Here is a 225,491-nt window from a genome sequence, read left to right as displayed (position 1 = left end):
CATTAGCTACCAGGGAAATGCAAGTCAAACATACAATGAGATACCACTTCATACTTACTAGGATAATTATAATGAAAAAGATAATAGCAAGTGTTTGTGGGGGTGTGGAGAAATTGGAACTCTCATAAACTACTGGTGGAAATGTAAAATTGTGCAGCCACTTGGGAAGACAGTTTGGTGGTTCCTCAAAAGGTTAAGCATAGAGTTACCATAGGAGTCAGCAATGTCACTCTTAGGTGCATACCCCATAGAAATGAAAACGTATGTCCACACAGAAACTTGTAAACAAATGTTTATGGTAGTATTATTCAAAATAGCAAAAAATCAAAACAAGCCAAGTGTTCATCAACTAATAAATGAATAAACAAAATGTGATATATCCGTACAATGGAATATTACTTGGCAGTAAAAAAGGAATGAAGTTCTGATACATGCTACAACATGGTTGAACCTTGAAAACATTATGCTAAGTGAAAGACACCAGACACAAAAGTCCACATTTTGATATGATCTCATTTATAAGAAATTGTCCAGAATAGTAGATTAGTGGCTGCCTAGGGCTGGGGATTTGGGGGAAAGTGGGAGTGACTGCTAATGAGTTTGGGGTTTCTTTTTAGGGTGGTCAAATGTTGTAGAGTTGATTGTGGTAATGGTATCACAACTCTGTGAATATATTAAAAATCACTGAATTGTATACTTTGTGTGAATTACATAGGTTGTGAATTATATCTCAAGTTGTTATAAAATGATTCAATTATAAATAAAACCTTTTCATTTTTGTTCCTTGGGGAAAAAACATTTCCATTTAGAAATATAAACTAAACCCTTGTTTGACTTTTCAGGACTATTCTCATATCCTGGCATATGGAATAAATTCTGCCCTTGAAATGAGGCATTATGTGTAGGGTATATAGAAGTTGAGAGGGGTGCCTGGGTGGCTCAGTCGTTGAGCATCCGACTTCGGCTCAGGTCAGGATCTCCCAGTTCGTGAGTTTGAGCCCTGCGTTGGGCTCTGTGCTGACAGCTCAGAGCCTGGAGCCTGCCTCAGATTCTGTGTCTCTCTCTCTCTCTCTCTGCCCCTTCCCCGCTCAGGCTCTTTCTCACTCTGTCTCTCAAAGATGAATAAACGTTAAAAAAAAATTATAAGTTGAGAAAACATCTATGCTATTTGAAATGGATCAGAGTTGACTAAGGTTTAGTCCCACCCGTCAAAAATAATATACGGAGATCAATACTAATACATAGAGACATTTCTGTTATGGCAATTTTTTAACCACAACATTGAGTTCAACATGGTCAATTAGAAAATATGAATGTCACATTGATTCTACCTGCAATCTGGAAGAGTGCCCAGATGGAATGGGAACTAGGGAACTAGCACCTTAGGTGGGTGAGGGAAACGTGTTGAGTGCTCAGTGTAATTACTTTGTTGGACTTCATAATAGCAATGAATGATAAAGGGGGTATGATTGAAGAGCTAGTCTGTTATCTGTGCTGGTGGCAGTGCTGGAAAAGTAAATGTCAGTAAGTTTGAGTAAAGATGGGTGTAATCACACACTGCATTGGCTCTCAATCAGCTTTCCAGGAGAAATTTCAATAACGAAGATGGTGGTGGTAAGATCTAGGGGTGAATGGGTAGAATATAATTACAAGCGAATGGCTCACCAAGGGGTCAGCGAACCTTTACTATAAAGGGCTAGATAGTACATATTTTAGGCTTTGTAGGCCAAAGGGGGTCATGACTTCTCATTTCTGCCTTTGTAGTGTGAAATCAGCCATACACAATACATAAATGAACTGATATGACTGTGTTCCAATGAAACTTTATATTTAAAAACAAGTGTTGGGCAGATGTGGCCCTTTAACTGTACTTTGTTAACGCCCTGGTGTTACCATGGCAGTAGACTGAATACTCACATCTTCCAGATCTCTTTTGGCATCTTTCATATAATATCTATATTTGTGTTGTCCAGTTTTCCTTGTCCTAGACAAAGGAGACCCTAGAAGTTCTTCCCCTAAAAGCAGTTTGGTTGATTTTACAACATATGAGCTACTTCTCCATAAAATAAGGATAACAGTAACTTGCAGGATAGTTATAAAGGTTAATGAGAAAATGTAAGAGTAAAGTCTGGCCCCTTGTAGATGTTCAAAGTTAGTGTTCTTACCTCTTTTGCCATAACATTTTTGCCTGCCATTTATGTTAATGAGATTTTAGCTTAAAGAAGTTTTTTCAATCTTTTGGATACCTTTGGAAGACTTCTCAAGGATCCATGCTACTCGAACTATAGGTATATCTGCTCCATAATGAGAATTTTAAAGCAGTGGAGCGGAAAGGACCACAACAATCATTTGGTTCGGTCGCTGATTTTACAGAAGAGAAAATGTGTCTCACAAAGTTAAATGCTTGCCTAAGGGGACGAGACTTAATATTGAAGCTTTATTGTCATTTGAAGCCATTCAAAATATGTACTTGATAAAATTTGGGAACCGCTTTGATTTATAATACCTCTCTTGTGGGTTATTAGGACCACCACTAGCCCATATGGTGCCTCTTTGAGAATTGCAGAAAGACACTGCTCTTTCAAGACGCTTCCGTCAAAAATTTTCAAATATGTAATTTATCAGAACATTTTACTACCTTCATAATAAGTATTAATCACATTAAATACATGTCATAATACTGGATGTTTATGATGTGACTAGCTCCCCCTTAGTTGCAGCGCACAATTTGCAGTCATGCAGAGTAGCTAATATTACCCTTATGTGTCGTATAGATTAGCTTTCTTTACAAGGGTTTACGTTTGTTGATTGCAGTGAAACTACATTTACCAGACTTGAAATCCACCGGAAATGATCCAGTGAGAAAAGCTTTCTGTTTTGGAGTAATACTTGGTAGTCACTGACTACCCTTTTTCCAATTTTGTTTCAGTCCTAACACTCATTTTTACTTTTTATCAGCAAGAATTATGAAACATAGTGTTGGGTCCTAACTTGCAAGGTTAACAGGTTCTGACCTTCTCCTTTATGTTGTTGGTGTAAAATACAAGTTTTCTGGTGTCTTCCAGTGCTGTGCTGATTGCTAAAGTATACCACATCACTGAATAATGCTTTCATAAACCCTGAGAATCTCACTTCCAGCCTCAGAGCCTGATAAAACAGCATTGATATGGCTCATCTCTTTGAAGATGATTCTGGGCTGTTGCCAGGCACAACTAAAGCAGCAGCCGAGCACCTGGCTTCAATTCATTTGAAGGGCGTTTTCTTCTAACCAAGCCAGGTTCTTGGTGAAGTTGGCACAGGGTGAAGCAAGTCCCCACACTTGATCAGAAGCCCGGCAACTCTAACACAGAAAAATACTGCTTATCTTACTAGCAGACTGTTGATAAAAGGAGTTTTTTCTTCTAAGTTGAGAGAAATACTTAAAAAGAGGTAGAAATTAAATGGGAATTGATAGAGGAAAGAAACTGGAATAGGCTGTAGAACAGAGAAGACCAAGAGAAAAGATGAGGGGCACAGATTGTTAAAATACTATAATAATGTGTTTTTTTTTAAAAAAAAAACCTTAAATATTTTGGCCGGCACAGAGTGGTTCCATTTAATCTCTGGTGTGTGAAATTTTAAATTTAACCATTATGCAAATGGTTCAGTATGTAAGATGTTTAACGAAGATAGGCTTTGAGCATCACCTTTATCGCTAAAGAATCCAAACGTCCTCACCTGAGCTTCTGAGTATGTATACACCCACCTACTACTAATATCTCTGTTGGGATATGTCCCAGTATAGATTTAAGAGTTTAGAGTATAAACTAGGGTTTCTCAGTGGGGCCACTCTAGGGACTTCCCCCCCAAAGTAGTTCTTCGACCTGATTGCCCATCTCAGGAAATGGCAACCACTGTCTTCTTTCTGTTTAGGATGTAATCCTTGATACTTTCCTTTCTTTTACTCCCACATTCAGCAAATCAGGACTTCTTCCTCTTCTCCACCGAATCCATCCTCATCCATGCTTTGACTTCATCCTTGTCTTTCAACCACGTATAGCTAGTCTCATCCAAGGTCACTGTCATCTTGTATGTGGATCATTGCAACAGCCTTTTACCTGGCCTCCCTGTATCCAGAATTACTTCTTTGATGTCCGTTCTCCTCACAGCAAACACATTAGACACATTGGTCTTTCAAAACTACAAATATGATTATGATATTTCCCTGATGTTCCTACTGATGGGTATTTTCTGGGACCACCTACTTGTACTTAACACATTGTCTCAGCAGCTGCTTCTGTGGGAACTCTAATATTCCAATGTATTTTTTTTTCAACGTTTATTTATTTTGGGGACAGAGAGAGACAGAGCATGAACGGGGGAGGGGCAGAGAGAGAGGGAGACACAGAATCGGAAACAGGCTCCAGGCTCTGAGCCATCAGCCCAGAGCCTGACGCAGGGCTCGAACTCACGGACCGTGAGATCGTGACCTGGCTGAAGTCGGACGCTTAACCGACTGCGCCACCCAAGCGCCCCTCCAATGTATTTTTTAACACCCATCATGAGGCCTGTGGCCTGGCATACAGTGGTGTGTGTGTGTGTGTGTGTGGTATAGTAGTGACACATTTAGAAGCCTGGTGGTAAAGTGTGGTAAAGGTGGAAGTATAGATAAGGGAAGGTTGTTATAGGCTCTGCTTGTATATAAAACAGTTTTGCTATCTTTTAGCATTAGCTGGTAATGCTGAAGAGGCACTCTTCACATTTCTCTTTCATTTGTTGCTTCTTAGAGTGCTTGTTGAAATTTCCCCAGAGCATAAGGGTGGGTAAAGGGCATCATTTTGTGATATTTGAATCAGCCCCAACTATCACAATCATTGGGTCACAATAGATTGAAATTATGTCATGATCAATAATCCAGGGGGCTGGTAAGATCAACTTTGTGCTTCTAAAAGATTGTTTTTGGGGCACCTGGGTGGCGCAGTCGGTTAAGCGTCCGACTTCAGCCAGGTCACGATCTCGCGGTCTGTGAGTTCGAGCCCCGCGTCAGGCTCTGGGCTGATGGCTCAGAGCCTGGAGCCTGTTTCCGATTCTGTGTCTCCCTCTCTCTCTGCCCCTCCCCCGTTCATGCTCTGTCTCTCTCTGTCCCAAAAATAAATAAACGTTGAAAAGATTGTTTTGGCTCCAGTGTTGAGAGGGACTTGGGAAAGGGTGAGAGAGTGTGATATTCAGAGGCCTCTGTTGTAGTTGAAGAATAAGAAGGTACTTAAAAAAAAACTGAGAACGTCATTTAGACACGTCTCCAGGCTACTGAATCAGTTATTAGGAAGAGGAAACATCAACCATGCTAGGTATTAAAGGAGAAAGGCACACAAGGCAGTAGGAGCAAGATCTTATACTCATAGCTGGGGCCCACGTATTGGGAAGCTTGAATCAGGAGTACTTGGTCTTCCCGTCACGGCTGCTATTGGTTCTCAACTCAGTACACTGGAGCTCAAATGCCCACAGGTCTACAATCTTCTTCCTTTGACCAGTAGGGTCAAGGAGAACAGGAAGATGGCCTCTGCCTTATTTCTGTATTCCAAATCTTGTGTGACAATATTTATAGAGTGGCCAGAGAGTCAAGAAACATAGGTAAATACATAATAAATGGGTTAATATTATATTACAGTGCATGGTAAAACAATATTGTCTATGTTTCCAGACTGTGGCTCTCTGTATTTGGTGGAATATAATTCACCCCCACAACTCTAGCTGCAAGGGAGTCAGGGGACCATAGTTTATAGCTTTTTGGGCTTTGAGGTTTAAGAAGTGTTCTAATTACTATCCTGTGTAACAAACCACCCCAAAATGGAGTGGCTTAAAACAAAATTTTTGTTTTAATTCGCAGTCTGGGCATGACTCAGGGGGAACAGCTGTCGCTGCTTCACACAGTGTCACTTGGGCTGTGTTGACTGGGATCTGGGGGATGCATTGCAATACAGCTTGTTCCCAGAGCTGGCAAGGTGGTTCTAGCTGTCAGCTGGAAGCTCAGCTAAGGCAGAGGGCCAGGGCCTGGTTTTCTTTCCACGTGGGTCTTTCCATGCGTGGGTTTCACAGCATGGTGGCCCTGTTCGCAGAGTGAACATCCCAAAAGAGCTGTATTGCCTTTTATGACTTAGCCTCAGAAATCACATGGTGTCACTTTCGCCGTAGTCATGAATCCACCCAGATCCAAGGGGAGGGACCATAGATCCCACTGTTCAGTGGGATGAGTTTCAAAGAATCACATGTGCGATGGAAAATACTGTTGAGCTATTTTTGGAAAAGACCATCTGCCTTGGAAGGCACCCTAGAAGGAGAGTGGCATGTGGGTGGACTCTGCGAATACAGTTATGACCCCAATTATCAGTCTTTCCTCATTGGCCTTCATTATTTTCTAACCACTTCATGTTTTGTTTAACTGTTTCTTTGAATCTCTTTACGCATCGCCATGAGCTTAGAACTGGACATACTAGAATGACAAAAGGTGGAAGGTTTCTCATTTACTCTCTAAAAAGCCTCAGAAATGCAGGTGTAACTTCCTGCATCCATTAAAGCACTTACTTGAAATAAAGGTGTTATGAAAGAATTTTCTTTTTTTTAAATAAATCTATTTTATGGTACTTATTTCTTTATTTGCTTGTTTGTTTACTCATTTATTTTTTCACTGTCACCTCTGGGCATTTATTAGAAAAGAAATTAACCATTCCCACTAGGGACTGCGGGAGGAAATTAACTTAATATTGGAGTTCTAGATCAAACTTAACAAGAAGGAACTCTTAAGTTTTCACGGAGTGGAAGGAAAAAAGGAGGGAGAGACAATCATTTAGGACCATGTTTCTCAAATTTGGCCCCTTTCATGGACATACTGTTGGGGAAGGGGTTTGCAAGTTTTCTGTGGTAATATTATAAACGTTGCATTTGACTTCCGTTCATAATCTAAACAAATTAATATCCTCTTCTTCAGGTTTGCCTGGATGACCATTTTAGACAGGGAAGGAGGAGCCCCATTATTGCGGCTGCCCTACTGAGACCTCTGATCCCTGTGGCACCAAGTGAAGAGCAATCGTGCTTAACTTTTCATGTGGCATTTCCCAAGTTGGGTCCTTAAGACTCTTCACAGTATTGTTGAACATGTCTTGTGAGATCTGTGAGTTGTCAAGATTAAGAACATGGATTCAGAGCAGTGATTCCCAAGACAGGATAGGGTGGGATGGGGATTACGACTGGGGAGACACATAGAGCTTGAAAAAGCACACTCAAAATACCTATTGTTTTTGTAATGCAAAATCTATCAAGTCAAACTCAACGGAGAAACTTTCAGGCAATAGCAGAAACCAGTTATAGATTCATCCTACGGGGTTTGGGATAATATTGGTTGAGAAACACTGGCTTAGAGGTAGAGGGGTCCTAGCATATGGAGAACAGTAAGAGACATGTGCCAAAGAGAAAAAATGTCTTTTGGGTCATTGGTTGAATCCTAAGCCATAACTTGTCATGGTCCTTTGGAACCCAAAGGGCCAATGGAGAAGAAATCCAAGATGTCTATCAACTTTCTCAGACCTATAGTTTGGGGCAAGTTAGTCCCCTTTTAATACTGAGTCAAAAGAAGGAAAAGCTGTTTTTGCCCAAAAATCCACCCCCCCCTTTTTTTTGGTGAGCACATTTCAGAATTTTAAGTAAACAGTTGCTGTGGCTGTTAGCCCCAGATCCATCCACCAGAAAGTGTGGTCCTCATTTGAAATGCCATCCAGCTTTCAAGGGGGATATCATCCTGGGTTCTGCCCTGTAATTACTGTAGAGCTCCAATCTGTTTTAGCTGCTTCAACAGCTCCCCACTCTGATGCATTTCCATTAGGTCAGTGCATCCCCCTAAACAATCTTTACGGATAAAGATCTGAGGAACTGTTCTGGCTCCTGTGAGCTGTTGCAAATAACCTTGAATCTTGCTAGTGTCACTGGTGGCTATGATATCAACAAACTCCAAAACCTCTTGTTTGAAGGGCAGTTGGCTGAGGAGCTCTTGGGTCCTCGTGCAGTAGGGGCACGAGGGCTTGGTGAACACAACCACCTTCTCAGGCTAGATTTTGCAGTTCACAAACTCTTCAACCATGCTGACAGACAGCTGCCTCCTGGGGAGGAATCCTATTTTATTTTTCTTTAAAGATTTTGTTTTATTTTGAGAGAAAGAGAGAGAGAGAATCTCAACCGAACTCTATGCTTAATGTGGAGCCTGATGTGGGGCTTGATCTGACGACCCTGAGATCATGACCTGAGCTGAAATTGAGAATCGGATGCTTAACCAACTGAGCCACCCAGGTGCCCCTATGAGAGACTTTTCTAATTTAATATTCCTCACTAGGAGGGGTGCCTGGGTGGCTCAGTCGGTTGAGTGTCCGACTTTAGCTCAGGTCATTTCAGCTCATGAGTTCGAGCCCTGTGTCGGGCTCTGTGCTGACAGCTCAGAGCCTGGAGCCTGCTTCAGATTCTGTGTCTCCTTCTCCCCTCCCCCACTCATGCTCTGTCTCTGTCTCTCAAAGATAAATAAACGTTAAAAAAAAGTAATATTCCTCACTAGGAGCCTTCACGCAATAGTTTCTAGTGCATGGCTTCATTAAACAAGTGAGCGCAAGGCAGACATTTCTTGCATCTGTTCATTTCTCTATGTGGATAATTCAGAACTGAGGCACCTCCTCTAGGGCTGAAGCAAGATCCTAAGAATCTGAGAGAGATGCTGAATGGCACATCCAGAGTTGAGGAGGAAAGCATTGCAAATTAGCATATTTGGAAAGTTTTTCAAAGGTCAGTCTCGTGGCCTGCTTAGAATGTGTCACCGTGGATGGACTGAGCAGAATGTATTGTGTCTGCGATGAGAAGTTTCAAATTCACACCCACAGCCTTTCTTACTCCCACTCCCTTTATCTTGTTTTAAGTTTTAAAAATGATTACTCTAAAAAAAAAAAACAAAAACCTTGTGAATTCTAATTTAATTCCAAGGATGTTTAGATTCTTAGAAGTGGTATAATACATGTCATTTATATGCTTTAATATTTAATACCACCTGCTCTAACATACCAATATTGTACTAGTGATGAGGGGCCCTCTGATGTATGAGAATATTTTGCAATCAGCGAGTGAATGCTATTCATTTGGGGTTTATACTAATAAAAACAAATGTGCTTTATTTTGACAAATATGTAGATTTTCCAATTTTCCTTAAAAAGTTCATTTTAATCCAATACATGATCAGCACTTCTGATTCTATGTGCTGTTTGCAAGTGGGATTCAATTCTAATAAAATATGTAAAATTATATCTGCTTATAAAGAGATCTTATTTTCCAAGTTCTCTAAGTCATTTTAGATGCTAACGAATTAGGGAGTTTCAGATCAGAAATACAAAAATTAAGATTTCTTTGCCATAATGAGTAGAATATGTATGTATGAAATGTTTGTATTAATTATATGTGAAGAAGGAGCTGCTATAAATTTTCAGGGAGTATCACACTACAACTATGACGGACCTTATAGTTCTGGTATATTAGAATTTGTCTATGAAATGTTGAATTACCACACATATTGCTTCATAAGTACTTGCCTTTGGAAGAGATTCTGCAAGGCACCTCACTGGTAAATAACCATGAAGGCCAGAAAAAAAAATCCATATTCCCCCCCCAAACGGGTGTTTGTTCTTGGGACAAAGGCCAAGGGAAAACCAGACAAAATTATTAAGGTGACATGTATACTCTTGGTTCGGAGCAATTTACAATGAAACATTGTGGGTTATGAGGGAAAGAACATAAAACAGAGGACTAGGAGATAAGGTTAGAGAAGCAACCAAAGAAAGTTAGCCTTGTGGCTTTCCTCCCAGGGAGGGTGAGAAAGAAACACAGTAATTTTTGTTGTGCCTGGTAAAGCAGTGCTTACCAACATCTTGGGATTTGTGACACTCTATCATCTGTTGACCTTTTTCCTATTTCACATTTCCTCATGAGTGTTGCCTTAAGCGGAAAGCTAATTTTGGTTCTATTTTAAGGGTTTGGCAAACATTTCCCGACAGTGCTTAAGGAAACTGGAGGCTCGCTGAATTGTTGGGACAGAGCAATGGTTCTCAAGCTCTAGCCTGGATTAGATTGTAGAGCTTCATCTCAGAGTTGCTGATACGGTAGGTCTGGGATGGGATTCAAGGATTGGCATTTCTAACAAGTTCCCGGGTTTTGCTGATACTGCTGGTCTGGGAACCATATTCTGAGAGCCCTGGTTTAAATGAAACTTTTCCTGGCCTCCCGCTCGGGCCCCTGATGTGGGCATTCTTGGGGATTAGTGCCCTACTCATCAGGCAGTGCTACAAAACACTCCTGGCTGAGGCAGGGGACGGCCCGTCACCCAGGCTGATTCTGTTTTCCTGCACTGCAGCTCCACACAGCTCTTGGATCCTGACAGTGTGCCTTGACATAGGACCTGGGGTTGAAGAGCTCCCGAGCTTTGTCTATCAATCCACCTGGCTTCCAAACCAGTCCCCGACTGGCAAGTCTGCCTGCTTCTAAGTCCCAGAAGATTCTTTTTAAATTTAATTTTTAATGTTTATTTATCTTTGAGAGAGAGAGCGTGCAAGTGGGAGAGGGGCCTCTGGAGGGAGACACAGAATTTGAAGCAGGCTCCAGGCTCCAAGCTGTCAGCACGGAGCCCGACGCAGGGCTCGAACTCACAAACTGCGAGATCCTGACCTGAGCCGAAGTCAGACGCTTAACCGACTGAGCCACCCAGGTGCCCCAGTCCCAGCTTGTTTCTAAGTCAAAGTCCCCCGACGTTTCTTGGTAGACGGTAGTTAGGTCCAGGAAGTCAGTAACAGTAGTTGTGCTGTATGAGTACTGTTGCTATGTTCTCAAAACTTTAAATTCTGTGAGTTCCCTATGTGTCTCGATGCACAGTTGGGACTCACAGCTCTATATGCTGCTCCACCCCAACCTTTCTTCACTTTCATCATCATTGTAGACCCGTGCCCACAAGTTTCTGCTACACGTGCCCCGGCACAGCACTCCCCAAACGCACGTTGATAGCAATATTTGTATTTATTTTTGCAATGCCTTGGATAAAAACCAATGAAACGATGTTGGGTAAGGTGTTATTCTCATAAAAACATCTTTCAAAACAAACGTATTTCTATTTTCCATAAAAGTTAAAGTTACATGCTAAAACAGAGTTAATTACTGAGATGACATGGAAGAGTATCAGAAGACTCGTAGGGTAAGACCAGATAATGAATTACATCATTAAACTAAACCATTACACAGAACTAGAAAACTGACTCAGTAGTAAAATATAAAAATCTACAATTATAAATATAAATTTGGTCCATGGAGACACTAGAGCAGTATTTACAGTAAGTACCAGATTATTTCTACTTTAGGTGAATACTGCAGTTGTGAAACATTGAATATCATAGGGAATGGAGTGTTTTATTTACAGTCTACTATATTAAAAGTTATATTTCTAGCAAACCTGATGATTGCTACAAATATGGCTAAAAATTTGACACTAAGAACAAACATGTTTTCTGTAGTTGGGAATTCCTAATATCTATAAATTCAAATTTCCTGTTAAAATACGAAAAAAAAAAAACCCACAATTCCATTCTTAGAAATACTGTAAAATCCAATCATTTTAGTTTAGACACAATAAGTGAATTACAAGAAGTTTTGCAAAAAGGCACACATTGTTAATGATGTAAATTTGGCAGCAGGATCCTATGTCGTGAAAATTACCGTCAGGTGATGGAAAGTGAACAGATAACAGAAGAACTGAAGTGATTTTCCTGTCTAGCTTCAGGAAGAGGCAAAAAATGCTCAATACGGATTCCCCTCGCCCCTTTCTGCGCTACACTAACGACTCCAAGCTCTCGGCTATATTTCCATCAGGCAATGCCGCGCCATTACTGTCCAGAGAGGTGGATGGATTCTCTTCCTGCCTCGTGCTCACAAGACTGAGGACGGCTTTGTAGAGAAACTGATACTGCTCCTGGAGAATAGAGAAGGGGAGATAGTAAACAGGAAGCTCCGTGAAGATGAACGTTTGTAAAACGAAGGGAAATTTTCAGTCACGCGTTGACACTGTTCGCGGAAGGGCATTGTGTTAAATGTTCTGTTAAACTCAGCGGAGGTACACAATCTATATTCATATCTCTTTCTGAAGAAATTTAAAGTAGCTTTTCAAGTAGCTAACATTCAATTGACCTAGGTCAATTTCAATTGACCTAGAAAATTGGCCAACATACTTTTGCCAGTGGTAAGCACTCCATTCTTTTTTTTTTTTAATTTTTTAGGTTTATTTATTTATTTATTTGGGGAGAGAGAGAGAGAGAGAGAAACAGAGACAGAGAGAGCGAGTGGGGGAGGGGCAGATAGAGAGGGAGAGAGAGAGCTCCAAGTAGGCTCCGCACTGTCAGCACAGAGTCTGACATGGGGCTTGAACTCACAAACTGTATGTTCGTGACCTGAGCCAAAATCAAGAGTTGGACGCTTAGCCAACTGAGCCACCTAGGTGCCCCAGCACTCCATTCTTGTTTATCTATGTCATGGAATCAGAAAATGATGTGACAGGTTACTGTTACCGATTTATCAACTTGTATGTAATCCTTTGGTACAAGGCACCTGTAAGCCACTCATTCTCCTTTTTCCACTTGTCATGAAATCCACTGGGTTTCTCTCTCTATGGAGAGGTCCCAGAAAGGACTGCACTGTCAGCTCGGGCTCACACAGAATCCTTTTTACAAGACCCACTGTTTACTAAGTAGTCTTTACACTCTAGCAGCCTGACTGGCCCCACGCCTTGCTTTGAGCAAAGGTGAGCATGGGCCCTGCTACGGTCTCAGAGTAGAGACATGGAAAAATAGAGAGTTCTCAGATTAGTTGGTGCTTTTGAGGGTATTTTTCAGAATTACAATAAATCTTGCAAAAAGACACATGTGAAATTTAAATTTTATACATTTAATTTTCCAGAAGATAAATTTTGAATGTTTATTGTTTATTATTCCAGTTCTATGGATTGTGGACTGAGTAACTCGTAATCCAGCTTGAACACCACATGGAAATGTTATCAGTCAAGGTGGCCTCTTTTGATACATGATAAAATGATTTTGGCAGCCTCTGGGAAGTAAGCAGTACTCTAACGGTGAAAGTTTAGTTCACTGTTCTATTACTTACAATGTCAGCAAAGACTCCTGGCCTCATCAAATTGATCATCTTGGCTACCTGGTAAACATCCATGGAGTTTTCCTTTTCTAGTTGGTGCATAAGGGTTGTCAGAGCACAGAAAGTTCCTGCGGTCACTCCTCCATGCCTTGAAGCAAAGGGACAAAGACTCCATTCAGATGCATCGAACGTTCACATTTGGAACTCACAAAGTACATGGCCTTAACAACTTTGTAGTGGGAACACGGAAATTTTTAACGAAATGTCTCTCTCTATCGTGCAGGGAACTACAGTTTAATTTGAAACATTAGCAAGTATTTATAATATTAATGGGATACTTTATAGAAATTTAATGTTTGCTTATTCATTTGTTATTTTTACACTCTGGAAGGGGCTGGCAATCAATCAGAATGATCTGACAAGTTATCATATATATCGTATGTATCATATACAACATATATATATAACATATAATTCCAGCATATGCATTTTTTATTTGTTCATAACAGGAGCCTACAGAGATTTATTGTATAGGTTCCTATTTCTGATTAATAAAGACTGTATCGATTTTCATCCTATCTAGGGTGTCAATAACTAAGAAATGTCTCTCTGGTGAGCACCTGTAAAAATTCAAGTGCCAAAACACTGACTCATCACACAAAGTGTTCTTAGCACACAATGCAAGAGCAAATTCTTGTGATCACGTACCTATTTTTTGCCTTCAACATGAGCTCTAAGAGAAGCGAAAAAATCTAATTCTGTGTTAACCTTGGTTATAGGAAGCAGATCATCTACCCTGGCTGAGTCGCTACAATTGGTCCGAAGCATTAGGTTAGTACAAAGACAAAAGAAACATATGCCCACCCGGAGAATGCTCAGGCACGAAACCGTTTAAAGAGAGGAACTTACTCATCATGAACAATCACAGGTCCATCCCTGTTGGCAGCTTCCTCTTTGATAACACTTATAAGTTCAAATGTTTTACTAATAGGGCTGTCTGGATTTGGCCATTTGGGGCACTGAAAATGCCTCACTTCAAGTACATAATCATCCTATATGAAGAGAAAAACCAGTATTTTAAAAAGAGTCCCATTGGTGACAGTTCATTATGAGTAGAATAACTGGGGGAATCAGGAATACAGGAAGGTGATAAAACCCAGTCCCATGCACTATAGCCCGTCCTCCATCTCAGAGGGAAGAAATTGCTGTGATGCCTCATTTCTCACTGTAGATATAATCTCTTTTTCATTCTAAAAATGTCTTAGTTGTAGGGTTATTATGGTATTCAAACTTCGAAACCATGTACCAAAGATGTGTCTGTGCCAGTAAACTTAATACAAAAAGAAATCTTCAGTGCTAAAATTTGTTTTAAAATAACATAGACTTCTTCAAATCCCAGTATTACTTGGGAATAACTGAGTGGAATTATGTGACCCGGTGGGAAAATGCTGGCAAGCAGGGCTGGGCGGGTGGAGACGTAGGTTCCGCTCCAGCCCCACTCTTGGTTCTTGTGCAAGTGGCCAACTGGGCTGTGTGACTTTACATCCCTAAACCTCCAGCTTCCCAAAGTGTAGTCAATAAAATGCTACACCTAAAAATAAGCAGCAGAACCTGAAATTTACACGGTTCACCTGTTCCAGAATTAGACTACAGTGAAGTGCAACATTGAGACCATCAAAAACATGGTTTAACCTTTTTCTGATCGGGAAGGTGCTCTGTCTCTCAGACAGAACGTGCCTTGCTCATTATTAGTATCTTTTAGCATTTTACCGTAGTTGTACAGTAAATTCTGTACTATAATTACATAAATAATTCTTGGTAGAGAATTCAGATTGATACCTTATAGATAACCAAGAATTAGTAAAACAATCCTACTTCATTGTACTGCACAATTTTCAAAGCACTTCTTCACTTGTAACACTTCATCTCTTGGTAGACAGCGGTAAGCTCATTTTGGTAGATAATATTTTTCCTATTTTACTTAGAAGAATTCAAGGTAAAAACTTACCTTAAAACAGGAGAATTCGGATTAATGAAATTATTTTTTTACTGAATTTATTTTCAATTTAAGGTCTATCAGAACTACTCTGGAATGAAGAGAGAAATCTTTGATTCTCTGAGTGTGGACGGTGTAGTTTAGTAGCGATTGGTGTTTAATGATTCTATAGGATTTTAAAAATGAAAGTGACAAGTAAGGTAAAATTGATTATTTGGGCAATCTGTCCTAATTTGTAAGAAATTAGGTTCCTTTGTTTTATTTCTAGGGAAGATCCTTAAACCAGCATATATTTAACAAAGCATGTACTTAAGATGAAAAGTTTGTCATTTCAATTATGTCCATACCTGTGTAGCTTCTAGAATAAAATCCTGAATTATAAGTTTTTCTTCATTAGACAGACATTTGTGTTCTTCAGCCATAAGAGTGACCTTAAAACTCTCACAGTTTATAGGCTCATCTTTATTCGGCCAGTAAACAAATTCATCTTCTGCCTGGAGGATTAAATACCAAGGAAGAGTCTAGATTTTAGTCAAATGTTTACTAAGTCAGACTGTGAAATGAAGTTAACTGGTTGACATAGAAAATTCAACTCAAAGTTTTCTTTGAATCTCAAAATTTACTCTTAAAATGTTGAGCCTTAAACAAGTTTGGTGTGCAGAATAAAGTATCACACTTAAGAAACCAAACTATTGCTTTGTTGTTTTGCTCTTAGCTCATCAGTAACAATGGTAAGTTGTTGCTTCTATAAATGATAACTGAGTAGAAAAGATTCAAGTGATTTTAAGAGCTCAGCAATTTCCAGTGTCATTTGGAATGGCCAGTCTACCTTTACAGATAAGAAATAAATCTCCAAGTTACATATATGTGCAAAATCTAAATAAAATAGGCCTTTATTTTGGGTTTTATATAGATCTCCTTAAACTGAAGGACTCTCCAAATATCCTAACAAGTTTTATTTTTAAAAATGTAAATAGAAGCATAGGGACTGACTTCATTCATGATTGCAGTTCTAATTTTTCATAAGCAGTATCACAGAATACTTAAATTTAAATGAATTTTAACTTATTTTTATTTAAAACTGTCGTTCAGCAATCTCAGACCTGGGAGGTGGCATCACCAAACCAGGCCCAATAGTAGACAATGGCAGACCAGTAGCCAACGAGTGATATTAGTTTATTAGTTGAAAAAAAATTGTTTGTTTGCTTGGACTTCCGGCTGACATGACTTGCTATTTCCCCTGTAAGGCAAGTACCAAAAGTGACGTGATGGGGGAGACTTACCATGTTTTGACCATCAGGAAGCATAACTACCAGCTGGGCATTATGGTCCCATATCATCCGCCAGAAATCCTTGATGGTATGAAGAAGAGGATGCTGGGTGATGATGAATTCATTGCTCTGATAGTAACCCTACAAAAGCAAACAGAAGATACAAAGAGCCCTGGCATATGACTTTAAACGCTCAAAGTACATTTATAAGTTAATGGGCCTTAAGTCAAGGCAGTCTTTTTGCTTTTAGATTGCATCTGTAAATCACAAGGTGATTATTTTAGTTGCTGTTTAGAGGGCACTTTCCATACACCAGGCACGGGAGTAGCATTTTCTTTCTTTTTTAAAAAATTTATTTATTTATTTATTTATGAGAGAGAGAGAGAGAGAGAGAGAGAGAGAGAGAGAGAGAGAGAGGAGGCTGGAGTGGGGTTCAAGCTCACCTGAAGTGGGGCTAGAGCTCACAAACTGTGAGATCATGACCCAAGCTGAAGTTGGATGCTTAACCAATTGAGGCACCCAGGTGCCCCAGGAGTAGCCTCTTCTTCCCCTTAAGTCTCTCACGTCTCACGGAAGTACTATGCGATAGGAACTGTGATCCCCATTTTGTAGGTGGTTAAACTGAGGCTTAAGAAGTTAAGTGTTGTGGGGCACCTGGGTGGCTCAGTTGGTTAAGTGTCTGACTCTTGATTTAGGCTCAGGTCATGATCTCACAGTCTGTGGGATCGAGCCCCCTTTTGGGCACTGTGCTGGCAGTGCAGAGACTGCTTGGGATTCTCTTTCTCCCTCATTCTCTACCCCTCCCCCTCTCATTCTCTTTCTCTCTCATTCTCTTTCTCTCTCAAAATAAATAAATAAACTTTAAAAAAACATTAAAATCCAAAAAGTGTTGTGCCCAAGTCTACACAGCTATCATCTCTAGGAGCAGACTTCCCAAAATGGCATGTGGACCATGTCTCCTACACTGGATAGAATGGACATTCGGAGGAGATTTTATATTTCTCACTTTCTGTAAGTCCCAATGGCAAAGTGTTAAATTCGCACCCACTGACAACAGAACACCCTTGGTGTGCAGACACCCTGGCTTCCTCTACCAGGGAGGAATCAGAGAGGCACCTTGCAGATTTTGCTGCAGAAACCCAGAAGCTGCGTCCTCTGGATTGGTCACGATTTCCATGGTGTTGCTTATTAACAACATGGCTCGTTTATCCTCCTCTGCTCTGGGGTCTCTCAGATCCTGTTCCTATTCCCCACAGGCTCATGGGAAGTGCGGCATGTATTTAGATGCTACCACAACACATCTCCCTGTTTCCTGCATGGATATCTTGCAATATTTTCTTTGCTGAATAAATGAAACAGTGATTTTGGCATGGGAATTACCACCTTTTCGTGTGAAGCCAAGCTCTATGATTGATAGACCTGAAATGGAAACGAGGGCCACGCAATGGCTACCCAGAAACACTCTCCCCTTTCTCACAGAAGATCTAAACACAGAAGGAGAAGATTATGTCTTTAGAAATCCGGGTCTCTAAATGAGCCCAGTCCACAGGGTGAATGAACACTGTGTTACAAACCTGGAGTAGTAAAGTCAGTGAGATGGGCTTTCCAGAATCTGGAATGTTCTGGGTCTGTTCAGGGTAAATGCAATGGAGCCTCTTAGTTGGCCCAGTGTATATTGTGTATCTTCTCATAAGTCCTGAATGGTAAGTTTGGTTCCTGCATTTATTTACTAATTTGTCTTGCTTGAGGGATCTCCAGTCCCAGCACACATCAAAACATCAAGGGATGCTGTTATTCTCTTTGCTGCTTGGGGGTTGTGGTCTGCAGTCATTCGATTAGATCTACCCACCAGCGGTGCCACAGCCACTGCTTCAGGAAGCCCGTTTTGGTTTTGGTTCTGGAAGCACAAACTGGTAGGCAGTTTCTCCAGTGACTTCTCGACTTACCATGATATAGGAGGCATTGATGTAGTCTGTGCCTTCCCCACTCAGAGATGAAATGCCAACCCTTGATCTCTCCACTGGAACACAAAACACTCATCATGAACCACCATGCTCACAGCTCTATACTCTTCCCTCCACCCCCACATTGTAAAACACAGCTGCATGTCCCAAGTTGAGTGACTTTGATCTGTAAGCTAGTTTTTCTATGTATTTTTCATTTTTTAGATGGACTTCAGGATTTAAGAGTCCTTTTTAACAAGTAAATTATCAGGCATAATTAGAAAAATACTGAGTGAATTCATTCATTCCAAGATGTACAAATATTGTCATTTTTTTTTATGATTCAACATAACCTACCAGGGATGATGGAAGATGTCCTGTTCTTTTCCCTGTTACAGTGCTTTAGGGCTGTAGAATAGTCACTCTGTTGTATATTCGACTGACTCAGGAGCTGAGAAAGGGAGTCAAAGAAAAATATAGATTATTTCATTTAAGTCATCCAAGTACTCAAACATACACACATACATACACACACACGACCCAACCAAGAGATCAAGATAAGATACTGAATATACATATATCTGACTTGTTTTCCAAAAATTCCTTGACCTAACTCCCTGGCACATCTGTGTTCTACACCAGGGAAGCTGGAAGAAGCAGAGAATGCCCCTTAGTTTGACATTCAGCACTGGGAGGATCTTCCCTAGGGTTTCCCTCATAAGCATACACTATGTCCTCCACTTACATTTCACGGTGCAGTTGGGGTAAATTGCATGATACGTGTATGTGTGTGTGTACATATTTATGTATATGGTTGGATTTCATTCATTTTTTTAGTACTGCATTACATGAATAATCTATTTGTTATTTATCTATTCCCCCAACTAGTGAATGTTAGGATTATTTCTAATATTTTGCTTTTCTAAACTTTGTAGCAATGACTCTCTCTTGTATATTACTTAATGCATACACATGGAATTAGGAGTCATCAGCATTATTTTTTGACAGTCTGATAGAAGTGATAAACCATGCTTTTGATCTGCATTTCCTTGATTACTGTGTGATTGTGAATTTTACCATTCATTAGCCATTTAAATTTCTTTTTTGATGATTGCCTTTTTATATTTATACTTCATTGTCATTTATTAATTTTTAGGGGGCTTGATGTCTTGAATTTAAGTCTATAATCTGTTTAAAAATCTGCTAATGTCTTTGTTGTCTTTAATCACACGGACATTTATAGCCAATTAATTAATTTTTTCTTTAAGATTTCTGCCAATTATGTTTTTAAGAAGTCCTTTTCTACACTGATGCCTTCAAAATATACATTGCTAACATTTTCTTGTAATAGTTATAGAACCTTGCTTTCACCTTTAAGTACCTAATCCATCTCGAATAATTTTAGTGTTTAAGGTGTGTTAAGAACCCAGTTTTACTTGTTTCCACATGGAAATTGTCCCAATATCACTTATTGGTTAGTCTGTCCTCCCCTCACTGATTTGTCATATCTATCATATAACCATTTCCACAAAGACATGGTTCCTCTAGCTGATTTGTCGGTTTTTCAGCGTTAATTATCATATCTGTATAAGTCTTCCATATACTGTCCAACACATTTCTATTTTGTTCTTTATTTTTAGTAGTGCTTTGGATGTCTTTGTTCTTTACTTCTCCAAATGTTAATTTTAAGTTCAGTTCTTAATTTACCATGAAAATCCTGCTGGGAATTTGATTGGTACCACACTGATTTTTATACTTAATTTCGGAGAATCGACATCTTCAGAATATTTCCATTCATGAAAATTGTATCTATATTTGTTGGGTCTAATTCTAGGCTCTTCAATTCAGTTTTATAATTTTTTCTCTATGCATTCATTGTACCTTTTGTTAAGTTTATTTTTGAGACCCTGGAGTTTTTGTTTCTGTTTATTGTTGAACTCCCTTTTTCTTCTAATATCTCTTCTAACAATTCACAGCTAATGAGTTACGACGCTATTGATTTTTATATATACTTGTTGAACTGTAATAAGAGTTGAGTTCTAATAAGAGATATCGTATTTTGTTTCTCTTGATTTTCTATATAGACAAGTGTATCATCTACAGATTCTTTTCTATTTCTAAACATTTTTTTTTGTTTGACTCGATTTCCAGTACAGTGTTGACTAACAGTGTCAACAGTTGGCATTTCTTGTTTTTTCTTAAACCTACTATGAAAATTTCCAAGTTAAAATTTTGTATATGACATTTATAATGTAGCCTAAGATGAAGAAAGCTTCCCTCTAGTTTTAATTTACTGATAGTTTTTGTTATGAATAGTACTGAATTTTATGTACTGCCTTTTCTACATCTTTTGAGAGGGCCATACAATTCTCATAACTATATCTGTTCATATTTTCTACTGTTAAATCATCACTAGAACAAACTCTATGAATCCTAATTGGTCACAATATTGTTTTAAAAACCACGCCGCTGGATTTGAGTTGCGGCTATTTTAAACAGGATTTCAGTGTTTAAGTTCATAAGTGAAACTGGTCTGTATATTTCTTTACTTGTACTCTCCTTATACAGTTTTGGTAGCAAAGTTACACTTGCTAAAACAGTAAAATAGTTGGGTTTGCTTTCTACCTAGATATTTTATCACAGAGTTTGGAATTTTCTGTTCCTTAGAAGTTTGGTAATTCTTTCAGTTCTGATTTTATTTTGGAGGTGAGATTTCTGGCAACTGATACAATTTATTTAATGGTTCTTGGTCTAGTTGGATTTTGCATTTCTCTGTGAGTGTATTTTGCTTACTTTTTCTTAAAAAATATTTCTTTCTGGGCATCTGGGTGGCTTAGTCATTTAGCATCCAACTCTTGATTTTGGCTCAGGTCATGGTCTCATGGTTCTTAAGTCTGAGCCCTGTGTCAGGCTCTGTGCTAACTGCATGGAACTTGCTCTGTCTCCCTCTCTCTCTGCCCCTCCCCTGCTTATGTGCTCTCTCTCTCTCTCAAAAATTAATAAATATTTAAAAATATTTTCTCTCATGTAGGATTTCAAATGTACTGTCACAAATATGCTCACAGTATGCTTCTTAAGTTTAGAAAAACAGTTCTAAAATATTTATAAATATATCCCTATTTTTCACCTTAATATTTATTAGTGCAAAGCCTCTCCTTTTCTTACCAATCTGGCCACAGGTTTATTTGTCTTATTAGTCTTTGATAGAACCTGCATTTGGTTTTGTTTCATCTGTTTCTATTTAATCACTTTAACCATCTATTTAAGAAAGCTTTAACTTTCTGAAAATATTTCTGTCTCCCTCTTTGGGTGTACCATGCTTTTCTTCTAATTTTAACATGATACGCCTATTTCATTTGTTTTTATTTTTATTTATTCTCAAATGAATATATTTAAGATTATAAATTTTTCTAGATACAACTTCAGTTGTTTCCTACAAGCTGTGCTATGGAGTCCTTCTGTTGACCTTTAATTCTAAAGATTTTATAATTTCCTCTTTCATATTATTATCAATTATGTAAAAGAGAATTTTTATTGTTCAAATATTGGGATATTTTTAGAGCCAAGTTTTCATTTCAACTTCCAATTTTCATGTATTAGATTCTGAGAATATGGTTAGTACTGTATAGATTCTTTGAAATTAACTCTTCCCCCTCCATTGGATATTTAACGTCTTTATCCTAGAATGTGTGTACAAACACACACACACACACACACACCCTGTGCCCACGCACACACACCCCATGCCCACGCACGTGCGCGCACACACACACACACCCCGTGCCCACGCGCGCACACCCCATGCCCACGCACGCGCACACACACACACACACACACACCACACACTCACCTCCTGTGTCACAGAGGGAATAGAAGCCAGAGTATCCCTTCAGTCTGCAGCCTTGGAGCCCACACACTTACTGCTATACACACCCACTTAGGTGTCCCTGCGTTTGGTCCCTAATTCCTCTTTGCCTCTTCTCAGGATTTCCTCTCCCTCTAAAAGTCTGTTCTCTCCTCCCTCTCCCCACCACTCCCACCATACATCTCTTTTCATTAGCGTCTTCTAAATAAACTATTTTTTAAGTGTTTATTTTTGAAAGAGAGAGAGAGAGAGAGAAAGAGAGAGGGAGAGAGGGAGAACATGTACAAGTGGGAGAGGGACAGAAAGAGAGGGAGAGAGAATCCCAAACAGGCTCCTCGCTGTCAGTGCAGAGCCTGATGCTGGGCTCACACTCACTGGGAGATAGTGACCTGTGCCGAAATCAAGAGTCGGACGCCCAACCGACTGAGCCATCCAGGAGCCCCTATTTATTTTTTTAAGTCAACTCTATTCCCAATATGGGGCTCAAACTCACAACCCAAGATCAAGAGTCACATGCTCTACCAACGGAGCCAGCCAGGCACCTCACTTTTCATTAGTTTTTAAGCAAACTCAGATGCCTCTCATTAAAACATAAAAAACAAAACAAAACAAAAAAATTTACCAAAAAAAATTCTTACTTTCTAACTTCAAGTTTCCTTCTAGCTATCATCATTCTCTTCAGAGTCAAAAATCTTTAGAGTTATCTAAATATGGTCTTTAATTCCTCACACACAATGTCTCCCTACCTTCCTAGAGTCTGGCTTCAGTGCTATCCTTCCCTGAAGTAGCTTTTATGGCTCAGTCCAATGGCATGCTCTGTCCTCATCACAACTGATTTGTCAATTGCATTTGCTGACCTTTGTCCATTTCCTCCTCAAAATGTTATTTCCTTCAGAGTCTATTTTATCCCCACTGTGACCAATTTTCTCCTACACTCCAATGCCTACTTCTTCCCTTTCTTTTGCGGGCTGTCCATTCATTGGTTAGTTATAATTTTTCTTAAAAACCCCTTCCCAAGCTTTCTTGGCTGTCTTGTCCAATTCTAAGGCTTCACGTAACCATCTCTATGCTGATTGTTCCCAAATCCTTTCTCCAAGCTGGACCTCTCCTTTGTGCTTCCCACTGAGTATTCAACTGCCTACTATGCCTGTTTATACGACACCTCCTGAGTTCCTAAAATTAGGTTGGCTCCGAACAAATCTCACCATCCCTTCCCCACCACACCCAACAAACATGCGCTTTTCAGTCTCAGTGAACAATATCTCATCCTCCGTGCTCAAGTTAGAATGCGGGTAGTTAATGCTTGTCTTTTTCTCTCCTCACTGCAATGTCCAATAAATCACCTAGTCCTCTATGCAACCCTTCACTATATCCTGTGCAATTCTTCCCTGAAGAGTTGCATCCTACAGCACCCATTTCACCTGTGTGATGGCACTTTCCCCCTGTTTTGTAACTGTTTTCTTGCCTGTATATCTCACTAGATCAAGAGCAGGAGCAAATGTCACAAGGGCAGGACCTGGGTGTGATTTTTTGAAAAAATTCATGTTTGTATCCTAGTATCAAACACAAAAGGCCTGGTATGTGGCAGGTGCTTGATAAATATTTGTTTTCTTTTTAAAATGAGGTATGACTGACATACAACATTATATTAATTTCAGGTATATGTCTCAATGATTTGATACCTGTATACATTGCAAAATAATCACCACAGTAAGTGGAGGTAACATCCCTCACCATACATAGTTATGAATTTTTTTTCTAATGACAAGAACTTTTAAGGTCTACTCTCCTAGCAACTTTCAAATATGCAGTACAGTATTATTAACTATAGTCGCCATGCTGTAGATTATATCTCTATGCTTTATTTATTTTATAACTGGAAGTTAGTACATTTTGATCTTCTTCACCCATTTTGCCCACCCCCTACCCTCTGCCTCTGGCAACCATCAATCTATTCTCTGTATCTGTGACTTTTTTTTTATTTCTTCATGTAAGTGATACCATATGGTATTTGTCTTTCTTTGTCTGACTTATTTCACTGAGTTATTTCTGACTTACTTCACTTGCCATAATGCCCTTAAGGTCTATCCATGTTGTTGCAAATGGCAAGATTTGCCATTCTGTTTTATGGATGAACACTATTCCATTGAATATATATACTACATTTTCCCATCTATTGATCCATCAATGGACACTTAACTTGTTTCCATATCTTAGCTACTGTAAATAATGCTGCAATGAACCTAAGAGTGCAGATATCTTTTTCAGTTAGTGTTTTCCTTTTCTGCAGATAGTCACAAATAAATGCCATATAATTTATCTCAAGGAATTGTTTCTACAGATAAACTTGAATGACTAATGTCTTATAGAACAGTGCACACACACACACACACACACATAAACACACATACTTTTTTATCTCCCCGGTAGTGTGTTAACAGGAAACAGAATCAAATGTCTCCCCATTAAATAAGATTCTGGCCTCATAACTGATATTTCTATTTTGATCCTGGGTTATCCAGTGTAAGCCGTATCAATTCTTTTATGCAGTTGTGTAGGGGTAAGTCATACTTCAATGAAAATTATGTTGAAAATGGGTAATCCTTACATATTTTTTAATTTAGAATAAAGCTATCCTAACAACTTAATGCTGATGTTTTATACTCCTTTATTATTCATGTGTAGAAGGCAAATTGCATAGTTTTTCTTTCTCTAATGTGTTCTGTTTTCACTCAGATGAGCTTTGCCGCATAAAAACACTTATGTCTTCCTGATGGCAGGTTCAAAGCGCAGCATTCACCCCAATCTTTCTCTTCTCCAAAAGTACAAATGGTGCTGACTGCGACAACAGAAAATCAGAAGGAAGGCCTAGCGACTAACATCTTTTAAACTGTAGTGTGGGGGAGAAGAGGAAAAACAACACTCTGCAATCTCAAGATTTGTCAACTCCACTAGGTTTTTCCAGGGTCTCAAATTCTTCCTAGATATTCCTCCTTCAGAAATTGGCCCTGTTTCTCTAGGAATCCTGGGAAGTAAGAGGTTAGTATAGGAATAAGGTGGAGCAAATGACCAGCCTCTATCCTGTGGGAAAGTCAAAACTGTGCAAATCCCCCTTAAACAGCTAGAAGGTCCAGTAACAACTGTTTTCTGAATTCTTTGCTGGCTGATTTCTGGAAGTCAGAGAACTAGGATTGTAGAAGGTATGATATTGAACAAAACATACTCCCTGCTCTAGCTCACTGCTTCATGACAAGGTGGGTGGGAGGAACTGGGGTTGAAGAGCTATTGTTCTGGTGTGGCCTCTTCTCTAGTCCAGGGGCTTCAAGTGAGACAGATTTTTCCAAAGAATAGCATGAACAGCCTGAGCCGGAGCACTCCTTGTTAAGTGGTCTGGTTCTTTCAAAAGAAAAAGAACACTTACGAAGTTTGTATGATGAGGTCTGCCTGTCCCTTCTGTTATGCTCTGTGCCCTCCTTCTTGGACCAAGTTTACACTTGTAAACGTTAATCTAGAGTTCCTGAGAACTTTTCTTCTTGCTCTCAAAATTAAGATTCTCCTTGAAACTTACCACGTGGCTTTGCCGCCCACTCTAAAGAATAATACACAGCCACTGTGCCAACCGTGCTCTGAACCCGTCCACGTGGCCTTGTCAACTCAGACAAAAAGATGCAGGGACACTGAATTGCGTCGTAACGTCTAAGAGGACTCACCTTGAATTGTTTCTCTAGCTTCGTTTTGCCTGTTGGTCCAGGAATGAGGAGCGCATTGACATAGGCATGAATGTGGCTGTCTGGCACCTCAGTCTCTTTACTAAGTATGGCCTCAACCAAAGCATCATGAATGAAAACATACTGTTCCTGGCAAAACAGTGACAATGAGCAACATTACTTCAGGTTTTCTTTACATGTACCTAAATACAAAAATAATTTTTTTTCCCTGACAGACAAAAAAAGTTTTACACAATGGTGGGAATGGACCCACAAAAGATTGCTTACTCGTCCTGCGGGAAATCAGACGTAGGAGAGGAGGCAGTCAAGAGAGAACACGACTCTTCTCGTCCCTCCTGTTACTTCTGATGTATTGACATTTGTGGGAAGGAAGCAAAGCAATGCTCTCTCTGCCCCTCCTTCAAACCTGTGACCCTCCTCCATATTTTGCATGAGGACTTTCCTGACGTTTATACTCCTCCTGGGTCTTCTTCTGCTGTCCATTCCCATTCTCCTTTCAGCAGTCATATGTAACTTAGCACAATTTTATGTACAGTTTTGTCTTCTGTTTCCTGTATGCGACTCTTTCTTGGTCTAATCTGACTAGTGTGTCATTTCCTTCATGGAGTGAAGTTTGGTTTAGTTTGATTTTTGCCCACAGGGCAATTTGCCTTTGATTGCTCTCGAGCTGCCATCCATAGTTTCCAACTTCAATTCATTTTTATTTCGAAACAGGAGAAAATATACAGATATGCAGACTTTGTCCTGTGTCATGTAAACTATCTATGATAAACTATATGGACTTAAAAAAGGCTATCATTTGAGCAGAATTCATACTTTTAAAATATGAAAATAAAAAAATTATGACAATGAATGCAATGAATTCACTCTATGCAGGAAAAACTTGAGGTGTTTGCTAGCAGGGATGGGCACTGCCTGATCCGCTTCTTTTCTTTCTTTCTTTCTTTTTTTAATCTTCTCCACCATCAGTGTCATTCCAAAGATATTCCCTATTTGGTCACAAAACAGACAAAATGTACCTGGTCCACCTATGACACACAATGCCATTATCTGGCGTTATGGCTTGAATTGTGTCCCCCCAAAAGATATGTCGAAGCCCTAACCCCCCAGTACCTCAGAAGGTGACTGTATTTGTAAATAAGGTCATTGTAGATGTAATTAGTTAAGATGAGGTAGTGACTGTTGTTCTTCCAAGAAAAGGAAATTTGGACACAGACAGAAAAGCCAGCCACGCGAAGATGGAGGTAGATATCGAAGAAAGGCTGCTTCATCCAAGCAACACACGGGCTACCAGAAACTCAGACAAGGGAAGGTCCTCCCCTAGAAGTTCTGGAGGAAGCATGGCCCTGCGAACACCTTGACTCTGGGCTTCTATCCTCCAGAACTATGAGGCATTAAGGTTCTATTTTTTAAGCCAGCCAGTTGGTAGCACTTTAATATGGGAGCCCTATGAGACTCATCAACCTGGTAAAACAAGGTCAGGTCCATCCAACTTTAGCATTTTAGGGACATTTCCAACCCTTAGATAAATCAAAGTATCCCTTTTGGTGGGGGAGGGGGAGAGCAACAAGAACAGAAAGTATCCTTTTTTCTCATACCTCAGTTTGCACCAAATAATTTCTTTGTGAACGAATGTGCTTTAAGAAGCCGAATATGTTGACAGTTCCTTCCTGTTGAATTTGCTGCAACATACTGTCTAGCACAATGTATGTGCCTGTTCTTCCAACTCCAGCACTGAAGAGAGCACAAAAAAGAACCATTTCAATGTCAAGCGCGAAACATAATTTGAAGATAGGTCACTCCTGGCTGTCTTGCAAATTAAAATAATTTTCTTCCCCAAGCCACTGAGCCACATAATAAACAGTTCAGCAATCCAAAAGGGTAAACAGTTTAGTTGTTAAGCACGATGCTTCAAAGAACAAGTAGTTTACTTTTTATTTTTGGCCGTAGGTCGAACTGTAAAATAACCTATTTCTGTTGGAGATTATTTATTTATTTACTTAGAGATTTTTTTAATTTTCAATAATTATATTTATTCCTCATTTATATATTATACAATGAAAACATTATGTATCAGAGCATAGCAACTAGACATTTAATCTGAGAAAACTGAAAGCATCAGCTTCACCCAACCCTGAAAATAAAAGGTCTTGGGGTCTGTATTGCCAGGTAGACATGTTTGTAAAGGTTTTCATATTAATCAGAAAAAGAATTTGATAAGGCTTTCTGCTGAAAATACCATTTCAGCGAGATCGTGAGGACTAAAGCATAACTTCAGTCATTTCTAAAGGGCCATTATCTATGGACTTCTTCAAAGCCTCTACAGGAGGGACAGAATTCATAGGCAGGGATTCTTTTCAAACGCTGCGACAAGTAGAAAGAACTAGAGTGGAAAATTAGCACCTGCTCTGTACAATACCCTGGTCCTTCTCCATTTGCTAAGAAACAATCCCTGACCTTCAGAGCTCTTTTTCTTGCATTTTCCTGTTCCTCTCAGCTTATCATCAGGCTAACAGATGAAAAAACTCAAGATAAGTCTCTCAAACTTTGTCTGAGGGTAAGTCCTGAGATAGGTAATTAGAATGTGTCAGATAAGCTGTATATCAAAGGAAAACACTTGCTTCGGTAAGAGCACAGACACTGCTTTGAGAAAAACACCACAGACAGAAATCAATTTGATTTGTGTGGTCGTAAAGTTTGGCACAGATTCAGCACTCAGTAAATGTTAACTGTTAATTTTATTTTAACTAAAAAATATTAGATTAAAATCGCCGACATATTTTTTTCTCTTTCTTCAAAATACCATTCTTCCTATTCATCAACGTAGTCTTGGAAATAAAGTAATTGGGTAACGATGGGTTGATAATCCCTTGCTATGATATAATAGATAGAAATTGGGAAAATGAGAAAAAGAATTTTGATCCGAAATGATTTAAAAGCAACATAAAAGTATTTTGCCAAATTCTTCGCCCTCTATGAGCTTTGGTTTCTCTAATATAAACCTGACATAATAACTCTACAATGGACTGCTAACTCCTAAGAACAGTGGTTATGTCTCAAGCACTTTTTTTTCAAGTTTATTTCTTTTGAGGCGGGGGGAGAAGATGAGTGGGGGAGGGGCAGAGAGATGGGAGACACAAGATCCGAAGCAGGCTCTGCACTGACAACAGTGAGCCCCATGCAGGGCTCGAACTCAACGAACCGTGAGATCATGACCTGAGCCAAAGTCAGATGCTTAACTGACTGAGCCACCCAGGCACCCCACGTCTTAAGCACTCTTATCCCATGACATTATGTTGTAATAAATGTTTAATGACAAAACGCTGTTCCTCCTGCCTCACACATTTAATAAGTTAAAAGTCCAATTCAACAATCAAATAGAATAATAAACATCATAAAAATACCTGGTGCTTTGAAATATTTAGCAATCAGAATCTGAGTCTGGTGCACTCACTCCCCCGTGATCAATACTTTTGCAAATGGGCACGTAGTTTCATTCCCCTTACTTCGTGAAAGCGTTCCAATTTGGCAAAACCTTTGTTCCACGGCTTCCCTTTCTGTCAGCAGAAGCCATTCTGTGGGTTTAGAAACGCACCCCTGAGACTCACCTGCAGTGGACAACAACAGGCCCCACTGCGTGGCGCTTGGCGTGGGACGCCTTTCTCACAAAGGCCAGCACTGGCAGCGAGTACTCTGGCACTCCCATGTCAGGCCACTGCGTGTAGTGGTACTGTGTCACCACACGCCCATTGGGTCTTCCTTTCTGGGAGCCCTGGAAGAGTTCAGACAGCTTGTAACAGGAACACACACGAATGTGCACGCAGAGAAACACACATGCACACACATGGGTCCTTAACTATCAACTTGATTTTGGTGGTATATAAAGAGGCAAAAAAAAAAAAACAACACATCGTCATTTGTGATGGTTAATTTTATGTGTTAACTTGGCTAGGTTATGGTAGTCAGTAGTTTGGTCAAACACCAGCCACACCAGATGTTCCTGTCAAGGTTTGTGTTTTTTTCCAAGACATTTTTTTTCAAGACTTTTAAAAAATAATCTCTACACCTATCATGGGGCTCGAACTCACAACCCCGAGATCAAGACCTGTATACTCCGCCGACTGAGCCAGCCAGGTGCCTCCCCGTTGTCAAGATATTTTTTAGGAGTGATTGACATTTAAATTAGTAGACTTCAAGTAAAGCAGATCACAGTCCCTGATGTGAGTACACCCCATCCAATTAACTGAAGGCCTTAAGAACAAAGAATGAGGTTTCCTGAAGAAGGAGGAATTCTCCTTGAGACTAAAATATAAAAACCTTGTCTGAATTTCTGGCATGGAGTCTATTGCTTAAAAAGTCTCTCTCTTTCTTAATCTCTCTCTCTCTCTCTCTCTCTCACGCACACACACATTTTTCTGGAGAACCCTGATTAATGTATCACTGTTTTTTTCTTCCCCTAAAATTTTGATCTCCCCTATTTCTGGTTGCATGTGCAGGTATCACATGGGGAAGGAAGCTTCCCTTGTGCATCAAATCCACTGCAGCCACTGGCACCATGACCAATCTGGCTCCAAAGCCTTGGCTGGCATTTAGAGACTTAGCAGAAACCTTTGGGAATGAGGTGTGGTTATGATAAGAACTCTCAATGCCTTTAGTTATATTATATATAGAGAGAGTTTTAGCCTCCCTTGAGTTGTGCCATCCACGCACTTAAAAAAAGACCAGATGTATCACTCAATTGATGATGACCTTCATTTGTGGACTCACCTTTTTTATCTTTGTGTTTCTCACAGTAAAACTCCTCACAGTATAATAGGAAAGCATTTGCACACTCTTCTGAGTGACCAGAAAGCTCCCGTACTCTTCACTGCCATCGGCAGGCCAATACTGGTCACATTTTCTCTGCAAAAGAGAAAGTCAAAGGCTCAACATAAGTGTTGCCCCTGAAATCTGGAGAGGTCTGGCACTGGGACAGGAACGGGCTTCCTGGTTCTTTCAAACATTTCCTTTTCTATGTGATGGGGGAGTAGTTTTGGAGGAGACCAGGGACAAAATTACAGAGCTGAGAAACTTGAGATGATCTGGTCCAAACTTCCCCCTTTCAGATGAAGAAATAGAGACCAGCTGAACTGAGTCACTACAAAGTCGGGGTTATAATCCAGCTCCTGTGAATTAAAATCTGTTTTGCTCTACATTGCTTTGCAATGAGCCCCAATTACTTTTTTTTTTCACAGTATGAAGAATGCATTTAAGTAGCAGATAGCTTGATTTATAGTGAAACTTTAATTACAAATGTTAAACTCCCCGTTAGCCGTCAAACTTTAACTAGAGAGGAATCCTGATCAGTCTTCATAACCTCACCTGCTTCCTAATGCCGAGCCCATTAAAAGCAACTTAAAGCACTTCTGATTACCATTGTGGGGATGAGATCACAGATTACCTACATACCCTTCCTTTCTCCACGAGGTTTGTTATCATGACGATAACTTCCACGTTATGCTCCCATATCATTCTCCAGAAATCTTCAGCTGTGGATTTCAGTGGGCCTTGGGCAGCAATGTAAGCTTTTGGTCTGTTGTAACCCTGAAGAAACAAATTACAAACATTTTTTACTAAATTGCTCTTTTTATGCCATTTTATTGTGCAATATGTAAGTTTTTAAGGTCAGCATATTTTTTTCCTATAAGAGAAGAACCATAAAAAGTAATCTTGCAATGCTGGAAAACTCAATAGTACTAGCAAAAATAACAATCATTTACCTATGATCTTTGTTAAAAAATATAGAAAGTTCTTTGTGCCTTGGCACAGACACTATTCTCTGCACCTTTAGTCCAAGTACATTTAATCTAAATTAATCTAATCTATTTACTATGCTGGTCTTGAATTTTGTGTATACTGCTTTGAAATGCATATCGGGCATTGGGGCTCAGCTGTCTACAGCAGTCAGGAAGCCTCTGGTTGTCTCTCTACCCTCTCCTTGGAGGTACTAAGCAATGCTAATAACTAATAGCTATCCTTCACTGAGCACCCACTGTTACCTGAGACGGTTTATGAACATGAACCTGCATCCTTAATCTGCATGCATAATGGAAGCGTCATCCTTGATCTGGAGATGAGGAGAAGCTCAGGGGCATTAAGTGGCTTTCCAAGCTTTCATGGCTACCCAGTGACAGGGCTGGGACTCAAAACCAGTTCGAACTCCAAAGCCCACATTGGATCTGCCGTACACATTGCCTCCTCCGGAAGCATGAAGCGCTGCCTCTAACAAAGACACCCGTATTTTGGGGTGCTCACTTCTTTGAATTAACTGTTCCACACAGCAGAAAGCCTGAAGGCAGCTAGACTGCAAGGTCAGTGTCAGGAAAGTAACTGAGCTCCTTTGACATTCAACTGACCACAGTGAAAACCCAGTAAATCAGTCAGTGGTCTGCGGTCCCTGGAGATCGCTAATAAGCCCCACATAGCTGTGTATCCTGAGAAGTGCCAGAGATGATAAGGCTGATAACCAGCTTAGTAATCACATGTCTGCCTTTTAGCCAGATTACCTTCAGAACTTCTCAGTCAGGATTTATTGATCACCTGCTCCTTACACAATATGGTGCTAGGAACTGTGGGATATTCAAAATAAGCATTAGTCCTGACCCTCACAGTTAAGGAGTTATCAACCTATCCAAATGTGTATGTATATATGTGTACATGTACATATATATATATACACACACATATACATATATATACACACACATATACACATATATATACACACACATATACATGTATATACATATATATATATACACATATACATGTACATACATATATATATATATATATTCTACCTTGAACGTGCATTTCCAGCCTGAATTACCTCTCTCACCTATGAGAGAAAGCACATATAGGGCTTGAACGTTATTCAATCTGAAATCCTTTAGCTGTGGGATGTCCTACTGCTGACTTGTATTGTTTATTACCTGTCAGATAACATGTATTGAGCACTAGTATAAGTACAGCACAGTGGTGTAATAAATTCATGGTCTAATATAATCTCCATAAACGTCCCAATGGAAGCATGCTTACATCAACATAATTGGCATTGATGTAATCAGTCAGTTTGCCATCTTTCTCAGCAAGTTGTGCAAGCTTAACCCTACTATGATCATCTGTAATAAAAAAAAAAGAAAATATTTCACTATAGCATGGATGAATTTTCAGCACAAAGGACATTTATGTTTACATAATGGTACATCAAATACAATTAAAATCAATGCAAATATAATTTACTTTCAGTAGGTTTTACGGATTACAGAGGTGACAAATATAACAAGCGCTTCTGCTTTCAACAAGGTTTCTAATGCAGATGATGAGAACAGATATATAGAAAGAATATGTTCAGGCGTCAAGCGTGGTGCAAAGTATGAGGGGGGCACTTGAAGACAGAGATTGTGTTAGTTTGGGATGATAATAAACGTTTTCATAATGGTTGGAATGCGACATTGGCATCTTAGATGGTTTCCAAAGATGGATCTTGGGGCTGTGAACAGTCGACAGGGAGAGAAGAGTGTTGGGGTGTCTTAAAAGCTAAGGAAGGAAGACAGCATGTGCACTCTGAACTGGAGGCTGGTGGAGGAAGAGAAGGTAGACAGAGAAGGAGAAGGGACTTAGGAAGTTTCTTTGAATGGTTAGAGCAAACAGCTCTTTCAAGGGGACAACCTCAAAGACCTGCTAGCGCACAGCCAGGCAGGAGAATGGCTGCCCGAGAACAGGGCGCATGGGTCCCACACTGTCTGTTTCAAGGGGGTGAAAACTATGGTAACTTATACATGGTGTACTAAGGCAATTAAGATATGTTGAAATGAGGAGGTTGAGATTACCTTTGGATCTACAGGGAGATTATATGTACTTGGAGGAGCGATATAATAAGAAAGCAAAGTGTTACTAGCAGGAAAATTGGTAGTTTCACGGGGCAGAATTTATTTATTCTTTTCAAGGATGAAGAAGTGAATACAGTCCAAACCATGACAATTAGAGAGACATCCTGATTGTAATGCTTCTGTGACAAAAGCAGCTCACCAAGTGCAGGGAATGTATTACAGAAATAGATATATGTGGCAATGGAGAGATGGGCTTGGTGCCAGGGTGACCTGGTGTTTTTGTTTTTTGTATTTTTGTTCTAATACTTTCAGAGGGCTATTACTGGGAAAATTTTCTGGATTGTTTTTCTTCAAGTCTACAATAGTATCTACAATAGTATTATTGTGCAGGATTATCTTAGGGATTAAATGAACTAATATATTTACAGAGCTAGGCATGAGGAAGGTATACAACAAATGTTAGTCTCCATCCCCTTCTTAATTACCTGGTAGGTGCTTTCTATTTAGCTTGTAGAGGGAATCATTTGATAACTTCACCCTCTCCAAGAAGCAACTGAGTTTTTATGTGCAGCCAGGAGGGTTGCTTTGGTTGAGGGGGACAAACATGAAGCAGAACGTGCTACTAAAACCTTCTAATAAAAATCTGTGTGAGCCCTGTAGGAAGGAAGCAGCATCTGTCCAAACTATTTAAGAAAATGTGATAATTAGGGGTGCCTGGGTGGTTCAGTCGGTTAAGCGTCCGACTTCAGCTCAGGTCATGATCTTACAGTTTGTGGGTTTGGGCCCCGCATCCGGCTCTGTGCTGATAGCTCGGAGCGTGGAGCCTGCTTCGGATTCTGTGTCTCCCTCTCTCTGCCCGTCCCACACTTGTGCTCTCCCTCTGTCGCTCAAAAATAAAAAAAAATGTAAAAAAAAATTTAAGAAACTGTGATAATTAAATGTTAGTATCTACAATATATAAAGAACTGACACAACTCAATCCTCCTCCCCCCAAAATGAATAATCCAATTAAAAATGGGCAGAAGACATGAATAGACATTTTTCCAAAGACACAGAGACCCACGAAAAGATGTTCAACATCACTCATCACCAGGGAAATGCAAATCAAAACTACCATGAGATATCACCTCACACCTGTCAGAATGGCTAAAATCAACAACACAAGAAACAACAGGTGTTGGCAAAATGTGGAGAGATGGGAACCCTTCTGTACTGCTGATGGGAATGCAAACTGGTGTGGCCACTATGGAAAACAGTATGGAGGTTCCTCAAAAAGTTAAAAATAGATGGGAATGCAAGCTGGTGCAGCCACTCTGGAAAACAGTATGGAGGTTCCTCAAAAAACTAAAAATAGAACTACTCTACGACGCAGCAATTGCACTACTAGGCATTTATCCACGGGATACAGGTGTGCTGTTTCAAAGGGACACATGCACCCCCATGTTTATAGCAGCACTATCAATAATAGCCAAAGTATGGAAAGAGCCCAGATGTCCGTCGATGGATGAATGGAAAAGGAGGTGTGGTATATATATACAATGAAGTATTACTCAGCAATCAAAAAGAATGAAATCTTGCCATTTGCAACTACATGGAATTAGTCAGAGAAAGACAAAAATCATATGACTTCACTAATATGAGAACTTTAAGAGACAAAACAGATGAACATAAGGGAAGGGAAACAAAAATAATATAAAAATAGGAAGGGGGACAAAACAGAAGAGACTCATAAATATGGAGAACAAACTGAGGGTTACTGGAGGGGTTGTGGGAGGGGGGATGGGCTAAATGGGTGAGGGGCATTAAGGAATCTACTCCTGAAATCATTGTTGCACTATACGTTAACTAATTTAGATGTAGATTTAAAAAAATAAAAAATAAAACAAGTTTAAAAAAAAGCATAAAAACAAGTTAAAAATAGAAGTACCCTATGATCCAGCAAGAGCACTATTAGGTATTTACCCAAAGGATACAAAAACACCAATTCAAAGGGATACATGCACCCTGATGTTCAAGGCAGCATTATCTACTATAGTCAAATTATGGAAACAACCTAAGTGTCCACTGACTGATGAATGGATAAAGAAGGTATGATATATATACCATATATATATGCTGCCTTAAACATCAGGGTGCATGTATCCCTTTGAATTAGTGTTTTTGTGTGTATGTGTGTGTATATATATATATATATATATATATATATATACACACAGACACACACACACACACACAGGAATATTACTCAGCCATAAAAAAAGAATGAAATCTTGCCATTTGCAATGACATGGACAGACGTAAAGTATTATGCTGAGTGAAATAAGTCAGTCAGAGAAAGGCAAATACCATATGATTTCACTCATATGTGAATGTAAGAAACACAACAAAGGAGCAAAGGGAGAGAAAGAGAGAGAGAGAGACAAACCAAGAAACAGATTCTTAACTACAGAGAACAAACTGATGGTTACCAGAGGGGAGGTGAGTGGGTGGGGGGGGGGGATGGGTGAAATAGGTGATGGGGATTAAGGAGAGCACTTGTGATGAGCACCAGGTGTTGTATGCAAGTGTTGAATCACTATATTGTACACCTGAAACTAATATTATGCTGTATGTTAACTAACTGGGATGTATATAAAAACTTCTTTAAAAGGGGAGTACGGTTTCATTGGCTTCCAGAAACTAGAAAAGAACTGGAATTTAAATAATCAAGCTGGTGTTCATAGGATTCAGGGAGACCCACTGAATATAAAAGTTAGGAGAAAAGATATAATTTTCAGGGGATGGGATGTGGATGGATTTCAAGAGATGGAGGGGGAATATAAAGAAAATAAAAGGGAACATATGTAAACATGAGATGCTGTAAGAAGATAGAAGGAAGACTGTAATTTCATAGGAAAAATAGGTAAATTTGCATTAAACAAAAGAGACAGCTGGTCATTGAGGAAAAAAAGAAAGAACAGAGAAGGAAATAAAGGGAAAGAAGGAATAAAAACAATCCAACTAGGGGCCCCTGGTGGTTCAGTTGGTTAAAACGTCCAAATTCGGCTCAGGTCATGATCTCGCAGTTCGTGAGTTCAAGCCCTGCGTCGGGCTCTCTGCTGACAGCTCAGAGCCTGGAGTCTGCTTCGGATTCTGTGTCTCCCTCTCTCTCTGCCCCTCCCCTACTAGTGTGTGCGCGCTCTCTCTCTCTCTCTCTCTCAAAAATAAATAAAACATTAAAAAAAAAAAAAGAAACCAACTAGCCCTTTGTAGGACCCTGGGACGAATGGCAAGAAAGGGAGGAAAAGGGTAGAAGGAAAAATAAAATCTAAAGAAAATCTCATTTGATTAGTAAACTCACATAGAAGTAAACAGATCTGAAGTGAAAATAGGAACAGGGAATATAAATAATGACAGACACTGTAAGAACAGATTTATAGCCCATCGTGTCTGAAGAAAGGCCTGGATTAAAATTTCAGTTTGTTTTGTTTAAAAGAAACATATCATTGGGGTGCCTGGGTGGCTTAGTCGGTTAAGTGTCTGACTCTTGACTTCAGCTCAGGTCATGATCTCACGGTTCTTGAGTCTGAGCCCCACATTGGGCTCTGTGCTGCCCGTGCGCAGCCTGCTTGGGATTCTGTCTCCCTCTCTCTGCCCTTCCCCTGCTTGTGCTCTCTCTCTCTCTCGAAATAAATAAAAATAAACTTAAAATAAAGAAACCTATCACTAATTGCAGAATGTATTTTAGTCAGAGCAGTAGAATGCTATGTACTGTCTAACAGAAGTCTTACTGCCTGATGCCAAAGCCCCTGACACAGCTCTACTGAGGTCTGCCGTCAGACTGCCGGACAGCACTGAGTAGCACGAGAGTGACCATGATAATGTCAGGGCTGCATTAAGGAGATACTTACAGGCTACGATATTTATGTAGCGGTTCTTGTGCTTGTTGTCTGGGTGATTGGAGCTGTCTGCTGTGATACCTAAGTCTGCAGTACAGCCCTGCACCTCCTGTAAAGAAATTTATGTATAACATTTTAACACATATCCTTTCAAACAAAGTGCCTTCAAAATATAATGTAGAGGACAAAACAAATTAGTCTATCCCCCCCCAATTTTTTTACATGTTATAACTATTTCTTGGCTAAAAGAAAATGCAGTGAAATAATGCCTTACCTGGTAAAACTCTTTCAGTGTCTAATGAGGGAATGAATGCCAAAAAAGTAAAGAAATCAAATTCCACAGCACACGACAAATGAGAAAAAAAAGCGTTCATATTAGGTTTACAATGGAAAACTATGATCATGCAATAAATACATTTGTCAAATAGCAACAAAACAGAATGTTTCAAACAGTTGCATGCAAATAGAAACTTCTAACACTTTGGAACCTTAAAATTATGTAAAAGGAAAAAAATAACACTTTTAAAACGGTACGGTGGTATAATAATATGATGAATATAAAAAATGCAGATGAGAAAAACCATATATTTGATGGCACATTTTGTTGGATTAGTCAGATTTGCTAATATCCAAATAACATTTTATTTGACCATGATAACACTATTTGAAACTCTGAATTAGTGACACACATATATATATACATTTTATTTATTTAGGGTAATTTTAAAGAGTAAATATCTTCCTATTTGGTGGTCTGTAACAGATTTAGGGTTGTCAGAACATTACAAATTCTTCTGAATTTTTTTATCACACATATTATATCATTTTGATTTTGATAGCATTACTTTCTACATATTTAATGAGTAGACTTCTTTTTAATTTAAACTTCCATGGGTACAGAAAAATTATTTCTGCCAATTATCTTTTAAAATGAATTAAAATCCTTTTCAGAGATGTTTTCTATCTAAATACATTAGGTAGGAATTTATAATTATTTAGCATTAAGATAATAAGATAAAACCTTTATAATTTTTGAGAAAGTATATAGCCCAAATGTGAATTGACTCCTCAGCAAATGGCCCAGCCTCTGTCCAGATAACCCTTTAAGGCCTCTTCTACAGTAAGTACAGCAAGCCCTTCTCACTCTAGATTTACAAACAATTTCATGTTATGACCACTTAAAAGGCATAGTATTACCAGTTGTTAAACTAATTATTAAGTTAATGAAACGTTTTCTTGAATCAGACTGTGAGATAAGAGCAATGGAATTAAGAAAACACTTTTGAGTAAAAATGTGAGGCTATTTTATTAATTTAATTATGAGCTGCTTCATAATATTGAAAATTATTTTATGGTTGTAAAAACTATGAATCTGCCTTTGTGCATATGTTAGCAGCAAGTTTTATTATAAGTTATCTACTTTTCCTCGTGATTTTTAAAATTTGGAAAATTAGATCCTTGACCCAGTCTCCCTCTTTCAATTGCAATTTTGTTTCTGAGCCTGATAGTTTCTGTGAGTTAACAAGGCACCACCCACCCTCTAACCTCTATTACAGTAAGAAAAAATAATTTGATGTTTTAAATATGTAATTCTTTATATTATTCCACTTTACTTGGTCATTACCTCACACCGCTATTTCAGTGTAGCTATGACTTAGATTTCTTTTAAAATTAAATGAATTGGCTTCTATTATTTTTAATTTAGTGAAAATATATCACATTTCACTTCTATTTCCTTTGATTTCTTAAAGCTTTCTAACCTACGGCATTTTCCTTCCCTAAATATATCTTGGTTGATGTGACTCCTGGGAAGCAGTTGCGGGGTGCAAGGGGACAGTGGGACACTCATCAGGATCAGAGCTCAAAGGGGGGAAGGGGGAGGTCCATAGAGCACTTCCGGGTTGAGGGGGAGACAGAAAAGCAATGTGACACTTCTTAGAAGGGAGGGGCCAGAGGGAAGGCTGAAGATCCCTTGCTTTCTGGAATGGAAAATGTAGGTAGGCCACGGAGGCGCCTACGTGGTTCCATCTGTTAAGCATCTGACTCTTGTTTTCGGCCCAGGTCATGATCTCACACTTTGTGGGTTCAAGCCCCAAGTCAAGCTCTGTGCAGATAGTGCAGAGCCTGTTTGGGATACTCTCCCTGCCCTTTCCTCTCTCTCTTTCCCTCCAAATAAATAAATAAACTTAAAAAGATTTGTTTAAAGTATGTATATAAGTTTTAAAATCACGGACCTACGTTTGAAACCCAGCACTGCTATTTTTAGAAATTAATTACTTAAACTGAAGCATAATTAACATGTAATGCTGTATTATTTTCAGGCGTGCAGTACAACGATTCGACAATTCAACACATTACTTGGTGCTCATCACGGTGAGTGGTCTAGCCCTGCTAGTTATGACTTGTTAATTAACTTCTGTGGAAGTTGATTTCATCAGTAGTATGAATAGAAATAAAAACAAATAACTTCTAGAGCTGGGTGAAGACTAAATATAAAAGCATTTAGTACAAGGACTGGCATTATTGAGTGCTGCATAATGGTAACTTTTATTTTTTTGTGGTTGTCATTGTTAACTCTGGGCTTACAGTACCCTGTTTTGAAAAATCTGCTTAACTGATGGTTCAGTGCGCCATGGTAAATTTGCAGCAGATTTCTCTGCCACTTCTAAATATGAGTATTTTACGGAACATTGCTAGAAAAATTTTTACTGATTATGAAGTTCAAATGTTTTTTAGAAATGCATATTTTCTTAAGAAGATGGGACCTTACCTTGTATAATATTTATTACTTGTATTATACCTTGTAAATGAAATGCTTCTGTACTTACAATGGTGGAAAACTAGGAGTTTATAAGTACTTTGCTTGAAAATCGTGAAATTTAGTAGTTTAGTATAATTTATATAATTTAGGAAATTAAAAAGAATCAGTGTTACTAATTCAGATTAAAAGAAGGATACTGGAATTCTGTACTTTATGGGAGAAAATTAAAAATGTTTTTTTTTCTACTAGTATGACTTGGTTTTTAAAATGGAAAACCAATTTTCTACATTATATGGTAATCATAACACATCTCTTAAACACATAAGTGATTATGGAACTAGTATTCTTTCTAGAAGTGAAAATAGTTTCAATGTTTTTAGGTCAAGAAATAGCCTACTGCTATTAAATTTACTATTTTTGTATTATTTCAAATAAGTTTATTAAAATCATACCTCAAATTCTTCAGTAAACCCACTACTTGCATGTAAGTCTGCAACATGCTTTGGAAAGTGCTTTATTGGAATTGCTCCAACATCATCTAAGTAAATAAAAAACAATTTGTTTGGAAAAGATAATTCAACAGAAAGGAATATGCCTCTCGCTTACAAAGATTTATAAAATGCCTTCTTCTAAAGCAACTTCAAAGTTCAAGCATTCCTACAATCCTGAGTGAATCTCAGCATCCAATGAAACATTAAGCAATGGTTACCAAGTTTCTCTGTATTTACTATCAATAACTTGCATTATATAATTCTGATTTGATCATGAATCTCTTTTCCTTTCATACTCTAAAGAAACAAGAATTTTTAACGTTAAATGATAAATTCCACCAAAGCCTCACATCTTATCAATGGACTGCATCTTTTTATGGATAACATTCTTTAACATGAGTAGAAGTTGCATTTACATTTAATACATTAACACGAATGTGAGTTCTGGGTAAAAAAAATGCAGAAATAATATATTTTCAATTTTACCAAGAACTAAACATAATACGTGGTGTAATTTCAATTTAACATAGTTTAATGTTTTACAGTTATATAGTCAGATGTTTACATTCAAAAACATTTTTTATTTTTCTCTACAAATAATAGAAAACATTGACATGCAGACTATTCATTAAGGATAACGTCAAAAACCTTTGGGACTTTTAATATGTAAAATTTCAGGAACTCTTACTTAAAAATATGCTATGTAAACAATGTCATTGGATCTGTTAATTAATTGTGAAGGGGCCAAATTATTTTAACTGACTCTGTTTTTTCTCTTTCCCTCCTCTGGAAAGACTTTCTTAGATTAAACATATCACTAGTTCACAGTATGCGATTTCACAAGTGATTTCTCTGACAAGGAAACATCAAACACATTTCTCTAGAAACACTTATTTACATCAACAGATGTTCAGCATCTAGGCCCTTTAATATTTTTAAGCTTCAGTTACCAAGAATTTGTTGATTTTTTTAAAAAGTAGAATCCATCTGTTCTCTCCCTTCCGTGAGTGTACCTGAATACTAAAACTGAATTAGCCAGTTAAGCTTAAGAAACACTAGACAAAGGTGCAACTCTGCCTTCACATCTACGGAAGGATCTTGCCTGGAAGTAGCTTTTATAATTAGACAAGAAAACAGAAATAGCTTGTCACATCTAAATCATCAGTTCTTCTGGTAAAGGTCCTTCAAACCCATAGATATTATCCTGCACACCTAACCTCTTTTCACAAACTGACTACTTTTTATTTACAGTTGTGTATTTTGGTTAGTTCTTTCACAGACTGGTCTGCAAGTGAGTGAGACCAACATATCCAATTTCTGATCGTACATGAAAAGGTGCTTATTTGGGTGATCTGGAGCACAGGTGAAATGAGGAAATGCCCTTGATCACAACCCTTCTGAGAAGTAGAACAGGAGATTCTGGATTTCTTGGACAAGGTCCTGATTTGGGATTATTTACTGCTAATAATAAATTACACTGGACTTTGGATATTTCGGATAATATCATGTTAATGTGCTCCCACATGCTGGGGGAGTCTGTAGAAGAGGTATGTTTGAAAGTGAAGTGAATCAAAATGCAACAGATAACAGAGAGCTGTCAATCTCACAACTCTTAATATGCTGATGAGAAACTGTGCTGTACTCAAATAACTGTACAGAATTTTAACAGAAAAAAACCCAGAAATAAGACAGTGATGGCTAAAGACTCGAGTGGACAAAAGACGGGAAAGAGCCAAACACTTCTAATTCCTGTGCCTGCTGAGAATTACACAGAAATTGCTTCTCTTTGTTTTGTTTTTTATGTTTTTTAAATCACAAGATTTCAGAAAATGACATCTTGTGGAACTTGGGCCTCTAACAATAACCTAAAGAGTATCAATTTAAAAGGGGGTCTCTGTAAAATAGCCACGTTGTCAATTTTTTCCCTTCTATTTTGGTTTGGTGGTTTTCTGTGTCTTTATTTCTTCCTCTATCCTTCAGGGGCTTCTTCCGAAGTTCACATTTTTCTAGGCAATTCCTTTATTGTTACTGCTTTTCATTCTGAAATGTTATGAAATGTTAATTAAATAAGTGTCTGTGATCTTACAGTGTGAACTCCAGGGTCAATGGACGTCTCAGTCAAAATGACCCTGGCTAATTCTTGAGTATTGTTAACCAGGTAAGTTCTGCTAAACATAGTCGATATTTCCCCAGGTACTCAAACTGTTTGACATTGTGGCTTTAAGTATTTCAGGCAATTACACATTTCTTTGTGCGCTCATGTTTTCCTTCTACCCCACCATTTTACAGTTTTTTTTTCTAACATAATTAAGGGAGATTTTCTCACATAATTTCAGATGATCAGAAGGAAACGAAACTTTATCCTTACTTTTGTTATTCTGTCCTATTCACCCTTACTGCATTGCTTTATCCTGACTTGTTGTTCAGGTTTCCATTTAAGTAACGGAAACGACGAAGGTCAGCCTTATTCTCAAATAATCTTTTATTGCTATGTTCATGTTAACATTATATTTGAACAGTCTTGAGTTATTTTGCCATATTGTCTACCTGGCTAAGAGCGTCCAAAATTAATGAGAACAAGGCAGAAACCTGGGTGCCTGACACCCGGCTGTAATAAATACTTTGGGCAACTCAGAAGTATTACTCGTCTACGTTAGAGCCATTTACAAAGCACTGCAACAGGGACAAACCTTCCAGCATATGCTTTCCATTCAACATCTACCAGCTACTTATGGTCACACCTTAAGCTATTACCTGAAGTTGGAAAGACAGGTGTTGGAGGTGTGGATATTACTCGAGGGGAGGTACTGTCCTCTAAATAAAAGTGTGCGGTCTGAAAGCATTTCCTGGAAAGAAAAGAAAGCAATTTATGTACTAGCTGCCATAAGACAACTTCTGCGCTGAAAACTGCTTGAAAATTACGACAGAAATCTCCAGAATTAAAACATAAATGGGAATCTGTATTTTACAAAACACAAAGCATTAAAGAATTGTATGGCCTCCAAGTTTATCTCAGTTTTACATGTGCCAGATGCATACGAGTGAGTAGATACCAGACACACGCTGAAAGCAGAGGTGGCATTTGCAGACGTAGCTGGTACCCAACAGTATTTTGCTAGGATAAGGACACCTCATCACCCTGGTTACTCTCCCACTGTTGCTATATACCAGCAACAGGGGACTGGACCAGAGTGGAAGAGAAACCAGGCCCAGAGCTCTTTTCACTCCATAATTAAGTGACCACACCTTTCTGAGCAATTCAGCTGCTAGGAAAAGGTAGCTATGACTGTGGAAGTGAGATTTGACAGCGGTGATATTTTGATGGACAAGGAAGGCAGCTTTATACTGAGAGCATGAGAATGCAGTAATGACAGAACGAAGTGAGGAAATAATGAGCATGTAACCAAAAACAGGCGTGATTTTCTTTCCAACAGATGCTAGCCTTGTTGATGAGCGTTTTGAGAATGAATATATTTGGAATCAACGACAACTATGACCTACAATGTCACCTGAATCTATTTTCATTCAGATAATAAGAGTAACATCTGGTAAGAGCAGACCACAAACTATTGAGAAGAGCAAAGAACCAACTGCTGCTTTAAACTAATGCAAACCACACTTAATTAAAAAAATTTAGATAATTAAAACTGCTAATGACACTCTTTGATGTGGGTCATTTAATTTATATGAAATGTTATTCATGAGTATTTAAGTTTAACTAGAAATATCTGTGTGAGTAAAGATGCCAATCTCACTTTCCATTTAAGATTCAAGCTACAAGATATTTATTCTAATGAGCTTTAACGTAACATTTGTTCTTATGAGGACACACCTCAACTGTAACATTCTTTCAGTAGTCAGTTCCCTGTGTAAAATTCTTCAGTGGCTTCCCCAGTGGAATCAGAATGATATTCAGTTATTTCATTAAGGGCTCTAAGACTCTCTATGACCTGGTCCCCCACCTGCCTCTGGGGTCCTCTCCAACGTCCCCTACTACTAGGCTCAGGCCCACACTGGTCTTCTGCTCCTCCTTCCAAGAGGCTCCATCAGTGTCACCTTGGGACCTTGGCTCTTGACGTTTCTTCTGGCCACCTGCCTCCTTCCCATTGTTTTTGTACTTCCTGTGACAATCCTTCCCTGACCATGGTAACTAAAAGTACCAGCTCATCCCACCACATCACTATTCTTTGGCCTTTTGTCAGCTTTATGGCACTTAGCACTTTCCGAAAATCCTTACTTATGTATTTGTCTTACATGTTTTTAGTTGGTCGTCCCTCATCAGAATGTGAGCCCTGCAAAGGCAAGGTGGTCTGACTTAATGCAGTGTTATGCCTCAGTGCAAAGAACAGCAGTAAGTCCCCCCAAACTTAAAGTTGCCTGTGCCCCAAAATATTTGTTCAATGAATTCACTGCTATGACTAGTATAAAATCATGTAGTTTATTTATAGTCTTAATGTCACAAGCAAAAAAACCAAAAAACCAAAAAACAAACCCCAAAAAACAAACAAAAACCAACAGAACCACCCAAAAGCAACAACGTGCATAGTAAGGACTAGCCCCCTGCTGGGATCGTATAAGCCTTTGACAAGAGGACACGATCAAGACAACACAAGAATGTCTTCTAGTGAGAACAGGTGGTACAGGAGGAAGATGAGTGAGTGTCGAATCCAATGTCGAGGGGGCCTGAGCCAGGTTCACCTCCTGGAAAGCGGAAAGAGTACAACCGACTAGGAACAATGGGAGGGATGAGGGCCACAGGTCTCGTGATCAACTGTCCCACTGAAAGTCTCCACTGGAGCCCATGTGAAGCCAGACTGGAGCAGAAACTAGTGGGCAAGTTTGGTAGCATGTTCTGACACAATAGGAAAACACTGGGTTCGATACCTCTTTTAAGATCACAGAGTTAAATCTCTTTGATTCCTCTAAAATGGGGTTACACAAGCTGGTAAAGGGGTTTCTATTTATTTTTCAATGAATCTTAAAGTTGTAAAATGTCTTAAGGAAGCTGGTGCAACATCACCACAGACAGAAGAATTTGTTGGACAGCATCTCTGACATAGAAAGATCATCTCCGGTGACAAGGAGTCCTTTATGAGGACATCTTTAGTTGCCACATATTGCTTTCTCGTCCTAACTGAAAACTCATTCTAAGTACCTCTAAATGGTACTGCAAGAGGAGGCCATCCCATTCCACTGTTAGGCCTCCTGCTGTTATTTTTTTTGGTATCAAGCCAAAAATCTATCTCCCTGTTACTTTGACATCTTGGCTCTATTTCTGTACGTGACAGGTTTTATTTAGCTAATGGTGCCCAAGATCTTTCAGTACTTAAATGCTATCTATCTATGGCCCTCACCCCTTTTGACTTTCTTCTTGAAGTTTATACTCCACAAATACAAACAAGTTGTAGATCTCTAAATATGCCTTGTCCTGTCCTCACTTTCTCCTCCCTGCTTCAAATATGGTTCTCCTGACCAAAATGTCTTACTCACGAGTACTATCTTCCATAAAGGCAGCTCAATGGTATCTTCTCTGTGAAAAAGAGAACCTGGGTGGCCCAGGTTGGTTAAGCATCCAACTCTTTTTTTTTTTTTTAATTTTTTTTTAATGTTTTTTATTTTATTTTTGAGACAGAGAGAGACAGAGCATGAACGAGGGAGGGGCAGAGAAAGAGGGAGACACAGAATCGGAAGCAGGCTCCAGGCTCTGAGCCATCAGCCCAGAGCCCGACGCGGGGCTCGAACTCACGGATCGCGAGATCGTGACCTGAGCCGAAGTCGGACGCTTAACCGACTGAGCCACCCAGGCGCCCCAAGCATCCAACTCTTAATTTCAGCTCAGGTCATGATCTCACAGTTTGTGAGACTGAGTCCTGTGTTGCGTTCTACGCTGACAGAGCGGAGCCTGCTTGGAAGTCTCTCTCTCTTCCTCTCTCTCTGCCCCTCCCCTGCTCTCTCTTTCTCTCTCTCAAAATAAATGAATCAACTTAAAGCAAAAAAAGCCTCTCATTCCTAAGCTGCCTCTAGCATTCCAGTTTCTCTGTTTTCACTGCACCCAACACAAACTTTGATTCACCTTCACCTTTACAAAGACTATTTTGAAAAATATGTTTAATTAATCCAAGGATGGCCTTCACTTCCTGAACTCTCTGCTAGATGATTTTAAATTTTTTTTTTTTTTTTTTTTTTTTACTGATTGTTAGTTAGGGTAATTATCTTGCAATATATTTGTTTTGTGCCTATATCCTCACTATATTTTTTAAAAGATGGGGCCGTGTCTTCTGATTTATGTAAGCCCAACTCTGAAAACAGTGCCAAGGTGTTAATGATTAGATGGATTTCCAGTAGCAAGTAAATCCCACCAACCATAAGTCACTCAGCTGCATCCCAGACTTCTTGCCCACCTGTGCTTCAAATGGGATAACTTAAAACCTCAAGATATTTGGGAAGGAGAAGTGAAATATATATAGCTAGAGGAAGATGGATGGATGGACGGGTGGCTGGCTGGCTGGCTGGATAAGTAGATAGAGGATGGCTCTGAGAAAATGGGAAGAAGGCAGCCCTCATGGAATAGAAAAAGGTAAGATGAAACTTATTGGTATTAGGGTTTAACATGTTAAATATTCATTGTAGGATCTGGGTAAATACCAACTCTACTCTTTTTAGCTATGTAAACAAATATTTGTTGTTTAAGCAAATAAGTGGTCCATTAGTGTTATTTGCATAACAAAAGAACGTTATAAAATCATACCAAAAAACTTGTAAGTGGGAAAAATCAATATTAAAATAGTGTAGGATAAAGCTTTGAGGAAAGTCACACGTATTATATTCAGTCCATTTTATAGTGCAGTTTTCCCTAGGAAGTGACATTCGACTTAAGAGGCAGCATGGTCATGGGAGGCCTCCATTTTGGGTTGGTAGCTACCCTGTGTGACTCACAAATTTGAATTTCAGACCATGAGAGAATTCATATTGCTCTTCCTCCCTCTCCCCAAAACCAAAACAACTGTCTATGGGAAGTTCTTTTTTATACTGTTTTTGATGGAGTGCCATTTTGTTGATTATGCCTTTGATAGTTTTTAGATTTTAACTCTTAAAAAAGCTCTCAAAAATTTGCCCTTTGTCTTCTTTAAAAAGAACTTTTTGAAAATCTTCCTTACTGAAGTCATTTTGTATCTTAGAAACTTACGACTTGGCTCATGTAAATTCTACCTTAAAACATCTGGAAAATAATTTCAGGGCACATTATTTAATGTATGACAAGATTCAATATCTATAGTCCATCTGTTCTGTATAAGCAGTGAATGTCTTCACGTCTATGTGCTAAGTGTTGATAACTATGTCTCTTGCTAATTATCACTCAGCCATAATGAAAAAAGTGATGACTGTTTTAAACTTGTAGACATAGGTCCTATCAATCAATGTTAATCTGATTATTTGATTTACACCTTTTCATCACAGTAAGTATTTGGAATTAAAAGCTAGAAATGTATTTCCATTTTTTGGATCCTTATACAAATATAAAACCATATTTATTCATTATGCTGCATTCATCACAGAAACTCTAAAGAAGCTCGGACTGCAGTCTTAAAGATGATCTAGTGAACCTTCCCCCGAAATGGCACAGAGAGGAAAACCAGTTCCCAGGTGGATAAGTGACATGCCCAAGACCACGTAGCAAATGCCAGGCAGAAATGGGGAAGGGATCCAGATTTGTTCTGTCTTCCTACTACAACATGCTTTCTCTCAAGGCTTACACAAAACCTCAGGGACCGCTTTGAATTGGGTAAAGAGACAAAGAAAAAAAAAAGACTTATTATACCACTTTACAGTAATTTTTTATCCTAAGAAATTAGATTAGAAAAACATTTAAATATATCGGCTTGGAAAAACTCATAAGGACCATGTTACTATGAGGACTTTTGTGGGTATGCCATTCTATTTTGAACCTTTCCACACAGGCTGTGCTTTCCACAAAGGTCTAAAATGTTTCCATACTGGCTAGTGAAATCGTATTGTTTACAAATGGGTCTACATCAAAATTTGAATATATTCCCAAAAACCCCGAAGAAGGCACTAATATAGTCATCTTGTGTTGCACCAACTAGTACCCCTGGTGTATCCCTGATCTAAAAAGTTACATTTTGAAGTGAATTAATTTCAAATGGATGTGAGGACAGAGGTGTTAAATTTTGAAACGGGTAAGTAAAAGAGTGACAGATTTTATCAGAACGTTTGACAGATAGATATAAAATATACACATAAAATCATCAGAGCGCTCATTTTTTAAGCTAATGCACTCTGTGTTCAAGGTACATAAAGTGTTATTTGTGAGGAAAAGAGAAACATCTTGTTGGTGAAGGTCAAATTAGTATTTTTCGACTAGTAATTTTATCTTTTTTCTCCACATAATACAGATGAGATAATCCATTATTAATAGAAAATAAATACCATTCCAGATTTTAATTTTCCATGAAATATCAAATCATATTAAATAAGACACTTTCAAATCTACAAAAAATAAACTTGAAATACTAAGTAACAAAGATCAAAACTCTCATTTCAATCTTAAGATTGACATTTCTATCGGAAATTTATTCTAACACTCTTCATTGTGAAGTAGAATTTGGGCTTACTTTCCATCTTATTTAAAAAAATTTTACCTCTAATTCCAAATAACTTCAAACATTGGTTTGCCAGGGAAAATCAGATTAAATATAAGCCAGTAATCTGAACACATCAAGGTTGGTAAAAAGTTTGGCCAACAAACCGAGTAGGGAGTATGGAGAAAAGCAATATGAATTCTTGTTGAAAAAACATGTATAAATCATGTACTGTGTTCACGGTACTCTGCTGAGCATGGAATCTTCTGTAGAAAGAGTCATTGGCAATTATAGGAACCAGTGAAGAAAGCAGCTTTGTTTGCATCATGTTATGGACAAAACAGACCACCAACTCACATATGGTAACAAAAGTATGATCTGTTCTCTTACTGCAGTTTACTCTTTTCTGTAAAGTTGTTGGATATGAAATACAGTTGATCATGAAAACATTCTACCTTAGTCCACCCGTGTCCAACTACATGCAACTACCTGCCCCAGGCCTGTCTCAGACACACCCAGCTTACTCCTGCTTCCTGTTCTTTCCACCTGCTGTGTTCCTGCCTGGAAAGCTGTCTCCTTTATCTCCACTTTCTGAACCCTATCCGGTGCAAGCCCAGCATTTTACATTTACTCTGCTCATCCTGACCTATCAAGATTCTTTGTTCCCTGACCATTCTTAACATTAGTGATTTCAGCTGTCGTGTGTATACTTTTGTATAGTAGGTTATACATTTTTCATAGAAAATTCTCAATAAGCATGAATTTCTCAACAATAGTGACTCTTATTCATTCATCTGTTTTTGATATTTTCCAGAGTAGTCAACATGGTACTAAGCACATGAGAAACAGTCCTTAAAAATGGCAAATATTTTTGAATAAACTGAGAGAATATGTTTTAGGACAACACATAAAGAGATAAAGAGTGGCCATATGAGCTTACAGAGAGACATTACTAAACAAAAAGGAATTATAGATCTTCTGAACAAAATTCTCTTTTAAAACGAAGCAATAAATTACAAAGCTAGGATTCCTTATATCATCGTAAAGTTTTTGTTTTTCAAGACACAGTTACAATAGTTATACTGACTTACACTGTTTCCCCAGTAAACTTCCTAATTTGCAGCGTGTTCTGAATGCCATGGGATGGGAAGCTTATGGTGAGTGCAACCGTCTTTGTCCTTTAAAAGTTTTAATAGGATACAGGGGTGCCTGGGTGGTTCAGTCAGTTAAGCGTCCAACTCTTGATTCTGGGTCAGGTCATGATCTCACGGTTCCTGAGATGGGGCCCATGTCGGGCTCTGAACTCATAGTGCAGAGTCTACTTGGGATTCTCTCCCTCCCTCTCTCTCTGTCCCTCCCCTGCTTGCACATGTGCACTCTCTCTCTTTCTTTCTCTCTCAAAATAAATAAACATTAAAATCAATAAACAAAAGTTTTAATAGGATATTGATGACAGCAAAACTATATCTTATCCTCAAGGCAAGCTATAATTAACTTTAGAATTCTATGCATCTTAATATAGTCAACTTTATTTTCTAATTATATTAATATTTTAATTGCTTGATTTTTACTCTTGTGTATGGGGCTATCGGTTTTTGCTATTAGCATGCAGCTGATGTGCATCTTGTACAAAATCCACAATTATAAACAAACCATGTTTTCACTATAGCAAAAACTATGTTTTTTCTAAATAATAACTTTTGAAATTGTAACAGCTGGAGCATTTAAGCTGAGAAACTTAGATTTATGTTAAGTGCTATGATAACATTTGAAGGTTAATTAGATTACTATGAAAGTACAACTGTCAAAATACTGTATTAAATATTAACTAAGCCAGGGTTCCTCCATTTTACCCTTTAATTGTTTCACTGGTGTATGAAAAACAATCAAGTATTATATTATTATGTCTTTGGATTTACAAATTCACCTAATTCATCGTTACCTGGATAAATTAATGGTAGCTCTCAAGGAAAAAGAATGTGAATATGCTTTGAAGAACTTTCAGGTAAAACAAAAAAAAAAAAACACAGGCAAAATCTGAGCTCTATGAAATACATTTCTAAAACAAGCATTCAACTTACCTCCAGTAGATGAGAATACCCACAAGAACCACTAGACAGATAAAAGTCAGGGCTGACACGATCACGAGGGGTATAACTGCCTTCTTCTCGGATTCCAACCCCTCAGCTAGACCAATACGAGATTCATGGCTACTATTACTGGCCTCTGTAGTCAGAGAAAATCGAGAGAGTTGATATTTAAGCTTAAGGAAAAGGCACAACATTTTTCAACTGAGTATTTGCAACCTTCATTGTTGTTATTTTCCTTTAAAATTTCAAATCTATGATACAAAGAATGTCTATGATTATAAGCCAATTTGAGTAAAACAAAGCTTAAAAAGTAAGGCTGAAGAACATAGAATGTCCCAACAGAGATGAGCACCTAGGGACGGGTGCTGTGGCAGGAAGTGAGCATAATACTGCCTTGAAAAGCTTGTTAAAAGGGAAATAGAAGTATTAAAATAAGAAAATAAAAGAAGTATTAAAATAAGTTTTTAAATAAAATAGCCAGGAAAAACAATGCTACTTACTGTACCATATATAATCTTGAGTTTCCAAACTTAATCTGAATACAAGGTTTCTAATCCTGCAATTAAATAAATAGCTAGGAGCAATTAATAATTTCATGAAGAGAGAATCTTAGGAAAACCTTCTTACATTAGGATAGCCATTCACCCAGAAAACTATTTACATTGTAAATATAGGTTGCTTTTGAAGTGTTACTTTGAATGCCTTTCTTATCAACTATTTTTCTCTATCAAAAAAAAAAAAATATGGGGTGCCTGGGTGGCTCAGTCAGTTAATCATCTGATCTCGGTTTTGGCTCAGGTTTTGATCTTGTGAGTTCGAGCCCCGCACTGGGCACCATACTGATCATGTGGAGCCTGCTTGGGATTCTCTCTCTCCCTCTCTCTCGGCCCCTCCCCTGCTTGCACACACTCACGCTCTCAAAATAGATAAATGAACTTAAAAAAAAAAGAAAAGAAAAATAATATTGCATGGGAACTGAAGGAGTACATAGGTTGAAGAAATTCTTTTCAAATATGCAAGTGTAAATTATGGAAAAGCTTAAGGTCTATTCTTGGGTTAATTTCAAAAGATGGAAAATGACTATATCTGTGACCAGTTGGGTGCATTATTATTCTAGCACTTTCAAAATCACTGCAACTGGAGCTAACCTTCCAAGTTGTTCAAAAGAGTTTCAGAACTTCAGTGTATCAGTGGCCAGTCACAATGCTTCCCTTCTACACTGAGATGTGTGCAGGGGGGAAGCATGACAAGGGCACATCAGAACTGCTCTGCCATGGTGACATACTGACACTGTTGCAAAGTAAAAGCCCTCATCGCGTCCGCCTGCAGAAGTTCTGGAAGAGCTCTTTAAGTAGAACATTTCAGTTCCCCACGAGAGTCTACATTGCTTTCTACATAGCTGGCACATTAGGTTCTTTTATACCAACTATCTCACTTTAGTGATAAAGGGAACAAAAGGAATTGATTTAATTTAAAGATTTACAAATAAATTTGAGAGTAACAAATTCGTGAACACAGCACTGAGGTAGAGCTAATGGCAGAGGACTTAAGGTTTAAAACAGTAGCTTCCTTCTGAAAGATGATACACAAAGGGTCAAAAATTTAACCCACTCATATGAGAAATGTATCAATCGACAAATGATACTCATATTTCCTTAGACATTTTTTCTTATAATTCTGAATGATTTGCCTGAAAAGAGTAGAATGCAAAGGGATGACTAAAAATCACAAAACTGAATAAAAAGTGGAAATATTGTAAATCCATTGATCCCTGAGCTGTAGTTCATATTCTTGTGAGAGAAACCCAGGCTTTAGTTTCTACTGTTACTCATTTGCTCTGGTCATTACACATTGCAACAAGGCTCATCTCGAAGCCTAAATAATCCGATGGTGAATGCACTGAGTTTCCTTATAAAATTTAGGAAACCATCTTGTTTTAATACATAATTGTCTTCACACTTTTTCTATTATAACTATTATTATCTAAATGGAAAATTTGTGGCTGAACAATGAAATAATCCACTTAGAAAAGCCCCTGGTACCTAGAAATTACAAATACTGGTTCATATCATTATCAACGTCAGTCATTCTTGAAATGTGATTCCCAGAATACTGGCATTGGCATCACCTGGAATTTGTTAGAAATGCGAATTTTGCGCCCCATGCCAACCATCACAAATCTGCTGAATCAGAAACTCTCTGGACAAGGCCCAACAACCTGTGTTTTAACAAATCTTCCAGGTGATTTTGATCCATATTAAAGTTTGAGACCAATAATGTACATTAATTTATACACAAAGTGTGCTTATATAATCACACAGGTCTTCAATGACCACAAATCTTTATAGACATTTGTATATAGGTGTATATATGTATGTATGTGTGTAGATACATGCATTTTCATTTATGTATATGTATGTGCATACATATATATGAGATATGTCTGATCATACATGTGATATATATGTAAGATATATAACACATAAAATATGTAACAAATTACCATATATCACACATTGTATACATATATGCACACACATATAATCTTGTAATATAGACTTTACTCATAAGTTCTCTGGGAGGTCTGATTTTAAAATAAACCCTTTCATTGAGGAGTCAGAGTGATAAATCCATGCTAACTACATATTATGAAATCTAGGTATTTTATACAAGATGAGGTACCACATGAAATTGTGGCACTATTGGTAGAGTATGCAACTTTTGATCTTAGGGTCATGAGTTTGAGCCCCAAGTTGGGTGTAGAGATTATTTTAAAAAATAAAGAAGGAATAAAATATACCCAAATTAAAAAAAATTATATAAAAAAAGAAAGTACAGACAATCAACTGGTTCTTTTACATACTATAATGAGGAGCTAGTTGTATTGATTTTTATATTCATTAGTTGAGGCTAAAATATCTATTTTGACATGGTTCAGTAGTGTATATGAGCTACCTAAATAAGACAAGAATCTACTTGATTGGTAAACAAAGATAAGATGAATACTTTCAAATACATTTTTAGAATAAAACAGTGTAATTTTGGTATTACAAATTAAGCATTATATATATCTCATTGTCCTCAATTATGAAAGCATAGTCTCTAAGAGACAGACACCAATAACACGTTTGCAGTGTCAGTTTGTGTCAACTCCCTATGTGACCTTGATCACGTACTTTAGTATCTCTGGGTCTCAGTTTATGCATTCACAAATTGCAGATACTAATATTGGCCTTACCTCTATTGTTTTAGGGAACATGTCTTATAAAATACTCTACATTCTAGAAGTACATAATAAAATAATAAGTTTCAAAATTAGTCTGTATGCATTTGATAAAGAGGCATATTCAACTATTTTATAAGACAGAGTACATACGATTTTTTACAGATGCAGTTTTTAAAACAGGCAAGAATTTTCCCCTAACCTTGTTTGATCTCACTCCATTAACTGTGTTACCTGATGATATTGGAAGGTATATTTCTACTGTTTTGTCCTCATCAGTGGGAGAACATACACTTAATAATTAATCAAATTAGCACATTGAAAAGAAATTGCTAAGTTTCAGTCAATAATTCTGGGTTTGGCATTTTGTAATATATATAGTTTCTCCCTGATAGCATAACTTAGTAAGAACATACTGACGATATCACTGTCTAGTAAGATAAAATAAAAAGGATGAACTCCTCATATGTCTTTAAATCTAATAAAATTTTTTTAAAAAACCCCACGTACTATAATTGAAGCCAGATAACAATTCATATATATGGCAACACTAATGAATATAGTGACCTACAGATTCATTATTCATTCTCACATAGCAGAGTGTAAGTGTTTAAACTGGAATGCAATGTTAAATAGGTATCAAGTCAGAATGTAGAAAAACTTCTATCAAAATGCACAAACTTTTAATTGCTGCTGCACTGAAGGAAAAATACAACTAATTCAAGAGATGGAAATGACAAAGAGAAAAAATATGCTAATGAGACTGGTATCTATGATCTGGCTTATAAATATCCGCTTTTATGCAATAAGATTGCAAGATGCTACCTTGATCTATCTTTTGACTAATTACATTAAGATTTAAATATTTTTGTTGTTAATTTAAAAAAATGCCTTAAAATTTAATAAAAGCAAGTTATAAAATTCTTATGATCAATTCCATGAAATTATCTAGTATTTCATATGCTTAATGGTTTTCAATTTCCCTTTTTTTCCCCACTGGCATTTAAAGCAAACATCTGTATTATATATGTTGCAAGTAATCTGCTCTAAGAAACATCTGGCTTCTAAACTAATTTGCATAAAATACATTAACAAATGAAATGCATTTCTACAGAAAATGGTCTAGTGTTTTACATCTTGTCATACAATACCTATACATACTATGCATATTAATGACCATTATTTAACTTCTTAGAAAGGGTTGTATAACCGCGAGTACAAAGTAGAATGCATCTTGTTAGTTCACACTGCCCTCTTTAGGCAACATTAAGGTAATCAAACAGAGGCAATTTTAAAAAATGAAAACGTTCTTTAAAGAAAATCTTACCATTAACTCTCAAAACTCAGAAAGAGAACTTTTTTTTTAAAGTTTAAAGTTCCAGGCTGACGTGGATGTGCAAATTACCATATCTTTTCCATCGGGTGGGTCAGAGAGGTGTTTTGTATCACTACTATCGGAGTTTAATAATTCATTTTATAATTCAATGAAATTAGTTTACAACTTATTTTAGAACATAAGTGAATATAAAAATGAAAACTATCTAAAAACAACACACTCCCATCTATCATTTAAAAAGCAGTATACTAAAAACGCATTACGCACACTTAAGTGCTCCCACCTGTAACTGGCATCTCGCAGAACATGAAAAGTTGACAATAAAAACCATTTTATCCATCCACTAACCAAAACATGTCGAATATTCATTTGAAATAATGAGTAAAATCATACTTTAAAAACCATGAATGGATTTGTTGAACGTCTTGATTAAGAAATAAAACGATGTGCCACTTTACCAACTTTCTCTTTTCACGATTTTTCTATTTTTTGAGGAAGAAAACCACCACACCTCAGTCTATCTCTTGGATCCATAACTAACCTGCCTCTGAGATGTTGAACACTTCTGAGTGCCTGCTAGTCACAGTCGGGGTTGAGGACTGTGGGGATCCAGGAGTTATTTCTGAGTCGGCTGCTTCCAGGACCCCATCAACATCTCTTTCATTAACGTCTGGAAAACTGAAATCTGTGGAAGTCTCGTTATCATTAAGGTTATCTGAGACAGCTTGCCCTGATCCACTCTCTTCATCACCTGCAACAAGTACCCATGCTTCAGATTCTGGGGTGAAAGGAAGCAGGGCATTACCGGTCTGAATGTCATTTTCCTGTCTTCCATCACTGGGGTTTGGGGGTAGCACATTTGTTGGTGGTGATTTATCAGGACTTCTGTCCGTATCGGTCTGACTGTCTGATATTACACCTGTGACTTTATTTTCTTCTTTAGAGTTTTCAGATAGTGAATATGAGGTTGGATTAGTCTGATCCACAAGATTGTTGTCTTGGGTGTCTGAATCATTCATTACCTTTTCCTCTGATTCTCTATAGGAGGAGCATGCCATACACTTATTTATGGATAAGCCATCTCTATCTCTGTCATCATAATCATCATCATAATCATCAAGATCACCATCGTCACCACCACCCACTAAATCACCATCAGATCTGGCACTCTGAATGAGCTCGGAAGTTGTTTCAGAAGGAAACAGGAACTCGGTTGTGGTTACAGAACCATCTTTGTTGGGAGAAACAGCTGTAATGGAAACGTACGCATTTCCTAAAGGAACAGAACCATCAGCAGTTACAAGTGTGTCAGAAACTGCTGGGATACCAGCAAATACCTCATCAGTGAGAGACCCCTTGGTGGAGGTGAAAACTTCATCAGAATATAGAGGCTTATCTGTAAGTGTATTTGGTGGTACATCGATTGATAAAACAGGAGTAGCAAACGCATGCCTTCCTTTCGGGGGAAAGGCATGGCTAACCTCCAAATTGGTAGTTTGGAACAACTCATCATTACTGTACAACGAAGGCACCACTTGCTGGGAACTTTCGCTCTTAAGCAAAACTGGTTCAGAGTATTTCTCACTCGCGTAAGAAATGGTTAACCCTTGAAGCGAAGCAGCATGCACATTAGAAGTAGGCGATACATCAACAACTGGTGCAGATGTAGAGTGCAGCATGTTTTCCCTTGAGGCAGAATTTGAGGCCATGAGATGCAATACCGTAGAACTAATCTGCTCAACCTTGGGGGTTTCAACCAATAGTGGATCACTAGGCACAGGTGGAAGAGCAGTTTTAAGCAATGTGTCAACATCAGAAGCCTGAAAGGAAGGTTGCAGCAACATTTCAGTATTAAAAGAAGCGGAGGGCTCATATAATAAGAGCTGAGTTGAAGGAGGTAACATTTCACTAGAAGCGGGGTCAGAGGAGGCTGGCTCTGAGCTCGCCCTACGCACGGGTTTAAGCGAGGTGTCACCAAATGCTTGAGATACAGCACGTGTAGGCTGAACTGAAAAGTTATTCTCTGGCACGTGACTAATCTCCTGATCAAAAACCTCAGTGGCGGGATGAGCAAGAGACCCTGGAGGTATGCCCTCTGTGCTAGAAAAGGAAACGGGGGATTCTTGTAAAGATACGTTTGACTTATTTATCTCATCATACAGGCCGGGCATGACTGTGCTTTCAGAATGGTAAACCATCTCACTGAATGAGGAAATCTGCAGTTCAGTCTCATTTCCATATAGTATGTCACTTTTAGAAAGCGGCTTATTATCATCACCAAACACAGATGCCGTATATGTAAATTCAGCTACAGAAACAGGTGAAGAAATGTTAAGGGCTGTCAGACCATCTGTGTCAGGTAAAAGAAATTCACTATCAGAGGAGGCTCCAGACCACTCCCCATCCCCAGAGAGGCCATGAGGCGGCAGCAGCAATGACGCGGTTGGGGTTATGAACGAAGACTCAGGCACTGGAATGTGGCTAGGGCTGCTAAATAAGGAAGCCTGATGCGATACACCAACAGGACCATGCACAGGTACTGCGGAACTGTAAGGAACAGTGAAGAAGTGTTGGGAGCCCTCATTATTAGATAAGGCATAGGAAGGTTCGGGCCCTGAAGAACGTGCATGCATCACGACATCGCTGCTGGGCGGTTCAACTTGAGAAAACATATGCGTTTTATAAAGGACACCAGATTCACTACCACCAAATCCCAATGTCTCTGAAGCAGCATGAGCAGTGGTCTGATGCAACATCACATCAGAATATTGAGCAAGGCTGGGCTCTAACAGCACATCACCCCCAGCCACTGGCAGAGAAGCATGCAGGGACAGCTTATCACTCTCAACAGCTGAAGTAACTTGTGGAAGGATTTGAGAAACTGTATACAGATGGCGAAACGATTCACTACTGAAGGAAGCAGAGGAAAATGGAAGCAAAGGTGCACCATCATAGGAAGACAGGATGGATTCAAATGACACATCGACACCAGGAAATACAGGCGTAGCATGCAAGGCCGAATCACTACTTGAAGCAGCAGGGGTAGTGTTGAGGATCTGATTGTCAAGCAACAAAGGGGTGACTAGAGGAAAGACTTCACTACTGTAGAAAGGTTGAAGAGGTGTCTCACCATTGTATACTGGTTGAGTTGTCTGCGAGTGTACCATGTTGACGGTGGGGACCGAATCCTGTTGACCAGAGGATGGAGTAAAAGCATGAGGCGTTACCTCAGTCGGGAAGTAGGCAAAGGTAGAATAAGGTGGCATCTCCAGATCTGTGCCTGGGGGACCCTGTGACGCCAGGGGGCCTGGAGATGAGGACTCAGCTGTCTTCTCAGATTCATCAATGTGTATCTTGGCGTAATTAGTCTGGAGAAAGCTCTCTCTACCTGATCCAACATCGGGCTGTGTTATCACATCTGGAGTGCTAGCAAACCACACATTTCCATCAATGGAAGGATCCTTTAGAGATTCTTCCGAACCTGACGAGGCTGAATCTTCTGAAGCATTTCTTGTAGATTCTGGTAGAAGGACACGATATGTGATTGTCTCTGGGTTTTCTGAAGAAAACACAAACCCATGGGATATTTTCTCAGAGATGAATGGCATAGCAGAGGTTGCCGGACTGGAGCCTGAAGAATCGTCAGCTCCGGTATCGAACTTGAAGCTTGTCAATAAACTCTCTTCCTCACTGATATCAGTAGACACCTCTTGGGATTCTGTTATAGAAACTGTATTTAAAGATGCCACAGTCCCAGTCAAGTTCTTCTGCAGAAATCTGAGAATCGTTTTAGAGCTGTCATTTAAAGAGGCTGAAGCGCCTTCCAGGGTGTGAGGTGGCATTTTAGTCACAGTCTGTGAAGTCAAAGAAAAATGTTTTTGGGGGGCTAATCCAGTGACTGGTTGGGACGTGGAATCTAAAGATGTGTTGGGGATATCACCCTTCCCAGAGAACTCACTTCCTCTTGTTGGGGATCGGTTAGTCTTGGCCTCATTGTATTTAGTCCCTACACGATTGTAGTTTGTTGTCGTAGGAATCCGGGGTTCCTTTCTCCTTATTTGGTTTGTGGCACTGTCTCTACCAGGATTCACAACAGTGTCTTCTTCAGTGTCTTTTCCCTCTTCTTCCTCCTTTGAAAAGCAAACAAGAGTTAATGAAACATAAGGAAATAAAAAAATGAATTCTTAACAATATCTTATGCTGCTGTTAATCTTCACTTGTGGGATCTTGGGAACGTCTCCTCATAAAGCACCATCTCACAGAGGCCATGCCTCTATCCTATAGCCTTTATCATCCACATTCTAGGGACACTAATTAAACTTAATGAAAACACCTTATTTATGGCTGCCTTTATTTTAATGCTGTGGAAGTAATTAAATTAATAGATACCACAGCTTTGAAAGAAAGGCGTACTATAATGTATTTATTTACAGTGTTATTTAACATCGTATTTATTTTGTTTGATGTTTCTCTGTTCAGTTCATCTGGCAACAAGCTAAAGAGCAATTAGCTTCTTACAATAGGAAATGAAACAATTTATTTCAAAGATCTAATTACTTTCAGATTCAGAATATTTCATTGTATATATTCAGAAAAAAATCACAATTTTTAAGCCATCATAAGAGGAAGATTTAGGACTAGAAGAAGTTTGGGTTTTTCATTTTGTTTTAAATATTTTCCACTCAAGACACAGGCAGACATTCTAAAGACAAACTGTCAAAGTATGCTTCTAGTACTAGTTATTTGATTCTGTGTTTTCCTTAGAAACATCATTCAGGTGACCCAGTCTTTTGGGAACACTCAGTCACTGAAATGGCTCAGGAGCGGTCTGAAGAGAGGTCAATCAAGACCCAGGTTTTCTGGTTTTTTTCTTCTTTTTTAACTCTGCATTTCATAATACATCAAACCATATGCTTAGAAAACTAAATTGCCAAAGCTATCGAGACACGGTATTTTTAGTTCACATAGAATATGACTTTTCTCAGTTTGCTAGCATTATCATTTATTAGATCTTTTACTTTTTTATTTTTATTAAATTTTTTTAATGTTTATTTATTTTGAGGAGAGAGAGAGAGAGACAGAGCGAGAGTGGGGGAGGGGCAGAGAGAGAGGGAGACACAGAATCCGAAGCAGGCTCCAGGCTCCGAGCTGTCAGCACAGAACCGGACACGGGGCTCGAACTCACAAACCATGAGATCGTGACCTGAGCCAAAGTCAGACACTTAACCGACTGAGCCACCCAGGTGCCCCTCATTTATTAGCTCTTTTAAAGTCATGTCCCTAAAAAGAAGAAAAAATGTACAGATTGGTAAGAAATTGACTGATATCAGTAGAAAGAATCTGAATCTTAAACCACGTCCAGATTTCTCTCTCTCTCTGCCCTTCCTCCACTTGTGCTCTCTATCTCAAAATAAATAAATAAATAAACTTAAAAAAAAAAAACAAACCATGCTCAGATAACTCTCAGAATGTGATGAAAATAATGCACCATTCATTAATCCCACCTAACCAAACCTTGTAGATCTCTAGAAGGCATATGATCTCATGTCAACACCTCAAGAACAGATCATTCCTGCTCTATGATTACTTTGTACATACCTGAAACCACAAATATTTTAATGTATACTGCTTCCTATCATTTTTTATGAAGTTATTGTGACTCTTCCACTATGGTTTTGATCTGTGTCTCACCTGTTATCCTTCACAGCTTCCATTAAAAAAACTTTTACTATAAAGGCCTTGATCACCATGGAGATACTTTGTCCTTCAAAGTAATGCATTTTTATTTGAGAACAATCTGAGAAACATCCCCCAAACTATTCACTTCCACATTCAGTTTTAAAAGCCATTACAGGGGCGCCTGGGTGGCTCGGTCGGTTAAGCGTCCGACTTCGGCTCAGGTCATGATCTCGCGGTCCGTGAGTTTGAGCCCTGCGTCGGGCTCTGTGCTGACAGCTCAGAGCCTGGAGCCTGTTTCCGATTCTGTGTCTCCCTCTCTCTGACCCTCCCCCGTTCATGCTCTGTCTCTCTCTGTCTCAAAAATAAATAAACGTTAAAAAAAATTAAAAAAAAAATAAATAAAAGCCATTACAGACACATTCCATGTATCTGTTTTGCCAACCTCCATCATTCATTCCTGCAGGAATCAATGGTAGTGGGTAGTGTTATGGGCTAAGTGTTTGTGCCCTCCCCCCCCCATTCCTATATTGAAATCCTACCGCTTGAAGTGATGATATTAAGAAGTGGGGACTTTGGGAGGTATCTGGGACTCGATGAGGTCATAAGCACGGAGCCTTCATGAATGGGCTTGGTGCCCTGACAGGAAGAGTCATGAGAGAGCTTGTTTCTTCTGCTCTGCTCTCTGCCATGTGAAAATACAATGAGAAGCTGGCAGTCTGCCACCCAGTGATCACTTCTAGGTATATGCCTATCCACGTGCACATGCACATGGGCACACATGCACACCCACCCACACACAAATATCCTTGGCAGAATTTTGTGAACTCTTTCAAAGGTGGACTGCTCACTTTGCTAAAATAATCCTTTGCAAGACAGAACTGCCATAAGATACATAAACTATTGAGATAATTATACATGTGGAAACAATCTAATTAGTATTTATTGCCAGATAATAGTTATTACACTCTCTGATCTCATACACACATATGTGCATATGCATACATTTGTACTACATTAGAAATAGCATCTGGATTTAACATATAATCTCAGTTAAGATGAACAGTATATTTGGGCTTAGGATGAAATAGAAGATACATCAGTCATTATTTCTTTATTTTAGAAATTAAGACAATGTTAGAATTTATAAATATTCTCTTTTTTAATGTTTATTCATTTTTGAGAGAGAGAGAGAGAGAGAGAGAGCAAGTGGGGAAGGGGCAGAGAGTGTGGGACACAGAATCCGGAGCAGACTCCAGGTTCTGAGCTGTCAGCACAGAGGCCCATGAGGGGCTCAAACCCATGAATGGTGAGATCATAACCTGAGCTGAAGTCGGATGCCTAGCCAACTGAGCCACCTAGGTGCCCCTATAAATATTCTCAAATACCTATTTACTTACAGGACATTATACTAGCAATAGACACTTATCATATGACTAATCCAAACACAAATATTCAGACTAAATGGGGGAAAAATACATACAACTTATGTTTTGGCTCATATTTGTTATCAATCTGTCAACCACTGGTTAATTATAAATCAACTGTAGAAATACTAAGAATTGGTTAAATGTTGTTTTAATCTTTTAGAAAAACTTGAACACTGAATTCTGATTTATAGCTATAGTTTATAGCTATAATTATCTTTAACATTAATTTTTTTCATTATCACCAACCCTTTTCCATCTGTTACTTTTATTATACTATCAAAGTGACATCCAACTCTTGATGATAGAATCATGTACGTCGATTATATCACTATCTATAAAGCTCAACAACTAACCCCACGACGAATAATGCAACATGAACTTTGATTAATGTAACATCTGAAACCTAACCAACAATTGAAAAAAGGCTTTTTAATTTTAAAACATTTTAATATAAAAATAGCTATAATACCTTGACTATTTCTTCAGTTCCAATTAATTCAGGGAAGAGGTCCAGCTCTACAAAATTAGAAACAAAATTATTAAAATGTTTATTCGATTATTTCAGCTGTGTGGATCTACCTTTGGATGGAAAGAGGGAAGGGGGAGAAAAAAAAAGACTTGTTAGCTTTGAAAATACAGAATTTCCAAAAATAAAAATTAAAGATTTGTGTTTCAACACTTCTGAACACTACGTAACACACCACAACATAAGCCTATATGAAACAGCATTCAAAAACTTCATTTCTATCCTCTAATCCAACTCCCTTCCCCTCCCCTCTCCCCTCTACAGGTGTGATTGAAGCTAAGAAGGGAAAGGGGGGCAGGCTGACTATAAAAAACCCAAATAGTTTTTCATCAGCATAGATGATAATTGGGGAAATGCCAGGGATTAGGAGGAGAATTGACAGGATTTATTTTCTTATTCAGCTACTTATTCTTTCAGTTCCTCTTCTGGTGGAGGGCCCAATGATTTTTTCTACACTGTGAATTTGGGCTGATGCTTATATGTACACAGGGTGCTGCACCAAACAGACAGTGCCTTCCAGCAGGTCCAACCTGGCTGGCCACAGGAAGGACTGACCAGAGGGATCTGGTTCCTTCTCGCCAGGGAAACTTAGCTGTGCTCCCGCAAAGATCTGGCCAGGGTCAGTCAAATCTGCTGTTCCCAATGACCAAAATCTGTTTATTTCCAGTACATGGATGTCTCAATCCTAAAACAAACCCTATCAGTAATGTGAGGAAAGGTTAGGAGCTGGGTCCCTCTCTCCAACAAGGAATCTAGCCCAATGTCAAATTACCAAGGGGCCACGTGCAGAAGCACTGTTCCTCATGCTTCACCTGTGCCACGTAGGACTTGGGTTTAACTAAGCGTTACTGCAGGATTCCTTCTCTTAGTCCTGTTATTTCATCGACTCTCATTCCATCTCCAAAATTCATGCTCTTTACTACCCCAATGCTGCTTATGTTCTATGTTTTATACCTCTAGGTATCCTCAGAAGAAATGAATACTCTATAAAGTTTTCAAAGGCAAAACTGAACTAACATGAAATGTTTATCAAATCCAGGCCTGTATTATGATAGATTTTACTGAATCTACTTTTAACAGAAAATTCCCAGATACTAAGAAATGTAAAGCCATAAAATGTGGTCCTGTGTGTGGATTCCATTTAGAGGAGAATTCAGGACGAATTTAGAAGTGAAGTCACGCTCTCAAGTGAACTTAGATAAAATTAACACTCTTGACTACTTAGCTATCTCAAAGTTACTTACCCTGAACAATGTTAATTTAGCCCTGAATTAAATTTTAACATTTGATTATTTTTTTTTTCTTGTTGAAACTGACCGTGAAAGAGTTTGGAAACCTTTATTTGGATCATTAATGTTTTCCATTTTCTATGTTTTGTTTTTCATGTTCTTTATTCTTCACATTTTCAAATTAAAGTGATTTCAAATAGTCTGAAACATTTGTATCTCTATAACGTCTAAGGAAACAAATACATGTGAGTTGAAAGATGAGATGCAACTAAACTGTAAAAGACAAATAAGAAATTTCAATATGATTTTCTATAAACTACAGTTAGAGAAGTTCATGCACATGAAAACCTTCAAATTCAGCATGCGAGACAATACATAATTTGTTGAAATGCTTTTATTTATTTTTTTAATGTTTACTTATTTTTGAAAGAGAGTGATACAGCATGAGTGGGGAGGGGCAGAGAGAGAGGGAGACACAGAATCTGAAGCAGGCTCCAGGCTCTGCGCTGTCAGCACACAGCCCGACGTGGGGCTTGAACTCACGGACCGGGAGATCATGACCTGAGACGAAGTCAGATGCCCAACCGACTGAACCACCTAGGCGCCCCTTTATTGAAATGCTTTTAAATGGAGTCATACCTTTTCATGTACTTTTAAAATATTTTAATGTTAATAAGGGCAAGTTATAACAAATTTTTGTTGGTGATACATATATTATACTGTAGATTTTTCTCTGTTAAGAGGCTATGGGAAAAAAACTCAGTGATAATCCATTCTCTTCAATGAGCTTAAGGAAATGTTTTAAAATTAAAAACAAACAAGGGAACAAACAGAAACATGGTCTAACTTTACCTAACTTGATACTTTTAATAAGCAAAAGTAATTTTCTTATTGACTGTCAAGGCTGGCATAAGGTATATATAATTATCACATTGAGGACTGATTTCCCTATTATTGCATTTAATTTATTTTTATCCATTTACTGCAGCATAAATTAACTATATGGACTCTGGTTCCTATTAAGTTAAAATATGTGATTTTACCCAGTACTTTTCCCTCAAAGAGCATCAGTGAGTTCTACTGAAACTGGCTTTGCTGTTTACTGAAGTAAGAGATAAGACGTCTTCTGGCCCGCTTTGGAGGCTAGAGGCAAAATGTATGGGTCCAAGCAGTCCTTTGGTCCCTCTTTGCTTCATGGCACTCTCCTGGGTGAATACCCCAAGTCTTGGTATCTTCGTATCTGTAAGTATTAACCCTCTTTGAAGGATCTTCACTTTGGTTTCTTATTAGATTATTTGAATTGACTAAAATTCTGTGGTTGCCCAGGAGCAATTCAATATGCCTTTCCCCCATACAATCCAGAGCTCTCCTGCTGAGCCTCTTCAGAACAATTCTGAAGTAAAATAATTTCACAAATTTTCTTTCTATCTACCCGGAGATTCTGAGGCCATACTTCTGAGTCTGAGAGTTCATAGCACCCAAGGTGTAGCTCTGGTGGTCGGCACAAGATCGCATACTCGGTACCCTTTGGCCTGCTGGTTTCTCACAAATAACCGATATTTTAGTCGCCACTGATCGGACTCAGGCATTACTGACACACTAAGTAATTAAACAACTGTACTGCTTTATAGACTTCTCACTCACTTGGTCAAAATAGACTTCATGAAGCCTACAAAACGTCTAACAGTAAAGACTGTTAATTCTTTTTTTTTTTTGTCAGTGAACATATAAAATTCACGTATGTGTGACAACTCAGCAAAAGCTATTGGTTCATTCTGGTTTTGTTTTGGAGCACATGTAATGCCACATTTTCTAAAAGAGCATGTTAGTACCACATTAATATTCCATAACACAAAAAAGCAACACTGACATGGGTTGGCAAACAAGGCTTATTTAATTGTTTGAAGGAAAGCCAAGTCTCACAGGCAAAAAGTCAAAGCAACGTAGACTACAGTCTCTTCAAACTGTGATTTTAAATATTATTGTAACACCCATAGCATAGGGTGGTACAGGCAGAACAAAGACAGATGTATAGTGATTTAACAAACACAATTGTTAAATAACTGAAAAGCACGCACCAACAGAAAAATGTGTTGATCTAATTCACCACACATGTAAATTTAACACATATAACTATTAAGGCTCTAAAATATGTACTTAAATAATATCCTCTATAATTGTATAATAATTAACTGTATATTATAGATTTTAAAATGACACGATTATTTTAGTTACAATGACATAAATTATGGATTATTTTTTCATAAATATAATTTTCTATAAAGTATTTGCAAAGACTATGCACTTCAGTTTAACCTTAAAATGGTTTCCTGGACAAATTTAAATGGTTTCTTAATATGCATTTATGCATGGATTTAAAAATAGCAATTTATAGTAATATTCATGGATGCCAATTTTATGGTGATACTGTTGTACACAGCAAGTGTAATTAAAATGCACAAGCAATAATCAGATTAGCTAAAGTTAAGGGCACAATTTGGGAGATTGAGTTTTCCTTCATGGATATTGATTAACATATGTGAAATCTACAATTGAAAGAATGAGGGCAGTTATAAATAACCTCCTTCATTTCTTTTTAACAAAAGCAAAGAACAATACAGTGTTTAGAAAAAAGCCTATCCAAAATAATAAAATATAACTCACTAGGGTACATTACAATGTTACTAAGGGAATGAACAACATAATTAACAGGATGAAATGGTACTAATAAAAACCATGAAATAAACAGCAAACTCAAGAGTCACTTACATCTCTATTAGCCACATAAACCATAAGATTCTTGCGGGCACCATCACACTAAACCTCAAGACAGTACTTTTTTCAAAACTTTTACTGTGACGTATTGACTGTAGAAGTATTTAAAATAATGTAATTTTGGTAACAAATTGAAAATACATGAATTGAAATGCCACTGCAGCCTTTTAGATCAGAAAAAAAATGAGATCTAAAGGAACAAATATTTTCTTTATGAAAAATGAGAAGACTCCAAACTTTGGGTAAATTGGCTTTTGATGAAGGACTTTTTGGTAGGAATAACTGAGGAATAAGCCATCTAAGTTTTTAACCTTTGCTTTTAAGAGGAATATCATAGTGAAACATCAAATCAAACACTATCTTTTACTAAAACATTATTACTGTACAAAATGCTTTAAGGGACTGAGACATCCATGGAGATCAAATGGTATGCCCAAACTAACATCTCATTAGCTCAACAGTGTCCCCAGCCTTTGAATAAATGGAAACCAAGTGTAATATTTATTATTTTGTACAAATGTGAAAGTGCTACAAATGATACAAGAATGTTGTACTTTGTGCCAGTGTAGACTCAGTCTAAAAGGATCACTCAGAAACCACTTCTGTAGAAAATAGATATTTGATCTGTTTTTCTTTATGCAATAAACATCTCAAAAAGAAAAAACAAAAAAATTCAGAAAGTTTAAAACTTGGCAGAGTGGATACAGTGAGAAAGAGCGTAACATAAATAACTACAATTATTTTTTGTAAACTCCTGGGAAATTGTTTTATGTGCAGAAATGAGAGTAGTATAATTAAACCAATGTAGTAAACGAAATGAATGTATTTAATATAATCCACATCTTGAAATACACAATAGGATTAGAGGACATTTTTATGCCACATTTCATCAATTCACATGTGATACTGGCCAATATGGTGAATGATGCCCTGCTAAAGATGTGAATTTCTAGGTGTATCCATATGGGGAATGTTGCAGAGGGACGGCAGTCAGTGCATGATATAGTATAACTGAAGCTATGGTCAGTTAATTTGATACTCCCCTTTCAATAGCATTTAGAGCTCACATTCCATTTAAAAATAACCTCATTTTGAAAAAAAAATGCTATATAAAAGCAATACATTATACACAGGCCATGAGGCAGATCATAAGAAATATCAAATAGTGATATTGCCATCATAATAGTAGTAATATTAATTAGCCGTCAACATTTTAATCTGGGAAGTAACTTGGCAAGTTTGTAGCCTGTGTTTTAGAAAGATACCTAACCTATCCTCAGTGCTCTGACATATATACTTTAACTTAAAAGTTTAACTAGTGAGAACAACTATGAGGTAATCAGTGAACAAGCTCATAATGGATTAAAGACCCTGTTGTATCATGTAGACCACAAAGGCTAATCAATACACATCAGTTTTCCTTCAATATGTCAAACTGGAATATGCTATAATTAATGTAATTTATTACCATCCATCTCTATTAAAAATTTATAAAAATATCAGTGAGTAGACTCATGGTAGGGAAGACCAAAGAATATTACATTTATGTATGTACGTTTGCATATATTTATAAATATGCATATGCATGATGTCTGTGTGTATACACATATACATATGTACACGTACATATATATTTCATTCTATTACTTTAAAACTGCTTATATTAGCAAAAGAGAGACTTTAATTACATGCATTTGTAAATTGTCAAGTTATGATCTGTACTTCATTCAGTTACTTCATAAAATTTTAGATCAAAAGATTTCCCCATAATACTTAGAGAAGGTGCATGCAAAAACAAAAACAATTAGAAACAATATCTTTGTTTTACTTTGTGAAACAGTACTGGCAAATCAGCTAGGAGAAAAGCACTCTCCCCCACTTCACACAGGAGTATACAAAGTGGATAAAAATATCTAAGATAAACTGTTGGATGCTTTGTATAGATATTTCAAAGTACCTCACATGATTCTAGGATCACGTATATACTTACTACAAAATGCTTTGGGGGCTGAAAAAGGAAATAAACACAAATGAAACCAACTGTTCATTATCAAAATAAAAGTCTTAATATTCACATAGCTATTTTCATTCAATGACCATTACAGACGTAACAATCAGTTTTGCTATTCTTAGTCTAAAAATAGAAAAATTCAGTATTTAGAATAAATTTACTTATTGTCCTGTCCCAGATCTGCTGAATGAAAATGGTTTCCATGTTTCACAAAATTGGCAGATGATTCAGGTAAAAAAAAAAAAAAAAAAAAAAAATCATTTTGTCTTTTAACCAAAACAATATAAAGTCAGAGAGAAAGCACCACTGCATCCAGTAAGTAAACTAGCTTCCTTATGTAGATTATATAAAGGCATATCAGGAGAGCACTTACCAGGGTCATCAGAAGGCATGTCGACTATAAGCTGATCACTGTACTTTCCGTGTAAGCCATTAGTGCATATGGCTACTATTTGAAGCACATAACTCATATTGGGTAGTAAATTATTGAGAATAGCACCCTAAAAGAAATATGTCAGTAATTATATAAATGTATTACTCTTTTTAAAATTTTCTTAAATATTTATTTTTGAGAAAGAGAGAGTGTGTGTGTAAGCAGGGGAGGGTGGCGGCGGGGCGGGGGGGTAGTGCAAGTTCTGAAGCAGGCTCCTGGCTCGAAGTACAAAACCCCACCTGGGGCTCAAACCCACCACGTGTGAGATCATGACCTGAGCCAAAGTCGGAGGCTCAACTGACTGAACCCCCCAGGCCTCCCAAATGTATTATTCTCATAAGAGTACTAACATAATAGACTTCTGTCAATGAAAAATATTTATATCTTATTAATCTAAGAAAAAGTTTATGCAATGTTGTTAAGTTGGATTTGTGATATCTGTGAATTATGAAGATACTGGAAAACTAGGCTTTTTTGTTGTTTAAAAAATTTAGTTCTAGAAAGTTTCATTTTCAACTAGAACTCATCAAATTCATAAATGAGTACCCAAAACTACAAATTAATATTTTAGACAAATAAACATGGACTATTTGCAAAGAGCAAAATGTGAAAAAACACAATGAAAACACAATTTATCTCTTTATCATAACAATATATAAGCCAGGTAGTAATAGAATTATCTTCTTAATATCATTATGAAGTGAAAAATGGCAAATTTCCATAAATTATATAACATCCATGTTCACAGCGTCTCTGTTCTAAACACCCGGATTAAAAAGTTGTTACATGTTTTATCAATTTGCCCACATGATGTTCCACACCATGATAACAAAGACAGTTTTTGTTTAAATGCAAGTTCCCAGGCCTTGCTGGACTCCAGTTGTCCAAATACATTGTCCAGTGTCTTTGACTTGCAGTGGGGCTTTCCTAAGGCCATAACCAGATAGGGTTTTCTCAACCAGACCCCAATCTATGGCCAATCCTTCCCTACCAAGGCAAAGTTTAATACTGAGATGCCCAGGTCAGAAAGAATCTGGACTTTTTAAAAAAGTTTTAATTTTAATTTCAATTAGTTAATATACGATGCTGTATTAGTTTCAGGTGTATAATGTAGTGATTCAACCATACCACACCACACTTTATTTTCTTTAATTCGTGTGCATGGGTGGGGAGGAGGAGGGAGTGGATCTTTTCCTAAAGATGATCTGACTTGTGTTAAAAAGTCCTGACACAATTAACTTCACATCTATTACTTGGAACTTTGATGCAGTGTCTCCTACTCTTATTTTCTTGTGCCGGAAGAGTATGGTGTGAGAAATGATACATGGCAGTATCAGAGCACGGAGGTTCCAGATCCAATTATTTCCACAACTGTGAGATCACAGTCAACTGTTCTTCGAGACCTTTTATTTTTAAAGAGAGGCTACACTAGATGAACTCTAGTTTCGAAGTCTTCTCTACGTGTCTACTCTATAATGTTGTTGTTGGCAAAGCTGTAATCTTCCTGTAATTGAAAACAAGTAAGAGCCTAGTGTATGATTCACTGTGAGTCTGGACCTAATTTAGTATTGCTTCTGTTTCCCCTCCTCCCCACTGGAGAGTTTCATACAAAGTTTAGAGCAACAATATATAATCATTTGTAAGTTCCTACCTTGAAAATTAAGCTATGGTGTTATCAACACATGAAACAATTGATCTTATAATTACCAAGTCCTGATAGCCATCTGTCAAAAATTCATGCTTGGTCTGGTCTTCTCCTTCTAACTGCTGGTACAGAACTGCGAACTTCTCAATCATGGTATCATAAACCACTCGAGGTCTCTCCCACGTAACAAGAAGGCTGGTATAATTCTCTGGGTCAGCCTGAACATTTTCTGGTTCTGAACTACAAACTTCAGAGAAAAAAAAAGTTATTGAAACAACTGTCAGCCTCGAGGATTTTAACAAACGAGACATACTCTATGAAAATTTCTGTTTTATTTCAACAGAAGGTAAAAAGTTACACTTCTCCACTGTGAAGTTTTTGTTTCTGCCATTTTGGGTATCTAAAATACTTCTTTCCCTACCTGTCTACCTTCCCATTCAGAAAAGGTCTAGGTCAAATGTTCCCTCTTGTTATGCACCCTCTGATCTCTGCGGAAGTGATCTGTGTCATTTTGAATTGTCTGTTTTGTTTTAACACTACTATTGCTTTAACTGCATGTTCTCTTATATTATTCCCCCCCACCCTGCCTCCTCCCTGAACAGGTCTTAACTCCTGTAGTACATAATAAACACAAGAACTACAGCTTTTATTTCCATATTGCTTAGAACCCTATCTGGAATATATTTGGCATACAAATTCAACTTGAGAAATAAACAAATGATAACTTCAAGTTCATGATGTTTTTATCTCTCTTGTTTGGTACCTGACAGATATGTTTATCTCAGAAGGAGGAGAATTTAAATTATAAAAGATGGTCTATTATCAGATATTTTGTTGTTTCAAAATCTTTGAAATAATTTAAAGTTCCCTATCGAGAAAAGCATAGGAGAACAACTAAAACTATCATTTCTGAATTTTGGGGACCTGCTGACAAAAATACCACTTTGGCATTTTAAATAGATTAAGCAACTGATTTTAGGAAAATTTGTTCTGTCTGATCTGAAAAAAGTATTTTGAAAATTGTTCAGGGACTTCTTAAAATTAATTCAAGTCTATGTTGAGAATCATGCCAAAAATTTAGTCCCATCAAAAAGAGTATTTTGATATTTTCTGAAATGCACTCATAATGTGAATTTGGAATAATTACAAAGATAAAAATTATACAATTTTGTGATATTGTGATAATGGAGCAAAGCAATAAATATAATCTCTTCATGGGTTAAATAAATTTGTAAAAGAGAGAGAAAGGTCAAGCTAAAGATTGATGTGCTCACAGAATCCAAGCTTTGCTTTTGGGAAATACCTGATGTTACAAAGCCACTAAATGAGACCATGCGGTTGACTTAAGTCACTGCCACAAAAACTCAATGAAAACATCCCAACAAGAGCATCAGAATGTGATCAAAAAAAACTTTGGTCTCTATTAGTTTGTAGTTTTGCTTGTGAACACAGGAGGGCACCCAAAACTAACAACTGACCTTGTAAATTGAAACTTCACTTTTATATACAGTATTTATAATCGGAGTTTTAGCCTATGAATGCTATGCTAGCAATGGTATGTAAATGATCCAGAAAAATATAAATATATATACTTTAAATAATGCATGTATAACTTTTATGACTTGGGAGACAAGATTATTCACTGTAAAAACTGTAATATTATTTTTTGTCTATTAAGGATTTAGGATGGGGTGTTCCTTTGGGAATAAAAGAACAATTCTTCAAAGCCACAAATTTACGAAAAAGTATGAATTCAGAATAAGAAAATGTATTCTAATTTAATTCTACACTACACCCTCAGTGTCCTATCTAGTGACACTTCCGTACTGGCCACCAGATGGCATAAGACCATCGAATCATCTCAAAAGTGAGCTACTCACATAAACTATATCACTGAGGAAAAGGATTGCCTCAGTCTTGCTTCTAATGAGCCCAAGTTCATTTTCAGAAGGTTGAAAGTGATTCTTGACAGTATAATCTGTATATTTTGTCCTACAAAAATCAATCCCACTTTTTAGAGAGTAGGAATGATTTAAAGTGAACTATTCTCTTCCTACAAAATGAAATTACCTTAAAACGCATTACAGTTTCATGCATAGACACAAAGCAAAAATCTCTTGAGAAAATATAAATTATTAGCTGCAAAATACCCAAAGGACTGCTGCCTAATTAGCGCGAAATTACTTTGGTTGAATGTCTGTGTTTATTTCGCCTTAATTGTAGAAATCAGCAGATGTTTCAAATTTTAAGAATCAGCATTAATATGAAGTAGGACTTCAAAAAGAAACTTGTATTTCCTTGTCCTTAAGTTTTTCTCTCTTTGCTTTCTTCTTTATAAATCTGTAAGAGCTTATAGATAATTCGCTTAATAGTTTAAACTTACATTTTAATTAGAAATTTATTTTTTTAATGTTCCTTTTGTTTATTGATAATCACAGTAGCTTAGTAATATATCATAAAGCTGCAACTAAATTTTACCTTTTAGATGCTGAAATACAGGATTTTATGGGGTAAAGATGATATACTTTAAAATTTATTCAAGTGGCACCTGGGTGGCTCAGTCAGTTGCACATCTGACTCTTGGTTTCAGCTCAGGTCATAATCCCAGGGCTGTGTGACACAGCCCTACATCGGGCTCTGCGATAACAGCAAGGATTCTCTATCCTCTCTCTGCCTCTCTCCTGCTTTCTCTCTCTCTCTCTCTCTCTCTCTCAAGATAAATACATTTAAAAATAATAAAATAAAATGTTTTCAAGAGGAAAAACCTGTACTTCTGTATATTGTTTATTATCTTGCCAAAGGGCTGACCTTCTATAAGGTAGGAATGGATTTTTAAAATAACAATGTAGTTCATTCCATATACACTACTTGGTGTTCTAAAAAAAAAAAAAAAAGCAGGGTATGACCATGGGGTATGTTATTAATTTTCACTAAATTTTCCAGGTTTTCTTATACTTCTTATTGAAATGGACTTATCTTATTAGAAGGGCATATACTGCATAAAGCACATTATCTGGATTGAAAATCAAGAATGGTTCTCCAGATCAACATATACTCAGACATCAGATATAAGCTACCAATTGATAAAATCATGACAATAAATAATTTCCTTGTTTATGGGGAGTTCAGAACTAGACTGATGTCTCATTTTCTTCTTTAGGACTGAATCGTCTGTCTAGATTCCTTTCCAGAAGCTAAATGTGATGTGGGTCACAGTTACTGATTCTCTCAGGAATGCTGGCCAAGAAGGAGAAACTGGTTCCTGCAAACCCTTGGCCATGAGCCAAATCATGTGACAAATCTGGGGTCCATGTCAAGTCACACAGAATACAAGTAAGTGCTTCAGTACAAATGCAAGGTTGCTCACACATAAAGAATGAGGATGTAGTTTCCTTCATAAAGAAGCTGTAAGTGTTCTTCCTTCAAAACTTAAAAAAAAATTTTTTTTAATGTTTACTTATTTTTGAGACAGAGAGAGACAGGGCGTGAGCAGGAGAGGAGCAGAGAGAGGGAGACACAGAATCGGAAGCAGGCTCCAGGCTCTGAGCCATCAGCCCAGGGCCCGACGCGGGGCTCGAACTCATGAACTGCGAGATCATGACCTGAGCCGAAGTCGGACACTCACCAGACTGAGCCACCCAGGCGCCCCCAAAACTTATTTTTAACATTCAGTTCTCATCTACTTGGTTCCAGGCACTCTGGACATACAACTACAGACAGTGCTGTTCCTGCCTTTAGGAAGCTCGTTCCTGTGCTAACTTCTAACCTTTAATTTCAGTAAGCTATTAAACATAATGGGTGCTTTGAGTTCCTACGTCCTAGACCCCATTGACAGAAGAATGCAAAATAAACTTGTAAAAAATATGCCATGTAGACCAAGTTAGCTTGTATTTTTCAAAATTACACGTTCTTCCCACTCAGAGTTGTAAAAGTTTCACAAAATTTTGGCTGATACAAAGTCATGTATTTTCTCATCACTTACATAAACTTATATGAAGAGTAAATACCTCATACAGAGGAATGCACATTACTTGCAGAGTGAGTACCAAAGAGTGAAGCAATGAGTGTTAGAAGGAAAAAAAAAAGTGGAAAAAGAAAAGGGAAATAAACAAAGAAGGAGAAGTATAAATGACAACTCTGGCTGTGACCAGTCTCTCAGCTAAACACAAAAGCTGATGCGGATGGCTAAGGGAGACCGGACTCTTTGCCGTTCTGTGCTTAGCTTGGAAGAAGGGCAGGTGCCCTGAGGGAGACCAGCCTTAGCTCCATGGATTACGAGTACAACCACGGATGCAGGTAAAAAGACAGAGTGGTGATTCTTGGGGAGTGGCAGAGAAAATGTCGCAATTGCCTAAGATGTCACTAGACTTTACTGTTATTTCCCACTGAGTTGAAGTTTGGTGCAGTTTAACATGGCCCATGACAGAAATACTTTGTGATCCACACTGATGAATCTACCACATTCTTGTCTGAAGTTAATGAGCCTCACTTCAAAAAATATTGAGACAGGTATTTTGATGACTTTGTTGTGAGGAGCTCGAAGATTTACAGACTTAGAAGACAACCAGTATTAAGGTCATCATTTCCCCTCAGAGGGCAGCAGATCTTAATAAAACAAATGTAAACATGCCCACAAATGTTAAAAATAGTAATTAGAAATTATCCCCCACTGATTTGTACTTCTCAATGATTGCATCGCTTACTTTAGATAAGTGGCCAAAAGGAATCTTTCAGATTCTGCTTAATTCAGTCAGTCTTTTACAGGGACACACTGTAACTCCATCAACCGTTCAATTTGTAATATATAACCTTCTAAGAAGTAAATAATCTTCAGGTCACGTTTCTGCATACAGTTGGAGTGCAGTGTTAACGTACACATGCCCTTAATGAATGCTATTTAAAACTACTGACCTTCAAGAAGATGAGTCTAGTGATGTTTAATTCATCACATTTTCCAGGAAATTACAGAAAATTTCTCATAGCTCAAATGCAATATTAAGCTATAAGGACACTCCTTTCATGCAAACCTACCTTGAAAAGCATTTTATACTGTATTATTAAAGAAACTTTGCATTGAATATATTGCAAGGCTAGCAAATGAGATCTGAAGTGTATTTATGATTTTATTCAACAAAAGTCTTAAACATGGGAAACTTGAATAGCACCCCATACTTGTGATAGTTTGTCCTCATATGTGCACACACACACAAGTGTGCATACACACACATTACAATAGTAGTAGCTTTCAGTCTGGGACACATTATGTTCAAGAGACTGTATTTCTTTGCAAACATTAGCCCATTTAAACCTCACAACAAGGTGGCCCTTCTAACTCATGTTATAGGTGAAGTAACTTGACCATTTTCATATAACTAATAAGTACTGGCACTGAGGTTTAATACCAAAAGTCTATGGACTTTAAAGCCCAAGATTTTCCCCACTGTACTCCAGAACGCCCCTGCTTCTTAGTGGGAGAGTCCTGCTAGTGGGATAAGAAGGCAGCGAGAAAGCATCTGGTGTCTGGAAAGCATGGGATAAAGTTGAACTTCACCTACATTATACTTTTGCTGGGTTCATACAGTTATTCACACATATTCCTCCTTATCTAAAAGACAGTTTTTACTAACTCCTTCAAGGTTCTATTAAATTCTGTGATTCTCAGAAGAGTCAGTGTCCATTCCATGATGCCAAAAAGAAACGCCTCTAATAAATGGCAACTCTACATAAAAATGCAAAACTAAAGGACTGAAGTTCTGGTAAACTATGCATTCATTCACAAACATTTATTGAGTTCCTGCTATGAATGCAAAAATGAATAACGCTTGATCTCTACCCTCAAGGAGTTTACATAGATATACAGATCTTATGTGATTTTTGCAATTGTTTGCAATGTTTTGTGCAAAATATATTTTTCTACAACGTGTTTACTGAAAACTGACAACTTCATGCCACCCTTTACTTCTGTCTTGGTCAAAAGGATGATGCTAGATATTTATAGCACCAAAATATATAAATATAACCTGAGTGTCCGAAATTGAGGAACAGGTTTAGTAAGTTGTTATAAGTATACAGTGGAATACTACACAAAATTAAGAATGGTGCATTAATGATATATTTGTACCACTGAGTAAAATCAAATCAACAAACATATATGTAGTATAGTCTCCCTTTTGTGAGATATAATAATATATATTTAATTTAAGCCAAAAGCCTGGAGAGATACTCACCAAAGCCCTTATAGTGGTTATCCCTGGACTGTGACATTATATGGAAATTTATTTTTTTCCTGTGTGCTTATCTGTGTTTTCTGCCTTTTTAATAATGTTCATGTAATATCGAACTTTTATTAAAAAATAAAAAATCTTCAGATTAAATTTAATAAAGATTAAATCCTGGATATAAATGTAATCCTCAATTTTTATTTTCAAATTCAGAAAGTTGAAGGGGGATAGTGTGTGTACTAAGAAGAAAACTAGGGCACCTGGGTGGCTCAGTCCATCAAGAATCTGACTCTTGATATCAGCCTAGGTCGTGATCTTGTAGTCATGAGATCAAGCTAAGTGGACCCTACTTGGGATTCTCTCTCTCTCTCTCTCTCTCTCTGCTCGCCCCCCCCCCCTTAAATACATAAATAAACTTAAAAAAAGAAGAAAACCATCACAGGAATATGCACATGGCAAATGATAGTGTTTACTGAATGCAAAACATTCATGATGGAAAAATTAAGAATTTGATCACTCCAGTTTTTGAAAAAAGCCAACGCTATTTTTTTAACATTTTAATTTTTTTAATTTTTATTAATTTTTAATTTTTAATTTGAGAGAGAGAGAGAGAGGCAGAGAGACAAAGGGAGAGAGAGAATCTTAAGCAGGCTCCACACCCAGCTTGAGCCTGATGTGGGGCTTGATTCCATGACACTGGGATCATGACCTGAGCCAAAATCAACAGTCAGGTGCTCGACCACTTGAGCTACCCTGACGCCCCAACCCAATGCTATTTTTAAAAAAGTTTCATGTCATTAAGAATCAGTTTTTATTATAAAATTTCATCATAAATTATGTATGCAGAAATTATGTTCCCTTATAAAGCACAGCAGAACAAACTGGAAGGCTTTAGAATGAGATGTGTTCAAATACTGACTCCAGCCCTTTATGGTCCTGTGAACTTGGGCAAGCCACTTAACATCAGCTTCCCAAACTGTAAAATGAGAAAAAAAAAAAGCCAACTTCATGATGGTGTTGGGAGGCTGAAATCAAATCCATATGGTTCAATGCCTGGTTGAACACACTGGTCCACACAGTACATGGAAGTTATTACTGTTTTTGTTATTCAAAACAAATAGCCTTTGTTTTAGCCTTCATCACTTAACTGTGAAATGAACAATATCTGACACTGAATTGGAACTACATTTGGTTTATACTTAAACAGGGCAAAAGGCACCCATCAAGCACAACCACTCAGTTTTATTGTATGAAAATGGATTCTTTCCATCATTCGGTATTTGGTGAATGAGAACTTTACTTTAGCCCAGCAATGGAGGTAAAGACTAGTTACTTCTTTCATGGGCTCAGAGTCCAATGGGGGAGATGAATAAGTAAACAGACAATGGTCATATTGTGGCAACTACTGTGTACTTTGGATGCGCAGAACACAGGAGCACTTGGGCATATGACACACCTCCAGATGAGCGTCGTTCATTTTGTACTTTATGACTATGGCACCTTCACAAGTGCACAGTCCTATGCCAGGGCCACAGGCAGACTTGATGAGGATGGAGATAGAGGCAGGGATGGTTCCCCCGTGGATGCAAAGTCTGCTTGAGTTTTGAAGAATGAGGAGGAGAGAAACAAGTGAAACAGCAGGGAGGAACATGCCACGGCAAGGAAACAGCATGTAAAATGTAACCTCAGAGAACGTGGCCTTCCTTTCTTCAGGGGATGTAGCCTAGGAGAACGTGGTCTTGCTTCTTCAGGGGATGTAACCTCGGAGAATGTGGCCTTCCTTTCTTCAGGGGATATAACCTTGGAGAACGTAGCCTTCCTTCTTCAGGGGGAGAACATGGCCTTCCTTTCTTCAGGGGATGTAACCTCAGAGAATGTGGTCTTGCTTCTTCAGGGGATGTAACCTCGGAGAATGTGGCCTTCCTTTCTTCAGGGGATGTAACCTTGGAGAACATGGCCTTCTTTTCTTCAGGGGATGTAAACTTGGAGAACGTAGCCTTCCTTCTTCAGGGGATGTAACCTAGGAGAATGTGGTCTTGCTTCTTCAGGGGATGTAACCTAGGAGAACGTGGCCTTCCTTCTTCAGGGGATGTCCAAGAGTTCAGTATGAGAGAAGGAAGCTAGTGGTGGGGAGTAAACGCTAAGACTCGTAAGTGCTAAACGGGACCTACCATGTAATGATGAATGGTTTCGATTTTATTCTAAAAGCAATGGAGAGCGACTGAAGAGTTTTAATAAAATACAACTGACAAAAGTACATAACAAAAAAAATCATATTTATTTAATTTGTTATGTGGTACATTATATTTTCTAAAAGGAGATGGTTAAATCTAGTTTTTTTTTTTTTCCTAATCAATTGTCTATTATTTACCAGACAGAATGTTATAGTATTTAGTATTGCTGGTAGAAATGTAATGAGATTTCTTCCTTTGGGGGCAATTTAACTAGAAACTCATTGTCACGTTAAAAGTAGCTATTCATCACTGTTGTCTTGGGCTCTATTTTGTTGTTGTTAAAGGATAAGTAATTCTCACAAACGGTACATTAAAACATGTAATGTTTTTAAAAAAACATGCTTTTTTAATACTAATCTTCAAAAGAAGATGATTATTAGATTAATACTTTAGATGGCCAAAAATTCATTGTACAGCTGAAATCAAAGATGGCCATGTACTTGGAAATGTTTGAAGTCCCCAAAGCAAAGGCCACGTCACCTATTTCTTTCATTAACCAGTACACTATCAGTATAAACTGAAAAGGAAAAGTCAGTACATGCATCTGATTATGTCCTCTGGACATTTTCAAAGGCTTCTGCCCTGTTGTGTCAACTTCAAAAGACACAAAGGGCACTCTGGAGACTTTCCCCCTGGAGTCCTCTCCATTGCTTGGGTCGACAAACTTCTTTTCTCCCAAAGAAGGAAACCAGGGGGAAAAACTCCCTTTGTATTCATTAATAATTCAGTGCATTTGCTTTCAATCCCTACTTCATGCTACGCTCTTGCCTTGGAGCTGCCAACACAAACGTGAGCACCTTAAAACCCAAATCACGCACCAAGACTCCACTCAAATGTCATTCCCTCGCAGAGGCTCTTGACTACCCCAACTAGAAGTGATCTCCTCAAGCTCTGCACACCACGGCTTCTTAATCATTCATTTCCTAGAGCTCTTAGCACAGGCAAACACCATGAAGTGATTTTGGAAGTGTGTATGTGGCTTTGCTATCTATTACTATTACTATCTATTACTTTTAACAAAATCACTTTCGTTATTGAATCTCAGTATTTCTCATCTGCAAAATGGGGTTATTCATGTGGGGAGGAACAGCTATTTTTAAATGCTATTGTATAAATGTGGTAATTGAGATTCAGAGAAGTTAAACAGCTTATCTAAAGTGACAAAGCTAATAATCAAATATTTCTAAATATCTAAGTCTTGTATATTTTCCATTATTCCACAATTACTGCCTACAACATAAAATCTGTAAAAGTAGTAGAAAAATTATATTTCAATACATACCTGTTTCATGAATCTCTTCCTTTCCAGTGTATGAGGAAAACACCTGCCTAGAGAATTTGTATTGTTGTTCTCGAAAATTATTTTGTAAGTAGTCCATCAGCATGACATAGCCAGACTGTTGCATTGTAAGAACTTCACAAAAAACAGCCAACTGGGGAAAAGATCATTTAACATATAATGTAACATATCTGATTCAAAGGCATCTGTAAATGCTTTAAAATAGATATTCAGTAGTAAAGCTTAGAAACTAATTATTTTTAAATTGCTTTAAATGATTGCATTTGTTTGAATTTCCAAGATTACCTGGCTTTCAGAGATGCTAACTGTATCTTTAAAAATAATCCAGTCAACAGTGTCTGTGCAGGGAGGAGATGTCAATGAGCCATTGTAAGTGTAATATTTGTCAGTTGAGTTTGGCAGAAGGTTCAGCAATATGAAGGGATCTAATGCAGACTGTTTCCCTACAAAGTAACAACATATATCTCAGTTGGGATCTCAACACTGGAACTCAGCGGTTCAAAGCTTCTATGAAACAGAGACATATGGTTTGTTACAAATTTAATCAGAAATGAAATTTTAAGAATATTTTAGGTATATTTCAAAAATGGTGATAAAACCAACATATTCTGAATTTCCTTACATACACAACTACATAGGTTATACTAATAAGATCCTGGAGAGATTATTTTACATATAAAAGATATTCAGAAATCATATAACCATCTTAACAGATACAGTAAAATCACTTGAGAAGACTTAATACCAGTTTGCAAAAAACAACAAAACCTTATTCTGGCGAAGATTATCTTCCAAAGCCTATAACAAACATTGTATTTAAGGATGACCGATTGGGAAAGCTTTCCCCTAGAGATAAAGAATGAGACAAAAACATCCTGCTATCACCATTTCTGATTAACATTGAATTGGAGGACTGGGCCAGTGCAATAAAGAAAAAAGTCATAAAGATTGGATATGAAGAAATGATACCGTCATATTTTGCAAATGCATGATTGTACATGTATGATATTGAATTTACAAACTATCAGAATTAGTAAATGCATTTAGTAAAGTCACTGCACATAAGACCCATATACAAAAATTAATTATATTGCTATGTACCAGTACGAAACAATAGAAAATGCAATTTAAAACAATATAACTCATAATAACAACACAGTATCAAATACAGATAAATCTAACAAATGATGTGAACAATCTATATTAAAAATTATAAAACTTTCTTGAGAGAATTAGATAAAAATTAAAATTATGGGAAATTAAAATTATGGGAAATACCAAGTTCATGGGTTGGAAGAGTTAGTATTGTGCAGGTGTTGACTGCCCCCAAATTGATTTACGGAGTCAAAAAATCTTATCAAAATCCCAGAGGCTTTTATACACATGTGTTTTATACAGCATGTGTTTACTGACATGCTGATTTAAAAATTTAAATGGAGGGGCGCCTGGGTGGCGCAGTCGGTTAAGCGTCCGACTTCAGCCAGGTCACGATCTCGCAGTCCGTGAGTTCGAGCCCCGCGTCAGGCTCTGGGCTGATGGCTCAGAGCCTGGAGCCTGTTTCTGATTCTGTGTCTCCCTCTCTCTCTGCCCCTCCCCCGTTCATGCTCTGTCTCTCTCTGTCCCAAAAATAAATAAACGTTGAAAAAAAAAATTTAAAAATTTAAATGGAAATGAAAATTTAAAAGAATCTTGAACAATAACAGCTACTGTACGACTTTCATTACCAGGTAGGAAAACCGATTATATAAAACTATAGAAGTCATGATAGTGAAATATGCATGCAAAGACAGACAAAGGGAACAGTGAAAGAGAAAAGAGAACTCAGATCCATACATATATAGTCACTTTATGTATGCCACTTTTTTTCTTTAGGACAGGAAAAATTACTATGTAGTTAGAATGGACTGCCTTTGCAGTAAAGAGTGCTGTATCACTTGGATATCCTTACGGAAAAAAGTGAATCATGATTCCCTACTTCACATCTTAAGCACATGAGTTCTAAATACATCTAGCAGATCTAGATTTAGTGGATCTAAATGTGAACAGGAGAGTAAAACTTTTAGAGGAAAACAGAATATTCACTTTATAACCTTAAGGTAGGCTGAGATTCCTGAAAGGGTACACAAAAATTGTTAATTATAAAGGGAAAAAAGATAAATTTTAGTACATGATAATTAAGATCTATTTATCAATATTTACCTATTTATCAATAGTCACTATTAAGGGAATAAATGGTAAGAACAAAGGGTGGAAAGTATATTTTACATATATGGTGTGTGTGTGTGTGTGTGTGTGTGTATTATACCTTTTATTCAGAATAGAGAATTCCTTTAAAAATTTAGTAGAGCTTTCCTAAGTGGCATATCTGGCCTTGCAACTCTCAAACAATCCAATTATATCTGTCTCCATGAATGATCCCATTTTTGCTTTTGGACCTTTCCAACAGCACTTATCAACAGCCATTTAGCCTTTAGTGTACCTGCCCTCACTCATATCGGCAGCAATCTGCTTATCAGCAAGATCTGTGTCGAACTCATTTACCCATCCTAACTATCTAGCTCAATGCATGCATGTCCTCTGTTCTTTGTAGTAGACTTATGTCATTAAGAAGTAGCCCCCGAGACCTATTTAATCCATTCTTAGTGAGATAGCACAGTGTAGAGTGGTAGTTTTGTCAGACGAGGTAGTTAGACAGACATGACAGGAAGGGGAAGTAGGAGGATGACGATGGGAAATTGCCAGAAATCACGTGTCTCCACCCAGAGTCCACCCCATCTCCCTCAGACCAAGCCCTTGTGTGGTACACCACAGACCCATAAGCAGGAGACATGGGCTACAGGGACTGCCTTAACTTTGGAACATGTGCACTTAAGAAAGACTGTGGCACGACAAGCCTGAGAAACCAAGATGGCAGAACAGCATGGAAGTTTTTTGTGTGTCTCACGCCCATGAAATACAGCCAGACCAACACTAAACCATCCTGCACACTTAGAAAACTGATCTGAGGATTAACACAACAATCTGCACAACCTGAACCACAGAACTCAACAGGTATGTGGCACGGAGAGGTGAACTTGGGGAGAGAGAAGCTGCAGCGGGCAGGGAGCTGCTTTTGCAGGCGGAGAGAGGATGCAGATGAGGGTAGAATACTGGAAAAGCACCTCTCCCCAAAGGCAGTTGGAGAGAAAGTGGAAAAGTGGAAATAGCTACAGGGACTAAACTAAAAAGGGAGAAAGGAGAAAGGAGAGGGTTTAAATTCCCTTAAGACTGTAAACAAGGGGAGCACAGAGTCAGCAGCTCTGCAGCTTGATACCTGGAGATGCTCTGCTGGGAAGGGAAAATCCCCAGGAGCGGAGTGGGGTCCGGGAGGTTCTTGGGCCACACAGGGAAAAGCAATTCCACTGCTGGAAGAACATTTGGTAGAGACTGTTGAGGCCACCTGGTCCCAGCAGACCCCAGAGAACGGTCACATTCGCTGGTGCTGGAACAAGGTCCTTAAGGGTGAAGCCTGGTGTCAGATGTGTGTTGTGATTTTCCATAATTCCTGAAATGCTGCTGCTACACTATCTCTCAAACTTTTTCTGGGGCGGGCTGGCACCTGGCTGCCGTCTCTGGGTTTCGGCAGCAGCACAGTAATGCGAACTTTCCTGGGTGTGGCTGGCATTCGGCCATTGCTCAGTGAGACCCACCTCCCCCTCCCCCCCCCCCCCGCTGCAGAAGGGCAGAAAGGGTCAAAGCCACAGTCCTTCAGAAGTAAGGGGCCGTGGAAAACAGCCGCATCTGAGACAAAACTCAGGAGAGAGGTACTTCCTGGTGCTTGGCCACAGACAATGAAAAAGCGGGGAGTGGACAAAAGCTGAAGACAGAGGACGGGTGAGCAATTGATGATCCAGGAGAACAGAGTTCCAAAACTAGAGACTGGGTAGCTGGGTGACGCCATTTTCACCGCTCCCGCGCATGCACATATGCACCTATGAGCACCACAACACAACACCCCCGTAGGCTAGCAGCACCATCTAGTGGAGAATGGAGCCGTTACACAAAGCCCCGCCCAACTGGGCCAACCTCGCTCTTCAAGAACACAAGTCTCACCCCCTGCTTAGTTTATAGACTAGAAAGCACTTCATAGTCTGATTTCTAGGGGAAAACAAAGTAATTTCAGTCCTATTTCAATCTGTTAGCAGGTCCATCTATTCAATTTTCTTTCTTTTTTTTTTCTCTTTTTCACTTCTTTTCTTTTTCTTGAATACAGAAAGAAAAAATTCATTTTTATTTTTAATTTTTATTAAAAATATTTTTAATTTTTATTTCTATATTTTTTACTTTTGTGTAACTTTTCAAATTCAATTTTACTTGCATCATTTTATTTTAGTCTACTTCAGTGTGTTAATTTTTTCAAATTTTCAAACGATTTCCTTTTTTTTTCTTTTTTTTTCTCTTTTTAGTTTCTTGTTCTTGAATACAGAGGGAGGAAAACTTCATTTTTCTTTTCAATTTCTATTAAAAATGTTTTTCTTTAATTTTTATTTTTACTATATTTTTTACTTCTATGTAAACTTTTCCAAATTCTATTTTATTCCCATCGTTTTATTTTAGTCTACTACAGTGGATTCACTTTTTCAAATTTTCAAGTGATTTCTTTTTTCTCTTTTTTGTTTTCTTTTCTTCTTCAATACAGAAAGAGAAAAAATTCATTTTTATTTTTAATTTTTATTTAAAGCTTTTTAATTTTTTTCTACTATATTCTTCAGTTTCACGTAAATTTTTTCAAATTCTATTTTACTCCCATCTTTTCATTTTAGTCTACTTCAGTGTATTCAATTTTTCAGATTCTCAAAAGACTTCCTTTCCCCCCCCCCCAACTTTCTTCTCTAATCTATCAAACCACTTTCAACATCCAGACCAAAACACACTCAGGATCTAGCATCATTTATTCATTTTTGTGTGTGTGTGTTTTCAATGTTTAAATTTTAATATTTTTTTTAATTTTAATTCTTTAAATTTTAATTTTTCTACCTCATTAATTCCTTTTCTCCCTTCAAAATGACAAAATGAAGGAATTCACCCCAAAGAAACAGCATGAAGAAACAACAGCCAGGGATTTAACCAACACAGATACAAGCAAGATATATGAACCAGAATTTAGAATCACGATAAAAAGAATACTAGAGGCAGTTGAAAATAGATTAGAATCCCTTTCTGCGGAGATAAAAGAAGTAAAAACTAGTCAGGATGAAAAAAAAAATGCTATCACTGAGCTGCAATCATGGATGGATGCCGTGGCGGCAAGGACGGATGAGGCAGAACAGAGAATCAGTGACATAGAGGACAAACTTATGGAGAATAATGAAGCAGAAAAAGAGGGAGATTAAGGCAAAAGAGCACAGTCTAAGAATTAGAGAAATCAGTGACTCATTAAAAGGAAACAACATCAGAATCATAGGGGTCCCAGAAGAGGAAGGAAGAGAAATGGGGGTAGAAGGGTTATGTGAGCAAATCATAGCGGAAAACTTTCCTAACCTGGGGAAAGACACAGACATCAAAATACAGGAAGCACAGAGGATCCCCATTAGATTCAACAAAAACTGACCATCAACAAGGCATATCATAGTCAAATTCACAAAATACGCAAGCAAGGAGAGAATCATGAAAGCAGCAAGGGAAAAAAGTCGCTAATCTACAAGAGAAGACATATCAGGCTTGCAGCAGACCTATCCACAAAAACTTGCAGGCCAGAAAGGAGTGGCAGGATATATCCAGTGTGCTGAATCAGAAAAATATGCAGCCAAGAATTCTTTATCCAGCAAAGCTGTCTTCAAAATAGAAGGAGAGATAAAAAGTTTCCCAGACAAACAAAAATTAAAGGAGTTTGTGACCACTAAACCAGCCCTGCAAGAAATGTTAAGGGGTACTCTCTGAGGGGAGAAAAGATGAAAAAAAAATAATATGTGTATATATATATATATATATATATATATATATATATATATATATACACCAAAAGCAACAAAAGATTAGAAAGGACCAGAGAACACCACCAGAAACTCCAACTCTACAAGCATCATAATGGCAATAAATTCATATCTTTCAGTACTCACTCTAAACATCAATGGACTCAATGCTCCAATCAAAAGACATAGGGTAACAGAACGGAAAAGAAGACAAGATCCATCTATATGCTGTTTACAAGAGACCCACTTTAGACCTAAAGACACCTTCAGACTGAAAATAAGGGGATGGAGAACCATCTATCATGCTAATAGTCAACAAAAGAAAGTCGGAGTAGCCATACTTATATCAGACAATCTAGACTTTAAAATAAAGACTGTATCAAGAGATGCAGAAAGGCATTATATCATAATCAAGGGGTCTATCCACCAAGAAGACCTAACAATTGCAAACATTTATGTGCCAAATGAGAGAGCACTAAATATATAAAATCAATTACTCACAAACATAAACTCATCAATAGTAATACCATAATAGTAGGAGACTTCAACACCCCACTCACAGCAATGGACAGATCATCTAATCAAAAAACCAACAAGGAAACAATGGCTTTGAATGACACACTGGACCAGATGGACTTGACAGATATATTCAGAACATTTCATCCTAAAGCAGCAGAATATACATTCTTCTCCAGTGCACACGGAACATTCTCCAGAATAGACCACATACTGGGACACAAAAAGATCGAGATCATACCATGCATATTTGCAGACGACAGCACTATAAAACTCAAAATCAACTACAAGAAAAAAATTTGGAAAGGTAACAAATACTTGGAGACCGAAGAACATCTCTAAAGAATGAATGGGCTAACAAAAAAGTTAAAGAGGAAATTAAAAAGTATATGGAAGTCAATGAAAATGATAACACCACAGCCAAAAACCTCTGGGATGCAGCAAAGGCAGTCATAAGAGGAAAGTATATAGCATACAGGCCTTCCTGAAGAAGGAAGAAAGATCTCACATACACAACCTAACCTTCCACCTTAAGAAGCTGTAAAAAGAACAGCAAATAAAACCCCAAACCAGCAGAAGAAAGAAAATAACAAAGATTAGCACAGAAATTAATGCTATGGAAACCAAAAAACAGTAGAACAGATCAATGAAACCGGAAGCTGGTTCTTTGAAATAACTAACAAAATTGATAAACCACTAACCAGTTTGATCAAACAGAAAAAGGAAAGAACCCAAATAAATAAAATCAAGAATGAAATAGGAGAGATCACAACCAACACAGCAGAAATACAAACAATAATAAGAGAATATTATGAGCAATTATATGCCAATAAAATGGGCAATCTGGAAGAAATGGACAAATTCCTAGAAACACATACACTACCAAAACTGAAACAGGAAGAAACAGAAAATTTGAACAGACCCATAACCAGTAAGGAAATCGAATTAGTAATCAAAAATCTCCCAAAAAACAAGAGTCCAGGGACAGATGGCTTTCCAGGGGAATTCTACCAAACATTTAAGGAAGAGTTAGCACCTATTCTCTTGAAATTGTTCCAAAAAATAGAAATGGAAGGAAAACTTCCAAACTCTTTCTATGAAGCCAGCATTACCTTGATTCCAAAACCAGACAGAGATCCTACTAAAAAGGAGAATTATAGACCAAATTCCCTGATGAACATGGACGCAAAAATCCTTAACAAGATATTAGCCAACTGGATCCAACAATACATTAAAAAAAATTATTCACCACTACCAAGTGGGATTTATACCTAGGATGCAGGGCTGGTTCAATATCTGCAAAACAGTTAACATGATTCATCACATCAGTAAAAGAAAGGACAAGAACCATATGATCCTCTCAATAGATGCAGAGAAAGCATTTGACAAAATACAGCATCCTTTCTTGATAAAAACCCTCAAGAAAGTAGGGATAGAAGGAGCATACCTCGAGATCATAAAAGCCATATATGAACGACCCAATGCTAATATCCTCAATGGGGAAAAACTGACAGCTTTCCCCCTAAGGTCAGGAACAAGACAGGGACGTCCACTCTCACCACTATTATTCAACATAGTATTAGAAGTCTTAGCCTCTGCACTCAGACAACACAAAGAAATAAAAGGCATCCAAATCAGCCAGGAGGAGGTCAAATTTTCACTCTTCGCAGATGACATGATACTCTCTATATGGAAAACCCAAAAGATTCCACCAAAAACTGCTATAATTGATTCATGACTTCAGCAAAGTTGCGGGATATAAAATCAACACACAGAAATCGGTTGCATTCCTATACACCAACAATGAAGTGACAGAAAGAGAAATCAAGGAATCGATCCCATTTACAGTTGCACCAAAACCCATAAAATACCCAGGAATAAATCTAACCAAAGAGGTGAAAACTCTATACACTGAAAACTATAGAAAGTTTATGAAAGAAATTGAAGAAGACACAAAAAAATGGAAAAAGATTCCATGCTCCTGGATAGGAAGAACAAATATTGTTAAAATGTCAATACTACCCAAAGCAATCCACATATTCAATGCAATCCCTATCAAAATAACATGAGCATTCTTCACACAGCTAGAACAAATAATCCTAAAATTTGTATGGAACCAGAAAAGACCCCGAATAGCCAAAGCAATCTTGAAAAAGAAAACCAAAGCAGGAGGCATCACAATCCTGGACTTCAAGCTATGCTACAAAGTTGTAATCATCAAGATAGTATGGTACTGGCACAAGAACAGACACTCAGATCAATGGAACAGAAGAGAGAACCCAGAAATGGACCCACAAATGTACGGCCAACTCATCTTTGACAAAGCAGGAAAGAATATCCCATGGAATAAAGACAGTCTCTTCAGCAAGTGGTGCTGGGAAAACTGGACAGCGACATGCAAAAAACTGAACCTGGACCACTTTCTTACACTGTACACAAAAATAAACTCAAAATGGATGAAAGACCTCAATGTAAGACAGGAAGCCATCAAAATCCTCGAGGAGAAAGCAGGCAAAAACCTCTCTGACCTTGGCTGCAGTAACTTCTTACTCAACACATCTCCGGAGGCAAGGGAAACAAAAGCAAAAATGAACTACTGGGACCTCACCAAAATAAAAAGCTTCTGCACAGCGAAGGAAACAATCAGCAAAACTAAAAGGCAACCGACAGATTGGGAGAAGATATGTGCAAATGACATATCAGATAAAGGGTTAGTATCCAAAATCTATAAAGAACTGATCAAACTTAACACCCAAAAAACAAATAATCCAGTGAAGAAATGGGCAAAAGACATGAAGAGACACCTCTCCAAAGAAGACATCCAGATGACCAACTGACACATGAAAGAATGCTCAACATCACTCATCATCAGGGAAATACAAATCAATACCACAATAAGATACCACCTCACACCTGTCAGAATGGCTAACATTAACAACTCAGCAACAACAGATGTTTGCGAGGATGCAGAGAAAGAGGATCTCTTTTGCACTGTTGGTGGCAATGCAAGCTGGTACAGCGACTCTGGAAAACAGTATGGAGGTTCCTCAAAAAACTAAAAATATAACTACTCTATGAACCAGCAATTGCACTACTGGGCATCTTTCCACGGGATACAGGTATGTTGTTTTGAAGAGACACATGCACCCCCCCCCATGTTTATAGCAGCACTATCAACAATAGACAAAGTATGGAAAGAGCCCAGATGTCCATTGATGGATGAATGGAAAAGGAGGTGTGGTATATATATACAATGGAGTATTACTCGGCAATCAAAAAGAACGAAATCTTGGGGCGCCTGGGTGGCGCAGTCGGTTAAGCGTCCGACTTCAGCCAGGTCACGATCTCGCGGTCCGTGAGTTCGAGCCCCGCGTCAGGCTCTGGGCTGATGGCTCGGAGCCTGGAGCCTGTTTCCGATTCTGTGTCTCCCTCTCTCTCTGCCCCTCCCCCGTTCATGCTCTGTCTCTCTCTGTCCCAAAAATAAATAAACGTTGAAAAAAAAAAAAAAAAAAGAACGAAATCTTGCCATTTGCAACTACGTGGATGGAACTGGAGAGTGTTATGCTAAGTGAAATGAGTCAGTCAGAGAAAGACAAAAAATCCTATGACTTCACTCATATGAGGACGTTAAGAGACAAAACAGATGAACATAAGGGAAGGAAAACAAAAATAATATAAAAACAGGGAGGGGGACAAAATATAAGAGACTCATAAATATGGAGAACAAACTGAGGGATATGGGGGTGGTTGTGGGAGGGGGGATGGGCTAAATGGGTAAGGGGCACTAAGGAATCTACTCCTGAAATCATTGTTGCACTCTATGCTAATTTGGATGTAAATTTTCAAAAATAAAAAATTAAATTAAAAAAAACAAAAAGAAAGACTGTGTCACTAGCAACCTCGAGGCTATTATAATATCATAAAAGCCATATATGAACGTAAACGCCATATACGAATTAAAATATCATTAGCATTGCGGTCAGGGCCCGCCCCCCAAGGGGTTGCACTTAGACCCTCCTGGGAAAATGACTAGGACAAACTTGCAGCAAAAGTTGGAGGGGAGGAAACCAAGGCAGTTCCAAGGGTGGAGTGAGAATGACGAGATGGGAGGGAGGGGAACAAATAACTCCTCATAAAGGAACACAATGAGGAACTCGGCGCTTTGCCACCTATCCTTGGGTCAGCCTGCTCCTCTGTCACTGGAGTGTACTATCACTTTTTGCTAAAAGAAAAAAAAAAACCTTTGCAACATTAACTCTCTATCAGGTCTTTCAACTGAATTCTTTGAGAACACAAGAACTGAGGAATTCCATAATCTAGGGCCTGGTAGTAGTTTCACCCCTTATTTGAATAATCTGGGGAGCTTTAAAAAAAATAGCAGTATTGCAGGCCCCACCCTAGCCCACTTGAACTTAAATCTCTAGTAATAGGGCATCTACATTTTCAAGACAGCATCCCCAGGTGATTCAAACATGCAGCCCGCATTGAAAATCCAAAGCAGAGTGAAGTCTTTGCAAGATGTTAGTATTTTGAACCCACTTTCTACATTATAAAATAAAATGACCAACCCAGATTATTTGCATAGTGTATTCTGGCTTTAAACTCTATGAAGACTGGACATATCCAGAAAGCCTCAAAGAAAAAAATTTCTGTTTAAAAATTAAATTATTGAATGTTAATTTTTCTACAATGCAGAAACTTTTGAAGGAAGGAGAGACTCTGGTAATAATTAAAGTTATAGATAACTGCTTCCATTCTGAATTTAAGACTGACTGTTGGAAATGAAAATCTGCTTGACCGAACAGATAGTGTTGTGTATATACAACCTAAATCTAGTTTTAATCTGTTAGAAAATGCAAGTTATGCTTGGTTTAATGTATTAATTAGTAATTTTTTTTTTAAATTTTTTTTTTCAACGTTTATTTTATTTTTGGGACAGAGAGAGACACAGCATGAACGGGGGAGGGGCAGAGAGAGAGGGAGACACAGAATCAGAAACAGGCTCCAGGCTCCGAGCCATCAGCCCAGAGCCTGACGCGGGGCTCGAACTCACGGACCGCGAGATCGTGACCTGGCTGAAGTCGGACGCTTAACCGACTGCGCCACCCAGGCGCCCCATTTAGTAATTTTTAAAAGTATGTCTTCTTCTCTAATATCAAGATGAAATGATTAGAATTTAGACTTGGATTCAAGTTCTCTGATGAGGAAAATCTTTTTATATGTGAGTGTTTCCCATTTTCAGATTTATGCTTTTATTAACTGAAAAATTTTTAAGTCCATAACCTCCTTCTTAATCATCAATGGGCTACAATTGTTTCTTTTTTTCTGCTGAAGACAAAATTTATCTTACAAATGTTCTCTGGAAATGTGGATGTGCAGAATACTAATTAAGTAAGGAGGCAAACACTGACTCACTGCTAAATTAGGTGGGAAATGAAATGACACCAGGAGAGCTACAGGCCAGAAGAGGAAGAAAAGAAGTGAGATCTGAATAGGGAAGGGGAAATAGAGAATTTTCTTGAAATGCTAACTGTTTTGTACCTTATTTTAAAAACATTTAGAGGGGTGCCTGGGTGGCTCAGTTGGTTAAACATCTCACTCTTGGTTTGGGCTGAGGTCATGATCTCACGGTTTGAGGGTTTGAACTCCAAGTTGGGCTCTGTGCTGACAGCACAGAGTCAGCTTGGGACTTTCTCTCTCTCTCTCTCTCTGCCCTTCCCCTGTGCGCTCTCTCTCTCTCTCTCTCTTTCTCAAACTTAAAAAAATAAAAATGTTATTTATATACATGTCCTAAATTTCTGTCTTGGATATCACAGGACTTTTCAACTACAGTAGCACTCTTCTTTCTTTTTTTTCCCTTTTCTTTGTTTAATGTTTATTTTAGAGACAGAGAGAGAGACAGAACATGAATGGGGGAGGGGCAGAGAGAGAGGGAGACACAGAATCTGAAGCAAGCTCCAGGCTCTGAGCTGTCAGCACAGAGCCTGATGTGGGGTTCAAACTCACGAACCGAGAGTTCATGACCCAAGCCAAAGTCAGATGCTCAACCCACTGAGGCATCCAGGCACCCCAGAGCTCTTCAATTAGACAACCATCTTTTGAGAAAATTGGAATAAGGCGATTTTTTGAGTATGTGTCTAGCAAAAGCATTTGCTTCATCTGAATCACCTCATTATTGTTAACACAAGCAAGAATCACACCTGAGACAATGCTGCTGTAGTTGTGATCATTCATTCAGTCATTATTCATTTAGGCACATATCGGTGAGCAACCAATCAGATGCTCCCCTTCTGTAAGGAGGGTGACAGCAAGAGGGGGAGGATAAGTAGGGAAAGAGATAAGGAGATAGACAAAGACCACAATAGGGTCAAAAGAAAGGCAGGAATGAGGGAAGGAAAGGGAAATGGGTTCTTTTATCTTTTCGAGAGGAATACAGGAAATGAGTCATCAGCCCACATTGGACTAAGATAGATTTTATAATCTTGATGATGGTTGAAGGTGTTGTTTCTTGAATAACTAACATCATATAAAGAATATGGAGCAGGATTTGGGAGCTGAGCTTCAGTTGCAGAGTCTCTATCCACAGACAAGCGCTGCCTTCAGTCCTCTAGGTTCTCAGCAGCAATGGCTAAGAGCCAGTATCGGGGAGCCTCTCGTGTATTGGGGACTAGGGGGTTTTCTAGACTCTGAAATAGATTTAATCTAAGAATTCTCAAAATAGAAACATTTACCTTTAGGAGGACTTATTTAGTTTGTACAGATCATATCTAACAACCATTCAAATCAAATTGACCTGTTTCATATCTGTCCTGAAACATAACTCATACAAATCGTCACAGTGTAGTGGAACAAACTTTGTGGACAGACCTGGATCGAGATTCTGGCCCTACCACTTACCAACTGAATCAGCTTAGGTGTCCTTGCCGAATATATGGAAATAATTACGAATCCAGTGGGTGAGTTGACACATATGGAGGATTTTATTTTTCGGTAAAAGGAGGGAAGAAGTCAGTGCACAAGTAGCAGGGTAGAGAGAAAGAAAACAGAGAAATGGAGGGCAGATCGGGATGTGTTTCCAGGCAGCCAGGGAGACTATCGGTTCTGCTTCCAAATTAAGAGCCAGGATACGGCCAGAATAGGGCTGCTGGGAATCCATGTTCTCGAGGAGGCTATTATGTGGCAGCAGCAGCTGTGAGGAAGCACCTCCCTCAACGGCTTATGGATAATAACTATATTGAAAAGTAAACTTTAGCCAAAGAACATGGGCGAATTGGTTCTTATACTCATAGGATCCTCATATGACCCTCCTAGAGAGCCCCAGAAATAACTGAAGAAGCATCCAGAAAAAGAGGCCAGAATACCACAGCGACACAAGTCAGGACTAACAACCCAGTGTTAACACCACTCTTGTTGGCCCCACAGGCTGACATAAGGCCTGGGAACATTTGGAGTTCATGTTTTATACAAGTTTCAGTGTAGGAATTCAAACTAGCTGCCTTCTTTCAGTCTGAATAAAATCCACTTTCTGACTAAATGAGGGAAAAATTAAGTGTGGCTTATGGCATTCAATGTTGAATTTTGCGGTCTAGGTGGATGGAGGGAGATAACTTCATCTTGTGTTTGACTGCACCTTTTGGAAAAAACACGAAAACAAAAAACACAAAACAATGAAAGCTGCACTGCATGAGTTCACATATTCCTGACTTCTGAAAAGTTCTGTCACTTAAGGCCCTCACATGTGATTGACAAAGATGAATCAATCCAAGGCCCAGCTTTTGCTTTCAAAAAGGATCTATATGAATTTTGTTCCTGATTTCAAGATTTTGCGGCTTCCCAAAGAGAAATAATCCTTATTTTGTTGATAACTCAGGGCAGCATTAATCTCCTGCGTGTGGATGCTTACTAAAAATACAATAATAATAACAGGTTTGCTGTCTCTTGCACATGTTGTTACAAGCATTTGCTGTGACAAATGACAAGATCCATGAGCTAGCAGGCAGAACAGTGAAACATACGGCATCTTTTTCTATGTTAAGTGTTTGCCTTCTTCCAAAAACCTTGTCATACTCGTAAAGGACCTATCAAGGAAACCACCAGGGAATAAATTTTAAGTTGAGTAAAATTGTCTTTTCACTTAAAAACATGACTTTTATAACACTAGCTGGTTTCAGATTATAAATCAGAGTCTTTAACAAATGTACAATGCAGACAGAATAGAGATATACATTTTAAATGCATGATATAATTAGATTATTTTCAAGAATAAAATTAGAAAATTTTAACTTCCTACTTATATTAACCGTTTGTGATTTTTTATGTGACAAAAGTTTCAGATAAAATGTTCTTTAGTGAGACATGTACAAATCATCAAGTGTAAGAATTGGAAGATTGCTCCTTTTTGAAAAGGTCTTTCCTTCTTCTTTGGAACAAGTGACTTTTGTAATATTATAAAAATTCATATGCATCCAAAGTACAATCTAGAAGAAAAGGATTTCTCCAAATAGCTTACCAAAACGACTAACTCTCTCGACTCCATCAATAATTGCTTTGTAATCCAAGTTTTCTTCTGTTCCAATCTATTAAAGAAGAATGACATTCTAAGAATGGGATAAAATATTTGATTAACTCTTCAATCAAATGAAAAGATAAGTGAAATCCATTTTAAGTATCCAAATGCAATGTTCTCCAAATGCATACTTCCTTTTTTTTTTTTTCACAGCAAGACAAAAACAAATAAAACAGACAAAAAACCAGCTACCTTTTAAATTTTCCACTGAGAAAAGTACGCTTTAAAATGTTGATTCCCAGTCACTGCTGTATTATTATGATGCTTTGCATGCACACAAATCTGCTCACAGAACAGGCTACTCCAGCTGGAAGTGATGCACCCCATTAATGAACGCAAGAGTTCCCTTTTAAACACCCCAGCCAAGGGGTTGTTCTATTTGCAAATGATCACCAGTTAGCATCCCACTTGCAAGCTCTTCAATTTGTTAAAAAGCATGCTTTGATATGTCACATCAATTACTTCAGGGGATTAAAGAATTAAGGTAGTGTTAAATCTATGTATAATGATTACCTCAAATAAAATGGATAAAGCTCTTAACTTCCCTTTTCCTTTTACCGCTTCCTCAAAACTTGAAAATCGGTCTGCATCAAAGCCATAGATTTGCATCTATAAAGGTAACAATGACAGCTTTGTTATATACAAAGACATCACAAAAGTCACCAGAGAGACAATAAAATAATTTACTAATTCAGTATACTATTTGAAAAATTCTGTAAACTGTATAATTCAATACTCTGTACAGTTTCAAGATATTTTATCAATTACGTGTATATACAACTGCATTTACTCTCACGATTATCATCCTTTAGTAAGGAAAGAAGCACAAAGTTAGATACATCTAGGATGGAAATGACCACCTTGAGATTACTAGATAATACTGAGGTAATAATATACTAGAATAATTATCAAATGGAATAAATGATCAAGTATTATTTTAGCTGTTTTCTGGAATCCTTTCAAATATCGTTTCATTCTTGACTGGACGTGCCTTTCTTGTTACCTTTTTGGGACATTATCATACTATGCTCTAATAATAGTGAACTCTCAAGGACTTTCTGCTTCTCCATACAAACTACCAAAAAGAATTTTAAGTTCCCTGTTTTAAGGGTCCTCTTCTGCTGCTGGGCAGTATTCCTTGTTAATTTCGACTTCGGCCTCTGCATTTGTTGACAACGGCTTCTACTCTCACTTACAATTTGGTGCTCCCCATGCCACCATCTTAGAAATCAGGTAACTTAGCTAGTTTAGACAAATAAGTCTGGGAAGAGCAGAAAGCCTCTGTGAAGACTAATGCTTGGTTAGGGCTACGACTGGAGAAACAGCAGGTGTGGGTGGAGGATGGCAGTGGCTCCTGCCTCCGGTTATGACCACAAAGCCTTTGAGGATTGCTAAACTGACTCCTGTAGGATGAACAGCTTAAAAACTGGTGGGTGAAAAGGAGGGGCAGGCAGCGGCCACACCAGGAAGGTCTGTGAAGCAGTCCCAGCCCTTTGCTCCAGAGAGCAATAGAGAATCCTTGGTGTACTTCACCTAACAGGGATTGGGGGGCAGCAGGGCTGGGGGGAAGAGGGTGAAGAGTGGAAAAGATTAAGACTAGAGAGAGGGAGGGGCACCTAGGTGGCTCAGTTCGTTAAGCATTTAAACGGCCAACTCTTGATTTCGGCTCAGGTCGTGATCTCAGAGTTACTGAGATGCAGCCATGAGTCGGGGCTCCGGGTCATTGTGGAGCCTGCTTGGGATTCTGTCTCTCCCTCTCTCTCTCTGCCCCTCCCCTGCTCCTGTGCACGCTCTCTCTCTCCTCTGTCTCTCTCTCAAGACAAGTAAACATTAAAAAAAAAATAAAAATAAATTAAAAAAAAGACGAGAGAGGGAGACCAGTTCGGGAACATTTAATAATCCAACTAATAGACAAAGGTGGTTGAGCTCTTTTCTGCCCTCCCACATCACGCAGGGGCAGAATCGAGAAGACTTCATGGTTGGATGCAGGAGACCAGGAAAAAAAGACCAAGTCAAGGATGCTCCTGGGTTTCCCTGCTTGCACAATTACATGGAGAGAGTTTTAAAAAGGCAAGCAACTGGGGCGCCTGGGTGGCGCAGTCGGTTAAGCGTCCGACTTCAGCCAGGTCACGATCTCGCGGTCCGTGAGTTTGAGCCCCGCGTCGGGCTCTGGGCTGATGGCTCAGAGCCTGGAGCCTGTTTCCGATTCTGTGTCTCCCTCTCTCTCTGCCCCTCCCCCGTTCATGCTCTGTCTCTCTCTGTCCCAAAAATAAATAAACGTTGAAAAAAAAAAAAAAGGCAAGCAACAAACAAACAAGCCATCAGAGAGGGAACTCAAGGGCTTTCTAAATAAGGAAAATACTTGAAGCTTAGTGCACAGACTCTGTATCATTTATTTTGCTATTTCAGGGCTTTTGTTGCTGTTAGGGTCTTTCTTGATTTTCCACTTTGCTCTAAATAGTGTTGTGACAGGGCTAAACTCTCCAAATTGAGAATGTTATGTGTTTAATAAATTGACTTTCATTTCTTCGACAAACCAAATTTGATAAATGTGCTCTTCCTCAAGGATATTTAATATACTTTGAAAAACACAAATTTATAAGCTATGAATTAGAATATGATTATCCATAGCAAAATATTTTTAGTCCTTTAAAAGATAACTCACTCATCTTATTTTTATTATCAATAACTATTTTGACTATAAAAGTAATATAGTTCTGTTATAAGTAATTTTAAAAATATGGGAATTTTAAAGGAGAAAAGCAAGGTACTTATTATGCCATCACCCATGGAAAATCCCTGCTCGTGTCTCCTTGGTTTCCCTCAGTTATTTTTATAACAGTAATAATTCCTTCTCTTATTTAATCTTCATAATAACTTCATAAGGCAGGTGTTACTACTCTTAGATCAGTTTTGGAGGGGAGACATGGAAGCTTAGGTAAATTAAATATTTGTATAACGTCGTGTCTATAACTCATATCTAAATGGTGAAGTCAGTATTCAAACCTAGTCCATCTGATTCAGACTCTGGGCCCTCAGTCACTATTAAGTTAGTTGTCATGTTTTACAAAATCGAGTAATAATACTGCATATACTATTTTATATTTTGCTTTTAAAAAGCATTAAAAAAGGAAAACCCATTAATATCTTATAATGAACCTTTTGTGTGTGTAAATAAATCATTCAAACACATGGTTTTACAAGATCTGTAATACTCCATCATAATGTATTTAATCATTTCCTTTCAACTTTTTATTATTGTAAATAAACCTTTGCACATACATTTTTGAGCATGTCTTTATTTTTTTAGACTAAACTGTTAAAGGGGACATGGTAGGTATTGGGATTGAAACATTTAAAGTTCCAGATACAGGGGCGCCTGGCTGGCTCAGTCAGTAGACTGTGCAGCTCTTGACCTTGGGGTTGTGAGTTCAAGCCCCACACTGGGCGTAGAGATTGCTTAAATAAATAAACTTAAAAATAAAACCTTTCAAAGTTCTGGATAAAAAGAAGCAAACTGCTTCCCAGTCTACCAATTTATACTCTCTCCAGACATGTATGAAAGTGTTTATTTTACTGCATACTCATTATTTATTATATTTATGTTTCCAATTTTAAAACTGAAAATGTTCTCACTTTATTTTACATTTCTTTGCTTCTCCAGTAAATTGACAAAATTTGCCCCTTTTTTCCTCCTGAGTTGTGGAAGGAAATTTGTTTATTTGTTTACACATCAACATTTGTTGGTCATCCTAGTGTGGCACTCTGGGTTGCCAGAAAGTGGAAAATCGAATGTGAGTGTGACGGAGCTTAGTCCAGTGAGGAAGGCAGATATTAACCAAGTAAAATATAACTGTATAAATTATAAAATCTGACTGTAAGTTAATCAAATTATATGCTAACTAAAATCTCAATGATTTCGGAAAACGAACTAGGAACCAGTGGAACCAGTGACTTACCTCAAGTGGAAATTTTTGTCCTTCTAAACTATGTTCCGATCCATCAGAAGACATATTGCATTTTCCCCAGTGAAAAGTTATCTTGCTTGCTTTGAACACCATTTCGGAAACTCCTCCACTGAGCCAGTAGTCATTAGTGAGATTAATTTCCACTTAAAAAAAAAAAAAAGCACACACATGCACAAAATTGCACCTATGTTTCTGCAAATCAAAATTACAAACTTTAAATTTTTTCTATCCAACGTACATTAAGAGAATCATTTATTTGATAAATTAAAAACAATTCAGTCACCATTTGAAGCTGAACTTGTTACTCTACAAAATACACTTAATGTATCTTATTGCCACAAATACAAACTAAAGCAAAGACCTTAACTACTGTATGGCTCTTATAGCAGAAGACAGCCAGTCCCTCTGCCCTGTTCATTTGGTGTCCTGAGCTTGCCATTTCCCCAGGGGTCTGCTTTCCTAAGGCATTTTAGGGTAGTGAGGGGACAGAGCAAAGGGAGAAGGAACAGAGGAGTGGAGAAGAAAAGTCTTCTCTTGGGAGTGCCCCCACCTTCTCACTTTTAGCTCTTTCTACTCCTTATCAGGCAGGTGTTTTTGTCCCATCTCCTTATCCCTGCAAGCAAGCATCATACCAGGTTTCATCAGGCTTCAGAATTCCTGTCCTCTACTGTGGCAAGGAAGGTGGGAAATCCATTCCCACTGAAGGGGTTTTAGCCATCTGATGTTGGAACCCCAAGTAGCAACTCAGAATCCTAAACTCTCCTATTTCAGTTCCACAGCAGATTATTGGAACTCTATTTTACAAATGGTCTGAAGATTAATGATTCTTTTGAGAGCTTTATGTAAGATTTTAATGTCTCTCAATCAGATTTAAATAGTCTTTGTTCCATGAGGCAGAAACCAATGTTTGCATTAGGGACCCAATCCAACATCTTGGCCAGCGAGCTAGAGATATAAACTTCCATTAATAATAGTAACAACAACAAGAATAGTATCAATAATGCTCAACATTTACGTATCACTTACAATGTGCTATGCATTACACTGAGTACGTGTGTTAAACATTTGATTTTTACACAACCTCACACAATGAAGGAAGGAAATATCATTATAAGGAAATTGAATCACAGACAGTTCAAATAACTTGCTAAAGGTTCCACACTTAAAGGTTCCACTTTAAAGAGCCAGTAGTGAACCTAAAAAGCGTGGCTCTAAAGATCCAGTGCTTGACCACACTTCACTAAGAAAAATAAAGCAGGGGTGCCTGGCTGGCTCAGTCAGTAGAACATCGTAACTCTTGGCTTCAGGGTTGTGAATTTGAGCCCTACATGGGGTGTAGAGAGAACTTAAAAATAAAGTCTTAAAAAAAAGAAAGAAAGCAGAGGCTACGTGCTTTATTTCTTTGTAACATTCTTCAAACCTAGTGATGAAAATGTTAAGATTTGGGATAATATGCTTTTGTGTATTTAATTAATATCTTATATAATAATTTTATTAAATACTTATTAATTAAGATATACCTACTGAATGCTTATTATATATCAGGAACTGATACAGTAAAATTCTTACTCTCATGGGACTTAAAATTAAATTACTACATTCAAATTACCAAAATATCAAGAATAGAGAAAAAATTCACTAATGATAAAACCATCCCAACATAGCTACTATTATAATTTACAATATTTTTTTCTTATGACTATGTTTGTTTTTATATAACTTCCTGATATACATACAATTTTGTTTAAAATATAATATCAGAAAAGAAAGGCTATTTACTTTGAAAACTATTAGTTTGTCTCTCTATTGTTTACTGGAGTTTTTCGTGGTATTATATTTTGCATGTTTAGAAAAAAGGACAGTCTTTAAAAAAAAGCATTTAGAGAGTGCTTCCTAAAGATAGTATATAACTTTAAACTTTCTATCTAGAAGCACTACTAATTTCTTTTCTTAAAATTCAATTATAGTTGATTGCTTTTTTGTATCCCAATACTCAATGTAGCATGAAGCTAAGCAGACAAGAGCAAATAGAGTGTCCAAGAAAAGGAAATTCTGATTAAGTAATTAACCAGCGATGGAGTTATAAAATTACATAAGTTATATATTGCATTATCTTTATCATTTCTTCTGGTGGAGGCATCAATTCTCTTTCTATTATTGGAGAACATGATGTGATGACTTTGGTCATTTTATTTTTTGTACACATTTTCAAAATGTTATCTAAACTTCCAATTTACTGTGTTCTACTTGGTTTCTTCTGCCTATAGTTTCTGTGCATTTACAGCACATTATACTTTATACAAAGAAGATGAAATGAAATAAAATGAAAATAAAATGAAACTGACATAAACATACTCTAAGCCCAATAAACATATTAGAGTCACAAACAAAATGCAAACAATTTTACCTGTTTTCCCAGTGTTATGAATGAATGTGTTTTCCAAGGATGTTTTATCCCAACCCTGGAATTTAAGTTTTTTAAGATTCACATTGACTTGGGTAAGATCTTCATCAATATTGATAGGAGACTGTTTGGGGCTACTACATGTTGGATATTTCTTTCCCCAGTTTTTTTGATTCAGGGCTCCTAGGAAGTGAAAGGGTAAGAAATAAGTTTCTTAAATTACTATGCAAAATTTAAATTTTATATTATAAAGTAATTAATACATTACATAAAAATAGAAACAATAGTAGAAAAAACTGGAATATCTTTGAGTCACTGCATACAACAATTATGCCCAGGTGTGGATTCTGGGCTTTCCTATAACACACTATGAAAAGAGGCCTATACAATAGCCACATCAAGTTCAGTGTTCAACAACGGCTTTGCTTAGCCATCATACTCGTCCAAATCAACAGAAAGCCTAAATGCCATGTCAGGTAGTCTATCTGAGCCCAGGTTCCAGGTTGAAAGGTGTCCAGATGACAGGTGCTAAATTCTTGACTTCCTCAGCACTCTCCATGGGGGTAGTTCTCTTTAGACCTACTGTCTGTCACTCCTGCCCCTGAATGATCTCGTTTAATTTTCATCTGCTCAAGGTCTGATGTACAAAAACATAATCACATGCTTTCCTTGAAATATCTCCTCTCTGTCACTTTTTTGGGGGAGGGGTCATAAAGCTTAGTAAGTTTTATTGCTTAACAACGAGAAACAGAAAACAGGCTTTCTATAAAGATTTCGCCTACACGGAAGTGAATTTCCAGCTGTTCCACAGAGTGAACAGTCCTCTAAAGCAAAACTGCCCTGGGCTGCCTTTATTTCACCCCTACCTGAAACCATGAACCATCTCTCGTAACCTTATTCTGCTGGACATTACCTTAGCTACAGCCCAAGCAGCACCAAGAACAGGTATGTTTTATTTTAAAATCATCAACTTTTCTCTCTACATTTCTGCAGCTAGCCCAAGAGCAGGGTGGAAGCACCATTTTCAGCTTCTCTCCTTTCAAATGCGTCACTTTCAGAAAATGAGTATGGGGGAAGGGGTGCCTGGGTCACTCAGCAGGTTGAGCATCCGGCTTTGGATTTTGGCTCTGGTCATGGGTCACGATCTAGCTAGCTGCTAGGTTCCTGAGATTGAGCCCCACATTGGGCTTTGTGCTGACAGTGCGGAGCCTGCTTGGAACTCTTGCTCTCTCTCTCTCTCTCTCTCTCTGCCTGTCATACCCTGCTCACACACTTTCTCTCTCTCTCAAAATAAATAAAAAGATAAATTAAAAAAAAAAAAGAAAATAAGTATGGGTAAAGTCAAGATTTTACGTGGTTAATGTTTAGGGAAACTATACATAAACATACCCTCCGTATGCCCTCGTCTATGCCATCTTGTTTTTTTGATAAAGGCATCAGAGAAGATTTTGACTTCCATGCAAAGCTCTCATAATGTGACAAAATGAACTTTGCATAATTTAGCCCCAGAAAGAAATAATCATTAGTCGTACCGTGAAATGGCCTTATAGCCAGGAAAAATGAGGTGATTCATCTCCTAGTGAGGCATCTACCAAAATCAATAGGTGCTGAGAACTTAACTTTATTTTAAAATCTAGCTCTATTCCTAGAGAGTGCTGGAATACAATATGCTTTAAACATGCACAGTGATGCATATTTTGGCTTCTAGGAACAGCTTTAATGGTTTGAGTAATGATATGTTAATTTCACTGTAAAGAACAGGGACATGGGGAAAAGAAACTGCCTGTTTTACTAACGTCACTGTAAGAGAAGCAGAGAAACTGCCGCATGAATCAGTAAGACCCTCTGTACTGCTTAAATTTTTTAATGCACTCCAATAAATTTCAAGCACCCTTAGGAAGAGTCTCATGATTGTGGTGCAGCGAACATAAAATTTTAAGTGGCTAGTAACACTGCATTTGATCAATAAACCTGCTATTTCCCACATCATATAGTGATCATCTCTATGTGGACTCTAATTTGGCATATCCACCACTAAACACTTGATTTCTGCCCAGAAACAAACTCTTCCTACGACCTCTGCCATCCCCTGAACATAAAAGTCGTCCTCACGGCTCGGTTTCCTCCTCACCAAGCCCTTTCGGGTCGACCTTCAAATTATATCCTCTATCAGACGGTTTCTCTTCTCCACTGTTACCACCCTAGCCTGAGCCACGGTCCCCATGAGCCTGTCTGTGTCTTGCTATTTCACAAGCAGCATTGCCATCACCTAGGAGATCGTTAGGGAGACTCAGGCCTCCACCATAACGTTGCTAAGTCAGAGTCTAATTTTAACGGGATCCCCAGGAGATTCACATACACATTAAATTTTGTGAGGCAATGGCTTAGATATATCTCTAGTGCCTTCTCACCAGTCTCCAGCTTCTTCTTTTGCCCCCCATCCACAATGCCATTCTCCACTTTCGTTGTAGGCAGAATTCTGAGATGTCCCCCCAGATTCCCACACACTGCTCTACATGCCCGGCATAATCTCTTCCACTCAAAGGTGGGCAGGCTGTGAATATAATGGAATAGCCATTCCCTTGATTAGGTTACATTATATGATGAAGGTGACGGGGAGTCCCTGCTGTGATAGAAGGTCCTGTCATAGCAAATTGGAGACCGAGAGAAAGATTCAGAGTGTGAGAGATTCTCCTGGCTTTGAAGAAGTACGCTTCTTCAAAGGTTGGAAGAGGGGTACAAATAACTAGGATCCGACAGCGCCCCCAGGCTGACAGCCAGCAAAAACAGACACAATATGCTAGTCACAAAAAGACAAATACTGTGCGATTCCATTGACATGAGGTAGCCAAAATAACCAAATTCATGGAGAGAGAAAGTAGAACGCTGGTTACCAGGAGATGGGGAGAGGGGAAAGGGGAAGCTATTTACTGGGTACAGAATTTCAGATTTGCAAGATGAAAAAGTTCTGGGGAGCCATTTTACAACAGTATGAGTATACCTAACACTACTGGACTGCACACTTAAAAAATGTTAGGATGGAAAATTTTGTGTTATGAGTTTTGTTTTGTTGGTTCGTTGGTTTGTTTTACCACAGCAGAAAAAGTGGTTAAGATGGCAAAAACAAATAAACAAACAAAAACGGGGACCTGGACCTCAATCTCACAACAAGGAAGTGAATTCTGCCAATAGCCTGCATATGGCTTCAGATGAGAACATAGTCCAGCATCTTGGTTTTGCATTTATGAGACCCCGGGCAGAGAACCCAGTTAAGTAGTCCCTCTCTGATCCTGACCCACGGAAGCCGCGAGATAACAAATATGTGTTTAAAGGCCACTCAATCTGCAGTAATTTGTTACACAGCGTAAGAAAACGAATACAATCAGTAACTAAAGTAATCCTTTAAAATATATATCAAGGGGCCCCTGGGTGGGACAGTCAACTGTCTCCAACTCTTGATTTTGGCTCAGGTCGTGATCTCACGGTTTGTGAGTTAGTGTCCCCTTGGGTTCTGTGCTGATAGCGTAGAGACTGGTTAGGATTTTCTCTTCCTTGCTCTTTGCCCCTCCCTCACTCTCTCTATTTTTCTCTCAAAAATAAATAAATAAGCATTAAAAAAATATATGCATATACATATCAAATTGTGTGTCACTTCCTGATTTGGGTCTCCCCAATCCCTTTTCATCCCAGTCAGAAGAAAATATAAGCTCTTTACCATGGCGTAGAAATCCCATATAATGCCATCACTCCCATCCTCTCTGCCCTCCGCATTATCACTCTACTCCAGTCACACAGGTTCCCTGGAGCGAGGGAAGCCTCAGGGCTTGACACTTGCTGCCACCCTTCCTGGACTGCTCTGCCCCCGAAGTCTGCATGGCTCACTCTCTCACTCTCCTGCTTCTATCGGGTCTCTGCTCAAATGCATCTCCTTGGAGAGGCTTTCAGTGAACCTCCTGCATGAAAAACATATCCCTCCCTTGGTCATTCTCAATCCCCTCTCCTCACGTCATTTTTGTTCTCCTGAAATATTAGGTTTATTTATTTGTTTCCACACCCCAGAAGCTAGAAAAAAACCTGGCACATAGTATGTGTTCAATAAACACTGGCTTAATGACTAAATCAGACAAATAAAAAATGATTGCTTTTTTGTTTGTTTTATGAGTTTAAAATCTCAAAGAGATCTAACATAAAATGGCAATAGAAAAAAGAAAACATTTCTAAAATGAGCCATAGGTCATATTTGACTGTTTGTTATATGACAATTTTGTTGAGTAGTCCCTACCAAACTTCTGCTGACAGATATCAGGAAGACCTGATGTCCAACCTGTAGATTTGGACACTTTGTAGCACAATGATCCTAAGTGACTGGATTACGTTTGAAGTGTATCAAATGATTATACTGAGTGTGGATCCAGTTTAAAACACCAACTAGATCATGGTGCCAAGAAGAGCATATGTCCAAGAAGCCTCCCGAATTTTTGTAATTAAAAGACCAAAAAAGGGGCACTAGGATGGCTGTCGGTTAAGCATCTGACTTTGGCCCAGGTCATGATCCCACGCTTTGTGGGTTCGAGCCCTGTGTCGGGCTCTGTGCTGACAGCTCAGAACCTGGAGCCTGCTTCGAATTCTGTGTCTCCCTCTCCCTCTGCCCCTCCCCTGCTTGCACTCTGTCTCTCTGTCTCCAAAAAATAAACATTAAAAAATATATATATTTTTAAAGACCAAAAAAAAAAAAGCCCATAAAAATAACTTGAGGTTCTTCTTGAAAAGGACTCTGGAAACAAGGTTGTTTCAAATCATCATAAGTAGAAAGCCAAAGGAAGTAAACTAATAAAGTGTTGAAATTGTGCACAAGAACGAAACATAGATCAAGAAGCATTAATTAGATTTTACTTGTCTTTACTAATGAAATATTAGATTAATCTTATGCTTAACTACTATTTTTTAAATTCCCAAATTAATATTTTTAATGTTGCAATTGGAAACCTCAGTGGTTAAAGCCAGGATGATGTGCCTGAGAAAGCAGGTATAAAGAATTCATTAGAACTATATTGTATCCACCTGAGTGTGATTAGAGACTGTCGTGAAGGAAGAAATTAGGACTCACTGTGGTTGCAACAGAAGATTATCAGGGTGATTCACCCATAAGGAGGACGGCAGAGTACTAAATGTCAACTTTAGAAAATTAAAATAAATTATTCATTCACATAGTCATCCATTCTTTCATGCACATATTGATTCATCTGAATTAGTATCATTCCTATAAATTTCCTGTGCTTTCCTCTATGGGAGCACTTACCAGACTATATTTTGTTCGTTAATTTATCTATTTCATCTATATCTTACTGCCAAACTTTGAGTCTGGCACATAGTAGAAACAAATTAAATGCTTGTGATACAGTCTTTGTGCACCAAATAAATGTATCCAATACTTACATTCTGTGCACTCTCTATTCTAAACAGAATGAAAAGCAATTCTAGCCTCTGTGGGGAGATATGCATGAGTTCAAGTTTGTTTGCTTGTCTATTTATTCTTGCATTCCAGAAGGTTGGGGCGTGTGTTAACTACAAAGTAGACAAATGTCTAAAGGAGTAGATGGGATGGAAATAAATGTGAGGTCAAAAGCACACAATGGAGGTCTTGAGGGAAGGGGAGGATCTTGACAGGCAGAGGGAACCAAGAGCAAACCATGGTGGCAGAACAGTTTAGGCAGGGCTCAGAGAGAAGTGAGCAATCTAGCTTGGTCCAATAAGCAAGAGTGGATATCAAGCAATTCTAGAAGGAGATGAAAAGACGGACCGATCAAATGTCACTGGTTAGGCCAATGGGAGGCAGGAGGCTTTGGAAGAGTAAGAAACTCACAGCTGCCTTATCAGAGAGATTGAACTGGCAGGTATGCAGGATAAGAAGGAACCGGCTACTTAATTTGGGGCCATTTCAAAGGCATCTTCTTTTTGTCTTCATTTGATTTTTATAGGATCCCTGTGCAACGGACTGAATGCCCCAAAATTCATGTTAAAAATTATAATCCCTAGTGTGATGGTATTCAGAGGCGGAGTCTTTGGAAGGTGATCAGATCATAAAGACAGAGCCCTTGTGAATGGGGTTAGTGCTTTTAGGAAAGAGATCCCAGAGAGATCTCTCAACTTTTCCGCCCTGTGAGGTTACAGTAGAAAGATAGTGATCTAAGGAAGCAGTCCTCAGTATTGCCTTGATCTTGGACTTCTAGCCTCCAGAATTGTGCAAATTAAATTTCCTTTGTTTGTAGGCTACCAGTCTAGGGTATTTTGTTATAGCCGCCTGAGCTCTAAAACACCTTGTACTTATCTGAACTACGATAAGTCTGCCTCTTACTCATATTGTAATTTCAGTATCTTTCTGAAAACTTGGCACTTAAGAATTACATAAAATTTTCCTGAATGAATATGTACCTCAATAAGATGTATAGCTACTCACCCTTCAATGTCCTTGTACTGTACATCTTGACCAATAGAAATAGAGTTCTAAATAGAAACACATTTTTAAATAGATTCTGTGTAGGGAAATATTTTACCAGTATCTAACTTAGGATTCTCTCTTTCTCTCTCTCTGCCCCTCCTCTGCTCTCTCTCTCTTTCAAAATAAATAAACTTTAAAAAAACCATTAATAAGAGCAAATATAAAGGTAATATTGAAGTGTGGACTGCAGTGATGATTGTAGTGTCTATTGCTAATTGCCTCGAATTAACTCCATTCAAAATTCTACACCCTGTAAGTCAGAGCTTTATTTTTTTTTAATTTTTAATTTTAAGATGATTTTTGAGAGAGAGAGAGAGAGAGAGAGACCAAGAGACAGACGGAGAGTGCAGGCAGGGGAGGGGCAGAGAGAGAGGAAGACACAGAATCTGAAGCAGGCTCCAGGCTCTGAGCTGTCAGTGCAGAGCCCAACTCAGGGCTCTAACCCACGAACTGCGAGATCATGACCTGAGCTGAAGTCAGACACTTAACCAACTGAGCCACCCAGGCGTCCCATTCAGTGTTATTTTCAATGAAAATTTAGCATTAGAATTTAGAACTCCAGCAAAACGGAAAGATGGTATGTTTAAGTAGACACTTTTCAGATGCTCAAGTCATCTGCTTGAGAAAGGGGGCTTTCTCAAAGACAAGAAACTAAAACCTAAAAGTGCTGAATAACAATCATTAAGTGATTTTATGTCACATCAGTAAAAGTCATCACATAAACTGACTGAAAGCAGAAGAAGGATGTCTGACTAACTTCCCATGGAAGAAACAAGAATGGGGATGAATTTACATGCACAAATCAGCATGCCTGTTTCTGTTTCTGGCCAAACAGGTTTTTTGGAGCTAGTAGGAGCAAAGCAGTTGTCGAATATAGATAATGGGTACTATTATCACTGGACTGAAAGCCAATCAAATGCAGGCAGTTCCAGAATGAGAACCTGTTTAGTCAAGATCACATTTTCCTTTATCATCTGTTCTAATGGGACCCTCACATCAGGACAGCAGACAATCTTGACAAGCCTGGCCGATATATCCCATTGAGACATGTCAAGGGAAGGTAGTTACCAATTTATGTAGAAAAATGCTAGCACATATGTTCCGTAAGCATTATGATATTTAAGAAAAGAGACCCAGGGGCACCTGGCTGGCTCAGTTGGTTAAGCTGACAGTGCAGAGCCTGCTTAAGATTCTCTCCCTCCCCCTGCCCCTTGCTCTCTCTCTCTTTCAAAAAGAAAAAAAAAAAGAAAAGAAAAGAAAGAAAGAAAAAGTCCCATAAATATAGAGAAGAAACTAGTAGTTGCTAGAAGGGAGGGGGGTGGATGGACACAAAGGAGTTAAAGGGAGTGGAAAAGCAGGCTTCCAGTTATGGATGAATAAGTCACAGGGATGAAAGGCATAGGGAATATAGTCAATGGTATTATAATAGTGTTGTATGGTGACAGATGGTAGCTTGTGTGAGCATAGCGTAACATATATAGTTGGAAAAAAATTAACCAAAGTTCAACACAAATAGAGAAAGAGATCAGAAACTTACTTCAAAGTTCCTATTTAAAATTTTAGGACCTTTTCAAGTTAGAAAAATCCAAGGTACACAAACAAAAAAACCCCAGAAAACAACAACAGTAAAAACTGCTCTATAATGCAGCAAAAAATAAACTTAGGTTTTTGTAGACCACAGGAAAAAAATAAAAACATTAAATGAAAAGGTCTAAGGACACTGACATAGTAAAATACTACTGGTTTTAATGTAAGTAATCAAAACCTGATCATCTGTAGTGGGTATAAATGAAGTCATCAAGTGAAACAAGAGAATGATGCTCATTCTACATAATAGACTACATACATAATAGGTTAATAGGCTACAATTAACCACTGCTTTAATCAGAAAATGAAATAAATCCTATAAAGAAGTAAAGAAGAATTTCGTTTAAGGCAAGAAATTACGGGGGTACAAACTGATGCAATAAACTACTAAAAGCAGCATGTTGTTCCGAGAATTTAGGAATGTTTTAAAGGATTCTTACCTGGAAGTGATCAAAAGAGAAGGGCAAAGGATGACTTCCAAGATCCTGACTAGAGCCTGCCTGGATGGGTAATGGTACCAGTCATACTGGTTGTGGGAATGGATGGAAAGAAAGACTTTGCATCTGATTTTGAACGTACAGACTTTGAGATGCCCATGGAAGTTCATTAGACAATAAAAATACAGGCCATTGAGATGTCTGGACTAGAGAGAGGTTAGAGGATGTCATCAAAGAAGTGTAATTTAATAGATGTGGATATATTTCAATTAAACTTGATAGAGAAGAAGAGGGTCAATGATAAGACACTGGAAAGCACGAACATAAGGAGCATGAGGGAAGAGGAAAGCGCCAAAAGAAATTAAGAACGGCTGAATTACAAATTTAGGAGAAAATGGCATCATGGAAGTTATAAATCTCTCAATGAGAGATTATTCCAAAGTAGGAAGCATGCACAGCAGAGACCAAAGGTCACGACTGACGAGTACCCACTGGATTTGGTTATTTCTTAACAGCAAATCTCACCTTCCTCGAACAAAACAACTTCAGTGAAATGACAGCCCTGGAATTCAGACTACAGCAGACACAAGAGTGAACTGGAGGTGACAAAGGAGAGTTAACAACATGCTTTTTAAAAACTTGCTGTGAAGGAAAGAACAGCAATAGGGTAGCATCCAGAGGCAGATGCAAGGATGAGAAATGGATTTTGACACAGAAAGAGATTTATGCAGGCAGAGAAAATGCAGGACCACATTTGAAGTGTTTCCAGTTAAGGGAGGTTCATGAACAAGGTCCACCCAAGGGAGGAAGATATAGGCCACGGATGGAGGATTATTAGCTCATGAGAGGCAAAAAAAAAACATAAAAAAATCAAAGAAATGTGGATTTGTATTTAAGTGTTTAGAAACGGGAAAATGAGAAATTTGATGGTTCATACCACAGAGCCTCAGCTGTAAAGCAAGATCACATAACGTGGAAGGAAAAGAGATTTGGGAGTTGAGCACACCATTCAGAGGCACCCCACACCTGCCACTTTATCTGTAATAGGAATAATAATCTCTCACTCTCAGACTGTGCAAAGTCAAGGAGCGAAAACACGTACACGGGCAGATATGTGAATCTTCTTATCCCCTACCCGTGTTTTCTTAGGAAAACTGGAGGGAGACAGGACCATCACCTGTGGGGTGAGGCAGGGAGGGGACTGAGCTTGAGGAAAATCGTATGAAACAGGAAAACTGACTGAAATAGCGGACAGGTAAGACTGACAGAAGGCACCCAGAGCTCTGCCGATGTGGGAGCCATGAGTCTGCAGAGGCACCTCTCAGAAGAGTGTCTCTGTGTGTTTTTGTTTTTGCAAGTTCTGTGGTCTTGATGGGACAAGCACAGAGGGTAGGGGGCTGCGGTCCTACAGCGGCTGACAGGACCATGAGTGGGTTGGAATTCTAAAAGGTTGGGGAACCAGAAGTTCAGCAAAAAAGTGCTGAAGCTCCGCCCCCCCACACCCAGCCAATCTCAGATCTGGTATGGGGAGATAAAGGTAGTTTTTTGAAAAAGCTATTGAACAGTTACCACAGCATCCTCCGTCATCTTTAAGCTAGAAAATAAGAGCGATGGTGACAAAGCCCAATATTGCAGTGTTTCTACTGCCATAGACTAGTATCAAATATTTAACTAATCAAAAGCGGAAAAATCCTCGTTGGAATTTAACAATCACCAGCAACCATGGAGAGTTCTTGTTACTGTTTTCTCTCCTGACAAGCCACCACTTCTGAAAGGAAGAAAAGGCTCAGGGTTTAGGTAACTCGGTGATTAATGTTATGACCTTTATATTTGCCTGATTCTCTCCAAATGAGTCCACTGTTTAATATTCAAGATTGAAACAGAAGGCAATGCAGGCTGATTAATTGCAGGACTTGTCTGTAGCATTTGTTGTTAACTGACTGACCTCAATGAAAAGCAGAGAAATTATCCGTGGATTGAGGAGAGACACACAGAGCAAGATTTCTTTTCTTTGTTGCTACCGTCTGGCTACTACTGGTGAGATTGCAAATACAGAATCCAAAAAGGAGCCCTGGAAATTACTCCTGGATTTGGAATAAAAAATAAAAAACTCTTTTTGTAGAGTAGTTCTGAAAGTTGCCTTCGCCTCACTGTAAACTCCCCTGTGGTCATGAACTTTTCCTCTTCTGCAAAGGAAGCAAAGGAAAAAGCAGCACAATAGATAATGGTGGCTGCATTGGTGGCAGGGACGCGACTGTCATGACTGTGCCCAGTGCTCATTGTCCACATACTTATTATCGATATGGGGCATGGCCGTGGCTCTTTTTCCTACCTTTGGTGAAAGGACCAAGGATTCAGAGTTGAAGTCTGAGACACAGATATAACCTGATATTTTTCTATTTGTGATAGGGCTTTGGATCAATTTTCCTATAGTATGGTTTCATTGTTTTGGTAAGAGAACATGCTGCCTATAAGACCAAAGATTCTGGCTTACTTCCTATATAAAATCATCATCTCCTCCTCTCTGTTTGCACTTATCACAAAATACTCTCATAAACCAAATCTCCCAGATGTATGCTATTGGTCACGAGCAAGGACTAAGAAAGAGGCTGTGGGTAAATACCACAAATCCATTGCTCCCACCAGGAATTCTTTATTTCATATTATCTTGAGATCCCATCAAAAGTTGATTCCATTAAATACAGCTTTTATTTGTTCATTTGTTCACTCATTCATCAAATACTTATGGAGTGTTTAATGTTAGAACTTAAGTGGTAAAACAACTCAGACAAATAAAACAGTATCCATCATCAAGAACTCACGTTTTAGTTAGGACCCAAGACATATCAACTATTAATTCGAATATAATCTAATATGTACAAGAGAAGAAATAAGCATGGAATATTCCAGGGACACAAAAGAGTTTTACAGAATACAGATGGGACAAAAGACAAAGAAAGAGTCCTGAATGACAAGATGCCTGAGACAAGTCTTGGATGATGGACAAGTATTTCAAATGAAAGGTGGGGAAGGAAGTTAGGAAGAGAGAACAGCATGAGCACAGAAAAGAGAAAAAATGGGTGTTTGGGAAGAACAGTAGGAGGTTCTACTGACACATAAAATGCAAGGCAGGAGAGAGGATATGGGTAAAAGCGAGCAGATGTTCAGGCTTTGAATGCCAGGACAAGGGGGCTGGACATCATCTGGTAGGCTATTGGAGGAATTTAAGTTGCAGGTGGCATGGTGTTACTTAAGTTCTATTAAAAGTCTGTTTGCCTTTTGCAAAAATTCCCTTTTCTCAGTCTTGCTACATTATATATGGGGTTTGAACTCACAAAGTGAGAGATCATGACCTGAGCTGACGTCGGTCACTTAACAGACTGAGCCACCCAGTTGGGTGCCCCTTAGCAATGATGTTTAAATAAAAGAGTTTTTGAATATAAAAAATTCCAGTCCATGACAATTTATAAATCTGATTAAAAAAGCTGGTAACTAGTTTACATTATGAGCAGATTTATTGCAATAGTCCATTCAACTAGCAAGTGCCCCTACTTCTTATGTATATATATATAAAAAGGCTCTTTTTTTAGAAGGCTCTTCTTTAGAAGAGAAAGGCTTTAAACTAAGATAGTATGAGTCACTGCCAAGGGACTATCCATCCCAAATAAAGAAAAAATTGTTATGCAAGCCAAGTATTTTTGATTTTCAATAAATTGATTATTCAAGGTTTTATCCCTTATGCAAAATAAAGATATACTTGTATGGATTCAAATGAATCTTAACTTATGTCCAGCCCAGTGGAAGATTCCTTAACAGTCTTTTCAGTAATGATAGATTTAAGTAGACTCTCTTTTTGGATGGGCAGGTTCATAGCGCTGGGGCAAAGGAAGTGAAGCAGGCCCAGAGAAGGGAGCCCCTTGAGAACTTACAGAAATCCTAAGGAGGGTTTAGGATTTCCACAAGCAGTGGAATGTAAGGGAATGAAGAGGTGGGCTGGCTTTTGAGCCAGCATAACCTATATCTTTGAAAGGCTGGAAGGTCCCAGATGACATCTGTTTCAGACATTTTTTTTACTAATTGATGCTGAGAGAAGGCCAGAATTAAGAGCAAGGTAAAAGTCATCAATGCACATGCAAAAGAGCCAATTCCTCTGTTTGCTCTGGTTTAGTTAATGCAATACCGTATCTTCACATACGCCATTACCTACTAATAAATTACACCACATTTCTGAAATGTGTTCAAGGGCGCCTGGATGGATCAGTCAGTTGAGCATGCGACTCTTGATTTCAGCTGAGGTCATGACCCAGGGTCATAGGATTGAGCCCCACATTGGACTCCTCATTAAGCATGGAGCCTACTTGGGATTTTCTCCCCACCCTCTGCCCCCTCTCTCCTATTCCCATATACTCTCTTTCTCTTAAAAATATAAATAAATAAACAAATAAACAAACAAACAAATAAATAAATAAGGTCAAGATGGTCAAATTTAAAAAGTTCTTCAAATAAATCGGTCTTTTTCACTGCCCAAAGACAAAACTTTTAAATTTTAGTAATACCAAAAAGTATTGCAAACGAAGTATTTTTTTTCTTCAGTGGTAGGTAGCAATGAGGTTATAATTATCTCAATTCCAAGAAGCCACTGATATCCCTTGTTTAAGAAATCTATCTGAAATTTTGAGTTTCAAAGAAGGTGACCCTATACCATATCTCTATAAAAATCAACAAACTGGCTTAGCATAAAATGTTTATTTTCAACTACTTCACTGTAATTTCATTTGGTAGAACTCTAGAACACCAAATGGAGAAAACTTCCAGATCTAAGATCTAATTCCATACAAATCATGCCTTTTTACTGAATCACTTGGATTCCATAATCTCCTAAATGAAAAATGTATTTTAGTGAATGAGTCTTCTGATAGCATGTTCAAGGAGCACACGTCTAGGACCTGGATGGATCACTGGAAAGTGAACACTGGCCACAAGTACACTTCTAAATCCAAGTTTGATTGGCTGAACCTATGCTCTGGACCTGTAAGGGCTTGCTACTTATTGTCTTAGTTACTTTCTTTTTAATACTTTAGGTCTGAAAACAAAAATATGAATTTTCCTTCAGTGAATCTAGGGTCTAGAAGAAAACATAGAGATAAACAAATCAGTGCAATCCAATGAGAATTACAGGTAATCTAATAAAGACACGAAATATCAATTCCCTGCTTTCAAGTCTCAGTCAGATTGCCAGTCCCCTTGAGAAGAAGACAATGGGGTTTTCAATATCTAAGTGCAGCCCTCCTGTTTGGGCTTTTACTTTGCTTCTTCAGCTACATCTGGCATTGGGGGTCTTTACCATGTTCTGACAAGTCAGAGTCTCATAGTCTCTGGCCATAGCATGCCTATCATAGAGTCTCAGGATTGGGAAAAACCATCCTAGTTCAATTATCCAATGACTGCCTGAATCTTCTACAGACAATTAATAACCCTCTTAACAGGGTTTTCTGCCTCAGCTTAAATACCTCTGATGTTGGGGTCTCTTTATCTCCCCCAGAATAGATTATTCCAATTTTAGATTTTTTGGATGTTAGAAAGTCATTTCCTTATCAAAACACATTCCTCTTCAAAAGTAGTTTTCTCCCAAAATTGTATCTACTAGGAGGCCATACAAAACGTTTAGTTATTTTTCCACCGGATGGTCCTATAAATATATGAATAGTGACTAAGAGATGAATAGTTTCCTGAGCTTTATCCTTTTCATGAGAGTCACACATGCTTCACAAATGTCAAGACTCTTTACTAATTCTTCCTAATACTCTCCAATTTGTCTATATTCTTTGTTTTTTGTTTTTTTTTTAAATTTGTCTATATTCTACGTAAAGCTTGGCAAATAGAGCAGGCACACATTCTTTATGGAATGAAATATGGAAATACAGATGAGTTTTTTAAGCTATAAAAGGTAACAGAAACTGTATCATAACAATAATAGTAATTTACATTTGTATGGTGCTTTCTTTGGGAAATAGCACGGTATAAGATTGAAAGCACAGGTTCTGAAGTCAGACTTCATGGGTGAAAACGTTTCTTTACCATTCTGTTACTCAATATCACCCACTCAAAAATACGGACCGTATTAGGATGAGCCTCATAAGATTTCTACGAGGCTTAAAGGAGCTAATACAGAGAAAACCATTGGCACGATGCCTGACATAAGGGGCTCTGTACTCTGTCCATTTTACCACATTCCACTCTTCCTCAATCACACCATTGTTTTTGTCTCAGTGCCTTTGCACTCACCATGCCCTTGCCTGAAACACTCACCTCCCTACTCTTCACTGGCTGGCTGCTTCTCTTTCTTCATATCTGAGCTGAGATATCCCTCTGTTGGAAAGGCCCTCCTATTTTTGCTAAGCTCTTCTCTATCACATTATTGTGTTTATTCTTTTCATAAGACTTCTCATACTCTGCAATTATTTTGCTTACTTGTTTTTCTCTCCCTAATCGAAGGTAATCAGAGCAGGGACCTTATCGTCTCTGTCATTGGTTATATCTACAGACACTAGCACTGAATGAATAAACTGATGAGTATCATCTACAATTATTATTGTTTTTGTATTGGTTAGCATTCATCATTTCTCTCAGTTCTCATGAGTGCTCTGCAGTAGACAGATAAATGAATTCCCATTTTTAGAAGAATTAAAATGTGTAGGAACACGCATTTCACAAAGGTAAGAGGAAACATCGTCACAAAAATGAATCAATCCACTAGAACGCTCCAGATATTTCTAAGCAGCTACAGAGAATCCAGTTCACTGGAGCATAAAACTCCATTTCATGTGCCCCAGTTTGTCATATTAGGAAGTTTCAGCATGCGTATTAAAAGAAAACACTTATTTAGAACCAGAATGATAATGTTACCATGGCAGATCTATTTAACTTAGTCTGGAGTTGGCCTCATAAACAAAATTCTTCTAACAGAGTCTAAATAACAAAGTTTTAAAGAGTTACAAAACAAATTCTCACTGCAACATCCTGTTTTCATTTATTTTAGTTAGAATCCCTGGCACATCTGAATAAACGGAAGCTCACATTAAATGATGTATTTTTGAGGCCCCAGTATTATTTTCTAACCCAAATTATTTCTATAGAAAAATCATTAAACTCAATGTAGAATTACCAATTGAATTATCTTTGTTTTTCAATTAAAACTAGAGGGTAATTCAATAGAACTGAAACTAGTATAATTGAATTTCTGCTTTGGTAGGCACATATTTGCAGGCTCTATGATATTATTTTTCCATTTCTTTTCTATTAAACAATTAAAATTCGCATGTATTTTCAAGTGAAAGAGCAACAGAGAAGACTATAGACTAAAATAGTAAGAGTCTCCATTTTAACCTTCCCCACCTTCTACTCCTCTTCTATTTCTTTCTTTCTTTTTTTTCCCAGTGCAAAAACGGTGTTTTATTATAGCATGGGGACAGGACCCGTGGGTAGACAGAGCTGCCTTGGGATTGTGAGGAACGACTGATTATATACTTTTAAGTTGGGCAAAGAAAGATAAAGGTAGTTTCTGAGCGGATTTTCCAGGGCACCTGAGTGGCTCAGTAGGTAGAGCACCCGATTCTTGATTCTGGCTCAGGTCATGATCACATGGTCCTGGAATCAAGCCCCACACTGGGCTGTGTGCGGGGCCTTTTAGGGTTCTCTCTCTCTCCCTCTCTCTCTCTGCCCCTCCCCCACTGTTTCTGTATCTCTGAAAATAAATAAATAAACTTAAAAAAAAATTTAAAGACGACTTACAGTATCCTAGAGGTCTGGCTATTGTCAAGCTAAGGTTGCTTTTCACCTCTAGCAAAAACATTAACATTAAGATAGTTGTGAGTTCCTGGAGGAATGTCATTTTCTGCCTGTCTCAAGTATATGTTAATGGGCTGCAAACTGTAAGGAAATTGAATTTTATCTACATTTCCTTTTGCCTTTGTTCTCCTCATTATTCCTTCCCCTGAATGATTTTGCCCCTTAAATTTATCTCTAAGGTTGTTGAGGGTGGAAGGTCTTACCTTCTGTAACTTCTTCCTGCTAAATAGGGGCCCAGAGATGTCCCTACTTAGGGGTCAACATTGGTCATATATATACATTACCAAAGGCAGAAGCAGCTGAATCCAAGGTTGACAACATATAAGAACCCCCTCACATCTATATTAACTGGTTGTTGGTTGCTGTATAACCTTTTCTTTGGAAACCATTTTAAACTTACAGAAAAGGTTCAAGTACACAAGAAAGCCATTTCTTTTTCTTGAAACATTTGAGAGGATGGTGTCCTCTGTGGATATGCCCTCATCGCTGTTCTTAGGTTCTGACACCCATGCAGGTGTCCTACCTAATGCCCTTTTCATCATGGCCTTGTTCTGACATTCCACCCCAAGCCACTCACAATGCGGACATCCTCCTCACTTTATATGAACAAATACCTCATAATGCACAGCCACCACCCCAGATGACATCCTCTTCACCCTAAGTGGGTTCCAATACCTCACACCAGGCAGCCCTCTTACATGAATGTTGCCCTCATCTGACTAGGGCTCTGCTTCCCCAGAGCATCAGTCAATGCTCTCCATACCTCACTTAGCATCTGACACTCTGCCTTGGCCAGTCCTCCATTGTGGGTGCTTTCCTCCTCAGGCTTGGAGCTGGCACCTGGCTCTGGGCCACTGTTGACCCATTCTACTGCCACAGGTGTTTGTTTTGCTTGGCTTCTCCTAATGGCTTTAAAACTGAAATATTCAGGAAGAAATCAAATGGAAGGGAAATGAAAGAAAGAAGAGAAGAAGAGCTCAAGTTCTTTGCCTATGCACGTAAATTGTGATACATGTACACATCCCTATAATCATTTTTCTTCTTACTTTTTGACGTAAATGAGATCATGTTAAATATGTCGACATCATGTGCTTGTTGTCTCTAAATAGCAGTGTCTCCGAGATCACTCCATGAATTCTGCCACATTTTTTAAAGTGGCTACATGGTATTTCACAGAAAGAATATACTATAACTTATTTTACAAACACACACACACACACACACACACACACACACACACACACACACACACAGTATGGTTACTCACTCTTCTATTCTTGGGCATTATGATTGATTCCAATTTTCCTTATTAAAACCTAAGCTTCAATTAACATCTTTTCACACCTATGTTTTTAATCTCACTATAGAAATCTCATCACATTAAAACAGTAACAAATTTTACAGAAACTATAATGCATTAATAACTTCTTTGATTTATGGCTTCTCGAAGGCTGCTCAAGCATGAAATAACAAGCAAAATGTCCAATCTTCTCTGATAAAAATGAAACTATTCCTTTATCTGGTATGATTTGAAGGGCACAAAAAGGCTCACTGACCAAAATTATCCCCTTCACAAACTGACACATGGCCCGAAATTCTCATGCAATTATTCTTCTAAGGATTCTACCTATAAAGGTAATCTGAAAGGTAAATATCTTCCCTGAAAGGGCTTCCATGAATGTGTGAGTTCTTATTATTACTGTACCAGGGTGAAGTTCATCAGCCAGTAAAACAGTATTTGAGAACAAGTACTGAGAGATGAAGTTGCCAAGGACAGAGTGAACCACAAATTAGACTTTAGATGAAAGTTTGAGAAATCAAAGAGCAGACATCTGGCAAATTCCTGAGAACGAGGCTCAGCCTGAAGGGCAGGTCTTTTGAAAGAGGGCATTCCAGGCACTGGGGGAGCTGGGTGTGGCATGGCTGCGGCCTGGAGGAGGCTACAGGGAAGAGGGGTGCCCAAGGAGCATCTCAGGACTTGCTTCAAGCCAGGGTGCACCTGCTTCATGTTTCTCTTCGGGAATGGAGAAAGATGACCAGTGTGAAAACTGAGATGGCACCAAAGGTTGCACTTTGCATTCACTGGTTAACTATAACTCGTTATTTTTGTAAATGGTATTTCTTCTATCTTAACAGTTTTGCTACATAAAAATAAGAAACCGTGAAGTAAAGAAAAACCAAATCTAGTTGATTAACTACAAAACAGAATTACAATCCAGCATTCTTCAGCACTGTTACTTGAATGAAAACCTTAGGTTACCAGTTTTGTTGGAGCGGTTGTAAGTGCTGTTTAGAAACATTAAGGCTGTGCCAATGTGAATATAAGAAATTGTGTTAAGTCACAGATAACAAGTACTGTGATATAATTCTGTTGAAGTGTGAAGGTAATACAGGATTTTTAGTTAAACGAAATCATGCCCTTGTCATGTCAATTTTGTGAAGTAACTCTAAATATGTTTAAAAATAAATCCTTCATTAAAAAATAGTTTATTTAAATTTTATGTCTTCTGGTTACAAGGATAATTACATAGAAAAATGTCATTCATTAACTATGTTATCTTGTAAAATCCAACACCCTTCAAGGATAAGTTAACCTAGGTAACCAGACTATCACATGTATAGGGCAAATAAAAAAGGAACATTTTACTCTAAATTTCATCAGTTGATAAAAAGTGGGCGGCGGGGGGGAGGGTGGGGGCAGGAATCAGTAAGTAACACAATAACCAAGACATGGGCAAGTGAGAGGCTAGGAAGAAACTGACCTGTGTGTCAGATTATAGGGACTGAAGCACACAGACTGGGGTTAGCAATGACAGACATCTAAAAAACAGAATGAGGTTTAAGCAGGTTAGACTGGGTTCTTCACCAGCAAAGTGAGGGAGTCAGGTATTCTTAGTGGGCTGGTAACAGATTTTGAAAGGAGTTGAACTCATACTACCCTCTTTGTGTGATCCCCTCCCCTTTGGTCCCAGGAGAGGCAAAGTCAGGATATATCCAGAGAACTGGTAAATGGTAAGTGAGGGTGAAGGCCTGGCTGTGCTGATGTTGAGGGTTGAGCCTACAGGCTGAGGGTTTCTGAACCCTTCAAGGATACCATCGGCCCCCTTGACTTTTCAGTGATCTTGTAAGTCTCAAAGTTAATTTGAGACTATAATTTGAGACTATCTATAAAGATAGACCTGGCTCTTCCATTTCTCAGACACACTAGGGATTCTGTATGGAAAACGCTGGGTTATATTGAGACTCTTTTGTCTTAAGGAGACTGAGTTTCCCAATTTATTCTTCTGGGTTGAGACCCAGCAAGTCCACGTGGTCTTTCAGAGTATAGCCATTTTACCAATATCCCTACTCTACCAAGGGAATACCCCTAAATCTTGGGGACAGCACCATTTCTAAAGGAGGCTTTATAGAACTTTTCCTCTACCTTCTAATGTGCAGTTTCTTTTATAAGAAATGGATTAATGGGGCGCCTGGGTGGCTCAGTCGGTTGAGCGTCCGACTTCAGCTCAGGTCACGATCTCACAGTCCGTGAGTTCGAGCTTCGCGTCGGGCTCTGGGCTGATGGCTCGGAGCCTGGAGCCTGTTTCCGATTCTGTGTCTCCCTCTCTCTCTGCCCCTCCCCCGTTCATGCTCTGTCTCTCTCTGTCTCAAAAATAAATAAACGTCAAAAAAAAAAAAAAAAGAAATGGATTAAGACCCATGGCAACTGATTTTAAGATTAGTATAAGAGATAAACAGCTCTTATATCCCTCAGGCTATCATGAGGGAGGCTCTCAGTTCCCTCCCAGATTTATATCCTCCCTTATGTCCTTTCGGGTATAGTCTTTAGAATTCAGAAGAGGTTTCCATTAGAACTGCTATCCTGGGGCCATCCTTGCATCAGGAATATGGGGGGTGGGGAGAAATGTTAAGATCCCCCACAGTGCTGAATAGTTTCTTAGCCTTTTAGGTAATCACTAGATCTTTTCTCCATTTCTTTAGTTAGAAAGAAAAAGCTTATTTCAAATTCAGGACATTCAACCATTATTTCCCAATCAAAATCAGATCTGAGTAGGAGTGTTCTTCAGGATTCTCTGGCATTAACAATCTAGAGTCCTGACCAATATCTATTAGCACACACATGGTGGTAAGTGCAGAACTTTCACCGGTGAAGGACATGTCATAATCGGGGCATGGTGCCTACTGAATTCTACTATGAATGCTTAATGATAACAACTTGACCAAAATGACAAGCTGCTTCTTATAAACTTTTGAGAAAATAATTCTTCTTTTTAAATTTTTATTTATTTATTTAGAGAGAATTAGAGAAAGAGAGAGAGAGTGCAAGGTGCAAAGAGAGAGAGAGGGAGAGAATCCCAAGAAGGCTCTACATGGCCAAGTGCAGAGTCTGACATGGGGGTGGAAGTCACAAACCTCAAGATCATGACTTGAGTCAAAATCAAGAGTTGGATGCTCAACCAACGGAGACACCCAGGTGTCCCTTGAGAAAATAATTCTGTCACTAAGTCTAACGTTCTTCTCAGCGCTCTGGAGAAGAAGCTGTCTTTAATCCACAAAAGATATCTCATGGCTAACAAGGGAGAGAAAATTTCTCCTCCACTGCACTGGATATGGATAGAGATGTTATGCTTGGCACACTGCCTCCAAGATATGGATAAGGGGAGGTCCAGAATACAAAGGAGGAACAGGCATTAGTGAAAACTAAGGTATGTTCAGTAATTTTTCAGGAGTTGTGATATTGACCAAGTCATCACATGGCATGGCTTAACTGGGACTTTCCATATAACCTTGGAGGTATAGTATGAATCTTTCCAAGCCCAGAGGAAAAAGTGAGTCAGAGGAAATTAAAAAAAAAAAAATTCATGAAACTTTCAACTTTGAACATTATAAAAAATATTTACCTTAAAAAAGATGATATATTGACTTTAGAAATTCTGTAGTTGTTTATTTACTTGTAGCAATGGTTTCAAGTTCTAAAATTCTGGAATCTCTCCACAGCCTGAAAGACTAAAATGACTGTACTCAACATTCATGAATAGGATGGCATCCTTATGCAGTAGAGTTTAATAAGTCACCATGAGTCATTTCCTTTACCTGTACATGTTTGTACTTAGTCTTTTTTGTTTTTTGCTGCCAGATAGGAAATGCTCAATTAAAATGTGTTGAATGAATAAATGAATAAATGAAATTATTACCCAACAAGTTCAGGCTCTATCATCCACTGTAAGATTTCCAAACAAGTTCTGTGCTAGAATAATGAGATCTGACAGATGTTTTAGATTTTTTTCTCAATTTCTATGGACAACTATTAAAATTTTCAAAAATATTCCCCAGGGTGAGAGACTAAATTCCAAGAAAAATACAGCCCAAAGATGGAAAATATAATTTGTATGTGTAGCAGTAAAATAATTTCTCCTGTGGAGTTGACACTAAGTGGCTTGAAAAGTGGGCAACTAACCTGAGTTACTTAACTCCAAACAGCTGCTACAGAAAGGAATGAATAACAACCTTTACTAAAAAGAAGTCCAGAAATATTTCTATCCTATTTTATAAGTTCTGAAGGTAGCACTAATTTATATTACCAACATCCCCCCCCCCAAAAAAAAAGTGGAGAAAATCATTATTAAGAAGAGAGTTTAGAAGGACTGTAACACCAGACTTTGGAAAGAAGAAAAGAGACAGGAAGGAAGAACAGAGGAACTGATAACACAATCTTGTTATCACCAGGACCCAGGAGCTTTAGAAGGCAGGTCAATAAAAAGTGATTTTAAAAAGGTTACCAAAAAAAATATTCCTTGGAAATTGCTAGAGATAAATGTGTCTAGAATAATTCAAGATAAAGATAGCTTGCAGCCAGGCTCACAAGTAAGGGATTCCCACTGGACCTACCTAGCCAAGGAACTTCCCTATGTCAGGAAAGAGGCCCCTGTCTAGCTGAGCAAATTAATGTAAGCTGTATTAGCAATTGTTCAATTACCTCCCCCTCTGCTGATACAGACAGAGGGTTTCCAAAATAGCGAAAATTGAAAATTGCGTTATCATATAACGTTATTATATACTAAATGGAAGCTGTAACATTATTTCATATTAATGTATCATAGCTGGAGAACTCAAGCACTTTCACATATATTAATCTATTCATGAATATGCTCTCTTTTTGACTCTATCATTCATTCATTCATTCATTCATTCATCCCACAAACTGAAGCAATATAAGGAGAGACCGATCTAGATTCTGGATACCACAGTATAAGATTTCCCAGACCAGTGGCAGCAAGACCACCTGAGAATTTGTTAGATATCCAATGTGTAGCCTCCACCTCAGGTTTACTGAGTCAGAAATCCTGGAAGTCAGACCTAGCAATCTTATTTTAGTAAGCTCTCCAGGTAATTCTGAGGCACACTAAAGTTTAAAACCACTGTTACAGGTTCCAGAGGGCCTATATTTAATGTTCTCTTTATTCTTTACCATTGTAACTGTTCCTTTGGTAATTTTATTTTCAAAAAAGGAGCAGAATGTAAAAGTTTTGGAGCACTCCAATTAAGAAAATGGGATTCCTTACTAATCCAGTATTTTATTTTTTTAAGTGTTATTTAAATGTATAGCATTTTCACATAGATTGTTACAAAAAGTTATTTTTACTTGACCTATGTTCACATACTAGGACCAAACATACACTAAAGAACTATCTGTGATAACTTAGCATGAATCTTAACGCTAGGAAACATAATTTTTTAATGATAATCTACAACATACAATCTTTCAAAGGTGTAAGAATTTTAACATGTCTTGTAATCTATCCTAATGCAGTCCAAATATGGTGAGAAACTTCTATATATCTGGCAAAGTTTAACATTTATCCGGCCAACAGCTGCTTGCTATGTAATTGCTTAAAATTAGGAAATTGAAAAGTGGTGTGATAAATCTACTTAAGGCCAAATATTAATTAGGATTAAATAAATATAGTTCCTTAGATCTCTGTGGTATCTAATCTATATAAACATCTTGCAGCGATGACTCATAAATGATTAAACAAAGACAGACAGATTAGAGGAATTTGCATCATATGCCAGGACTTAATTTTCTACTCAATTTACTTTTACAAACGTTGATGGCATAAAAACATGTCAATAGGACTTAGATTTTAAATCAAGCCTTCTTTCTTATACTTAAACATGAACAAGCAATTACCATGAATGGAAGGAGTAGAAGAGTTATTATAATTTACCGATTCATGCACGTTTGGGGATAAAAGATCATAACTAAAAGCCATAGAAACTTCTCCTTTAATCTACTCTGAAACCACATAAACATATCCCAAACTGGGATGTGTTCTTTCTTTGTTATCTCCATAGAAATTAGAGATGTAATTATTCTGCTAAAAGAAAACAATAGAGGCTGTTCTCTACAGATTAACTGAACTGTTCTCCTTTCAAAAGAGAATGAACTCTAGCATGTCAATACAGACTCACTTAGAAAATGGTGCACTGGGGTGGGGAATCCTTTGATCTACAGGTCAGCAACACTGTCACTGGATGTGGAGAAGAATTTGGGCTCCAGGGGTGGGTGACTGTTCTGAAGCACATTTGGAGGGCATATCAAGGCTACAGGTTACCTGCATAATTGTTCCGACTTTTTAAAAAAACTATACTTTCTGGTAAATGATGTAGAAAATGTGACTGAGCTGGCAGTGATTCAGACAATCAACTATGAGAAATTGATTCTCACTGAACTGGGATAATGATCCCAGATTGTGGAGATTGTGAAATGAATGTGAAGTGAGTACAATGTGTCATAGCAGAGAAGAAAATCAAGTTGTGTGGTGCTTTAAGTGCCCTCAGTGGTATCCTGGCCAGGTGAAGTCCGGGTGAAATGCAAATGTACCATGATATGACCATTTTTTTAGAGAATATTATCTATTTCCACATTGTAATTTATTACCTACCCTTTAAGGATAAAGATGACTAATACAGTACTTCTGACCTTATTAGTCAGTAAAGACGTTCACCTGCTACAGTCATGTTGAAACAGGTCCAGATATAGGCCCCTCAGATCCATAACACATTAGACCTTTACAGAGTGAGAAAATACAAAGGGACAGAAGTCGTTCTGTGATGGTAAACCAACTTGTTGATCCCCTGGAGAATAAAAGTAATTTAAATAGGTTTATGTTATATTAAATAAACATTTAAGCTCCCTTTTCTCCAACGCAATTACAAAACAAATGTGTTTAGTGTAGATAAGCTAGAAGATACAGAGGAGCAAAGAGATGCAGTAAAAGGCATCTGCAATTCCCCTTTTTAGAAGTGGCCGCTCCTAATACATTCCTTAAAATGTGTCTACAGGCAGGGGTGCCTGAGTGGCTCAGTTGGTTGATTTCAGCTCAGGTCATGATCTCACCATCGTGAGACTGAGCCCTGCATCGCGCTCTGTACCGAGGATGGATGCTGCTTGGGACTCTCTCTCTCCCTTTCTCTCTCTGCCCTGCCTCCACTCATGTGCCCGTTTGTGCATGCACAATTTCTCTCTCTCTCAAAATAAATTAATTAAAAAAAAAGACACTTGCATAAAACAAAAAGAGACCATATCAAACACAAGGGCTTGGGAGCCAGCATTTTTTAATATCTACACAAAAACTCAAAGATCTAACAGCTTTATGCCTAGGTTATCAGTCACATCCCTGAAACAAAGCAATCAGATGTGGCAGGGGATTCTCAGGCAAGAGCAGTGGAAGTCAAAACTCAGGCTCAAGTTTCCAGGCTTCTGCTTGATTTGTGATTCTGGGCAAGTAAGTGACTTCATCTCTGTTTTTCCACTTGTAAAATGAAAACACTGTCTTCTCAGCTTTGTTTATTCATGCCATAAACACTTACTGACCACATCCCACACGCCGTGTCCCTGTGTTATGTGTCCCTAAGAGGGGGAACAGGGATAGTATGTGAAAGTGAGGGATCCTCACTGGCCTGGGGGCAGGAGGAATCAGGAAGGCTTCGCTTTTGGAAGGAATTATGGGGGTTAGTATTCAGGCAAAACAGTGAGGAAGAATTAGAATCAGAGAGCCCTGCTGTTAAAAGGCTAGTATGGCAACAGGCAAAGGATAAGAAAATTATGGGGGATGGATGTATGGGCTGGAACCAGATCATGAGAGTCACTGTATGCTACACTAAAGAGTCCATCTTTCATTCTGTAGGTGACAGGGAGCAACTAAAGAGATTTAAACAGGAAAGTAATATCAGCACAGCTGTCCTTTACAAAGATAGCAGTGTGATGGATATACACCTGGTATAAAACAAGTTTCTGAATATTGCAGAAGATTTGTCTGACTTTCATATCTTTATTGAGCACTTTGTATGTACCAGGTACCATTCTAAGTGTTTTGTATATATGAACTCATTTAATCACTGATGCCCCCTTTGAGGTGGGTACTATTATTATCTCTTTTTGCAGATGGGAAAACTGAAAAGAAGCAAAGTCTATGGAGTCCAGATTTGAAACCAAGCATTTAGATAGTCCAACCCCAGAGCTTGTCCCCCATCAGACATACTAGCATAAGAACCCCCACTGAAATGTGCTTCCTTAGAATATGGCCAGTTCCATAATCTTGTCACTGAGAACTCCCTGCAAAGTCATGTGACAGTGTTGATTAGTCCTATCTTCTTGAAACTCTCACTTGGATCCTATAAAACCTCCCCTTCCTCATACTTGTCTCTCTCTCTCTCTTTTTTTTTTAAACCTTATTTATTTATTTTGAGGGGGGGAGGGGCAAACAGAGAGGGAGAGAGAGAATCCCAAGCAGGCCCCACGCTATCGGCGCAGTATGATGTGGGGTTTGATCTCACGAATGAGGAGATCATGACCTGAGGTGAAATCAAGAGTCGGATGCTTAACTCACTGAGTCACCGAGGCACCCCTACTCATATTTGTCTTCTTTTGGTCTCTCTCACTGGTCCCTCTTCTTCAGTTTATTAACTAAAATGTTGATATAATACCCTGCCTCATATTCCTTAATACAAATAAGTCAATAACTAAAAATATAAGTCTTTGTCAGTCAAAATATGGTGCAAATTTTATTACCCAGAATTTTGGACAACCCAAGAATACCAGCTAAATCAGAATTAGTTCTAAGAATTTTGTCTCAACACATCCCTAGTTTTCTGTCCCAAAGGCAGAAGAATATGCAAGACTTCTCAATCACACAGGTTAACAAAGCTGTCCCCTTTACCTAGAATAATCTTTTACCCATGTTGGCTTAGTTCCTACTTATGTTTGATCTCAATTTAAAATACCTTTCTTTGGGAAGCTGTCCTTGAACCCCTGAAGCTATGTAGGAGTCCCTAGACCTTGTGTCACCACAATCTACTACTGGACATTTATCATACTTTGTAATTGTTACTGTCACCATGCTTGTTGTGATTGCTTTCATTCTTCACTGCATCCCCGGAGCCTGGCACAGGACCGGCTCATGTTGTATACTAATATAAGTATTAGTTAATTAAACTAAATGATCTCAAAACATTCAGGTAGGAGGCAAGAAATCAACCACTTCATATTCTAACACAGATCAACTGAAGCTAAAAGTCTTCTCAAGGATATGGGAGGGTATTATATGCATAAATGTAACTGATCTTCAAGAACAAACTTCTGGGGTTTTGAAAAAGAAAGACTATATGTTACCTATACAAAATTACTACAAGCAGCTCTTCCTTCCTAGGGATGCTCATTAAAACATGAGAGGACAGGAACCACACGTATAAAAAGCTACATTAGTCATTCCCAGTGTAGAGATAATCTAGTTTAGCACATGCCAACTTCTGGATTTGCTCTGATGCTCATTCTGGGTGACTCTGCTATTGCTTCCATTTCCAGGAAGCAGAGGGCTTCAAAGTAAAGCCTTTGCTGTTTTCCGTTAATTACAATTTATAGCTGCTTCTCATATACTAGAATTTGCTCTGAACCCACACCACGATGTTTTTGTGTATCCCTATTAGTTGCAAGAAAGATTTGGGTTTGGTTCCCTAAAATTATGGTATGCTATTCCTCCCAGGTGAAATTAATTCTGTGTCCCAATGAGGCTGAAAGAAGTAGGGTAAAAACGACTATTTATTGGGATCTCTGTGTGAAGCTCTACTTTAGGCATGGAGATACAATGAAAAACATAAAGCTTTGCTCTAGTAGAAGCCTTGTTCTCTGTTACTTAGTTCTTAGTTCTTAGTTCTTAGTTCTTAGTTACTTGGTTACATTATTAGAAAAATACTCACAAACTATTACTGAAATGAAAGTAGATCACAGAGCAGTATATATAGTAAGAGGTCATACAATGTCAGAAGGGGAAATTAGGAAAGACAAATAGACATTAAAAATAAGAAACAATTCAGGGCACCCGGGTGGTTCAGTCAGTTGGGCGTCCAACTGTTGATTTCGGCTCAGGTCATGATTTCATGGTTCATGGGTTCCAGCCCTGCACTGGGCTCTGACAGTGTGGAACCCACTTGAGATTCTCTCTCTCCCTTTCTACCTCTGCCATTGCCCCACTCATGCTCACTCTCTCTCAAAATAAATAAATAAACTTAAAAAATAAATAAAAGACAATTCTTACTGAATATCAGGAAGAGACTTCTCCCCCTCCTTTCCTTAGAGTGTTAACTTTAGAAAATGTCACCGTAAGAAGTACTTTAGCCTCTCCTTGAAATATACATAAATTCTTCCGAAAACTTGGTAAGTCTTTGTCAGCTTTATGATCTGGGAATGTCTTTCTCAAAAATCTGGGAGCCATATTTGATGAAGTGTAAAGGTCCAGGAAGATAACACCTCTATGCTTAATTTCTATGGGAAGGTAGGAGCCTAATTTTGGTGGATGCCTGGTTCCAAGTTGCAAAGCTACCTCCTATCATAGGGATATGAGGTTTGCTTTTCCTCCTGAGACAGCCAATAATAAACTAACACATGTAGTCACTCCAATTACCAGATAAAATCAGGACGAACTACATGTGACCAAACTTGCTATCAAGTCTTTAATTGAAGACTAGTCATTGATTGTCTTGAAAACATGCATGTAATGGGTTGTATCTGCTTGGCTATATAAGGGGATGAGATTCCTTTTTGTTTCTGCAACCTCCTAGTAGACTGTCTTGATGTGTATCATATTCTGGTTTAATGCTTATTCAATAATAAAACTGTTTTCTTTCTCTACTATCTTTATAAAAAGGATTTCTGGGTTGGGAGATTTTGTTTTTAATTATATTTCCCCAACAGAGGACATTAATAGCAGTTATATCTGGAGGATGAAATCCCACCTATCTAAAATATATATTTATTTAAATTAAATTTAAATATTTGTGTATTTATACAAATATATTTATAAATATAAGTATTTTTAAATATATTTGTTATATTTATATTGTGTGTGTGTGTGTGTGTGTAGTTTAGAGAGAGATTGCAAGAGGGGGAGAGAGAGAGAGAGAGAGAGAGAATCTTAAGCAGACTCCATGCTCAGCTCAGAGCCCAGAGCCTGGGCTCTATCCCCAGACCCTGGAATCATGACCTGAGCTGAAATCAAAAGTTGAATGCTCAACCAACTGAGCCACACAGTTGTACTTTAAATTTTTTTTTTTCAACTTTTTATTTATTTTTGGGACAGAGAGAGACAGAGCATGAACAGGGGAGGGGCAGAGAGAGAGGGAGACACAGAATCAGAAACAGGCTCCAGGCTCCGAGCCATCAGCCCAGAGCCTGACGCGGGGCTCGAACTCACGGACCGCGAGATCATGACCTGGCTGAAGTCGGACGCTTAACCGACTGCGCCACCCAGGCGCCCCATGTACTTTAAATATTTATGTATAAGTCAATGTATATTTATATATAAAAATTACATATATATGCTATTTTCTTAATTGATCATGTATTACTTCATAATGAGAAATAAATGCAGTGGTTTTCATTTTGGGGGAAAATACCAAATTGGCACTTAGGATACTCATTAAGGTAATGGCTCAGATTTCTACACTTCATAGATGTCATCATGGGGGAAACTGATCAGAAAGGCATCTAGAGTCAAATCACACTTGGTGTCCTCAGCCTGGGTAAGGTCTCCTCTTTATCCCATTTGTCAAAAAAAGTTATTCTGTTAAATTAGAGAACCCAACAGCATCCCCTAAGGGAATAAAGTTTAGCCCGTATGGACAAGATTCTGATTTTAAGTCCAAAGTTGCCGCTCCTTGTCTAGACCACCAATCACCACCCTGGCCATGGCGGCTGCTTGACTGAACTGGATGCCTGGTCTACCACACTGCCTGCCTTGGAACCCCTGGGGTTTTCCTCTTCTCATTTCTTGCTCTTTGTGAAGGAGCCCCGCAATGGAGTTGCATGGGCTCTTTGTTTCCAGCCTGCAGGCATTTAAGAAGCAGGGAGGCTCTGGGTAGGGAGTGGCCCAGCAAAGCAGCCAGGAGCATCCCAGGGAACCCGGAACCTGCTCTCACTGATACTGCTCTGCACCCAGCTTCTGCTGCCAGCTTTCTTTTCAGTCACAATTGCTTCTCAGGGGCTCCCTATTGCCTCTCTTTAGGTTCTGGCTTCCATTTGGCCCACCTTCCCTAGGTTATCAGACACTGTTTTGAACCCTAACTCTAAATTGGTTTCAAGTTCCCTTCCCTTTTCATGGAATCTTAGGCTTATACAGTTTGAGGAATGAATCTGAATAGCTGTTAAAAGTGTCTCAGAATTGGGGTGCCAGGGTGGCTCAGTCGGTTGAGCATCCAGCTCTGGCTCAGGTCATGATCTCACAGTTCGTGGGTTCAAGTCCCGTGTCAGGCTTTGCCCTGACAGCTCAGAGCCTGGAGCCTGCTTTGGATTCTGTGTCTCCCTCTCTCTGCCCTTTTTCCCACTTGTGCTTTCTGTCTCTCTCAAAAATAAATAAACATTTAAGAAAAAAAATGTCCCAGAATATTCTGTAACAGTTAAGAAGTTCCTTGCACAGTCTACAACACTTTGCAGGCTGGCGTGTCAGAGGCCACAAAGGACCTCTAAAATTCTCTGCATTTCAGCCAGGAAAAGTCCCAGCCCTGGCCTCGTTCCGGGGTCTCTTACTTGAACAAAACACAGTGCATGGTTAAAGCAGAAACTTGGTATTCATAGGTAGCAGGAAAGAGAGACAGCCATACAGATACATATATATATTCAATGGAAAAGGAAATAAAATCAGTGAGTTCTAAACATATCTGAATAGATTTCAAAATAATTTCTGTAATTCTGTGCTTCAGTCATAAAGATATAGTTCATTTAATATAAAATCCTTCTGAGTATAAGAAATGAGTCATTTACATACTTTTTATCTTTTTGTTCTTTGAAAATCCTTGGTTTAAACAGTTGGAATTACCATAGACAAAAAAATAGGAAACTAAGTAAGTCTTGCACTTTGCCTTTACTGATTCATAAAATAGGAGGATGACATAGGTCAAGTTAAAATACTTGTAATGGTATTTTGCCTAAAAGTTGAAAACATTTAAGTGAACTTTGTGTGATAGCACAAACTATAGCTTAATCTCAGATTTTTTTTTAATAACGATGTAATACTCTCTCTCTTTTTAAAATATTTTTTAAGTTTTGTTTTGTTTTTTTTTTTTTCGGAGAGAGAGAGTATGAGCAGGAGTGGGGCAGAGAGAGAGGGCGAGAGAGAAAATCCCACACAGACTCCATGCTGTCAGTGCAGAGCATGATGCAGGGCTCGAACCCATGAACCGTGAGATCATGACCTGAGCCAAAACCAAGAGTCAGATGCTTAACAGACTGAGCCACGCAGGCACCCCAATACTCTCTTTCAAGACTGTAGACACTGTCAGCAGGGAGCAGTTATGAGTCTGCACCACAGAATCTATGCAATTTCAACTGTAGTCACCAGGGAATACTCATTAGTATACGGTTGTACTATTAGATAAATTTAGCAACGATTATTTAATTGTGACACTATTCTGCATCCATGTCTATTTTTTCAATTGTATACTAAGTGATAGTTGTATATAAATTAATTCTGAATTTTAGATCATTTAACTGAACTCTATTCATTTTTTGGAGTGAGGAATACTCTACTTACACATTTAGTATAAGGAAAGTTTACCTAGCATATAAATCTTAAACTTTTAAAAATATGCAGATGATAGGAAACACCTGTCTGTAACACGCATTCAAGCCAATCAACTCCGAAATCCTCTTGTGACATTATCAGATACACCCAGACTTGTTTAATCTGTTTAGGTTCAAGTTAAGACACTGTCAAATCATCATCACTTGGATTTGTAGTATACTTGCTCAGTGAGATTTCCTATGACAATGGGAAACATGTATTCAATCTATGTACAGTTAAGCATGACATTATTAAAAACTTTTTACTGGTAAGAAAACTGAAATACAGAGCAGTGAAGCAGCCTGACCTGTCTACCTGTCAGTGATGTCCAGAAAGCCTGATGCTACGGTTGGTTGTCTGTGACACCCTCTGCCTCAACTCAGCCAAGCAGAGACCCTACATTCTGACTGTTGAAAACACAAGACTGTGGTTCTTGTCCAGACACCCTGCCTTCTTAGCTAAAACTAAAATAAGTTGAAGACATTGATTTCAACAAAGTTATATAAAAAAAAAAAAGCACAATCCAAACAGTACACACTAAGATGTGAAAGTCTCCTGGCTCCTATGGCCTTCCATAGTCCCATTCCTCAACGGTCACCACGGATGTGTCTCTTTCCAGACCTTCTATTCGTGTATAAACATATAATTTTTTGTAGAAATGCTATAATGCTATGCATGGAGTTCTGGAACTTGCTTTTTCATTCCTAAGTTGGAAATGAGACATGAACAGTCTGTTTAATATAAGCAGTGATGAAACAAAAAAGAAAATATAGTATGTTAAAAAGATATTTCAGATTCTAGAAGTAAAGAACGGCCTGGACGAGCCAGAAATCAGCCGCTACTCTACACGGATTCAAATTTCCCTTCAGGTTACATTTGGCCTACTTTCGTCTAGGTTAAGAGAAGAAAATGCTAAAACCCTACTATGTCTAAAAATAAATGCCAAACATCTAACCACATTATACACCACCTTATATTATGGCTCTTTTGTTTTCCATAAGTAGTATCTTCTAGTCGACATATTTCTTGGAATGGAAATGCTATTTAGACAGAATATTATATTTAAGGAAACAACAAATTCAGTGTTTAAAGCCTCTTTCACTGTGGTGTATTCAGCCAAGTGTCTAATAGTGACCCTTGTGTGGCCTTTCTTGCTTTTATCCAATGCAACTCTTCAGCTAAAGCTTTAAAGGTGTCTAGGTTTAAGAACACTTGAGATGTATCAATATAAAATTTTCAATTTCAAGTTCCTTTAAAGTATGATAAAAGGAAGCAACAGAATATTCTTTAAAGTCCAGGAAATAAAGATTATATTTCAATTGTGACTACTTCTAAGAATGAAATCCATCCATTTCTGGTGATCTTACTGCTTCAAGTTGCAAAGGTCTAAGAACACAAACAGAAGGAAAATGTGTTTTCTTTGAGAACAGCTGACACACAATATTTCCTTAGTCAGGTGTATAACATAGTGATCCCACGATTATATACATTATGCTATGCTCACCACAAGTGTGTAGCTACCACCTGTCACCATGTAACGCTATTACAAATCGTTGATTGTATTCCCCATGCTGCATCTTTCAGCCCTGTGACTTCTTCATCCATAACTGGAAGCCTGTTTCTCCCACTCCCCTTCCCCATTTTGCCCATCCTCCTACCCCTCTCCTCTCTGGCAACCATTAGTTTGTTCACAAACAGAAGCAAAATCTTAACATCTCATGTAATTGAGGGCTGTGTGTTCATGATATCAAAAGAAAACCAAATGACTCATTTATTTTCACTGAACTCTCTTTTTTTTAGGCATTGTCATAGAAAACTTGAGGTTAATAGAAAAAAGGAAATTCATTTTCTGAAATCCTTAAATACAGCCACTATGGAAAGAAGAAGATTTTAGTGCTGACATTCCCAGATTTACCATTCACTCTTTTATAGCACAGTGGCAAACAAACCTTGCTCACCTTCTTATAATAACTTTAAAAATGGGATTGTCAGCTGTATTTACCAACCCTGTCATTTCCCAGCATAATTATAGCATACATCCTGAATGGAAAAGTTGTTTTTAATCTATGTAAAAAAAACACAACTGCAAGAGGACTACCTTCTCCTCCCCTCCCACCCTCTATTTCTCTACCCATCTGATAGCCAACAGGGATTTGTATTGTGTCTTCACATAATTGTGTAATCCTTCATAAACAACCTTAGCTGTAATGATTACATTTTGATAATGTTTGATACTTGCCGTATGGCAATTTTTAAATGGCTTACAGTAAAGCTAGGCACTCTCTTACCGGCATGTTACAATTTTCTTAGTAATTTTTACTAATAGAATTCTATATGTACAAATGTTCAAGGGCAAGTCCTTCCTTCTGAGATTGCACCTAACCTGACAAATTTAAGTGACAAAACAGATGGAACAGAAACATATAAGCTGTTATGAACAAAACTAGGACCAAAATGTAGTCAGAACCAATTTACCCAGGCCATTCATAAGATTAGTTACATTTAAGAATCTTAAAACTAACTTATACTGAAATTTTACACAGTATGGTTTTTCAGATTCCAGGTAGAATAATAAGGATAGAAAGGGAAAACACTACCAAGTTTTAACTACTTGTATTTAAAATAAAAAGACATAATAAACTTTACAGTGAAAAATTGACATTTTAAATGCTTGGCTTCAGTGTGCTCTACTTGGGAGAGACATGTTCTTTTGGATAATGGCTTTCATTTGTTTTTGTTTTCGTTGTGACACCCCAAGAATTCATAGAGCATAATTAATCCACACTCAGTTTGAGCTAAGCAGTTGTAAAATGTCCTCATCTACAGCTCTTTCTAGTCTCTTTCTAGGATCTTCAAATATTCTAGGAACAGATAATTTTTCAAACCAATGAGAAGCACCAATGCAAGTAGAGCAATCCATTCTTTAAAACTCTAATTAAAGTTTATAGCCTCACCTCAACTCTGGAATATCCCCTCTTGAGACCTATCATCCTCCTCCATTCCCCACCACCCCCCAAGCAAATAACACTACTTAAGGAGTCCACCTGTTCGATCCTTTAGGAGCAAAAGCCAACAGGACTTAAGTTATAGGTAGGATAATGACCTTGATTATAAATCAAAAAATTGTGCATTGTTTATGCATAGACCCATCAATGAAATCCTGGCTGCTCTATAAGCACCATGTCTATACACAATTAGCCTGTTAAAATGAAGCACTTCCTCCTGAGGTAATAGGACATGCCCAGTAACATCTGCCTAAACCCACTGGTAAAACTGCTGTCTTCTTTTGACCTGGTGAGGCACATCCAGCTGCTCAAAGACCCTGGGCTGCTGAAAAATGCCCACCATTACCACTCCATACAGAGGCCCTTGCCTGGGTGAGAACTGTAACCCCCTTGCTTTCCAAGCTGTCGGTCCTCCATTTTCTAATTCCAGGTTTGGGGAGAATGGAGGATGCCCAGATAGTGACCCCAGCAAATAATTTCCAAGAGAACCAGAGAGCTGCCCATTGTGATGCCCTCTTCCATGGCTATGGAAGTACCCCAAGCATTTATAATCTTAACTAACATGTTTTGTATAATAGAAGGGGGGCAAAAATCAGTTGTAACTTTTATAAAGTACTAGGATTTTGATTTTGTAGAAAAAGAAATACAAAATGGGTTACAGGTGTCAGATACAAGGTTGCAAAGTGTATATAATGTGAATATATATTATATTTACATAACTGTTATTTATATTATATATAAAAATATATGAAATTTACCACTTCGGGGGTAATCAAACAGAACAAATTAAAACAAAGTGTCATTTTTAACCTATCAAATGGTGAAGATTTTCAAAATGACAATCATTAAATCCTGGGTAGTATTAGTAGGGTTATCACTTACACTACAAATAGTGTAATCTTTCTGGAATGCAATTAAACCATAGTATCAAGAGTGTTTACAGCATTTATTTTTTTCTGCTTAGTAATTGCCTATCAAGAATTCTCTAATAAAGAAATGATAGAAAGAAAATGTATGAAAAGTACAAATGATACAAACTATCCGTCTATTCATCCATTTGTCATTGTTTATAGTAGCTTAAATATCCAAAAATAATAGATCGTCAAAAATATAATAACATTTATATATAATGGAATGTTAGGTATACATTAAGTACCATGATCATTAGGAATCATCACTGAAATGAAGAAATGTTCAAAAATAATTTCTAGAGTACATTGGATGTATAATTCTAGGTATAAAATACACAAAAATAATATAATAAAAACTGGTCTGAAAGGAATGTACCTTTTTTTTTTTTTTAAGTGAATATTCCTGGAGTGAGTAAAGACTGATTTTTATATTCTTTTTTTGGTGCTTTAACATATTTGCTAAATTTTCCACAGTGAATGCAGGAATAAAAAAAGAAAACAAATGCATGCCTATCTAGTAAATCCATTGTTCTGCTGCCCTTCATCTATAAAATAATGTCCAAGTTGGCTAGGCTCACATTAAAGTCCTTGTAATGCTATCACATCTTATCACCCAATCGTATTTCTAAAGATTGTGCAATTCGAACACCCAGTTCTGTATCAGATGGTCACCAGGCCTGTCGTGGGCCATCTAGATTCTACTCAGGCTCTTGTCGTCAGGCCTAGAACTTCTCTCCTCTAGAGTTTCTGGTCATAACTCATGATTGTAACCATTTTAAGCCAACTTCAGATATTCATGATGGTCTAAACCAAGCCTGGAAATCATACAAAATTCATTTTAGACCCTGATTCCAATTCATTCAGCACAATAATTTAGAAGGAAGCCCCTTCTGAGAGCAAGAATCCCATCAATATTTATTAAATGAATGAAAACAATCACTACTGTAATCATAATAGCAATGGCAACTAACATTTATTGAGAGCTTTGTATTTATAAAGAGGCACTGTGTCAACTTCATTGATTTTATTTAATGCTCTGAACAATCCTCCATTTCACAGATGAAAAAAACTGAGCCTCAGGTAGGTTATGTATGTTTCCCAAGGAAGTATGTAACTGGTGTCGACTTGGGATTCAAATCCAGCTGTGTCTGATACCAATATGCTCTACGCTACCAAATTTTCTACCGGAAGGTCTACCAGAAATCATTTTGCCTATGATACATTTTTATTAATTAATCCATGAAGCTAAGTAAAAATGACGTGTTGAATTACAAAGTTTTCTTTTACATATGAAAACAGATACAAAAACAACAGAATTTTCTGTTGAATCTCATTACATAATGAAATGTTTACCTGTATAGGACCAGCCAATCTCTTCAACAAGTTTCCTTTGTTGTCTGTAGTATCCATAAGCCCAATCTACAACCAAGAAAAATCAGTTGATCAATGTGTAGAAAAATATGTGGTCCAAATGAAAATATATCAGATGCCCAAATCTTTTATCCCATAGATGGTCCTCAATTAATCCTTCCATGGCACCTTCCCAATGATTCCTCTCAATTCTGACCTCCATAATTATAGTCTCTGTTGTTCCTGTTCTAGTAGTTAGCATAAATTTTAGGGGGCACATTTAAAAAATGCTGAAGTTCAGGCAGCAACAAAGCAAGCATTCTGGGTAAAGCAGGAGCAACCTAGAGGTGTTCATCCCAAAGAAAGATGGATCAGAGAGAATAGTTTGTCCTATCTCCAAATTTTTCTTACTATTCCCTTAGTCTAATATCTAAGATCCTGTTGATTAGAGATACTTTCAGGTTTACAAACCAAGTCTGGTCCATCAATGCATCTGGGAGATCCAGAGGTTATCATGTTTTCAAAATTTGCTTCCTTTCTGCCGAAAAATGAAAGTAGCTGCCTTGAGTAAATGAGAATTTAAATGTATGTATGTTGGCTGGAAAAAAGGCTGTGTTTGACCCTGTCCATGACTTTGTCTCTTGGAAAAACCTAGATGCCCGAGTGAGGTAATACAGTAGGAAGTTTAGGCATCATAAAAGTGGATGCCTCATGACTCAGAGAGAGTAATTATAGATCAAGAACATGTGGCAAGAGGTATAGAAAAGAAAATGGGTGGAAGCCAAGGTGTCACTCTGCATAATTCATAATTTTGCCAGGAGCCATGCTTGCACTCAAAAAAAAATATATATATATGCTATATATATATGCACACATACCATACATATAGGTATGCTATAATCTTTCTCACCATTTGGGAAAAGAACCCTATTTCTTCTTTTTCTTGCTACACAGTTGTTTTCTCTTTATTGACAATTCTCAATTTCAGGAATGCAAATATCTAAGGGCACTGAAGAAATTATTTTCCTCTTGTCCATGTTATATATACTCTCTGATTAATACACCATGGTAATTAATAACTACTTAGACTAGTTCATAAAAGGTAAAAATCAGGTTTGCTATCAGAAATACATATTCTGAATCTATAGATTATTCAAAACCCAAACTTACTTTTAAGAAATAAGGGTTTTGTATTTGTTTTAAAACTTTTATTGTCCATAAACATAGGTAAATATTCTATTGGCCACATAGCACATTTCAGCACATATATATTTTTATAGCAGCTATATTGAAGTATAACTTATACATCACACAATGCACCCATTGTATACAATTTTGTGGTTTTCAGTGTATTCAGAGTTGTGCAACCATCACCACGATTTTAGAACATCTTCATCATCCCCATTAGAACCTCTATAACCTTCGGCTGACACCCCCAATTCCACCCTCGTATCCCACAGGTCTAGGCAACCACTATCTAATTTGTTTCTATGGCTTTAGATATTCTAGACATTTCATATAAACAAAACCACACAATACAGCCTTTTGTGACTGGCTTCTTTTTGTGTGTTTGTTTGTTTGTTTGTTTATTTGAGACGGAGGAGGGGCAGGGGGCGGAGAGAGAGAGGTGGCAGGGCGGGGGCAGGGGGGTGGTCATGGAATGTCAATCAGGCTCCACACTCAGCGCAGAGAGAGCCCAATGCGGGGCTCATTCCAGGAACCTGGGATCACGCATGACCTGAGCCGCAATCAAGAGTCGGTGGCTCAACAGACAGAACCACCCAGGCACCCTGTGACTAGCTTCTTAAATTTAGCATAATTAATGTTCTCAAGGTTCATCCGTGTTGTAGCATTTATCAGTACTTCATTCTTTCTTATTGCCTAATAGTACTCCATTGTGTGGTGACCAGATGGCCTTAAAGTTCCCTTCAGCTTGATTAAACTTTGGACAGGTTTCTTCCTGACTCTAGGCCCCGATCCTATTTTTCTTAGAGCATTTAGTTTAGAAAACTTTGTAACTGTAAATTCCTTCTCTGCCCCTTTGAGATGTAAATCTTTTTTTAATAGCCACCTGCCAATTTTACAACCAAGAATGTACTACTCAAGGACATGGAACCATCTCTTTTGTTTTTTGGTTTTTTTTTTTTTTTATTTAGTTTTGAAAGAAAAGAGTGAAGGAGGGGCAGAGAGAGAGCGAGGTGAGAGAGGATCCCAAATTGGCTCTGCATTGTCAGGGCAGAGATCCATCTCATGAACGGTGAGATCATGACCTGAGCCAAAATCAAGATGCTAACCAACTGAGCCACAAAGGTGCCCTGGGAACCATCTCTCTGAAAGGAAATAGGGCCTTATCACCCAGTTTCTATGAAAGGGTAGGAGCTTAACTTTGGTGAGGTGCCTTGCTCCAAGGTGCAAAAACTACCTCCTGTCATGAAGATATGAGTTTATTTTTCCTTTGGATAAAGCCAGCTGGCAAGCAAAACGGCTTATGGCTTCCTGCTAATATCCTGCTCTGCTGTTCCACTGGGGGCTCAACATCAGCCATTAAAAAACCTTTTCCCTTCTATTTCATCAAGTTGGGTTCTGACTTGGTTCTGGCCTCTCTCCACTGCAAGAGCCTTGACTAAAGTCTTCCTTACTCGTTTAACTTTGTCCTGTAAAATTTTTGTTTTGACAATGGATATACCCCATTTTATTTATCCATTCATCAACTGAAGGATACTTGGGTTGTTTATTCTTTTTGGCCATTATAAGTAGAAGTATTAATATTCATGCATATGTTTGTTTTACCACTTAAAAAGTAAATATTAGGTTCATAATTTATTTTTCAAATACAGTTGTCCAATAAAATTGTAGTCATTTAAGGTTAAGTTCTGAGAACAAGTGTTTCTTCATGATCAAGGAATATATACAGTTAGATGTTAGAATGGGCCTCAGAGGTCATTTGACTGAGACTTTAACAGTTTACAAAAGAAATAATAATTCCTGGAGATAAGGTACTTTATTCACAAAAAAATGTAAATGATTTGCACAGGTGGTAAGTGGCAAAAATGGAAACAATAATGCATGGCTCCTGTCTCCTACTCCAGAAACTTCCCCAATATCAAGGGTCCCAAACAATCTTGAGTTATTGGTTACTCTCTTAAGGTGTTTTGCCCGAGAAAGACCCCTATAGAATGTATGCTTTAAAGAGGAACAGAATAAAACAGTAGTCTAGAAATTAACCTGAAGAAATTATTTGGACAATTAAATTATAGAGAATTGATTATACCAGATTTGACCTGGCAATCAGTTAAATTTTTTCCTCTGAAATTTTACACTGGCCATAAGGGAAAGATGTATTGTCATTTATTACATGTTTCAAATATAAATATTTTAAAAATAAGACATTTTTGACATATGAATGCATTTTTAAGATTTCAAAAAATCAAAACCTACATTTAACCAGTAATCCATTGAAATAAATAAAACAGTAAGTGTTTGTTTTAATGATTCAGTCTAAAAGATGACAGCAAAGTATCAGCAGATTTTAGCTTTCCTTGTAGGGCTTTATCACTACACAATGACCATTTGTCCTTCGTTTTTAATTACTTACATTAAGAAAGCTTTATTCAATACAGGATTCCCAGGTGTTGGTAGCTCTCTTCAGTTCCTTTATGTATTGTTCCCCTAATTGTTACTTCAAACAATCCGTTACACATTCATATGCTAATTACATAGTCCTTGGGCGTGAGAGAGTACCCCACTTTTAAAATTCTGCTTAGAGGTCTGATAGATGAGATGTGATAGCTTCAATGAACAAGAAAAAAGAAGCTAGGTTCACTTTTTTGTTGTTGTATTATATACTTTGAAGACCAGTAAATCCTATATGAAATGAATCTATCAAAATGCTTACACATTTTTAAATAAATTAAAATCATGAAATATAGAATGTTTTTTTATATTTATGTGAATTTCAGTTTCTTTCATTTTTACATTTTGTTTCTTTCAATTTAAAAGTATTTGCCAGGTCTGTATTGGCATGACTGTTTTGTAGTGAAAAAACTAAGAAAGAAATTTCAGGAATGAATTGTATGTGCAATATAGAAGAAAATATATATTACTAAATTTTTAAGGCTACTCTATTTGTTCTGAAAAAAATATTCTTCATAAAGTGGACTTTTACCCTGATACCAAAATTAGGAGAAATTTCAGGCAACCTGAAATGTTTGTTTCAACATATTCCATCTTTACCTATGTTGAGCACCTAAAGATATGTAAATATGTAAACGTGTGTGTGTGTGTGTGTGTGTGTGTGTGTGCCCTTTATTTTTCCTTACATTCAGATGATGAAAATGAAAGTCTACCAGATGGAAGATACAGATTGACTTAGCATTTTGTTGTTGTTGTTCAAGTTTATTTTTTTTTAAACAAGAACAAAAAATCTGGGTGTTCGTTTCCTACTAAAAATATTATAAATATTTTGAGTTATAAAAATGCCTCTGAGTTTGCCCTTACCCTAAAGAAAGTCTCTGCTTCATGTTGATTAATAATTTCACCTGCATCCTACTATATAATCTAGCAGCAGCACTCTGACCACACACACACACACACACACACACACACACACACACACACTTTAATGCTATAAAGTGGCCAAACATATGACAGGGAGAAGAAATAGACTGGTTCTCTGAAAAAGAAGCTTCAGGTAGAAAATAATCACAGATAATGTTTGAAGACTAGGATTCTAAAACCAGGTTTCTCAAAGCAGACTTTCCCAGGGTAAATGATACTTGCATATTTCACCAAAGAACTTCAGCAGAGGAGAAAAGGGAGTTAGCTGATGACAGAAATCTGGAAAGGCAGAGAAGAAGGAACAGAATTAGAGATGAATTTTTAAAGCCCTTGAGTATCACCTTGGCAATGAAAGACTTGGGGAGAAAGATCAGAAATGTTCCAAGTGGAGGAAAAACATGTGCACTAAGAAGTGGCAAATTGTGGTACCAAAGGTTTGAAATGCCACTTGGGCTCTCCTGTGACCTGCATATAGGACACTGGGGACTGATTCTTGGTGACAGCCCACCATGATACAAGGCTCACATCAATTTTCACACTTTTTGTTCTCATCCCACTGTCTCCTCTTACCTCAATTTCTTTTGCAAAATGAAAGGAGATGGTCTGTTGAATTGATCAAAAAGTATTGCATATATTTAGTATATTTTTTAAATGTTAAAGAAGAATATTAAATAAGTAGATAAACAAATTGAATTGACGTGAAAGAGGTTGGGGGTAGGCAGGTGAAGAAAGGTAAGTAGCTGGTGGCCACTTGCAGAAGGACTTGGAAACCCCTAGGGACAACCTAGTGTCGTCAGAGCAGTAATCATCCACTACACCCTTTGGCTGTCAGACACGCAGAAGACTGAAGTGGCAGGGGGAAAACAAGTTGATAGTTATAGCAGTCATAACCATTTCTTATTGAAAATAAAGTAATAAAAGACCTCTCTCAGAGAACAAACAAATTAAATCAGAAATATGAGTTCTTGTAAGCAGAGAATCAGCTTTTGACTGAAGAACACCTGTGAGCATATCACCTGGCTATGGAAAGTCCTTTATTTGTGCCGATGCTCTATTGCAAATGGCTTCTTCGGGTTGATAAGAAAGCTGAGTTTACGACCCAAGTGATCTCACCCAAAACCTTGTTTAGCTAGCTAAGGCAAAGTTTCCAGGTAGAAGTCAATCTGCCCACGAGTATAATATAGAGTCTATAAGACCACACATGGCAGACTTTTTTCTATGGAAATTCCCATCATTGTATGTGAAGAATTAGTTTGCTGTCAAACTGTGTCATAATATAGCTTGTAGTTACCTATCTGGAATATAAATTTTTACTTGGTATATATGCAGACACATTTGTGAAACATAATTTAGTTAATTATGATAATTCAGAAAATAGGCTTAAGATAGTTACAATGCAAACATTATATTTACTGTTAATCACTTCAGATGTAACCAGACTCCCTAAAAACATACTGCTTTTAAAAACACATGCATATTACTTCCCCCCTAAGTTACTTGTTTTTCTATTTCAGCTGCTTTCTAGTGTTAGAAGAAGAGTTTCATTGGTTTCTCTCCTCTGCAAAGGCTTAACAATAAAAGTACTTTTTACAGTCTCAAAAGTTAAATTGCAATTTATTGCCAAATAGGATGGCACACGAAATCATATTGTTAAAGAGATGGAAAGAGATGTTTCTAGAGTCCAGGTGACCTCTTTATTTAAGGATAAAGTCAAAAAGATGAAAAATGTAGATACCTGAGGCACCATATGAACAAAAAAAAATCAAATGGTAAATTCTCAAAGGAGATGGAAATACTAAACATATTGATAATGTAAAAGAAGAAAGGGAGCTATTTCTTCCATATGCTTGTTTTTTTAAAAATTTTTTTAACGTTTATTTATTTTTGAGACAGAGAGAGACAGAGCATGAGCGGGGGAGGGGCAGAGAGAGAGGGAGACACAGAATCGGAAGCAGGCTCCAGGCTCTGAGCCATCAGCCCAGAGCCTGACGCGGGGCTCAAACTCACGGACCGCGAGATCATGACCTGAGCTGAAGTCGGACGCTTAACCAACTGAGTCACCCCAGGCACCCCTCCATATGCTTGTTTTAATAGACATCCAATTAAATACATATTCCTCACAGGAGTAAGAGTCTGGAGGTGAGCAGTTAGATTTTTATTGTCTCTTAACACTGAGGATGGTGTATGCTTTCACAGAGAGGATTTGTATATTGACAATATGTCTACCAAACCTATTCAAAACTTTTCAATGAAAGAAAATATTCGCAGGCTTGTCGTGGAAAAGTAGCCAGTGTTTCTTCTTATACTTAGATGAGTTTAACCTAATGTGATTTGTCTATATTCCTAAAGTTGAGGTATTTTCTGTTAAAAACATTTTAATAATTTTGACCTTCATCACACGGGCAATAATACATTCCTGTTTCAGGTAAGATAGAAAAAATAAAGATAAGCATAAATAATTGTAAAAATAATCTATAATCTTGTCTCCTAAATGTAACCATTCTTTACCATTATGCAAATATAGAAAATTTACACTTTACACAAATTGAATCACACTATTTCATTATTGGGCGCCCCACTTTTTCCACGTAATGACAAATCGCTGGTACCCTCTCAACAAATATGATTTCATAGCATCGTAAGAGTTCACTTAAAGAATTCACTGCTATTGGATATTAAAATTAAAAGTTGATTTAACTTCAGAAAATTTATTCCTTAGGCTTAAATGATATGAGGAATGAAAAGTTCCCATTAAGCTAGTGTGAGCTTCACATATAACATAAAGTCTGTAGGAGACTACCACATTTCCCCCCATCAACCTTCTTCAACACCAGATAACACTAAAATGGCACAAATTCATTGCTATAATGTAAGAGTGAATTTATTCTACTGCCAGAGAAAGCCTAATTGTTGGTAAAATCATGATAATGGCAGCAGAAATAGAAATAGCAACATGTGTAAAACAACTATTAGAAGAAGAGCAAAAAATAGTATTAAGAGTGGGGAGAGGGGCGCCTGGGTGGCTCAGTCAGTTGGGCGGCCGACTTCGGCTCAGGTCACGATCTCACGGTCCGTGAGTTCAAGCCCCGCATCGGGCTCTGGGCTGATGGCTCAGAGCCTGGAGCCTGCTTCCGATTCTGTGTCTCCCTCTCTCTCTGCCCCTCCCCCATTCATGCTCTGTCTCTCTCTGTCTCAAAAATAAATAAAACGTTAAAAAAAAAAAAAAGAGTGGGGAGAGAGCAAAATCTGTGAAGCCGATGAAAATGGGTAGAAAACATGGAATTCAACAAATTACAAAAATAATGTTCCATTCATTATTATTCGTTATATATTATTATATGATATATATTATGTATTATTATGTTATTATACCGTTATATTATCCATATTATAATAGTGTCCCATTATTTACCAACCTAACTAATGTTTCTGTTGGAAAGCATTATATCTATGCACTTTCCCTGAAATCAGGAGTGCAGAAAAGGTGTCTGTTGTGTAGCTCTACGATTAGGATCACTTGGGAAGTTCCGGGCAACTGGTGCACTAAAACAACCAATTAGAGGATAGAAAGGGATTCCATTAACATTTACTGTGAAAATCATAAAACATCAATAAGTGCACAAATAAACAAAATACAAACTATTATTAATATACAAGAAAATGTGAATAAATAAAAAGACCCACCCCTACCCTTAAATGGGAACACTAAAATATCAGTTCTTTCCATATCAACGAATAGGTCAGATTTCAATGGGATGTTTTCAGTTGGCAAAATTATTCTAAAGTTTACGTAGAAATCTTAATGTAGAATAGTACTAGATAAGAAGGTCTGGAAAAAGAGTGAAATAACGGGGGCTTGGTTAGCCAGTTACTAAAAGGTAAACTGACGGGCAGATCAATGGAACAAAGCATGTAGCACTAAAACTGGACTCAGTATAGATACCAGTTTAACCCATGACAAGGGAAAACATCACCGTCACATAAGGAAAGTATAAAGTTCAACCAATATTGGGAACACTGGTTATTTGGGGAAAAAAAGTCAAATCACACTTCATACATACGTCAAAATAAAGTCCAAGTGGATTAAAATGACTGATAAAAAAAGATGCACAAAAACTATAGGAAAAAATATAAATGAATGTTTACTTTATTGCCAGATGGGAGGGGCCTTTCTATACACAAACAAAAGAAATCATAAGGAAATACTTACAGCTTTGATCACCTAACATTCAAAACTTGTATAGAAAAATGTTTAGCGAATTGAAAATTACAAATGTTAAGCTATTGGGAGCTGCTAAAATGCGTCAAACAAATATAATGATATATTCCAAACACAGAGAATTCTTCCAAATCAATAAAGGCAAATATATGAGCAGACAAAATTAAAAAATGCAGATATAATTAATTAATAAACCTATAAACTGTTAGATTTTAGTGGGTATCAAACAAATTAAAATGACACTGAGATAGCATTTTTTCCAGTTACCAAATATTGCTATTACTATTATTATTATTATTACTTTTAAAATATTGAATAATGCCCCAAAGATCTTGAAATGTTGCTTAACCTACAGGTAGAAGTACGAACTAGTATGAACTCTCTGAGAAGTAAGCTAGTAAGAGTTAACAAGAGTCATAAAATGCTTCATAGCCTTTGGGACAACATATTCCTTGTCAAGGAAATATTTCATATTATCAGAGATGAAAACTAAGTTTCATAAAGCAAGATACTTACAATCATTTAAGTCACCATGAACAATTGTAAAATATGTTAATGTGCAAAAAGTGGGGGAAGTTTAAATAATGTACTATTCATAACATAAAATAATGTGAATTCATTAAAATTGTGTCTCAAAAATACATATGTGGAGAAATTCACGTGATATAAAACATTATCAACAGTTATGATACAATTTTAAATACATTACATATCCAGAAATGCAAATCTCTACGCTTGGTGCCATTGGGAGTGATTTATTTTACCTTTTTAAAATATGTTCTAATGCTTTCTGTGTATTTTAGCAGTTTGTATTAGCTAAATATTTTAAAATGTTAAAGTGAACGTGTATTTCTAAAGGAATATCCCTGACTCTACAGGCAAATGGATTAGAGACAAATATATAGATATGTTTTGAAGACAGGGTAAAGAAAAACTTTGAGTTTCAAGTTTCCTATTTTGGATTTTACAATAAAAGCTCCTCCTTATTCACAAGATACTGCATGCAGTAGCTAGCATTTTTAACTTAAGTTTAGGAAATCATAGCCAAGTCTACATATGGCTGAGCACTTCCGTTCCCAAGAAAATTAAACGCAAGAGCCACAGCAAAATAGACATTGTAACAAACTCACATCATGTTATTGGCTGTCATGATCAGACTGATTAGATCATCTATTTGGGGTAAATTTTGAAACAGCACTTGTTTTAATTTGTGCCTTATTTCTAAAACAATACTTTTTGCTTAGATAAAATTAGGTCCAAACTTATGCATCTATCTATTAAGCAGGAAAACCTGGCAACTTTATGAGCTGGCAATCTAATTCTGAAATGTGTGTGGATCACATGTCAAAATTGATTCATTATGCAGTTATGTCCGGGCAAGGCCAAAAAATTTTCTGGTCTTCTTTCCAGGGTACTGACAGAAAATTCATTTGTGTCATGCTTTTTTAGACTGCTTTTTATTGGTCCAGAAAAAGAAAACTTTTATTCATAAGAAACGTACTCATTTTAACAAGCAGACTGGTATTTTCTCAATTTTTTTAGTGATTCACTTTCAATTTGCCAATATGTTTTATAAGCTTACTAAACCACATGCTATTGTTCATTAAGCCTACTTGGCTTTCAAAAAGAAATCAGGGGGAGCATTGTGGACCCATCCGACTTAAACTATAAACATACATCAATATTTGGTGCCTCTTTTCACTAACTCTTAGGGTCAGAAATCTAGACTCTCCTTTGGAATCCTGATTCCAGACAAGTCAAATGTCTTTGTTTGTATACCTACAATCGTAAGATGAAAATAAGTATCTCCTGTGTGCAATCAAGTATACTGCAACAAAGGATAGGGCATAGGTCAGCCATTTTGAACTCTTTGTAAAGCACGTGGTTACATCAACTCATTTCATTTTTTTTAAAATTTTTTATTTATTTTTGAGACAGAGAGAGACAGAGCATGAACAGGGGAGGGGCAGAGAGAGAGGGAGACACAGAATTGGAAGCAGGCTCCAGGCTCTGAGCCATCAGCCCAGAGCCCGACGCGGGGCTCGAACTCACGGACCGCGAGATCATGACCTGAGCCGAAGTCGGACGCTTAACCAACCGAGCCACCCAGGCGCCCCTCATTTCATTTGTTGGATTAATTTTTCCAGTATTTAGTGTTTTTTGTCAACAGTGAAGAAAAATTAAAAAAAAAAACAACACTGTGATGTTTATATCATACACATGGCGTATGTTCAATTCAGTTACAAAATTATTCATTTGTTTACTGTTGTTGTCTGGTTCTTAACCTAAAGTATTCTTTAGTCTTAAAGATAAGTATAGATCCTCAGTGCAGATGGAATATACAATTCCCTGTATTCAAATGTTGAACTGAGTCCTACAAGAACAATGTGAACAAAAAACATACTTAATTTCAATTAAACTTAGAGACTATCATCTAATTTTTTAGCTACATTCCAAAGTGAATACATTTTTAAAAGCAAAGGTTTCACAATATTTTATTTTCCTTGTTTCAGAAGACTTAAGGAAGTATAAGATCATTATTTAGAAGTTCATACTGTTTACATTTTTAAAGAAGTTCATTTTAGAACCACCTTCCCCACTAGCAATTGTAAGGAATTAAATGCTTTAAAACATTTTTAATGTTTATTTTTTGAAAGAGAGAGAGAGAACAAGCACAAGTGGGAGAGGGGCAGAGAGAGAGGGAAACAGAATCTGAAGCAGGCTCCAGGCTCTGAGCTGTCAACACAGGGCCCCAAGTGGGGCTCAAACTCACGGGCCACGAGAGGGAGTGCATGACCTGAGCCAAATTTGGACACTTAACCGACTGGGCCACCCAGGTGCCCCAGTAATTAAATGCTTTGATGACAACCTTAATTAGTTCGCTTTCAATTAACAAGCACTTACCTATATTAGTCACTGATTTTGTTCATAGCTGTATAAAAATGATGACATCTATTGCTTTTTTGGTATAGATGTCTCATTGTCACTAGCTATCAAGTGATAATTAATATGCATCTTCTTATTTTGCTCTGTTGTAGAATTTATTTGAAGTGAGTGGAAACTGCTGAAATCCTACTGGCTCAATTGACTGGCACAATGTAGGGATGTTCTATCTGGCTAGCAGAATCATTTTATTTGCTACACTTTCTTCTGCTTGATACTTTTGTGCCCCTCCCCCTGCTCCCTGCTCCCTGCTTCTACTCTTCGCAAATTTTGCATTCCCCCTGTACTCTCTTCTCTTTCTCATGCGCATTCTCCACAGAACTTGGTGTCTCCTTGACGCTCATTCTGTGAACCACCAAAGTCTAAGAAAAGAGGAGTGAGTTCGACCATCAATTACAACACACCTATCTTCATATCTTGCACTGGTGAACTATCCTGACCAACGACAGTACTGGGTCTTACCGGGCCACCCTGGAAACAACTTTTCCCAACTTTTGCCTGAAATTTGAAAGTTCTCTGCAGTGGCAGATGCTCATTAGGTTGCCTAGATGACCCAGGTTTATTGCACTCAGAGGAACAGTATCTAAAAAGCGTTCCTGTTAGTACATAATTAATAGCCTTGGAGAATACATCTCATTAATTACTTTTTATACACAATCATAAATAGTCAGCCAGGGGTTGGATGTTATTTATTTTGGATAGTTAACTCCATTGGAACAAATATGTTTTCTCTCCAGGTTTACCTTTCTGTTTGTGAAGATGTCAAGAGACTGAACAAGTTAATGCAGTGTTTTCAACCTGGATTGCAACCAGACCTCCACTGGCATTCTGCCCTGAAGTTACTGGGCCACTGGGACACCTCAAGATAATTAACATACTCCTGTGGTGTCTAATGTGATAATAGTGGTGGTTAAATGAAAAAGAACATCCTACAACAGACCAAGGGTAGCACCTTTGCACCTCAAGGGAAAAGAAAAGGTGTTTTAAGGGAAAAGAAAAGGTGTTTTTTTTTTTTTATGACGGGATGTAGGCCTTACATTTATAGATGATATATCATGAAGACTTAACATATTGAAATAAGACTTATGTTTTCTTTAATATACTTTTAAACATCTAAGTGACTTCACGCCTTTGTGAAGTTCATAACTTTTGCCATTAATTTCACTAAAAGCAAATATTTTTTGGTGGAAAATGTTTAATTGGTCATCTCTCACTATCTAGCCAAAGATATATTGATTTAACCTTGGAAATAAAATCTCATAATGCTCATTTTGTGTTCAAGGGAATGTTATTTTCTTGATGTCTTGATTTTTTCAATAAAAAAAACAAAACAATGGAACTGAGCAGATCTATGACTATAAAGAAAATGCTGTAAGTGCCACTCCAAGTTTAAAGTATAAACATGGTAAACTTTGGATGGAAAACAATACTTTTGTCTTCTTCCATATTTATTCTTTAAATGGTCATACTGGCTGAATACAGATTACAGAAAGAAAAGGCAAGAGCTAACTGTTCATTGATCTGTGTCTTTAACATGTAGTACTAACATGCCATTAAAGATTTGATATTCATGTTATCTAGTTTATAGCTACTTGCCTCCTACAATGCCTCAAATTTTTCAGTCAAGGGTGCCTCTCCCAAAATAAAAAGCTGGTCTTCATTTGTGATACTCTGAAAGGATACATATCATGGCGAAAAGAAACTGGAACTAGGGATGGGGCCAGAAGAACTTGGAATGTAACTCCTGGCTTTAACACTTCTTGACTGTGGGTCTTTGGAAGAGTCATTAGCCCCCTCAGTTCCTCTGATAAATAAGGTCCTCCTATACTGGTGCGGTAGGTACACTCAAATTAATTAATTCCTTTGAGTGTGTAAAGGATAAGACGATATATGGATATAGGCAATAATGCTTTCATCTGGGAAGTAAGCTGAACTCATTTACAGATTATTTTCTAAAATGAATAAAGGCTATTTAATACATTGCTAAGGCAGGAGTTTTCTCTCTTTTCTTTTATTCTCCATGTGAGATAGTACCCATTACACTGTTTAAAACGGCTCTTATATTGCTTACTATCTCTGTAAGCAAGCTAACGTTTCTAAGTCTCACTTCCCAGGCCTACAGAATAGGCATAATAATTATACTGACATGTGTTTGGGATAAAGCACATATGGCTATTAGTCCATATATATTATATTAATTTATAATTAATATGTTAGATGTGTAATTATACATATATTATAGGTAATTATATATTTATTTATTACACATTTATATTTCACTTAGACTTCATTCTGCTATTGCTTTTTTTTTTTTCATTTCAGCAATTTCGCCGATTCATTACTTTCTGTGTAAAACAACAAACTTAATTTGCCAACAAATAGGGTGTGGTGAGTCATTGTACACAAAGGCCTTTTCGAGAATATGTTTGTTGAATTTCAATACAAGGTGAGTTCAACATTTTCCCCCCTGTGCGTATATTGTCAGTTTTACTCAGTAATATCCTCAACCTAACTGAAAAGATTCAAAGGCAAAACAATCAATAATATACAAATTTTAGTTTAATTAAACTGAAAACAACTCGTTTCAAAAGCTGAATAGTCACAGAAATAGCTTTGAAGCAAATGAGTACATAAATTTCTTCCTATATACCATTAGCAATACCCAGAGTTTAGATTTTGACATCCTCAGAATATATACAACTGTCATGAATCCAGAAGTAAGAGTCACACAGAGTATCCCACAGTAATACATCTAATAGAGGAAACTGTGTAAGGTGAAGGAGAAAATCTGAGGCAAGAAATTCAAACAGCATCAAAAGGTGACAGCAGATGGTTGAAGAAGTTGACTGAACAATGATTACAAATAAAAAGACAACCTCAAGAATAGTTGTGGACTATTCAATGACATGAAAAATGACATTCATTCTTCAATACTGTCTTAAGGAATTATTACAGATGAGAATACTGGGATACAGGCGTCACTGAAAAAGTTATATTGCATTCAGGACATTTTTAACAAAGTGGAAAACCAATTTATATTTTAGAAAGATTTTTATCATAAACTGGGAAAGTTTTTTAACAAATATTTTGTGCTTTGAAGGATATATATTAGTTACTTAAAAAAATTCAATTCTGTGGAATGCCTCATTCCATCAGAATGATGCCAAAATGGAATATCATATGCAATTAATTTAACAGTTATTGGCTTTATATTAAACTCCATGCACTAAAGATGCATAGTTAAAAAAAAATAGGGCCTCTTCAAGGAGGTCACAAACTAGCAGCATAATGCCTAAAGTTCTTTAACACATTCAAGTTTATTGACAAGAAAATTGTAATTATTGAAGTACTAATTATTTTAAACTACCTTTTTTTAACCTCAAAAAAAAAACAACACCCCAGCTTACAGAAACAGTCAACTCCTTTAATCTTTTTACTTTTTATTTTCTTATTTTAGAGAGAGACAGAGAAAGTGAGAGTGGGGGAGACAGGCAGAGAGAGAGAGAGAGAGAGAGAGAGAGAGAGAGAATCTTAAGCAGACTTAATGCTCAGCATGAAGCCCGACGTGGGGCTCTATCTCATGACCCTAAGATGATGACCTGAGCCTAACTCAAGAGTCACCCAGGCATTCCCTCCTTCAACTTTATAATTTTTTTAAATTTTTATTTATTTATTTATTTAAATTTTTTTTAACGTTTATTTATTTTTGAGACAGAGAGAGACAGAGCATGAACGGGGGAGGGGCAGAGAGAGAGGGAGACACAGAATCGGAAACAGGCTCCAGGCTCCGAGCCATCAGCCCAGAGCCCGACGCGGGGCTCGAACTCACGGACCGCGAGATCGTGACCTGAGCTGAAGTCGGACACTTAACCGACTGAGCCACCCAGGCGCCCCTTTATAATTTTTTTTAATGTTTATTCATTTTTGAGAGACAGAGACAGAATGTGAGTGCGGGAGGGGCGGAGAGAGAGGGAGTCACAGAATCCAAAGCAGGCTCCAGGCTCTGAGCTGTCAGCACAGAGCCTGGCGCAGGGCTCAAGCGCATGAACTGCGAGATCATGACCTGAGCTGAAGTAGGCTGCTTACCCAACTGAGCCACCCAGGCGCCCCCCTCCTTCAATTTTAAATGGTATCCATGTACCTTCCACTAATTGAATGTTTGCTTCACATAGTATTTAAATGAAAGGAATACTTCTTTTGAGGATGCAATTCCCAGAAGCCTCTCTGGTATCAGAGCAAGGAGCATTAGTAGGACAAGAAGCTGGACATTTCCCAAGGACATCCCAGCCAGACTCCTTGAGACTTTGTGCACTCACTTGCCACTTGAACATCCCTAGTTATGCCAGTGGCCAGAGAATGCACTGTTCCCTCCTGCTCAGAAGTGTCTGGTGATTGCTGGTGGTGGGCCACACAGGAAAACTGATGGCAACACCATGGCCCTGACACAGCTTTCCCATCTCCCACTGAGCCCTGTCAGTCAGCTGGAGCCTGAGTGCTGGGTACTGTGATGCCCTGTGGGCACTGCTTATCCATCTCTCCTCCAAGGCTGACAGACCACCCCAGCTCCCTGGCACACTGAACAAGAACCAATGTAATTTCATAAGCCCCTCCTATAACGCTGCCCTTTAATGCCCAATGTACCAAATTCTTTATGGGAGACCTAGCCGTGCTTAGGATGTAACAAGAAAACAATCATAGTATGCTCTGATTTTAATCATATTGTTTATTTTTGTCTTTAAAACGCCACTGACCAGCAAGGACATTTCAGCAAAAATAAAAACAACAAAAAAAGATTAATCGATAATTTATGATTTTAATGAACTTGATTCTTTGAATTCAGGGCATGTCTTGAGAATTTTTCACAAAAACAGTTGATCCTTTTCATGGCTTAATGCCTCCGTAACTTCCTGCAGACAGCTAACAAACTGCCCTGGGCACACACACTCCCATGCCTTTCACACTCTGTGGGTCTCCAGAAGTTTACATTTCGGAACAAGAAGAAAGATCTGGGGACCTTCTCTACGCATGAAGCTTCCTTAGACCTTCAACAGTATGCATCTTTGTAAGAGATAATACAAAACATTACTAGAAATTTAGCGTATGCTAAAAACTTTTTCTACAGAAATAAAAAAAAGTAATGCTTTAATAATTCAGATGCCATCAACACCCGCAAGCAAATGACTGAAGACAGTGGTAAACACAAATGATTTCACAGAGGTATAACAATCTGCAGCTAAGAAAACCAACGCTAGGTTTTTGCCTTTTTAAAATAGGCACTACGTAGGGAGGAATGAAGATAAATACACAATTTTAAAAACAAATATAGTCCGTGTAGCTGGATAATTCAGGCAACCGTTCCAATTTTTCCCAGCAATGAAGGTGCATTATTTTTGCCTGACCTTTATGAATAATTTCCTGAATGTATTTAATCTGTGTAAATAAATTGAGAATTACTTTGGTTAAATATTATATAATTTGAAATTCTACTCAATCTTATCCTATTGTACTGACAGTACTCAATAAAAAGGAAATGAGAGAAAAATCTTCCCCATACCTGTTGTCTAAGGTAAGAGAATTGCCTCATTCTCTTTGTAAGTAATCCCAAAATAAACTTTCATTTTATGCGCCATCTGGGTATCGCCTTAGAGTATATATAAAATTAGCACAGGGTAAATGTAGCATCATTGTATCAAATAGGTTTGTTAAATTAATTAATTAAATGATTGTAAACATAAGAAGTACCAAATTAAGCTAAACAAACAGATATCTTATTTATTCCAGGCACCCTGCTGGTATACAGATAAAAACATTTGGGGTTAGTCTCCCTAATGCAGAGCTTTTCAAACTTTTTCATATCATGACTTGTAGGACTCAGTTCAACATTTGAATACAGGGAATTGTATATTCCATATGCACTGAGGATCTATACTTATCTTTAAGACTAAAGAATACTTTAGGTTAAGAACCAGACAACAACAGTAAACAATTTTGTAACTGAATTGAACATACGCCATGTGTATGATATAAACATCACAGTGTTGTTTTTTTTAATTTTTCTTCACTCAGTCACAATATACGTGTGTATATATATATATTTTTTTGATATTTGCTTACTGTGCTAGGCTGTGAACTCCTTGAGAATTAAAAATGTGTCCATCTTGTTCTGTTGTATGGTCAGCACCCAACCTAGGCCATACAGTAGTAGTCAATAAATATTCATTGCATGAATAAACTACAAATTTAAGATTTACAATCTCAGAGGAATGTTCCCTGCCACCCATAATCATTTACCCCTCTCTGGTCATCAATAGTTTCCAGACTAGGGACTGTGCTAAATCTCTCCCTTTACTATTTGGAGCTGACCCAGCATTCTGTTAGCACCAAGAAAATAGAAGTCACTGCATAGGAATTTGGGAAAGTTCCTTTCTCTCTACCTTGTAGCTATTTTTATCTTCACTCATAGTTCTCTTTCCCTTTCTATCTCACAGAGGAAGGTGGCCCCACACTGTCCCATCCTTCCACCTCTTACAAGATTTCTTGAGCTTCAATCTCTCCCTCTTCACTGTATTGTTTTTTTGGGCTCTTAAAATGCACTCAAATCTGATACCCTACAAATTTCCCTTCCCTCGGCCCCTCTTTACCAAATGTATGAAGCATCTGCACTTCCATACATCTGCGTAATGGCAGCTGCCATACTCCAGTGAAGGTATACGTGGCTCTTCTCTCCTCTGGCATTTACTTTAACATCACAAACCAGGAATCCTTGTATCGTCGCTGGTACCAGGCACAGAATAAGCGCTCAATACATATTTAATACCAAATATTTTTTAAATCCTTGTATATAGAATGATGCAAAGCAGTACTAAACACATTATGCACTTCATAAATGGCTCTTATTTTGTGTTTCCCATACTTGACTGCTCTCAAAGAACAGTTCATACAATGTTGATACCAGTATGCAAACTTCACCTTGTCATTATTTTCATATAAAATGTTTGCTGTTAAAAGTAAATATATAAAATTTTAAAAAATCAATACATAAAATTTACTTCAAACTTGCTCCAGGATTGACAAGGTTTTTTTTTTTAAATGTATTTAACACTTCTGTTTGATTATTGAAATCTTTGATTATGAACTAGTCCCTTAGGGGTAAAAGAATCTTTATTTTCATACTATTAGAAAATGTTTCATCATAATTTTCTATTTCTTTTTCTTTTCTTTTCTTTTTTTTTTTTTTTTTTTTAGAGAGAAAGAGAGACAAGAGTATAAGCCAGGGAGGGGCAGCAGAGAGGGAGACACAGAATCTGAAGCAGGCTCCAGGCTCTGTGCTGTCAGCACAGAGCCCAATGCAGGGCTCGAACTCACGGACTGTGAGATCATGACCTAAGCTGAAGTTGGACGCTCAAAAGACTGAGTCACCCAGGTGCCCCAATTTCAAATACGACATGGAGAGAGACATTTCCCTTTTCAAAATAGCTCTATTTCTTATTAACAAGTCTTTAATAGAATTTTAATGAATTTTACCACTCAAGTCGTCCTGTGTCAATTTGCCATTGAGATAAATCTAGTCAGTCACTGACCTTCCAGTGGTTGAGGTGCCTAAAATATTGAATAGCTTATTGAAACGGAAAGGCAGTTCATGCATATGTGTATGTAATTATAAGGCCATATGTACATAGAGCGAGAGAGAGAAAATGCTTTTTCTTATGTGATGTATGACATGTGAGAAGACAGATCTTATGCCCGGAAAGGCAACAGTCACGAAGGAGAGCTATAATCAGTTGGTAGTGAAGACAACTGCGTTTATATTGCAAAATACTTGAGAATGGGATTACTTCCTCTGTAACTTTTTCTTTTCACTTGGAAACTCCTCACTAGCCCCTGGCAGGGGAAAAGGCCTTGAACAGTTTGCAGTCTTTCATAACCACACTTTCCTACCACTCCCTGCTACCTATCTAGGTTCCAGAAAAGGGAGGGACTATGAACAAGAGAAGAATCAGAGCTAGGGGAGGGTTGCTGTACATCTGCTCATGCATCAGACTTTAGGCATGAATACTAACTCTATATGTTGCCAATATAGAAGCATTTATTCTTTATATGAAAGAAAACCACAACATATATATACTAGTTGTTACTATCCTTGGGACAAAACAACGAAGGAGTTTATTTCTCTAAACTGGCTGATTATAATGTAATCACATTTATCTATAATTAGTGTTTTCACATATACAGTCAAAATGAAAACAATATTTTTCTAATTATCCCACAGTTTAAATCAGTGTATATAATTATCAAGAAATGTATAGGCCTCGTTTTTTTTTTCTTTCTTTCTTTCTTTCTTTCTTTCTTTCTTTCTTTCTTTCTTTTCTTTCTTTCTTTTTTTCCTTTCTTTTTAGTTTACTTATTTATTTTGAGAGAGAGAGACAGCGTGAGTGGGGGAGGTCCAGAGAGAGAGGAGAGAGAAAATCCGTAGCAGGCTCCATGTTGCCAAGCACGGAGACCAATCTGGGCTCAGTCCCACAAAACCGCGAGATCACGACCTGAGCGGAAACCAAGATTCGGTAGCTTAAGCAACTGAGCCACCCTAGGCTTCCTTTTCTAAGTAAACGTTATAGATGTTTATAGACAACAATTTGTTTCCCTAAATTGTTAATAAGGACTGTTTTTTTTTTAAATAAAATAAGACTATTAATAAGTTCAACCTTTCATTAACCTTAGATATGAGCTTTTATATCCTAAAGCAGAAAAATTTTCATCTTTGTAAACCACAACCAAGCTATATAGATTAGGAAACACACTGGAAAACCTTTGACAAAAGCTTTCTTTGTTGTTGTTAGCTAAATTATTGTACCATTCATTCCATGTCCAGAACTTCCATGGATTTAAATGAAACTCACTCTTAAATTTCATTTTTGTATGGTTTCTTAATGCTGTTCACTTTTTTTTTTTTAATTTTTTTTTTCAACGTTTATTTATTTTTGGGACAGAGAGAGACAGAGTATGAACGGGGGAGGGGCAGAGAGAGAGGGAGACACAGAATCGGAAACAGGCTCCAGGCTCTGAGCCATCAGCCCAGAGCCCGACGCGGGGCTCGAACTCACGGACCGCGAGATCGTGACCTGGCTGAAGTCGGACGCTTAACCGACTGCGCCACCCAGGCGCCCCTTAATGCTGTTCACTTCTAACAACATATATTAGAATCCTGGTATTTTTAATTTTCAGATCTTTTCTGCTCACAAACTTGCTGAAATGTTGGTTTTAGACATAATGCATATTTTCCAACCATGCCTCCCCCCAAACGCAAACTACCACCATTGTCTATGAAACAATACAAATGCCTCCTACCTCATGGGCTTTGTTTTGCCCATCTCTCCATTCTTTCTCGCCTGCCTTCCTTTAATCCCTTGAGTTACTTCACTTAACCAATACTTACTGATTGCCTGTTGTGTGCCAAGCACACACCCACCCACCCAATATCCTGTCCTTGCAGAACTTTCATTTTAGTAAGGGGAGGCAGGAAGTACATAAGGAAGACAACAAATAAGTCAGTCATATAGTGTGTACAAAGGTGGTAGTGCTCTGGAGAAAAGTATTAGAGCAGAATAAGGCAGATGACTGAGCAGGTACAAGTCCATACTGGATGCTCAAGGGACACCTTGCCGAGAACATGCCATTCACGCAAAGGCTTGAAGGAGATGAGTGAGGGAGCCTGCAGACACCTGAGAGGAGAGCAGTTTCGGCACTGGGGTAGAGCCCCTAAGACGGGATCACGTCTGGGGGATTTGAGAACAGTAAGGAGAACACGATGGCTGAGGCAGAGAGAGGGCAGGGTTGAATAGTCAGAAACGAGGATGGAAAGACAAAAGTGGCCTCTTCTCGCCTACTCTACAGACTTCCCGGTGCTGCCACAGTAATTTTTTTTCCTTTTAAAAATATGTAAATTGATCAAATAATGCATAAACATGGTTTAGAACTTCAAGTAATGAGAGTGAGAAATAGACCTGCCTTCCCTCACTCCACCTCTCTCTCAGGTTTCCCTGAGGTCACAGGGAAATTTCAATTTTCACCTCTTACGACGATCTCTTCTGTAATTTAACTTCATAATTTCAAGTCATAGTTTAACTGTGATTTGTCTTATGAATTTTAAATATTACATATTGCCTTTTAATTTTGATGATGTGCTTATCTTCCAACTGAAAGAGCCCCCTCCTTCCTCTCCAAACTGGCAGCATAGAGATCATTTTTTAGGAATATTCAACATAACTATGTAAATACTGATGACTGCCTAGGAAAATAGTGCACTATGATTACACTTTCTAATCAACTGTTTCTTTTCCTTGCAGTTCATTAGCCCTTTTAAAATTTTTTTGATTCATTTTCTTAGCACCAATTGCTAATTTCCCCCAAATCTATACAATCTCTCCAGATCTCTCAAACATGTGTAGATTTCAATATTGTCTGGTGTGGTCAATGAAGTAGGTAATATAGTAGTTCTATTTTTTTTCCCTAAAAATCCGTCTGTTCCAATTGGTGGCACCACAGACCTCTGCCTAGCTGGTTTCCTCAAGTTTTCCTTCATTCCTTCCTTCTGTTTTCTGAATTTCATGAATCCCCTTATTGATTTATTAGTTTTGGTGAAGTACTGAAACACATCCTCCAACAGGAAAAGTACATAGGATAAAAGTTTCTTGCAGAAATCCCAGGTCTTTCTGAATGACCTAGTCCCATATTTACATGGTTTTGTTGTAGGCTGGAGCAGAGAAGTGAAGAGCAGCATCCTTTACCGCAAACATTGTCCCATGACTCATCTTGTCTCTCTCTTGTCCAGGACTGTCTTCACAAAGACTAGAACGTAATGAGAAGGACGCAGGGTGATAGCTGACTGCAGTAGGATCTGTTCTCCTGGTATGCCCTGGGAAGCTGCTGCCTCCAGTTATTGGTTTCCTATAGAACATGGAACTCAGGCACCATTGTTTCCACCCAATGATAAATATCAGCAATTCCATGGCAAGAGGAGAAATCTTCCTCAGTATCTTATTGGAAAATTAAATGATCTATAGTGTCTTTGGTTAAATTTACATGAAAAGTATATACTAAGGCTTAAAGAGCACCTGTTTTAGAAGTAGACAAACCTACATAAATGGAGTTCACTTCCAAAAATCTTTTCATACACTGAATAGCTTTCATAGGCAGCAAAAAATGAAATTATTTTGAATCTATCAAAGTCAAGCTAAGTATCAACCAATAGTTCTTAGGTACCTTAAAAACTGAAATATTATGGATCATATAATGTAGTTATTTTTCTAAGTAGTTGAACAAAATTGTGCTCACATTTACTAAAGTAGCACCAATATGAAAGTTATGTTACCTAGCCAGAGCCAAGTTCTCATTATTATTAGACACCAAACTTTTCTAGAAATTATAAAAATTATTCCTTCAAATTCCAGAAACTCAAAAATCTATCCTTTCAAAGCTAAAGAGAAAATTATCTGAGCGTCTTCTGATTATTATGCCCACTGAATTTTATTAATAAAGAATTAAAATATATTTCCTGCTTCATGAGAATAAAGAGTTAAAATTATTTATTGTGTCAAAGTGGAATAAACAAATCGTTAAAGCTCAAAACAATTATTATATTACTTATGGTCATCTAAGAACATAATAAGAACACAAAACCAGCACACGAAAGATGTAGCAGTGCCTGGCTGGCTCAGTTGGAAGAGCATGTGACTCTTGATCTTGGGGTCACAAGTTCGAGCCCCACGTTGGGTATACAGATTACTTAAATAAATAAAACTTAAAAAAAGAGAAAGATATAATACATAGTAGATGTTCTCTAAATATCAGTTGAAAAAATGGATGAATAAATGAATAATAAAATAAGCAGAAGTTAAATTCAAGGTTTTACTGAAAGTTAATCTGAAATATATTAACTGTGTTCCAGTCTTTAAGTCACAGAAACAGTAGGTGTGTGGACCCTAAGAGTCTGAAGAAAAAAGGTAAACATGGAAATTCAAGTGAAAGACCTCCTTTGACTATAGATTACTTTTTCTATATTATTCTGCTAAATGAATGTGCCTCGAAGCCTTCACTGATACATCTCCAAATAGTTCCCCATTCTGTTGGGCATGTGTTTAGTAAGAGGGTGTGTTGATTTTCCACCTCCTCCCTCAGTAGGGAAAAAGGATTTGGAGAGACTAGGGAGGGTGAGCCATTTTTCAGGTATCCCACTCAAGAAGCTGGCTGCCAGTTGAGGGCTGCTCAGAGGGAAGAGAGTGGGGGACAGATCACTGGGGGTTAATACTGAGACAGGAGGAAGATGACAGTCGGACACCAGGTCTCCCTGTGGAGGCTCTGCCTCAGGCTCCTGCAAAGAAAGCAAACACAAGCTCCAAAAGAGGTTTAGCGTTTGGGCCCCACCCATGGGGGGGCATTAGCCAGAGAATGAGCAACTAGTAACAAGGAGAGGATTACTAGAATAATCCTTTCTTTTTCCTCCTCTGATTCTCAAATTAGAGAAGTGTTTAAGAGGGAGGAAGGGAAATGGGCCAAATGGTAGATTAAATCTCTCTTTATACTGCAAACTCCTCAGGCCTGAGCTAAGGAATGGGTAAAAGAGGAGGTCTGAATTGAGTTTAAAGTGATTTTTTAAAATAGAACTGGACTTTGAAAACCCAAAAGTGATAAGAAAATTGTGGAACCTTCCCAGGATGCCATTATATGATGGGGAAGTGAAATTCAACCTACTCTGGTTGGACATAATGACTTGGTCAGAAATAAACATGCTTATATTTATATTCCATGGAATTGATGCTCAAGAGGTACAATTTTACTCAAAAGTGAACAACTGAACCTTCGCTTTCCTTGTGTTAATATCTAGTAATCTTTGACCACTCAAAGCAGGGAAATCAATGCTTCAACTACAGCAAAAGTCTATCGTGACATTAAGTTCTACCATTTTTTTTTCACGGTGAAAAATTGAACATGGCAACAGCTTTTTAAGTAAGTAAGCAATATTGCAATTGGTAAGTGGTAATTACAGAATTCCTCGCGAACTCATGCCTGCCAGAAAAAAAAAAAGAATATGCATTTTTATCAAGCTAATATATTCATTTTAAAAATCACCATTCAATATGTTATATGATACTTAACCACAAAGAACAGTTGCCCAACCTTAATTAAGTGATGCTGTCATAATTACACTGCATTAGTAGCAAGTACGTACAACACTACATTCTACAGGGGCAAGGGACTGGACAGTCTTGTTCTCCTCGATATTCCCAGTGTTGAGTCTCAGTGCCTGACACGTAATAAGTGTTCCATGTGGAATGAAGGCATAGAGCATTCAAAAGAGGGAACATGTGGTAAGCAGCTCTGGTTTTTCTTTCTCCTACATTAATAAGAAAATCTGTTGATTTTTTTCTACATGATTATGGAATTTAGAAGAAATACAGAAAACAATATTCTAATGTTTTTGCTTCACTGTGGGCATGCAAGAAGGAGGTTACAAATAAATCCATACAAATGATCAAAATAAAGAAATTAATAACCATCTTTTTTGTAACACTAGATTATAAAAGGCGAAAGAAAATATTGGATAACAAATTACTGGGATAAAAGAATTTTTCATACTCTGATGTACATTTATGGAATAATTCCTACAATCATTTCAGCAAGTAAAATCAAAGGCCAAGTAATTGACATTTTCTAAAAGCATTCTCCTACAATGAAATTTAAAAAGACCTATTACAAAAAAAATTCTGGTTTAATTTGTGAAATATTTCCTTCGTCAAATTTTAGAATACACTAACCACTGAAAACATTTTTGATATCTATGTAATTCCATAATATTCACTGAATCGTTTAAAAAAAGATCTATGTTTTCTATTATATCCTGTAGCAAACATACAGAAGACATGTTAAGGGCTCAATCCTCTGTTTCCCCAATTACTAACCACTTTAACAAAGTACGACTGTTTTTGCAATAATATTTACCTAAATTTAGCTTTTATTGCATTACTCAGGAACTTTACATTACGTGGCCTCATCCCTAATTTTACTTTTGCTTTCTCACTTTGAGTAGGCTGTGCACATGGAAATGAGATTACTGGCACACATAATGTCTTTGCCGGAATTATGGAAGGGACATCTTAAAATATTACTCTGTTACTACTTTCATTCTTAAGAAACAGACGTTACTCAGAATCTAAGGGCATTCGTGGTGGTAAATATCAGAAACAGAGAATGCGGTACATACACAGGGACATACTAAGATCCTCCCTTTTCCATGGGCTCAGACACTTTAATCCAAGCTCTCCTACTTACTAGCTACATGATACTGGGAAAGTTATTTGACCTCTCTATACATCATCTTCTTGTGTGAAATGGATACAACAAAGCTTTTGGTTTGTTGTTAAAGTTAAGTTAGATAAAAAATGAAAACCACCTAGTAGTGCTTGACACACAGGTCCTAGGCAAGAAACAGTGGTCATCATGCTTATTATTAGGCTTTGTAGGCAGGGATTTCATCATCTGCATTTTGTATCCCAAACGCTGATTATAATGCCTATTAAAAAAATACATAAACACAACTTCTGGTTCTAGGAATGTCCATATATTCCTATGCCCTTCTACCAATGCAAAGATTTAGAGGAGGCAGGGAGAGACATCTGAATGGATTGTGGCAACATGACTTAACCTTACCATATCCCAAAACGAACCAATATATCAAGGCTATTTACTGTTTCTCTCTACAAACAGATACTCCCAACGTCTCTCTGACAATTCAAAATCATTCATCTGAATTGCCATGTGGTAAGATAGTCTCGGGCACCAAGAAGTTCACAGACTAGAATGGGAAAAGAAACTCACAATCATTAAACAATGGGATCCAAGCAGCAAGAGGTACATCAGAACAATATGATTTCACAGAAGAGGGAGTGACAATGTCTTGAGACCGTGAGAAAGGAATCAGAGATATTCGATGTCTGTATTCTGTCATGAAGGGTAAGAGGCCTTTCTTGGGTTGTGCTGGTTTTCTAAGTTGCCAGGGTTTTGACCCTCGTTCATATTTATGACTGTGTCTGTGGATCTAATTTCAGTTCACCCTTTCTATTTACCCTTTCCATGGTCATGTTTCTTACTTCCTTCCAGCTCCTAAACCTGACCTCTGCACTCTGTAAACCAAATACGGATTCTTGACACTCGTATCTCAGGTTTCAGTGTTTGTTCTTGTGTCCTGTTCCCCCTCAGTGAACTCAGTAGACTGCCTCAGTCTTATCTCTACTCAGACTTTGGCCATGAGAGTATCTATTGACTGAGCTAGAGTTTTCTTCAGAAGATGGATCTGAGTCTGTTCCAAGATCAGTGCAGACCCCAATGTTTATTGACAGAGAACACAGTTGTCACTGCTGTTACACAACTAGATCCAGAGTCACAAAGGATATTTCTAGAATTTTCCTGGACTTTAAAAACTCTCTCTTGTCCCAGGTCCCAAACGTAGTCTCCAATAATCCATAAAGCGTGACCTCAATCCATATACTCCATGTAACATTACTTCAGGGGGTCTGCCAAGTCCATATTGAAAGCTTTTCCACAATCGGGCCCAGGCCTGCACAGAGCCTCAGGGCCTTCCAGTCAGATCTGGTCCTTGCCTGGGCCAAGGCCTGGGTCTCCCTTGTCCCAAGTCCACAGCCACCCCCCACCCCTCTTCTCCCAGCCACAGCTCTACTTCCCAATAGCTCCAGGACCCAAGCTTTCTGAGAAGGGAGAAAGTCTGAAAGAACCTAGAATAAGTTTCTAAATGATCATTCATTCAAATGAAATCTGAGCTTTTAAATAATTTTAAAAATAAAACAAAACTTCTGATAACATAAATAAGATGTGAGCTTGTACAAATAGCAGATTTTATTGTTTATAGATTCAGGGTGTTACACATTAAATATTAAGAATATAAGGAAGCAAGGAAGATGCAGAAAATGTATTTGAAAGATCTGGAAATCATTTATGAATATATTTCTAAGCTTTAGAAGTTAGAGACATTTTGAATCATGACTGAAAATGAATGTAATCAATTTGAATTGGGCCGTGAATTGCAATGCCTAATAGGATTTGCAGAAAACAGGAAGGAAATTGAGATATGTTCTCATCACTACTGTTTCAGTCCAGTGAAAGCCAATAGTATTGAGGGCTTTTGAGGCTAAGACATTTTTATACTCTGGAACTTGAATGGTAAGATAAGATGATAGCAACAGAGAGAAGGAAACAGTGATGGCAGGTTTTATCTAGGAAAATTTAAGGTACAGCAATGATCTGAGTCTTTATAATAATGAATAAACAGAAGCATTGCATTGGATTTGCTGGTTGTTTCTGTAGTGTCACCTCATATCAATTCCTCGTGCGCTCTCATGAACTGTTCTGTTCTACTCTGCGTTAGTTTTCCCCTAAAGCTAGTCAACCTGAACCACTTGCGAACAGCCCCCCTGCACTCTTTGGTAGATTATAAGTATATGAAATACCTCTCGTTGTAGCAAGCTGTGCTTATCCTCAGAGTAGCATCCACCTTGTTCTAATGTATAAATCAGCAGCACTCTTGGAAAGATTTCTCAATTTACTCAAAAGAAACACACTCAAGAATATTCCTTCATCTGCCCAAAGGAAGGGTAATGATATAATTGAACTTGCCACTATTCTTAAAGGCAAGAAAAACATTATTAAAATCTAAAAATGGTGAAGGTTGACAGCAAACTTCAGTTTCTAATGCTCTAAAATATACTACTGAATAGAACAGAGATGATATTTATTATACATATAGTGTAGTTCCTCGAAACAGCAGATGAAAAGACTTCTAAGAAATTCTTAATAGCAGAGACACCTTCTGAAATGTATGGAATGATACTATTTTTGATTGGGAAAGCATCTATGTCCTACTTCTTTTGATCTGTGTCACAACAACACCATGCATAGAACATGAGAAAATCCATCGAATACTTCCATGGTTAAAGGAGATCTTCTCTGAAGGGAATTCAGTGAGTAGGGTGAAATCTCTGAGAGCTGCACATATTCTTGGATGTCCCTAAATGCTGAAATGGCTTATTGTTTCAGCACCAGAAGGGGTCATAACTCTATACATTTTTAGGCATTACTTTTTGCTACTATAGCATTTAAATATATCACCAATGGATGTTACTTTCCTACTTACTGAGAAAAAGTTCTTCTCCTCCTCCTTCTCTTCTTTCTCCTGCTTCTTTCTCTTTTTTTTCCCTTAAACTAGGTCAACGAATAGGTCCATTATGGTATCATAAGGTTTTAGGGAAAATAAGAAGTGCTTAAAAACTCTAGTCGAATGATTGAATGAGTAATAAATGCCTGAAATGGATGACTTTGCCTTATATACTATCATGCCTCTTTGTACTTCTGGCCACCACAATCACTTAATGTTTTTTGATCACTTGCTCTTTTTGCCCAGGGAGCAGAAACTTTATTCACTGCATATTGTTTGGGGAAGAGGCAGAAAAAGGTGCGGTGCACAGCTCTAAGGGAAGGAATGCTATGAGACAGGCAGGAAGATGGGGACTCAGGTTTCCCTCTTAGTGGGGAAAGTGAACCTTGCAGCTAGCTAAAGGGAGGGATCTTGATGAAATATGGCCATTAAGACAGGCAATGGAGACAGCAGACTAACTGACCAGACCGTGTTGTGCTCCGGGCCAAGGGAAGAGAGGAATAAAACAAAGGGAAGTAGAACAACAACAATGACAAATGTCCATACTTCTGAAACCACCATGGCAACAGTAAGCCTAAAACCAGAAGTATCCACGTAAAAACCTCAACATTCTGGGTTTTGAAAAACAACTGTGTTCCATTTTCTCCAAAGAAATTAGTGCTTTGAAATGTGTGTCCTAAGAAATGTTAAATCTTAACTCCCACCACTGTTATGAACAAAGCCATGTTCACTGAATGGTACAGGGGGTTAAAAGTAGAGACTTTAGAATCAGCAGACCCGGATTCAAATCTTAGGTCTGCCACCTTCCACTTACGAATTTAAGGAAGCTGAAAAGATGAATAAGATGTAGAACAGCAATAATGTCTATCAAAGCATCAGAATTATATGAACAATACATAAAGTGTTTGGCATCGTGTATGTCTTAAAAAATGGGTATTATTAATAATGAAAATCTTAAACTAGTGCCTCTCTTCACACAGCAATGCTGATTATTAAATTGCCAACAGAGAAGAAACAGACCAGCCTCACAGGCATGGAGCAGTGGAAAACATGCCCCCAAAGAGGCTGTTGCCTCAATCCCTCAAACGTATCTACTCTGTTATTTCTACCAGTTGCAGAATCATCAACTCTAGGGTGCTTCTCTTTTAATGTACATACATTCTCATTCATTTTGGTCATTTACAATGAATTACATTGATCAGATAATTAGTGAAGAAATACACAATTGAGCAGTCAAGATAAAGAAATGGAGGTTTAATTGGGAAAAGAGGAAGAACAGCTGACTAATTAGGAAGCCCCAAAGTCTCGGCAAGAAGGACACGGCAAAACAAAAGCGGATACTGGCCTTCCAAGTGCAGCTGGAAGAATTATGTATCTGGGGGGTGGGGAGGGGGGTGAGGAATACGTCAAGGGTGAGGAAAGATGCTAAGCTAAAGTGGTTTTTTGTTTTTTTGTTTTTTTAGACTTGTCTGGATGTCTGAAAGACCTGGTCTTATTTTTTTTGAACTTTATGCTATACAGACTGTAGGTTGCCAATTTCTTGTCTATCCTTTCCTCACAAGGCCAGTTTGAATCCTCATGAAGACTCTTGAATGATTCTTTAAGACAAAGAGATCTTTTTTAAAAAATTTTTTCTTAACGTTTATTTATTTTTAAGAGAGAGAGAGAGAGACAGAGCATGAGTGGGGGAGAGGGAGAGGGAGAGACAGACATAGAGACAGAGAGACAGAGAGACAGAGACAGAACCTGAAGCAGGCTCTGGGCTCAAAGCTGTCAGCACAGAGCCCGATGCGGGGCTCAAACCCACCAGCAGCAAGATCATGACCTGAGCCCAAGTCACACGCCCAACTGACTGAGCCACCCAGGTGCCCCAAGACAAAGAGATCTTTATTTCTGAAATTAATAGTGTGTAACACTAGAAGATTCATAAATTGTAGCACTAAATATATACAACAACTTTGTACACTAAGCTTTCACTACAACATATAACATATAAAAATCTCTCCTCTCTTTCTATAGTTCACATTTCCTTAAAATACTATTTTTTGTATCTCTCTCAAAAAATATCAAAAAAAAAAAAAAAGAAAAAGGAGCATTGCTATTTTTGGCATATGTGGTCTGCAAGAATTCTAATCAGTTTATGGAATCAACCCTACTTAACACTATCCCACTCAACACTATCAACCTCCTAGGTGTCCCCATTTTCTTACCCTAGAATTCCAATACCTGTCTCCAAAAAATATATAACCATGATTATCCCACACCCTGACTGGGGGCAAAACAGGACTAGAAGACAACAGCAAGAAGAGACGGGTGGGTCTTATTTATTTTTCTCATTAGCGTCACAGCCAGACTTGTTTTAGGCCAATCCTTTTTTTTATGGGCCCTAAAACCAAGGGTGCATCCTCTGTTTTCAAAAAGACACAACATATCTTTTCTAAGTATTTGGATCTCAAAATAGTTAAAGATATTTAAATAAACAAGATAATTGATTTATGCAAATAGAAGCATGCACATAACATATTTCACTTCTGTCTTCCACATTCGAGGAGAGAGGTATTATTATTATTTTTTTAAATTAGGGTGATACTTTCATGAAGACTTAGCCATCATGACATTTAAGCTATCTTTCATTTTTCGAGTCTATTCACTTTCCAAATGATAAATCCCCAGATTATTCTAAAAGCTAAATGACAGGGAAGCCTGGGTGGCTCAGTCGGTTGAGCGTCTGACTTAGGCTCAGGTCATGATCTCATAGTTTGGAGTTCGAGCCCCGTGTCAGGCTCTGTGCTGACAGCTCAGAGCCTGGAGCCTGCTTCAGATTCCATGTCTCTCTCTCTCTTTCTCTGCCCTCCACCACTCACTCTCTGTCTCTCTCTCTCAAAAATAAACATAAAAAAAAAAGCTAAATGACAAAAGTAATGAACATAAACAAAATACTCTCCTCCAAATCCAACAGAGTATCTCAAAATCCAAGGATATGGGGGGAAACTGATAGATAGGTAGGTAGATAGATGGATAGATAGATTTAACATAAAGAGTTCTAATAATCTAGAAGTAAAAATGCAAACTCTCAATGGGATAAAGAACAAATGCTTTCTACAAAAGACAATTCACAACAAGTGATATATAAATAATAAATACAAATGTGTTCAATGTTATCCATCAATAAATAAATGTAAACTAAATGCAAACTAAAACAAGAATAGTTTTTTTTCTTTCTTTTCTTTCTATCTTTCTTTCTCCTCCCCTCCCCTCCCCCTCTCCTCCTCTCTCCTCTTTCCTCTCCTTGCCTTTTTTTGCCTCTATATATCTAGCCACAGAGGAGCACTCTCATCCACTCTAGACAGAGCGTCAAATGCTATCTGATTTCTAAAGGGTGGTTTTGACAGTCTGAATCAACAGCCTTAGACATACGCATACCTTTGTGGTAGAACTTTGTCTTCCAATAATTTACCCTAAAATAGTAATTAGACAGTAGGTGTTGGGATTTGGATTCAGAAGTCAGATAGTCCTGGATCCCAATCTCATGTTAATCCACCATTTATTAGGCCTATGAAAGTGACCAAACTATTCAACACCTTCTCATTTCCCCTTCCTTAATCTTATCCCTGAATGAGGATAGAGAAGGGTAGTTGCCTAATAAGATGATTATATTCAGCTGAGAAAACATATGTACACTATTAGCATACTATCTGGCACCTGATAAATATTCAGAAAATCATACTTATCATTAAGAAGTTAATAATAGAGGGGAATTACGAAGGTGCGCATTAATACACTGTCATAAGGGCCAAAGAACTGATCAGAACAGTTTAATGAAATACTATTTTGACACCAATTGTTAGTGAGGCCCCCAAAACCATTCTCCCCTTCTTCTACATTAGCAAAATGTTTAGCTGGGCATCTGGCCATCTAAAAGAAACTTTAAATTTTCAGGTGTTCCTTTCAGACACACAGATAAGTTTGGCAAAGTAAAAAGCTCAGCTTCTGTACTGTATCTTTAAATAAGTGAAAATGTAGACTATGCCATTTTCCTATTTGCTTTCCCACTGGCTGGAACTCTGATGCGGCTGTGAACCATCCGAGACATAGACATACGGAAGAGGATAATACCCCAGAGATGGTGGGGCAACAAGATAAACACTGTGGGTTTCAACACTGTGAGGCTCCAACCATCTCCAATAACTGTAGGTGAATGCTTCATCAAGTCTGGACTGACAAGGACAAGGGAAAGAAATGTGATTCCTGTTTGAAACACAGTCATTTGGGGTTTCTTGTACATACAATCAAACTATATTAATTCCACATTTTAAGATCAGGATGTTTAACAAAATATAGCAAATTATTCACTATATTTTAAATTCAAAAGGCAAATCACCATTTGAATAGGGCAAACTTTTTTCAAAATGTATGCTTTTCTCATTTTTTCTCTCTCTGCTTCTTTCCCTATTTTTGTGTGTGGTATGTGTGTAGGTACTTAGAGAAACTTCAGGAAAGAGGTAAACTAATATGTTAAAACTATTTATCACCAGTGGAATTATGGGTCACATTTGCTTATATAGATTTTGGGCAATTTCTGAATATTTGCAATGATAATTTCATAATCATGAAATAGATTTTTGCACAGAACAAGGAAACTCATTATCATGCAGGAAGTATTATATATTCTTGGGGTGCCTAGGTGGCTCAGTTGGTCGAGCAGCTGACTCTTGATTTTGGCTCAGATCATGATCCCAGGGACATGGGATTGAGCCCCATGTCAGGGCTCTCTCTCTTTCTAAAACAAATAAAAATAAAAATAAAATATTGTTGAAAGGTTACCACATTTTTAAAAGTTCTAAATTAGGGGTGCCTCAGTGGCTCCATCAGTTAAGTGTCTGACTTCAGCTTAGGTCATGATCTTGTGGTGTGTGGGTTTGAGCCCTGCATCGAGTTCTGTGCTGACATCTCGGAGCCTGGAGCCTGCTTCAGATTGTGTCTCCCCCTCTCTCTGCCTCTCCCCTGATCTCTCTCTAATATAAAATAAAACATAAAAAAATTAAAAAACAGAGTTTTAAATTATAACTATCTTTATTTTGGGCAAATCCCAAGCATCTTACCAGAAAGACCGGATTGTTTTCTTAAGAGTCACTGATGAAATTCACACACACACACAAACACGTATACACACACACACATATATGTATATGTGGGTATGGGTATGTAAATATATGAGAAATGCTTGCAGATATGATGTATCAGGCAGAATGACTTTGCCTTTCAAATGGTGAAACAGAAAAGCCAAATTTAATATTTGTGAATTAGTCATGTTAAATATTATAGTTGCAGATATATAATTTTTAATGTATTTAATTATTTTGACAATGGAGAGATGATACATTCTGTAGGTCTAATGTCTCAATTAATCAGACATCTGTGTCCCCTCCTTTTATCATGTGGCCTCCCGTTTTGAAGAAACAAGGGTGCTGCTCTACTCCCATCACCCCTGCCTTGTTTTCCAGCCATCAAATATGCCAGTTCTAGCAGAAAAGAAGGGGTCTTTGGTGGAACCTTTTAGTCTTTTCTCAGTAACACTAAGTGCTATAATATTAAAAAGCATATAAGAAAAAAGGTCGCAATCAAATAATTTTACGTCCATCCTGGTTGTCTTTCATACGTGGAGGAGAAAAATAACTTATCATATGTGTCTTGATACCGAAAACAAGTCACCTAAATCTCCTTTAAGCAATTACTTCAAAGAGGAGTCCAACCAAGAATGATAAAATTACAGTATGAAACAACAATACTGTAAACTGTAAGGCATACAAAGTAATCCAGATGTATCTGGCACCACTGTTGCTGAACTAATTATGAATGTCCAAAGAAAATGTAAGAAATGCTGACTTAATAACAATGTTCTGTATTTAAATAACTAATCTGTATTTATGACAGCAAGTAACAGTAGTAGAGAAGTTGAAGGAAGGTGAAGGAAGCCAGGTGAAGGAAGTTGGTGGGGTGTGGAAAGAAGGCTCTTGCTGGTAGGTAATGCATTTCATATCTGTTGTGGTGAAGGGGTCACAGGAACAGTTTCTCTCTTGCCAACCAGAGGAAAAAGTTTTAAAGCATTCTACTGGTTAAAGTTAAAGAAGAATTTAAAATATGACTTGGGAAAAGATAAATGCAAAGTCTAGACAGTGCATAAAACAAAAACCAGAGAGTACGTAGACAATGAGAATACATAAATATGACATAATAACACAAGACGTAGGGAAGATGTTTAAAAAACACCCCACAGATTTTAGATAAAGTCAAAATTGACTACATGATGTTTTTAAGGGACATTTAATGGAAAGTTACATGAAATGTACACAATAAAAGGATAGCTTAAGAATATAGCAAAGCAGTGGCACCTGGGTGGCTCAGCTGGTTAAGTGTCTTACTCTTGATTTTGGCTCAAGTCATGAGTTCAAGTCCCACATCAGGCTCCTTGCTGACAGTGCAGTGCCTGCTTTGGGATTCTGTCTCCCTCTCTCTCTCTTAAAATAAGTAAACAAAAAATCAAAAAGAATATGGCAAAGCAAACTAAAGAATGACATGGTGGCACCAGCCAAAATAGAATTCAAGGAAAATCAAACTAAAAAAAAAGGGGGGGGGTTGTTTTATTTACCTATTCATTGAGCACCTATTCACTGAGAACCTATTCTGTGACAGGCACTGTGCTAGGGACTGGGTCCAGAGTGAATAAACACACAGACCCTCCTGAAGCTTATTAATGAGGAGAGACAGAAAGGATATAATGTAGAAAAATAAATGTGATAAGCATAAGGAGGAAAATAAAGACCAGGTAATTGAAGCCATCTGGGGAAATGGTTACAATTTTACAACAAGGTGCCCAGGAAAGTCCTCGATAAAAAGGTACCACTGAGTGAAAACCAACGGAAGTAAAGGGGTAGAACATAAAGAGTTATAGAAGGGCATTTCACTCAGAGAGAACAGCAAAAACACAGTGCAGAGGAGACTTCCTGGGTGACTCAGGAGCAGCAAGGAGGCCAGTGAGACCAGAGTAAGGGTGTGGAGCAGGGGAGGCCAGAAGAGAAGTAACAGGGCAGGCACAAGGTCATTCATGGCTTGATGAAAACTGTAGAGATTTGGGCTTTTACTCTGAGTCAAACAGGAAATTGGGGAGTGACATGATTTGACTTACATCTGAACCAAATCAGCTGGGCCGATTTTGAAGCAAAGCAGGGAGACCAGTTGAGAGCTAGGGAAATAACCCAAGGATGAGATGAGGGCAGATTAACTAATGGCAGTGATGGCTGAAGATGACGAGAAAAGATAAACCGGGAGGCACACTGAAGTGTGCTGATAGATGGGATGCAGGCTGTGAGAGAGGAGCAAGAATCCAAATGACTGCAAAATGTCTGGCCTGAGCAACTGAAAAAGTGAAGTTGTCATTTACTGAGATAAAGAAAACAGAGAAAGTTAGGGATTGGGGTGGAGGAAGGGCAGGGGATCATGTTTGGACAGGCCAAGTTTGAGAGGTGGACGGTTGGCTCTGTAATCTGCAGTGCAGGCAAAGTCCTGGTCTAGTGATATAAATTTGAGAATCGCCCATGTAGAGACTATACGAATGGGATAACAGCATAAGTAGTGTAGACAGGAAAGAGAAGTATCCCAAGGAATGACTCTCAGGGACTCCAACACATAGAAGTTGGGAGATGAGAAGGAAACAGCAAAAGTGAAGGAGGTGGCCAATGAGACAGCCAGGAAAACCAGGCAGGCGTGGTGTTCTGGAAGTCAAGTGAACAAATCTTCACCAATAGACAAAGTGACAGCTGTCAAAAGTTGCTTACAGATCATTAAAAAAAAAAAAGGTGGGGGTGCCTGGATGGCTCAGTCGCTTAAGCATCCGACTTCAGCTCAGGTCATGATCTCATGGTTCACGAGTTTGAGCCCCACATCAAGCTCTGTGCTGACAGCTCAGAGCCAGGAGCCAGGAGCCTGCTTCGGATTCTGTACCTCCCTCTCTCTCTGCCCCACCCCTGCCTGCACTCTCTCTCTCTCTCTGTGTCTCTCAAAAATGAATAAAGGTTAAAAAAACTTTTTAAAAAGTTGCATGTAGATCAATAAAATGAGGACCAGGAGTATTGACTATTGGACGTAGCAATGTTGAGGGCCCTGGTGAGATTGATGAGGACAGTTTTTTGAAGTGTTAGAATCCTGTTTTTTGAAGTGTTAGTCCAGGAGCAAATGGGAAAAGAACCAATGGAGATGGTGAGTACAGGAAACACTTTTCAAAAATTCAGTGATCAGTGGAAGGAGACAAATGCAGAAGTCAAGAGATTTTTTTTTTAATGGTGAAAACAACGTTATGTTAAGGAACACCCATTATTTTAACCGCATTTACTGATTAATTCGTATTATCCTATACTAAGCTAACAATTTGAAAGAAAATACCAACACTTAAAATATGAATGGATATAACGTTAAAAAAAAAGAATTTTGCTGCTAAACATATGACCTTTAACTGTAAGCATTCACACAGAGCTTTGCCTCAGGATGGGAAGAAGTCCTCCCAAAGTCACTCATAGAAGTCTTGTCTACATCACCTAAGATTGTATTGTCCCTTCTGCTTTTGCACAGAAGATAATTTCTTACCAAAAACTTCTGGAGTCATAGTAAGCTTTTCCAAAAACATAGACTACACATAACTCGATGACTAATATTGCTTTCAAAGAACCATAACCATATTGGTGGAATTTTGTGCTAGGCTTCTCATACTGAATGTTTAACTCAAACCTCATGTTAAATAACAAAAATATTTAAAGTCTCTTTAAACAACAGAATGAAAATACAGTATCCCTTAAAAATTAATGTTAAATCCACCTAATTCTTGACTGTGTTCATAATTTTAAAACTTCAATAAGTTAATTAATTTCCTATAAAATTGTATTTGAAAATCTGATTTTCCCAAAGTCCCATAAGAACCTTACTCATGGCTTACCACTACTTGTCCGCTCTTCATCAGATCTCACATTGCTGCCTCTATTGTATAATAAAACAACAGTTTTTTGGGGGCAGCCTGGGTGGCCTAGTCAGTTAAGCATCCGACTCCTGATTTCAGCTCAGATCAAGATCTCACCGTTCATGAGTTCATACCCCACACTGTCAGTGCAGAGCCTGCTTGGGATTCTCTCTCTCTCTCTTTGCCCCTCCCCTGCTCATACTGTCTCTCTCTCAAAATAAATAAATAAAACTTTAGAAAGTTTGAATAGTAGCTTTTTAATTTTTTTTTAATTTTAAAATTTTATTTTAGAAAAGAGCGAGCCTGCACACCACCTGAGCCTGGAGCCTGCCGCGGGGTTCAATCCCACGACTCTGAGATCATGACCTGAGCTGAAATCCAGAGTCAGATGCCCAGCTGACTCAAGCACTTCTAAAATAATAGCTTTTTAAACTGCTATTAAAACTATGTTTTAATAACAGAGTTAATATTCTATCAAGCATCACTACTTATTTCAACAAACACCCTCTTTCTTCAGTGTCTTCTTGTTTTTTATTCTTTAGTGTCTTCTAATAAAATATATAAATGTTATAATTATTTTCCTCAGATGGGTTGTTTTCTCTTAATTTTGCATTTCTTAAATTATAATGATTACATTTTGTCCTGGGCATATTAAAACAAACATTTGAAAATAATTTTCTAAATCATTTAGTATTCAATATCAGTATAATTTAACTATTTTAAAATAATGACCTTTTTTTTCCAGTATATGTGATTATGTATTTCATGGATCTTTTGTCCTATTCTAACCAGGACAGGTTTTCCTGAATTGGGGCTTCTTATCATTATTTTCGTAGAATTGGGAAGTTACAGAAGTCTGTGCACATAATGTTTATTTGCCTATCAGTCTCATAAATAAATTATTTTTATTGAACAGAACACTAACTTCTATAGCATTTGATCAAACTTTGCCCCATCTTGATAGCCTTTTGTTTTCAGCAGTCTATTCTTCATAATCTATTTGTGATTATGTGTAATCTATTCAAAGTCTATTTCCTCATAATCTCTTTGTGTTTTGCAGGTCTTATTATGGACTCTCCAACAACACTGTAAGCAAGCTAAGCAGTCCAAAGAGAACAAATTCTGATTCCTGTCACAAGATGTAGTTTTAGAATGTCTCTCTTAGTACCCCAAGCAGGGCAGGGCATAACCCTGCTTTTCTCACTTTTTTTTTTTTTAAAGCTTTGAGGTATCAAGAATACTGGTCTCTTTCCCAAGGAAAATAGCTTTAACTCTACAGATCTAAAACTTATACTGTTCACAAATGTCGAAGCATGGGATCCATGATAAAACTCTGACAATACAGCTATTGATGGCAACAGGTAACCAGTGGCTGTAAAATATACAGTGCTTTCTCCTAGCTTGAATCAAACAGGATCTCACATATCTCAGATCTTGTTCTTGGTAAAAAAGAGGAAAAAAAGAAGAAGAAGCAGAAGGATAAAGGGAACTGAGAGAAATGCTCTTGGCTGGCACTGGCTGGAGTGTTGGAGGGATGAGGAGGTGTTAGCGAGAGGGATCCGGTATCTTTTTGTTTCATTAAAACCCTGGCTTGACAGGAAACATAGGGAAAACTTAGCCATAGAAATGGTGCATCCGCTGTGCAGCCCAACAAGTAGATTCTCCCACCGCTACTTAGAATAAAGAAACTTATAGTCCTCTTTCTCTCATGTTTCTGGCCACAGTCATCTTTCTTCCCTTCTTCTGCATTCACTATTGTACTCAATTCCAATCACTTAATTTTCTTTCTTAAAAGTCTGAATGCCAAGAGTAAAAGCCCTTGGGAAGTTGTCCGTGATCGTGTGCCAATTCAGTTCAAAATCTATATAGACTCTTGGACCTGTTAAAATGAGAATGTAATTTGATTGACCTACTTTTACTTTACTTTTTTTTTTTTAAATAAGAGGGATTGAGTGAATTTGAGGGTGAATTGAATTCTAATTCCAAATGCTGGAAATGTGATCCCAAGTTTCTTCTGATGCTAAAAAGTGTGCTGAATCAGTCTGAGGCAGTGGTAACATTTCACATTTGACAGGATGGGTCCTACTGCATTTCCTGTTTGTTTGTTTGTTTGTTTGTTTGTTTTTGTTTTTTTAAGTGACTGCTGTGGAAGGAATCTCATTCACTGATTTATGCTACAAGTACTTACTGAGCACCTATTACATGTGTCAGGGGCCTGTAGAGCCCAGTGTGTTCATCTCTTAAAACCAGACTCCTTCAGGGAAGAGAGCTATGGAAACAACCGAAATATGATGTGAGTGATGCTTCCTCTTTTCTGGCAAGGAATGGTGATGTGTTAGAGAAGATTTCACAGTGGAGGTGAAAGATAACTGGTACACAAGGGACGATAAGCCACCAAAGAAAAAGGAAAAGTTTGAGCCAAAATGAAGGAGCATAGGTGTGGAGGTTCAGGTCACACTAAACAGGCAGCCTGAGTTCAGGCTTTGAAGTACCTTGCACGCCCGGGTAAAGAAATCATATGACATCAAGGGTTACACGAACCTACGGGTCCTTTCTAATGATGAGTGGAAGCAACACAAAATCCCATCCCTTATTTTCTTAATGGTTTCCATGGATGGAGACCCTTATTCCTCTACTGTGTTTCATTACTTAAGTCAGCTGCTGAAAAATTTCCTTCTGACAATTACAAGAACACACTATGTAAGAGGAAAGTCCTTCTTCTAAGATGCAAGTTCCTAAAAGCATTCCAATATCCATTGCTACAAACTTGCAAAACACCTTTTTAACATTGGCCATAGGCGAGCAATAACTTGCGCCAAACAAATCATGCCTACGGTGTGTTTATTCAACTGTATACATTTTGGCAAGAGAACAGGCTGCTGAGGATTTCCTAGGTTAACAGGGAAGCATTTGTGCTATTTTTGTGGCTCTGTGCATATGTGTGAGTGATAGTTAATAAACTGCAACTTTCCAACTATGTTTTGATCAACTGATATGTATGTATGAGATTTATAGGCGACTAAGCAAGAACATATATGAAAAAAAGTTTTCCTTCTCTATTATTGAATACCGTAGAAGAATCTTGAGAGGGTCAAACAGTGAGAACTTAAACTCCAGTCTACAAATCCTAAATGAGATTGTATGTGAACATATTTTCTCACCAAAACTGCATAGTCTGGCATACTGGATTGTAAACAGAATGCAATAAGCAAGCATAATTACTTCCACACAAGAAAGTCTGGATCAATCTTTTCTTGATGACCTATTTTTGGTGAGTTTTCTCCAGTAATGAAATCACCGAAACAAATCTCCAGCAGACTGTGTACTACAGTCTCAAAGCCTCACATTAAAAAAGCCAGCACTCTCCATGTATCTCTAAGGGAAAACTCGGTGCATAGAGGTGCACTTTCTCTGCCAGCATTCAGAGAAGACCCAACCTGTCTCACCTTAAAAGGGTTTAAATGCCATTATCATTAGTGGAGGGATTATCAGGCTACAAAACTTTTAATCTTCACCTGCTTGAATGGCATTGAGTCTAATACAACTTAATCTCTTATCATGTTTGGAAAAAAAACCTCTTATCATGTTGTAAAAACTAAGAGTTGTTTTATTTTTTCAAGTTGACAGATGCTGTAGGATTCTAATTAAAAAATGTAAAGGGTGGGGGAGGGAGAAGGGAAGAAGAGAGAAGAGCTGCAGCCTTGAGAAGCCCCTGCCAAGCTGGAAACTGGAATACTTTTTTTATGGGTGCTTTATCATTTGGGGGGGGGGAGGATGGAGGGGTTAGTATAAAATTTTGAATAAGTTATTAAGCAACAAAGAAGCATCTTGTGTTTTGTTGATGTCTTCTGCCAAGAATACTAAATAGCTACAATGTAATGAAAGGCTGGGAAGAAAATAAATTGGAATCGCAGGCAAGAAAGAAGCCCGAGGAGATGGATCATGCCATCATCTCTCTTGTGGGATAGATGATGCCCAGATTGTGCTGTATCTTAAAGGATTCAAGGGCAACATGTGCTAGACATTCTTGGCTAATTAAAAGTGATTTCATTTCATTCTCTGTGCTTCCTTCCAGGAATCCATTCTGCAGACAGCACTGACATCTAAGTCCAAAATTCTTACCCCATTATGATAGACTTTTAGCCAAGAATCATATGCATATCAAGTCATTCTTTGAAATTTTAGCACTAAGAGTTTACCTTTGTCACAGAATAGCAGCTGCCACCACCAAAAATGAAGCCTCAATTTGGGACAGAATTCACGACGGCAATTACATGACATTTTCTTAGCAGTAGGTGTCGAACAGACCATACAAGAAGAGTGTTTTAACTTGCACATTTTATTTATATATTTTGCTGCTTACCTATTATTTTGAATGTGGCCATGCAGAATATTGAAAAGAATTAAATGCATTTCAGACTAGAGCTGCAAAACCCAACCAATTTGGGGGTTCAAACTCCTCTCTGAGTGAATAATCTAAAATGAATAAAATAGATGTGTCTCTTTGTTCTGTATAGAACAAAAAAAAAAAAAAGGAAGGGTGTGTGAGAGAGCACAAAAGAAGCTTAAATTATTGAAATGTAAAGTAAATGTTCCATGTTCAAAAGGAGGAAGTACTACTCATATGCTCACAGAGACATTTTAAAAATGAATTTACATCTTTGTCTCCCCTTTATATGACTTTCCACAGACTTAAAATCTGATTCGTACAATCTAATAATATTTATTTCATTATTTTCCATTCTGGTGTGCTCCCACCAGGGTTCATTTGATACCTGCAACTAGATTAACTTATCAAAAAGAAAAACTACTGAAGTCCAAGCACAGTGTTAAGCACACAGTAGGTGTTCAATAAAGGTCTGGTGAAATGAGTTCTATTGATCTCACCTGGACTTGACCCCTTTGTAGAGGGACAGCACTGTTATTCAGCTCACAGAAGAAGTAGACCTTCTCCCTCTCCTTTCTTTGTGCTGGAGGCATGAAAAAGTAAGGCTGAAAATACCCAGTTAATTTCTACCATTACAGTTAATAATTTTCCCAAAGGATTTAATCTTTTAATGCTCAAAATAAAGCATAAAAACATTGGGAAGCAGAAAAACATATATATTCCTTACTTATTTACCGTGTGTGTGTATATGTGTGTGTGTGTGTATATATATACACACACACACACACACACACACATATATATGCATGTAGATACAATATACAATACATGCATATTTACACATAAATACATAGAAATACTTATACAAATATATATTATATATATGCATACCATGTGTCATTTACTCACTCTGAAAACCATCAAAGGAAATATTACCAAAACCAAATATTACTCATTAAGAATCTATTTAGTCATATTTCTTACATACAGAAGTCTTGCATCCAACTTTTATATAGCACAATGTAAATATATTACTTCATTATACAGGTTAACACACACCAACATTTCCATTCTTGACAGGCATCACGTTATCGCTTTCCTAAATTAAATGATTTGTTAATTTATCACTTCATGTATCCTTAATATATGTTAAGAGACATACAGTAGGTAACAAAATCCTATTGCATTTTTCATGAATTAAAAAAAATGCTAAAATCAATTTTAAAATTTCTGGGAAGATTATTCTATAGATTCTTTTTCATTGCACTGTTTTTATGTAAAACACAAGTTTGCAAGCAATTTATAAAATACCAGTCTATCTGACATGAATATGATACCTTCAAGCAATCTGAAATTGTGGATATTAGGAAAGCCTATTTATTGGCATACAGCTGACTGAAATGTCTCAATAGTACCTGGTGCTTATTTTTAAGAGCACAAATTTTGATAAGACTTGATAAAATTAGCCTGACACTATGAGTATACTCAAATTCTTTCCATCCTTAGGGGGGAAAAAAGTGTTTTTGTTGTTGTTGTTATTACGACCTCTACTAAAATTAATAAAAATAGATCATTTCAGGGGTGCCTGGTTGGCTCAGTTGGAGGGGCATGTGACTCTTGATCTTAGGGTCGTGAGTTTGAACCCCACATTGGGTATAGAGATTACTTAAATAAAAGAAAAAAACTTAAAAAATAGACCGTTTTAAGTGGTACCAATTCTTCTTATTAACTCTCAAGGCCCTGAGTTAATCATTTCAGAGGAAATGTTTAGCTTCAACTCCTACATCTTATGGTAACAAATTTGGAATTCTATCATTCAATAAATGAGCAATCTTCAAGCTACCAGGCTCTGTTTCTCTCTCGTTTCTTTCCTTCCAATTCTCAATTTCAGTAGAACAGTATGTATTTGTTGCCTCTACTTTTTCTTCATGGATATTTCTTTGATTCTATATGGTCCTTGACACCTTTAACTTTCCAGGTAAGACACTCCCTTGAAGACTACCAATGACCCACCAAGACCCAGTAATTATGCCAACCGCACTTATATCAAATGAGGTGAGGTATTTGATGTACCTGTTAATCATTAAAGTATTATATAAAGAGGATGGTATTGTTATACCTCCAAATGATCTATCAAATTTCCCCTTCGACTGTCACACTGTAACAGTCTTTTAAATTGAGCTTCCTGATCCCTAGTCTCACTCTGCTCCAATCCACCCTATACTGAAACTTCAGTTATCTTCCTAAAATAAAGAGATCTAATCAAGTCATTCCACTACTCAAAACCCTTCAATAGTTCACCATCATATACTGGATAAATTCCAAACCCTAAATCATTCAATTAACCACTGGAAGTCCTACCTGTTATTTGATACTTCTCCACTAGTACATACCTCCCGATTTTTCTCCTCCCTTTAAACAGCACAATCACTCCCATTCCATGCTTCTGTGTATGCCATCCTTTTGCCACTGATGCCCTACTAACGCTCTACCCAGCCACCCTGCAGGGTTTACATCCAGCCCCACCTCCTCCTAGAAACCTTCCCAGAGGTGAATTTAGCCTACCCTGCCTCACGACTCACACTTTCATATACTACGACCTCTGCTTTGTAGGAGAGCTATTAAGGTATGGATTTTTCTCTCTTGCAAAAGCTTAGGAGACCACTGGAGGAATACTCTCTCTAGAGGAAATTACAAGGAAGGTGCTCCATAAAGATTCAGTAAATTGATTTGTGTTTGTGTTTTTACCATTAATGACTATGTTGAAGTAGTTGTTTGGACCATGTAAAAAAGACCCTTGTTAACTTTTAAGTAGAGCTATTAGTGCTTTTAAAATACAGTAAAAACAAAATGCCTCTTAAATATATGCCTTTAAATAATGCCTTTTAAAATACAGTAAAAAGAAAATGCCTAGACTTGACAAAAAATAAAAATGTAATTTTAAACACACACACACACACACACACACAAAACAAAGTGCTGAAATGAAAAAAGTGTAGCTAAATCTTGTATCTGCTACATCACAGAAAATACCTCTGATTCTAACAAATTATACATGGAAAAAGAAACTAAACAAGACAAGGGCACAACAAGAATATGTATAATTGACAAAATAAAATCTATTCTGTGCTCATGTCCTGATACAAGCAATTGTTCTTCCCACCTGCTGAGAGATGTGAATCTTTGGACCAACTCCAAGAACGTCTGGCCTCTTGAAGTTTCTCTGGCTTGCAAAGACTATGAGGTCAACCACTGTAGTCCTTACTCCTCCTTCTAAGGTTACCCTGAAACTGAAGCTGCCTTAAGAAGAGGAGAGAGGGATGGGAAGTTTTCCAGGGCCTTTGTCCTGTGGCACTAGCTTTGTGTTAGGATAGCATGAAACTTGCCAATATCTCTACCTTAAGACAAATGAACTGAGATTAGTAGCATCATGAGGTTGGCCTAGAATGGTGGTTTTAAACTCTGGCTGTACTCTGTAATCACCTGGGGAATTAAAAAAATATATTCATGTCTGGGCTCTGCACCCACGCATATACTTGATTCAGGGTGGAGCCCAGACATCAGGATGTTTTAAAAGTTCCCCAAGTATATAGTCAGCTTGGGCTGCTATAGCAAAATTCCATAGGCTGAGCAGCTTAAATAACATTTATTTTTCACAGTGATAGAAGCTGAGATGTCCAAGATCAAGGGGCTAGCTAGAGAGAGCTCTCTTCCTGGCTTACAGATGGCTGCCTTCTCACTCTGTCCTCAAATGATAGAAACAGAGCTCTGGTTTCTCTTTCTCTTCTTATTAAAATATTAATCCTACCACTCTCATGACCTCGTCTAAACTTAATTACCTCCCACAGACCCCACCTCTAAATACTATACACATTGGGTAGTAGGACTTCAAAACAGTAATGTTGGGGGGGACACAAAGAGTCAGTTCATGACACCAGGTAATTCCCAAAGTGCAGCCAGGATTGCAAACCACTGAACTAGATCAGTGGTTTCCATTTTTTTTTTTTGCACTGAAACAAACATAACAGTGATATTGCATGTGCAATATGCTCCTCAAGGCAGACCAAGAGTCTGACAAAGTCTCTGTGTTAGGGGAACGCCGCTTTTATATATCCCATTTAAGAAATGCAAGACGGTGAAAATGTCCCTATGGAACAAACTTTTAACTTTTTTGATGACAATGCGATTGAAAACCATGAGAAAACCTAGAAAGTTCTTTTTATATGGCCAGCATTTTATTATTCTAAGCACATAATCTGGACTCTGGTGGTGATCGTGATCTCTGCTAAAAATTGAGGTCATTTTAAACAGCAACATTTTCTTTTATTCCTACTCACGGTACTGAGTTGATCAGTTCAGAGAAAAGGTCTAGTATCAAGCCCCATCTTGAGGTAAATACATTACAGCTTTAGAATTCAAGAAACAAGTGGTTCAGTCAGTGAAAGAACATACAAATTCTGGAGTACACGTTAATGGAAAAGGCAGAGAAAGAGAAGGACAGAAAGATTCTCTAGGAGTGGAGAGGTGTCTGTGGTCACTCTCATGGATATTTTAACAGAAAATCTTTCTTACTTATTAATTAATAAATTATTCTTTTCAAATATATGAAAGCTGTATTTCCAGGGAAACTTTTAAAAAAATCTATCTTTTGTCAATGTGGACATAAATTGATGCATGCTTATTGAATGAGAGGACAAAGTTCACAGTAATGAGGACCCTGAGTAACTGAATTTACTTTAATATCTGTGCGCAAATATCAGAAGCAAAAAAGCCCAAAACAACGTGCCCATTTTAACACACTAGAATTTGGGGGAAGAAAAAAAAATGTTAACCAATACTTTTAAAACTGTGTTAACTACAAAGCTCCCCAAATTATATTAACACAGTAAAAATATTCTTAAATAATGGTATCAAATAGTATCAGTCTCCTAACTAACTCTTCATTGAGATGCTAAGCAATGTTGAGGTGTTTTGTTTTGTTTTGTTTTGTTTTGTTTTGTTTTTGTCTTAGATTTGTGCTTAAAGGAAGTGAATATGGAAGGGAATAGCCACACACACATACATAAAAAAATGAAAGGAAGGAAGGTGAGTGAGAGAAAATAAAGCAAATATCCAGACAGCAGGATGTTTTTAAAAAGAGCAAGTCTTTTTTCTATTTTTAACTTCTGTATTTCTAACTCATGCCATTGCCTGTTCTATATGAATTCAATTCAATTCAAATATTTGCTGAACATCTCTATGTGCAGGGCTAAGCTAGGTTCAGTACATCATCTCTGTGATGAATGATAAAACTACAAATTCCAAAAGCATGCATATCCACATAATGTAACTGTACTTCCTGTCATTTATCTGGTTTCCAGAACTGCCTTGGGCCACTACCTCTTATGGCCAGAGTGACAAGAGAGGACTTAATCCAATATGATGGCTTTTGACTGATTGAAAATACAGTCTTCATGGGTTCAAGATATTTCATTTCACACTACTAACCACCCCTCATCCCCACTACCTTCTCCTCCCTAACAGGTGAACATGTGCACACACACTCATAAACACACACACACACACACACACACACACACACACAGGCACATGCATACTGCTCCCTGGGACATATCCAAGCTTCATTGATGCTAAGACATCTATAATTAAATGTCAAATTGCTCCTGCTACTACACATGCATGATCAATCATTGGGACTTCATTTTTTATGCAGATAGCTACTGGATCTATGTGATGCTTATGTGAGAGAATCAAAGTGAAGTCCTGGTGCCTGAAGTAGCATTAAAAATGGATGGGTCAAGGTGAATGCAGATCTGTCTCAAAGACTGGGATCAGAATCAAAAGTGGGAGAGGCCAGCAGCACCTGGGTGGCTCAGCCAGTTGAGCTTCTGACTCTTGATTTTGGCTCAGGTCATGAGTCCATGGTTATGCGATCAAGCCCTGCGTGAGCCTTGCATCTGGCTCTGTGCTGAGCATGCAGCCTGCTTAAGATTTTCTCTTTCTCTCTCTGTCTCTCTCTCTCTCTTCTCTCCCTCTCTACCTCTGCCCTTCTCCCCTGCTCATGTGCTCTCTCTCTCTCTAAAACAAATAAAAATAAAATGAATAGAATAGAATAGAATAGAATAAAAAAGAAGGAAAGACAAGAGGAAACCGGCTGATCTCAAGGGCAAAAAACTACTGTTATGAAGCTGTACAGTATTATCTCTGTATGACCTTATGCATTAAAGATTTATTAAGCACCAACTGTAGGTATTAAATCCAAGAATGTTGAGTCCAGAGATGAATGAAATACAGTCTTTGCCCTCAAGGAGCCAGTCCAGTTGGGGGAGACAGGCACTGCAAAAACAATATAGTGAATGCTGCAACAAATTAGGGAACATGAGCTGTGAGGACAGAACACTCACTCCTGAACTAGCAGCTATCTCTCCCATTCAACCTGAGTCCATAAAGGCCACCAAGTAGCCATTAAATTTTCTTCATCTATTTCTGCTCTCTACCTAAGGTCACCAGAAGGTCTCTGTGATTTTTATATAGTTGACGCAATAAAGGACAAAAACCACCTACGTATATCAACACTAAAAATAATTTTAATGACTTTAGAAGTGTTTTTAGTAGAGTTGACAACTTCTGGTCAGTAATAACATTTTATCAGCTTTTTAAAATTCTAAACAGCACTGTTCACAGACTTCCTGCAGTGGTAGAAATGTCCTGTATCTGCATTGCCCCAATGCATCGGGCCACCAGCCACACGTGGCTACTGAGCACTTGAAATGTGGCTACTGTGACTGAGGAACTGACTTAGTTTATTTTAATAAACTTAAATTAAATGCTCACATATGCCTAGTTGCTATGGTATTAGAAATCACAGTTCTAAAATATAAGTGTTTTAGGATTGCGCAATATGATCAAATAATTTTCCCCTTAATGCTTATACAGTTTGTTACACATTTCTCTGAAGAATTACAAACGCGGTTAAAAACTGATTTCCTTTTGTAACCTGAAGTTGTTGCTAGGGATTACTCCCAATAAAACATTAAAAGTTAAAAAAAAACATTAAAAGTAAAGCACAATCCCAACATGCATGTGTTGTTTAAATTGGCTCTGACTTTTACCACTGACTTTGCTGATGAAGTGGGAAACACTGTAATATATTTGAAAGTTTAGATATTTAACACATTAAGAGATATTTGGAAAAGACCACCATTCGCAACTAGTTCTAAATGAAGAAAACAGCTTAAAAGTGAGATTTAAAGAAAATTTTCATAGTGGGGACTGAATCAGATCAGCTGCATTGGAGGCATCATGAGTGTTAGGACTCTGTGGGTTTACACACTGCTTAATTATTACTGCCTAGCAGATGTCAGGCACTTAGGAAACGCATAATGAAAGAGTAATTAAAACAGTATTGATGGGAATGTGCTACATCTGGATGAAGGTGGTTAAGTGACCACATGCATGTGTCAAAACTTCCAAGATGGTACACTAGAAAGGGTAAAATTATGCCTTAGTTTTGTTTTGTTGTTGTTGTTGTTGTTGTTGTTGTTGCTGTTGTTTAAAGGGGAAAAAAGTAATATGGGAGCACATGGGTAAAATAATGAATGGAGAGCTGCAAGAAAGCACATAGGAGAATGTGAGATATAACATCATATCTCATATGAAGTAAGCTAGTAAATTCCAAACAGCAAACTGGTCTCCTAGGAGATAAAATAGAAAAAGGCTCAGGCTCAAGAGGCAGAAGAAACACTTAGGCTAAGACAGGCTGAGTGATACTAGCTAAATCATTTGACTTTTCTGTGTTTCACTTTCCTCAGCTGTAAAATGCGTAAAATGAAAACACCTACCTCAAACAGTTTGGGGGAGAATGAAATGAGAAAACGTACATAAAATATTCAGCCCCTGGAAAACACAGAGTAGATGGTAAATGGAAATAAAACACAAGCTCATCTTCTTAACCAAGCCCTTCTTTTGAGATCCTCTGGTTTTGAACGAGGGGTTCCATTTCCACAGTAGTCTGAACAGTTGGCAAATGAACGGTCAAGCAAAGCTACCAGATTAGACAGAAGTCAAAGCTCTTTGGAGCAAGGGGAATGGGGGAATGCAGCTCATGTTTCTGGAAAAACCTGAACCTGAATTTTTGCCAGAAGCAAAATTCCCACAACATAAAACTTTAAGAAAGTTCCCAAATATCTAGTGCAGGCATGAGAGCATAAATGAATTCATCAATGAAATGATTTATCCTGGCAAACTTCCCTGAGCGAAAGCAAGTACCGTCTACATAAAAAGGAGAGAGATGAAATAAAGAAAATTGCTCCTCTGCAAATCAAAAGTAATTAATTTCCTGAATGGAGACTAGTTATTACTTAGGGAAAGAAGCATGCGTATTTTCTATTCCTGTTTACAATTTGTTTTCAGAGAATAAATAGACCAAACTGAGAGTCACAACATTTTGGATTCTACTGATTCCATACTCAGGATAAATTAAGCAATTAATTCTCACAAAGGAATTGAGTACAGTTTGTAGTTAATGTGTTCCTTAAAGCAGTAAGATATGACTTAAAAGCTCAGAAGTTGATTCATTACATGTTTCATACTACTGTTTAAACTCTTGAATTCAGAGTACCTTGCATGGCTATAACTCAATTCAAATATCCTGCATTCTCATTAGTTGAGAGAAACTATTCCTTAAAAGCTCTTAAAACACCTACCTCTCCTCTGTGACTCATAGTTAGCCTCCTCACAGGAAAGCCACTGAAGTTTTTCCTATTACCTGTTCAGTGGGTCAAGATTAAATAATGATAGAGTTGTGTAGTCATTATATTAGTCCTCTACCTAGTAGAAAACCTCTCAATTATTCTTGAGAAAGTCCAAATTCACTCAGGGAATTACCTTGGAGCCATCTTTAATTTCTGCCTCTCTGATTAAGCATCTCCTTCAGGTGAGTAACATTTAATGTTGTCTAACTTAGGTGATTTTTAAAAATACTATTAAGTTGGGTATCAGAAATCAATTTCACAGTAAAAGACTTGTCAATAATCCAGAAATTTTGCTAACATTTAAATGTTAAACTAGCTCAGTAGTTGCCAAAGTATGGACCTTAACCAATAGCATCACCATTTTCTGGGGATTTGTTAGATACCAAGATTCTCAGCGCCCCCCCTCCCCAGACCCTCTGAATCAGAAACTCTGGAGTAAGCCCCTAAATCTGTGTTTTAATAAGTTCTCCTGGTGATTCTGATGCTTACGCTAGTGTGAGAACCGTGATCTAGCTAGTTCTGGCAAAGATACCAGAGGCCACGGGCCAATTTTGATAGAATTACCCAAATAGATGAACCCACAAATATATTTAATCCCCACCCACCAAAAAAAAACCCATAATGTTCCTCTTTGGTCTCCAGGGATCCCTGGTATTAGCTCGTAAAGAAAGGATTTCTTTCAGTCCAAATGATTTAATGGTAATTTTTTCTGTTTGGAGAGTTATTTGAAAGAAGCAATTGGTCTATATGTCCAGATTAAAACATCAGGACATTTTAAACATGGAAAGTGGTAAAGTCATTCCTTGCTAACTGACTCTTAATTGCTAACAAAGAACACCTTAATGAACGCGACAACTTGTCCTAGGATGATAGTAAGAATGGCAGCCTAACATTCAACTGTATTGGAGCTGTCATCCGACACAGCACATCTCAGTTGACAGACCTTTCCTGAGCATCTATGACATATGCCAGGCCACCCCGTTGGCTCCAAGAACCCTGAAGATGAGCAACAAACATAGTCACAAATACCATAGTACATGTTGGAGGAAAAATAATTGAAATGGAGGCTGCATATCTTATTTGTAGATAATACGCTTCAGTTTTTCAAAACACGTTACCCTGAAGTCAAGACATTCACCCCATTTGAGGCTGCCAAGGCCCTAGGTCAAAGTGTGGGCAACAATGTAAAAGGTCAACTTTGTTGTAATGGGAAGGGATACAAAAGTAGTCACCTGTCAGTCACACACAAAAAGCACATTTTGAGTTCTAATACAGGCTTACATTCAATATCGTTATGTAAACTTGTGATCCTCGTAGACATTAATTTAATTTTTTGTAGTTAAATTTTACATCATCAAAGCATTAAAGAAAGCATCCAATAAACCGAAATCTGTATAACCCAAAATAATGAGCTATAAAGAATGTTTTATTGAAAAAAGACTTTGCACACTGGAAATACTGGAATGGAATATTATTCAGCCATAAAAAGGAAAGAAATACTGATACAGGCTACAACATGGATGAATCCTGAAAACATTATGTTAAATGAACCAGGTCAAATACCAAGGACCACATACTGCATGATTCTATTCACATGAAATGCTCAAAATAGGCAAATATACAGAAAATACAAGTAGCTTAGTGGTTGCCCAGGCTGGGGTCAGAGACAGTAAGGAATGACTGTTAATGGAGTTTCTTTGGGGGTGACTGAAATGTTCTATAATTAAATAGCGGTGATGGTTGCACAACTTTGTTAATATAGTAAAACCCACTGAACTGATACACTTTAAAAAGATGAATTAGGAGGCACCTGGGTGGCTCAGTCAGTTAAGCACCTGACTTCGGTTTAGGTCATGATCTCACAGTTTGTGAGTTCGAGCCCAGACAAGGGTTCTGTGCTGACAGCTCAGAGCCAGGAGCCTGCTTCGGATTCTGTGTCTCCCTCTCTCTGCCCCTCCCCCACTTGCATTTTGTCTCTCCATCTGTCTCTCTCTCTCTCAAAAATAAACATGAAAAAAAGATGTAGTATATGGTATGCAAATTATAACTCAATTTTTAAAAATTTATAATATATTCAAAGCAGTGGTTTGGATGGCATACAAAGCAATATTCTCTGGTTTATTTCTGTACTACAGTGAAATTTACTTTAATAATCTAAGTACCAAGACGACCTAGCTTTCTTGTTAAAACAGATCTATAATAAAAATGCAAATTCAACAGGTGTGTATTTGATGAGCACAGCACTTTCAAAAAATGTCTTCGCCCCTCCAGAATTAACTCTGTGGTTTTAGAGAAAACCAGGACCAGATTCTCCTGCAAGTCTTAAATGCCAACCTTGTGTATCTCATCACCCCTGAGTATTTTGTAAAGCACTGGGAATTTAAATTATGTCCATGTATCACGGGGGGGGGGGGGCTGTTGGCAATTATCACCATATTTGAAATGTAATTCTCATTAGTTAGAACATGAAAATGATTTCTCTTTGTAAAGGTTACCATTCCAAGAGCAGCACCATCAATTGAATAAAAATGTAGGTTAGTATCTACTTTATAATGAACAATCTAAAATTTAAAAAAAAATGGGATCCTCTAACGGAAAAGAGTAAAATATGTGTATTCACAAACCGAGGTACCTTTTCTGACTTTCAGGTTAATACCTCCAAACCTATTATAGTCCATTGTAATAGGAAATCTTCATGAAGGAAAAAAGATTTTTTGAAACAAAATGTAAAAACCCAATCTTAACAATTCTTATGGAAAATGACTAGAACACTTGAATCTGCATCCCAGGTAAATACATTTTTTTTTCAAAATGTAATTTCAGTATTGAATGCATAAGCTGGAAGGTGGTGGATGAAAGATGAATCCATGAATAAATATATCAACCTGCAGCTTTCCTCTGACTTTGGCAGCAGTGGTAGACGATGACAGAAATTTTGATAGAAACTTTTTTTTTTTTTAAGGCAACTGCCCAGACTTGAATGTGACTAAATTAAAAGTACTGGAAAACACTGAAAAGTCAGGTTGGTGCTTGTTCCTGTTACTACCTTTTAGACGTGTGTGTGTGTGTGTGTGTGTGTGTGTTATTCGCATCGGGCACGTGTATTTTTCATTCAAGTCCATAATGAACTTAAAAGCAAAAACGCGATCTAGTACGCAGCCCCGCACCTTGGTTTTATTCTCTTACGTGTACCTAGAAGGCTCTTTCCACACTTTGCAAAACGGGAGAGAGCAGAGCCCGGCGGACTTGGACCGTGAACCGCGAGCCTCTCTCTTCCGGACGGAGCTCGCATCCCCGAGGGCGGATGGAAGGTGGCAGAGGTGCGAGGTGGGGAGGGGGCGCACTCTCCCACGCCGCTGAACACCCACCGCGGCGCCGTGGACCCCGTGGGCTCCACCGTGCCTTTTCCCTCCTTGCTAGATGGCGGCGGAGGCAAGTATCTAAGGCTCTCAACCCCCCCCCCCCCGCAACAGTGTCCCACACGATCCCGGAGATGGAACCCCACCGAGGTCTGATCACTCACCCAGACGGCAAACACAGAGGAGCTGGATACAGGCGAGAAAGCGCTTTAGGATTAGCATTTCCAGACGTTCCGAGGGCCCCCACCACGCGGCTGCTCAGCTTCTTGCGGTGGAGAGGGAGGGGGCGCGACGGAAATGTTTTCTCCTCCGGCGTGTAGATTGGTGGGAGATTGTGTGTGTGCGCGTATGTGAGTGTGTCTGAGCGAGCGAGAGAGAGCGAGAGGGAGCGCGAGCGAGCAGAGAGAGAGACTGGGAGTGAGACGGAAATAATCGTAAACAGGACGCGCGGTGGTCGCGGGAACCGGGAGCCGCTAGCCCAGGCGCAAGCCGGCGGGCGCGCGGGAGTTGCTGTCCTCGGCCGGCTGCGGCCGCGGTCTGAGCGCTCCGAGCGCACGGCGCCTGTGTGCCGGGGGCGCGCTCCGGCCCGGGTGTGCGCGCCGCGCCGCGGCTCGGCGGGGGCGGGGGCGCAGCAGCGCGCCGCTGGGAGCGTGCAGCCCGCCCGGGGTCGCGCGCAGCGGGCGGAGGGGCGCAGGGACGCGGCTCTCCCTCAGGGCCCGAGTCTCAGAGTGGCGATTCACATAGCGACACCCCTCCCCCCCGGCCTCTGCCGGTGGCTTCGCTGCTCTGGAGTTAGTGGAACCCGCTGGGGTTTAGAATCTTCGCGGAGAAAATGTCTCTTCATTAAGACTCCTTCATCCTTTTGGAAGAGAAGAGGAGGCCAGACCCCCCATTGTCCCGCACAGCCGGAGATTGACCCGTGGGGTTCACCCCTGGAAATGTTTTTCATTTCATTGTTGTCCTCCCTGCAGATGCTAAGTGGGTCCAATCAGCAAGTGGTGGGGGCTCCTGGGTAAGCTGAGTCCCCCCTCTCCGTTTTCTTTCTTTTTTTTCACCGAATCACCAAAGTAGTTCCAAACCCCATTACCTCTAGGGCAGTTGACTGCAAATAATCTCCAGCCATGATTGTGACCAGTGAGACCCTGCCCCCTCCCCGGGCTCCAATCAAACTGCGGTGTTGTGCACAGCTGCTTGGGGGAACTTTCAACCTTGCAATGTTCCTCCCGCACGGAACTACCGAAGTGCCTCCTCTCACAGGGTCGCCCGGAAAGATTTATTTTAATTGCTCGTTTGAAGGGTATACAAAAGAAATATAATACGTACCTTCTGCTCCCTCCGCGCTGGAAATGTCACGCTGTACGTGCGTGTTTCTATGGTGGTTTCTGTAACTAGACTGTGAGCTCCTTGATGGCAGGGAGTTTGTCTTATTTATTGTTCTGGCCGAGCTCCTAGCACAAAGGCAAAAATAGTAGGTGTACTCTAAAAGTTTGCTGGAATTAATTCGAAGCCTAAATGAAAAGATAAGGCAACTGGTATCCTCTATGAGACTGCCCAGAGCCTGAACATTTGTATGCTTTTCACAGATGTTTTTTATATATCCTTTAGGTGTAAGTACGCTTTTCTAACTACATGAGACCCAATTTGGAGCCTTTTCGGAATCCACTCTAAGGCACAGAAAGTCAAGTTCTGGAATTATCCCTTGTATTTTTAGGAACCATTGATGTAGGTTATCTGTGCAGTGTGTACTCCCGTGTCCTGTTCTTGGTTCAAAAATAGTGTTAGCTTAAATATTTCAAGAAAGATTATCACGTACAAAATAGGGTTCACAATGTATTTTGAGTATTACTACCAGTTCTCACTAATATACACAACCTCTCAACACTAGATTAAATGTGCAGAGCTAATGATGCAATTTGCTGTTGCTTAAGGAATTGATTATAGCCGTGTAATAACAAATTTCCAATCTATCTGGAAAGTTCAGGAGTACATATCAATATTGATAAATTGACATTTGATCTTATTTTTCCCATGAATAAGAATAGAAATGCTGTAACTTTTGTAAGTTATTACGGGAAATGATTATTGCTCATGTGAGTTTCCACCTGGGAAGAAAATTTTTGCTAGCATTAGCAAGAAGTGTAGATATAAACTAGAAACGCACTGAGAGCTTAGAGAAAGTGTTTAACATGGGCTGGAGTAGGCAGAGGTTTCCTAGAGATGTGTAGTTAATGGAGGAGGACTAGCTGGGAAAAAAATGATATACAAAGAGGTGGGATGGAAATGAAAAGCAGATGTCATGTACTATAAAAACAATGTGAATTAAATTTGAGCAGATTGAGTGGAGTCAAAGTACGGGAAACACTGATTTCCTAGTGGAGGAGCTTATACCTGAAATAATAAGCAAGAAAGAACCACAGAAGAACTTCAGCTGTTTAGAAGCTTGGTTTGCTCTGGGGCATGTATGGTATTCCAGGAGGTCTCAGTTATCAAGTCTATCCCCAGCAGACTGCCAGAGTAATCCAATGGTAATAAATATCATCCTAACTCCCCTCACTTGGTCAAAAAAATTACATGACTAGTCACTTTTTTGTGTTAGATCACAAAACAAAGGCACTGCTGAAGTCAAAGTTACCCTGGTAAAAAGGGCAGGTGGGGGCGCCTGGGTGGCGCAGTCGGTTAAGCGTCCGACTTCAGCCAGGTCACGATCTCGCGGTCCGTGAGTTCGAGCCCCGCGTCAGGCTCTGGGCTGACGGCTCAGAGCCTGGAGCCTGTTTCCGATCCTGTGTCTCCCTCTCTCTCTGCCCCTCCCCCGTTCATGCTCTGCCTCTCTCTGTCCCAAAAATAAATAAACATTGGGAAAAAAAAATTAAAAAAAAAAAAAAAGATTGTCATCCACCTGGGAAGACACAAAAGTCACCTTGGGGAGTAGTGAAGTTGCTATTAAGGTTTGTATGGGGAGAAGAATGACAACCAACTTTATGTGACTGAGTGACAACAATGGAAAATGGACTTTGAGGACCACCCAATGTGGATCTGAGAGTCCTGGGAAGGGTGATGGAGTGGGAGGCTCTGGAGGTCAGGTCCTTAGAAAATTAGGTCATTGCAATAGGCCAGGTGTGGGAGATGAGAACATATCAGAAGGGTGGCAACAACAAAAACATACTGTATCTCACATTTCCCAATTTTATTGAGGGTCATGATAATTTCTGAGACATGTTACCACACATCATAGTCCAAATACATTAGCCATTGTGAGTTAAAGTTATAAACCTCTAAAACCACATGGTTTCATTCACAGTCTAAATTTATTTATTCATACATCGATTGATATAAATATAAAAATATGCATCCTATAATACATATCATATAAAATATATTTTATATTTATAACTTCTGTGTGTGTGTGTGCACACACATGCTGGTAAAGTTTATTTATGATATGCCTATCATGTCAATCACATTTCAGTCCTGAGAATTTGTGTTTATATGCAGAGGTTTGCACATTCCTGGGAGAATACTTTTTTCCACCCAAACGATAACAAAACAGGATACAATTAATATGATAGTTGGGTAGCTGAATGGACAACATGCTTTTTGAGAGTCTCATCTGGGATTTTAGAGTGAATTGCATCCAGACACAGCCAGGGGCGATTCGTGAGAAAGCCCTTGAGTTCTTTACTTTTCACCTGAAGCTCTTGAATTCCTCAACATCCCACTGAAGATTTGGGTCTTCCAGTGGGTCTTCATCTTGGTCTTCGTCCACAGCTGTTGTTTTCTCAAGTGTAACCAAAGTTTCAGCTGGGCATCCTGAGGTCACACACACAAAAAGAAGGTTGCATCCATTTCCATTTTCTGCATGGCCCCAGCTGTAGCCAGCAAGAGAATAACAGGTGTGCTGTTTTTCATGGCAGTTGGCCAGAGGTAACCCTGGTGGGGGGGGGGGGGCTGAAACTGGTTTCACTCTTTGACAGTACCAGTAATAGTTGTTTTGTTGAACTATGCCAACAGAATAAGCTATAAAGTAAATATTTATATCTATCTATATCTATTTCAGTTCTTTAAAATTCATCCTTTACATTCATTCATTCATTCGTGCAATGCATTTTTATTGTGTATCTATTCTGTATCAGACATTGCTTTAAGGGCTGACTATTCAAATATGAGTTACTCCATCCCTACCATAAAGGGACTCAGTCTAATAGGAGACAAAGACATTGATACTACAAAATGTCTTTGTGGAGGATTGCCAAATAAAATACAGCATGCCTGGTTAAATTTGAATTTCAGATAAACAATGAATAATTTTTAGTACAAAATAATTTTAGTACACTATGAGGCACTAAATTTAATGAATAAGTTTTTTGTGTAATGAATAATTTTTTAGTACAAGCTAATATTTTAGTGCAGTTCATGCAAAGTTTGGAACACACTTATATTTTTAAAATTTTATAATTTTTTTATATTTTTAAAAATTTATCTGAAATTCAGACTTAACTGGGTGTCTTGTATTTTTATTTACTGAAGCTGACCATCTCACTTCGGTGTGTCTGGGAATTGCCTCATGTATCATTTGAGGTTGTGAAATGTCCATAGTTTCCCATAAGTTTCCTTACTCTACAAATTATTTCCAAAGTATCTTTAACATGAATACAGTTAGGTGCACATGGGAGAAACAGAATGTTTCCTTTGCAGAATCTATTTGGCTCATAAATTCAGTGGAAGTGCTAGGAGACTACAGAATATTGTACAGTCACTAAATAAAACATGGAATTAAAGGGGAAGTAAAATATCTCTACTTCTTATACTATGGCAGTAACAAGTTGTTTTCCTGTTTGGCTCACATACATTATTGCACATTTTTATCCATTGTCATTTGAATAGAAGTTATTAGGTTAGGTCACTTAAATATTTACAGGTTGAGAAAGTAATGTTACTTGCTTAGAAGCAAAATACAGTTCTTGGAGTTATAAGATGTTTGCCAGAAGGAGTTCTCATGTTTCTTGAAACCCTGAATTTTACATTGTTGAGGATAGATCCATCTTGTGTTTGGTACTTAACAAATTTTGTTCACTCTGATTGACACAATGGCATCTACTCATGGCATCTTGTAGTGAAATTTCTGACAAGAGTTAAGAGTAATTTTACTTTCTGCAACATGGTCAACACTTTTATTTGGATTTGTCCTACTGGTAACTTTCTACCTAAAAAGCAATTACTTCCTACCTGCCCAATGGCCCTCAGGAGTTTAGTTAGATGGCCTGTGACTGCCTTTCCCCACTGTGAGGCATAAAACTGGTGGGAACATCCTCCATGTGTAAGTCCAGAGCTTAGAGTCCATTTGGAAGAAGCATAATTATGATTAAGAGAAAACCATAGCATATTACATACTTTGCCTTTTCGTGTCTTGTTATGATTGACTATAAAACAATTTACTCTTATTATATGTGAAGTATATAATTCAGTGATTAAAATTGTATTAAAAATACAAAAAAGTAGGAATCAATTTTTGTCCATGTCAGAAATACTTAATATAGTACAAGACTCAGGATAATTCTTCCTATGTATATTAGCAGAATAATCTTTTTTCATATTTTATATATTTTCATTTTAAAATAGTTTAAAAATTAAAATTATAACTAAAATAACCATACATTTTGCAAATTATTTGTGGATGACTATCTTCAATGTAAGTCAGAAATGTGCTATATTGTTAATTGTTGGTTGTATTAAGATAGTTGTTCGTTGTACTAGGAGAATTGCATTCTTTGGAATAGAAAGGTGATTCCTCTTCTACATTGTCCTGGTCATAAGATAGTGACTGATATTTCAATATCTACACATCTGGTTCCCTTCTCCCCACTTCACTAACTCTCCATTATGAATCAGAATAATCATATTTTTCTTTTACCCCAACAACTATTATCTGAACTCCGTTATTCAAATGAGTTCCAAGAGAATCTCTTCAAATTTGTATTGTATTACAAAGACCCACATAACCAAATTTTGGTTTAATAAACCTAAATGCTACTTTCCTTTCCTTGCCATTTAAAGGTGAAAATGCACTTCTCTTTGTTCTACTAGAGGCAAGCATGGGATTTAAAGTCTTTCAACAAGCTTAATTTAAAATCAATATTTGTCTGCTCTCTAGGTCTTTGAAAACTGTCCAAGATGGTGTTAGAGTAGAAAGCAAATGTGTAAAATAAGTTCTGCAAATCAGAAAATCAGCATTGGATTGGGTCATTCAAAGGAGCTTCTGTATTTCAAATGCATAAACATTTCTGATAAATGGTCATTTAGCTGTATCTTGCCTATCCACCATCAAAAATAATGTAAAACCACTCTACGTGATCTATTATATACATATTTTAATTAAACATTTTTTTTTTCAACGTTCATTTATTTTTGGGACAGAGAGAGACAGAGCATGAACGGGGGAGGGGCAGAGAGAGAGGGAGACACAGAATCGGAAACAGGCTCCAGGCTCTGAGCCATCAGCCCAGAGCCTGACGCGGGGCTCGAACTCACGGACTGCGAGATCGTGACCTGGCTGAAGTCGGACGCTTAACCGACTGCGCCACCCAGGCGCCCCGAATTAAACATTTTTTTAATGTTTTATTTATTTTTCAGACAGAGAGAGACAGAGCATGTGCAGGGGAGGGGCAGAGAGAGATGGGGACACAGAATCCGAAGCAGGCTCCAGCTGTGAGAGCTGTGACAGCTCAGAGCCTGACGCGGGGCTCAAACTCACAAACCGTGAGATCATGACCTGAGCTGAAGTCGGACGCTTAACCTACTGAGCCACCCAGGTGCCCCTGATCTATTATATTTTTGACATTAAAAACCACTTTGTTTATCTTTATTTTTAGCCAAAATATGATATCTCTATAACTGCCATCCCCTTGATTTTAGGGACCCAGAACAAATCTCTTCCCTTCCCTTGTAGAAATAACTTTTCCTTTATTCCCAGATAATGAGATTTTTCCTTCTTTTGCTAAACCTTATCTGAACCCCCCACGTCTTCTGGAGCCAACGCTCCATCATTTCTCTGAATCTCTCTCTCCCAATTTATTCTTCTCACCAAGCTATTAAAATATTTTTCCAGTAAAAAAAAATCCTTCTCTTTACCACATGTCTCATTATATAATTACGGTACCAGGTGTGTCTTCTTTCATAATTTTCTTGTAAGAATAGACCACAATCATTATGTCCATTTCCTCACCTTCCAATTTTTCTCAAACCACTAAAGTTTCTGCTTTCCTTATTCCATTTATAGTGCTCTTTAAAGGTAAAAAAATCATATTCTAATAGCCTTGTAATGGTAAGTTTATTTATTTACTTTGAGAGAGAGAGAGAGGGCTGGGGTGGGGCAGAGAGAGATAGAGAGAGAGAGAGAGAGAGAGAGAGAGAGAGAGAGAGAGAGAGAGAATCCCAGGCAGGTTCTGCACTGCCAGCGTGGAGCCCAATATGGGGCATGAACTCACAAACCATGAGATCATGACCTGAGCCAAAGTCTAGAGTCAGATGCTTAACTGACTGAGCCACCTAGGCGTCCCTCTAATAGCCTTGTAAATACTGTGCACCTGAAGCTAAAAACTCATCATTCCTCCCCAAATGGTATTTTCTAGGGTCCACAAAACCTGAGAAGTCTCCTTGGCCATTGTTCCTCACTCCCCCAATGTAATCAGTCATGTTCCACAGCTTACTCTTAAATTCCATCTTGTTTCTACCATTATTTCTTCACCTAATCAGTGGGCCTGGCACATATTCCGTGATTAATAAATGTTTAAATATGTGGACTAATTTATCAAAGAAGGGCATCTCTCAGGCAAATGCTACTGGCTACTTCTCTTGTCTGCTTCTAACAAGGTTCCAGAGAGCCCCTTTGATGTTTCCCTTTCAGTTCCTGGTCACTAACCTAGACCCTCGGACTAAGGAGGCATCCCCTCTCCCTTGATAACAGACTTAGACTGCTCATAACATATTTGTCTTGACTTAGAACTTAGAATTCAGGCTAACAGGCCTAGAACACCTCATGTGCTAGATTCGTTACTCTCATAAGAAAGGCTATAACTCAAACAGATAATGTACAATTAAGAAGCTGGTATAAATATAAATCAGAGTTCTAGAAAACTAATGATCAACCTATACTGAAATCTTGTACCACAGTAGTAATTACAGCCACACTAACATAGCACCAATTACGTGCCAAGCATTGTTCTAAAGGCGCTGTTTATAATTAAGACTTCAGCAAACGATGTGTGTAACATTACCATTTTCCCAGTCTCATTAAAAAAAAACTGAGGCAAAATTACTTGTCCAATCACATCGATCACAAGTGACAGACCTTGGGTGTGAACCCATATACTTAATCATTAACCTACACTGCCACACCCTGAAGAAAATCAAGAGATTCTATGCCAAGTAATCCCTTACCAAACTCAGACCGATGCCTTAGATGGTTGGAAATGTGATCCTACTTTGCTTTCCTGATACATAGTATACTTTACAAACCTTGTCCCATGTCAAATGTCAATAACATAAACAACGTGCGACGTGAGAGGTAAACGCCATTCCAGGAATCCAAATGTGCTGTTTGCCCAAATAACATTATTATTAGTCTGAGAAGAATACGGTTACTCCCCCTTATCTGCAGTTTTTCTTTCTGCAGTTTCAGTTCCCTGCTATCAACCGCGGTCCAGAAGCAGATGGATGGTCCTCCTTCTGACGAATCGGCAGAACGTCAATAGAAGCCTAAGTTTACGTCAGAATGCTGCGTCATTACCTCGCTTAGTTTCGCCCAGGCATTTTACCATCTCACATCATCGCATGAAGGGTGAGTACGGCACAATAAGATATTTTAAGAGATCAAAACCACATTCACATCACTTTTATCATACTCTGTTGTTGTAAATGTTCTATATTATTACTTGTTACTCTCTTACTGTGCCTACTTTATAAAGTAAACTTTATTTTATATAGGTATGTTTTATATAGGTGTGTTTATAATAGGAAAAAGCATAGCACATATAGGGTTCAGCACTATCCAGGCACCCACGGGGGGTCTTGATGCATACCGCCTGTGGATAAGCACGAACTGCCATATTGGCCTGTGTTTCTCTTCAGTTACATAAGTAGATACATTTGGAACTAATCCCTACAGAGATTTGGGAAATCAATACAGGAGAGTTGAAGGGAAGGAGACATCAAAACTAGAGAACAAAGGGGTACCATTAAGAACCTTGTTTCCTTCCCCGAAGCCCCTAGCACCTGGTAAATTTCCAAAATCTCATCAGAAAGCATAATATATTTACAGTAATATTTATCCTCTTGACTATTAACTCTGTGCCAAATATTCTTGCCTACATTATCTTTAATTACTTCCAAACCCCACAAATTAGATATATCATCCCCCCATTTTGCAGATGTTTTCCAAGGCTGCAAGAATTTAGCATTACTAAGAATCAAAGAACTTGTGGTTGTGGAAGTGGAATGAAAAATGGAATTTCTCTGATTCCAGTGCGTAAATGTACTTTGCGTTGTCAGTCCTAGGAAAGCATCTATCTCAAGCAGCAGTAGCCCAGTATTTCCCATATCACCTAGTGAGGACTTGTGGCTCAAGCTGAATTGACAAGATTCCTGCCAGCTTTATATTCCAAAGAAACTGGTTGTTCATCACATTTATGCCTATACCTCTGTCTATGTGTATATCTGACAAGTCAAAATTTGCAGGGTGATCAAGCATGTTTAGTAATGTGAAGAAATGCCTAAGGATAAGTGCAAATTAAAATTAACACCAAAATAGAGAAATAGGTTATGCATAGTGAGTATATCAGTCAGGATGAGCTAGGTTATACTACAGTAACGACAATAACAAAAAATTAAACTGTCTGTGATTTGGCCAGACAAAAGTTTATTTTTTGCTCACTTGAAGCCAGTTTAGGGTTCAGGTGACTCTCCAGGATAGTCACAGGTGACTCTCCGGGATAGTCACCTTGAATGTGGTTGTTTGGCAATCCAGGCCGCTTGGAGCTTTTGGCTTCTTCTCAACACGTGTTTTCACAATTTCAGGGAAGGAGAGTGCTGATGTGTCTTGTACTGTCAACTTAAATATCTCCATATAGACATGACATATATCACTTCACTGCCGACCCATTGGCTCTCCAGTGTGCCTAGAAGGAAAAGAGAAACAAACAGTGAGTAATACAAGTGTCTCCTACACAGCAAAAATCAAAAAAGAGAGAGAGAATATAAAGTATAAAATAAACAGAGAAAATCGATAGAGTGAACTGTGTTATGATTGCAGGATTGATCATGTTTTTGCTATTTTAGGTACTGAATGTTAAAAATTATTCTAGAGGTGCCTGGATGGCTTAGTCAGCTAAGCGTCTGACTCTTGATTTTGGCTTGGGTCATGATCTCATGGTTCCTGAGTTCAAGCCCGGCGTCTGGCCCCCATGCGGCTCCTAATCAGGCTCCCATTGGGCTCCTCACTGACAGTGTGGAGCCTGCTTGGGATTCTCTCTCTCTCTCATTCTCTCTCTCTCTCTCTCTCTCTCAAGATAAATAAGCTTAAAATAATTATTCTACAGTCTTTCAGAGGAAAAATACATGAATTTCCACTGTTAGAGTTGAGACAGCTCACTACATGTTACCCTGTACCTTCCATCAGTCTTTGAGATGTTGCTCCGTCCCTGAAGGCTTTTTAGTGGGTTGAAGAGGTAGATAAGTAAGGGTAAAGAGACTGACTATGACAGCAGAGCAAATAGTTTATATTGCACAAGCAAATCACTTCCCTGATTTTTTCCTACCTTTTTTTTTACCTTTGAAAAGAAAAATGTTGATTCCATTTATATACTTGAGTATCATGAAGGCATGAACTCATTGGTTGTATTTATAATAGCACCAGTCTTTCTATTGCTGCTTAGAAAATGAAAAATAATTTTACTGCTTTTAGCTTGGACCCCACTTCTTTCATTTTAAAGAATATAGTTTTTAAGAGAACCATTGCTGGAAATAAGGGCCTGAGGAAAGAGCATGGTCCTTCAGCTCACTTGAGGGACATTGTGTTCCTCTCTATTGTATTCCCCAGAGTTAATGTAATCTAAGTGACATACAAATTGAATTGGCTTTCCAGATTTTCATATACTTGTAACAAGTTGTTGAAGAATATAGACTCATAGAGGTAAGAATATAAGTTAAAAATTTTTCCCGAACTGTCCTCGACAGTTACTATGCTATAAATTACTTTTTCCATCTCTTACTGAATCTTTGTCAGAGTCTATAAATTTTCCAGCCACTTTTGTTTATTAAGATTCCAATCAAGTCTTGTATGGATTCAAAGCTCTTCTTCTTCAAGGATAGAGTCGAGTAGCTTGGTACTTTCTTCTTACATGCTCCTAAATCTCCTAAAAGTTCTGACTTCTCTAAGCCTGGGGATAGAGATATCAGAGAGAAGTGGCAAATCTTTCCCCATTTGTCTGTGTGATGACACAGTCCTCCTCTTACTGTGTTTTTGTTCTGTTTTGTTTTTGTCACTTTTCTGACTGTCATTGATTGGCTATCTATGCTTTTTGGAGAATATTTGGTCTAACTCTTGATAGTTCAGCAAATATGTTGGTCCTTTTGAGCTTGTCCACTACAAAGTTTTCTTTTGTACACCATCTAGAGTTGTCTCCACTTTTCCCCCTTAAAGCACACAACCACTGATCTACCCCTTGGAACTTTCTGGCTGGTTACCTTACAGTACATCAGTGGGAATTGGGAATCTGCCTCAGGTGAAGTACTAGAAAGATGGGTGAAGCCCAGATGTCTTCTGAGTTGTCCATTCTGTCCCTAGGTGTGTTAAATCATGGTAAGAATAGATGGTCCTCCAAAGATTTCCACATCGAATCCCTGGAATCCATGAATGTGTCATGCTACATGGCAAAGAGAAATCAAGGTTGCAGACAGAATTAAGGTTCTAATCAACTGACTTTAAATGAGAGATTCTCCTGAATTACCTGGGGGGATCCAGTGTAATCATGGAGGGCCTTAAGAGTGGAAGAGGGAGGCAGAAGGTTAGGTCAGAGTAGTGTGACGTGAGGAGGACTTGATGCCCTGTTATGCCCTGTGAAGCTGGAAGAAGAAGGTTACGAGCCAGGAAATGTGGGAGACCCCTAGAAGCTGGAAGAGGCAAAGAAACATCATTTTCTAGAGACTCCAGAAGAGAGGCAGCCCTAGGGGCACCTTGACTTTAGTTGAGTGAGACCTGGGTCAGACTTCTGATCTACAGAACTATAAAATTGTCAATTAAAGCTGTAACTTAGTCTTAAAGCACTAAGTTTGTGGTAATCTGTTACGACAGCTAGAAAACGAATACACTGGACAATCCTTGCGTTCTTGCCATGCCAGTGCTTCCAGTTGCTCCACGCGGCTGCCTCTTCTTTCAGCCTGGGCTCCCTTTCCTCAACTCAGGCCTGTAGAGGTACAGACTAGCAGTTCTGCAGCCCAGGTAGTGTCAACATGGGGAACGAGGGGCGCTTTCCCTTCACACAAGCAGTGGCCTTCTACTTACTTTTGAGTTCATTTTTTCCTGAAAGTATACATTTATTGCTAGAGTAAATGTTTTACAAAGCTCTTTGCAAAAACACAGCAGCCTCTTGCCATCAGTACCTTCTACTGTTGCCTCGTTTGCAGAGGCAACCAACTTTAATTCATTTAGCTATGTCTTTTGGTAGTCATACCTCTAAATGACATGCTTATATTGCTACTTCTTGATCTTTCTATATCTGTTGTCTTCCCCAAATGGAAAAATTATCCATCCTTTACCTACATCCTTGCCCACCATACATAAAATCTCCTCCCTCCCAACCTCCCAAGAGGGTTATGTTATAATTTTGTCTTAATAACTGTTAAGAATTTATATTGTTAGGGTGCCTAGGTATCTCAGTCGGTTAAGCACCCGACTCTTAATTTTGGCTCAGGTCATGATCTTGTGGTTCATGGAATCTGGGCTGACAGTGCGGGGCCTGTTTGGGGTTCTCGCTTTCCCTCTCTCTCTGCTCCTCCCCCCTACACACACACGGTCTCTCTCAAAATAACTAAATAAACATTTTTACAAATCTTAAAACAAGAATTTACATTATTATGACATGTAAATCCTCACACAGTATACTATGGTTTTCATCATCTTTGGGATTAAAATTGTCTTTTCTGTTAATTTTTTGATTTTCTGGGTGCACATTATGCTTCCACCTCAAATATTTGCCAAATAATAGAAATCCTCTCTCAATACTTTTAGAGACAACAGGTGTTCTACTTTTAGTATTTTCAGAGAAAACACAGCCATAAACTGATCTGCTTCAATCTGGACTGGTTGCCTCTAGGTCCCTGAAAACCATTCCTCCTGAGATCTCCTTCCATTGTCTTCCTGAGGATTCTTTAAATTTTTTTAATGTTTATTTATTTTTGAAGGAGAGAGGCAGAGCATTAGTGGGGGAGGGCAGAGAGAGAGGGAGACACAGAATCTGAAACAGGCTCCAGGCCCTGAGCTGTCATCACAGAGCCCAGTGCGGGGCTCAAGCTCACGAACCTGGAGATCATGACCTGAGCCCAAGTTGGACGCTTAACCAAATGAGCCACCCAGGTGCCCCATCTTCCTGAGGATTCTTGTCACCTCTTGCTTGTGCCAGATATGTTTCCAGTGTCCACTACTGGGAAAGTATGAGCAGGAGGTAAAATTTGAGGATTTTGTCTACCTAAAAACATCTCTTACCCTTGTCTCTTCCCTTGTCTTGATTTTGTCTGGGAGTTGAACTGAAAATAATTTTTGGTCAGAATTTTGAAGCAATTGCTCTGTTTTCTTCCAGCTGTCAACAATATTGATGTCAGACTTCCAAAGCTGTTCATACTCTCTTTTTTTTTTAAGTAATCTCTACACTCAACATGGGGCTTGTTCTATGAACCAGGTTGCTAGTCCTCAGCAGATATTGAATCTGCCAGTGCCCTGATCTTGGATTTTCCAGCCTCCAGAATTATAGCAAATAAATTTCTTATAAGTTGCTTATAAGCCTTCCAGTATATGGTATTTCTGTTATAGCAGCCAAAACAAACTAAGGCACTCCATAAATTTTCCTTCCTTCCTCCCTCCCACCCTCCCTTCCTCCCTTCCCTTCCTTCCTTCCTTCCTTCCTTCCTTCCTTCCTTCCTTCCTTCCTTCCTTCCTTCCCTCCCTCCCTCCCTCCCTCCCTCCCTGGGAGATTTTGTTTCCTAGGAGATCTCACCTTGCTTCCAACATGCATATTGAGTTTACTGTTTCCCTTGACATATTTTTAATTCTCAAGGGCTCTTTTTGGTCTCTAAGTGCATTTTAAAAGTAGTATCCTATAATTGTTTTGTGTATGCTGCATTCTACCTTGTGTTTTATCCTCTCCAGAAACTAAAACCTCCGTTGTCTACCAGGTTGGAGAAGCTATAGTAATATATCTTCCGATATATATACTATATAGATATACTATATAGATATATACTATACAGATTTTATATACTATAAGATATAGTAATATATCTTGATATATATATATGGTAATGTGAATATATGAAATAAGTGAGAGGATCTAAGATTCTAACTTCTTCTTAAACAGACTTTCAGCCAATCTGCTGTTTTTCAAACCATCTTTTCCCCCTGCTTCCAAAGCATCTGGTGCTTCCAACTACTGGAGTGTTTTCAGGGATGAGCAATGCAAATTGGGTTATTTATTGGCCTTCGCCACTGCCAGTTTAGGATCCAGCTCTCTCAGGGCTGGTAGATCCATTAACTTTCATTCTGATTTTCAGATTCTGATTTTTCTCAGTTTATCTGCTTTTGCAAGTATTTTTTCTCCTGTTTTCTTTGTTCTTGTGATATCATTCCTTTAAAAATTCTGCAAACTGTTGTTTAAGTAGGGTTTTTATAATGAGTAGGGATAAAAGTATATGTTCAGTTCATTGTATTAAATACCTTTAATTGGGATGGCACCACACATGTTTATGAACAATTCACTTAGAATCATCCTCCCATTCTAATCACTTGGCTTTGGCAGGAGTGGGGAAGGATAGCACAAAGAAAGAAAACCCTCTCAACACAACACTATACTTCTTAGAGAACTTAATGCTTTCTGCCATTCCCTAGGTGGTGGTTGCAGACCTGTTTCTATAGCCTGTTAGAAAATGTTGTGTTAAGGGTCTCACCCAAATTTTTGTTTTGTTTTAGAATTTTGCATTTAAGTTTTGGCTTTGTACCTTAGCTAAAATTCTGAGATTACAGGGAAAATTCCACTCAAAATCCTATTATATGCTGACCTGGTTATTATATTTCCTAAGAAGTCTTTTCCCCAAGTTAAATTACAGAGTTGTTCCGAGTAATCAGACGGTTGATGATAGTTATTTTGTTTGGATTTCTTTCACCTGTACCTTTTGATTATATTGTGTCCTTGGTCTTAAACATAAGAGTAGGAACAGATTCTTTGTGTTTGTACTCCCACAAACTTATGCAGGTCTTCAAATGCTATTTATTTCGTGCCAAGAATGAGTATGTCATCCTAAATGAAGACCTGATTAGGAATATTTCATAACATATGGTTCTGTGTGTTGAAGAGTGGAAGTTTTGAATTAGGACTTGTAGGAAAAATCCTTGTATAATACCTTCAATCAAATCAAATAGACTACACTTATTGTATTTGAAGTATGTCATTTTCCCCTTCTTACTTTTTAAAAATATTTAACGGCTCAAAACAACTTTAATACTAGTTTTAATCCCTTGAACATATATGTACATACATCATAAATTCTTAGGACATAAGGTTAAGTAGTATCATAATTAATGGTTTATAGCTCTGTAACATCACTTCCCGTTTTAATGTCCTCTAATTCCATTTAAGGAACTCACCCTGCACGTGGATCTGTTTCTAGCAATAATAGTTTTTATTCATTGTCATTGTTCTTTTATATTATTCTATTTTTATGAAGCAAATTCAAATGTGAGTTTATTTTTCTCTATGATGGAAAGTAGACTATTGATCGATTAATTTTCACATGCAAGGGTTTCTTATTTATTTTTTTTTCCCCTGACGGTATGGCACTGCTAGTGACAATATTCCAAAAGACAGCTCCATTGCTTCTGTGCCTAGGACCTAGAGTTAATTTTCAGCCTCATTTTTTATCTTACAAGCCTACTGCAAATGTGATGTTGGTAGAAGAAAGTTTTCCTCATCCTATATATCTTGCACATGCCTCTTGACAGTATTTTACGATATCATTTTTTACAAAGATTTAAATATGTTAGAACTATAATTTCTGGTAGTTGATTCAATCAAAGTAAAATAAAATAAAATAAAATAAAATAAAATAAAATAATTCTATGTTGCCATAAATTGATCATATTAGGGTGTTTCCTTAGCAAGGTGAAGCTTCAATCTTTGTTAAAGGGAATGACTACATTTTGTAGGCCGCCAATCAGGAAAGAAACATAACGGGAGCAAGTGCTGGCTTTGCCTGGGATTGAGCCGTCCTGCCCAAAGCAAAAGGGAAAAATTAGCAGAGTAGTGTCAATTAATGAAGGTTTGTCTTCATGTGCAGTAGACAAGATATTATAGTGAAAAGGCTGATGTGGGTTCTGAGACACAGAGACCTGTCAGGACTCAGCCATTTGCTTGCTGTGTGACCGTGAACAGATTACTGACCTGAAGCTCACTTGCTTCCTTGGTAAAAATTTTATATCTTACAAGGTTCTCATGAGGATTCAGTGAGATAAAATTTGTGAATGTCCTTTGTAAATTTAAAAATTCCACGGAAATCCAACTGGTATGATTGTTTAATGCTTTCTATAGCCAAGGGTAGTTTAGATCGCATTTCAGGACTGTCTAACACAGTGTCTGATAAAGCATATGCTCAATAAATAGTAGTTCCTTTCTTTATCCAAGGAATAAAAATAAATTTCCCAGTAATGAGCAATTATAAGATACCATAGCGATTCCAGCACAGCATAAACATTTGGGGGGTGGGGGAAGACAATTACATGGAATATTCTAAAGTTCGTACAACCTAGTTTTCCAAGGATTATCATTATTGTAGAAAAAGAGTGACAATGCACATATGGTATATATGGCACAAGCGGTTTTTCCTTATCACAAAAATAATACTAAATAAGCTAAAATTTACATTAGAAGTCAATAGATTAGATGATCATGATATAATAATGGTGAAATTTAACACTTTTGAGGAATTGGTAAGAAAGTTAGAAATCTCTTCTATATTTCAATAAACTGGCATTATTCAGAGATCTCATATGAGTAACTAGTTATTTACTTGAATGACTAAGTTACTAAGTAATCTATTTAGTGGATAATAAAACCAGAACTGAAACACGAATCTGTTGATCCTCAGCTTAGTCCTCTTTCTACAACACTAGGCCGACAATTCTATCATTTATGATTTCATTCATTTGACAAGAATTTAGAATAACTTAGTCATTGACAAACGTTCTATTATTAAACATTTTCTTTTAAAATAATAATTTTTTGGGGCGCCTGGGTGGCGCAGTCGGTTAAGCGTCCGACTTCAGCCAGGTCACGATCTCGCGGTCCGTGACTTGGAGCCCCGCGTCGGGCTCTGGGCTGATGGCTCAGAGCCTGGAGCCTGTTTCCGATTCTGTGTCTCCCTCTCTCTCTGCCCCTCCCCCGTTCATGCTCTGTCTCTCTCTGTCCCAAAAATAAATAAAAAAACGTTGAAAAAAAATTAAAAAAAAATAAAAAATAAAATAATAATTTTTTTCTGAATATGCTAGTTTTAGAAATTATGCTTCCTGAAAAATGCCCATTGATCCTGTACCTGTGCCTCATTGGCTCCTCCCCACCTATATAACTATGCTGGATAAAAGCAACCGTTCATTTCCTAACAGCAGCAACAAATCCTGTGGATTACTTCCCTCAACATATATTCCAACCCCTTGTAGCATGCAGAAGCTGGAAAGCTAAAAAAAAAATCTACATTTCTCAGACTTACTTGAAGCTACAGTTACACTCATCAGATGACCTGAGGGAGGCCTCTTTGGAAGTGAATGTGGGTAGGCATGTGGTCCCCCCACTTTTCATTGCAAATCGGACCAAGGTGACATAATTCTGGGTCTGGCAGCTGTTTTGGAATTTCCCCATTGTACAAATACCTTAGTGATCACAGGCAGCAGATTTTTATACTTTACAATCTAATGTTCATAACCATAATGTTTCCTTGATATTTCACTAAATGACTAAATCACAATTTTATTAAAAATTTCCCCATTGCAAGTTATTGACTCTTTTCAATTTTTACTATTATGAACACTGTTGGAATATAATTCTGAATGTTTAAAGTTATCTCCTTTAAAATTTTCATACCTGAGGATAAATTCACAGATATGAGATTAGGAGCTGAAGGGCATACTCACTTCTATAGGATTTTGTTCTGAAGAGATGCCTGTGTAGGGGCCTCTTCTGGGCAGAGGACAGAGGTATGTATGGATGTAAAAACTAGGAGAAATGTAAGTTACCCTCTAAGACCAGGCAACAGTTGTTTTGTCCTGACTTCTTCCACATACTTACAGGCTGAGCAGACTCTTTATGCCACTCAAAATTAGGGGCAGGAAAGATGGTGGAAGTTTAGGGAATCTTCCCTCTGGACAGAGTAGGAATGTAGAAGAAAACTTCAACTTGGCTTCTATGCAGACCCTGAGAAGGAAAATTGGGATCTACAGACATTTATAGAGTTAGACACAGTTCCTGTATATCTATTTAAATAATTTATAATTGTTATACAATTATGAAAATTTTGAAATTTCCCATTTTAAATCATTAAACTTTGCCAATTTCCTTAGTAATGTTCATGAAAATAATTTGAATGAATAGGGATGCATTTATGATTGGGAGCACCAAGAAAGGGAGGAAGCAGGGACTGTGCTGCTTTTCAGAGCCCTGCTAGAAGAACACAGCTTAATTGTGGACCACTTGATGAGGTGAACTGGCTGGTCCCTTCTCATGTGTAAGCCTTGGATCTAGTGTCTCAGTCAAGCGTGTCCGGAGATTGAAAGCTCTTTTTTTGTGAACAGCCAAATACACAATGGTGTCTACCTAAGTGGTATATCCAATGGGACTAAAATCCATTAACAATATTTTTTTTTCGCTTTGTTAACACTAGTGTTCTTAACTTAATGGTTTAGTTATTCTATGTCTATCTTCACGAGGTGTTTTGGCAGAACAAAAATGTCTAAAGTAATATTTAGCACTGAGAACATAAATAAATTCAGTTGCAGTATATCTCTAACATAGTTAACACAAAGTAAGATCTAGCAGCAGATAAAAAGCTATGACATTAAAAAAAATGTTTGCGTGAGCATTGTCAACTCAACTAAAAATGTGTATTACCTGTTTTGTACCTTGTACTACGTACCCTAGGGATGGGGAGAGAAGGTAGGTACGAAGAACCACAAGAGAGGTCTGTCCTTGCCCTCAAGGAGCTAGCAAGCTCTATTTTAATGAGTACTACTAGCCATATGGACATTAGGGGAAATCTATATTGTGTATGCATGCGTGTGTCGCAGTTTTGCTGTCTGTAAATATGGTGTGGAAGCGCTGAAGTCTCTACTGCCAACGTGTAAGTACATGAGCAAATGAGACGCCTCTTCAGCTACTGTTCTTGTGCTTATGTTTAACACATTTTTAAAAAGTGGTTATTGGATATACCCAAGCTCTTTTTTATTATGGAAATAGATATCTTATTAGGAATTACGGGCCCTCCATTCTGTCTGATGTGTTGAGTTTTCAAGCTGTCCTTCAGGATAAGTGAGTTGCAAAATATAATGATGCATGCCTGTGTTGGAGGTGAACAAGAACAAGTTTCAATGTATGTTGAAGTTATTTTAGAGCAAATTTCACAATGCTAATTGTCCTTCAAAGTAATCTCTCTTAGAAGTCAAATCTAACCAAAGAATTGAATGCCATCTATTATAACAAATGTAAAACTCAATCATAATTTATTACTGTGACATAGGATAACACTACATAAGTATAAACATTTTTTGATAGATATGAAAAATTGGGCAAAAAATTCGTAATAATCCTTCAATATCCACTCAGTCTCATAAAGATAGGTCCACGTTTTTAATATATATTATCCTTAAGTAAGATACAAAGAAACATTTTGTACTTTCATCACACATGTAGAGGAAATGATATTATCTAAAATTTTGGTTATTATATGTCGCTATATCTTATACAGATGAGATACCTCATATGGTAAAATTATATTTTTATAAAATAGCTGTTATTTTGTTTTACAAAGTTTATTTGGGAAATTATCAATTAACTGTGTCAATTTGATATTCATTAAAATGTTTATTCTGGAATTATCTAAAATATCCATTGAACATAAACATGCCATCTGCAAAATAGGCAGCATTCCTTTTAATTCATTTAGCTGCTTTTTCTGACAAATATAATGACCTTTTAAACTACCCTTAATATAATATGTTTTATCGTGTAAGGCTTCATTTTTTCAGCAATATGATGAATTAAAAGTAATACTTGAGCAGGAATTATATTGTACCTGATTAATTATCCCTAAAATTTTCAATTTATTTTTGGGCTTATTATTATTGAAGCTTAAATTGCTTAGAATTAAAAATGGAATGAACTAAACTAAGTTTTAGTGGAGTCATCCTATGCTGAAAGTGCATTTTGTGGCTTGTGTCAATTATGGCTTATACTGACTTGCTTTTGCTTCTGAGAAGAACTGAAGAAGATGCCAAATACGGCAATAAATCAGCGTGGGTTGGGAAATCATTGAAATTTCAAAAGTCTTTACACCTTTTGTAGCAGCCTATATAATCTCACAAAATGAGAAAATAAGTCATGGTGCCATAACATAGTGGTATTTTATGTCTTTAAACATAAAATTTGTACTCATGTGACATTTTATTGCTAAGGTAGAAGTACCAGACTCTTGAAACTATTATAATACATAGTAAAAAGAGGAGACATTGTTTATGATTCTGTGCACAAATAGGAGGAAATGTAAATTATGTACTGAGACTAGGGAACAATTGTTTTTTCCTGATTATTCCATGCACCTACAGGCTGAAAAGACTCTTCTTCTTCCTGAAATGATACCAACCAAAAGTAGGGGCCCGAGGATGGTGGAAGTTTGGGGAACCCTTCATCTGGATGGAGTAAGAGTGGAGAACAAATCGTGAATTGTTCTGTGAAAATAGCTTACCATCTGTATTAGCTATGTATTGCTGCATAACAAAATACTTCAAAAATTAACAGCTTTAAGAAACTAACATAACTATCTCACACAGTTTCTGAGGATTAAGAATTTAGGAATGGCTTTGCTGGGTGATTCTGGCTCAGGATGTCTTACAAGATTGTAATCAAACTGTTGGCTGAGACTCCAGTCTTTGAAGACTTGAGTGGCATTTGGATTAGCTTCCAAGTTCATTCATATGGATGTGGCAGGAAACTTCACTTTCTCACCATGTGCTGCTCATGATGTGTCTTCTGTCAGCAGAAGTAATCCAAGATGGAGGCTATAGGCTTTATACACTACTCTCAGAATGGACACACTTTCTCTTCTACCATAGTCTACTGGTCACACGAATCAGCCTCGATAAAATATGGGACATAAGTACATAAGGATATGAACACTAGGAGCCAAAGCTCATTGGTAGTTATCTTGGAAAGTGGCTACAGTCACCTTTCACAGCATCCTTTTTCCATCATTTATTTATGCATTCACTCATCTGTAAATACTTATTAAGCCTCTGTGTTCCAGGAACTGTGTTAGATCTTGGAGATAACCAAAGTAGACATAGTTTCAATGCTCATGGAGACAAAGAAGCACCAGATATTTATAGTGATTAAAGCTATGTTAAGGAAGCCCACAGATTATCTCATAGCCTCCCATAGTATTTTGTATTTCCTTAGCATAGCTCTGGTTCTTGTCCGACTCCATGAGTGTAGGGAGTATTCCTACCCCAACTGATAATGCTTCTTCTCTGATTATTTTCACTTCTATTCCATCTTACTACATGTTCACTTCATGCACAGCAATGGAACTTTTCTTCACCTAAAGCGTCTTTGCCTTCAAAAGTGCTGATTTAAATAGTCCACTCTTTAATCCCAATTGAAATTTCCAACTTCCTCATTTAACTAATTGTACTGGGATTGTACTTAAACACTATTGTGATTTCTGGGCCATTTATCCTCATATTTTCTTCCCATCTGTCAGATTGCTCCTGTCTCCACTTCCCTTTCTAGCCTCATCATTTCTACAGTTCATCATTTTAATTTTCCTGTTGCCAATATCCCAAATTCACTTCCCCTTGTTTGACAGAATGCCAAACTAGAATGAACCCAATTATCTATTTATTTATGCCTTTGGATGACAGCTAGAGTACTGGAAGAAAAATCCAAAATAAAGTATATGGATTTCATTATAAATTTATAATTATTAAGCTGAAAATGTATTCCAAGTATGCCAGAAACCTGATCTCATTTTCCAAGTCAGCTTGTTCTTCAACTACACACTATTCTATTCCTTTTCTCCTCTCCTTAAATATCTGACCTGTCTGTACCCTTACACTCTCAACTCTCAGCAGAAAACTTCTAAGGAGGAAATAGAAGCCACCATCTGGAGGTGACTCAACTTCTCTCTACTATATTTCCAAAAGTAATTCTGGTTGCACTCATTCTGTCTTCCATCCCTCCTCTCCTCTTTTAGTCACTGGAGAAAAAGAAGTTTAACATTTCAACAGAGAATGAGTATTCAATGAAGCAAGTGTCTGGTGGAGAGGAATCAGAAAACCTTTGAGTTTTAGGTAAAGATTAAAATGGCATAGGTTTAAAGCTCCTATTTTGAATTAGAGATGAGAAAATCTATGATTGAACCTAAAGAGTTACAACTACGTAGGTTCTTCTGCTGTGCTTTCATGGTGCTTTCCCACCACACTAACGCCCTTCCTTCTCCTCTATCACTGTAACTATTTACAAACCTATCTCCCTAGACTCTTGTGTCCCCTGCTGAGGAGAGGGCCCAACTAAGAAAGAATGGCAACCCTTACGGCAATCCTTACAAGCTCTTAGCAAGTGCAACTTACAAGGCCAGGTTTTATGAGTGGGGTAAAGTGGTAAAGGCTGTGGGAGAAGTCAAGCAAAATGATGCAGTTTGAGAAAATAGAACCCAAGTATGATTAAAAATATTTTTAAACTTTTTTGGTAATGTTTGTATTTATTTTTGAGAGATAGAGACAGAGCACGAGTGAGGGAGGGGCAGAGAGAGAGGGAGACAGAATCTGAAGCAGTCTCCAGGCTCTGAGCTGCCAGTACAGAGCCTGACGCGGGGCTCGAACTTGCAGACTGGAAGATCATGACCTGAGCCGAAGTAAGATGCTTAACTGAATGAGCCACCCAGGCACCCCTAAAAAATAATTCTAACAGCCCCCCTCAACCTAACAATGAAATGAGAGAGAAATAAGTGGGAAAACAAGGAAATAAGTTGGATCATATACGAGAAATTATTAAATATAAAGGCTTCGTTTCCAGAAAGACAGTGGATTCAAATGTGTGGCCTCTCAGGAAATATTTTCCAAATTATTAAAAACTTTGCCCTTCATCTCAGCATGAGGGTTCCTCACCTTCTTCAGTGGAAGACCCATGTGGATAATTGCTACAACTGTCCACACCACACGTGATTTCATAACATTGGAGTCAGTTTCAAGAAATTTCATGGGTCCCATTTATTTTCTGATTGTATGACTAACTATTGATGGTCTCCCCATAAGCCCCGGAGACACATGAAAGATAAATATTTGATGATTTATAGTTATCTGTGGTGTTAAATTTGTTTTAATTTTTTATTGCTTTTATTGTTCTTTCTTATCTTTGAGTGAATCAGACAAGAAAACGATTTGAGGGGAGCAGCTCTCTTTTATGTTCTTCTATTTAGGACTGGCTACACATGGGTGTCCGTGCAGGTGTATGTATGTGCTGAGAGGACAAGTTTGGTTACCTCTTGCTCCCACATTTCTCCCACCGTCCCCTCACTTTCAGGATTTCTTATATAAGAGGGTTGGTCAATGTTAAAATACAGAGTTAACAGAGATGCAATATTAAGAACTATTAGGTCCACTTAAAAGTGAATCATAGTCACTAAAGGCTGATAAGATTCATAGTTGAAAAAGGCATCATGATAAAGAAACATGATAAATAATGAAAAAAGTAAAAAACCTGGAGAAGTACTTAAAATAAGACAATGGCAGCCTAATTGGTGAGGGTTCTTTGAAAATAATTGAAATCCAGATCAAATCGCATGCTCAGAGGTAATAATCCTAAAATGATTGATATGGTACCAGTTTTATTCATTAAAGTTTAAAAAGAACTCTATTATAAACAAAAGAGAGTATTTTGTAATGTTTATTTATCTATTTTGAGAGAGAGAAGAGAGCACGCAAGCACAGGTGTGCATTAGTAGGGGAGGGGCAGAGAGAGAGGGAGAGAAAATCTTAAACAGGCCCTGCTCTGTCAGCGCAGAGGCTAATGCAGGGCTTGATCCTACAACCATGAGATCATGACCTCAGCCAAAATCAAGAGTCAGGGGCTTAACTGACTAAGCCACCCAGGAGCCCCCAAAGAGAGTATTTAATTGAATTATAAATGATGACAGTTTGTAATGCTTGATTTTATTTTTAACTGATTTTACCTTTTCCCTTTACTGTCTACATTTTGAATCTTGAAAACTTTGTTCTCTGTCAATAAATCCATAATCAATGCTAAAAGATTTGTCACACACAAAATCAGTTATGTAGTAAGTAATGAATAATTTTGGAAACATTATTAGTACAATTTAAAAACTAAAAAAATCCGTTCATCAGTTGATGGACATTTGGGCTCTTTGCGTAATTTGGCTATTGTTGATAACATTGGGGTGCTTGTGCCCCTTTGAGTCAGCAGTCCTGTATCCTTTGAATAAATTCCAAGCAGTGTAATGGCTGAATTGTAGATAATTCTTTTTTTAATTTTTTGAGGAACTTCTGCACTGTTTTCCAGAGTGGCTGCACCAGTTTGCATTCTTACCAACAGTGCAAGAGGGTTCCCATTTCTCCACATCTTGCCAACATCTGTTGTTTCCTGAGTTGTTAATTTTAGCCACCCTGACTGGTGTGAGGTAGTATCTCAGTGTGGTTTTGATTTGTACTCCCCTGATGTTGAGTGATGTTGAGCATCTTTTCGTGTCTCTATTAGCCATCTTCTCATTTCTTCTTCTCTTTTTCTCATTGGATTGTTTTTCAGGTGTTGAGTTTGGTAAGTTGCTTATACATTTTTGATACTAACTCTTTGTCTGATATGTCATTTGCAAATATCTTCTCCAATTCTGTTGGTTGCCTTTTAGTTTTGTTGATTGTTTCCTTTGTTGTGAAGAAGCTTTTTATCTTGATGAGGTCCCGGTTCATTTTTGCTTTTACTTCTCTTGCCTTTGGAGACATGTCAAGTAAGAAGTTGCTGTGGCTGAGGTCAAAAACGTTTTTGCCTGTTTTCTCCTATAGGATTTTGATGGTTTCCTGTTTCACATTTAGGTCTTTCATCCATTTTGGATTTATTTTTGTAGATGGTGTAAGAAAGTAGTCCAGTTTTATTCTTTCTACATATTGCTGTCCAGTTCTCCCAGCACCATTTGCTAAAGAGACTGTCTTTTTTCCATTGGATACTCTTTCCTGCTTTATGGAAGATTAGTTGGCCATGTATTTTTGGGTCCATTTCTCAGTTCTCTATTCTATTCCATTGATCTCTGTGTCTCTTTTTATACCAATACCACATTGTCTTGATGATTGCAGCTTTGTAATACAAGCTGAAGTCTAGGATTGTGATGCCTCCAGCTTTGGTTTTCTTTTTCAACATTACTTTGACTATTGGTTTTTTTTTTTTTTGTGGTTCCGTACAAATTTTAGGATTGTTTGTTCTAGCTCTGTGGAGAATGCCGGTCCTATTTTGATTGGGATCGCATTGAATGTGTAGATTGCTTTGGGTAGTATTGATATTTTAACAATATTTGTCCTTGCAATCCATGAACATGGAATTTTTTTCCATTTCTATGTGACTTCTTCAATTTCTTTCATAAGCTTTCTATAGTTTTCAGCATAGAAATTTTTTATGTCTTTGGTTAGGTTTATTCCTAGGTATTTTATGGTTTTTGATGAAATTGTAAATAGGATCAATTCCCTGATACCTCTTTCGGTTGCTTCATTATAGGTGTATAGAAATAAGACCACTTTCTGTACATTGCTTTTACATCCTGTGACTTTGCTGAATTCATGTATCAGTTCTAGCAGTTTTTTGGTGGAGTCTTTTGGGTTTTCCATGTAGAGTATCATGTCATCTACAAAGAGTGAAAGTTTGACTTCTTCTTTGACAATTTGGATGCCTTTTATTTCATTTTGCTGTCTGATTGCTGAGGTTAGGACTTCCAACACTATGTGAAACAACCGTGGTGAGAGTGGACATCCCTGCTGTGTTCCTGATCTTAGGGGGAAAGATCAGTTTTTCCCCATTGAGGATGATATTAGCTGTGGGCCTTTCATATATGGTTTTTATGATGTTAAGGTATGTTCCTTCAATCTCAACTTTCTTGAGGGTTTTTATTAAGAATGCATGTTGCATTTTGTCAAATGCTTTTTCTGCATCTATTGACAGGATCATATGGTTCTTATCCTTTCTTCTATTAATGTGATAAATCATGTTGATTGATTTGTGAATCTTGAACCAGCCCTGTACCCAGGAATGAATCCCACTTGATCATGGTGAATAATTCTTTTAATGCACTGTTGAATTTGATTTGCTAGTATCTTGTTGAGAATTTTTGCATTCATGTTCATCAAGGATAAGAATATGTGGTATATACAATGGAATACTACTCAACAATGGAAAATAATGAAATCTTGCCATTTGCAACAATGTGGATGGAGCTGAAGGGTATTATGCCAAGCAAAATAAGTCAGTCAGAGAAAGACAGATATCACATGATTTTACTCATGTGGAATTTGAGAAACACAACAGATTGACATAGGGCTAAGGGTAGGAAAAATAAGATAAAAACAGAGAGGGAGGCAAACCATAAGAGATTTGTAAATATAGAGAACAAACTGAGGGTTGATGGGGCTGGAGGAAATGGGCGATGGGCATTAAGGAGGGGACTTGTTGAGATGAGCACTGGGTGTCATATGTAAGTGATGAATCCCTGGATTCTACTCCTGAAGCCAAGATTTTACTGTATGTTAACTAACTTTAGAATAAATAAAATAAAAAAAAAAAAGGGAGAGAAGAAACAAAAAAAAATTTAAATAATTCATATTAAAAAAACCTAAAAACTAAAAAAAAAAAAACCAATATACAGTTGAACTCAACGGAGACAGGTATATTTCAGGTGCCAAAATAAAAAGGGGCCGGGGAGATCAAAGCAAAGCAATAAACACGTGTTGATAACGACATGACTTATGGGATTTGGAAGGTGGAGCTAGAGTTTTAATTCTTATGTGGGGAAAAGAGATCGGGCCAGAGAAGAAGGTGAGTTGGAGACTGAAGACTGACTTATTCTCTAAAGCTCACAATCTCTAAAAACCAGCCTCCTACTATCTCTTTCTTGTATCCAGGAGAAATCTAGTACCTATTACTTAGGATAAATCAGTGACTGTTATTGAGTAGATCTTTTCTTTCCAGAGAAAAGGAAACTAGTTCAATTATATGGTCCTCATAACAAGGGTAGATCTTAATGTAACGCCATATTTGTCCAATGAAAAATCATTGAGTCCTTTTTTCCTTCCTTCTTCCCTGCCTCCCTCCCTTTCTTCATTCCTATCACTTTCCATTATTTTGCTCCTTTTCAGAATAGTACATATTCCTGATTGATGATTACAGTCCCAGCTCAATTCCCATATGGCACAAACTTGAACATAATTTATGATTAAAACCAAATGTGGAGATAGTGATGTTTTGTACTTAACAATTTAAGTTGCCAAGCAGGAGTGGCCCCAGTAGAAGATTCAAAATCAGAAGGAAATTAATATAAAAACTGGTACAGGATTTATGAAAACCGTGGTATATGGACATTTGCATAATTCAGGTTCTATGAGATCTCTCTATCTCTTTCACATGCACACACACACACACACACTTTTTATGTTTGCAGTTAAAAACTACACACAACATAAGAAGAACTATTATAGGGAGAGTATCAAATTTTGAAAATAGAATTTTTACCATAAGAACCAGAAATATGAGAACAATTAGAAAGACCTTAAACATTATACTTATATAGATTATAGGGAGTTTCTTGTGACTCCGCTCACTGGGAACCAGTCCTCCACCTGCCAGAGTAAGCTTCTGTACTCACTTGTGGGTGTGGTGAGGTGCTGTGGAAAGTGTGGGTGAGCTCTAGCAGTGCCACTGTGAACTTAGTCCAGAGTAAATCAAGAGTTTTCTTTAGGCGACCCTGTAGTGATGGCCACCGTGATCAGTGAAGCAAAATCTTCACACTCTCTTTGTGATTGTGGTGGTTGACAATAGACAGAAAACTACCACAGCAGGTGGAAGTCCCACATGCTTTCTGAGAAGACAGGCTGGTTTCTCTGATAAAGAAATGGTTACGAGGAAGTAATAGATGGGTCAATTAAGCATCTCTTTCCGGATGACTAGTATTATGACACATAGTTCCTTTGTAATTTTTTTTGCAGTAGATGGTATTGGTGAACCTGGTGTCCTGGCAAGCAGTGGAGCTTTTGTAGCCCTCTTGTTATGAGATATTTCTGGAATGGGTATTACTGGAGTGATATAATTAGGAACGATTGATGGAGAATGTGTTAACATAATGTAAACATACAGACAAATGTCTTCTCATACTCTAAACCTGACGGATACAGAAACACCAAAAAGTCGGGTTGTTATGCTGGAAGTGTCTGCAAAAAATGTAGTGCCTCAGGATTCCTGCCACAGCATCAAAGTGGCAGTGAACTCCACCCACTGAATAGTGTAGGCCATACGGCAATGAGTAAAAGAAATCGGTGTTACAAAACAGGTAAGTAAGACATTATTTACTGCTTTCTGAGAGACTGAAATTCAGTCATACATGCACTTTGGAAAGAAAGATTATTTCATTTTAATTCTCAACATTTAAAATTTCCAGAGATAAAGCTATCAACAAGATGGAGGATAACAACATGAGAGTTTCTAGAGGTCATTCCATATAAATGGAATCCTTTAATATCATTTTACAGGAGGTTTTTAGAAGTATTATTTTGAATGGCTACAGAAGGTATGATGGTTGAGATATGACTGCACTTAAAAATATAAATTGTGGTTGATGTGTTAAAACTCTTCATGGATCAGCACTACTTTAAAAAAGGACAGTTGCTGGCACTCTGTGTGGTCACATGAAAATTCACCGTGAAGTCTGACTTTATTATAGTAGCTGTAAATGGGATAAGAGGTACAAATTTTATGTTGCACTATGAGGTTCCTACCTACACCACTAATAAAATTGATGAAGTCATTCACATAAGTGGAAAGGAACTTGGTGCTCTCACAGATTAAAGCTCTATACACTGTTGTTTACAAAGATTTTGTTTTCACTGTGAGAGTCACAGTTGAAGTCCTTGAATAAAATGGTTCATCTTCTACAGTAGTGTTCTCTAGTAGAACTCTTGGTGGTGCTTAAAATATCCCATACCTGCATTGTCCATCATGGTAGCCATCAGCCATGTGTGGTTCCTGAGCTTTCAGAATGTGGCTAGAATATCTGAGAAACTGAATTTTTAATTTAATTTAAGTTTAAATTTGAATTCAAATAGCTGCATGTGATCAATGATTACATTATCAGGCTCTCCATCTCTACAGCACTGATTGGTGTCGAATGAATGTAAGGGTTCCAGCTTTGTCTGCTCTTGTGTATGTGGCAAAGTGGTTAATTACCAAAAACAATCCTGAGGTTAAAATAGTTTATAATTTGTTCAGAATTAATGGAAATTGAAGTTTAAAATGAAATGATGTGGATTTTAAGATAGCTGACATCCATAAGGGAATAGTTGAAATTCAAGCCAATATTAAATTTCCAGGGGCACCGATACAAATTTAAGGGAGGCCATTTAACAAGCCTCACTAGTAAAGAAGATGTAACAGGTAACGAACAAACAATTAAAAGCCTCGAGCATCTAAAAAGTAAAACAGGCCTGTTGTGAAAACTGTCCAGATTCCATTATCAAAAATGATCCAAGCTTTTTGGACCGGGAGATATAATTTTTAAAACTTCAGGTAAAAAAGGGGAATAACTATCAGTTAGATAAAGAAACATTTTCTGTATTTGCATCCCCATATTGTGCTATGCCTGAAGTGAAAGACTTCATTCCTCGTGTCCACAAAGATAATGAGGGGCTGCAGTTAGAATCTGAGGCAGTCTCCACTGACACAGTAACTGCCACCAGAGACACTGGAACAGTGACAGAGGTGTATCCATTCATGATGGTAGTACTGTTCCACAGGGTCCAGTGTGGTTAGTGAAAGATTAAATATCCCACTGTTCTGCAGTCAGAAATCAAGGTGAAAGGTTGTGGACGTTATCTGGCTGGTGATAAAAATATGCACTCTTATAAAGTAATTGCTGTAACTCTTGTCAAAACACTAAAGGATAGAAGCAAGATAGTAATAGAAGATGCAATTCCTCAGTTATTATAAACTTTTCTTTCTCATGATTTCTTAAATACAGGGTAGAGTTTGCCACACCAACAATGATTTTAACATTTCAGGAATACTTTCTAGTGTATGGATTTATATAGAAAACAAGTATGTACTAGTATTTTATTAAAAGTGAAGTAGAAGGAATTTAAAAAAAGAAACAAAGGAAAGCCTTGGGCAGTGTGAAAATAGAACAGGAATATGTGAAGCACAGTGGTGAATTTCTGTAAATGAAGAATAATTATTTAATTAAAAATAAACAATGAGTGATTCAGAGAGCAAATAACTGAAAAAAAGTGTTAGTAAATTGGAAAATAGGCCTAAGGACATTTCTGGGGAAAAAGTACAGAGAAACAGAAGGAAAAATTTGAATCACAGGTCAAGAGAAAGATAGGTTTGAAATGATGT

General features: G+C 37.9%; 1 protein-coding gene and 1 pseudogene across 1 annotated transcript; both read right to left on the bottom strand.

Annotated features, from left to right (window-relative positions):
* Positions 1-7,789: 7,789 nt before the first annotated feature.
* LOC124522861 (glutaredoxin-1-like) lies at positions 7,790-8,110 on the bottom strand (annotated as a pseudogene).
* Positions 8,111-11,872: 3,762 nt separating this feature from the next.
* Positions 11,873-177,602, bottom strand: PTPRZ1 (protein tyrosine phosphatase receptor type Z1). Its single transcript, XM_047095241.1, has 31 exons — positions 177,457-177,602; positions 172,870-173,033; positions 139,880-139,945; positions 103,127-103,306; positions 100,711-100,862; positions 97,265-97,360; positions 96,695-96,761; positions 82,004-82,161; positions 81,701-81,851; positions 72,026-72,210; positions 70,259-70,385; positions 63,814-63,860; positions 56,780-60,368; positions 51,671-51,815; positions 43,744-43,835; positions 40,951-41,036; positions 38,012-38,032; positions 37,750-37,846; positions 33,066-33,148; positions 31,437-31,571; positions 30,756-30,890; positions 29,597-29,760; positions 27,587-27,722; positions 25,971-26,117; positions 18,753-18,846; positions 18,399-18,472; positions 16,465-16,593; positions 15,529-15,675; positions 14,095-14,237; positions 13,198-13,333; positions 11,873-12,013 (listed from the first exon to the last, which is right to left on the bottom strand). The coding sequence occupies exons 1-31, from the start codon at positions 177,600-177,602 to the stop codon at positions 11,873-11,875; spliced, it is 7,233 nt and encodes a 2,410-aa protein (XP_046951197.1).
* Positions 177,603-225,491: the final 47,889 nt, after the last annotated feature.

This window comes from Lynx rufus, unplaced genomic scaffold, assembly GCF_022079265.1.
Source record: "Lynx rufus isolate CCGP_SWC_20201006 ecotype Redwood Valley unplaced genomic scaffold, mLynRuf1.p SCAF_4, whole genome shotgun sequence".
In the NCBI taxonomy this organism is placed as follows: Eukaryota; Metazoa; Chordata; class Mammalia; order Carnivora; family Felidae; genus Lynx; species Lynx rufus.
The sequence above is the reverse complement of the archived record's forward strand: the minus strand, read 5'-3'. Positions and strand labels throughout refer to the sequence as shown.

Excerpts from the sequence above, each read along its gene's own strand:
- PTPRZ1 (XM_047095241.1), bottom strand. The coding sequence starts at position 177,602 with ATGAGGTTTGAGTTAAACATTCAGTATGAGAAGCCTAGCACAAAATTC. Across the intron at positions 103,307-139,879 it reads GATTGGCTGGTCCTATACAG|GAGCCCTGAATCAAAAAAAC; the intron begins GTAAACATTTCA and ends TTCACTTCCTAG. Across the intron at positions 63,861-70,258 it reads CATGCCTTCTGATGACCCTG|AGCTGGACCTCTTCCCTGAA; the intron begins GTAAGTGCTCTC and ends CTAATTTTGTAG.